This window comes from Dipteris shenzhenensis, chromosome 1 (assembly GCF_047967505.1).
Source record: "Dipteris shenzhenensis isolate YYH24624 ecotype China chromosome 1, Dip_SZ_1.0, whole genome shotgun sequence".
Taxonomy (NCBI): domain Eukaryota; kingdom Viridiplantae; phylum Streptophyta; class Polypodiopsida; order Gleicheniales; family Dipteridaceae; genus Dipteris; species Dipteris shenzhenensis.
The window spans coordinates 8390621-8638542 of NC_141596.1; the positions used below are offsets into that span (position 1 = coordinate 8390621).

Below are 247922 nucleotides of genomic sequence, written 5' to 3' on the forward strand. Positions count from 1 at the left end.
GGATTTGGATTCCTGAGTAATTGTGGGACTTGTGTCTGCACGGGAAAAGGATTTAGCCTCAAAGCTAGGGGCGCTTGTGCAAGTACTAGTTGCCTATACACTAGCATGGGTGCTGGTTGGTATTGTTGAGGTCGAGGCAAAATGTTGCGCATGTTGAAAATGCAACTATTTTCATCATGGCCACCGACTACACAAATATGGCACCACAACCTTGGTGGTGGATTTTCTTGTGCAGTGATCCTTGCTCTTAGGACTGGGCATTCATTGGATGTATGATTGGCCATGCAGTGTGGGCACCATACATTTTCTCACCGTGGATAAGTCGGAGGTGGTGATTGAGACAATTGAAGCTTTTGTTCCATGGCCTACATCATTTCTTCTTTCAGCTTCATGGTCTCTAGGCGATGTTCATTAGATGTTTCGACAATGGACTTGGATTTTTCCTTTTTAGAGTGCTTATCTTGTGCACTGGATCTTCCATCATCACTGTTGGTATCAAAGTCGGGCATGCCATCCTCGAAGTCAATGGCTGTCGCAAATGCAGCACTGAATGTTTCATAACTGCTAATCTTTTTCATGTCTTTGCAGATTTTCTTCCTTAGGCTTGCAATGAACCAAGTCGTGAGGTACTTTGCATTGGGGCATGGGTCACATTTGGCAATTAAGCATTTCATCTTGCCCAGGTACATGCGTACATCTTCTTGGCGACCTTGTTCGATCTTCCTTAGTTGGAGAGCGGGATCATCTTATAGTCTCTTCATTTGAAAACGTCTCTTGAATTCAGTTTGAAGCAAGTCCCATGTGGCTCTTTCTTCCACTAGGAGGTCTAGGGACCATTCTAACGCTTCATCGGTTAAGGCCATGGGGAACCAGGCGACCATAGTTCCATTGGATTGATCTCCACCCACTCAGCATGTAGCATCAAAATGCTAGAGGAATCGGGCTGGATCGCCCTTACCATTATATTTGGGAAGTTCGAGTTTCCCAAGGGGCTCCTTCCTTGATTGTTATTATTGTTTCCAAAATTATTGCGATTAAAGAAATTGTTCCCCTTTGCATCGAGGTCAATATCCCCATCATCGCAATAGCATCCAGACATGTTGTGGCATGGAGTCGTCAAACTGATTTCTTAAATTTCAAGGGGGGAATTGGGGTAGAGGATTGTCAGAGACGATGTTCACATTGAAGTTATATGCAAATTTGGTGAGTGTTGGTGTCGGAGGTATTGGCTGGAGCACAGCTGCATGCAAGTGCAACAGGTGTCTCTGCCGCAAGTGCGGGTGTTGATGTAGTTGTGTTAGAAGGGTTAGAGATTTCTTAGTGTTGTAGGGACCATCGTGTTAATAATGTGCCTAGTATTGTCCCACATGTATAGGGAAATATGCCGGTGTAGATGGATCGTCAATCGGAGGTCACAGCATAACGATATGAGTGAATTAGTGTGAAACAAGGCCCACATGAGGGTGCAAATTAACGAGTGCTAAGGATGCCAAAATGGTGTGCAATGGGCTGGAAACATGCCCCATAGCATGGCATTTTTGTGTGTGAAAATGTGGTTCAAACGGGGTCTAGTTTGGGTCCCCAACGGATGACTTATGATGTGTTGAAGTAGGGGTAAAATGGGGTCTTTTTGGGAGGGGGGGCGGGGGGGCCTTGGTCTTAAGTATAGTGTGAATGGTCCTAGACTCAAACTGGAGTAACTGAACTAGGGTAAGTCTAGTTAGTCTAACTAGCCTAACTGTCAAGTTAGATGCCTAACAGTTAATGTAACCTAACATTCTTATTGTTAACTAACTAAGGTTAAGCTAGACTAACTGTCTAATTAGTCTAATTAACTAACAATTAGTGTAAATTGACTAATTGTAGCTAACTAACCTCGAGTAAGACTAACTAGCTTGAGTTAAATATAACCTAACCTAGGTTGGAGCTAACCTAACTATGGTTAGGTTAGGTTTTTTAATTTAAAAAATACTAAGGGGGGGGCATCGCGCGGCGGCTGAGAGGGGAGAGGGGGGCGTAGGAGATGTAAGAGGGGGGGGAGGGGGTTGCAAAAGAGGTTTTGGAAGAGGGGAGGAAGGAGATGGAGATGGAGGTTGGAGAGGAGCAGATGAAGCGGCGCGGTCGGGGGCACATAGGAGGTGGGGCAGATGTAGGAGGTGGGGCGGGCACTCCGCCACTGATGACCGGCAACACTACCGCATAAGCGGGCGCTGCGTGCACCGTCGGGCTACAAAGCAACCCCTTTGCAGGCAGCAAGGGTTTATAAGCCCTTAGTTTATTAGGTAAGGGCTAAAGCCCTTTAGTTGTAGATTTAGGGAGATGGCGAGCGGTCGGCCAGGGAGAGAAGAGGGAGGGGGGGAGAGAGAAGAGAGAGAGGGGGGGGTAAGAAGAGAGAGAGAGAGAGAGAGAGAGAGAGAGAGGGGGGGGGGGCGGGGGGGATGGTGGGGGTGGTGGTGGAGGGGGGGGGCTAGAGAGAGAGAGAGAGAGAGAGAGGGGGGGTGGAGGGTGGGGTTGGTGGAGGGGATGGAGGGGGATGGTGGAGAGAGAGAGAGGGGGGGGGAAGGGGGGGGTGGAGGGGATGGAGGGGGTGTGGAGGGGATGGAGGGGGTGGAGGGTGGGGGTGGTGGATGGGGAGGGGGAGGGGGGTGGGGTTGGAGGGAGAGGGGGGGTGGAGGGGGAGGGGGAGGTCAACCATGTTGGTTCAGGACAATCATGGTTGCATGATGTTCCAACCATCAGGCTAGTTTAGTAAAATAACAATATATTGAGAAATATATTGCTGTTATTTTTTGCTCAACCACACCACCGGGCTAGTCAACAACTAATGTATGTTCAACCATGCTAGTTCAGGACAAGAACATAACTAATATTTGAGCTGAACTAGCCTACGGTTGCATGATGTTCCAACCAAGGGGGCTAGTTTACGACAATCACATTTAGTCCAAGCCTGCTTTAAGAAATGAAACAATTAAACTATCCTAAATCTCAATCACAAACCACCATCGGGCTAGTTTAGGCACCACTGACCTACGTTGTATCAAGCATGTGTATGATGTTCTCGTGAAACACCTTGTGTACCATCCTCTTTTTACAAATGTCCTTTCTATTTCAAGAAACTCTCGTATTTTCATGTCAAAACTTTGTCACTCTAGTAATGTCTTCCGCACTTAGACTACCTCTCCTTTTCTTGCATTCTATTGAAGCCCACAAACTTCTCGGATCGGGATGATCATGCATTGCTTCTACTCTACATTTAACTGTTGGAGCCACGTTGGTCCTTCAAATTAGCAACATCTTTGACATTGTGCACCCAATCCATTTCTCCTTTGTTTTAGGGGCCACCAACATAGCTAATGTTGTCCTCTTTGCAACTAGTTGATCTAAGATGTGCACCCCTTTCACTTTCTGTAGGCCATTTCTCAGGTTAGAGAGCATCCCCTCTTAGGCATGCATCTCCCGAGGTGTTGGTAGGATTGTTACTCTACAAACTTTAGGGTGCATGCTGAAGCTTGTGAAGATTCAAGACTGGTATTCACCTGAATGGCCTAAAAGCTAAAATGATCAAAATTGCAAGCTCTACGTATTCATGTCCATTACTTAGCTGATTTGTTTTTCAAGTGGCTTCTTTTTAAGAAATAAGGAAATTTTCTTAAGGTAGTAAGCCAAGGTTGATGCTTTTGGCTAGAGTTGGGAAAAAAAATTTACTTTCCTTACCCTTGAGTGCTATATTCATGAAAGTTCGCAGTAGTTTGTTTTTTACACATACTTGCATATGTTTACTCATTACTTGAGATGTTAGTCTACGTGGTAGTGGTGCCAAATGTTGGCTCTCTCCCACGGCTTCCACAGAAAGAGTAGGGTCTTCTCAGTATGCAAGGTTACGAGGCCTTTATTCACCTACAGATATATCAGTGTTGTCATTTGTAGTATAAGTGTAGCTTAGGACCTCAAGTCATATTCCGTGAGAGACATAGCCTTAAGTGTGGTAAGCAAACATAGTGCAGGCAGGGTTCATGGGGAGCATAGGAGTGGGAGAGGAAGAAGGTGTAAGAGCAAGGGGGGAAAGGAGAGAGAGAGAAGAAGCGAGGGAGAAGGGAGGAGGAGGGAGGGGGAGGAGAGGGAGAGGATGGGTTGTAAGGTTGGAGGAGAGGGGAGGAGGAGTTGCAAGGTTAGGAGATGCTTTTGGACATGGAGTACAAGGAAGCATGGACACTTGATACAATCCAACTCTAGTATATAACCACCTTTATTGAGATTATCAATGTCAACTTGGCTCAAAGTAGTGCCATATGCAACCCACCAATGTCAAGAGGCAAAGATGGTGGGTTCACAATAGTTGAAAATGTAGAATATATGCAAACCCTTTTACGGTTAGAGTTACAACGTCTAACCCTTTCATTTATAGCACTCTATTGGGTTAGTGCTATGCACATATCAAATACATGACGTTGAGCATGGTTTCTCACTACCTTCCCTCAAGATCAACATCATGAAGTAGGCCTTCCCTCAAGATGATGATTCTGGGAATTGAAGAAGGACTAAGCAATACATTCCATCACAATAGAATGTCCTTCCTCTATGTCAAACTAAGAGCTTGTCGATGCTTCTCAAAAAGCTCTTTACCGAGTGGTTTGGTAAAGATGTCTACAACATTTTCTTTGCTATCACAATGCTACAATGTGATGTCACAAAGTAACACTCTTTCTCTGAAAAAGTGCTCTCTAACATCAATGTGCTTGGTCCTGGAGGGTATATTGGATTCTTGGCCAGTGCTTGAGCCGATTCATTATATTGTTGTTGGCTTTGATTCATCAAAGAAATCTATTTCTGACAAGTCTTCTGAGCCGCATAGCCTCACATGCACTTGTAGTGAGTGCTCTATATTTTGCTTTTGTTGAAGCCAAAGAAACAATTGGTTGCTTTTTTGAAAACCATGATACAGCACCTTGACCAAGAAAAAATGCATATCCCTGTGTGGATCTCCTGGTCTCATGATCTCCGGCATAGTCACTATCATAGTATCCATGCAACCTTGGATGACTTCCTTTGTATTCTATTCCAAACTGTCTTGTTCCTTTGATGTATCTCAAGAGTCTTTTGGCTATATTCCGGTGAGACTATTTTGGATTTGCAATAAACTATACGAGTGAGCTTACAAGCTACTACATAACAAATATCTGGCCATGTGATAGTCAAATATATAAGAGATCCGATGAGCTGCATAGTACCTGTCATTAACTATAGGCTTTTTTGAATCTTTATTAAGTTTGTTCCATGGGAGTGGCAGCAATCTTGCAATCTACCATATGAAACTTCTTCAAGAGACTGTTAACATATTTCAGCTAACTCATAAAGGTAATCTCTCCAAAACTCAATCCAAGACAATAGTGCATAAGTCCAAGATCTTTCATGTCGAACTCTATAAATAAGTCTTGTTTCAACTTCTTGATGAAGCAATCATTACTTCCGGTTGTGAAGAGAGTGGGATAGAAGGAAGGAGTCTCACTTGTAGCTTTCTCACTTACATAATTGGGGAATATACACAAAGGTGGAGGCAAAAAATAGTTTTTCTCTTCTTAGTTGTGAAAGCCAAAAGAACTTGAAGTACAAAAGAATAGGTGAACCCTCTATGTGGGACTCCAACAAAACTCAGCTAACTAAGGTAGCATACTAACTGAGCCACTAACTAGAGTACATAAAGATAGCTGTCATCCAAGTATTATTCATGGGCGGTGTACCAACCGCATCTGTAGCTAAATGCACAATGGTCCCCTTGGCATATCATGAGTGAAGCTCGATTTCTCAACACTCCCCCTCGAGCTCAATCCCAATTCCTGCACACCAAGCAGGTCTTTGAACTTGCGCAGCTTCTTTGCACCCAATGCCTTCATGAATATGTCAGCTACCTGATCCTATGTGCTTACATAAACTAGATCAATAAAACCTACTATAACCTTCTCTTGCACATAGTGATAATGCACCTCAATGCGCTTTGTTCTAGCATGATAGACTGGGTATTTGCCAAGTGTATATTGCTCATGTTGTCACAATAAATGACAACTAGCCCATCTGTAGACTGATGCATATCATAAAGTAGCTTATGCAACCAAGTTACCTCACATGCAGCCATTGCTGCACTCCTGTACTCAACCTTTGTGCTCAACAAGGCAACTGTAGGCTGTTTCTTGCTACTCCAAGTGACTGCAGCACTCCCAAAAGAGAACATATATCCACTTGTAGATCATCTATCAGAATTACTACCAGCCTAATCAACATCAGTGTATCCATGCAACTGTATCTAAATCCTAGTCTCATAAAAGAGTCCATACTGCAATGTGGACTTCACATACCTCAGTATGTGTCTAGCCGCATCCAAATGTGGTTTCCTTGGAGCCTCCATAAACTAACTTACCAACCCAATAGCATAGCTCAAATATGGCCTGGTAATAGTCATATAAATCAAACTTCCTACTATGCATCTGTACATAGTAGGGTCTTCCAAAAGCTCACCTGCATCTGTGCTCAACTTCACATTCTGCTCCAAAGGAACTGAAATAGGCTTACAGCCTGTCATCCCATATTTGGACAGCATGTCCAATCCATACTGCCTCTATAAGAGCCATATCCCACTTCTGGATCTAATCACCTCAATGCCCAACAAGTAATGGAGCTCTCCTAAATCCTTCATCTCAAACTTCTGCTTCAATAGCACTTTCACATAAAGGATATCTTCATCACTATCACCTGTGATGATCAAATCATCGACATAAATGACAAGCAGCATAATGCCTTTCTCTATTTTTCTCACATAAAGTGAGAAATATGCCTTGGAAATATGAAAGCCAATAGTGACAAGATACTGTCCTATCTTGTCAGACCATGCTCTAGGTGCTTGCTTCAAGCCATACAAGGCTTTCTTCAACCTGCAAACAAACTCAAGATGAACAGCATGAACATAACCTGGTGGCTGCTCCATAAACACCTCTTCTTGCAAATCCCCATGCAAGAAAGCATTCTTTACATCCATCTGATGTAAAGGCCATCCCTTTGATGCATCCATAGCAATGTCTACTCTTACGGTTGCCATCCTTGCAACCGAACTGAATGTTTCTTCATAATCAATGCCATATGTCTGTGCATACCCCTTAACAACTAATCTTGCCTTGTATCTGTTCACAGAACCATCTGCATTGTGCTTCACCTTATAAACCCACTTGCAGCCAACTGCATTCTTGTCTTTAGGCAAAGGCACCAAGTCCCATGTAGCATTTGCTTCCAAGGCATCCATTTCTTCATCCATGGCTTTCTCCCATTTTTGTTTTCCCATGGCTTGCTCAAAAGAAGTGGGTTCTGATTCATGTATCACTTTGACCATATAGGCATAGTGAATGGCTATAAATCCATCATATTTCAGCCTATCCATAGGATACCTAGCTCTAGTAGACCTACGCAAAAGAGGCTCACTACCAGGTGCTCTCAAAACATCCCTTGTCTTCCTTACTCTAGGTGTAACAATAGAAAGAATACCCAACTCATCATCAAGGCTCTGTTCTGAGCCACTGGATTCACCACCCACATAAGAGTGACCTGCATTCACATCAACCATGGGCTGATCTACTTTCTCTTTTCCTTTACGTGATACTTGCATACCACTATCTACATTGCTTTGAGGAGATCCTCCTGATCTCAATTTGCCTATCCATGGTGAAGTATGTGAACCACTACTAGAGGAGGACACTACAGGTCCACTAATATTTTGTGATTGCTACTGTGAATTCCGTGCAGCATTACCATTGTGTAGATCTACATCATCAATCACACTTACTGGTTTATACCAGCTGCTCATCTCATCAAAAACATCTCTGCTCACTGTAAACTTATAAGTAGAAGAGTTATAGCATCTATACCCTTTCTGCTGTAGAGAATAACCAATAAGGATACACTTCTCAGCTTTTGAATCCAACTTGGATCTCAACTCATCTGGCACATGAACATAGGCAATGCAACCAAAAACTTTCAAATGAGAAATATCTAGTTTCCTACCAGTATACCTCTCCTCTGGCATCATGCCATGTATTGCTGCAGTGGGAGTCTTGTTCATTATGTAGACTGCTGTAGCAACTGCTTCAGCCCAATAATAATCTGGCAGGTCTTTTTCATTGAGCATGGCACGAGATACCTCTCCAATATGCCTGTTTTTCCTTTCTTCAAGTCCATTTTGCTGTGGGGTATGACTACATGAATATTGCTACTTTACGCCATGCTCCTGCAGGAAACTTGCAAACTCATTTGAGAGGTACTCTCCCCCTCCATCTAACCTTGGGCATTTTATTTGCAGGCCTATTTCTTTTTCAACCATAGCTTTAAAAGCTTTGAAATGCCCAAACACTTCACTTTTCTTTTTCATAAAATACACCCAAACTTTTTTGCTGTAGTCATCAATAAAAGTGACAAATAATGATAGCCTCCAATAGATGCAACTTCAGTAGTGCACACATCAGAGTGGATTAATTCCAATGGCCTCTTACTCTCTTGAACATGTTTTAGGAAATGGTTTCCTTGCTTGTTTTCCAAATTGACAGGCTTCACATACCTTATGCATTTCTACAAATTGACAGGCTTCACATACCTCATTTCTGCAACCTTGAACTTAGGCAATCATGCCACAATATTTTGGACCTGCATTAATTTAAGTCGTTGTACATTAACATGACCAATGCGTTTATGCCAGATATCAATATCTGCAACTACACCAGTCCCATGTGCAAACATTGCTGCACTCAATTCAGGTCTGCATCCAACGTAAACATCTTGCCCTTCTTCCCTTTTGCTATCAAGCAACCTTTATTTTTCATATCCTCAATAAAGCATCCATGAGGATTTAATCTGACCTGCAAGCCTTGCTCAACCATTTGACCAACAGAAACTAGGTTCTTGGTGATATTCGGGACATGAAATACATCAGACAGGTATTTCTTTTTTCCATCCTCCATAGACAAAGGAATTTTACCAATCTACACAATAGGATGTGCAAAATCATCACCAGTCTCCACAAATCCTGGTCTTTCCATTTTCCTTGCATCTTGCATCCATTCTACATGACCTGTCATGTGGTTTGACACACATAAGTCAACATACCCCACATCATTGCTTTCTTCTGCACTTGTCACAGAATTGGTCATGTGTTGCACCATAAACAGATGCTCACTTCTATCATCACCCTATGTACTAGAAGATGCATAATTGCCTTGCTATACTTTTCCAGTCATGATGTCATTCTACTTTTTATAGCAGTCTTTTGTTAGATATCAATGCTCCACTCTCATGTAACTACGCGAGAACCAGCTAACTCTACTTGTAATCCCCCCATATGAGGAGAAGGCATTTGAGTAGCTCGGTTATCCGATAGGTCCTGGTTTGGACACCAGATGGGGGCCATGTGTGGCCTGATGGCTGGATGGCTTCAGATAGAGTTGGCACACCACCAACTAGGCTACATGCAAGTGTGGGAAAGCCTCCCATGACTGACCGCATTGAGGGTAGATGGAGCATTTCCCGAGGTAGCCCACTCTCAAGTTGCGAGGCTCGTTTGGAGCCTCAGATGATCCCGAATGGCTCTGGGCCGAATAACAACCATAGGTTAGTTGCTCTATTTTGTGCATTGGTTCTATCATGTGGTCGGTGGCCTATTTCGGGACCTCGACCCCCAGTCGACCGTTTTGGGCAAACTAGGTCGGGTCACCCAATTGAGTCTAACCTACTATGACTGGTGGCTATATAAGAGCAAGCCCGTGAAGCCCATTTCATCACTGGCTATAGCAACCCTGATTCCTTACCATCCAGCCTCCGTCTTCTACTATTTCTAGCTTGCCATTGAAGCTTCTTTCACAGGAGTGCACGGTTGGGATGTAGCGCCATCTATTGTATCAGTTCTACAGTAATCAAAATTTTCATTCTCCATACTATCTATTTTCTCTCTTGCATACGAGATCATGTTATCTGTTGAGCACAAATGTTGTATTGTTTTCTTACATCTTTAACCATATGACCCATTTTACCACAGTAGTAGCATTCAACATTGTTGTTTGCATTTTGGCCTCTCTGCCATCCACCATGACCTCTTTGGCTCCCCCTACCTCTAAAGTTACCACGTCCTCCTCCATAGGAGTGGTTTTCTTGAATTTGCTGCATATTTTTATTTCTGCCATAGCCTCCAAATCGGCCTGCTCTACCTCTGCCTCTACCTCTTCCAGCATTTGAGTAGAAGACAGCTTCTTTTGAAGTTCCTTTTGAAGAAGATGCACTACCATTTCTCTGCTCTTCAGAAATTAGAAGAGCAATCAACTCCTCAAAATCAAGGAAATTCTCATGGATGGCAATGGATGTCTAGAATTGTGCATAATCCTTTCCTAGACCATTCAAGGTCACAGAAACTAAATCATAATCTTCAACTGGCGACCCAATATAAGCAAGTGCATTTGCAATCTTCTTCACCTTCATGTGGTAGTCATTGATGCTCATATTTTCTCTGTACATATTATGCAACTCCTACTTGAGCTGCATTTTCCTGGCTTGCGTATTTGTGCCCATACATTTTTGTCAAAGTATCCCACGCCTCCTTCGGTGTGCTTGCATCCGGAATATGCACAATCATAGAATCTAAAATACTGATAGACAGCCAGTACATAACTTTTATGGCTCTCTCATGCCAGCCTTCAAATGCTTGCAACTCCTCTTGATTGGGAACATTAGGAATAACTAGTTCTTGTTTAACTCCAGTAATGAACTCCCAATAGCCTTTTATCTTAAGGAAATTCGTCATTCTAAACTTCCATGCTTGGAAGTTGTTCTTGTCAAGCTTTTTAGTGACAATCTGTGAAAGAGCATCAGACGCCATTACAGAACACTGCAAAATATTCTATCACTGCAAAAAAACACAACTTCTGCCTCATAAGGGCAAATCTGTAAAACTAACGAGAGTGGTATTTGACCACACAGTCATTTCCTAGTGACAATTATGCATCAACAAGTAATAAGAATGATTCTGTCACTCCTAATATCTCGACGCACAGGCATACGATGTAATTTTTACGATAACTTTTCATCGACCTGTAGAATAGTGGTCGCATAGCAAAAACAGGGCACTTTCTTGAGTGCCTATGGAAAACTTCCACCACCAAAACGGGCCCCAAGATGGCCTCGAATCAAAAAAATAAATTCACCAAGGGCTTGGCCCTTACCCGTAGCATATACTGCCCTCTCACCACACCATGAAGGGCGTCCCAATCTAAGACACTGCACTCTTGCACTTTTTGGCTGTGCTACTTGCAGAGATATGCTCCCAAATGTGAAAAAAAAGGAAAGCAACATTGATCCTCTTACTAGGACACTGCAAACTTGGTTTGCTCTCTTGAGCTCCTTACCACGAACCGAGCTTTGATCCCATGTGAAGAGAGTGGGAGAGAAGGAAGGAGTCTCACTTGCAGCTTTCTCACATACACAATGGGGGAATATACACAAAGGTGGAGGCTGAAAACAATTTTCTCTTCTTAGTTGTGAAAGCCAAAAGAACTCTAAGTACAAAAGAATAAGTGAACCCTATATGTGGGTCTCAAACCAAACTCAGCTAACTAAGGTGGCATACTAACTGAGCCACTAACTAGAGTACATAAAGATAGCTGTCATCCAGCTATTATTCATGGGCGATATACCAACTACATCTGTAGCTAACAAGTCAGTGACATAAATGCACAACAGTCACCCTGGCATATCACGAGTGGAGCTTGATATCTCAACACCGGCCACAATCAAATCATCTATGTACAAAAGTGCAATAGTTATGTCTTCCCCTTGAGCTTTGTAGTAGAAAGTATGATATGCATTAGATTTCATGTATCTGAGATTAGCAAAATACTTGTCAATGCTGTTGTACCATTTGGGTGCTTGTTTTAAACCATAGAGACTTTTCTTGAGATGGCAAACATGATTCTCTTTTCCTGGTTCAACATAACCCACTAGTTGTTGCATGTAGACTTCCTCATCTAGGTAACCATTGAGAAAAGCATTCTTGACATTGAGCTGGTACATATTTCATCTGTTGAGTGTCACTAGTGATATCAAGAATGCTATGGAATTCATCTTTACTACTCGAGCATGTTTGGAGCATGGCTTATCATAGTCTTGACCATATTGCTGTTCAAATCCTTTTGCAAGTAGTTTGGCTTTATATGTTTCAATGCTTCCATTTGGATTGTACTTCACTTTGTATACCCATTTGTTTGCTATGGCCTTCTTTTCTGGTGGAAGGTCACATAATTCTCAAGTATTGTTCTTGTACAAAGCTTCCATTTCTTCATTCATAGCAATTTGTCATTCTGGCTTGTCAACTGCATCTTTGGCTCTTCTATAGCCATGATGGTAGTCATAAGAGCATAATTGGTGGTTTCAACCTGAAATACTTTGCCTTTTTGAGCATCTATTAATCTAGCTAGTGGTCTAGTTCCCCTAGTAGACTATATGATTCACTGTTGCTCCTCTCGGGGTGTCTTTGGCAATTCTTGCTCTTCTTCATCAACCTTTTCTATAGATGACTGAATAAGGGGTGTCTTTATCTCCTATGTATTTGAGGTTTTCCATTCTAATTCCTCATCAAAGATTACATCTCTAGAGATAATTACCTTACAGTTGATGGGATCATACAACTTGTATGCTTTTCTTTCTTCACTATAGCCAACCTTGATGCATTTATGTGATTTTGCATCTATTTTTTTTTTATGATCATCATGTATGTAGGCATATGCTATGCAACCAAATATGTGGAGATGCCCAATGCATGGCTTGTGTCTACTGAATGCTTCATAAGGTGTCATACCTTGAATTGGTTCGGTTGGAAGCCAATTAAGCAAGTAGTTTGTAGTGGCTATTGCTTCTACCCAATATTGATTCGAAAGATGCTTCTCACTGAGCATTGTTGTAGCACTGTTTGCTAAAGTACCATTCTTCCTTTCGTTCTTGCATTCTACTGAGGAGTATCTACACATGTGAATTGTCTTCGAATGCCATTACTTTTGCAAAAGTTCATGAATGCTGAAGACATGTATTCACCACCTGTCTAGTTTTCTACCATGGCTTTGAATTCTTGAAACCTAGAAAAGACTTTAGATTTCTCTTTCAGAAAGTAGACCCAATAATATCTATTGTAGTCAGCTATGAAATTCAAGTAGTAAAGTGAACCATTGATGCTACAGGTCTAGGCATAACCCCATACATCTGTATGTATCAAATCAAGAATACCTCTTGCTCGAGAGGTGCTTTTGCCAAAATTGGTTTGGTTTTGTTTATCGAAGCACCATTCTTTGCAAACTTTTCCAAGAAACTGAAGCTTAGGGATACAATTGCCATATTCTGATTTCTGAGCTCTATCACGCTTTTGAAATTGACATGTCCATATTTCTTGTCCCATATTGTGGAAAGTGGCATCTGTTGCAGTTGAGCTGACATGGCATGCAAATATGGTATTGAAGCTAGCATTTTGAACAAGCATCCTTCCTCAACTACTTTTCCTACTAGCTAATATCCTCTAGATTTATCTCTAATCGTGAATTCATCTCCGTCAAAGATGACTCGATAGTTGTGTTCTGTCATTTGACCAACTGATAAGACGTTGTTGCTGAGTTTTAGAACATCTTTCACCAATCCTTTTGTACTAGTGAAATTGTTCATAGGGACAATGCCTTTCCCTTGAATTGGATTCGGTGTGTTATCTACAGTGTACATAACATTCTTATGTCCTTCTAATGGTTTCATCTCTATGAACCATTTCCTAATGCTTTGTCACATGACATGATGCACCGCTGTCAATATACCAAGGATCCTGATTTGCTTGATAACACAATTCTCCTTTTGAATTGCAATCAATATCAAGATCGACAGTTTCAGTCTTCTACATATACCTACTTGCAAGGAACATATTCTTAGGATCATTGGCATAATGACTGTTACTTGAATGTCCACTATGATGATTTCCTCTTCCTCGAAAATTCCCTCGATTGCTGGACTAACCACCTTGGATGTGCTGGTTCTTGTGGCAATCTCTTTCATAGTGTTCAAAATTATGATAGTAATCACACTGAATTTTTGACACATTGGTGGATGCATTCCCTCATCCTTGGAATCTTCCTTGGTTGGAATGATTTCCTCTTTTTTTATGCTAATGTTGTTGAGGATGATGCTGATGTTGATTCTAACTTTGATGTTGACTTTGTTGTTGATGATGACCACTTCATTGGAATGATCCACCTCTACCTCTGCTTCTATCTGAAGCAATGAATGCATGATCATTGGAATGACCTTTGCGTGTATGAATGGCTTGCTAATTGAGTTCTTCACCAAGTAAGACTAACTAGAGTTCTTCCAGTGTTGGAATTTTCCCCTGGATGGCAATACTTTGGACTAGATTCTTGTATCCTCTCCTATTCCATTCAGGATGACTTGAACATTTCTATCGGATTTATGGTCTCTCCTACTATTATAAGTTGATTGTTGTAATTCTTGATCTTGAGTACGTAAGCATGACCCATTTCACTACTGTTGTGAAAACTCTGGCTCATTTGGATTCTCAATGTGAGACTTGTGGAAGTGTTCTTGAACTCATAAAGAGTGTGAGAATCTTCGAAGTGTACTTGGATTCTCAAAGTGAGAATCCTGGAAGTGTTCTTCGACTCATAAAGAGTTGCGAACATATCCCATGCTTCTTTTGATGTCTTCACTATGTTGAGTTGTCCTAGCATGACATCTTGCTTGATCAAATGATATGCATATTTGTCTTTCTTGTCCCATTCTACATGTGCTCGAGCAATGGCAAGATCTGCTACTACAAGTGCGGTCACTATTGGTGTAGCTATAGATCCTATTGTTGGTGTTGTGGCAACAGGTAGAGTAGAGCTATTGCTAGCTAGATTGTCCAATGGTCTAAGTGTAGACCCATCGACATATCCCCATTTGTCTTGAAGTACAAGAATGGTCTCCATTCGATATTTCTATGTGCCATAGTTGGAGTTGTCTAGCTTAGCAGATGCCTCCAAATTGAGGTCACTAGTTGTAGACATGGTGCAAGAAATGTACTCAAAGTGTCTCTGAAATCACTGTCTGAATCAAATGCAAAACATTGATTGTAAGCAATGAAGATAGAACTACATACAAGGCTTGTGGAAAATGATTCCGAGAATAGCCCCAGGAGGCTTTACAAGGCTTGTGGCAAATGATTCCGAGAATAGCCAAGAGGCTTTACAAGGCTCGAAACAATGTGCACAATGCCGAAAAATAGCCAAATAGGCTTTACAATGATGGCATGTTTGTGTGAAATCAAATCATGTGCTATCTGCCCACTAAACAATCGGTCAATGCCTCTATACATTGTGAAATCTACTCACTAAACTATGGAATGTCACATTTCAAGAAATGTAAGGATGTGAAATTGCATCTGAGCGAAGGGATTGACTCCAAGTAGGAACTATTTGGGAATCTTTCAGCATGGGTTCAATTGGCTACTTGGAGTTCTCTCCGCTATGGATGATTTAATGTACTCTGATCTAGATCTAGACCAACAATCAAGCGAAGAAAAAGCAGCAAATAATTTATTTTCTTTGTTCATTTTAGGTTCTGCGTCAGATGCATCGATGTAGAGGTTGATGTAAGTGCAAGAAGTGGATTTACCGTCGAGGCTCAAAAGTGTGTGATACTTGTACCAAAATCTGTGCATGATGTGACAAGCGCATAGAACACAAAAAAGTGAGTGTTTTTTCTTTTTTGAGTGCCCTCAAATTCTTCCTAGATCAAGTGATACGGCTTGATCTAGGTGGAGGGGCAAAAAGGGTGCTAGTGATGATGTGGCACTCAAGGTCACATGCAAGGGTGTGCCTACCAAGGGATGTGGCAGTGGAGCAATGATGATGTGGCAAAGAGGGTGCACATGTAGTGCATAGTGTGCCTCTAGAGGGGCAACTATGCGTGCAAGGGGTCACTGCACGTGCAGATGCTGAGTTGGTAGCTGAGGTGGCAATGCTAATTGGACTTGATGATGTGACAATGTAGATAAGAGTTGCTTATGTGGCAAAGAAGATAAGGGTGCCACGTGTTTCAGTCTTGACCAAACTTCATTGTGATGACCCAACCAAGGGTTATCTTGACCTAGGGTTAACTTGACCAACCCTATCCACTTGCTTCAGGGTTAATCGTATCCAGGTTAGTCTGACCCTTATCTGCCACATGTCAACAATTAGACTAGCCCATGGTATATGGTGACCAAGGTGTGGCCAACCCTGAGGATAGGGTTGCCACCATTACTATCAAAATCTGTGGGATTTTGACAAAATCTTTTAGATTCCGTAATTGCCATCATCCTTCTCTGTGGAGCTTATAGTGGAGCCCATATGGATGAGTTGGGAGCCACATTTGCCTCCTCGGGTTGTGAGCAAGGCTGAGCACTGAGGTTGATGTAGTTCGTGTTATTGATGTCATCGTCATCGCTGGTGTGTCTCATGGAAGAATTCATCAAGAGCGGGCATGCACATGGTTGGCAAGTCTTATGGAGCTGCTGGTCTCTAGGCAATAGCCAATGGGTCATTTGGAGCTTGAGATCTACGTAGTCGATGGAGGAACTACAAGGATATTGGAGTTGTTGTAGATGGCAGAGGTGTTGGTGGCTAAGGTGCATAGGAGATTTAGCTTACATATAGAGCTGCTTTAGTCAAAGGAGCATCGTGTAGCAAGTAGTGTGGATGGCATCATTAATCGTGGATGAAATCGATTCATTCAGTATAGCCGTATCATTTGATGAAACAGAATGTGCAAGATGTCATGCTAGGAAAGCTTAACATAGTGAAGACATACAAAGAAGCATGGGATATGTTTGCAACTCTTTATGAGTCCAAGAACAAATCTAGGATTCTCACACTAAGAAACTAGATCAAATAGAGTTTCTGCAACATCGATGAAATGTGAAGATAGTGGGAGAGAGGGAAGAAGTCTCACTTGCGGCTTTCTCACATACACAATGGAGGAATACACACAAAGATGGAGGCTAAAAACAGTTTTCCTCTTCTTAGTTGTGAAAGCCAAAAGAACTCAAGTACAAAGAAATAGGAGAACCCTATATGTGGGTCTCAAACCAAACTCAGCTAACTAAGGTGGCATACTAACTGAGCCATGAACTAGAGTACATAAGGATAGCTATCATCCGGCTATTATTCGTGGGCGGTGTACCAACCGCATCTGTAGCTAACAAGTCGGTGACATAAATGCACAATGGTCACCCTAGCATATCACGAGGAGCTCGATATCTCAACACTTCCCCTCAAGCTCAATCCCAATTCCTGCACACCAAGCAGGTCTCTAAACTTGTGCAGCTTCTTTGCACCCAATGCCTTCATAAATATGTCAGCTACCTGATCCTCTGTGCTGACATAAACTAGATCAATAAGACCTAGTAAAACCTTCTCCCGCACATAGTGATAATGCACCTCAATGTGCTTTGTTCTAGCATGATAGACTGGGTTATTTGCCAAGTGTATACTGCTCATGTTGTCACAATAAATGACAACTGGCCCATCTGTAGACTGATGCATATCATAGAGTAGTTTATGCAACCAAGCTACCTCACATGCAGCCATTGCTGCACCCCTGTACTCAGCCTTTGTGCTTGACAAGGCAACTGTAGGATGTTTCTTGCTGCTCCAAGTGACTGCAGCACTCCCAAAAGAGAACACATATCCACTGGTAGATCGTCTATCAGAAATACTACCAGCCCCAGTGTATCCATGCAACTGTATTTGAACCCCATCCTTATAAAATAGTCCATACTGCAATGTGGACTTCACATACCTGAGTATGCATCTAGCCGCATCCAAATGCGGTTTCCTTAAAGCCTGCATAAACTAACTTACCAATCCAACAGCATAGCTCAAATCTGGCCTGGTAATAGTCATATAAATCAAACTTCCTACTATGCATCTGTACATAGTAGGGTCTTCCAGAAGCTCACCTGCATCTGCGCTCAGCTTCACACTCTGCTCTAAAGGAACTGAAAAAGGCTTACAGCTTGTCATCCCATATTTGGATAGCATGTCCAATCCATACTGCCTCTGCAAGAGCTGTATCCCACTTGGTGATCTAATCACCTCAATGCCCAAGAAATAATGCAGCTCTCCCAAATCCTTCATCTCAAACTTCTACTTCAATAGCATTTTCACATGAAGGATATCTTCATCACTATCACCTGTGATGATCAAATCATCAACATAAATGACAAGCAGCATAATACCTTTCTCTATTTTTCTCACATAAAGTGAGAAATCTGCCTTGGAAATCTGAAAGCGAAGAGTGACATGATACTGTCCTATCTTATCAGACCTTGCTCTAGGTGCTTGCTTCAAGCCATACAAGGCTTTCTTCAACCTGCAAACAAACTCAAGATGAACAGCATGAACATAACCTGGTGGTTGCTCCATAAACACCTCTTCTTGCAAATCACCATGCAAGAAGGCATTCTTTACATCCATCTGATGTAAAGACCATCCCTTTGATGCAGCCATAGCAATGACTGCTCTTATGGTTGCCATCCTTGCAACCGAACTGAATGTTTCTTCATAATCAATGCCATATGTCTGTGCATAGCCCTTGACAACTAATCTTGCCTTGTATCTGTTTATAGAACCATCTACATTGTGCTTGACCTTAGAAACCCACTTATAGCCAATTGCATTCTTGTCTTTAGGCAAAGGCGCCAATTCCCATGTAGCATTTGCTTCCAAGGCATCCATTTCTTCATCCATGGCTTTCTCCCATTTTTCTTTTCCCATGGCTTGCTCAAAGGAAGTGGGTTCTGGTTCCTATATCACTTTGACCATATAGGCATAATGAATGGCTGTAAATCCATCATATTTCAGCCTATCCACAGGATATCTAGCTCTAGTAGACCTGCACAAAATAGGCTCACTTCCATATGCTCTCAAAACATCCCTGGTCTTCCTTACTCCAGGTGTAACAATAGAAGGAATACCCAACTCATCATCAATGCTCTGTTTTGAGCCACTGGATTCACCATCCACATAAGAGTGACCTACATTCACATCAAACATGGGCTGATCTATCTTCTATTTTCCTTTTCGTGATACCTACATACCACTATTTGCATTGCTTTGAGGAGATTCTGCTGATCTCAATCTACCTGTCCATGGTGAAGTATGTGAACCACTACTAGAGGACACTGCAGGTCCACTAATATTTTGTGATTGCTGCTGTGAATTCTGTGCAGCATTACCATTTTGTGCATCTACATCATCAATCACATTTACTGGTTTATACTAGCTACTCATCTCATCAAAAACAACATCTTTGCTCACTGTAGACTTACGAGTAGAAGGGTTATAGCATCTATACCCTTTCTACTGCAGAGAATAGCCAATAAAGATGCACTTCTCAGCTTTTGGATCCAACTTGGATCTCAACTCATTTGGCACATGAACATAGGCAATGCAACCAAAAATTTTCAAATGAGAAATATCCGGTTTCCTACCAGTATACATCTCCTCTAGCATCATGCCATGTATTGCTGCAGTGGGAGTCCTGTTCATTATGTAAACTGCTATAGCAACTGCTTCAGCCCAATAATAATTTGGTGGGTCTTTTTCATTTAGCATGGCCCGAGATACCTCTCTAATATGCCTATTTTTCCTTTCTGCAAGTCCATTTTGCTGTGGGGTATGACTGCATGAATATTGTTGCTTAATGCCATGCTCCTGTAGGAACCTTGCAAACTCATTTGAGAGGTACTCTCCCCCTCCATCTGACCTTAGGCATTTTTTTTGCAAGCCTGTTTCTTTTTCAGCCATAGCTTTAAAAGCTTTGAAATGCCCAAACACTTCACTTTTCTTTTTCATAAAATGCACCCAAACTTTTATGCTGTAGTCATCAATAAAAGGGACAAAATAATGATAGCCTCCAATAGATGCAGCTTTAGTAGTCCACACATCAGAGTGGATTAATTCCAATGGCTTCTTACTCTCTTCAACATGCCTAGGAAATGGTTTCCTTGCGTGTTTTCCAAATTGACAGACTTCACATACCTTATGCATTTCTGCAACCTTGAATTTAGGCAATCCTGCAACAATATCCTGCATTGATTTAAGTCACTGTACATTAACATGACCAACGTTTATGCCAAATATCAATATCTGCAACTACACCGGTCCCATGTGCAAACAACATTGCTGCACTCAATTCAGGCATGTCCGCATCCAATGTAAACATCATGTTCTTCTTCTTTCCTTTTGCTATCAAGCGACTGTTATTTTTTATATCCTCAACAAAGCATCCATGAGGATTAAATCTAACCTGCAAGCCCTGCTCAACCATTTGACCAACAGAAACCAGGTTCTTGGTGATATTCGGGACATGAAATACATCAGACAGGTATTTCTTTTTCCCATCCTGCATAGACAAAGGAATTTTACCAATCTGCATAATAGGATGTGCAGTATCATCACCAATCTCCACAAATCCTGGTCTTTCCATTTTTCTTGCATCCTGCATCCATTTTGCATGACCTGTCATGTGGTTTGATGCACCTGAGTCAACATACCACACATCATTTCCTTCTTTTGCACTTGTCACAGAATTGGTCATGTGCTGCACCATAAACAGATGCTCATTTATGTCATCACCCTGTCTACTAGAAGATGCATAATTTCCTTATTGCAATTTTCCATTCATAATGTCATTCTGCTTTTTGAAGTAGTCTTTAGCCATATGACCCATTTTACCACAATAGTAGCATTCAACATTGATGTTTGCATTTTGGCCTCTCTGCCATCCACCATGACCTCTTTGCTCCCCCTGCCTCTAGAGTTACCACGTCCTCCTCCAAAGGACTGGTTTTCTTGAGTTTGCTGCATATTTTGATTTCTACCACAGCCTCCAGATCGGCCTCCTCTACCTGTGCCTCTACCTCTTCCAGCATTTGAGTAGAAGACAGTTTCTTTTGAAGTTTCTCGTGAAGAAGATGCACCACCATTTCTCTGCTCTTCAGAAATTAGAAGAGCAAACAACTCCTCAAAATCAGGAAATTTTTCACGGACGGCAATGGATGTCCGGAACTATGCATAATCCTTTCCTAGACCATTCAAGGTCACAGAAACTAGATCATCATCTTCTACTGGCGACCCAATGGAAGCAAGTGCATCTGCAATTTTCTTCACCTTCATGTGGTAGTCATTGATGCTCGTATTTTCTCTCTGCACATTGTGCAACTCCTGCTTGAGCTGCATTTTCTTGGCTTGCGTATTTGTGCTGTTCATTTTTGCCAAAGTATCCTATGCCTCCTTTGGCATACTTGCATCCTGAATATGCACAATCATGGAATCTGAAATACTGATAGACAGCCAGTACATAACTTTTTTGGCTCTCTCATGCCATCCTTTAAATGCCTGCATTTCCTGTTGATTGGGAACATTAGGAAGAACTGGTTCTTTTTCATTTCCTGTAATGAACTCCCAATAGCCTTTTCCCATAAGGAAATTCGTCATTCTAAACTTCCATGCTTTGAAGTTGTTCTTGTCAAGCTTTTCAGTGACAATCTATGAAAGAGAATCAGACACCATTATAGAACACTACAAAAAATTCTGTCACTGCAAAAAACACAACTTCTGCCTCACACTGGCAAATCTGCAAAACTAACGAAAGTGGTATTTGACCACACAGTCATTTCCTAGTGACCATTTTGCATCAACAGGCAATAAGGATGATTTTGTAACTCCCAGTATCTCTGCGCACAGGCATATCATGCAATTTCTACGGCAACTTTTCACCTCAAATCAGAAAAATAAAGTCACCAAGGGCCTTGCCTCTCCCAGAGCATATACTACCCTCTCGCCACACCACAAAGGGCATCTCAATCTGAGACAGTGCACTCTTGCACTTCCGGCTGTGCTACCTATAGAGATTTGCTCCTAAACTCGAAAAAGGAAAGCAACACTGGTCCTCTTACCAGGACACCGCGAACTTGGTTTGCTTTCTTGAGCTCCTTACCACGAACTAGGCTCTGATACCATGTGAAGTTAGTGGGAGAGAGGGAAGGAGTCTCACTTATGGCTTTCTCACATACACAATGGGGGAATACACACAAAGGTGGAGGCTGTAAATAGTTTTCCTCTTCTTAGTTGTGAAAGCCAAAAGAACTCAAGTACAAAGAAATAGGAGAACCCTATATGTGGGTCTCAAACCAAACTCAGCTAACTAAGGTGGCATACTAACTAAGCCACGAACTAGAGTACATAAGGATAGCTGTCATCTACCTATTATTCGTGGGCGGTGTACCAACCGCATCTGCAGCTAACAAGTCGGTGACATAAATGCACAACGGTCACCCTGGCATATCACGAGTGGAGCTCGATATCTCAACATGAAATTGGTCATGCTTACGTACTCAGAATCAAGGATTACAAAAATCAAATCACAACATCTGGAGAGAGTATGGATCTGCAAAAATGGTTCAAGTCATCCTAAATGGACTAGGAGATGGATATGAGAATCTAGTCCAAAGTATTGCCATTCAGAGGCAAATTCCAACACTAGAAGAGTTGCAGTCAATGTTACTTGATGAAGAACTCAAAACTCAGCCATTCAAGCATGCAAAAGTTATTCTAATGATCAGGCATTCACAGCTTCAGATAGAGGTAAAGGTAAAGGTAAAGCATCTCAGAGAAGTGGTCATTAGCATCAAAGTCATCATCATCCTGAGCGCATTAACATCAACATCCAAGAGGAAATCATTCCAACAGAGGAAGAGTTCAAGGACGAGGGATTGCATCCACCATGTTAAGCATTCAATCAACTACTGTCATAAGTTTGGACACTATGAAAGAGATTGAGGAAGAAGTAGTACGACCAAGGAGGTCAATCTAGCACGCAGCAATCAAGGGAATTTTCATGGAAGACTAAATCATTGTGGTGGACATTCAAGTCATAGTCATTATGCCAATGAACCTCAAAATATGTATCTTGCAAGTGAGGATATGCAGAAGCCTAAAATAGTGTATCTTGACATTGATTGTAATTCCAAATGGGAATGCTGCTATCAAGTTTATTACGCAAATCAAGATCCTTGGTACATTAACAATGGTGCATCATCTCATATGACAAAGCATTAGGAATGGTTCATAAAGATGAAACCATTAGAAGGACAGAAGAATGTTATCTACACAGTAGATAATACGCCAAATCTAGTTCAAGGGAAAGGTGTTATCCCTATGAACAATTTCACTATTATGAAAGGATTGGTGAAAGATGTACTCTATGTTTCAAAGCTCAGTAATAACCTCTTGTCAGTTGGGCAAATGACAGGACACGACTACAGAGTCATCTTTGATGGAGATGAATGCATGACCAAAGACAAATCCAGAGGATATCACCTAGTAGGAAAAGCAATCAAGGAAGGATACTTATTCAGAATGCTAGCTTCAGTACCAAATTTGCATGCCATCTCAGCATAACAAAAGCCGATGCCTCTTTCCGTAGTATGGCATAAGATATATGGACATGTCAATTTCAAAAGCTTGATGTAGCTAAGAAATTAGAATACAGCAATTGAAATTCCTAAGCTATTACCTATGTATGGGGTTATGCACAAACCCGCAACATTAACGGTGCACTTTACTACTTGACTTTCATTGATGACTACAACAGATATTGTCAGGTCTATTTTCTAAAAGAGAAATCTAAAGTCTTTTCTAGATTTCAAGAATTCAAAGACATGGTAGAGAACTAGACAGGCAAAAAAATAAAGGTCATGAGATTAGAGAGAGAAGGTGAATACCTATCTTCAACATTCATGAACTTTTGCAGAATTAATGGCATTCGAAGACAATTCACATGTGCAGATACTCCGCAGCAGCATGCAATAGCTGAAAGAAAGAATTTACATTAGTATATAATGCTAGAGCATTGCTCAATGAGAAGCATCTTCCGAATCAGTATAGGGTAGAAGCAGTTGCCATTGTAAACTACTTGCTTAATCGGTTTCCGACTAAACTAATTCAAAATATGACATGTTATGAAGCGTTCACTAGATACAAGCCACATAATGCGCATCTCCGCATATTTGGTTGCATTGCATATGCCCACATACATTAGTTTGAATTCATTTAGACATTCTCAATTCATTTGACGAATCCCACCTAGCCATATGCTACACCATATGATCCAACATGCAGCATGCACATAGATTGCATAGGACCTTATGTGTCACTTAACCCTCTTAGGTCATGGGTGAGCCTTGGTGCTTTGGGTGTGATACAAGATTAATGATGGAGATCATTGCGGAAAGTTGGGTGTTAAGTCATGTAAATGCATCATGGTTGGCTACAAGGAAGAAAGCAAAGCATACAACTTGTATGATCCCATCAACCGAAAGGTCGTCATCTCCAAAGATGTAATATTTGATTAAGAATCGGAATGAAAAACATCAGATACACAGCAGAGAGTTAAAAGATAGTCACACCGATTACACAGTCACCTATAGAAAAGGTTGATGAACAAGAGCAAGAATTGCCAGAGACACCCTGAGAAGAGAAACAACTATAAAGCAAGCCACCAACGAGATTGACATATGCTTAGAAAGGCAAACCAATCTAGATTGATGATAGCTTCATGAGCAAGCTAAAACAAGACTTATCTGCATAGTTCGACATGAAAGATCTTGGACTTATGCACTATTGTCTTGGAATTCAGTTATGGAGAGATTTAGACTATAGACAGCTCCTTCATGAGCCAACAAGACTATGTGGATAGTCTCGTGAAGAAGAAGTTCATATTTCAAATTGCAAGAATATATCCACTCCCATGGAACAAAGTTTGAAACTTACAAAATATCCAAAAAATCCGATAGTCAATGACAAGCACTATCAATAGCTCATTGGATATCTTATATATCTAACTATCACAAGGCCGGATATTTATTATGCAATTAGTTCACTTGCACAGTTTATGGCAACAAAACAGTCTCACTGAATGCAGCCCAAAGAGTCTTGAGATACATTAAAGATACAAGATAGTTTGGAATAGAATATAGAGGAAGTCATCCAAGGTTGCATGGATATTGTGATAGTGACTATGCATGAGATCATGAGACGAGAAGATCTACACAAGGATATGCATTTTTCCTTGGTAAAGGTGCTATATCATGGTTGCCAAACAAACAACCAACAGTTTCATTATCTTCAACAAAAGTAAAATATAGGGCACTCATAACAGGTGCATGTAAGGCTATATGGCTAAGAAGACTCTTATCAGAAATAGATTGCTTTAACTCATCAAAGCCAACAACAATATACTATGATAATCAATCGGCTCAAGCATTGGCCAAGAATCTAGTATATCACTCCAGGACAAAGCACATTGATGTCAGAGAGCACTTTGTAGGAGAAAGAGTGACATCACATTGCAACATTGTGATAACAAAGAGAATGTTGCCGATATCTTTACTAAACCAATTGGCAAAGAGCTCTCTGAGAAACACCGACAAGCTGTTGGTTTGACACAGAGGAAGAACATTCCCATTTAAGGGGGTGTGATGGAATATAGTGTTCAGTCCTTCTTCGATTCCCCATAATCATCATCTTGAGGGAAAGCCTACTTTATGATGTTGATCTTGAGGGAAGGTGTTAAGGAACCATCTCAACATCATGTGTTATCTTATGTGCATAGCACCAACACATAGAGTGCTAAAAAGGAAAGGGTTGGAAACCCTAACCCTAACCCTAAAGGGATTTGTATATATTCATCAATTTCAACTAATCCTCTCTAATACTAGTGTGTAGTTAGTCATTTGTGGTGTGCTCTCTAGCTGTGCCCTCTCTCCTCATCTTCACTCTTCTCCTCTCCTCTCTCCATATTTGTTTAGGTAGGACTAGTGTTGATGGGGGTTTTGGAATTCAAGAACTGTCTATATTGAAAAAGCTTGTTTTTTGCATGCACATAAGTTTTTCATTAATACTTTTTTTGTAAGCCATCTCCTGTATATCTCTCTCTCTACTATTGCAATGCTTGTTACCATTGTTTTCTTCTTTGATTGAAAAGTGAGGGATTAAATTTGAATTTATGAAAAGAAAAAGGGGAGAATACATTTAAAGCTCCCACTTAGGGCCTAGGCCCTCTATTGAGTAGCGTCATACTCAATTAAGAAAAGCATAAAATGGTGGGGAAAAGGATATTGATGCTACGATTCAATTCTTTAGTTCCCTTATGACATGTGTATAGATCTCATTTGAAGGAACTATCAAAGAATCCACTTAAAAGTTATATACATCACCCCAATGCATTTTTGAGTGCTACATTGTAGAACCTAATGGCTTTTACATGAGCTATTCTACTAGTGTACTTTTTTGGGAGTACTTATTTAACTATATATACATAATAAAATTTAAAATCCTAACGTCTTATATAATCTAAGATGCAAGCTTCAAATCACTTTTGCAACAATAGGTGCAATGTGCACACATAGGCTCACAATAATAGTCTACACCTTATCATGCTAGAGCTCAAAAGTAGAGAAATTCAATTTGGCCTTAAAGAGGGACCATGCCTTCATCTCTCTCCCTAAAGACAGTTCTAGTCAATGGTTATTCATATATAACATCATCATAGTATATAAACAAAAAATTTGAAATTTTTAGCTAGTCTCTTAATCTCTACTACCTTTGTTAGTTTCATTTCTTTAAAACTAATTCTTGTTACACAAAGGAAGTTAATTCTTTTTACATCAATGTTCTTTTTATGGGGGCTATTTAAGGACTCTCAGAGCCTCAATAACATGGTGGAAAAATGGTTTCTATGGGGAAAATGAATTCTCTTTGGATTTCATATCATAGAGCCTCAATAACATGGTGGAAAAATGGTTTCTATGGGGAAAATGCATTCTCTTTGCATTTCATATCATATTCGACCCTTACATGCTTCGAAAAGTCTTTTTTTGCGCAAAACGAGTGACCTCAAGAGCTTATTGGTTTTGTGGGGGGATATGGTGGGGGACCATGTACCACCATGGCATTTTATTTCTCATTTCCCACAAAACTAACATAATGTCATAAGGTCTTTAGGGCTCCAATGACACAAATGATCACCATGTAAGTTCTTATCATATATAAACAAAGAGCCATTAGATTGAGATGGGAACTTTGGGGAGATTTTTCACACGCTTATGTTGATTGTCCACCATATGAGTGGCCCATGACACTTTTGAAAAGGGGAGGCTCCACAAAGCTTTTGCTAAGAAAAGACGTAGAATAGAATAAAGTAAAGGTGAGAGTGGAATCGAAACGCTTTAAAAAATTGGATTGTGGGGGAGTGCGCGAGGAAGGGGGGTCATGGGAATAAAATTGGTAATATAAAATTTGATAAAAAGAGAGGTAGTCCAATGAACTGGGAAAGTTTAGCCTTAAAAAGGGTGGGGAAAAGTGAAAAATAATAATAAATGTACAATTCGAGGCGAATGGGAAGAGGACGCGTGGACAGGTTGGCTTGATTCTTGGAGCTCCATCTTCCCTGTCTCGAGGCCGCAGCCATGGCTGAAATTTCAGATTAGGAGGTCAATCATGAAGAAAGCTTCCCAGCCTTCCCAGCCTTCAACCATGCTTGGGAAACGCCCTCGTCAAATCCCCAGGTCTCCCAGTATGTCGCAGCTTGGGTCTCGATCCGTTTCTGTAACTCAACGGCAACCTCCTAGCTCATCGACCATTTTCCACCCTCACCCTGATCGGAATTCACGCTCTCTTGCAATTACACAGAAGCATTCCAGGCCTCCCGATGGTAGCCAAGGTCCACCAACCCCGTCGACAGTTATTGACGGCGTCCTCAACGACGCAACTGCTGCTGGAATAAATCCTGGTGAAAGCTCTGCTCATCTAGACTGCCCGTCTTTGATGTGTATCGAAGGTCCTCCTGCAGTAGATGGTATCGGTCCGGGTCTACCGTCACACAAACCTTCACATTTCTTACATGAATCTACGCTCTGGACTCATCATTTCGGCACGGTTCCCGTGTACCCCATGCATGGCAAACTCGCGGGTCCCGAGTACATCCTTCCGGTGGGTTTTCTGGACGTTTGTTTCTTCTGCAAGAGACGCCTGCGGCACGAGCGAGACATCTTCATGTACAGGTATTTTTCTCCAACGCAAGCCTTCGATGGGATACGGCCACGCCTTAGGACCACGTGTGGGTTGAGCACTTGTGGCCTAAGGATAAGCTTTCGGATGGCATCATTTGTGGGTGTGAGCGTAAGCGTTTCTGGCGAGAGAGAGAGCTTTTGGATGGTTGCGATCGTCGAGCTAACCGCTGCCATGTTCTTATTGTTAGTTTTGCCTTCCTATTTTGACAGAGGGAACATAGCATTCTGCAGTGAAGAATGTCGACATCGCCAAATTTTAAGCGATGAGCGGCGCGAGGTTTCAAGCAGCAGAAAAGGTAGTGCTAGTTCGGAGACTGCAGTTGCAGCCTAGACTTGCGATGCCAGACGGCTCATTAGAAGCGCTGGGGTCGTCTAAGTCCAAGAAGGCATCGATTTTGTCGAGTTATCAGAACTCAGCTTCCTTTACCTATCAAATTTGAAATTGCTTTACACTGTACAGCTAGTATGTGCTACTTCTTTTTGAATCTTTTTTCCAGTAGTTGGGACTTGGCAGTCGAAAACAGGTAAACATCTGCTTTGTGGGTTCAATTTGTACAGACAGAACCTGTTCATGATTATTGTTCAATGCACAGACAGAAATGATTTTTCATATACGGCTGAGTTTTGAGTCCTGACTACGCGCTGCATATATAAACACCTGATTGTGAAGCTCATACTTCTTGTTCCGTGACATTACTCAAGGGACGTCTGTCGGAAATTTGATGTATGATTGAACATCGCGCAGCTCCCCTTCGTAAACGTTGACATTAGAATCAATGCGTCCTTTTTGACACTGCTTAGCTTATTCCAGTGTCCACTTCCAAGTGAAGTTTTATTATGCTCACAAGCGTTTCATAGAACTTTGGCGCCAAATTTTATCTAAAATATGGAAAAAAGGATAAATCTCTCAAATAGATTTGAGTTTCATTGTACATAGTTTGTCAAATTTTTGTGAACAAGGGTGCATGTATGCACGAAAGCACTTGGCTCCAACTTGTGGGTTTTACGAGTCTTTAGACACTCTGGATTGTTTAGTAAGAAATAATAAAAAAGAAGCACGTTGAGGACTTGCAAGATCCATTAGGCTTTACCAAGGTTCTATAGTTATTTGCATGCTCTCACAGTGATTTTAAAGCCAATGCCTTTTTTTTTTAAACTATAATTTAAAACTGAAAGGTAAATCGGCCTTATTTTTCCTTTAAGGTTTTACAAATGATACGTGCAAAGTTTTGATGTCAACTTTCTTGGGTTTTTTTTTGCTTTATTTTTATAAATAGATCCAATAGACGACAATCTCTTCACCGACAGGCATAAAGCCTGTTCGGTTGGCATAAAGCCCTTTCAATAGGAAAACAGTTTTTTTTTAATAGGCGAACCTGCTTTTCTAGCAAACAAATTTTTAGATAGTAATTTTTTTTTTTAGGCAACGGCTTGAGCAGTTAATAGGCAAATCGGATTTAGCGCCTTGCTCATAAACGAACACGCGAGACCTAGATGAGCGACTGGAAAGCTTGAAGTGACTTGAAGACTTGTAGCTGGAGGAAGCAAAGAGGGAGAGCTCAAGCATGGAGGGAGAGTGGCCATGTTGGGGGAGGGTAGAAAGAACACACAAGCTAAAAGCTGAAAAGTCAACAACCACACGCAAGCTAAAAGCTGAAAAGCCAACAACCATCTGAAAGTAGAGGTGAATAATTTTAGAAATTCCTAATAAAAATTCCTGAAAAACTAAGAAAATCACAAAACTCCCATGCAACTCAATCCTAAAGCACTGTCTCTAGGAGAGCCAATGCTAATAAATAGATTTGAGTTTCATTGTACATAGTTTGTCTAATTTTTGTAAACAGTGGCTTATTTCTCTCTACTTTCTTTAGTGTAGGAGCCTCTAACTTAGAAAGGTTTTAAATAACCACTTGCTCATATCCATATTCCACGAGTGTAGGAAAGACGGCTGTCTTATCTTCCCCCTTGTTGTCCTAAGGGCAACTATATGCTCTCCCTAAATCAAAAAATACTTGAACCCATGGCCTTAGCATTCTAGTCCCATTGCCAAAGCCTCGAAGTAATTTTAAAATTAGAATACAGAAGGCAGTTAATGTGTTGGCCAAACCATATGCAAGGCAAAAAATTATTGTCGATTACACACTTTTGAGGCGACAAAGAATCTATGGCTTCAATAGCAAAGCAGGCATATCTGCCTATGTATATGCATGTGCAAACAAAGTAGCCCCCACCTTTATCTACTCATGGAAGTTTATTTAAACAATTCTCTCTTCTATTCTATGTTAAATTGTGCAGCTAGTCACTTTACCTCACTAAAGATTGTGCATGTAGCATAGCTTATTGAATACCAATCTTGGCTAATAATCATGGGTCAAAAGAAAATAGGCAACAAGTTTTGTACAAAGTCCATATAATCAAGAAAAAGTATATGTGTGTGTGTCCGAATAGTCCATACAATCCGTACAACAATTCAACGACATTGTGGCATGTGAAAATGATTACACTAGCATCAAAAATATGCTTTTCAAACTATGGGTTATAATTTCTTTAAGTTTTGAAGTTCTTTTTCACATTTAGCAAAATGAATTTTCAGATTTGAATCCACCTTATCACACAAATCAAGGGGTCTTTGCATTTTCTAGATATTTTGTGTATGTTACACATATTTTGAAACAATTTACGACATTTTCAAAAGGGATTGGCTAGTTAATGAAGGGGTGATTCAAGGTGAAGTTTTAGCATCCAACAAGTATTATGAATCTCTTCTTGCTCTTTTAGTAACCACATTAGGGTTTTTTACATCGGCAAAGATACTACTATATTTTCATGCATAGAAATACTACTACATTTGTAAATTTATAGGTTGCTCGTATGTTGGTGTCCTCTTAAAATAATTGCGATGTCCAAACCTCTTATACCATAAAGGTGCTTGAATTTATCTGAGATTTCTCTATAGCTGAGAGTGCTATCTAAACTAGAAACGCTAAAGTATGCTCTAATATTTTGCAAACTTTCTCATAAACTTTGGTGCCTTGCACCACAGTGTTGTTAGGAATTTTTAGATCTCAAACTATGCAACCAAAGTTCTAGATACTCAAATTGTCATGAGCTGCATCTTTGAGGTTCTTACATATTCTCCAATTAATGTTAACTCTCATCCAAAGAGATCAAGATGTGCTTGTTGCACTTTCCATAGTTTATCAGCATCCCTACTTTTACAAAGGACATTCTTATGCCTCCCTCACTATTGGCAAGAAGATGATCTACAATCCTCCATCATTTGAGAATTCCATCGAAGCATAGCGGTATTGTTGCATATATCATATTTTTCAATGGTTTCTTTTTAAAAAAATAACATTGGTCAAACTTGGTGAGGGATGCCTAAAACACCCTCATGCAAGGCATTACTCGCATTAATCCTTTGGCCTTTATATATTGTGGATCTCCTCTTTACATAGATTTGTGTTACATTTAGTATGTTTGGTCTAATATCATTAAGAAATGCATATTCAACGTGTGGGAAATATGCCAAATAGTTTATAGCATATGCAATTTTTCCACATAATTTGAGTTGTTGACACCATACGTTTCCAAGTTGCATTTGTATGCAACAAATGATGGCACATGCATTTTACATATAAGATGCATTTTATATCTAAGATGCATTTTAAATGCCCTCACGGTATCTACTTATCTAAATGTCTTTTGAATAATATTTGGAAAAAAAAAGAAGCTAACTACATTTTCATGCTCTTTGCCAACTCAAGATTGGTGTAATTCTTTCTTTTTCATACACCATACTATTGTTGTGTCTTGGCAAAGAGAGCTCTCTATGGATTCCCAATTGTCTTAGGCAAAGAGATCTCTTTCTTGATTTCCCATTTCTATTGAACTTAGAAAATGTTGTATTCCCCTCCCCCTCCCTCTCATTGTCGAATCAAAAGGATTTGATTTGACAACTTGGTTGATACTACTCTAGGCATTACATTTATTAGAGATGTAAATAAAGAGTTTAAATTTTTAAAAAGTGTTGATACATGAGTCTTATTGGACATGTCGCATAGCCTCATCATAACAACTCAAAATTATTTCTATACAATGTAGGCAATGGTATTTTTTGAGAAGATAAGACAACTTGCTAGGCTCTCTATAGGCTTGAGAAGATAAGATGAGTTGCTAGGCTCTCTATAGTCTTGATAGAGTGTAGCTTTGTTGTATGATGCCCAGTCTTCTACCTAGTATGATATCCACCCACCCTAATTATATCTATTTCCAACCCATCATTCCCCATCCCCCTAGCCCTGATTCCCATGTCCATTAGTTACCAAGATGACCAAGCACTATGATGGAAGTGGACATGACAGTGGTCACAAGATAAGAAGATGTAGCCCAGACCAACCTGGAGAAGCTAAGAGAGCAAGGGTTAAGGAAGAATTGAAGATGGTAATAAAGATAAGTCATGAGCTCAAGCAAAAATAACCACTCGTAAAGTGGGAGGCTCATCAGGTCAACAGCTAGAGAATCAATCGCCAATGGGATAGAACAAGCAAATAAAAGAGGGCAATGAACCCAATAGTGAAGACAAAGTAAAAAGACCGGTAGAACAAACATAGATCAACTCAGCTTGGGTGAAGTTTTGAGAACTTGATGTGACAATCTCAATTTGCCAATTGATGAAATGCGCTCCCACTCCATGAAATTCTTCCAAAGTTTGGTCATTGATAACCCATAGCCATACCCTCAAATCAAGGATCATGGTCAGTTGATGTAATTGAGATGATGATCTAGGATGAAGAGGTACCTATGATCGATGTTAAAGTTTGAAACCATATATTGAATGAAGCACTCATCAATCGACTTTCGGGAGTGAACATCATCTCCAACAAACTACAAAAGATATTGAAGTTAAAAACATGAAGCCCTCGCAATTAGAATGGCTGATCAAAGGTTAGTGATACCCACAGGCATGATCAAGGACATCTACATCAATATTAGTGCACTCTACTTCATGGTCATGTTCATCATGGTTGGAGGGTGGAGGAGGGTACTCGATGCTATTGGGATGACTATGGTTAAAGGTTGTTCCATGATTAGGGAGGAGAGATCCTCACAGTAACCCAAGATAGGAAGGATATGTGAATACTGATGGATAAAGGCACGATCCATAAAAGGATATATAAATAAATACTCATGGGAGCTAGTTCTTATTCTATAGATTATGTGCCTTTTGGAGGTGAGATATATCCTCTCTAAGATATTCCTACATTTCATACTTCTCTATCTCTTGATGCGTAAAAGCACAATCCCAAAAAGGATGTGTGAATATTGATCAGTAAAAGCATGACCCAAAAAAATTGCAAGCCCAAATGTCTAGAGATGGAAGAAGACTATGACTTGGAAACTGAGGAGAAGCTACTTGCTCAAGGATTGATTGACTTGAGCCCCTCTTGAGCCAATGTGTTTAGAAGTTCATATGAATAGCTACTCCTCAATCTACATACCAAAATATATGAGTCAAAGTCCTCGTTTGTAAACATATTACAAATCCTTTTTGAGTTGTAAAATAAAACCTCTCTTAAAGTTGTTCATTCTAATGGGAACAAAAATCAAATGGCGCTAATGAGGACCATTCTATATAAGGAACGTCCTTCATTAACCATTCTTGATTTTCATTTGCATTTATTGTCACTAGTTGAAATAGTTCCAATGCCATGAATGCATGCACTACTACACCTTCATCTTTTTTTGACATTTTCCTAGTGACGTTTAATGCGTGCGGGCACCAAAACCATCAGCATGGCTCTTGTGCAGGTTTTCCATCAGCATTAGCATCGATATATACCAACTCTAATTAACATGAGTATATGCCAATAGTACCATAAAGTTAATATATACCGACGATAAGTGAAGTCAGTGTATACCATTGTTGGTAATACCGACACTGGTAAAAAAATTATATCACAGAATGTGGTTTGCAATAAGGCCCCAAATAATTTGTTGCTACAAGTTTTGTCATTTGAAAGATAAAAATATAAGAGTATGCACACCAATTTTGAGATCAAAATGCTCATGTATCCATGGTGAATTCAATATACAAATGTACATAATGCCACTGTAAAAGTGAAAGGGCTAAAGAAAATAATCCTTATTGATGGCAAAAGAATGAATCAGTAGGATTTACATCAATGGCTTTGCCTTGAGTCAAGTATCGCATGCAAAATAAGTCTATCTCTAACTCTATAGTCAATTGATCACCTATATCATCATCGTCTATTGTAGGTCTACCTAAGACTTCATCCTCTAATTTACCTTCTTCAATAATATGGGTGATACATGATCCTCACCTTCCCCAATGTTGTGATCTCCACCTTCCTCCATTACGATGTCATTATATGCACTTTCTTCTTGGTCCATATCGTAATCTTCATCTTCTTCCCTAGATCCATCGGGATCAACTAGATCCATTGGTGGCATCTTCGTATCCACATACCTATCTTCAAAAGTATGTTTACTTTGAGGAGAAACTTGGTCACATACCACCGTCTTGGATCAAAACGATCTAGATGGAAGACCACCAAGTGTGCCCAAGTAGAAACCCCCACATTCTTGAAGATATGCATGGGATCCAAGAGATGATTGGTTCGTATTGATCCCAATATGGAAGCTCATGAAATATCGATAGCATCTTCATACCACGATGAGGCTCCTCTCCATTCTCCCTCCAAGAGGTAATCTAGTCATATGCCTTCAAAGAGGCTAGTGGTGGATCAAGTTGACCTTCATAAACCATTGTCCTCATATTTTTGGAGTGTCATGCAAGCACATTCAAACCACCACCACAAATAGAGCAAGCATGGTACCCACTTATAGCAAGTCCTACATGCATGCATAAAAGGTCATTATAAGGCATAGTAAAGCATGCATAGATCACATCACAAAGCATGAGTATCATTAGGCATGCCTAGATCTACAAGCATGTACCTAAGCATTCCCCATATTTTGGAAAGTCATGCATGGTCCACATCAAAATTCCCCTGATAAAATGTCATGGATATGCCTTAGAGTTCTAGAAATATCAAAGACACGTATGCCTCTCCATTGGGTTTGGAGCTCCTATATCAAAGGTGCCATATACACATCCATATTCTTAACCTTGTACTTCTCTAGCACAAGTAGGTGAGAATTAGGCCAAGCATGAGCTGTCCCTTCTTTATTGTTAGCCATGTTGGATATTGTAATCCCCTAAGACTATGGGTCGTGTTGACCAACATGTCGAGCGTGACCCAAAAGGGTTCACCCCATCCATTGTGATCCCAAGATGTAAGTTTTGTGGCTCCCTTGCGAAGTCTGGCCACATGTCTATATGCTTCCAAGCAGCACAATTTGGAGAAATCCTCAAACTGTCATCAATGGACCGGTGTGTAGCATGCCATGTCATCAACTCCACTCTAGACTTGCGTCTAAACATGTGTTGTATTTTGGCGATGATGCGAAAGTGTCTCAAGACCTTCATTGGGATCTCACCCTACAAGTCCTCTTTATAACACTGTGCCCACACTCCGGACAACTAACCAAGTCCCCATGCTCATGACAAAAGAGAATACAATCATTAGGACAAGCATGGACGGTGTCATAATACATCCCAACCATTGTCAATATCTTTTTTGCTTTGTCTCTTGATGCAAGCATGGTATTTGGGGCAAGCAACATCTTCTGGAGCAACCTATTGCAATTGAGATATGCAAGAAACTTTAAGAATGAGACTAATACATGTTTAAACAATGATGATCCAAATATCATTTCATATAAATTATGTGCTAACCTCATTAAGGCCAAGACACTTGTGTCTGACCAACCATATTTTGCTTACAAATTCAAGATCGAGAGGCAAGCCTATAGTTTGATATCCGAGCATGCGTGTTGATTGTAAATCCCACACCACTGTCTCAGACTCAGACATCACTTTTACATGTGATGTCGTACTGCTAAAAATAGAATCCATAATGTTCACTATAACTTCATCATCATTTGGCACATCAAGGAGACCATCCTTAGGCTCGTGTAGGTGCACATCCTCCCTCACTGCCCTCCTCATCCTATATAATGGTTTTGTGTAAATATAAGGTTAGTATGTGGAATGGGCATGCAATGTTAATCACTAACTCAAATACCATTGACTTACCGATGTCGAACTTCTCGCTTGCAAGCATGTGCAAGACAAGGCAACATCTCCTTAAGCCACTCCGTGCTCCTGGGCATTGGCCCCTCATTCGATGAGCTTCCACTCACCCTTTCCATCTGTACACCTCCAAAACCACAACACAAAGCCAATTCAAGACCGAAAAATTCAGAAATTACCCAAGCACCCATCAAATTTTTATAAATCCCCTATTCTGTCAGTATGTACCGATTGCATATCCTATTTCTATCTTTATATACAACTAAAAGACACTAAAACCATCGATATATATCGAGATTGTGCTTTTTAAAATGTCAGTATATACCAATGGTTTCTTGGCAAAAAAAGCTGCATGCTTTCTCTCGTGTGATGCCTTACTCTATTTTCATCGTTTCACCCTCCATTCAAACAACTTGCCCTTCATTTTTCATCCCCCTTACAAGCCCTACAAATGAAGCTCCCTCCCATCTCTCCATCCTCTCCACAAATCTTCCTCTCCACTTCCATGCTTTGCAGTAACTTCTTCCTCCCTTTCCTCCAAAGTATGTGTTTGTTTCCTCTTTCTTTCATTTCTAAGTTCATGCTTTCTACGCTATTCTTTTGCTATGTCTTCCCTCTACTTTCCCTCTAAGAAGAACCATACCTCTTGTTTATCCTATTTGCTCTCTCTTTTGCTCTAGTTTCTTGCTTGTAGTAGGGCTTTCCCTTGCTTTGTTGCTCCCACTGGTTTTTTTTTTTAAATGTTGTGTTTGGCTTGTTTTGTACAAGAGCCAGTCACAACCAAAATCTTGCACTCCGAGGTCATCTCTCATCTTGTTCTCTAGGTGAGGAACTTCTATTTTCCTTTCTTCTTAATTTATTTTCATGTTGCAATAGCTATTTGCTAGTGCCTTAAGTGCTACCGAATGTGATGGGCATCGGAGACCCTTATCTTTCTTCCCTCTCCCTTCCTGACTCTTTTTCCCTCTCCCTTCCTCCTCTTTTTTCTCTCTTCCTCTCTTTTCCCTTATTTTCCCCTCTCTTTCCCCTTCTCTTCCCTCTCTTTCTCTCTTCCCCTTCTTTCTCTATTTCTCTCATCTTCTCTTTTCTCTCTTCCTCTTTCTCGCTTTGTCTCTTTTGAACATTCATCTCTTTTCCTTTCTCTCTCTCTCTCTCTCGCTCTTCCTCTATTTCCCCTTCTCTTCCCTTCCCTTCCCTTCCTCTCTTTTTCCCTCTTTCTCTCTTTTTCCCTCTTCCTCTCTTTCTCTCTTCCCTTCCCTTCCTCTCTTTTCCCTTTCTCTTCCCCTCTCTTTCTCCCTTTCTCTCTTCCCCTTCTTTCTCTCTTTCTCTCTTTTCTCTCTTCCTCTTTCTCTCTTTTGAACATTCCTCTCTTTTCCCTTCTTTCTCTCTCTCACTCTTGCTCTCTTTCTCCCCTTTTCTTCCCTTCCCTTCCTCTCTTTTTGCCTCTTTCTCTCTTCTCCTTCCTTCTTTCTCTCTTCCTCTTTCTCTCATGCCCTCTTCTTCTCTTTTCCCTTCTCTTCCTCTCTCTTTCCCCCTTCTCTTCCCTCTCTTTCCCCCTCCTCTTTCTCTCTTTCTCTTTTTCTCCTTCTCTTCCCCTCTCCCTTTCCCTCTCTCTCCCTTTTTCCCCTCTCTTTCCCCCTCCTCTTTCTCTCTTTCTCTTTTTCTCCTTCTCTTCCCCTCTCCCTTTCCCTCTCTCTCCCTTCTCTTCCCTCTCTTTCCCCCTTCTCTTCCTCTCTTTCTTTATCTCCTTCTCCTCTCTTCCTCTCTCCCTTCCCCTTGCTTTCCCCTCGTTTCCTCTCTTCTCCTCTCTCTCTCTTTCCCCTCCCTTCCCTTCCTTCGTCTCTCCCTCCTCTTGCTCTTTCTCCCTTCCTATTTCTTTCTTTCTCTCTTTTCTTTCTCTCGCCTTTCTATCTTTTCTATCTCCTCTCCTTATCTTCCCTTCCTCTTTCTCCCTTTTCTTAATCTCCTCTCCCTGCCTTCCCTTCCTCTTCCTCTCTTCCTCTCTTTCCCTTCTCTTCCCCTTTCTTTCCCCTTCTCTCTCTCTCTCTCTCTCTCTCTCTCTCTCTCTCCCCTTTCCTTCCTTTCTTTTTCCCTCTTTCTCCCTTCCCTTTCCCCCTTTCTCTTTGGCACTTCCTCTCTTTCTCTCTTCCTCCCTTTCCCCTTCTCTTCCCTTCCCCTCTTGTATTTCCTCCCCTTCTTTCTCTCTTTCTCTCTTTTCTCTCTTCCTCTTTCTCTCATCCTCTCTTTTCCTCTCTTTATCTCTTTCTCTCTTCCTCTCTCTTCCTCTCTTTTCCTCTCTTGCACTTTTTTCCCTTCTCTTTCTCTCTTTTCTCTCTTCCTCTTTCTAGCTTTCTCGCTTGCCCTCTTTTCCCTTCTCCCTCCCTCCCTCCCTTCCTCTTTCCCCTTCTTCTTCCCTTCCCCTCCTCTCTTTTTCCCTCTCCCGTCCTCTTCCTCTCTTTTCCCTTCTGTTCCCCTCTCTTTCCCCTTCCATTCCCTCTCTTTCCCCCTCATTTCCCCTCTCCCTTCCCCTCTCTTTCCCATCGTTTCCTCTCTTAACCTCTCTCTTTTTCCCCTCCCTTTCCTCTCTCTCTCCCTTCCTCTTCCTCTTTCTCCCTTTCTCTTTCTCTCTTCCTCTCTTTATCTCGTCTTTCTTCCTTCCTCCTTCTCTCTTTTCTTTCTCTCCTTTCCTTCCCTTCCCTTCCCTTCCTCTTTCTCCCTTTTCTTTCTCTTCTTTCCTTCCCTTCCCTCCCTCTTCCTCTTTCTCTCTTTCTCTCTTCCTCTCTTTTCCCTTCTCTTCCCTTCCCTTCCTCTCTTTTTCCCTCTTCCCTTCCTCTCTTTTCCCTTCTCTTCCCTTCCCTTCCTCTCTTTTTCCCTCTTCCCTTCCTCTCTTTCCCATCTCTTTCCCCTCTCTTCCTCTCTGCTCCTCTCTTTTCCCCCTCTCTTCCCTTCCTTGCTCCCTACATTCCTCTCTTCTCCGCTCTCTTTTTCCTCTCCCTTCTTTCTCTCTTTCCCTCTCCCTTCTCCTCTCTTTCTCTGCATTTTTGCATTCTTTTTGCATTTCCACATTTCCACATTTTTGCATTCTTTTCCATTCTTTTCCGCATTTCTCCTCTCTCATTTTCTATCCCTTCCCCTCTCTTTTCCCCCTCCCTTCCCCTATCGTTCTCTTCCTGTCTTTTTCCCTTCCATCCTTTTTCTCTTTTCCATTTTTTTTTGCATTTCCACACTCTTTTCTGCATTTCCACATTCTTTTCTGCAATTTTGCATTCTTTTCCACATTTTTGCATACTTTTCCGATTTTTTGCATTTTTTCCCACATTCTTTTCTTCTCCTCCCATCTTTTCTCTTCCTCTCCTCTCTTCTTTTCCTCAATCAATTTTCTTTTCCTCCTCTCTTTTTCCCCTTCCTCTCTTCTTATTTTTGCATTAGTATTTTCACATTTTTGTAGTTTTAAGCTTTCTTTTTTTTCTTTTTCCTTTTTGGCTATCAAATGCTATAGAGCATGAATTCACGGCACTCTTCTACTTTAGAGTAGTCCACCCCCGAGGGGACGCCATGGACTGATTAATCTAGAAGACTTTGTCTCGCAGAGGATCCCAGTCAAGCTGGAGGAATATCAATCTGTTATCTAGTCTTGGATTGTCTCATCTCATGCCTCTCCTGCCGCATCGGCTCTCCCTAGTGTAGGACCATCAACTATGCCTACCCAATAGGACTCGCCTACCATAGTTAGGCATCGTTGCCTAGGGACTGACAGCTCTAAAAAGAGTAAGAAGGGTGGTTGTTGTGGTTCAAGTGCAAGTGTAGATGTATATGAGACGGTGCACCTTGCCACTAGCCCCTTGTCCACCCCTTCACATGAAGTGCTCTGCCACCCCTCGCTCCACCCCTCACCCTAGGAAGAGTAGGAGGATTGCTTGAGGTGGTGCACATGTAGACATTGTGAGATATAGCTTGCCACTAGCCCCTTGCCCACCCCAGCTCGATCTGCCACCCTTCACTCCACTGCCACTCCATCTAGTAGCTCAAGCTTTAGTCAAGGAGAGTTTCTCGCACCCAAGTACCTTCACTATGTGACTAATGGCATGCTTGAGATTATTGAGGATGCGAAGGGGCTTAAAGTCATCGCACACCTAATGACCTCATATTTTCCTAGGGGTATATTCATAGACTGGTGCACTCAAGATAATACAATGAAGGATGCTCTCATAGTGGCACTCAAGGAGAGATTTCCAAACCCCTTGGGATACGATTTTGATGATGAGTATATGAAAACTCGCATGGGCCTCATACTCTGACATCATAGATCAGAGATAAGAGATAGGATTTGGGACAGAAGGCCTAGGCCTCCATGGGCACATAAAGAGGATTGGAAGCTTGCCCAAAAAGAGATCAGAGAAACGCCAAACAAGTGGACGTCAAAAAAGGGCGAGAAGGAGACCTCGTGATACCATAGGTGCTTCTCACCTCGGGAGTCGTGAAAGGGCAAGCAACAAGGCATGAGTGGTAAGTCTATTTCTCTGATAATTCATTATCTTATTTGTCTAATCACCCATATATTATGGCACTTCATCTTGCTCTCTTAATTTGGGTCCGCAAGGATCTGTGATTTGACTATGTGGGTCCCATCCATCCACCCTAGTAGAGCAAATGGAACACAGGTACGCTACATCATTGTGGCCACTTATTACTTTACCAAATGGACTAAAGCTAAAGCAGTCAGAAAGGCAAATGCTGGAAGCACAACAAGATTCTTATACAAGAATGTGATCACCCGATTCAGATGCCCCATTGAAATTGTGTCAGATAGAGGCACACATTTTGTCAATGAGGTAATCCAAGAATGCTTGTCTGGCTTTATGGTAATCCATAGAAAAAGCACACTCTACTCCCCCAAGGGAATGGACAGGCCCAATCCACCAACAAAATATTATGCATTATCCTCGCCAAGGTAGTAGAACCACAGCATTTTGATTAGGCAGAGAAACTGAATGCAGCCTTATGGACATACCAAACCACACTCAAGGTTAGTACAGGGAATACACCTTTTCAATTGGTGTATGGCCTCGAAGCTACACCTTTTCAATTGGTGTATGGCCTCGAAGCTGTGGTCCCACTAGAATTTGTAATACCAAGTCTACGCATAACAGTATAGGAACGCATGGGAGATCATGAATCCTTGAAAGAAAGACTCTATCAATTAAAAAGAAGCATACAGAGACAAGACTAGTCACCAACCATGCCATGACAACAGAAAAATGCAAAAGAAAGGCATGGTTTGACAAAAATATTAAAGCTAAAGACATCAAGGAAGGTGACTTGGTCTTGTTATAAAATGCCAAAGTACACAAGGGCAAACTCAAGTATCTAGGTCAAGGACCCTATCGAGTCAGAAAGATGAATCCCATCGGAGCTGTGCTACTACAAACATTGGATGGAGTCCAATTCAATACAACAATAAACGGGAGCCGATTGAAGCGCTACTACTTCAACACGCAAGCCATCCTTGACAAAAATGAAGATTTGGGAAACCCAAGTCTTCCTTAGTTAGGATTAGATTGTATCATGAGCACTCACTAGCATATGCACGTTTTTGCACAAATAGTTTGCACTCGATTGTTACACACACACTCACTGGCATATGCACGTTTTTGCACATTTAGGAACACCTAATCAATTTCAACTTAGGGATGATTAAGTCTTAGCTTCCCTATAAATTCCCACAAATAAGCATATAGTTAGTCCCTACCTAATCAACTGATCACATGCACTCACACAATTTTGCATAGGCACATAATGATTGCATCAACAACAGTATCACACACTTTCGTTCCATACTCTCAAAGCATGCAATGAATTCACAAGCAAGACAAGAAGCTATGCCAAAACTCAAGATGAATTGGCAAAAAAGTCTGCAGCCTCAACAAACGAGACCCCCACCAAACATCACGGCCCTCTCCTAAATGCACAAATATTAGACTTGCATACAAACGGATCTATAAGCTCAATGATACGGGTGCAATCACATCCAACATGTATGCAATCTAGCAAGAAATGTCAGCCTGAGCAATGAGACCCCCCGCCAAACCTCTTCTCAAGAAGATTCGATGGCAGAGTTCACAGCCTCAACAACGAGATCCCCTACGAAATCAAAACAAGCCAAAACTCGAGGATGGGTAATAAAATGGATCCGGGAGTATGTTGTCTCTATGCCAACATGGACTTAGGCAGCACATGATGTGTGTGTAGAGTAACGGCAAAGCTCCACTTGTACTTGCATAAGGCTAGAAATAATCCCTCTTAGGAATCCAACTTGCATGTTCTTTCTACATGCAAGTTCTACATACGATTCCCACATGCAACATGTGCATTCAACATGCAACTCCTACATGCAAGTCCTACATGGATTCCTACATGGATGTTCTACTTGCAACTTCTACTTGCAACTCCTACATGCAATCCTACATGCGATTCCTACATGTATGTTCTACTTGCAACTCCATGCAACATGCGAGTTCTACATGCAACTCCTACATGCAACTTCCAACCCCTACATGCAGCTTCTATATGCAATTGTACATGTAGAGAGAGAATGTCTTACAATTCCTACATGCAGAGAGAGAAGCTTTCCAACTTGTATAAATACCCCATAATGGAATGAAGCCCACACTCTTTGGGGCATTGTGTTGAGTTCTACTTTGGTATTCCAAGCAATTGCCTCAAGTGTCCATGCTTCCTTGCACTCCATGTCCAAAAGCATGTCCTAACCTTGCAACTCCTCCTCCCCTCTCCTCCAACCTTGCAACCCATCCTCTCCCTCTCCTCCTCCTGCTCCCTCTTCTCTCTCTCCTTTTTGCCCATGCTCTTACATCTTCCTCTCCCACTCCTATGCTCCTCCTAAACCCTTAGTTCCTCAACCATTAACCTCCATGAACTACGAGGGAGACGAGTTCTCCACCATGTACTCTACCTTGAACCTTGGATCCTCCTTCTAACCCTGGAACCTCTTATAAACTCTGGAACCTCTCTCTAAACCTTGGAACCTCCTTCTAAACCCTGAACCTCCCTCTAACCCTTAAACTCCTCCTAAACCCTTCATTACCTCAACCATGATGATGCACGTTCCTTTCACACATGCATGCACTATGTTTGCTTACCACACTTAAGCCTACGTCTCTCACCGGAATACGACTCGAGGTCCTATGCTACACATATACTACAAACGACAACCCCGATATATCTGTAGGTGACAAAAAGCCTCGAAACCCTGCATACTGCAATTACCCTACTCTTCCTGTGGAAGTCGTGAGAAAGAGCGAACACATTTGTCATTAAGCATAGGCCTTCTTTTTCTAGAGAAAAGAAAAACTATTAATGTTTGAAAAAACAACCACGCAAATCAAACAATCCCTAAGGTGTTGATCGTAGGTAAAGTAATACAAAAATTGGTTGAAAGGAAACCAACCTACTTCTAGAGTACCTAGTTCACTGCTTAGGGAATCGCTAGAGTAGTGGCTAACAACTATGAAGGATACTATACAAGCATGGAATACCTTGTGGCAAGAAAGTGTTGAATATGCCTATAGGCAAGCCTTGCAAAAATTCTCCCACCTATCAGTGGTTGCTCTAAATCCAGACATCCCACCCTCTTATGTGGTACGCAAGGTGTAGATGATGCCGAATGGTGACTAGAGTGGTCACGGGTGGAACCAAGTGATCGCTCGCTAAGCTATGGCATGCCACCCAGATGTTCCATGCCATAATACTAGCCGTTGTCTCCCATGCACTATCCTCTAGAGAGGGGATGGATGATGCCAAGCTAGTGGGGTCTCCTCGTGTAGCTTGATCTAGATGATGCTCTGACTACGTATCCTGTAAGCTAAGGAGACCTTGTTGATGGGAAAGGCATGACCTCCCTCTATCAACCAGCTGCCACGCCCCACATGAGGTACATTTGAATCCTCTGCTCCCGATCCATAATTTGTAGGGAACCCAACTAGATCCTTGGTGTGCGCTAGGACAACCCAGTAATCAATGAGGAATCGACTCAAGAACTCCATCAATGCAATGGTGACACCGATCGTCCACATGCATCTACTCCAACCATGGGCCAATGGGAAGACCCCCATGAGAAACTAACCATGAGAAATAAGAGATCTTCCGTGGCTGCCTCTGGACCACAACCATGCCCAAAATCTAGTTTTGAACTCCTGGGGCACCTATTGCTCAACCCAATGTCTCTCTCATAAAGGAGTCAAGCTCGCATCTCCAACTGAAGACGTCATCCTATATGTGTCGTGTAAGAGAAAAAGGCCACCTCCTCTACGCGCTACATGGCCTACTGTGGATGACCAAAATCACTCTCCCCACTAAACCTCATGAGGGGGACGGTCCTCCCAAAGCCACATGTCCCACCAAGGTGCATCCTAATCCAAAATGCAAGAAGGGTTGATGAACCAATCTTGCCCAAATGGCCCACTACCCTAAGCATCTGCCAATGAAGAAATTTAGACTCTCATTCATCATTCATTCTCTCGCTTGAACTAACTAAAGGAGCCCTCCCAATTTTGCTCTGAAGAAATAGGCTCGGTCCTCAAAGGTACCCCTATCCTAGAGAACTACTTGGCCCACTGACTCATCACCTAGATTTGAAGTCCTACCTACCCCATGACTTAGAGATAGCTACGTCAATCTCCCTCATATAGGCTCTATCCCCTCGAAGACGAAAAATTGCACCCAACCAAGCCTCCACCTACATAGGGAGCTTACTCCAAGTACCAAAAGAGCTAGCTAGGCCATTGTCCCACTGTGCCCAACCTATGTTCTCTCCAGTGCCCAATCATGAGGCCATTTTGATATCGCATTTTTTAATGACACACACGTGATTGACACTCTAACTCCTGCCTACACCTCCTGCCTACACACTGGGGGGTGGAGCCCTAATGAGTCGTCCTACCCACCGCTACCAAACGTTGTAAAGACTATGCATTAAGAGGGAGCCCTTTCCCATAAGAGGGCCCCTAGAGAAGATTTACTGATGAGATGCTACCATTGACCACCAATGGTGTGTGGGGTATTTCTATGGGTTGAAGTAGGAGCTTCTAGGGCTCTACATCTGGGGTGAGACATCTCACAACTAACTTGCCTAGAAGGGCTTTGCTCTGGGGCTTTGCTCTACATCTTTAAGTCAATGATGCCAAGGCCTCCTAGTGCTTGAGGCATGATCACTATCTGCCAACCAACTCTAGCATCCGATCCTCCCCATAATAAGTTGTTTGAGCTCTCCCATGCATCCTTGATGAAAACACTAGCAAAAGGCTATCTACTAGGCCATGGCAAGGAGGATCTAGTTGGCCACCAAAGCCCTGCCTGCTAGTGAGAGTTTGTTTGAGCTCTAATAAAGAAGCTTGTGCTGCACGCTCTTGAGAAGGAGGGTAATCTGCTACTCTATTAAGATGTCCATCCCCACCTAGCAGCTAAAGTATCTCACTGTCTACCCCCGCAGGATCCATTGAAAGCCACAGGTAGCCCCCCCAGTCATGGATCTCTTGGACCTCCTCAGTCTCTTCAAGGAATTCAATAGACTTGGTCTAGTTGATCCTAGCCCCCGAGCCCTTGCAATATATATCCAAGGCATGCCTGACCACCTTCGCCTCATTCCAATGAGACCTACAATCTAGGAGCATAAAGAGTAACCCAACACCTCAGCTAAAAAAAGTAAAAGAAATGGGGAAAGGGGACAGCCCTGTCAGACTGAGTGAGAGAGAGAAAAGGCCTTATTCATGTGGCCACCAATAAGCATTTGACTGGAACTCCCTACATATAAGGCTAAGGCCCCTTTAATCCTTCTACTAAAAAGACTAAATGTTGTATTGTGAGCTCTTAAAACCACTCACCCTATCATAAGCCTTCTCAAAATCCAAGAGAGGCATAGAAAGAGGCTAGGACTCCTCCCCTACACTGCAAGAACCTAGGGAGACTCCTCCGTGGACTAGAAAAGCTCTGGTAGAAGTATTTGGTCAACTCTAGAATCTCTTGAGAGTTAGAGTGCATGTGTCCACTCACATCTATCAATCTCTAAAATTATGTCCTTGCTAACCAAGGCATAGTGGCTTGAAAAAATTATATAGTCATCCTGCCACCCTATTGTACCCACCAGGCATGATAAGAGAACTCTGCATGACAAATCTTTATGTCTGAAAGGTCAAGCTAAGTGCACTCATGCCAACCCATAAGCTTTTGAGAAAATGCATCTTGCTCCCTAAGAAACTCAATGGAAGCCATGCACAGTCTCAATGCTCTACATGCCTGAAAGAGGTGGCATCGGCGAAGGGTCTGACACTAGAGCTCCTCGCTACTCCTTTGAATTGCATCTAATACCCATAGGACCCAACCTTCCTCTAGTGAGGCGATAGACTACCGCCAAGTCACTATGACCACTTGTTGTACTAGCTCATCCTGGAATAAGGCATTTGGAATGTGGAACCTTTTATGGGGGAATCCTAATGCGACTGCTTGAGGTGTAGAGAAATTGGGGAGTGGTTTGACATCATCATACCTACCAAAATGCTATGTGGCTCCTAGGGTTGCTTGCTTAACCTCCTCCATTGTGCCATTGGTATGCTCTCTTGTCCACCCTTGGTTGTTAAGTGCTACCTTCGCTCTTAATTCTTTGTGTTGTTATCATGTATAGAGTGCCTTGATTGTTGCACAATCTATTGAATCTTTATGTGCCCCTCAAACGTCTGCTCTGAGATTGCTCCACCCAAGGTCTTAGGTAAAAAATTTAAGCTTATGCTAAGGTCTTTGAGCCTTTTATTCTTTCCACTCCCTTTCTCACCTTCACTACCCCTCTAGCTCAAGGATGAGATGAGTAGGACAATTCTTTATGTTGATACAAACTTAGAAATAGAGCGAGAGAGCAATACTATCCTTGAACAATTCATGAAAAGAAGAAACTTGAAAGCTTTCATGTTTGATAAATAAATTATTTAACAAAAAGAAAACCTTTATGTTCTAAGTCATCTCCATCTCATTCATTATCTCTACAAAGCTTATAACCAGTCTTCAAAAGGCTTGAACCCCAAGTTTTAAAATGTTGGCTATTTTTAGCAAGCATCATTATTAACTTCCAAGGTGACCATAGATGAACATTAGTACACATAAAAAGCTACAAGGCTAACAAAATTTCATGGACACGAGTATTCACTAGTGAGTCACTTATCTGGTGCGCAAGTTGCTAACTTAGCATATTGCCATTTGATCCTAAGTTTGACCTCCAATATAATTTGTCAATATATTTTATATAGGGCGAGAAAAATATGTGCAATGTGGACATCATTGTCTGTTATACAATTGTCAAAGTCTCCCAAGCCACTTTGACTCTAGTATATGTGCAAGACCATCAAGTCCACTCCACAAGAAATTCCTTATGGTTTTTTGATTTGAGTCGATGCATTCCCTAGAGTGGCATCAACAAGAACAAATAAACCAGGATGTGGCTAGCAATACCTGGTTAACAGATTATGACTTTGTTAAGTCTAGCTGAACTTAAAAAAAGTGACTTTTCTCCTGATATTCTCCAACACGGGAGAAAATTGTTGCAAAGGAGAGAGAACCACGTCGACTTGGCAGCCTAAATATGTGACAAAGATACCCCTTTGAATTCTAATAAATATGTGCACTTGCTGTAGAACAAAATAAATCCAAGGTTGTCTTGAAAGAAGCGAGTGCATTCAAAAGAACAATGAGATCACCAGCAAGCTCACTGCTCAATATTTCCTCATCCTACCTCAATGGAAGTCTCAGCCCAATAATGTCAGCTTGAGATCTCAAAAAGATACTCATGGCTTTGGCCATAAACAAGTATAAGAAAGGGGCAAGAGGACACCTCTGGGATTGATTTGAAAATTTGAAATGTCTCTCATCTGCTTAGCATCCAACTATGTGTTGATTGGTATGGTGAAGAGACCCTTCTAATTCAAAGCAAATTGAAAATAAAAAACATAAAAAGGTACCCTCCAAGAAACCTAATCTGCTATAGGCTTTCTCGAAATCCAAGAGTAGAATGGCTAACCAATGGCCACTTTGCATAGCCATACTGGAGCCTCCCAAAAGGTAAAAGTATTATAAAAAATGCTTCAACCAATCACAAAGCCCATTTGCGTATGTGAATTAGGCATTGCACCAAAGTCTCAAACATCCTGCAGGGCTGAAGTAACATGGTCTCCAATCATATTCAGAGGAGAGTGTCAATCCATATAAGCTTGGACACTTGTCCTTCTGAAGGGCAAAATGTGCAATCTTGAATTTTAGATTGGTAAAAGGTGCATCAACACTCTTGTACCTGGTTTCACCAATGTTGGAAGAGTTTGCCAAATTTCATGTTTGGCATCATGTTGTAGGCATGTCACAATCTACAAAAGGAAGGAAGGTGTAAAAGTCAAAAGCAATACATACGATGGCAATGTTGGAAGAATTTGCCAAATTTTATCTTTGGCATCATGTTGTAGGCATTTTACAATCTGCAAAAGGAAGGAAGGTGTAAAAATCAAAAGCAATACATACGATGGCATCAAGATCTAACTATAAAATCCCATCAGAGTTAAGTAAATGAGACTCCACTTTCTCTACCATGTCTTCGGCAAAGAGTAGAGAAGAAGTGCTTAATGACTCTTCCTCCCACAAAACGACTTATGTGCATAAAAGGCATACTTTGTTACTGATCCAAAGAATCTAGTGATGTGCCCTTGTTACAGTAAGGCGCGAATGAACCAAGGATTATGTAGGTTGCTTTTGGTCTTCTGTCTATAGGACTACTAACTGCCATCGAAGGCCAACCTCGCATATGATGGCACTCTGCCTTGCATATGAGAGACCCAAATCTATAACATTGCCTCTATAAGGCCCTCGTCTACATACAAAGTTTTCATAATCTCGATACTGGCAGTTTAGGCTCTCAAGTGAGGCTCACAAACTGTCAAAACCATTGGAAAAGTGATTTGAGGTGGAAACCCTCATGAAATACAAACAAAATCACCTCTATCTAATGTCCAATCATCAATATAAAAATTGTCGATCCATAGCATGGATGGTTATCTGGCGTCTCCTATTTAACCTTGAAAATAGGGGTGAGTGAGGCAGAGTGTGAAAAGCATCATCTATCCAAGAATTAAACTGGATGTCACTTTCCGTTTCCCCTTTCTTATCCCAAGGCAACTCCACCATGTCGAAGTCACATTCAATAGTCTATGAATGTGCTCTCTCAAGAGAGTGGATGCTACTCTCTAGAAAAAGTTGCTCTCTCAAGAGCGTGGATGTCACCTTCCCTTTCCCCTTTCTTATCTGAAGGCAACTCCACCATGTCGAGGTCACCTCCAATAATCTATGAATGTGCACTTGGGGAGCTATGTGTACCAATAAGAAGTAAAATGCATGCACTCTGCTCTAGAGACCAACCACAAGGGGGAGAGATGAATTTAAAAGTGCAATGCATATTTGCCCAAGGAAGGAGACTTAATATAAGATCCGAAAGTAGTTTACCTTACTTTGCACACTGTTTTTTTTTTGACACTTTTTAAGAAAAGTTTAAGGAGTGCTGCAGGCAGTGCTAACAAGGGGTAGAGACTTTGCACACTGTTTACCATCCAGCTTGAAAAGAATGTTAATAAGGATCCGAGATGAAGGTGATTAGAAGGTGACGAGGAATACCCACCAAGGCCCTGAATACCTCATGGGCGGGAGGACGTAGACTGTAATACCACCAAGGCCCTGAATATATGAGCTAACAATAGACTGTAAAAATCACCTTGTGGAAACACCTCCCTCCTGTGTTGTTCAGTTCCCCAATCCTGATTTTCCTGAGCCGCCATTTCTGAATATTCCAGTTTCCGTTTTCTCAGGTCTGAATTCACCGGAATCCTTCAACTTAAAGGTCACATGTTAGCTCCACTATCGACCATTCGGCTACAGACTTTTTGGATTTTTTGATTCGTGCCTGAGAGACAATGGAAGTTGAGCTGGACCCCAAACTTAAAATTTTACCATTCAAAGTACGTGCAAGTTCAAAGGAATCGCAGCCGCATAAAGCAGTTCACGTCCTTGATACAGACCTCAGAAATCACTGGTCCACTTCTACCAACACCAAAGAATGGTTGCTCCTCGAATTGGAGGTGCCATAATCGCAGCTCTCTCGTCATTGTTGATGTGTCGGCTTTAGACTTTAAGTACCGTTGCTAATATAGCCCTATGGCGTCAGGAACCTTGTTTGCTACATCAGATTCGCATACATAACAAGTCTGTCCTCGAGTGGGAGATTTCGGTGAGCTTGCGGTATAAGGTGCTGTTTTCTCTCCCTTCACATATGCTTGATTTGATATTTGCTTTAATGAAGAGCTTCAACCGCCATGTGCTAAGAGTCACAAAGCAAGCACGACTGTCAGTAGGTTTATTGCAATTAGGATGATGCATATACAATGTGTCTTTAATTTCGTAGATGCTTTACCCAAAATGCATACACAATATGTCTCTCCATTCACCCAAACGCTATATTGCAAAAGATTCAAATGGAATGGGATTGTCATTGTATTATAGGATAGCTTATATGCTAGAAATGTAACGATGGAAGGCTTAGCTGAAAATAGGGTTTGTTCTGAAGAGTTGAAAGTAAGCCCGGATCTGATTAGCCTTTGGAAACTCTGTTCCCATCACTCAGGAATTAGGAATTGCAAAATTATTGATGCTCAAAATTGTATTTTTGCCTTAGGTTAACCTGCAGACCTTGGATCCATCTAAGCTTACGATCATTCCAGTTTTGACTTCACACTAATTTTAGAACATCATGACCTGTTCGAGATGCAATGTTGATGCAAAATTCATTAATATTTAGGTTTAAGTTCTCAGATACATATACAGGTGCCGGGGTTGAAAATAAGTAAGTGCTGACACTGTTGATTCTGTTCTCAGCAGCCTGATACATTCCTCAAGGTTAGACCCCGGTGTGAAGCACCTCGGAGAGAGTTTCAGTATGGTACTAATTATGCACCTTGTCGATATGTGAGAATTTCCTGTTTACGCGGAAATCCTATAGCAATATTTTATATACAGGTATTTCCTGAGCCATACACTTCTTTTTGGTTTTCTGAGCCATACATTTGTTATTGGTTTTCTTCCAGAATGACATTGATGAAAAACCAAATTCAAAAGATTTGCTCTGTCTCTGCAACTCGATGATAGAATGAGGACCAAAATGGTTCTTTTGGTCTATAAATATATATGACCTAGGAGAGCTCCATGGAAATAGTTATCACAATTTCCTGCTTACAGGTTTGTTTTCTGATGCAGCTGATTGGCATTTCTATGCCAGGGCTTGAGCCTGAGTTCCAACCTCTTGTGGATCACCTACTGCCACAGATCACGTCTTACAAGCAAGATACTCAAGACCTATATCTTCAGGTTGGACTGCAGTATTTTTTTTTGTTAAGCGTGGATTATCATCAGGTCTCGTAGACCTTAATAGCATTTGAGTTAGAACAATGTTGCTGTTATATGTTTTTCAACTGAGGGGCTCAGGGGGTATCCTAGTTTGCAGTGGCTGTGGTGGAAACCCAACCTGCCTGCATGAACTTTTGAAGGGCCATGCAGTTGGGATCTGGACTTATTCATTATGCATGCAATTGGGCTTTCAACTTTGTCTTTATGCATATCTGTAGACGAGGTATTAAAGTCATAAGGTTAAAGATAAACGAGGGAAGACTTTAAGGAAGGATTTATAAAACGACCAAGAATGATACCCATGCTGAAGTATATTATGTGGAAATAATAAACAAAGCATGGCTGCCAGTTTCCTGAAAGGTGCTGTAATAAAGGTATATCATAAAGTAAGATAAAACATAAGGTCTGCTAATTTGCCAAGGTGGAAGTAAAAGAAAGTAAAAAGCTTATGGGATTTTACTCATACAAGAGTCATTTTATTCCAGCTTTGAGCAGAGGAAATGCATATCTAATAGCACTTGCGTGTCTGACTGCAGCTACTTCGGGATATTACAACACGATTGTCACCTTTTCTTCCGCATTTAGAGGCATGTCCTAACTTTCCTTACCACTTGTAAAGTCAAAGTAATGGCATTTGTTGAGTTCCTGATGGGTTGTGCTTTTGGATTTTTTTTTTTGACAGGGAGATCTGGCTGCCAATGTTGAGGGCATGGAATCCAATCTCAAATTTCTGGCCATGCTTTCTGGACCCTTCTATCCGATTCTGTTGGTTGTAGATGAAAGGTAAGCGCACATTGATATCTTTTGCTATCTTTTTTCTGAAATGTAGCCGCCATTTCTGCAGTATACTTGTTTGCAAAAGGGTGCTTATGTAATGAGAGAAAACATAAGGCAGCATTGTGTGTGTACTGCTGAAAAAGATTTTTTAAAATTCTTTTGCCAGTCAGGTGGTAGCCCAATTGGTAAGCTCATTAGAAGCCCTTGGGCAGGCAGGGCATTTAGTTCTGTTGAGGTGGATGCTTAGCCAGTAATAATTGGGGAAATGGGTATTGTGCGTGGGTTTTTGTCAGACACAAAGCCTGCCCTTTTCTTTAATTTCCTTGCATTTGTTAGTCTCTTTTGCCTGCTTTCTCCCCTGCAGTAAAATGTTCTGGCAAGCCAACAGGTTGAGAAAAAATGAAGATCTGGATTTTAGAGGGACTAAACCTGAGAGAAACAAAGATCTGGATTTTAGAGGGATAACACCCCCCCCCCCCCCCACCCCCTTCTCCCGCCTGCCCCCCGTCCCTCCGCGTGCCCCTCGAAAATAGAGAAAATAACTTTCTATTGATGCTTTTAAAAAACCAATCATACAAATCAAACAATCTGTGTGGCGCTGATCATGGAAGAAAACAGAGGGAACGCTGGCTGTCACGAGCTTGTTTTGAGAGAACCCAGCTGGCCTATGGAATCTTTGAAAAAAGAACCAACAACTAGGGTGGGGGACTATACATCCAGCGAATGCCTCTCTCTGTGAATGCATAGAAGACACTTGCAGGACAAGCCTTGTAGAAACGTGCCCCCCTCTCCGTGGTCGTCCGACGCGCTCCCATATGGCGCGCTGGGTAATATCTTGCCAGGTGGCAACAAGGATGGTTGCTGAGAGGTAATGGTGGCCCCCCATCACCAAGATGCAATGGGTGACCTAGACGTTCCAAGCAATGATGCCACACTGTCCTCTTGCGAAGAACCAGGATTGAGGAGTTGCGTCTTGAACCTCGATTCAGAAGACCCGCCGTCCATGGATCTTGTAACCTGGTGTGACCACATCAATGGAGACGGCATGACCTCCTCTGTCAGCCAAGCTGCCATCCCCAAGTGAAGTCATGCTGCATCCTTTGCGTCCTAGCCATGATCTTGAGGGACTCCTGCCAAATCCTTTGTGTTGTGGGGCAGCTCCATAGACATTGTGGAATCGTCTCAAGATCACTCTTTGTGAATTGGTGGCACTTTCCATCTATGTGCATTTGCCAAGGGATGATGGGCAAACCCCTGGTCCACAAATGCAACCAAAATCTGAAAATGACCTCTTGGGGCACCTGTTGCTCAATTAGGCAGCCGCCTCCTGCTGAAGGCAACAACCTCTGCGTGTCGTGTATGAGAAGAAGGGCACCTTAATACATCTCTTTGAGTGTCCTACTTTGGAAGGCCAAAACCACTCACCCAGAGCCCACTCCACCTCTCGAAGTGGCCAACCCTCCCACAGCTAGAGGTGCCACTGCGACCCGTCCTGACCCAAAGTGATCGGTGCTGGGTCATTGGTCTAGACCTTGCCCAACCAACCCATTACTAAGATCCTCTGCCACTCATGCAAGTCCAGGGATGCATCCATCCCTGGGTCCCCATCTTTGCTGGTTGAAAAAGATTTTCCTTCCCCACTCTGTACTCCGTGGGGCAGAAGGATCTTGGGGCTCGGTGCAAATACTGAATCCTCAAAGTCCCCCTGTCGTAGAGAACTCTCCATACTAGTGCGGGGGAGCTGAGGCTTTGGGTACCTTGTCCCTCCAAGGCTTAGGGATGGTGCAATCTATCTCTAGCATCCACGTCCTTGTCCCCCTTAGGCAAGACAGGACTCGTGCACGTGCCTCTGCCTTGGTGGTGAGACCAGTTGTAAACTTCTCGGTGTTTTCTATCAATTCAGACAACGGATTTTGCAGAGGTGTTTAAATGAAATGATTGCGAGTTGCCAAACACATATACTTGAACTTAAGAGTTTGCAATTAAGCTGGAATTAAGACTTATACAGCTTAAACACAAAGTGACATAATTGGAAATCGCAATATGATTGAGGGGCCAAGACGGCTCCCCCCTTTATCCAGGCTCACTTTATTCTTGAAAATGGAGATACAAGACCAAGGTGCAATGCACCTTCCAACTGATGAACTCAGTGAAAACCTAGGACCTAGATACAAGACTCAAGAGCATATGTACAAGGTAGACAACAAAAAGGAGGACTCCAAGCTTAGGTTTCAACTCTTGGCTTGCCCAATCCACAAGGAAGAAGCCTGCAACAATCACCACTTACATCCAACATTAGAGGCAAGCACTAGTTTCTAGAAAGATAGTAGAAACAACATGAAATAGTGTTGTAAATGAGATAAACTTGACAATACAGGCTCCCTTCGTGACTTGACCCTTTTGTAGATGAAGTCCTTGATGCCTCTGAAGCTACCTTGGGTGAGGAGAGTGTGGAAATGGGGCAGGAATGAAAACAGCTTAGAAAAACAGCCTGTAGGCTAGAGAGATAAAGCCTTTATGGAGTGATAGCTGTAGAGAGAGAGTGCCAATGCTGATCCCAAGGGAGGGGATGTAAGAGAGGAGCTGCTGCTGTTCCAAAGGTGCACAGAAAGGCAGATTTCTGCAAGGGGAATGGGCTGGAACAGTAGAGAGAGAAATTCTGCAGTAGAGAGAGAAAGACTGCAGCAGGAGAGAGAAAGGGGCTGTGGCTGCTCCAGGCTAGGAGAAGGAGAGAGGATGCTGCTGCTGTTGCAGAAGAGCTGAGAGGGGGCAGATTTCTGGAGAGGAAGGGTTGGAACTGTAGAGAGAGAATGTGCTGCTGTAGAGAGAGAAAGTGCTGCTGAGGTGAGAGAATGGCCTGGGGAGAAGCTGGCTGCACCCAAGGAGTTGGAGAGGTTGTGCTGCATCAACCAAAAGGAGAGAGAAGAAAAGTGACGAATTTTTCATGTAGAGAGGCCTTCTTTCATAGGCTCAGCCCCCCCCCCCAGGCTTAGAGTGGAAGGTGGACACTTCTCCCAGATTTTTGGTGGGCTGCAGTCCCAAAGAGGACAGCCCACAACCTGCCCCAAATCTACCAGATTTGGGGCCAGACTTCAGGACACTCCTGAAATGTAGCTCTGTCCACCTATTGGGCATCGGTGGATGGGAGCCCTCTGAACTTCATAAGGTACATCTTGCGAGTCGTGCCTCGACGTCCCGTAGTGAGGTTATGCAGAATAATTTGCTCTGGGATCAACAAGATCTCAGTGTCCTTACTTCAGGTGCATCGTCCAGTGTGGGCTCTTGAGGTGGTTCCCCAATGAAGGTTTCATCCCATGACATGTGTAGCCCAATGCCAAGATTAGTGGTGAGGTGTGGCTATATTGGATGAAAATTATGCTTTAAATTGATTATTCTAGCCGAGGTCATAGTTGGAATAGCATTGAATCGTGATAGTGCAACATCTATGACATCTATAGGTCAAATAAACGCAATGATGGTAGAATGCTAACTCTTTGTTGTGTGCGTGTGCGTGTGCGTGCACGAGTGCGTGCACATGTGTGTACGAGAGCATTCATGCTTGATGCATACATGTGCATGTATGCATGTGTGTGTGTGCGTGCATGAGTGCATGCGCATGTGTGCACGAGAGCATTCATGCTTGATGCATACATGTGCATGTATGCATGTGTGTGTATTTGTGTGCGTGCTTAGTGAGAGGATCCGACTTTTCTTCACTTGGTTGCTTATCGTGTACAAACACTAGAAAATAACATACTCCTTTCTTAAGCAAATTGGGAGATCGTGCATGACTTACCATAGGAATGGTGTTTCCTAAAACTCCCGCTGTAATGCTCACATCTCTACCCTTATATTGGAGGGTTAGAATATTCTTCACATAATTGATTTGGGGGTTGACTTGCTTATGCCAGGGCATGTCGAGAATTACATCTGAACCTTGAAGTGGTGCCACCATGAAGGGTAGATGATCCAAGTACCCCTAGATGTGTACCCGAAGCTTGCCGATGATGGGGTACACCTTCTCTTCTTGGGTTTTGAAGGCTGTAGTTGCCTCCAAGGCTTCTCCTTTATCCTCTGGGGCCATCCCCAAGTTCTGTGCCATCTCATGAGAAATAAAGTTGTGAGTAGCTCCACTATGGAACAAAAACAAAGCGGATTGATCCTTTACTTGACCCCATGTTTTCAACAAACTATGGGTGTCGTTTACAGCTCCCTTTTCTGGAGGTGCTTCCACCTTGTTAACTACCAAAACTGGCTTTTTGGGGGCTGCTTCTTTGTTGCTGTTGTTTTTGGCAGCTTGAGGGCATTCGTAGAAGTTGTGGCCTCGCTCGCCACACTTGAAACACCGCCCTTCGGATTAATACTTTTGCTTCTGTTGTGGAGACAATGAGCTGAAAGTGCGCGCTGCTTTCTTCGAAGGAGGCTGGCTGGCTGACTTTTGCTCTTTTGGTGCGTCCTTTGCTGTCTCCTTACCCTTTTGTTCCTTGGAAGAGGTTCCCTGGGACTTCTGCTTGTTGCTGCTGCCGTTCCGCTTGTTGGAGAAAGACTGTTTCTTCTCCACCTTCAAGGCGATGTTGATGGTGTCTTCGAGAGAAGTAGGAGTGGCAATGTCCACCTCATGCTGAACGACATACCGTAGGCTAGCAAAGAACTTCCTTTGTTGCTCTTTTTTATCCTTCCTACTGAATGCTTGAACTTTTAACAAATTATCCCAAAAACGATCAACATACTCATTGACTTTCTCTTCTTGGCGTTGGCGGAGGATGTCCCATTGTACCATTGTATCTCTCTTAAACTCCTTAGGCAGGAAGTGCCTCATCAAGTTCTTCTTGAAGCGCTTCCAAGTGTGGGCTTGCTGTCCAGTGTTGACCATAGCTGCCCACCAGAGTGAAGCACGGTCTTGCATGTGCAGGACGGCAATGTCCACCTCATGCTGAATGACATACCGTAGGCCAGCAAAGAACTTCGTTTGCTGCTTTTTTTTATCCTTCCTACTGAATGCTTGAACTTTTAACAAAGTATCCCAAAAACGATCAACATACTTACTGACTTTCTCTTCTTGGCGTTGGCGGAGGATGTCCCACTGTACCATTGTATCTCTCTTAAACTCCTTAGGCAGGAAGTGCCTCATCAAGTTCTTCTTGAAGCGCTTCCAAGTGTGGGCTTGTTGTCCAGTGTTGACCATAGCTGCCCACCAGAGTGAAGCACGGTCTTGCATGTGTAGGACGGCAAACTGGATCTTCGCCTTGTCTTCGTACTTGTCCCCCTCAAAGAAATACTCGAGGTCTCGGATCCAGGCTAGCAAGACCTCGGGCTTGTCCTCTCCCTTGTACTTGGTAAACTTGAAGAGCTTATCTCCAAGAGGTACCTTATGCTTTGCATACCTTCGTCTCCGTGGACGTCTCGAAGGAGATGCACTCCGATGACGCCATCTACCTCGAGGAGGGGAAGAAGAGGATGATCTTCCCTCTTTGTTGGAGTTGGTGTTGTCCGCACGGCCTCTTCCTTGGGATTTGGGGCCCTATGTCATGAGTTTCTGCTTGGTTGTTTTCCAGCACTTGAACCTGTTGAGCGATGTTTGACAAGAGAGCACTCAACTCATGCAGGTTAGGAGGAGGGTCAGGTCCATGGGCTGCCATGATGACAAGATGACTCAATGAAGGAGAGACTCAACAAGAGAAAGCACAGAGTACATGACCATTGCCTAAGCTTTGATACCAATGTAAACTACTCGGTGCTTTCTATCAATTCAGACAACGGATTTTGCAGAGGCGTTTAAATGAAATGATTGCGAGTTGCCAAACACATATACTTGAACTTAAGAGTTTGTAATTAAGCTGGAATTAAGACTTATACAGCTTAAACACAAAGTGACATCATTGGAAATTGCAATATGATTGAGGGGCCAAGACGGCCCCCCTCCCTTATCTAGGCTCACTTTATTCTTGAAAATGGAGATACAAGACCAAGGTGCAATGCACCTTCCAAACTGATGAACTCAGTGAAAACCTAGGACCTAGATACAAGACTCAAGAGCATATGTACAAGGTAGACAACAAAAAGGAGGACTCCAAGCTCAGGTTTCAACTCTTGGCTTGCCCAATCCACAAGGAAGAAGCGTGCAACAATCACCACTTACATCCAACATTAGAGGCAAGCACTACTTTCTAGAAAGATAGTAGAAACAACATGAAATAGTGTTGTAAATGAGATAAACTTGATAATACAGGCTCCCTCGTGACTTGACCCTTTTGTAGATGAAGTCCTTGATGCCTCTGAAGCTACCTTGGGTGAGGAGAGTGTGGAAATGGGGCTGGAATGAAAACAGCTTAGAAAAACAGCCTGTAGGCTAGAGAGAGAAAGCCTTTATGGAGTGATAGCTGTAGAGAGAGAGTGCCAATGCTGATCCCAAGGGAGGGGATGTAAGAGAGGAGCTGCTGCTGTTCCAAAGGTGCACAGAAAGGCAGATTTCTGCAACGGGAATGGGCTGGAACAGTAGAGAGAGAAATTCTGCAGTAGAGAGAGAAAGACTGCAGCAGGAGAGAGAAAGGGGCTGTGGCTGCTCCAGGCTAGGAGAAGGAGAGAGGATGCTGCTGCTGTTGCAGAAGAGCTGAGAGGGGGCAGATTTCTGGAGAGGAAGGGCTGGAACTGTAGAGAGAGAATGTGCTGCTGTAGAGAGAGAAAGTGCTGCTGAGGTGAGAGAATGGCTTGGGGAGAAGCTGGCTGCACCCTAGGAGCTGGAGAGGTTGTGCTGCATCAACCAAAAGGAGAGAGAAGAAAAGTGACGAATTTTTCATGTAGGGAATGAAGGGGAGAGGCCTTCTTTTATAGGCTCAGCCCCCCCCCCCCCCCAAGGCTTAGAGTGGAAGGTGGTCACTTGTCCCAGATTTTTGGTGGGCTGCAGTCCCAAAGAGGACAGCCCACAACCTGTCCCAAATCTACCAGATTTGGGGCCAGACACTTGGCGTGCATGCCCTGCCACTTGCCATGCATGCTGCCACATGTCTGGGACAGGTGGATTGACCTGCCAGCTCAGATTCCACGTGGCAGTCTGCCACGTGTCAGCTGCCACGTGTCACTCCCAAAAACCCTAAAATTTCAAAGTTGTCAGAATTCAAATTCTGATCGCACCCACGGGTTCCGAACAGCTTGGACTATCTATTGACGTACTCTAAGGTCATATTTGAGCCATACTGAGCTCATTTGTTTGTCGTTTTATCTTGTATCTCCATTACTCTTGGCATGCTGCCAGGCCCACACCCAAAGCTCAGGGAACATTCTCTTGAATGGTTCCTAGATCAGTATGCAATTTGTGCATTTGATTGGTCCCATGTTTGGGTACTCAGGTGGGGTGTGGTTTCCAGATGTCCCTCTCAAAGAGAGGCCATCACTCTTGTGGGTCACTAATGCCCATAACCCCAAGCAAGGGGGTCCACCCTCAAATGCTAGACCTAGTCCCCATTGTCCGTAACTGAACAGTAGGAAAACATTTCATTTCTTAATAAGCATACTTTTGAAAAACAAAAAGAAATAGTACCAAGCAAGTGGATACATGTTGAAGCAGGATGACACCAGTCCATGCTCCGAAAGATTTGGTTGAGTCAGTGTTCCATTGCACCCAACCAATTGATCCTTGACCTTCGGGTACTACTGAAGGGGCTGACGTTTAAACAATGCCTCATGAGGTAGCTAGGTTCCCCATCAATTATGAACCCTTTCTTGTCAATGTGAAGATTCGAACTTCTTAAGAATGAAAATGTGTGCAATGCATGCAGAATTTGAATGCCAATTGGCCCTCTAATGAATGGGCGAAGTAGTGGCTCCAGCTCAACTAGTTCAATCTACTGAGATGATACACTGCCATAACAATTTGGTCGGTGTCCATTACTGCAAATACATGTTACACCATTGGCGTATAATATATAATAATGTTTTAATGTCTACTAATCACGGGTTAGTGATTTCTCTTATCATGACACTCCCTCCTGCTTGAATGGGCAGAAATCATCTTCTAGATCCTCTCTTGTGTCTTTCTCTTGTGTACGCTTTTCTCTTTTACTTCTGCATTTTCATCTCCTCTGCAAATAGTATTCTCTTGGTAGCACCCTATCTCGTCTGAATCTAAACTTAGATCTCATCTTCAAGTTCTGGTTCCTCTTGATGCTGAATATTCATAATGTAGAAGTACCACTGCAGTGCCTCTTCAATATCTCTTCATGCTCAGAATCCTCTTTTGAATACCAAGCTGATGAAATCTCTTCATAATAACCTGCTCAATAAGCTGAAACATAATCTCAACAAACTGGTTAGTGGTTGTTTGGGATCTATCCTCGACGGCCGGATTTTGAGTTGTTCTTTACGTGAGTTCGCTACTGGGCACTCTGGACTCTGGACTCTCTCAAAAGATAGAAATCAGAGCCTTTGGTGATCCATTTCTTTCTACTTTTGTTTTCTTCCGTTGTTCTTTGCAGCAATTGCTTTTCGATTGTCTGCAAACTCACTACATGGATCATGATGTATATTTGTCCTACACGGAGATTTTCTCTTGATGTAATCTTTTGGTATTGTGAGATGGAGACTTCATGATCAAGGGCTCAACGTAGAAAGTTGACTTTTTTGTCTTTCTTATATCCAAGTGCAAGATTGGGATGTCATTTCTTATCAGGGAGGTATACCATTATGTGGTTGGCATTGTAGACATGATGCTTAAGAAAACAATTTAAGGCAGGGTTTAAAAAAAGAATGGGACAGTGAACAAATGATGCAGATGCTTAGGACATCTCACCAGCGTTATAGAAGATGCACCACATCTCGGTGAAAAAAGATGACTCTCACACACTATAATTCCATTTAGCATTTTCTTTATACCATGTTTCGTGGGTTCAATTGAATTCTTTGTCATTTATTGTATATTCATATTGAGATTTAGATCTTATTCGAGTGTAGTTTGACGGAGCTAATAACAATAAGCTTTGTCAAACATGCCCTATCTAAATTTTCACTCGAGAGAGGTCCAATAAATTCATCGCTTTTATTTTGTAGGGAAAGGGTCAAGAGTGCATCGTCAGGTGGCATTGATCTTGAACTCTCAAAAAGTAACCATGCTTCAGTATTCACAGTGTCTTCCAATTTCCAGGTAACATCTACCTCACAATATAAACGAAGATCTCTGAAAAGAGTGGCAATTGGTGATTGCCTGTTGCTCTTTTCATGTAGATTTCTGCCCACTTTTGTAGGGCGTTGATTCCTATCTTTGATTCCTTACATTGTATACCTATTAACGCGTTCTTGATGTGCTAGTGTTTCCTATGTTTAATGCTAGTTAATTCCTATCTTTGATTCCTTACATTGTACACCTATTAACATGTTCTTGATTCGCTAGTCTTTCCTATGTTTAATGGAGCCTTTATCAGCATTGTACTCTAGTGGTACTTAAGCATTTTCCTTAAGCTAGCTATAGATGGTAGAGGCATGCTTGACACTTATAGTCCCCCTATACGATGTCTTTCATAATTTGTTCTCACCCCCCCCATCCCCCCCCCCCCCCCCCCCAACCAACACACACACACACACGCGCGCGCGCGCACACACACACATGCACGCACGCACACACACACACACATGCACTTGCACAAGTGCACGTGTGCTCATGCGCATAGAGACGCATGTGCGCACCTAGACACACATAGAGACGCACGCGCACACCCACACACGCAGGCACAATTTTGCTTTTTCATCTTTTCATTGATGCACGGGAGAGGAAGTCTATTTTCACGGTAATTTTATTTAAGGCTCTTAGTCCACTTTCTCTTTGGTTTTTCTTTTTCTTCTTATTCTTAATTTGTAAGATTTGTTATGTTTCTTATAAGTCAACTATGTTGGTAAGAGGTTAAGAGGTTGGTAAGTCATCTATGTTGGACTTTGTTCCTACAAGCATTTAACCACAATAGACCAGCATGGAAGCTTTATCTTGAAAGTTTGCCTTTGTACACAACTTGCAAGCTCTCTTTTTTGGGTCAATGTTCCTCCTTTGGCGATCAACAAAGTTGACCATTTTTGTTTAAATTACAGTGCTTATATGTGTTGAAACTTTGGTTGCTAATGCTTTCCCTGCCTCCTCCCACCTTGTCATGTCCCCCCCCTTTCCCACCTCTCTTCGTCATGTGTCAAGTAGCTGAACTTGCATCGACATGTGGCGTGCGTGTTCCTCCTTCCGCATCACAGATATGAAAGGTCTCAGGTCTGATCTAAAAAGGACTGCCACTCCTCCCGAGCATCGTATTCCACTCTCTCTGTGCATCTCCCTCCTATGGGCCGACTCCCATGTGTACTATGTCACTGTGGGGAGTTCCCTCTCCGGGATCTCATGGGTCTCAATGTAAAATATCACATATCTGTCGGTGTATGTTTGTGAGAAACCCCAACCCCCTCGGTCAGACCAGGGTACCATGACAATTACATACAGCCATATGTAGTCTATTTTGTGGTCTCATCTCTAGGGCCCCGACACTATCATGTGCTGTCCACTTGCCCTTCTTCCCTTTCCTCTCTTTTTGCCCTTTCAATTCGCTCCCGGATGATCACCTTACCATCTCTATATGCAGCCCATTTCCCTTCGAGCCTTGCTGCCATCACTTTTACTATCCCCTCCCTATGGTGTTCTTGTTGTAGGAGTGTGAGCATTGAGATCATCATCCAAGAATGTCCTAGTTAGAGAGAGAAAAGACAGAAGTATGTATTAACGGGCACTGCTGGAGGTCTCGAGGGCCTATGGGACAAAGTGCATAAAAAGAAAAACTCATACATGCCTCAATGAGCTTGAGCAAAGGGCGCGATAGGGCCCTTGCTAACTATTAATCTATACTGATCTAATGAGCTCAAAAGCTCAAGCAAAATCAATAACAAATAATACAGATTGACGCAAGCTGAGAGCTGGGACTCAGAAGTCGAAGCCCGGCATTGTGGTGGCTCTCCAGTGAGCTATGGAGATATATTTGTCTGTCAGGTTGTCTCATGTTGTGGCTGGGGGTGCGGCCTCCTCGACATCTGAACCCGTTGAGCTATGTCCGGAGTGACCCCTCATCTCTGTCCGTCTCCCTTGAGGAAAGTTGTGATAGGTCAGATCTCAATAGAGTGTGCTCTGGTCTCCAAGGTAGATCTCCAAGGTAGATCCCCTCTTGGTAAATAGCCTTAGCCCCTTAAAAATACGGCAGTTTAGTACTCTCTTGTACCTGCGACAATTAATTGTAGCACACAACCATGGCACCCATTAATTGTTAACTCTTGCATGCAAATAGAATTCTCTAGAGTAATCCTAGTCTCTGTGGGCGTCCCCACCAAGCAAACCGGTGCATACAAAACGAAATACTCTGGTTGGTCAAGGTCAATCCTCTTTGACCGTGGTTAAAAACCTTGAATGAGGTCCAAATATTTAACCCTAAACAAATCTCTCATTGACCATAGTCAGAACAAATGCTCTGGTTGACCGAAGTCAACCCTCCTTGGCCAAAATCAAGACTCCTTGACCGAAGTCAATCCTCATTGACCGAAGTCATTGCTCCGTATGATATACAATCTACTCTATTTGGAGGATCTCCTCCAACTCATCCACTTTGGTGGATCTTCCAATATAGGTCTGTAGCCTCCTGCCCTTGATATTTCTTTAAAAGACTCACATGAAATGCATTGTGAACCTTCTAATGCTTTGGCAATTCCAATCTATAAGCTACCTCATTGATTTCATGTGTGACTCGGAAGGGGCCATAGTACCTGGTAGACAGCTTGGCATACACTTTCTCCTTGCCCTCAAGCTTGCGAAGCTTGGCTATATCAAACTTTAAAAACACCCAATCTCCTCGTTTGAGGTCTAGCTGTCGTCTGTGCTTATGTGCAACTTTCTTATGCTTCTCCTGGGATCTTTCTATTGCTGCCCTCACTTGGCCGAATGCTGTTTGGAGCTCTCTAACATATTGCTCAGCTACAAATATTTCATTTTTAGTCCTCAGGATTGGTGGCAGAACGACCTTTTCATATATGACATCAAATGGGGCTTGACCTGTGGAGCTATGAACTGTATTATTGTATGCAAAGTCCACTAGCGGAAGGTACTTTTCCCAATCTGATTTCTGATCAGCCACATAGCATTTCAAAAGATCTAACACGGTTGAATTTGCTACCTCACTTTGACCATAAGTCTAGGGGTGGAAAGAAGAAGAAAGATTCAGGTTCGTCTCCGACAATACTAGTGTCACAAGAAACGTTTCTAGATTTTGATAGGCGTTTCGCCTTGAAGCGTGGTAGAAATTATAGCTTTTCATAAACTATATATACTTAATAAATATTTACAAGTGTATTGCAAGCTAAACATGGAGCAGGAGCAGCAAATCAGCAGCCAAAACAATGCAAAATAGAGCGTCGAAAATCAGGGCGGTTTTCCTAAGACACCCACGTTGCTTGCGTTTCGCCGAAACATTTCTGGGTGAAACGTTTCGTTGCGTTTCGGTGCCCCGAAATGTGTTTTTTGGTTACACTGGATTTCGCCCTTGGCATTCCATGCAAAAGTGTGGTGGCAGAGGAATATATCCACATGGAGCGTGAGCTATTGTCTTTGAGGCTCTTTGAAGTTGATGACATCAAGGAGAGGAGCCAAGTTTCCGGATGGGAGACCCATGTTTTTAAGGCATGACATGCCCATGGGGTTAAATGCAACGGTTAATGATTTTGTAATCGCAGCAAGGCCTTCTTTGAACCTTTAGCGAGTTCATCTTTACTTATGCACCAAGAGAGATGAAAGAGTCGACAACCGATTGGGTCAGAGATAAAGAGTCGACAACTGAGTGGGTCCCTTACCCACTTAGGGCTCCCTCCCCCACTATAGGGGAGAATTCGCTCTAATCTTGAAGGTCAATCTTCTAGGGAGCACAGAATGCAACTTTGAAGAGAACACTATGAACACTAGAGCAGACCCAATGACCTGAGAGGCAGCTCCAATCAATAACCAGGACCTCAATGCTGTCCGCATTGTAGATGTAGAATACTGTGTGAGGCTAGTGATGAGGCTAGTATTGTCCACGGGCATGTAGGATTACTACGTGAGTGAGTGATGAACTGAGAGGAATGTGGACTGAGAGAACTGAGAGAAATGGCTTGAGAACTGAGGGAAAGCTGAGAGATGAAGTGCTGAACTGTAAACTGAAATGGACTGCTTGCAACAGACTGCTCAAACCTCAACTGGATGCTGTCCAAACCCCGCTTGCTTCCTGCATGTTAGTGCTGCCAGGGATCGCGATTTGCTGGAGAGGATCCGCTGCTGTTCTGACCTGGAATTGGTGCTGCAAGGGGAATGGAACAAGGCTGAAGGTTGGCTGACTGAATGCCAAACAAGGGGCAGAGCAGCCACTTTTATAGGCCCAAAACTGGCCGACTAGACCGTGCTACTGGCAATCTAGGTTGACTGACCTGCTGGTCGGGTCAACTGGCTGACTTGGTCGGGTCAAGGGCGACCCAGCTGCCGTTTAATTTGGGCTGCTGGAAGGCCCTCAAAAGGCGGCCTTCTGCCCTAAACTAACCCTAGCTGACATCTAACTAACTAGGATGACTTCTACCTACTTAGACTAGTTCTGCAGTGGGTACCGGAGGACTTTGATTGGCCCAAGGGCTCACGTAGATCGTGCCTGACACGTCTCCAGACTGGGGCTCACAATGGGGCCACGGCTTACGACAAAAATCCTGCTGAAGGGTTCTACTGTAACCGGCCTTTGATCGACAAAGGGCATTGTAACCATAGTTACTAGGGAACATGAACGGCAACGGAACGTCCACCCCCTGGGGAATGGGAACGCCCAAATCGTAGGGAACGTGAATGGGAAGGGAACACCACGTCACCATACCTATAAACAAACATACTATTCTATACATTAGAAAGCTTAAACTTAGAATCTTGCAATTGCTTTTGGAGTAAGGAATCAAGAGTCAGGACATAAAGTCAATACTGAATCTTATAGATGAATCATGATTCATGCATAATCATTGATAATAGAATCTAGATTAATCATTATAGCTTGCCAATGGCATACAAAATCAAAGTCTGTCAGAGACAAGGCACAAGCATATGAGACTATCTTGAGTCTTGGAATCTTGAATCTGGATATAAGAAAAGGAGAGTGAGACCTCCTACTACTGAGGCTCCTAGAATTAAAAAAACTAGCTGCTACATGCATGATCCACTCTACACTGTCAAGGCTAGAATGCCCCTACTCAAACGCATGAAAAGTGACACTTGTTGGCCCCAACACTTGGCGCTCCTTGCGGTATTTATTTAATTACTGGTTAGCTCAAATACAAGGGACTCCCTTCAAGAGTTCACCCGTAGGTGCAACCCAGTACAATGCCAACCCGTGGCTGTGCTAGTGATCAACTCCCAGTGCTATTCTCTTGGTTCCTTTCAATAGCCATGCATAACACAAGTAGAACAACCCGACGGTATGCCAAGCAATGCATCCACATAGATCAAAACCATTACTGAGCCCAAGGCTTGCCACTACACCGCCAGGAAGAGAGTATTACAACCAGTGCCCCAATCCTCTTCGGGGCCAATGGCAGGGCATCCAACCTTGCAGAATCTCAGCAAGAATGACAGGTAGCAGAGCAGAAGAAGAAGATAAGAATCCAGCCAATAGATAGAGCCTGTTGTTGAACAGCAGATAGCAGACTCTGGTAGGAGGGAGCTGCCTCTGAGTGACTTCCAACACTAGAAGAGATCAAGAAAGAGAGGGTTCAGCAAGCTGAAACAGATCCACCATGATTGTGACCACCAGAATGGAGATTCCAGCCCACCAGCACCTCCGTTTTCAGTGCGCCTTGCACCAGGCAGGAGCAGGAAGAGAGGCATCTAGGAATATGGCCTCAGAATCAAGAAAGGAATAATTTTGTCACAAAGAAAGTCGAGAAAAGCTCAAAAAATGGCCCAGAATGGAGGCGTCCAGGTCCAGGAAGCATGCCAGCAGCAGAGAGCACCAAGGGGAGGAGAACTGTCACGAAGAAAGCTCGAAAAACGACTTCAGCCAGCAAGACGGAGGCTGCAAAAATCTGCCATCTTCAGAATGAGGCTTCTCTGGTAGGGAGAAGACTCAAAACAGCAAGGAAGGGAAAGAAAGGGCTCCAGGGCCTTCCAGGGGCTTCTAGGGGTGACACCTAGGTGCCACAAGGCAAGCAGAGAGGCCACACACAGACACATGGAAAAATGAGGCATGGGATTTTAATGCCCCTAGGGGGAGTTAGATGGCACCAATGACCTTAGAAATTGAAACCACTCTATTAGCACTAGGAGTTGCACTTATTGCATATGAAATCGTAGGTACCTTTTGGGCATTAACTAAGGCCCCTAGCTTGGCACCCTAGGCTAAATTTAGTGACGGTTAGTTTGGACACTTCACCATCACCACCATGTCCCCGTGACATCTACTGATGTACAAGATGCAGTTAAAGTCGAGTCCAGTGTGTCACAATGCACCCAAATGCAAGGGTGCATGAGATACATGGTTATCTTTAAATGCAGCAGTTTATGGAGTTGGGAACCCGTCTATGTGTTTTTAAGATTCATTGTGTGTTCCCTCATACTAGGGATTCGGGTTATGTCGTACATCTTAGTCTTTGTGCTTGTTGTTCTTGAGTTTTGAATTAACCCTTTGTTTTTCGTTCAATGATATGTCCTGATTTTAATTTATATAAATACATTTTGGGGGTGGGTTTTTCATGTAGGCACCACCAAGGAGGTCTCGTAGTCCCGTTCCATCTCAACAATCTGTTGGACATCTGCTAGCATTTCGTCCTGAGGCGGTGTTGTTGCTTTTAAAAGTTGGGTTTAAGGACAGCACCCTTGGAATAGTTTGTCGGATGGTAAGTACCATGGTGACATTTTAATGTGATGTTCTGCCTTTTTTGAAGCTAGAATGCAATGCATAGTGCTCTTGACATATTTCCTTTATTCAGGTTTGCAGACTGCTTCGCCGGCTTACTGCACCTGTGCCTTCAGTAGAGCTGAATGCTGCTGCAACTGATGTTCCATCAGCCTCTGTGGGGCAGATTGTGTCTAGTAGTGATGATACTGCGACAAATTTTGAGACAGCTTATTCTTCCTTTCAACAGACAGACTATTCATCACTTTTTGGGGAGGACTTCCAAATTTTTGATGACGACGGAGGAGATCTCGGGGCCTCAGCTACTCTGGATATTGCGACTGTAGAGGAGGGCCTGCTTCATTTCCTTTATGCTTGTGCCTCACAGGTATGTAGCATTTGGTGCCATTTTTGAATTTGTCTTTGTGTGCTGGTAAGGTTGATCCCCTAAGAAAATTCAGCCTTTCTCCTTTACTTTTTATCCTTCTGACTTTCAGCGGAAACTCTCTCATCAAATTCCAAGTAGAGCTACAATTTTTCATTTTAAATTGTGCATGAGTCCGTTTTCTTAGAGCTGTCCTAATCTTGGATGCAATCTTGATCAAGAAATGACCCAGCACTACATGATTGTCCACCTCTCTTTTAGCACGTGAAAGCATACTGTTTGTTACTGTTCATGTTCTTTAATGTTTTAACTTTTGACAGGACAAACGGTCCATTACACACACACACACACACACACACACACACACACACAGAAAGAAAGAAAGAAAGATATATTAACATTTGCGGGAGGCCTCGTGGGCCTATGGGACAAAGTACGGAATCAAGCAGCTCATACAGACCACTGTGGGCCGGGGCAAAGGGCTCACTAAGGCCCTTGCTGAGTACTAAGATGCTATACTAGTACAAAATAGAATAGCAAAGTAAAAATGCAAAATGAGAGTGACATGAAGATATTAAGTGCTCAGAGCTAGAGTCCCAAGTGCGTGGACCGGCCCTACGTATCCAGGCTCCATGATGGCTCTATGATGAGATGCAAAGAGCTCACGTATTTGCATCTGTTGGGATGTCTCCCGTGGTGGTAGAGGACGTGGTTTCCTCGATCTCTGGATCTGATGGGCTATGTCAAGAGTGATGCCTCGCCTCGGTCGATCTCCCCTAAGGAGAGCTGAGATAGGTCAAACCTCGATCGTGGGTGCTCTGGTCGTCTGTCGCGCCGTGTACGGTCTCTGTGTCCCTCGTCTGGCAGTGCTGTGTTGGCTACCTCCGCTGATCCATATATCTCTCATGTCGACTAGCTCCTTTACCTTTGTCCCAGAGTGCCCTGGTTCCGAGTCAGATGCATAGAAATCTATGACCTGTCTCTGCGCTCGATCTACCTCGGTACCCTGTGGTGCGGTGGTCCCATCCTCCTGCTCTCTGATATGTCATAGTAGTATCTCCCTGTGTCGTCGCATCTCCATTAGGTAGAGCCCAATGCAGACCTGGTCCTAGAAGTGGATCAGTCGTGAGAGTGGGCCAAAACCGTATCCCTCCTGAAAAGGGCAGTGGTAGCGCCCTCGGATCTCATAGTAGGTTGGGCAGACACATAGAAAGTGCTCCTCTGTCTTGACCGTCCCCATCGTGCTCAACCTGCAAGTCCGCTGCTCTCTGCGTATGCGTGCAGCTCTCCCTATCTCAATCCTCAGCTGATGGGACGAGACCCGCATTTGTCCGATGGCAATCCTCAGTGCGTTTGAGACTCCTCAGTCCTCGAGATACTGAGGTCTGATGATGAGCCCGTCTTCTGATACTCTCAGAAAGTGGTCATAGTAGAGCTGGGTCTTGGTGGGGAACTCCTGTTCCCCCCCCCCCAAGTGCGAGATATGTGGAGCTAGAGGAGATCTAACCGTATGATGCGGTTAATCTCATCTCGTGGAATTGACTCGGTCGGTGCATCCATGCTATACTGAAACGGGGGAAGCCAATCCATTTGAAATCCATGATTTGCAAACCATGCTGTACTTGCCCCACTCTCAGGTAGTCGTATGGAGGACTCTAGTGCCAGACTCGGAAGTCTCTCACGAGGTAGGTTCCAAACTCTGTGGAGGAAAGTCACTGTCTGAAAGATGGCATCAACTTGGAGAGGGGTCATGGCAAACTCTGCTTGTACTATCTAATGGGGGACTGAGCGCTTACTTCGAATCATCTTGGAGCCCATAATCACCTGCAACCGCTCGAATCTCTTCCACTCTGCTGCTGAAATATCACCCCCCCAAAACGGTGCCGCATACATGGCGGTCGGCCTCACTAGAGTGTCGAAAAGCCAACACTTCGTCGGTGGATCTTGGAAGTGCGCCTGGAAGCATTGTCGCTCTAGTTGGGCCAAGGCACCATGCCCTCATGTGAGTTGTGCTTTGGCTGCGTGGGTCATCGTGAAAATTGGCCCTATGAAAACTGCACCCAAGTATGTGTAGGACTGCACAATCTCCACTGGCTGACTCTGATATGTAAAGCTATGTCAGTGAAGCACTGTGTAGGAGGTGCTGAAGATCATGACCTTGGTCTTCCCAAGGTTAACCATCACGTCTCTCTCTTTGCAGAACACCTCTAGGGCATCTAGATGTCTCTGTAGTCCCTCTGCCGAAGATGACAGGAGGACTATGTCATCCGCATATAGTAGAATCTGTATCATCAAGTCCGCTAGTGGTGCTCCCTTTCCTCCTAGGCGGTCTATGAAAGATGTAATCTCATCAATGTAGAATCCGAAGAGAGTCGGTGAGAGAGGGCACCCCTGCTTTACTCCGATCGTGTTCTCAATCCAGTCTGATAGGCCTCCTGGGGCACGAACTCTCCCTCTAACAGACTCGTATAGGCCCACCACTTCCCAGATCATAACCTTTGGAATCTGCATATCCTGTAGTCTCTTGATCATGCGGGATTGCGGGACAGTGTCGAAGTGTTGGAAAGGTCACCTCCCCATCTGTAAGTCCCCAAATGAGGAGTGCGTGGGGGAGGAAGAGCTAGGGCAGGATGTGCCCAAGAGAGAAGAAAGAGAGGGGGCTGCCACATGGGCAGCACCTCACAGGATTGCGACCTGCAGATGGCGTCAGCATGGCAAGCCATATGGCGAGGGTAGTGGGCAGGTGAAGGGCCTGCAACAGACCCTGATGATGGCGCGAAACAGGCGGGTCAGGACAGCAGGATGTACGGGGCAGTACGGCGCAGGACACGTGGCTGGGCAGAGCATGGCAGAGGGCAGAACCAGCAGGCCTGGTGGAGCAGCAAATTGGGGCTGTCAGTGGGCAGTAGGCATGCCTTATATAGGCTGGGCCCCTGCCTTGATTGGTGGGCCAAAGGCCCTAGAAGTGTGGGGCAAAAGGCCCCGGTTTTGGAGCCCTTAAAGGGCTGGTTGGGCTGAGCCAACTTGGTCGGTTGGGCCAGCCAACCTGGTCTGTCCAGTCGGCCAGATTGGGACAGACTGGTCGGTATTTTTGCCGTGCCTTGGGGCCTATAAATGCAGAGGCTCTTGCCTCATTACAGCATCCAGCAGTGCAGCTTCCAGCAGAGCAGAAAGGAGCAGCAGAGTACAACCCTTGGGGCCTACTGGACGGGACTAATTACCCGATTTGGAAAGTGAAGATCCGGAGTCATTTAGTGGCTCAGAAGTTGTGGAAGCTGACCACGGGAGTGGAGTTGAAGCCGGAGGACATGGTGGGCAGGAAAGGGGAGATAGTCATGGCAGTAGACAGAGAGGAGCTTGAAGCTTGGGAAGACAAAGATGCCCATGCCCTGGCAATAATCATAGGGACTATGGCGGACTGCGTTCTTCCCCATATCCAGCTGGCCGAGACGTCAGTACAGGCGTGGGCCACCTTGAAAGATCTGTACGAGACGGACAACACCTCCCGGATTTTACTTCTTTAGCATCAACTCTACAATCTTGATATGGAAGAAGGAGATACGGTACATAGCCATTTGACGAAGGTCAAGGTGGTGAGGGATCAGTTGGCAGCAGTTGGTCAGAAGACATACTCATGCCATTTGGCCTTGATGGTATTGAGGAGACTGCCTCGGGGTTTCAAGAGCTTTGTTACGGCTGTGACTGTAGGGACAGAGGACCAAACCTCTGACGTTTGAGGAGTTGGGTCCGTTACTGCTACAGGAGGAAGCTCAGGAGAAGCTATACAACGAGGACAAAGACGGCAAGGCGATGCTGGCGAAGGATTCCGCTGGCAAAGGAAAGGGCAAGTCTAACGGTGGCAAGTCCAAGAAAGATGACTCTGATGACGAGGGGACTTCAAAGAGGAAGCATAAGAAGAAGTGCTTCTATTGTGATACGCGAGGACATTTTGCAAAGGACTATAGAAAGAAAAAGGCGGATCAGAAAAACAAAAAGGAGTCTGACTCAGATTCAGAGGGAGAGGCCAAAGCAAATGTGGTAATCAAAGAGTTGTTCCTGGTGACATCACTGCCGAGGTCAGATATGTTGATCCAGAAATCACAGTGAGGATGTCTGACATAGAGATGTGGGTCGACGAGGAGTGAGATGCCTTTGTGAAGGTGAAGGACAGCATGGAGCGCTTGGTACCTTCCAGGTGCGTGGCTGTTGACACTAACACAAGGGTGGATTCCATGGAAGGCCCTGGGGTCTCATGGTCAGATGGATGCTGGAGTTCAGAAGGGGACAGTACATGATTACACAAGTGCTTGGTGGGTGCCTCAATGAGAGTTTGCTTTCAGAGTGAACATTCAGGCAGTACAACAGTCTGGTATGTATTTGATATTCCGCATTTGAGCCTTTATAGCATGCTGTGAAGAGACTCTGCTCTTCATTTGTCTCAGGAGATACGAGATTGGAAGGAATTGGCCTTCTTCGAAGGCAGAAGGGGAAGTATTGGTGCTTCTTCAAATCTCGGATGCAGATTGCTAGAAGGTGATGGACAAAGAGTACTGAAGCCGGAAGAGTACCTGCTTGAGAACTCAGCGAGAGTTCATGGTCCATGTTATCTGGAAATATTTATTGGTTGCAGACCTTGCCAAAGGAAGGACGGGTTGAAACAGACCCTCAAAACATGGTGCCTGGAAGACTCCAGGTTGTTCACTCATTATGAGGGGGACAATTGGAAGATCGTGATGGCTAGATTGCTCGAGTTCGAAGGCGGGAACGTGACTGAAGGAGGTGGTGCCAGGAGGTGCTACCAAAGATGGACCAAGTGGAGCAGGAGCCACTGGATGAAAAGCTAGGAAAAGATTTTGACACCGAAAGGTTCCAGAGAACTACGACCAGGGAGTTACTGGAGCATCATCATCGACGTGTTGGCATTGGGCCGAGATGTGTTGGTGAGAGGGGGTGTTGGAAAGGTCACCTCCCCATGTGTAAGCCCCCAAATGAGGAGTGCGTGGGGGAGGGAGACCTAGGGCAGGATGTGCCCAAGAGAGAAGAAAGAGAGGGGGCTGCCACATGGGCAGCACCTCACAGGATTGTGACCTGCAGATGGCGTTAGCATGGCAAGCCATATGGCGAGGGTAGTGGGCAGGTGAAGGGCCTGCAACAGACCCTGATGATGGCGCGGAACAGGCGGGTCAGGACAGCAGGATGTACGGGGCAGTACGGCGCAGGACACGTGGCTGGGCAGAGCCTGGCAGAGGGCAGAACCAGCAGGCCTGGTGGAGCAGCAAATTGGGGCTGTCAGTGGGCAGTATGCATGCCTTATATAGGCTGGGCCCCTGCCTTGATTGGTGGGCCAAAGGCCCTAGAAGTGTGGGGCAAAAGGCCCCGGTTTTGGAGCCCTTAAAGGGCTGGTTGGGCTGAGCCAACCAGGTCGGTTGGGCCAGCCAACCTGGTCTGTCCAGTCGGCCAGATTGGGACAGACTGGTCGGTATTTTTGCCGTGCCTTGGGGCCTATAAATGCAGAGGCTATTGCCTCATTTCAGCATCCAGCAGTGCAGCTTCCAGCAGAGCACAAAGGAGCAGCTCCTTCCTTCTCCCCCCGGTCCTGATCTCTTCTCTCTCGGATGATCACTCTACCATCTCTGTATGCAGCCCATTTCCGTGCTTCTCTTGCTGGCATGACGTGTACCATACCTTTGCTCCGGTGTTCCTGCTGTAGGAGGGTGAGGTCATCGTCCAAGTAGATCTAGGTTCCTTTCAAGGTCACCCTTGTGCTGATGAGGGTCTTCCTATCCATGGCTGTTCGTAGCTTCATCACAAGTGGCCTTGTGGGTGCATCGGGCTTACCAATTCTCCAAGCTGTCTCACATGTCAGGTTCACACCCATTTTGGTGAACAATGCATTTGCATCTGCCATAGGGGTATCTCCTACTGTGAGGCCTCGGACTAAGACATTTAGGGATTTACTGTTTCTCCTTTTATCCTCCTCTAGAGCATCTGAAATGAACTCTTTCTTGGGGACAGCAGTGCCTTTCTTGACCACGTCGCTCCATTCTAGAATTGCAGCCTCTCCTTTCTTGATTTTCTGGGTGAATTCAGGGTGTTTACCCTTCATAGTGTCTTGCACGGATGCCAAGTCTTTTCTGAGTTTTTCATTCTCAGATTTCAGTTCATTTATGATCCTGCATCCTTCTTCTGATGTCCCCTTTGCCCCTTTGATCTGCCTCATTTGTTCGTTGATGATATTCAGCTCCTCGTGTAGGGATGGTTGAAGCTCCCCTTCATCTCCGTGTGTGTTTGCTTTCAATTTTACATTCTCATCTTGAAGACTAATCACCTGAGCTTCCAAACTCTCTATCTTGGATGTAAGAAAACTGTTTTTCACGTCCATTTCCTGCATCATATCCATCTGCATTTTCCCAATTTCTTTTGCCCATTTTGCATGCATTTCTTCTTTCCACCCCTCCATGGCATCATTCATCTGAGCACGCTGGTTGGAGCAGAGGTATAGGGTTGGAGTCGAGACATGGGCCCTGTTTTGATGGCTGTAAGGGGGCCTGTGTACCCTGTTTTGGTGGCAGCCCCTTGATGTTGGCGGGCCTGGAGCGGCTTGAGCTCAAGCATCAGGTATGGGAGGGGCCTAGTAGCCCGTGTGGTCTGTGCAGGCCCTTGTGGCCTGCATTGCTGTACCTAACAGAGGTCAGGGGTGGCGCGATGAGGCGTAGTAGGTGGCAGGGGTGGCGAAACAGGTGGCGGGGGTGGCGCAGCAGCTCCAGGTGGCCCGGTGGCCTGGACTCAGTTGTGCAGCGACAGGGAGCCCATGCGGGGGCTAGGAGACAGCCCACGGGGCTGGGAGAGGGTACAAAGTACACATAAAAGGGAAAATCTCATACAAGTCTCAATGGGCTAGAAAGAAAGAAAGAAAGAAAGCTTTTTAAAGTATTCGGAAGACCGATGGGTCTATGAGACTGTGAAAATCCTGATACAACAAGCTGTGGTAGTGGAGCTACTAAACGAGCATCCATACCAATGCAAAATGCAAAAATGCAGAATGGCAGTACTAAGTCCTAAGTACAACATAGTCATGTCCATGGTCGACTATATATCAATCTCAGCATCATTTTCATCAGCGGCAGCAAGATATCAGGATGGATGAGGCAGTGGAGGCATGAAGTCAGCAATAGAGTGTTGTCGGCCACTCAGAGGTGCGGTCCTAGCACGTCTCCTGGTCGTAGCTTTGCGTTTGACCAGGGCTACTGTGACCGGGCTCCCACTCGGAACAAGGAGGGATGTCCCCAAGTGTGATCTCTGTGTCGACCCTCTGTCTGAGCTGTCGGGTCACAGGCTCCGGGTCACGGTCATGTCAAGGCCTCGTCTCGTGAGGGTCCATGTGATCTAGCTGAAAGAACTCCGTGATAGAGCTGTGAAAGAACTCGGGATCAACCGAGGAAGAAGTCTGCTCCTGTCTCCGTGCTCGGAGTATCCTCTCGCGGTGTCTAAGTGCCTCATGAATGAAACCTGCCAAACACCGCTGGTCTGGGTAGGAGAGGAAACGGGTCAAAATCCCATAGCTATCCCTAAAGAGGCAGTGGAAATGCACTCGGATCTCATAGTACACAGGACACTTGAAGATGAAATGCTCCTTTGTCTCAACGTCCTGCATGTCACACAGTGTGCATATGCGCCTCTCCCTGGGTAGTCGCTCTGCTCTGCCGCTCTCGATGCGAAGTCTGTGTGAAGAGACCCGGAACTGCTCAAGAGAGATCCTCAGCGAGTGGGGTAGGTGAATCTGCGTGTATCCTGGTGGGTCAATGAAACCCTCTGCTGTGATATGTAAGAAGTGATCTCTGCAGAAGCTAAGCTTCACTGGGAGTTCACTTGGTCCCAACCAGGTCCGAAATGTGTGTAGCTGTAGTAGATCCTCACGGATAACCTGGTTGACCTCCTGTGATAGGAGGGGAGAGAAGGTAGCATCCATGCTGTACTGGAAGGGAGGTAATCTATCCATGTGAAGCCCCAGTCGCTCAAACCATCTCTCTATACGTGCATACCAGTACCTCTCGTCCCCTCTTGCTGCAAGTGCCATAGAAGAGGATAGAGCTATCCATGGTAGCCTGCTACGTCCCGAGGTGTAATCCCCATATTCCCTAACTCGGTACAGGTACGTGATGACGTGAAATGCAGCATCTAGCTATAAAGGGGGTGACCCAAGCTCAGCCTGAATGATCTGATGAGGAACGGATGGCTTACCACGAATCATCCCTGATAACATGAGAACCTGTAGCCGCTCCACACGGGCCCACTCTGTATCCGACAAGTCTGGCCCCCAACAAGGGTTGTCGTACATACCCGCTGGGCTAACCAAGGAGTCAAAAAGCAATCCCTTGGTGCGTGGATTTTGAAAGTGCGAGCGGAAGCAATGTCTCTCTAGTCTGGCCAATGAAGCATACCCTCTGCTCAAGCGTGCTTGCATCGCGGGTCTCATAGTGAAGCTGGGTCCGGAAAAGATAACCCCAAGATAAGTGTATGATGAAACTATCTCAACAGGTGACCCCTCAAATGTGAAATGCTCCTGACGCATGATGGCTCGAGATGTATTGAAGATCATGACCTTGGTTTTCCCAGGTTGACCTTCAAATCATCAGATTCACAAAAGGACTGTAGTGCGTCTAGGTGTCTCTAGAGTCCCTCTGCCGAGGAAGACGAGAGAGCCACGTCATCTGCGTAGAGCAATATCTGGATCAGCGTGCTTGCAAGAGAGCAACCTACACCCCCATGTTTCTGCATCACTGTCTCAAGCTCGTCAATGTAGAGGCCAAACAAGGTAGGCGACAAAGGACACCCTTGTTTGACCCCGATGGTGCTCATGATCTCGTCTGTCCATCCGGATCCTGCACGAACTCTACCTGGAACTCTCTTGTAAAGTGCCATGACAACCCAAATGATCTCCTGGTCATAACCCAATTTCAGTAGGCACTGTATGAGGCGGGCTCTCGGAACCGTGTCAAATGCCTTGCGGAATTTCACAAAGCAACAATAAACCCTCTGCTTCCATGTCCTCGCCTCCTTGATGATACATCTGAGCGTGAGAATGTGGTCCATGGTTCCATGATCACGCCGGAATCCGGCATGTCCTGCTGCTTTAAGTCCTCGACACTTTGCAAATTTGCTAACCTCGGAGTCAAGTACTGATGCATAAATCTTGGACATGACGTGTCCAATCATAATGGTTCTGTAGTTCTCCGGGCTCATGGGATCCCCTGCTTTGTGGATGGGTGAGATAGTGTTAATTGTCCAAGTGCGTGGAAACCCCAAACAAGCAGCTTCATTAAAAAGCTTTGCTAGATCGGGGCTAGGAGGTTAATCCCATATGCAATGAACTCAGTGCATAACCCCTCATGATCCTTCGCTCGGCCATTATGAAGTTTCATTACGGCATCCTTTACCCCTCCTCTAGTGAAGAGGGTGCAGGATGTGGGGTGAGACATGCGTGAGAGATTACGGACTAACTGATTTGGGATGTCATAAAGTCTGCGTGCATAATCAAACCAGATTTGAGTGTCAGTGAGTGGTGGAGGGGACCGTCCTAGAAGAAATCTCCGCTAGAAGTCCTTAAGAGTTAATACTAAACAAAATGTTCAGTAGCTCCTCCTTGTTCCGACGAATGAAGTCTAGTTTCTTCCTCCGTACTAGTCTACGGTACTCGTGTAGTGTATTTGGTGCTCTCAGAAGATTGTTTTTTGTTTTGAATCTGAGCTGACGGAGTAAAGCCTTACTATCATCATTGTACCAACTATTATAGGGTACGGTCCTAGGGGGTGGTGGGCGGGTGTAGCGGATGGTGTGGGGGAAAGCATGAATGGCAGCCTCGTGTAGTAAGCGGGTGACAAGGGCTGACGGCATAAGGCCTTACACTCATCATCGTACCAACTATTACAGGGTATAGTCCCAAGGGGTGGTGGGCGGGTGTAGCGGGTGGTGTGGGGGAAAGCGTGAATGGCAGCCTCGTGTAGTGAGCGGGTGACAAGGGTAGCGCGATCCTCTAGAAGGGGTATGAAGTCAATATAAGCGAGAAGTATGTACAGGCGGCCAAAGTAAGAAGGTGAGTGATCCCGATCAAAGCGTATATCGTGGTAGGTGGAGTAAGAATTGAGTGGGGTGGAAGGTGCTGTGCGAAGGGGGGTGGAGATGCTAAAGAAAAGTATGTATGATCATCCCCTGGGGGGAGAGGTACTATAGTGAAGTCAGTGAAGTCTCATCTCTGTAGGCAGACTCCATGTATATCCGTTGACTATTGGAAGAGGGCGCTCTGGACTCTGATGTGTCTGTGTATAAAAGACTATGTCGTGTCCTGTATAGGATTTCGAGAAGTTCCCTGGTTCTAACCATAAGGTACCATTACAGTTCCAAATGGTGCATGATAGGGTCTCGGATATTTGAATCTCATAGACCCCACTTCCCCGCTTCCCTATGTAGGGGAGGGGGTAGGTGCCCTGCGGGGGCTTGTAAGAAGTCGTCCCTCTCGTACCACTGCCCACTTCCCCTCCTCTCAGGCCTGATCTCGTTGCTGTAGCAAGGAGCGCCTCTCCTCAACCTATAGAGGTGTGAGGTCCTCATCCATAGAGATCGTTGGCTGATCTCGAAGGACTGACCTACGTCGTAGAGCTGAAAGTCGTGCCTGAGTGTCATGGAACTGTATGATCAGGGATTGCTCTCGGTTGGGATCTCTCCCCACCCGCCATGCCCTCTCTATCTTGTACTCAGTCACACCCAGGGTAGCGGCCATGAACGTAGTCGCATCTACCATTGTTGTAGCCTCAGTGCGTGGGATCCCGCGTACTCAGATGTTGAGCACCTTACTGGCTCTCTGCTGCTCCTCCATGAGGGTAGCCGAAACGTTTACCCTCGCGGGTTCCCGTTTGGCCACGTCAACCCATCTAGATGTCTCCTCAATAGAAGATTGCATGCTCGCAATCTGTGCCTCGATCACCGGTGTACTCCCTGGGACACTGTGTATGGCTATGACCTCCTGTCGGAGCTGCATGATATCTTGTCTGAGCCCCTGAATGAGACCAGCCTGCTCCCGAATGCCCTAGCCTGCCCCTTTATGATGCGGCTCTGCTCCTGGTTGAAGCGGACCTGCTCCTGTGCGAAGCGAGTTAGCTCCATCTCACGCTCACGGAAATCATGTATCTCCATGAGCAAGGTCTCACAGTGACACGAACCAGCACTCCTGAAACCTCTGATCTGCAAAACAAACCACACACAACGTGAGAAACTGAGCAGGCTGCTCACCACCCAACCATGACATCTACGGGATGTGATCCCGAATCAGGAGATGTCCCCTCCGAGCCACGAGCTGAGCTACTGGCACGAACTCCCAATCAGATCCAAACCAACCTGGTGTCCCATACCACCAGGTGGCGCTGTGAAGCCTGGGATCTGCCACTGGGCCTTGGGCTACGCTAAGATGCAGGCGCGCGTCCGCGACTCAATCCAAGAATAGACCTGGCACCTGGGAACGAAACTTGCTCCCAACTGCACACTGAGAATTGAATCCCCTGGGCCCCTTTTATAGACTCGGGCCCCGAGCGCCAAAAATAGCGAAGACCTATAAATAGTCCGTACCCTTGCCACTCAACCCGAGAATCAAGCCTGCCTAGCTCTAAGCCTCCCCAGGTTACCTGAGCTAGTCTTGTGTACCCAGTACACGTCAGATACCAATCCGTGCACATGACATACTCCCCCTCCTCTAAGAACTCACTCCTGAGTTCGCTAAAAAACCCGGAAATGTTCTCTGGAGGTTTTGTAATGTCTCCCATGTTGCATCCTCCTCAACACGATCCTTCCACTTGATCTCGTATTTCGTGATAGATCGATTACGAATCTGTCTGTCATGAAATTCAAGAATACACTTAGGTTCGTGAGGAATAAAAGTCAAATCTGTAACTTCTATTATCTCGTGAGGAGAAACAAGTTGATCTTCTGCACCCAAAAATTCTTTCAGTCTACTGACATGAAAGACTGGATGTACTTTAACATCAGGAGGCAATTCTAGTCGATATGCAACTGGTCCAATTCTTTTAATGACCTTGAACGGACCACAGTATCTGGGGGATCATTTCGGAACCAAACCAGTACTGAGGCTCTTGGATTCCTTGGGAATTCGTAAATATACCATCGTTCCTTCAGAGAATTCTCTAGGTGAACGATGTCTATTAGCATAAAATTTGTCCCGATCTTGTGCACTTCTAATAGACTCCTTGGCAAACTGCAACATTTCCTGCATGTCTAGCAAGAAGTTCTTAGCAGCATCATTTTGAATCCCTTTTAACCCAACCATAACTGGTGACTTAGGTTGAAACCTGTACATAAGCATAAAAGGACTGTAACCAGTACTAGAATGCTTTGCATTGTTGTAAGCAAATTCAATCATAGGTAGATAATCCTCCCATGAAGACTGTCTCTTAGATACATATGCCTGAAGCATGTCTTCAACCAACTGGTTAACCTTCTCTGTACTGCCATCAGATTGTGCATGATCTGAGGAACTCATACTTAGAGTAGTTTCTAACTTCTCAAAAACAAGTGTCCAAAAGTTACTTGTAAACTTTGAGTCCCTGTCACTGACTATGTCAGATGGCAAACCATACAGCTTAAACAAGTGGTCCACAAACTCGTGAGCCAGCTGAACAGCTGAAATAGTTGTTCTAGTAGGTAAGAATCTAGCCATTTTTGTAAAACGGTCGACTATGACCCAAATGGAGTCATGACCCTTGCGCGTTCGAGGCAAACCAGTAATAAAATCCATGGAAATACTTTCCCATTTATTACCTGGAATCTGTAATGGCTGTAATAACCCGGCGCTTCTAAGGCGTTCTGCCTTAGTAACTTGACAAACCCGGCAACCTACTACATAGTTCTCAATAAATGCACGCATCTTAGGCCAATAAAAGGTATGCTTCACAAGAGACAGAGTCCGATGTATACCCGGATGTCCAGCACTAGGAGCATCATGACACTCTCAGAGAATCTTGGATTTAAGGTCCAGAACATCTGGCACACAAATTTTTTCATTCCGGAATAGCAAGCCGTTCCTAATCATCCACTGACCTCCCGCCGCCTGTACCATAGGTGGCACAATCCCTGAGTCTTGGTCAACCATGGAGCTCCCATCCTGGACTCTCTGCCAATAAGAACTGAAATGACTATCAGTTGCGTATAGCCCTCTCAAGGATTGAAATAGGTCTGAGGATATTTCCGCAAATGACATAGCATTTACAAACTTAACTCGACTTAAGGCATCCGCCACACTATTCAACGAACCCTTACGATAACGTATTTCAAAATCAAAATCTTGCATTAATGCCCATCTAGCTTTCTGTCCCCTCAATTCAGATCCATCACACACATACTTAATTGACTGATGATCAGTCAATACAAGAAACTTTGAACCATACAAGTAGTGTCTCCAAAATCTTAAGGGCATACACTACAGCATAAAGTTCCTTTTCTAGTGTGGGCCAACGATATTGGGTGTCGTCTAGCTTCTTACTCTCGAAAGCTACAGGTTTGCCCTCTTGGAATAGAGCTGCCCCAATCACATAATCACTCGCATCGGCCTCTAAAACATAAGGCCGGGTAGGATCGGGTAATGCAAGAACGGGTGCTTCCTTGATAGAAAACTTCAAGGTTTCAAAAGCCTTGTTCATTGCATCATTCCAAGAGATCGGCTAGGTAGACCTGCATCCACGACCTTTCAATATGTTTGTCAAGGGTGCCGTGATATGTGAATAATCACGCACAGACTTCCGTAGAAATACGGTAAATCCTAGGAAAGAACGAAGTTGTTTCATAGTCTGAGGAATAGGCCATTCTAAAACCTTCTGAATTCGATCCAGATCAATGCTAATACCTTCAGAAGAAATCTTGTGTCCTAAGTAAATGATCTCCTTCATAAAGAAGTCACATTTACTCATCTTGGCATAGAGCTTATGCTGTCTTAGAATAACTAAGACAATCCGGAGGTGTCCTATGTGATCCTTAAGCGTTCGACTATATACCAAGATGTCATCTAAGAACACTACAACAAATTTGCCGAGAAAATCCCTGAACAAATCGTTCATCATCTGCTGGAAAGTAGTAGGAGCATTGGTCAAACCAAAAGGTAATACAAGAAACTCGTAATGACCATACCTAGTTCGGAATGCGGTTCTATCTATGTGTTTAGCATAGATACGGATTTGGTGATAACCCGTACGCAAATCAATCTTAGTGAAATACTTCGCTCCGGCCAAACGGTCTATCAAATCATCGGACGAGGTAGAGGGTATCGATTCTTAATTGTCACTTTATTTAATCGTTTATAATCTATATACATTCTCCATGTAGAATCTTTCTTCTTTCTTAAGAGGACAGGTGCACCCCAAGGTGATTTACTTGGGCGTATATAGCCCATATTCAGGTAATCCTGTAGCTGGGTAGCTAACTCATCCTCCTCTAGCTGGCTCATCCTATAAGGTAATACACTAATAGGTTGAGCCCCTGGGACTAAGTCTATGCGATGATCTACTGCCCGTTCTGGAGGTAAACCTTCTGGCAGTTTAGCAGGGAATACGTCCTTAAAACTATCTAACAACATTCTCAATTCACGGTGTTCAGACACACTTAAATCATTCTTGTTAATTACAGAGACAACAAATGAAGAAAGCGGAATTAAAACACACTGATAGACATCATAATGAGAAGTGTTTAATATATTCCGAAGTTGCATCGCAGATACAATAGGTCCCCGAGAAGAGGGAATTTTATCACACTGAATACAAAATTGGGTGTCCTTATCTACAAAAGAAAGGGTATGCTCCGTCCATCCAATCTGAATATTGTGGGTTTTAAACCACTCTATTCCGATTAACAAGTCTACATGCTCCAGGTGCATAACATAACACGTAAGAGCCCCTGTGTAAGCCTGAATCCGGATAGGAAGCGCTTCAACCTTGCGATCCCAAAACTGCTTCCCAGCTGGAAGCTGCACCTCATAGGTGTGATCGCTAGGTACTGTGGACAGCCCCATCTTCTGCACAAATTTGTAATTAACAAAGTTGTGAGAGCTGCGCGGATCAAAGAGAATGTGAACATGTTGGTCCCTAACTTCTCCATAAACTCGGAAAAGATCATGGGAACCAAACAACGAAGTATTGAAAGTGCAATTACAAGAAAGTGGGCAGGTAATGACATTTACAGAAATACCTGTCATCGAAACTTGGTTCGCTCCCTTGGCTGTGGTACATGGACCCGCCTGGAGCTTCGGTCCGAGCACTAACTTTTGATTCTTGCGCTTTGGACACTCATTCTTGGTGTGGCCCCGCTCCTCGCAATAGAAGCAACGTCCTTCTTTCTTAAGCTTCAGTGTGCGAAGGAAACGGGCTCGACCATTCTTTGCCTGAGTCAAGTTTTTCTTGGAGGCATTGTTCGTAGACTTCGTCTCCCCGGTACCAGTCGTAGGCTGAAAGAACTTTCGTTTGTTCTTTCCACTCGTGTCGGAAACTGTAGTTGCTTTTGCACCGGCCATGGTATCATCATAAATACGCACGTAGGTCATGGCCTCTTGCAACGTTGTGCATTTGTTGTTCTTTATTTGCAACTTGTACGAATCTGGCAAACCATCCACAAAGAAACCTAACAAGGTCACTGGATCCATCTTTGTGGCCCTGGTCTGCAGATCTCGAAACCTTTGAAGATAAACTTCAAATGACAAGTTCAGCTTTGACATATCGAGGGCTTTAAGCTTGCCAACGATATCATAATCGTCCTCCTTCTTCAGGAACTCCTTCCTGAAGACCCCTTCGAAATCTATCCATGTATCCGGCTTAGGTTGGAGTTCCTTCCACCATAGCAACGCCTTTCGTGACATGAAATTGGCTGCAAGCTGTATTTTCTTTTCATTTGGGTACGGGTGGAACTGGAAGTGTACCTGCCACTTGTGTAACCAAGTGTCAACCACCTCCTTAGTTCGAGACTTTTGATCTCCCGAAAAAGGGTTTGGAGTTATGTTCGGGCCTAGCACTGAAGCCATGGCATCCACATGCGTGAGTGCCTGCACAGTGCTAGCCGGAAGAGTGAGAGTCACCTGAATCCCTTGGAGTTGCTATGTCAACCCCGTTTGATTCGCATTAACTTGCTCGAATTTTCCATCCAGAGCAGTGGTGAATTCACTGAAGGCCTTCTTCGTAATCAGATCATCATAAAGACCCTGGTCTTCCTCTTCCACAGGAGTGTAATCCAAATCCTGCTCTCCCATGGTGAACTCGGGATTTGCAGAATCAGACATATCTGAAATCTGATTTGAAATGAATATAAACTGAGAGAAATAACTGAGTGAATCGAAGCGGAAAGGAGAGTGGAGCAGAGAAAAACCGTCCCAAGAGATGCTGATGGAAGGAGATGCTGGAGACCGGCGAACTGCGGACGCAATAAACCCGGAGTCTGACTGAACTCGATGCAGGCTGCAGTGTACGGAATCCTGCAGCAAACTGTACCGTGTACGGTACCCTCCTGCTGACCGTACAGGTGACGCAGCTGTACGGATGGCTGACGTTTCTGTACGGCTGCTGACGCGATCCGTACGGTTGCTGACGCAATCTGTACGGACGCAGGCTGTACGGTGATGATGCAAGCTGTACGGCTGATGGTGCAGGCTGTACGGCAGCCTGTCGCAGGCTGTCCCGAATCCCGATGGTGCAGTCACGTCGTAGGGCAAAGAGGGCTCCTCGCAAGGCTATGGCTGAGGTTGGAACCTTGTCCAACTATATAGGGAACAGGGCAGCCTAATTAGGAAGCCCTGCTTCCAAAAAAGGCTCACCCTCCCAGCTTTGGAGGGTGGTGCTTTTTCGAAAAATGCAACACCTCTCTCAGGGTGGCCGCACCCTGTTCCTACTCCTTGTGCCTCTCCCTGCCCTGGCCGAAAATCCTTCCAGCCATGGCGCACCAACACAGCCTCCACCGCAGCCCCGATCAGCCTCGAACTGCTCGCCTGCCACTCAGCTACACTTTCGCCTCTCCTTCCTGCACCTCTGCTCTCTCCTAGCTACGTTTCCCTTTCTCACAGTAATCCTTCAGGAATTTCGAAATCTAGACTCTCTCTTTCTCCTACCTTTTCCCTACATCCTAACCACCCCTGATAACCCATGAACCAACCAGAATTTGCAGCAGCAAATTTCGAAATTTAAGGCATACCTGGAGGAAGAAATCGTCCAAAGTACTTGCATCAGAAATTCCTACCTCAGGAGCTGGCTCTGATACCAACTGACACGTCCCAGCACTCCTGAAACCTCTGATCTGCAAAACAAACCACACACAACGTGAGAAACTGAGCAGGCTGCTCACCACCCAACCATGACATCTACGGGATGTGATCCCGAATCAGGAGATGTCCCCTCCGAGCCATGAGCTGAGCTACTGGCACGAACTCCCAATCAGATCCAAACCAGCCTGGTGTCCCATATTACCAGGTGGCGCTGTGAAGCCTGGGATCTGCCACTGGGCCTTGGGCTACGCTAAGATGCAGGCGCGCGTCCGCGACTCAGACCTGGCACCTGGGAACGAAACTTGCTCCCAACTGCATCCTGAGAACTGAACCCCCTGGGCCCCTTTTATAGACTCGGGCCTCGAGCGCCAAAAATAGCGAAGACCTATAAATAGTCCGTACCCTTGCCACTCAACCCGAGAATCAAGCCTGCCTAGCTCTAATCTTCCCCAGGTTACCTGAGCTAGTCTTGTGTACCCAGTACACGTCAGATGCCAATCCGTGCACATGACACACATGCCTCTGATGTATCAGCCCACCCATGTCCAAGCTGAAACTGTGATGACTAGGCATGAAAGTGTGGGACTGAGTCCAGAAATTAGACGGTGACTGGGTGAACTTGGTGAGGAACGGTGATGACAGTGGAATGGATGAGGCAGTCCCAATGGGGTGTGGGAGCGTGGGCTGACTGAGAGGGAGAGGGGAGAGTGAAGTGTAATGCGGAACAGTGTATGACACCTCCGAAGTAGGGTCATAAGTGGTGCGAGGGCTGTTACAGGAGAGGAGGGGAAGGGAACAATTGGCGCCATGGGCATGAGTATGTCACTGATCGTAGATGTAGAGGAAGCTGAGACTGGAACTGGAGCTGAGCCTGAAGCGGGGGCTCAAGTCAAAGTAGAGATAGAGATAGAGGGAGCTGAGGTTGGAACTGAAACTGAAACTGAAACTGAAACTGTAGCGGGAGCTGAGGTCGAGGTAGAGATAGAGGCTGAGGCTGGTCCTGCCTTTGCTTTGCTGTCTACCTCGAGTCCACTTCGGTTGTAATGTGTGTTCACATCCTCCAGTTTCAGTTGTGTTGTTTGCTTTTTTTTTGTTGTTGTTGTTGTCGTCGTCGTATTTATTGGCTTTGTCTGAGGGCGCGTTTGCAAAGGGTGCGCTATGAGTGCTAAACTGATCTGACTAAAATCAGATGTAAATATAAATCAGAGACTAGCTGAGGTAGGCTGAGAGTTGGGACTCAGAAACCGAAGCCCGGCACCATGGTGGCTCGTCTGTTAGCGGCGCACACTTTTTTTCTTTTGTAAAAGAAACACACACACACACACACACACACATTTTTTTGTGTGTGAAAATTTTGTTGCTTTATATTACAGAATCACTATCCCAAAATGGGATGTGGAAAAATACATCACGAGAAGATCTCAGTATAAGGTAGATACACATCAAGATCTATGTGCTTAGTTTGCAAGCAATCATAGAAAGATTGCTGCAGAGAGTGCCTGAAGAAAAAAAAAAGTGAAAGACTCTACGATTTCTATCCTTCCATAGAGTCCAGAGTGCCCAGTAGCGAACCCAAACAAAAAATAGATCAAAATCCTATCTACGTGGGTGCACCCCAAAGATCCAGAAGAATTTTCCAAAGGTAGCATTTGGAAAGCAAGCTAGCAAACGCTGCCCAAGGAAGCATAAAAAATCACGAGTATGGGAGCAATGCCAAAGGAGATGAGGCATAGGATCCCGTGGAGCCAAACATCTACGACAAATAGGTGGAGCAATATTTACTGCGTGCCAAAAGTTGCCCAGTGAAAGAACTGCCAACAAAACGCGCCACAAGAAGGCCTGTTGTCAGAGTGGAATCTTTGAATTCCAAATCTGTCTCAATCTCTTCCACCACCACTTGGCAGTGTGATTCATTCGCCAAAGCTGATTCGCCTTGTGAGAAACCCATGGCGGAGGCAAGAAGAGATAGTAATATGTGACAGCCTCAAAGGGTGACAAGATGACCGTGAGAAGAAAGTGTCCAGTTCCGAAGACGGTCCTCAAGCTCTAAAGGCGGAATGGGCTGAAAAGGCTGAACCATTCCAGTAATAGTTTGCCATAAGAATCTATAATGCATACCAAGACCAAATTTTGCAGCAGCCAAAGGAAAAGAAAGGGGAATCCCATCATCATGAATGACATCTGCAACTGAGTGGATCCCCCTCAAGCTAAGGAAATATGAGTGTCCAGGCTCCTGACTGCCAATGGAGGGGTAAAAGCCTTTGACCAATGTATGCTTTCTACTCTGAGAGAGTTTCCCTGCAAACACGCGCGCGCACACACACACAGAGTTAGAGAAAGAAAGAAAGAAAGGTGTATAAAGAAAGGTGTATTAACGTCTTCAGGAGACCTCGCGGGTCTATGAGACAAGGTACGAAATATATGTAACCCATACAAGCCACTGTGGGCTGAAGCAAAGGGCTCACTGAGGCCCTTGCTGAGTGCTAAGTGCTAAAAATGCAAAAAGCTAGTACAAAATAGTAGGAAAAGAAAGAAAGAAAGAAAGAAAATTTATTAAAGCCTACGGAAGACTGATGGGTCTATGAGATTGTGAAAATCTTGATACAACAAGCTATGGTAGTGGAGCTACTAAATGAGCATCCATACCAATGCAAAATGCAAAAATGCAGAATGGCAGTACTAAGCCCTAAGTACAACATAGTCATGTCGATGGTTGACTATATATCAATCTCAGCATCATCATTAATATAGTCATCATTAGCGGTAGCAGCAAGATATCAGGATGGATGGGCCACTCAAAGGTGCGGTCTTGGCACGTCTCTTGGTCATAGCTCTACGTCTGACCAGGGCTACTGTGACCCCCGTCGGTCGGGCTCCAACTCTAAACAAGGAGGGAATGTCTCCAAGTGTGATCTCTGTGTCGACCCTCTGTCCGAGCTGTCGGGTCACAGGCTCTGGGTCACGGTCATGTCGAGGCCTCGTCTCGTGGGGGTCCATGTGATCTAGCTGAAAGAACTCCGTGATAGAGCTCTGAGAGGGATCAACCGAGGAAGAAGTCTGCTCCTGTCTTCGTGCTCGGAATATCCTCTCGCGGTGTCTAAGTGCCTCATGAATGAAACCTGCCAAACACCGTTGGTCTGGATAGGCGAGGAAACGGGCCAAAATCCCATAGCTATCCCTGAAGAGGCAGTGGCAACGCCCTCGGATCTCATAGTACACAGGACACGTGAAGATGAAATGCTCCTCTGTCTCAACCTCCTGCATGTCACACAATGTGCATATGTGCCTCTCCCTGGGTAGTTGCTTTGCTCTGCCGCTCTCGATGCGAAGTCTATGTGAAGAGACCCGGAACTGCCCAAGAGAGATTCTCAGCGAGTGGGGTAGGTGAATCTGCGTGTATCCTAGTGGGTCAATGAAACCCTCTGTTGTGATATGTAAGAAGTGATCTCTGTAGAAGCTAAGCTTCACTGGGAGTTCACTCGGTCCCAACCAGGTCTGAAATGTGTGTAGCTGTAGTAGATCCTCACGGATAACCTGGTTGACCTCGTGTGATAGGAGGGGAGAAAACGGAGCATCCATGCTGTACTGAAAGGGAGGTAATCTATTTATGTGGAGCCCCAGTCGCTCAAACCATCTCTCTGTACGTGCATACCAGCACCTCTGGTCTCCTCCTGTTGCAAGTGCCATAGAAGAGGATAGAGCTATCCATGGTGGCCTGTTACACCCCGAGGTGTAATCCCCATATTCCCTAACTCGGTACCGATACGTGATGACCTGAAATGCAGCATCTAGCTGTAAAGGGGGAGACCCAAACTCAGCCTGAATGATCTAGTGAGGAACGGATGGCTTACCACGAAGCATCTGTGATAACATGAGAACTTGTAGCCGCTCCACATGGGCCCACTCTATATCAGACAAGTCTGGCCCCCAACAAGGGCTGCCATACATCCCCGCTGGGCGAACCAAGGAGTCAAAAAGCAATCCCTTGGTGCGTGGATGCTGAAAGTGTGATGGATCCTGAAAGTGTGAGCGGAAGCACTGCCTCTCTAGTCTGGCTAGTAAAGCATACCCTCTGCTCAAGCGTGCTTGCATCGTTGGTCTCATAGTGAAGCTGGGTTCAGAGAAGATAATTCCAAGATAAGTGTATGATGAAACTATCTTAACAGGTGACCCCTCAATGTGAACTGCTCTTGACGCATGATGGCTCGAGATGTATTGAAGATCATGACCTTTGTTTTACCCAGGTTGACCTTCAAATCATGAGACTCACAAAAGGACTGTAGTGCGTCTAGGTGTCTCTGGAGCCCCCCTGTTGAGGAAGACAAGAGAGCCACGTCATCTACGTAGAGCAATATTTGGATCAGCGTGCCCGCAAGAGAGCAACCTACACCCCCCTGTGTTTGCATCAGTGTCTCAGCCAATCCCGACTCCCAATGCGCGCTGCAAATGTGCCTCTGTATATGAATTGATCTCTCGCTCTAGCACCGATCCATATATCGTGTGTGTGGTCTATCATGAGTGCGTGGTAGTTCCATGTCTCCATAGGGTCACCTACTTTGTGTATCGGTACAATAGTAGTGCTGCTCCAAGCAAGAAGGAATCCATGGCACACTGCATCATTAAACATCTGTAGCCAATATCTCTTGCCCATGTGCAAAGTATTCCGTCCTCAACTCCTCATGATCCAACCCCTCATGTGCAAAGTATTCTGTCCTCAACCCCTCATGATCTAAGGCTTTCCAATTGTGGAGCCGGCATAGTGCAGCCCGCACATTCTCTACGGTGAACAAGGATCTCGGACTACACACTTGTCATCTTCAAAGACAACCTGAAATCCTCTTTTATTGAGAGAGGCACTGAAAGCAAATTCTTCTTGATTCCACGTACATAAAGTACATAAATTTTTACCATTTGTGGCTGTAAGTACAATCTCACCAATGCCATGAACAGAATCAGAAGAATCATTTGCACAAGACAACCTTTTTCCAACGGGTGATGGATGCAAAGAATCAAACTAACACTTACGGGAAGTGATATGTTTGGTGGCACCACTATCAAAGTACCAATTATTCAATGTCGGCAGAGTTCTGGCAGGATCCGGGTGGACAGACGAGATCATGAGCACCATCGGGGTCAAACAAGGGTGTCCTTTGTCGCCTACCTTGTTTCGCCTCTACATTGACGAGCTTAGTCTTTCTTGCTTCGTAGACTTTCATAAGGCTTTTGACGCAATCCCACGAGCCCGTCTGATCCTGAGGCTTTAGGAGATGCAGATACCAAGAGTCATGATCTAGGATGTGATGAGTCTACATGAGTCAGTTAGAGGGAGGGTAAGTGCATTTGGAGGTCTATTAGGTTGGATTGAGAGAACGATCGAAGTGAAGCAAGGATACACACTCTCCCCGATACTCTTTGGGCTCTACATTGATGAGATCATGACTTTCATCGACCGCCTAGGAGGAGAGGGGCCCTTTCTCGCAAATTTGATGATACAGATCTTGCCATATATGCGGATGACATAGTTCTCATCTCCTCTTCTGTAGTAGACTACAATGATTGGAGGTTTTTTGCAGGGAGAGAGACTTGATGCTGAACCTGGGCAAGATGAAGGTTATGATCTTCAACACCTCACGAGCGGTACTTCAGCGACACATCTTCACCTATTGAGGAGAGCCAATGGAGATAGTACAGCCATATACCTACCTTGGGACAGTTTTCGTAGGACCTATCTTCACGACGACAAATGCAGCTCGAGCACGACTCACACGAGGGCAGGGATCTCTAGCTCGGCTAGGGAGACATTCCTTCCAGGCACACTTCCAGGGACCTGCGACGAAGCGATGGCTTTTTGACACATTGGTGAGGCCGACAGCCATGTATGTAGCACCGTTCTGGGGATGTGATTTATCGACAGCCGAGTGGCGTAGATTTGAGGTGTTACATGTGACTATGGTTTCTAGGATTAGGAGTAAGCTTTCGGTTACTCACTAGATCATACAAGTGGAGTTTACTATGACACCATTGCAGATTGATGCCATCTTCCAAACAGTGACATATCTGCATAGGGTGTGGGCCTTGCCTAGATGGAGGCTACTGAGGTTGGCATTGGAGTCATCTAGGCGATTACCTGAGAGTGGGATCGAAATAGCCTGGTATGCATGCATCTCCAAATGGTTTTGTACTCAGGGGATTTCGATGGACCACGTGCTCCCCTTTCAACACAGTCTCGATGCCCCATCCATCCAGATCCCATGGGAGGAGATCAATCTTACATATGGTTGGACCTACTTCAACTATACACATTAGGGACTTGGGAGGAGAACCAGGATTTCCCTACCAAGCTCTGGTTCTATCGTGACCACTTCCTGAGAGTATCAGAGGAGGGATTGATCATTACTGGAGGACAGACAGTACCCATTCATTGAGAATCGCTATAGGACAAATCTAGGTCTTGTCTCACCAACTGAGGATTGAGGTAGGTAGGGCCGCATGCACACCTAGAGAGTAGCATGTATGCGGGCTATGCACACTGGTAGCGGGCAATGGAGACGGAGGAGCACTTCCTATGCATTTGCTCTGCTTACTAAGAGATACGAGGACCCTACCATTGCTTTTTCTAGGAGGGACATGGGTCCGGACCTCTCTCCCGTTTGATCCATGTCCACGACGAGTGTGCGTTGGTCTCTTTCTGATGGAGATGCGGTGACACAGACAGACCTTGCTACACCGGTTCATACATCAGGAGGTGACAGTACCATAGGACACCAAGGAGGTGACAGTACCATAGGACACCAACCGGACGTTACTGACTTCTATGCCTTCTAGTCAACCCAAGGGCGTACTGGGGTAGAGGAGGAGGAGATAGCCGACATGAGGGGAGCATGGATCAGCGGGAGACAATGCAGAGCAACAGAACGTGTGACACAGAGGGTGATCATAGCACGCATGGTAGAGGTCCAGCCCATCGCCGTTCTACTAAGAGGAGACCGACCTACCGGAGTTGTCACCCTTGATATGGCTCATCGGACACAAAGATCTTGGAGACCACACCCTCCGCATAGCGAGAGATAGCCCGACAACTACAGATATGCAACATCTTTGCATCTCACCGGAGGGCCAACGACCCCCGGATATGTCATGGGAGCTTTCGCAATGTTGGGGTAAAGGCTCTATGGCCACCCAAGTACAGTTAAGTACACTTAGTACTTTATTTGTTTAGTACACTAAGTACACCGTACTTAGTGTTGTAACCTTATCCTTTTCATATAAAAGCTTTACTGTGTACTAGGGGAGGTACACACATATGTTTTATCCCCACACCTCTTGTTGCCTATTCTGTGTGTGTGTGTGTGTGCTCTCACACTCTCCCTATCAAAACTGGTATCAGAGCCAATTCGTGAGTGTACCCAAACGTGGGTCTTACCTGCAGCTGTGTGCACCTGCAGTCAAGGAGCACCGCCAGCCATCGCTTGAATCTGCTCCGTCGATAGCTTCTGGTAGCGCTTCGCAGCCTGCTCAGCCTTGACGTCTTCTGCTGCTAGCGCTACGCTAGCAGCTTCTTGAGCTCTTGCGCCAACCAGGGCCAACGGGCCTCTTGCGCCAACCAGGGCCAACGGGCCACCAGCAGCCCTTCAAAGCCTTCAGCTGCTAGCGCTGTGCTAGCAGCCCTTTGAGGCCTTGCGTCGCCACGGCCAAAGGCCACGCGGCGCCAGCCAGGGCCAAAGGCCACCGACGCCAGCGGCCAAAGGCCACGCGACGCTAGCTAGGGCCAAAGGCCACCGACGCCAGCGGCCAGAAGGCCACCGACGCCAGCAACCAACAGGCCACCAGCGACCAGCTCCGCCAGCCAGCGACCCCAACGGGCCACCAGCTGACACCGGCGCCAGCGACCAACGGGTCACTTTCCAACGGCGCCAGCTAGCGAAACTTCACCAGCCAGCTACCTCATCGCGCCACCAGCAGCCACCGACGGCCAGAGGCTAACTATCAGCCAGCGAAACCATCGGTGTCATCCCGGGTCTTGTGTTAGAGCCATACGTGGCCACAGGTTCAGGTCGTGCAATCAAAGGGCTTTTGCAGCCACAGCCAAGCATTGGCTTCTTACACACTTATTTGCATATATTCTCCTCATTGGAGTTGATTTGTGCAAGGATTTGTGCATTTTTTATTACTTCTGGGACAGTGGCAGATGCATATGAATTGGGGCTTTTGACATTGTTATGCATATCAGTGCTGTTGGAAGCAACAAAATGCCTAATAGTTGTCAGTGAAACAGTTATGCACACAAAATTCTGTATTTTTTGCCTCCAGTCAAGGGGCTTTTGCCCAATTTCTGTTCCTAACTGTTGTATACAGTTTTAGAAGTGTCTGGAAGCTTCAAATTGCCATTTTTGAACAGTCAAACAGTCAAATACTGATTCTGTACTTTCTGGTACAGTCGAGGACTGTCCTGTGTCAACAGTTTTGAATGAATTCAGTCACGGTACAGAGGTACAGAGTACAAAGTACACTGCTGTTTTTCACTGTGTATGCAGGGCAGATGCTTCTGTAAATTCAGAATCTTGCTGGTTGTACAATGGTGCATTAAATGATGCAAACAGAGTTGCTGTTCAGAAACTGCAGCAAGCAGTAAACAGTGATAAATCTCTGTTTAAGTGGGAGATACAGTGCAAGTGCAGTTCCTGTTTGTTCCGCTGCAGGAATTGGATCTTTGAGTACAGTTCAAGTGCATGTGTGCACTTGGTTTGCAGGAAGTCAGGCACCTAAGTGTGGGTTATATATTCCTTGCTGATTATAATGGCTTCATCCTCGGAATCCTCTCTTCTCAATATTAAAAAGTTACAGGGTGCTGCTAACTACCCAATGTGGAAAAAGATGGTCCTGAATGTTCTAATTCTCAGGCAGTTTCATGCTCCTATTATACACAAAGGTGTGAAGCCCACTGGCACATCTGATGATGCTTGGGCACTAGCTGATCTGTCAGCAAAGTCCATAATTGAATTGTCACTCCATGAGAGTGTTGTTTGGAATGTGGATGGTGAAAAGACAGCCTGGGGTGTGTGGAAAAAGCTACAGGACACATATGAGCAGCAAAGTGCAGCCACAAAGATATATTGGTTGCGCAAGTTCTTCAATCTGAAGATGAAGGAAGGGACCTCCATGGATGCACATCTCAATGAGTTTAACTCTATTGTTACTCAGCTTGCGAATCAGAAGTACGTGGTGGATGAGGAAACAAAGGGTATGGCACTCTTAATCTCTCTTCCTGAGAGTTGGGATACGTTCATCACAGCTGTGACAAATGCAAACGTCTTCATAAGTTTTGCAGATATCACAGGGCTGATTTTGCAAGAAGAGCAAAAGCTGAAAGCTCAAGATGCAATAAAGCCTAATAATGCCTTAAATACAAGAGGGAGAAGTCAGCAAAGAGGCAAATCCCAGGAAAAGGGAAAAGGCAGGAGCAAGTCCCGCTCCAACAAAGATGTTGAGTGCTACTACTGTGGCAAAAAGGGACATACCAAAAAGCAGTGCTTTAAACTGAAAAATGATAAGAGAGACAAGGCCAAGGACACTGATGCGTCAGATGCAAAGGCAATTGTACCAGTAAGCAAGGGCAAGAGCAGTGTGAAGATTGAAGAGCTTCATTCTACACACGGTTATGACAGTGAGGGAGAGGTTCTATTTCTCTCTATTTTGGATGCTCATGCTCTCCATGCAGGCGAATTTGCAGACATGCACTCTTGGATCATTGACTCAGGTGCCTCATTCCATGTTACACCTTACAGAGAATTGTTTGTCAGGTATGCAGCAGGCAACAATGGAGTCGTTTTTCTAGGGGATAATCATGCATGCAGTATTATTGGTATTGGAGATGTCAGGCTTGTATTTGCTGATGGTACTCAGCTTATGCTTCACAATGTTAGGCATGTACCCGAAGTCAAGAAAAATCTGATTTCTACTGGCATGTTGGATGACGAAGGTTTTGTGACCAGCTTTGGTCATGGTTTCTGGAAGGTCACCAAAGGTGCCCTGGTTGTTGCCAGAGGCTCTAAGGTTGACACAATGTATACTCTTCATGCTAAAGAATGTAATCATGCTGATATTCATGCCACCGAGCTGCCGAATATTTCTATGTGGCATAGCCGGATGGGACATATGAGCATAAGTGGAATGGAGCAATTGGCTCGCCTTGGCTACTTACCGTCTCTTAAATTTTCTGATTTAAAGTTTTGTGAGCACTGCATATATGGTAGACAGTTACAGTGTCCTCATAAAAGGAGATTAGGACATAAAGAGGCTCAACTTGAGCTTGTGCATACAGATGTGTGTGAGATGCCTAATCCTTCACTTGGAGGTGCACGGTACTTTGTCACATTTATAGATGATTCCACAAGGAAGGTGTGGTTGTATCCTCTTCGATTGAAGAGTGATGTCTTTCCAGTGTTCCAGAAATGGCTTGCTATGGTTGAGAACCAAACAGGCAGAACACTGAAGGCTTTGCGGTCAGATAACGGTGGGGAGTATATGTCTAATGCATTCAATGCATTTTGTGATGCTAAAGGTATTAAAAGAGAACTCACTGCCCCCTACAATCCAGCGCAAAATGGCACTGCAGAGCGTATGAATAGAACCATACAGGAAAAGTCTCGCTCTATGATGTCACATGCTGCTTTACCTCATGGATTTTGGGCTGAAGCTGTAAAAACAGCAGTACATCTCATCAATAGGTCACCAAATAAAAGACTAGATGGCAGAGTGCCAGAAGAGCTTTGGACAGGAAAACCTCCTTCCTACAAGCACTTGAGGGTCTTTGGCTGCACTGCGTACGTGCACATACGCAGAGAAAATCGCAGCAAGCTTGATCCTAAGTCTCTTAAATGCATTTTTCTTGGATATGGTGACAGTGGTGAGATGGGTTACCGCCTATGGGATCCTGTGAATAAGAAGCTAATACGCAGTAATGATGTCTTATTTAATGAGTCATGTATGTTTAAGGCAGCAGATAAGCCTTCTGATGCTTCAGAAGTTGACATTTATGACTCGGGACATCCTGTACAGTTCAGGCAGGCTGCAAATCAGCCACAACAGCAGCGTAATCAGCCGATGCCTGATGCTGCAGCAGTTCCAAATGGACAGCCCGCAGTGGCGGAAGATGTACTACGGGACATGCCACCTTTGGAAGACCTCCCAGGCATAATTCTGCAGCCTGATCTACTAGAACAGCAACCTGTTTTAGGTGAGCAGCAAGTTGGACAGCAAGACCAATGGGTCCGAAGGTCCACCAGACAAATGAAACCGCCAGACAGATTTGTTCCAGGAGCAGATTTTATTATGCTTACAGATTGTGGAGAACCTTCCTGTTACAAGGAAGCCGTGCAAATGCATGACAAAAGGCTATGGGAACTAGCCATGAAGTCTGAAATGGACAGTCTCCATAAAAATGGTACTTGGGAATTGGTGCAGTTGCCTAAGGGCATGAAAGTACTGCCATGCAAGTGGGTGTATAGATTGAAAGTTACACCTGGAGCTAAGCCAAGGTATAAAGCCAGGTTGGTTGCCAAGGGCTTTAAGCAGGAGTATGGTGTTGATTTTGATGAAATCTTTTCTCCAGTGGTTAAGATGACCACACTCAGGATTGTACTTGCTCTGGTTGCATGTGAGAATTTGGAATTATGCCAAATGGATGTGAAGACAGCCTTTCTTCATGGTGATCTTCATGAGGAGATCTACATGCAGCAACCAGAAGGATTTGCAGTCAAGAACAAGGAGTCACTTGTATGCAAGCTTAAAAAGAGCCTTTACGGGCTGAAACAGGCACCAAGGGAATGGTATAAGAAATTTGATACCTTCATGAAGTCTCAAGGTTTCAGGAGAAGTGATGACGATCACTGCTTATATACCAAAAGGGCTGCCAATGGCAGCTTAATCATTCTCATTTTATATGTGGATGACATGCTTATTGCTGGTACAGCTCGTAAGGAGCTTGATGAACTTAAGAAAAGACTGCATGAGGCCTTTGATATGAAGGACCTTGGTGATGCAAATCACATACTGGGAATGCGGATACGGAGAGACAGGGGACAGCGTTTGTTGTATTTGTCTCAGACCGAATATATTGGCAAAGTATTACACAGGTTTCATATGGAGGATGGGAAAACTCTTAGTTCTCCATTGCCTCCGTATGTGAAACTCAGTGCAATGGACAGCCCACACTCAGATGCTGAGAGGGCTGAAATGTCCAAGATTCCGTATGCTTCAGCTTGTGGCAGTCTCATGTATGCCATGGTTGCTACCAGACCTGATATTGCTTTTGCAGTGGGAGTGGTTAGCAGGTATATGGCAAATCCAGGCAAGAAGCATTGGAATGCAGTGAAAGGTATCATGAGATACCTGAAGGGCACACAGAAGTTGTGCATATGCTTTGGCAAGCGAGATGCAAAGGTGCATGGTTATGTGGATTCAGATTTTGCTGGTCATCCCGATAACCGGAAGTCTACTACCGGTTATGTTTATACATTTACTGGAGGTGCAGTGTCATGGATGTCAAGGATGCAGCAGTGCATAGCCTTGTCTACTACGGAAGCTGAATATATTGCAGCCAGAGAGGCATGCAAAGAGGCCTTATGGTTATCTCGGCTAGTGGAAGATTTGGGCATTACAGGTGATATCCCATTGTTGCATTGTGACAGTCAGAGTGCTATTCAGTTGGCACACAATCCTGTCTTTCATGCAAAGACAAAGCACATTGATGTAAAGTATCACTTCATCAGGGAGGTGATAGATGATAAGCTGATTCAGCTTGTCAAGATTCACACAGATGATAATCCAGCAGATCTGTTGACAAAAGGCTTGCCTGCAGAGCGCTTTGCACACTGCAGACAGTTGATGGGTATAGGTTGAGCCTCATTTATATTTACTTGAGGGCATATTGCCTTTAAGTGGGAGGTTGTTGGGGTAAAGGCTCTATGGCCACCCAAGTACAGTTAAGTACACTTAGTACTTTATTTGTTTAGTACACTAAGTACACCGTACTTAGTGTTGTAACCTTATCCTTTTCATATAAAAGCTTTACTGTGTACTAGGGGAGGTACACACATATGTTTTATCCCCACACCTTTTGTTGCCTATTCTGTGTGTGTGTGTGTGTGCTCTCACACTCTCCCTATCAAACGCAACACCTACTTGAGTCTCTTGAGAGAGTTTCTGATTATTAGCTTAGCTTAGCACCTAGCAAGGGCCTTAGCGAGCCCCAAGCTTTCAGCCCATAGTGGCTTGTACGAGTTAGTCTGTTGATTGCACCTTGTCTCATAGGCCCGCGAGGCCTCCCGAAGACCTTTCTTTCTTTTCTTTCTCCCTGCACAAGGCATTGCCAACACAGTAATTAAAAACCATAACTGGCTGAAGGACATCTTTTACAAGAAGCACTACTCCAGAGAAGGAAATTTTACCAACATAAAAAGAGGCATCTTATGAAAGCTAGGGGACATTGCAAGGCCATATGGCCAAATTTCGTACTTCTGCAAAACCCCATTTGAGCTTCTAATAAGTACTTCCCATCATAACATTATTGATAGTGATAGAATAGGATTCAGGTGTGGACATCCATGTCTCACAAAATGCAAAATCAATTAGAATTTCCGGATGGCATACCACCTTTCCCAGATGCTGAGATTTCACCTGTAGGCATTGAGAAAAGTCCACAACTTCTACCCAAACTGGGCAGCGATGCCTAATGAGTGATGGATACTCCCACCCCAGCAAAACATGGACCATCTTCTGCTGGCCATAAGAAGAATGGTCCAAAAGCATCTGTTTGTGCTGTTCATATGTCATGATGACCTCAAAGAAACCTCTGGTAGCATAATGCACTTTTTGAACAAAGCGTCTTCTCAGAATCTCGTTCAACCAATTTCCCACATGTGCAACCACAAGCATTCTACCTAGGAAAAAGATAATGACAGCATTTATAGCATATTCCCGAATAGGATCAACTATGTCATTCACTTCAACAGTGATGCCCACATGAGGAGCAGACTCTTTCCAATCTTTGCGGGTGTCTTCAAACCCCTTATGCATAACTTCATAAACAAGTTGTGCCTCATACGAGACATGAGCCGGATCATTCTGACCCAAGGCTTGCTTCGGCTTTTTCTTTGAATCTGTCTTTTTTTGTTATAAGTTCTATTGAACTGTGGTTCTCTCTCTCTCTCACACACACACACACACACACTTTTTTTTTAGTAATATCCGGTGCAGTATATTTATATGCTCATGAATTTACATGATGGGAGGTCTCCGAAATGGAGAGTATCCCAAAGATCAGAAAACCAAAGAGAAAAGCTCTATGCAAGAAGCATCCATATCACCCTCATGGCAGGCATCATATAAGGATTGCCGCAATGAGGCTCGGAAAGATTCATATGACTAGTGAATCTGCCGACCTAAGTATGCCAAATTATGCTCACTCGAGATTGTCCAAAGAGCCCAATATCTCACCCAAGAGAGAAATAGTGAGTATGGAGACAAAGACCTCAGAAATCTGCCAAAGAGCCAGAAATGTTTCCCAAATCCGTGACTCGGGAAACGGAGCCGAAGATGATATGAAATTCTCCTGAGGAGGATCCTAGAACATGGGCAGTGCCAAAGCAAATGAAGAACAGTCTCTGAAGGAGCCTGACATCTCAAACATGTGGATGGTGCAATGCGACGTTTAGCAAGTGTGACCCCCATTGACAATGTGCCTGTCATACATCTCCAAAGAAAAAGTCTTTGTTTCAATGGCATTTTACACTTCCATAACATCCCGAGATTCTTCCGCCACCATGAGAGGGGCTTCCTTATATGCCACAGAGAATTAGCATATTGCTGAATCCATGGAGCAGGCTGAAGAAGCCTGTAGGCTTTGATGGAGGTTAAGGCAGGAAGAGGAACAGGATGAGTGCATGTAGCAGAGGGTTGCAATTGCCAATCCGTGAGCCTGTCTGTGTCAGCCAGAGGAGGAACAGGTAGAAAAGGATGTAACAAATCAGCAATTTTCTTCCATATAGACCTATGATGCATTCCCAATGCATAGGAAGCAGTGGCCTGAGGAAAAGATAAAACATAGCCCTGATCATCTACCACATCATGTATGTATCTAATTCCCAATTTCTTGAGATTGTATGCCCGAACAGGTTCCTGTAAAGCGAGTGGAATGTCAAAGATGGCACTCCAAAGAATACTTTCTTTCCTCATTGAGTTTATCCCCGAGCAATTATCAGGAGCCCATTTGACCTTAGAAAGTACTTGTTTCTAGTCAAGTATCAGAGCAGTAGAGAAAGGACAGCCAGATATCTTCCCTACAAATCTCCCAATGACAACCTCCCAATGATCAGTAGTCCAATGACCATAAGCACAAGTCCTCATGTTGACACACATGGATGCTAGCATACAAGTCCATGGCTGTTGTTGGCGGAAAAAAGTATGCAGCATAGTCGCCTTCCTTGCAAGTACATGATATCTTATATTGAGGACATTAAGTCCACCATGCATCCCAGGAGAGCACACCGTTTCCATCTTCATCAGTCTCAATGCTTTCACAACAGTTTTTGTCCTCCATAACATCTCCATAGCTTGAGACTTTAAGGCTGAAATATCCCTGGAGGACCAATGCAGCAAAGGCAAATAGAACTGGACATAGGACATTACAATGGACTGTACTATTCTGAGCCTCACATGAAGAGGCCAAGTAGAAATCTTCCAGTATTCCAGTTTATGTTGAAGTCTTTGGAAGATCCATTTTAACTGCTGCTTCCTGGTGATATGCCATCCTATAGGATATCCCAAATGCCTGACTACATCTTTGGAATGCACCACCTGACCTGGCCAGAGAATAGAATGCTAGTCACATTGTTTCAGGGGAAGCAATTTAGATTTGTCAAAATTGACATGCACCCCTGCTAATCCATACAATGATAGTGTGGTCATAAGCATGTGAACTTCTCGGGGAGAATTTTGTGGCATAAAGAAGGAATCATCAGCATATGCTTGTGCCAAAAAAGATGCAGCCCTAGGGATTTTTAGACCAGTCATCTGTCCTGTGTTTGTAAGATGATCAAGATACATCAAGAGGGGATGGGTCGCAATAGCATAGAAGAGAGAACTAAGAGGGCAGCCCTGTCTAACTGATCTACCCAATGTCCATGATCGAGATAGATGACCCCCAAGAATGCACTGAGAAGTAGAGCCAGAATAAAGCCAATAAACTGCATTTGCTATCTTGGGACCAAAGCCCAACTTTGTCATGATTTGAGAGATAAAATCCCATTGAACAGTGTCAAATGCCTTAGCAATATCTACCTGCAATATGAGCACATCTTGATGCGAGTACTTAGCATATTCAATTGCAGTCAATGCATTGGAGATATCGTCATGGATTTGTCTTCGCGGCACAAACCCATACTGATGAGGATGAAGGCCCGCATTCAATATCCCGTGAAGCCTATACACAATCATTTTGGCAATGAGTTTGTAAACTACAGGCATCAAAGTAATAGGCCTCCAATCTGACATATGGTCACACGGATGTTTTTTGGGCACAAGTTTGATTATGCCATGCTTCCAAAGGGGCGGCAAGTGATTTTCTTGCCAGGCAACATTGATCATTTGCAAAAGGACATCTTTCAAATCATCCCAAAAAGAAATATAAAATTCCACCGTAAGGCCATCCCAACCAGGGGACTTGTATTTGCTGAGGTGGGACAATGCATTATCAAGTTCCGTGTAAGTAAAAGGTCTCTCCAATATGTAAGTGCATCATCCATTTCCACTATCTCAGAAACATATTGAAGAAATTCAATCCTCGCATCAGTCACTTGATTTGATGGGGAACCAGGAGCAGAGAACAATTTCTGGAAATAATTTTGGCATTCATCTTGGAGATCAGAGAAAGAGTGCGTCCAAGAGCCATCTAGCTTCCTTACCCTTAGACATGAGTTTTTCTTTCGAGTAGCATGCAGGCCCTGGAAGAAGGCTTTTGATGAGCAGCCCTTATCCATGAGAGGCTTCATTCTTGCTCTAATCTGCCATTTGTGCAATTTCCTCTGATCATTATCATTCAGTTTGATCCGAGCATGTGAAAGGGAATCATTTTCTGATTTAGAGAGAGGCCTGAAATGTGAAAATTCAGTCAATTGTTGTGCTGTCCTTTTTGCCCATTTAACCTCATTCCTCCATTTAGTCATATGCCAGTTTCCATACCCCCTAATGACATTTTGTATATGAGAGACGAAACTGTCCCAAGCATAATCCATGTCCTCCTGGGCATGCAAAGGCAAGGGATGAATTGCAAGTCTGATCATTTGCTGGAAATATTGATGTCGGAGATAAGCACTAGAAAGAGGTGGCAAATCATCCAGTGGCATACCAAGTTGCAGATTCATCCAAAATGGGGCATGATCTGACAAGCCCAATGAGAAATCTATGAGGAGATGAGGGCTAAAATCTGCATATTGTTGTGGGTAAAACAAATACCATCTGTCAAGCCTTGCCCAGTACGTAGTAAATGCATTATGATGAAAAGTATATCCAGGCACTGACCCTTGGAGAAGCAGCCATAAATCTTCAGCCTGCACAGAAAGAAGCATGCTATCCCATTTTTGCCTTTCCGATGATAGCATATGAGATCTTGAAGTGGTGTTATCTCTCGGCAGAGGGGAATTATTAAAATCTCCACAGATAAATGCATTAGATCTCCATGGATATTTGCTTAAAGAATCCCATAAAGAAGCCCTCATGGCAGAGGTCTGGGAGGCATAGACTGATGCAAACTCAAGAAAATCACCATTGACATTACATTGTATGACCATCCATCTGCCACTGCTGTCATTGGAGGCTAACTGAGGCTCCAGCTCATGTCTGACCATTATGCATACACCTGAGTAGGTAGTGGTACCAGCATAATATATATCATAACCGCCAAAGTCATCATGATGACCAGCCTTAGAGTGTTGATTATGCTCTTGCAAACAAACAATATCTGGCTGCATTTTATGTACATAATTCCAGAAAAGCCTCCACTTTGAGACATTGCAGAGGCTCTGTACATTGTATGTAAAGCACTTAAGTGTTTGATGCATGAAAGAGATATATACAGAAAAGTATAAGTATGAGACAAGATATCAGAGAGGCAAAGCCTCTGCCTGCATGGGCTGCATGCCTTCATGGTCCATGAAAGATATAGCATTCTCCCCTTCTTCAGAATCACATATGGGGATGCCCTTCTTCAAAACCCCCACCCAATTTTGAAGGACAGGAGCTGAAGTGGAAGCTTGTCCTGGTGAGGGAGAAGAGGCATCCCATTGACGAGATTGAAAGGGGCGTTGCTTCAATACAACCACCTTCTTAGGCTGTTGAAAACCATCCCTATCTGTTCCCATAGATTCCTTCATCTTCTCTTTTTCTTTTTCTTTTCCTTTTCCAGCAAGTGATTGCACCTGATTGATTGGTTTGGCATTCTTCGCTCCATTTCTATTTGCTGTCTTAGCTTGCAAATTCTCATTCTTTTCCCGTGTCTGGGGCGGTAATGCATTAAGAGGGGGCTGATGTAGAACCATTGGGCATTCAGAGGCTAGGTGCCCAAACTTGTGGCAGGCAAAACAAGCTCCTGCAAACACACCCCATTTCAGTTCAAAATACTTTTTTCCCAATTGCACTCCCTCAACTTTCACTGCGATAGAAGGAGGGGTGGGTGAATCAGTGTCCCAGAGAATGCAGAACGTGTTGCGGTTTCCCATAGGGCGTGGAGGACAAATGACCTGTCCCAAAGTAGCAGCCAGGCCAGGCAATTCTTCATGCATATAGTCTGGGAAGTTAACCACCTCAACCCATACAGGACAATGATGTCGTATGAGACTTTGATAATCCTTGTTGGGGGACCAAGGCTTAGCATGAACCATCTGCTTCCCGTAAAAGAGGGGAGAAAGCTCAAGTAACCTCTGCTTGCATAAAGCATCCGATAAATGCACCTCATAAAAGCCTCTAGATGCAAAATATACTCCCTCTACAAAGCATCCTCCAAGGATGGACTTAATCCACTGTGCGACATCACTGGCTGCTGGGATTCTTCCTGGAAAGAAAATTATAACCGCGGTTTGAGATAATTTCCTAAGAGGATTTATGAGGGAGGGCAATTTCAATTTGTACGTGACCTCTGGAACTGGTTTGCCCCATTCCTGTCGTGACTCCTGAAAGTCATCCTTGAGGGTATCAAACACATATTGAGCTTCCATAGTAAGTTCATCATCTTGTGCTGCAGGCTGTGAAGAGCGGTGCTTAGCTTCTGCAGTTCTTTCTTTGCGAGCATATGTACTAACATCCGAACCTGAAGCCATGATTCAAAGACGACAAGGCAAGAGGGACTGTACGGAGAAGTAGAGAACCAGAAACAAGCGAGTCACAGGAGGGTACAGAGAAGCACGAGAGTGAGAACTCGGGACTGTACGGAAAAGAACTGGTTTGTATGGACAAAACCAGGCTGTACGAAGGTACAGTCAGGGCTGTACGGGAAAGAGCAGATTGCACGAAAAGGGCAGACTGTACGGGAAAATGAGCGGAGCTGTACGGACGGGGCTGTACGGGAAAGGGCAGACTGTACGGACGTGGCTGTACGGGAAAGAGCAAAACTGTACGGAGACACAAGCGGAGCTGTACGGACGTACGGAGGTAAGCTGCAAGGAAAAGTACGGCGATGCAGAGAGGCGGGAGCTACGTTCAAAGCTGCGCAGAGGTAAGCCAACCTTAGCGTAGGTGGTCGTACTGCCGTACGAAAACCGTACGGCGGCCGTACAATTGTACGGTCATAAAGGGCGACTGCACGGGAGCTTTGGCAAGGGTGAACAGCAGAGGCCCGCTCTCTCTTCTCTCACACACCACACGAGTCACACACACACACTCACACACACACACACGCACACACACACTACACACACACACACACACACTACACAGCCACTCTCTCTCTCTCTCACACACACACACACACACACACACACACATGCATATATGTGCATATGCACATATATGTACTTTACATAGATCTATTAAGCTATTTTCTTTTTCATGGCCCTTGACATATCCAATTAGCAGTGACATCCCTTCATTTGAGATATTTTATTCAGGTTGTAGGTGGTAATTATCAATATAAAGTGAGCCAACTACAAGTCTTTGAGTACCTGTCTTCTAGCATGCAAATGCCTTATTTGCTTGTAATTTCTTTCATCTTCGTTCTTTTTTCAAACAGGCCATTATCCAATTAGAGAGACTACTGAGCTCTATACTCCATAATGAGCTCAATTAAATGATTTGCTTAAAAAGATGTTTTACATTGGGGGACCTTGTTCTTCTTTGAGAGGGTCTTACTTTATCAATTTTTAAATACTGTGCTGTGTAAGATGGTGTATTACAGACCACCTCATATATATATATAGCTGATTGTATACCTACTTAGCGTCTTCTGCATGCATGGACAGCAAATCTGCTAGTGAATGTGATGAATTTTATAAATAGAGTATAGACAAGATGGAGTGGGATCACATAATTTTTCGTAAGCAAAGTACAAATGTTTTTTCAATGTACAAGTCCACATCCACTGCTATAAGTCGATTTAGTATAGTGACAAGCTCAAGTTTTAGGATTCATCGCCTTCCATTGAGGTAAATCAGTTGAGGTATTATATTCTGTGTAACTTTAGTTTCGTCTTGGAGTTTTATTATTCTATCTTATATGGAAGCACCTCTGACATATGTGCCTTCAACCAATTGAACCAGCCTGTTCTTTGTCGAAGACTAGTGGAAATGAAGCCAGATTTAATTCCCTTATTACCATTGATTCAAGCCCTTGTCCCAGGTATCTTGTAATGTATCTTTCGTGCTCTTTTGTTTGAACTGGGATTATTGCTTAAGCTCATAGTCTATATATGGTTACGTTTTCTTTTTTGCTACAAAGTATCACCTAGCTCATTTCTTCAGCAAATAAAATGCCATTGTCAGCAGCACTACGGCCCAAATCAAGTGTCAATGCTGATCAGCTGGATGAGAGTTTTGTACCTTGGCAAGCCTCGATGGTTCAACGTGCTTTTTCTCAGGTCATATTGTCCTTGCTGTGCCATATTCAAAATATTCTGGTATTACCTGTTTCTGACTGATAGAATTATTGAGTATCTTCGCCGGAACAAAAGGTTTGCCAAAGTTGAGACTAGCAGGATGGGTCAAAAGCTGTTTAGGTGTGATAATTTGTTTGTTCTTCCTGCAGGTAGTATCCTTGTCAACGTCACCAACTTATCACCCTCTACTCGATGCGTGTTCTGGTTATTTGTCATCTTTCTCACTAGCTCATGTACGTCCAGTTCGTACTTATTGCTTTGATCAAATTTGTTTAAATATGCATTTCTGTCTGGCTGGGATTAAATGTTTTGAATTTAAGTCAATATGTGTGTTGACAAGCTCTTTCTCGGAGGCTTGCTTGTGACTACGTCATTTGTGATTCAGGAAAAGGCTGCATGTATCATCATTGACTTGTGCTCTGGGCCCCTTGCTCCATGGCTACCTGTGGTGATTGCTAAGGTTGGAATCTAGTCGTCACTCCAAGGTCGTGGCTTAAAGTATTCTTGAAGAATTCTCTCTTTACTGATCTGACATGTTGAGGTGGTGTGTTGGAAGCAGGTGGATCTAGCTTTCGAACTTGTTGAAGATCTTTTGGGCATTATCCAGGTTGAATTTCCTGATCCACTTGACTCATTGATTTTACTTACCCCACACTTGAAATGACTGCGAGTCAGTCTTTTTAACCTTTATCATTTCCTTTCCTTTCCTATCCTCTCCTTGCATTTTGGCTCCCTTTATGACTGCTGAAATGTGGAAAACACTACTAGAGTCATATCAGGATCTTATTTGCTCGACAGGTTCGGGCAACTTTTAATCCCTCTGTCCCTGTAGCTGGCTTATACATACATACGATTAGTAGTAATGGTTTACAGATTATTACCATATAATGCATGACAGTGGTTCATAATATGGCATAATCTGCTTTGATATTTATGTATTTTGATGTTTTCTCCTGGCTCTCAAGGAATAATTGTAATCCATGCTGACTGTTTCGTGAGCTTTTACAGTTTCCATATCAGGTGCATTAGTGATTGAGGCAGTTCTAGTATGTGTACTGTATGGAAATTAGTGTGCGGAATGGTAAGGCACGCTGTGTACTATACCATATGTGTAAGTTTACATTACAGATATAACTAAATAACACACAAAGAGACTCAATTTGAAACTGATAAAATTTGAAACCAATTACTAGATTAAGATTGTAGCGTTAGGTGTGTGTTATAATTACACATATATATCTAAAGGAAGGGGACACATTTGGACCTCACCCTTTTTTATTTTGATTTTTAAATTTAAAATGCAGCCTTACAAAATGCACACACAAAAACAAAACAAAAGAATGTACATCACTAGTAGTCAACTATGATAGAGTCTACTTGATTGATGATGGTGATTATCATTACATTCTATGGACTATAGTCAATAGTATATTACTTCTCCGCCTCTCCCTCTCTATGCTAACCTATCTCTCCCCCCTGTCCGTATTTTGGGAAAAAATATAATTATTTACAAAGACGGTGCACTTTACACATCATATATATTTGTGTCCTCCTCCTCCTCCTCATCAACACCAACATCAGGACATCATGGTGGGTGGGGGCAATGGAGGCATGAAATCGGCAATAGAGTGCTGTAAGCTGCTCACGGGTGTGGCCCTGTGACTTCTTCTGGTCATAGCTCTGCAACTAACAAGGGCAATAGTAACCCCTGTTAGCCGGGCTCCGACTCTGAATAGAGAGGGGGTATCCCCAAGGGTAACTGTGGGTCAACCCTACTGTTGAGTCACTGGCTCTGGGTTACGATCATGTTGAGGCCTTGTATCGTGGGGGTCCATGTGATGTGGCAGGAAGAACTCCGTGATAGAGCTCTGAGATGGATCTGTCAAGGGAGAAGTCTGCTCCTATCTTGGTGTTCGAAGTAGCCTCTTGCGGTGCTTGGTTGCCTCATGGATGAAGGCTGCCAAGCATCTTTGGTCTGGATAGGAGAGGAATCTAGACAAAACCCCAGGCAGTAGAAATGCCCTCGGATCTCGTAGTAAATAGGACACCTGAAGATGAAGTGCTTCTCCATCTCAACCTTTTGTGTGTCACATAATGTGCATATGCGCCTCTCCTTGGGTAGGCCCTCTGCTCTCTCGCTCTCGATACGACGTCTATGTGAAGAGACCCGAAACTGCCTAATAGAGATCCTCAATGAGTGGAGTAAGTGGATCTGTGTGTATCCTGGTGGGTCAATAAAACCCTCCTCCGTGATATGCAAGCAGTGATCTCTGTAGACGCCGAGCTTCATTGGAAGCTCGCTTGGTCCCAACCAGGTCCGGAATGTGTGTAGTTGTAAAAGATCCTCATGGATTACGTGGTTAACCTCGTGTGACAAGAGGGGAGAAAACAGAGTGTCTAGACTACACTGGAAGGGAGGGAGTCTATCCATGTGGATCCCTGGTCACTCAAACCATCTCTTTGTGCGTGCATACCAGCATCTTTGGTCACCTCCTGTTGAGAGTGCCATAGAAGAGGACAATGCTAGCCATGGTAGTCTGTTGCGCAGAGAAGTGTAATCCCCATACTCCCTAACTTGATACAGATACGTGATGACCTGAAATGCAGCATCTAGCTGTAATGGGGATGACCCAAACTCAGACTGAATGATTTGGTGATGAACGGATGGTTTACCGCGAATCATCCGCAATAGCATGAGAACCTGTAGCCGCTCCACATGAGCCCACTCTATATCCGACAAGTCTGGCCCCCAATAAGGGCTGCCATACATCCCTGCTGGGCGGACCAAGGAGTCAAAAAGCAGCCCCTCGTTCCGTGGATCCTAAAAGTGCGAGCAGAAGCACTGCCTCTCTAGTCTTGCCAATGAAGCGTATCCTCTGTCCAGGATAGCTTGTATCGCGGTCTCATAGTGAATATGCGTCCAGAAAAGACAACCCCAAGGTACGTGTATGACGAAACTATCTCAACACGTGACCCATCAAACGTGAACTGGTCTTGGTGCATGGCGGCTCAAGATGTATTGAAGACCATAACCTTGGTTTTACCAAGGTTGACCTTCAAATCATGAGACTCACAGAAAAACTGTAGGGCGTCAAGGTGTCTCTGGAGCCCCTCTGCTGAGGAAGACAAAAGTGCCACATCATTTGCATATAGCAATATCTGGATCAACGTGCTGGCAAGAGAGCATGCATCCCCCCTTGGTGTTTGCATCACTGTCTCGAGCTCATCAATGTAGAGGCCAAACAGGGTAGGTGATAAAGGACACCCTTGTTTGACCCCAATAGTGTTAATGATCTCATGTGTCCACCTAGGCCCTGCATGGACTCTGCCTGAGACTCTCGTATAATGCCATGACAGCCCAAATGATCTCTTGGTCATAACCTAAGAATTGACTACGGTCCAAGATACTTGACTCTAGTCAAGTAAGCCTGATTTTGGTCGGAGAGACTTGGTTTGATAACCAAGAGGGTTAATTGCGGTTAACCAGAGAACCATAGAGTTGACTACGGTCAGAGAGTGTTGACTTCGATCAATGAGACTTGGCATACGCCAAGAGGTTTAACTACGGTTAACCAAGATGTGCCAACTTCGGTTGGAGAGACTTGATTATAATTAAGGCGCCTCGGCCCTTGGTCAAATCCCCTTCATCATGATCAAGAGGATTGACCTCGGTCAACCAGAGAAATGTTTTATGTTGTGCGCACATGTGTTCAGTGGGGACGCCCACTGTGACTAGGATTAGTCGACAGTTTATTATTTGCATGCAAGCGCTAACAATTAATGGGTGCCACGGTGGTACTAAGAAGGGTTGATTTCCCAAGCGCTAAGGAGCTTGGCAAGCGACCAGAAGATGTCGTGTGACCAAGGAACATCGAAGACCCTACTACATTTTAGTTAGATATTTTGACACTTGGCATGTTGCCAAAATATTGAGCCATGAGCTCTTTGTAAAAATTGATTCACGTTTTGGATTTTAGAACACAGCTTCCATGCTGAACTATTGTACTGAGGTTCCCTCTTCATGAATAAAGCCTTGGGGGGGTCCAGCCCGACGATTGTCCTGGGCCCTAGTGTGTTTGTAAAGAGAGAAAGAAAGAAAGAAATTTTATTAGAGTCTTCGGAAGACCGATGGGTCTATGAGACTGAAAGAAAACCTGATACAAATCACAGTAAGGGTGGAGCTACTAAAACGAGCATCATCACCCATGTTGAATCCTAAGTCTGATCATACATAATCAAATACATTTGGATGTAACAATGAAAAGAAAAGGACTGGAGCGGAGCGGAATCCTCCGTATGTCATGTCGCCCTGGCCAGTGCATAGCCGGTGATGGGATGCTGGCGCCCGTCAAGGGGTGCTATGTGTCTCGGTCTGCTGGACGAGGCTCGACGCAAGACCAGAGCCACCGTGACTCCCGTGGGACGTATCTTGGGTCTAAACAATGACGGGAGGTCCCCCAGAGTGATCTGTGTGTCCCCTCGATGTCTCGTGTGTCGTGTTGCGATCGTCGGGTCGGGGTCTCTGTCATGTCTGCAGCTAGAGACTGGACGATCAATGTCACTTGATGGGAAGAACTCTGTGATCCTGCTCCGAGAGGTGTCTGATGATGTGGCCAAGCCCCGTCGCCTGAGTAAGTGCTCTCTGTGTCGGACCCCCTCGTGAATGAAGGCCGCGAGGCGTCTCTGATGTGGGTAGGCGAGGAATCTGGAAAGGAGCCCGGAGCTGTCTCTGAAGAGGCAGTGGTAGTGACCGCGGATCTCGTAGTACACTGGGCACCTGAAAATAAAATGCTCCTCCGACTCGACCTCCTGACAATCGCACAATATGCATAAGCGATGCTCCCTAGGAATCCCCTTTGCTCTTCCGCTCTCTATGTGGAGACGGTGTGATGATACCGAAAACTGTCCGATGAAGACCCGTAGTGAGTGAGGCATATGAAGCTCAGTGTACCCTGGTGGTGTGATGAATCCCTTCTCTGAAATACGAAGACAATAATCTCTGTAGAAACTCAGCTTCACTGGAAGCTCCCTCGGCTCCAACCAGGTCCTAAAGGTGTGTAGCTGCAGGAGATCCTCTCGAATGACCTGGTTGGTGTGTGGCCCGATCGGATGGTGGATGGGAGAACTGGAGGGGCATCTAAACTGTACTGAAAAGGAGGTATCCTATCGATGTGGAACCCTAGTCTCACAAACCATCTGTGAGTCCATGCATACCAGCATCGCTCGTCTCCCTCTGCTGCCAACCTCATGGAGGAATCGAGAGCCAACCATGGCAACCTCTGTCTCTCTGATGTGCAGTTCCCATATGATCTAACCCAGTGTAGATATATAATGGTCTGAAAGGCTGCATCTAGCTTGAGTGGAGAAGTACCAAACTCGGCCTGAATGATGTGATGTGGTACAGATGGTTTCCCCCGGATCATTCGTGAGAGCATGAGGATCTGCAGGCGCTCCACCCGTGTCCACTCTATCTCTGACATGTCAGGCCCCCAACAAGGGCTGCCATACATACCGGCTGGTCAGACCAAGGAGTCGAAGAGAAGAGCCTTGGTCCGAGGGTCCTGGAAGTGGGAGTGGAAGCATTGTCTCTCTAGCCGAGCCAGTGAGGCGTATCCCCTGCTCAGTCTGGCCTGCATCGCTAGTCTCATCGTGAAGATCGGGTTGGAGAAGATGACCCCCAAGTAAGTGTATGAGGATACAACCTCAACTGCTGACCCATCGAAAGTAAAAGTAAACTGCTTCCGTTGCATGCTTGCTCGAGAGGTGTTAAAGATCATGACCTTGGTCTTGCCAAGGTTGACCTCCAAGTCACGAAATAGACAAAAAACCTGTAGTGCATCCGGGTGTCGCTGCAAAGGAGAGAGTGTTTGCAGTAGTTTTGTCCTGGAGATTGCATTGGTATCATAGCTGAATTTTTTTCATCACTCTTCTTAGAGCGTGACGATCCAAGAGCAGGAGGTTTAGCGATGCCACGTGTAAATAATTCGTGGTAACGTTGAGATCCTCACAAGATTTTCTATTGGCGCAGAGTAGCTGTTTATGAACTTGCAAGACAAGCGTTGAGGAGCATTTCCAACGATTTGGTAACCGTGCAAGGCTACATAAGCTTGTAGCTGTTGACATTTAGCGGTACATCATTCCAGCATTTGACGGAAGCGTGCATTAGTATAGAGGCTTGGATTGGCAACGCGAAAAGGCAACGCAAAGCTAGATTGCTGGTGTAAAGCTTCAAATGGGTCTGAGCGTAGTGCGTGTTCTCGACGCCAGTACTCATAGGCTAAGCAGCCCGCTGAACTGCGTAAGGCGATGAAGGCAATGTGTGCGGGCCGTGAGCTTCACGTGTGGAGAATTTCTGACGGGATTCGTCACGGTGCTGCAGAAGTGACTAGGCGCACATAGAAGGTCCCGCGACGCGCGACGCCGACCAAGCCACCCAAGGTCTGAAACCTTAGGCTGACGTGGCAGCCAGCATGGTAGCCAAGCTGACGTGGCAGACACTTGCCAGCTGACGTGGCACTGATGAGGCACACATGTGTGATGGACATGTGGCAGGTGGCATGGCGGCCACACGTGTGAGATGACGTGGCAGATAGGCATGTGTGTGATGACATGGCATGCTTGCAGAGCTGACGTGGCAGGGTGATTGACACGTGGCAGCCAGTTGGCAGACCTGTGGTTAGTGTGACCTTGGTCAAGTTAACTGCAGTCAGTTGACCCTGGTTAGAGATCTGGTCAGAGGACAGCCTAACCAGACTGTCTAATTAACTGGACTAGACTGGTCCAGTTAACCAGTTTGGTTTAGTTAGTGGCCAAGTTACAGACTAACTAGTCTGTCAATCTAACCAGACCCAGGACTAATCTAGTTAGTGTAACCAGCAGTTACTCATCCAGTTACTGTCCAAAAAAAAAAAGAGTTTTCCTGTCAGTTTTCACCTGTCAAAGGTACACTGTCAGTACTTTATCTGTCAGAAAAGCACAGAAAAAGCAGAAAAATCAGAGATTTGCACAAGTATGCCTTTGTGCTCAGAAAAGGGTATCAGATGCATTCTCAGTGTTTTTTTTGCAGTAGCCAGGAAAGGGGCAATACAGTTGTTGATGCTTTGGCAACCTTGTGGGTTTATGCTTTGAGTTGAAAGCCCATTACTGGTACAAGTTGTGAATGCAATACACCTCTTGCTGAGGTATTTCTTCTGGGAAAGCAAAGGCTGAGTGCATCAGTTGCTTACATTGTGTGTGTGAGAGAGTTGCAATTCTCAGATTTTGGTTGCAGAAATGGCTTCACAGCAGCATGCCCAATCATCCCATGAGGGAATGGGAGAGTCTGACTAGGTACAGCAGGCAGAGGCTATACAGATAAATAAAGAGAATGCCTACAGAGAGTTGATTACGCAGTTGGGAGAGGCAACAAGCGATGCCTTGTTTCGCAGGATGGTACAACCTCTTTTTGAGGAAAAACCAGAGAAGTGGAGCAGATCAGGAAGAAGTGGTGGGCAAAAAGAGGAAAAGAGCAGGTCCTCTTCCCAAGAAGAAAAAGGCGAACCATCATCACAGTTCATCCAGTTCGTTTTCTTCTTCTAGCTCTACCTCTTCATCCTCAACATCACCTCCTTCTTCTAGATCTTCAAAGCCAAAGAAGAAGAAGAAGAAGAAGAAGAAGAAGAAGAAGTCTAGCAGGAAGGCAGAGACTAAAGAATTCAAGGACGGTGGGAAGTCAGTACGATTTGCCACTTACAATAGCCAGTGTGGCCAAGCTGAAAAGACAATGCAGTTCATAAGGCAGTTTGATGCTGCCTTCAGCTTGGAAAATTTCAGTGAGTCCTCAAAGCTTCGTATGGTTGGTTTACACTTGACTGGTATAGCCAGTGCATGGTGGATAGCTAAAACAGCCAACTATGTAGCCCCCAGGAAATGGAAGGACTTCAAGAAAGCTTTCTATAAGCAGTTTATTCCCAAACATTTTCCGGATCATGTCCTTATTGGTTGGGAGAGCATTCATATGGAAGCACAAGATATAGTTGAGTCTTACAAACAGAAATTTTGGGACGCATACTTGCAGGTTTCGCCTTTCAAGAAAATTTCTGACAAGACTCAACTTAGGAAGTACCGGGCTGGACTCACTCCAAAGATACAGGCCCGAGTGAACACTAAAGATACTAAAGAAATATCAGATCTTATGCATTCAGCCAATGTGGCTAGTCTCGTGTACACGCAGGATCCTTCTAGTATGCCTTCTCTACAGGTAGGGATACCGGGGGATAAAAAGCCAACGACCCTCAAGTTTGAAACAAGAGAGTTTCCCAAGGCTCAGAAGAGGGGATTTCAGCCTCGGAAGCCGAGGGGAAACTAGGTACAAAAGAAAAGAGGGTAAATGCTTCAGCTGCGGCAAAGAGGGGCATGTGGCTGCCCAGTGTCCAGAATAGCCTTCAACTCCGAAGGGGAAAGAGACAGAGAAGCCACGGGGACCGCATAAGCCAATGACAAGAGGAATTCGTGACATACTGGGTTATGTTTCAAACCCAAAGGAACGAGAATTGCTGCTATCATGGGGCAAAGTCAGAGACCAGCAAGTGCTGATTTTATTTGATCCAGAGGCTACTGATAACTTTATATTAGAGGATCTAGCCCTGAGGCTGGGAACAAAGACGGAGGAGTTGGGCAGGGCTCTGGATGCTGACTAGATGTTCTGTGGGACCTGTGCCAGTCACTCCCTTGATAGGGAAGCTCTGTCTTCATGTACATAGTTATGTGGATCGGGAAGACTTTTTCATTTCTCCACTGAAGCATCATGATGTAGTCTTGGGTATGCCTTGGTTCCATCACAAGGCAGTAAAGTTGACTCTTCATGAAAGAGTGCTGGAGTTTGTACATAGGGGCAAAGTACATCGTGTGGCTGCTAGGAATAGAGGGGAAACTATTCCCATTGTATCAAATAGTTCTGTTGGAAAAGAAATAAAGTCTGTAGTTTCAGCTTACATGGTTTTTGTAAAAGAGAGATATATGGAAATGCATGCTGAAATAAGTGAGGCAGATTATAATAAATTTCAGTTTCTTGAAAATTTTAAAGATTGTTTCTCTGACGCTTTACCAGGGGAGCTACCCCTTGAGAGACTTGAGGATCATGGCATATAACTCATTCCTGGCAGTGAGCCACCCAATAGACCCCCATACAGAGTAAGTGTAACTCAGCGAGAGGAGATTATGACTCAGGTGCAGGACTTGTTGTCCAGGGAGATGGTCTGACTCAGTATGTTTTTCTCCTATCCTGAAAGTTTCTCTGTCATGTAGAGCATTGACATGTGCCAAGGCATAGTCTAGGACACTGTGTCCCCCGTTGGTGGAGAAAGATGTCATCTTGTCAGTCCTTGGAAAGAGGTGTTAAAGATCATGACCTTGGTCTTGCCAAGGTTGACCTCGAAATCATGGGATAAACAAAAAGCCTGCAGTGCATCTAGGTGTCGTTGGAGTTTCTGGGTGTGGACGACAAGAGTGCCACGTCATCTGCATAAAGAAGAATCCTGATGATGATCCCGGCAAGTGAGCAACCGGTCACTCCGGAAGCCCCCATGAAAGTCTCAAGCTCATCGATGTAGAGGCCAAATAGGGTTGGTGATAAGGGACAACCCTGTTTGACCCCTATGGTACTCATGATCTCATCTGTCCAACCTGCGCCTGTCCGAACTCGGCCTGAGACTCTCTCATAAAGTGCCATGATTGCCCAGATGATCTCCTGATCAAATCCCAGTGTCTGTAGGCGTGTGATGAGACGAGCTCGAGGTACTGTGTCAAAGGCTTTGCGGAAATCCACAAAGCAGCAATATACCCTCTCCTTATGTGATCTGGCCTCCTCAATGACACTCCTGAGTGTGAGTATGTGATCCATAGTCCCATGGTCTCGCCTGAAACCGGCCTGACCCTCTGCTCTGAGCCCTCTCATCTTTGCGAACAGGCTCACTGACACATCCAATACTGTTGCATAGATCTTGGACATCAGATGTCCAATCATGATAGTCCTGTAGTTACTCGGGTCCATGGGATCCCCTGCCTTGTGGATGTGGGTGATGGAGTTGAGTGTCCAAGTGCGGGGGAAGCCAAGGCAAACAGCGTCATTGAATAGCTTTGCTAGGATCGGGGCTAACGTGTCGATCCCATATGCGATAAACTGAGTGCATAGCCCCTCGTGATCCTTAGCTCAGCCATTGTGCAGTTTCAATGTCGCGTCCTTGACTTCCCCTCTGGTGAACAACGTGCAAGTGGTGGGGCGAGGTGTGTGTATGAGATCTGGAGTAGGGTGGTGTGGGACATCATAAAGATGGCGTGCATACATGTGCCAAACTCTCGTGTCGGTGAGGGGTGATGGAGACCTACGCTCCAGGAATCTCCGCCAAAAATCCTTAGAGTTGTTGCTGTACAAGATGTTCAGCAACTCCTTCTCATTTCGACGAAGAAATGCCTGCTTCTTTCGATGTACGAGACGTCGGTACTTGCGTACCGTGTCTGGTGTGTTCGGGAGGTGACATATGGTTTCAAGTCAGAGTTGTGGGCGATAAGCCTTGCACTCCGCATCGTACCAGTTGTTGCAGGGTACAGAACCAAGAGGTGGTGGTCTAGTGGACCGTGTGGTGTGGGGAAAGATTTGGAGGGCAGCTTCGTGGAGTGTGCGACTAATCAAGGCAACACAGTCCTCTATGAGTGGTATGTGATTGATGTAGGTTAGGAGTCTATTTAGGCGTCTAGAGTAGGCAGGGGAGAGGCTGTGATCAAAGTGTATGTCGTGGTAGGTGTCATGCTTCCTATGTGGTGTGGCTAAGCGTGGGGTGGCGATAGTGAAGAATAGGTATGTGTGATCAGCTTTTGGAGGGAGTGGTGCTACGGTGAAGTCGGTGATACATGAGGTGAAGGTAGGGGATCCCATGATGTAGTCTACTACACTAGTGCCCCCCTCATGTCAACCCTAGGAGGGGGGTGTCGATGTGTGAGGGTGCTGCGAGCGAGGGCATAAGTCCTGTGATAGGCATTGGTAGCTGTCGACATGTACATCCGCGGAAGTCTCCTGGTTGTGGCCTTGCGGCAAATAAGTGCCATAGTCATGCGGATGTGTCGTGCATTTGGTCAAGTAAACCTGGAGGTTTGCATGATTTGTCTCTTAGTGCACTGATGACGAGTTTGGTGTGTCTCTGGCTCTAGCTCTGGTCCTCATGGTCACCGCCTTTGTGAGCCTTCCCGATCATTGTTTGCTCGGAAAATTTGTGATCATACTTCGAGCAGCGTTTAGATATGTGCCATGATCTCCCCTACGCACTCTGAGCAACCCCTCCTTGTGCCGTATGGCCTCATGTATGAAAGCTGCCAAACACCGCTGGTCTGGGTAGGGAGCCGAAGCCATCCTTGAAGAGGTAATGGTACCAACCACTGATCTCATAGTACACCGGGCACTTGAAAGCGAAATGCTCCTCTGACTCGATCTCCTGGGAATCACACATGGTATAGATGCGGCCCTCTATGGGTATGCCCTCCGTTACCACTCTCTATATGGAGGGGTTGTGATGAGACCCGAAACTACCCAATCGGGATCCTCATGGAGTGGGGGAGGTGGCTCCGCATGCATCTTGGTGGGTCGATGAAGCCCTCCTCCGAAATCTGAAAGGGCGCGCTAGGGCCCTTGCTAAGTGCGATGCTAAGCTAATTCAAAAATCAAGTTTGAAAAAATTGAAAGCTCAAAATTCGAATCCAGGTGCCATGGTGGCATTTTGGTAGGGTGCAAAGATGCTAGGGATCTGCATCTATCGAGTTTCCTCTTGTTGGCGAAAGACGTGGGCAATGTCAAGAGTGACGCCTCGCCTCTGGCGGTCTCTATGAGGAGAGCGGAGATGGGCGGGACCTCGATTGTGTGTGCTCTGGTCACGCTTCGTGGCATGCGTGGTCTCCATGTCCCTCACTTAGCAGCGTTGGGTCATCTCTCCCCGCTGATTCACATTGCCCTTATGTCATCTAGCTCTTCCTCCTCCACCCGCTATGTCTTGGAGCTAACTCAAATGCATAGTATGTTGTTGTACTCGGTCTACCTCAGCCTCCTGCATCATGGTCCCCTGCTGCTCCTCTTTGATCTGTTGCAATAGTGTCTCTTTGTGTCATCGCATCTCAATCAGATAGAGCCCAAATGCAAACTTGGTCTTGGAAGTGGATCAATCGTGGCATTGGACAAAGCCGTGCCCCTCCTGATAAAGGTAATGGTATCATCCATGGATCTCATAGTAGGTTGGGAAAACACCTAAGGAATGCTCCTTTGCTCTCCCTACCTCAATCCTCAGTTGATGGAACTCTATCCAGTGGCAATCCTTAGTGCATGTGAGACTCCTCTATCCTCAAGGTACTGAGGTTTGATGATGAGTCCATTCCGTGATACTCTCAAGAAGCGGTCGTGATAGAACTGATGAGGAGCCCCCTCCCCCCCCGAAAAAAAAAAAAGTTCGAGACGTATGGAGCTATAGGAGATCCAATTGTATGATATGGTTATCTTGTCTCGATATGCTCATGCGGTGCATCCATATTATACGAATGGGAGGAAGCTGGTCCATTTGAATACCGTGACTGGCAAACCATGTGGATACACGTGCATACCATATTGTACCGCCCCTGCTCTCTGCTAACCGTCTAGATGACTCTAGTAGCCTCAGTAGTCTGCAGTGGGGTAAGGCCCAAACTCTGTGGAGGAAAGTCGCTGTTCGAAAATTGGCATCAATCTGGAGAGGTGTCATGGCGAAGTCTGCCTACACTATTTGATGGGGGACTGAGGGCTTACTCCGAATCATCCAAGACCCCATAATCACCTGTAGCTGCTCAAATCTCCTCAACTCTGGACATCGTGGTCGGCCTCACTAGGGTGTCGAAAAGCTAGTGCTTCGTTGGCGGATCTTGAAACGCATGAAAGCATTGCCTCTCTAGCCGGGCTAAGGCTCCTTGTCCTCATGTGAGTCGTGCCCTGGTTGAATGGGTCATTGTGAAAATTGGCCCTATGAAGACTGCTCCCTGATATGTGTAAGACTGCATTATGTCCATTGTCTCACCTTGGTAAGTGAAGCTATGATGGTGGAGTATTGCGAGTGAGGTGTTGAAGATCATAACTTTGGTCTTCCAAGGTTAATTACCAAGTCTCTCTCTCTTCAAAACACGTCTAGGGCCTCCACATGTCTCTACAGTCCCTCTATTGAAGATGGTACGAGGACTAGCAATATCTGTATCATCAAATCAGCCAACAGTGATCCCTCAATAATGGATGTGATCTCATCAATGTAGAGCCCAAAGAGAGTTGGTGAAAGGGGGCATCTCTGTTTCACCCCGATCGTGTTCTCAACCCAATCTGATAAGCCTCTTGGGGCACGAACTCTCCCTCTGACGAACTCATATAGGTTCATCCTCTTGATGTTGTGACTTCGTGGACTCCCTAGTCCAAATTCTTGACTTAGTGATCTCAGGGTGTGATCATGTCCTTCTTAAGCATGTCAACATGACCTAGTGATCTCCAACTAGTGACCATGGCACTTGAAGTCTGTCACCCTAGTGAACTTAAGTTTCACTACTAGCTTTGATGGCGCCCTTTGTGGTCACCTTCAAGCCATCCTAGAACTTCTCCGTTGCCACTACCATTCACTGTGCTAGTGAATATGAACTCAGAGGGGGTTATCCTGCCGTGTCTGTCTTTTGCTTTGTCTATGGCCCAAAACTGTCATCCAGCAGCCTGTGCACCATAGGAAGGTTTAGGACTACCTCTACTAGGAGGAGGAGGTTCAGGAGGTCATTACCCAAACCATAGTTTTTGGTCATGTATAAACCAATGATGGAGTATCTAGAAGAAGTTTATGACATTGTGTTTGATGGTATGGTTGGAACAATAATAAGCTCTCTGAAGAAGCTCATGATAAGAACTTGCTGATCAATCTTTTATAAAACTCATTTAGCATTTGATTTTTCAATACTTGTATTTTATTGCAGGCAGTGCACCAAGGAACTGACCATGCGCGTGCAGCTTTGATCTATGTAATGCTAGGTCTTTCAGGGCATATGGATGATGTTCTCACAATGTACAAGGTAGAGTACAATATAAGTTTTAGATCTACATGAAGAATTAGATTACATGGTTTTGCAATCCTAGAGTCTGACTTTTGTTTATCCTTCTGTTTATTTAAAAACCCCAATAAGCAGGAGGCAAAGCACAAATTGATATTCCTTATAGAGATGCTGGAACCTTTTCTCATTCCTGCCATAACTCCGGTAAAGAATACAATTGCATTTGGTGATGTGTCAGCAGTACTTACAGAGAAGCAGGAGCATACCTGTGCTTTGGCACTTGATCTTCTCCGAACTGCTGTTAACAAACCAGGGGTTCTTCCTGCCCTCGAATCAGAATGGAGGCAGGGCCGTGTTATGCCAAGGTTGTGTATTCAAGGGATTAGAAAGTTCATGCTATAATGAATGTGTCTTACTAAATTCATGTAAACGTGTTTGTCATTTAAGTGTGTCTTTTTCAACCAAATAAATCAAAAATTCATGTAAATTTGTTTGTCATTTAAGTGTGTCTTTTTCAACCAAATAAATCAAAATTTCTCTAAGAAATCAAGAAGAGCAACTGCTTTAGCCATGTTACCTGACAATTGTGATACACGTATGCTGATGGCTGCAGTGGCACTCCTTCTTAGGTCTGAATAAGAAACAAAGAGGCATGAGCTGCTGCTATTCAGTCCATTGTCTTCTAAAAAGTAGTCGCATTGGCTAATTATTGTAGATGTAAATTAAAACCTAAAACCAGCTTTCAGGCTAAAGATTCGTCTCATTTGGTAGTCTAACATAGATGCTGCTCTGGATTTCATTTAAGTACTGTAGTTTTCTTAGTCTTACAAAGTTTGAATAATATTTTTAGATATTTCTCACCCACTTGCCCCCTAAATTTTAATCGGGTAGACAAGCTTATTTTCAAAATTACAGTTGTCCAAAGGAGTCTCAAAGTGAGTTCATACAACTCTCATAGTGTATAAAAGAATGCATTAGTGCTTTGTACGCATGTGCCAGACATAATTGCAATAACTTGTTGATATGATAGAAGCCTTGGATATTTCACAAGTACTAATAGACTCTCTCTCTCTCTCTCTCTCTCTCTCTCTCTACCACTATGCCATCATCTGGTGGTCTCACTTGTTTCCCGCATGGTGGAGGGACAAGCACAGTGGACTACCTATTGGGTCCCTCGGCCTTTACCTCGTGGATATACGACTTTATTGTGCCCCCTCCCCCACTTGGTGCTGATCACTTGTACTTAGCCTTTTGTATCTCTACCACTATGCCAGTCACAAGGAGGGTCCCCCCCACGCCCACTCGTGTACAGGCTCACTTTGATCGTTCCCTGGACCCCATCTATGTGAGCAACCTGGCGCAAGGGCTTCCAGCCCTACTACTTGGAGATGATGTAGACCTCGCCCACGCCTCAAACACCCTTGCCACGTTGGTCATGGACGCAGCCATCAGGTCTTTCCCCACGACTCGATCTACACGTGCCTTACTAGGGAAGATGCCACAGAATCCTTGGTATGATGATGAGTGCAGAGAGATGAAAGCTCACCTCACACGTGAGCAAGCCCTTGGCCACTTGACATCACTTGAGGTACAACGGATCTCACGGTGACTGACATGCCGTAAGCGACGGGCCTTCCTCACCCACAGAATGGACGAGGTGATCAGCTCATTTCGAGGGGGGGATCCCACCATTGGCTGGGGTCTTCTATCGGAGGGGAAGCTACCTATCCCCATCACAGACCCAGATGTTTGGCACACTTATGCATGCTCTCTTTATGATGTTCCGATGCAGGCACCACCTGATATGTCCACTATGCCCAGGCCCACCACTTGCCACTTGTTCACTGCACAGAATGTGCGGGCTGCAGTTAGCCGGCTTCATAACCAGAGAGAACAAGACCATGAGGGGCTACAAACTGAGCATTTCGATCATGGATAGGAGGTTTTGGATCCGGTCCTAGCGTAGATGCTCAACCATGCCATGTCACGGCTTCCCACCCTCATGGAGTACCACCACCATTTTATCGATACGCAAGGCGGGTGACCCCATGGATACTGGGAACTATTGCACTTTCATGATTGGCCATACGCTGGCCAAGATCTATGGATCGATACTAGAGAGAGAGATCAACAACCATACAGAGGCACATGGGCAGCATGCTCTAGGGCAGGCAGGTTTTCAGAGATAGCACTCCACACTAGACCACATCTTCACCCTGAGGACTAACATCTCGTTTTTTGTCATACCATGCATGATATGGTGTCATCACATAAAGTGCTTTGATGGGACACCTATTCAAAATGTGTGTGGAGCGATAGTGATCCTTCGACAACAAAGTCCATGGTAGTGATGCTCTAAAGTGGCCTGACTGCCGTGTTGCCTCCTAGTTGCTCCGTTGCCCGTTGCTCCTCCGCCCCTCCCCCTTTCCGCATTGCCACCTCTCCTCCTCGCCACCCTTCCGCCTCGCAGCTCCTCCGCCCTTACTTCTCCTCCATCCCTCGCCGCTCCTCCGCCCCTCGCCGCTCCTTCCGCCCTCGCTCCGCCCCTCCTCTTCGCCATTTCGCGCCCCGCCTCTATCCCTTCTGCCTCCCCCGCCAGCGCGGGCCCCCCCTCGCCATTTCGCCTCCCCCTCTATCCTTCCACTTCGCCTCTCCCGGCCTCTTCTCTGCCCATCTTCCTCCTCCCCCTGCACCTCCACCCCTTCACTCCCTCCTAAACCACCTCCTCCTAGGGAGGACAGTGTTTGGGAGGTGGTAGCCAGCATCATGGCTTGGAACATTTGGGTGGCTCGCTGCAGTCTTGTGATGGGTGAGTACCTGGTTCCACCCTCGGCTACCCTAGTTGCTATTTGGTAGGATATCATTTACACTCTACGGTCCACCTGGGAGTGTGGGACTCCAGGCTCTAGGGCAACTATCGAGATCTTGGCCTGCAAGATTTTTCTACATCTTCACCCCGCGAGGGATTCGCAAGCTGTATAGTCCCCCCATTTGGATGTTAGCTCCAGTTCCAGAGATCCCCTAGGCAGTGAGCTGGGTTTCTCTGGAATAGGCCGGTTCTTTCTTTCAGCGTTTTCCAGGTTTTTTGCCATACTCAGCACCTTCGAGGCTGCTGTCTTGTATGAAATCTTTCAAGCATTAATAGAAGGTTCCTTTCTTTGAAAAAAAAAAAGAAAAAAAAAGTGTGGAGCACATAAGTGCTTCTATTCAAAACCTATGCGGCAGCCCTTTGCATCTCCGTTCTCCATGATTGACCTATTCTTCTGCTTAGCCACTTCATGATGGTGAGGAGTATATCCAACCATGCATTGATAAATGATGGCTTTCTCAGCCAAGAAGTTTGTTAATGCCTTGGACATATACTCCTCCCCTCGATCTGAATGTAGAGTCAGTATCCTACATTCAGATTGATTCTCCACCAAGGCAACAAAGTGCTTAAACACAATGCATACTTCTGTTTTTTGCTTGAGAGCAAACATCCAAGGAAATCTCTTGAAGACATCTATGAAAGTAGCAAAATGGAAATGACCCCCAAGAGATTTGTGTCCGCATCGGACCACAAACATCACTGTGAATGAGCTGTTATTGCTTGACAGCTTGGACTGCACCATCCTTAGAAAAGAGAATCCATGCGTATTACCCAAAATACAGCCCTCACGAATGTGCTTAGGAGCCTTTTGCAAATGAGATAAGGCATCCATGATCTTAATTTTTTGCAATAACATAAGACTGCCATAGCTCACATGCCCAAGTTGAGCATGCCATAACTCTACATCCTGCATGGCACTCCAGAGAGAATAGTTAGTGCCTTACAATTAACTCCTGGGAAGCACTCCGAAATCATCATTGAGGTTGTCCTGAGCCATTCCAAGCAAATGAAAAAAGGCAACAAACTCAAAGTTCGCGTGCTGATGAACACCCTGCATAGCCAAAGATGTGCCCACTTTCAAAGCCAATACTTGTCTTGAGGATCTACCTCAAAATAGTCCACAAAACTCCCTTGCGGAGATGTGTATTGCATACTTAGAATCTCTGCCCAAACGATCCAGTGCTTTGCTCAATGAGGCATATAGCCACTGACAACTCTATGTACTCGTAAATAGGCAGCAAAATGCCTTTAAAAACAATCCAAACAGTGACTGAAAATTGCTCCGATCAATGCACAACCTTCCCCTCAGTCAAACCTAGACTGGTTAAGCATCAAATCACTGAAAATCAACTCTGTTTTGAACCAAACAGCAAATTGCTGGACTGTATGGGCAGTTTTATGCACTGGGTGTGCAAAAAGCAAGCTGTCCCTTCACAAAAACTGCTCGAAACAGTTTCAAAATGGCAAGTAGACAGCTTGGAAAGCTCAAACACAGTCCTCAAACGAGTCTACCAGCTGGTAAGGAGCAAAACAGTCCCAAAATTGACCTAAAAACACGTGCTACGTGTGAAAAACAGGTTCAACCAGCCTTGGAACTGATGCTGCAGTAGGAAAACCTTCACAAAAGTTGTCAACAGCTTGAGAATGCCTTAAGATGTAGGAGACTTGCCCAGATAATGCTGTTGCAGTTCCAAAACTGTCAAAATAACACGCAAATCTCCTCCAAGAAGAGTCACCCCCTGTAGAAGTTTTGCAGGAGGTGAGAAGCTGTGAAAAAGCAGTTCTACATGTTCTGGGATTGATAAAAAGAGCTCCAAAAGTACCAAAACTGTAGTCGCTTGCTTAGAAATCTGCTCCAAAGGCTGCAATAGGCCTGGACAGCAAGTTGCCTAGGAGGCGCCTTATTTCGCCAGAAAAACAGCTCCAAACAAGCAGACAAAACTGCTCCAGAGAAAGAGAAACTGCTTCAGAATCAGTCGCCTGCCTTGGGAGCAGCTTGTGGAGCTCTCCTAAGGTGAAAAATGGCGGCTAACAACCTTTGGGGAAAATTTGCAGACTTTGTTCGCAATGAAATGCAAGGTTTTCACGACAAAAATGCTCCATGGGTGTGGCAGAGGTGCCGGGGAGCAAGGCAAGCCTGCTTTGATGCCAAACTTTGACAATGGCAGCAAGTGTGCAAGGGAACATGAATCTGAAGGAAGCTGAAATAAGACTGCAGCAATAACAATGAAAGAGTACACTAGGGTAGTCATAGAGACAAAACCCTGGTGACTAACCCACAAACTTAACTTCGAACTGAGGTTAGGGTGAAAAAACCTTGTAAAACGGAAAAAGTTCCCCTATCCCCTTATTACATTGGCCATTGCCTTAGGAAACAATATTTCTAACATTGTTGACTCTAGCATTTGTGATGGTCACATCAGGCTTCAGCATCCAAATGGCTCTCTTTTTCAGTAGAGTTGAAATTGCTAGCCATCAAGATCAGTCTTGGGTTTGTAGGATCTTTGGCCATTTTGCTAGAGATTGCCCGAAGAAGAATAGAAGCAGGCTTCTTTGGCTCCTAGATCCCTAACACAAGTTGCTGCAGAGCTTCTGCGGCCCCTGGATCCTAGAGATAGGGGTTCCAATAGTTCTTGCTGCGCCTCAATAGAATTGGGATGGTTGTCACTCAGATCCGGTTCCTACGGATCAAGAGGTTCCTGCTGTGGCTCCTAACTCCCTTTAGTGCATGGAGCAGTGCCTCTCTCTATTAGATTAGCAGGTTCCCCCTATGGATCCTGGCCTCCTTCGTGTATTGAGCAACCCCTTTCTCCTTCGACGCACAGGTTCTCCTTTTTGGCTAGCAAGCTCTCGCTCTTGGTAGAGGATCTTGGTTCACCCCTCACTTTTGTGTCATGCTAGGATTTTGCGTTCTCCTTTTCCACCTTAGCTAGCTCAGAGTAATGACTTTTCACCATTAGCTGATTGTCGAGATTTGGTAGAGTTCGGGCCTTATTCCATTGTCGTCCTTGCCCCGCTAGGTCATATTGATAGAGTGTTGACTTCCACTGGTTTGGGATCCCTATCCCTGGAGTTTTTATTTCTATTAGGCAAAGGAAAGAAACTCCAAGAGCAAAAAGTTAAGGGTGGAGTACATCATGCAAGGCATGAGAAAATAAACACCCTAATAGGGCCAAATCAAGCTCCTATTAGAGAGCTAGGAAAATTGCAAGGTTGAGGCTGAAAGTGCCACCTCAACCTTGTGGAGGACTTCGAGAAGAACGGGGAGCCACTCTACTCCCTAGGGAAGACAATCCTCTTGGTAGAGGTTGGAGCTAGCCTGATATACCAGCGAAAGTGGTCCTAAGACCTGCCATGAATAACAATTGTTCCGAACACGCACATGAGAGAAACAATAAAAAATCCAGTCATAGACATGTCAAGTTAGGTAGAAGTTAATCAAATGTTGTAATAGGATTCTTGGTTGAACTCATCTTCTAAAGCACCAGATGTTGTAAGTATGTAAGTCAGATTTGATCATTGTGAGGCCACCAAGGTGTGTACAATATCGTGAGACAAAAGATGTAAACTTAAGGCTGGCATGAACTTCGTCGTTATTAAAATTGGTGTTAGGGACCATTGCGGTGGACATGGTCTAACTTGTTGGAGGACTAGTGACCACGATGAAGGATGTGAATCACTGTGCTGGTCACTATGATGTGCTGAATCAAATTGTGAGCCTCTTGGAATATGTGAGCATTCTCAAAATTTGACAATAACAATGATTCCCTCAATTTACTACAAGGATTTCAAGGATTTAGCAAAGATTGCATGCACGATGCATGAAGTTGAGGCCACAATGGTGCTTGTCTTGGGCCAAGCAAGCCATTGCGGTGCTTGACCTGGGCCACATGGCGAAAAGAAGAGCTAAAGCAGGTCAATGATTTGCCGAGATGGTGAGCAAACTACAAGTTTGGGCACTTCTAACCGTGCAGACAATCCAGAAATACAATTCACCCACTCTTTGCCTAAAGAAATTGTTGGAAGCCCATCCAAAAAATCCTAAGAAAATTAGGGCTGTTTATGTCTGTGATGGTCTTGAAGTGTAGAAAATATTTATCACCTAGACATCTATCAAGGGGCAGTTGCAAATGAGCCTTTTCAACTTGAGTGTTAGTGGGCAGTAAGAATTGTAAACATTTGAGGAGTAACAATTCTGTTATGAAGCCAGATCAACTTTTAGGTGTGCAAAGTCTACTCAATAACCCATTAAGTGCCAGTCTATCACTGTCTTAGGTGCAAACCGGAACATGCCCTCATAATTTGTAAAGTCTTTGCGACTAGAGAATAGTGACAAGGGCTTTTTTGAATCTCAGCAACAAGAGGGATCCAAATTGTCTACAGAGGATGAAGTCTGAATTGTGCTCCATTCTCTTGATTTCTAGTAGCTCATCTTTGATTTCGGCTAACAATCCGGAAAGAAAGCCATCTCTGAACCTTTGGTTCCAGCTCTCATAGATAAGTCTTTGGATCCAAGTAGAACTTTGGCACTCAACCAAGTATTCGTAAACCTAAGAAAAGAAGAACTATTACGTTTGTCTGGGATTCAAGCATTTTGAAGTTACATTTAATGATCCAAGATTCTGCTGATGGTAGGTCTTTGTCTCAAAAGAATCCCAATCTTGGTGAGCCCATAGCATCTTGGTCGTTTGGGTACATTTCATCTGGAAATGTTGGACCATTCCTTAATTTTCTTAAAAGGTATAATCATGAATCTTGCTTAGGCTTGTTACTATCTTTTTAGTCTTGCATGTCTTAATCATGAGTCCACGAAGGAACTCCGCGTCTAAGTGTTGGAAAGGTCACCTCCCCATCTGTAAGCTCCAATATGAGGAGAGCATGGGGGAGGGAGACCTAGGGCAGGATGTGCCCATGAGAAAAGAAAGAGACACATCAAAGAGACCAGCATGGCTGCAATGGACGGAACCTGTGGAAGGAGCAGATGGCAGGGACAGCAAGTCCTGGATCTAACCTGGCAAGAGGTCAGTCAGGAGCAGCAGACATGGCGGGGGATTGCACAGATAAAGGCGCCTATGTGGAGGGCATCTGTGTGCAGATGGACAGCCTGCAACGGAGCCTACAGGTGGCGCAACCATGGAAGGGAGCAGCAGCACCTGGGTCGGCCATTGGCTGAGGCTGGTGGGTCTGGTTGGAGCCAGCAAATCAGGCCTGGAGATGGGCTGGCCAGGGGGGCTGAATCCTGCAATAAATGGACGGCTTTATGCCCTGGAACAAAGGCTGAAAAAGGGGCTAGAAAAGTGCGTTATATAGGGCCCTGGTTGGGCTGGTAGGGGCAGCCAACCAGGTCGGTTTTTAGGGCAGACAAAAGTCAGCCAGCAGGCCCTCGACCAGTCGGTCATTTTGAGCAGGCCTTGGGCCTATAAAAGGAGAGTCCTCAGGCCTCATTTCATGATCCAGCAAGTCAGCAAACATAGGAGCAGTAGGAGCAAGAGAAGCCTGATCTTTGGGCCTACATCCACCAGAGGCAAAGCAGGGCCAGAGTTGCTGCAGACTGAGCTCACTTGGGGCTGAAGCCTAGGCTGTGTACTAGGGCAGCAAGGTGCTGAGATCTTTGGACGGAAAGTCTACTTACGCTCGAGGTGGAGCACGCGGGCTCGAGTCTAGAGATAGCGGGTAGATAGGAGGAGGACCTTGTGGTAAGATCATAGGACCACACCATTGGTGGGACTCTGGATCTATCTCTTTTGTATTGTGTCCATAGCTTTGGACAGAAATATGTTATTTCGGTGTTTTCTATATCTGGCTGGTTCATTGTCTATGCTATGCACATAAGTTTAAGAAGTTTGTGATTGCACACCCCACACCACACTGTGTGAGCTCCTGGGCTATTCTGTCAGTCTTCCGCTGTGTGTACCCTTTGTTGGTTGATTTGTAACATGGCATCATAGCCCAAGTAGGAGGCTCATAGGTGTGGGAGGCTGAAGGTAGGGACCTTGCTAAAGGACAACCCTGATTCAGAAGCTCTTGGGAATCGACTTCCACGGCTGGAGGACAGTGTGCTTGCGAGATGGAGGGTGACTCAGGTTTAGTCAGGTGCGTTCATAGTTCTGATCTATTGAAGGTGAGTTTGTTCGACTTTGCTGTGTGGTTTATCAGCATAGATGTTGATCTCTTCATCCTCTTCAGCCATTGCTCTCCCTTCCTCCTCCCCCAGATTTCTTTCTTTCACCATCCCTAACTTTGGAGAGTGAGGGAAACTGGATGGGTCACATTACCGGATCTGGAAGGTGAAGATCCGGAGTCATTTAGTGGCTCAAAAGCTGTGGAAATTGACAATGGGAGTGGAGGCGAAGTGGAGGATATGGTGGACAAGGAGGGGAAGAAACTCTTCCAGTAGATGGAGAGGAGCTCGAAGCTTGGGAAGATAGAGATGCCCATACCCTGGTTGATCATAGGGACTACGGCGGACTCTGTGCTTCCTCACATCTAGATGGCCGAGACGTCAGTAGAGGCATGGGTCATTCTTAAGGATCTGTACAAGACAGACAACACATCTCGGATCTTGCTTCTTTAGCATTAGCTCTACAACCTTGATATGGACGAGGGAGATTCCGTGCATGACCACTTGACGAAGGTCAAGGTGGAAGGGATCAACTCGCCTCAGTTGGTCAGAAGATGGACTCGTGCCATTTGGCCTTGATGGTACTGGGGAGGCTACCTTGGAGCTTCAAAGATTTGTTATGACTGTGACAGCAGGACAGAGGACCAAACCTCTGGCTTTTGAGGAATCGGGTCTAGTAAAGGACCAAACCTCTGACTTTTGAGGAATTACTGCTACAGGAAGAAGCTAGGGAGAAGCTCTACAACAACGACAAAGATAACAAGGCGCTGCTGGCGAAGGATTACGCTGGCAAAGGGAAGGGCAAGCCTAACGGTGGCAAGTCCAAGAAGGATGACTCTGATGACGAGGATGGAGTCCGACTCAGATTCAGAGGGTGATACAAAAGCCAAAGCAAATGTTGTAATCGAAGAGTTGTTCTTGGTGACATCTCCATGTGTTACTGAGGTCAAATATGCTGACATAGAAACCACAGTGATAATGTCTGACATTGAGATGTGGGTTGACGAGGAGTCAGATGCCTTTGTAAAGGTGAAGGACAGCATGGAGTGCTTGGTATCTTCCAGGTGTGTGGCTGTTGATACGGACACGAGGGTGGATTCCATGGAATACCTTGGGCTTTCATGTTCAGATGGATGATGTACTTCAGAAGGAGACATCATAGGATTACATAGGCTATTGGTATGTGCCTTGATGAGGTGCATGGTTTGCTTTAAGAGCAAGCACACAGGCAGTACAACGATCTGGTATGTACTTGATGATCTTCATTTGAGCCTTTATAGCATGCTGTGGAGAGACTCTGCTCTTCATTTGTCTCAGGTAATGTGAGATTGGAAGGAATTGGCCTTCTTTGAAGGCAGAAGGGGAAGTATGGGTGCTTCTTCAAATCTCAGACACAGAGTGCTGGAAGGTGACGCACAAGGTGTACTGAAGCCAGAAGAGTACCTGCTTCAGAGCTTAGCAAGATATTCATTTGTTGTGGACCTTGCCAAAGGAAGGACGGGTTGAAAAAGACCCTTAGAGGATGGTGCATGGAAGACTCTAGGTTGTTCACTCATTATGAGGGGGACAACTGCAAGATTGTGGTGGTTGGATTGCTCGACTTCAAAGGCAGGAACATGACTAAAGGTGGTGGTGCGAGGAGGTGCTACCAGAGATGGACTTGTGTACCAGGATGGTGTGCGCAAGTGGAACCAAACCTGGTGGAGCAGGAGCCATTGGATGAAAAGCGAGGAAAAGATTGGACATCGAAGTGTTCGAGAGGACTACGACCAGGGAGTTACTGGAGCATCGTCATCGACGTGTTGGCATTGGGCCGAGATGTATCGGTGAGAGGGGGTGTTGGAAAGGTCACCTCCCCATCTGCAAGCCCCCATATGAGGAGAGCGTGGGGGAGGGAGACCTCGGTCAAGATGTGCCCAGGAGAAAAGAAAGAGAGGGGGCTGCCACATGGGCAGCACCTCACATCAAAGAGACCAGCATGGCTGCAACGGACGGAACGTGTGGAAGGAGCAGATGGCAGGGACAGCAAGTCCTGGATCTAACCTGGCAAGAGGTCAGTCAGGAGCAGCAGACATGGTGGGGGATTGCAGAGATAAAGGCGCCTATGTGGAGGGCATCTGTGTGCAGATGGACAGCCTGCAACGGACCCTACAGGTGGCGCAACCATGGAAGGGAGCAGCAGCACCTGGGTCGGCCATTGGCTGAGGCTGGTGGGTCTGGTTGGAGCCAGCAAATCAGGCCTGGAGATGGGCTGGCCAGGGGGGCTGAATCCTGCAATAAATGGAGGGCTTTATGCCCTGAAACAAAGGCTGAAAAAGGGGCTAGAAAAGTGCGTTATATAGGGCCCTGGTTGGGCTGGTAGGGGCAGCCAACCAGGTCGGTTTTTAGGGCAGACAAAAGTCAGCCAGCAGGCCCTCGACCAGTCGGTCATTTTGAGCAGGCCTTGGGCCTATAAAAGGAGAGCCCTCAGGCCTCATTTCATGATCCAGCAAGTCAGCAAACATAGGAGCAGCAGGAGCAAGAGAAGCCTGATCTTTGGGCCTACATCCACCAGAGGCAAAGCAGGGCCAAAGTTGCTGCAGACTGAGCTCACTTGGGGCTGAAGCCTAGGCTGTGTACTAGGGCAGCAAGGTGCTGAGATCTTTGGACGGAAAGTCTACTTACGCTCGAGGTGGAGCACGCGGGCTCAAGTTTAGAGATAGCTGGCAGATAGGAGGAGGACCTTGTGGTAAGATCAGAGGAGCACACCATTGGTGGGACTTTGGATTTCTCTCTTTTGTATTGTGTCCATAACTTTGGATGGAAATATATTAATTTGGTGTCTTCTATATCTGGCTGGTTCATTGTCTATTGATGAGTCTGCACATCTATGCTTTGCACATAAGTTTAAGAAGTTTGTGATTGCACACCCCACACCACACTGTGTGAGCTCTTGGGCTATTCTGTCAGTCTTCCGCTGTGCGTACCCTCTATTGGTCGATTTCTAACACTGAGGCTTCTGCCTGACATGGATGTCCTAGTTATTCCTTGAGCATGCGCTATACTTGAATGACTTTGTCCTACCTCATCACATGCATGCCTTAACCTCAATAGGTACGATTTGTTGAGATGGTTGACTTGGGTCTGATGCCCAACGCTCGAAAGATGCACAAATGACAGAGATTACATCAGCCATGATAGTTCTCTTCAAAAGTAGTATAATGAAAAGCTTAGTTGTAGGAAATGTCCAAAAAATTTAGGAAACTCTGTTTCCCAACATTTTCGAAATTGGTGCATTTTTGAAACATGGAAATGTTTTGAAAACACCTAATCTACAAGTGTGCTAGAAGGAATGGCAACAAGGGCGGGTATTAACAGGTGGCGATGGCAGGCTCTTGCAGCAAGGCACTCTGCTCTATGATAGTGACGCATGTAACCCGAGTGCTGCGGCGGGTACATACCAAAGGCTTGAGAAGGGACATAAGACTTGGAGTAGATGGTTTGCATGTTTGACGATTGATTTGTCACTGCAGTATACAAACCACATCTTCAAGGATCACGCCCTCCAAGAATCCAATTGCTTGACCATTGGTTGGTTGGTGCTCTCCAATAGCTGCATTTCTAACAGAGTGCCCTCTCTATCCATCAACAATTGGATGGTGGGTGCATTCTACGATTGCTTGTGACCCTGCATGGACACATCTAGATTATATTGGTGCACGTTTTGTTTAATTGCTAGCTTATGTATGTGATCGGAAATGTACTTTGCTCAACCTACCCCCACCATTCCCATTAATTCAAATGGTGTTTCAAAATTGTTTCAAAACCGCCATGTTTCTAGTGTCCTGAAAACATTGTGCGCAACCTTGATTTTAAGAAGGTTGATCTGCTCTTATGTGTGTGTGGATGTGTGTGCGCGCGCGCAGGTGGACTGAGGAGTCAGCTCGAGAATTTCGTGTCTCTGCGGTTCTGGGCCATGTTCTCTATGCTCTTGATATGAGCTTGGCTCAAAAGGCAGTAGTTTTGTTTTTCCCTGCATGGTTGAAGTATCTCTTGAAAGGATGTTATGTTGCGGGCTGCTATAAGACTCTAGAGGATTTTATGAGGTTATTTTTATAGATGCTCAGTACAAGCAAGAACTATTGGAAAAATCCCCTTTGTTTTTTGGGAACCAGCTACTGCACATGTATCCATGGATGCCCACACAGGATTACCAGAGTCTTATTCGTCATAAATGCCCCGTGTGGGTGGAGCTTGTAGATGTGCCTTTATACTACAGCCCATCAGTCTTGCCTTATGTAGCTGAAGCATTAGGGAAAGTTGTATGTCCTCTTCACTCTCTAGGAAATGCCAATGGATTATGTGTTCTTTGGGTTACTGACAGACCCACTCCACGTCATGTTGCTTTACAGGTGGAGATGTAGGGTATATCTTCTCAGCAAGTATTTTTTAAGTTGAAATGAGGTAACTTTGCTAGTGCTTATTTTGAATGTAGCAAGTTTGGCCATATGCAATCTGAGTGCCCTCAATTATTATTGAAGCCTCCCCCTGCAACTGCAGCCCCTGATGAATCCTCCTTGCCCAGGCCAATTGTCATGCAATGAACTTGTAGTTCAGGTGCCGTTACCCCACCTAATATCAATGATAAGGGTAAAGCTAAAATTGCTTTTGTTCCTTCTAAATCATTGGATCAAAAAGTTGTGGGAGAGAAAGATGCCTCTTCTAAGTGGCGACAGCCCAAGAAGACATTTAAGCCAAGACCCATGGCTAGTAAAAGTTGGACAGAGACAGCTTTTGCATCTAAGGATGTTCCTTTGCCTAATGGTTTTGGGGTTGGCAGCCTTTGGTCTACAATTGTTTGTTTTGATCCTTTGTTTTGATCTCATATGGTTGTTTCTTCGCTAGATAATCCGGTTTCTCCTTCACTTGGTTCGAATGAAGAGCAGGGAAATGTTTACGAGGGCTGAGAAATGGAGAGGGTTCCAGGCCAGTCTAGCTGGAAGGAGAATGGTTCTCACCACTGCACATACCCAATTGTCATTTTCTACCTCACTTCATGGTCCCCTTCTAGAACTGGAATCATTAGAATTTGCAGATCCTTTCTTTGGGGGGGCAAGATGGCCAAGGTGAGGTGGGAGTTTTGTATCAAACCCAAGCAGGAAGGAGGCTTAGGTGTGATAGATATAGAGCAGGCCTCTCTGAAACTATCCTCAACTTAGATAATTAAAGCAATCCTCCATCCTCTTGAGGATTGGGCCCAAATCCTTCTAAGGAATGTCAACTCCCTAAGACCTCTGAGAGCTCCCAAGTGGAAAAAGTATCCTATGCTATCAGCTATTTGTAACCTTGAACCCTACAAAGCTAAAGGCAGTCAATTTTGTCTCTCACTATGGACATCCTTTGAAGGAATTAAAAGCCAAATTGTCTTCTCTGACAAAGGAGCTTTTATGACATTAGATTCAATCTGGGTCTCTGTTATCTTCAAGGAGGCTGTTCTCTCTGATCAAGACTTTGATAAGGCTATTGTACTCTTCAAAAAGGGACTGCAATGCTGGGGTCAGCTTTGGAACAGAGCCGAATGGAACAGAGCCGAGCTAAGATGGAAAACCTGGATTGAGATTAGGAGAGAGTTCAGTTTAAACAACCAAAGCTAGCCACTAGTGTTGAACAGAATTTACCTCTGGCAGGGCAATCAGTAATGGAAAGGTGGATCATTCTTGGTTTACAGCAAAGAGTTCAGCTGGGTTAGAGTACTTCTTTCTTCCCTATCCCCACTCCAACTAGGGACATAGGTGATCTCTTCATTATCCTTAATACTAGGTGGAAACTGCAGGACTCTAGGGACAAATGGAAATTCAGATTCTGCTTCATTTGGTTAAGCTCAATCTCTGATAAATTGTCTGCCTTGCTTTGGCTAATAATGCATAAAGCTGTGTGGACTAATATTAGAGGACCGAGAATTGGAAAGGGAAATGGCAAATGCATGAGGTGCCCCTCTATAAATGAAGATATTTTCCACCTCTTTGTTGCCTGTCCTGTTGCTAGAAAGGTGTGAAAATAGTACAATTGGAAACAGGGGAGCCAATAAATTGGAAGGCCATACTACTAGGAGACTCTTCAAGGACAAAACATGAGATATGGACACCGATCAGAGCACATGCACTGTGGTTTATTTGGATAACCAGAAACAACTTTCAGTTTAATCAAATTGAGTTGCATGCTGACTTACTTATTCTCAATTGGTTGCACAGGACCAAAGGAAAATTACAGAAATGATAAACTAGTTCAGAGTTGATGCTGTCCTCTTTAATGCTGACCTGCAAGACCATGTTCAAAGCTGCTTTGGGATGGACAGCACTACTCCTTTTGAAATCCCCCCTAAGTTTACTGGTTTTCTTAAACAGGTCCCTCCTCCAATTGTAAAGACGAAACCAGTGTCACCTAGTGAAGCCTAGACTGCTGCCATAGATGACTCTGACAATTCTGGTGATTCAGAGGACTTCAACTACTCTGACTACTTTAATGATGATGGCACAGATGATATAGATGATTCATATGTACCTCTCTTCTAATTCTGCTGCTATGACAAACTCAAAAGCCCTCAAGCTCATGAGTGTCTGTTAGAAATGCTTTGTTAAAGAGACTTCTCCCCATAGGGACTGTCACGATCTGTGACGTATTCCTTTCTCTTTCTAGACTTATGGATGGTTTAATGAATGGACACTTGTGGAAGGGTATGACCTTTCGACGGGACACTTGCCCTTTCGACGGGACACTTCTTAATGAGGCACAACCTTTCACAAGAGACATTCTAATGAAGAGACATTCCTATTGTAATGTACCCTCTCATCAAGGGTCACACCCTTCACAAGGGGTACACACCTCTTCATGCACATACCCTTTGGAGTTCACACCTTTTCATGTGTGACTCTTCACTCTCTATATAAGAGAGGCCAAATTGTATGGATGACAATCACATCCACCCTACAGACATTCAAGCAATATCATTATTCCTTTGCTCTCTGCTATCTCAGTCTCTTTTCTGTTCCTTAGCACAGTTCTAAATATAGTAAATCTAGGATTTCTTACAGTGGTATCAGAGCAAAATTCGCTCCTGCCTGTAGGAAATGCCCCCCACCTTCTAGCACTGATCTGATACATTTTTGCCGCTAGAAGAACATCCGTGCACTTAGTGCATGGAAGAGATGGAGAGGATGAGCATAAAATTTTTAAACGCCTAAAGTCATCCTGGCCTCTCCATCTCCCTCACATCACAAGTTGATGTGAATGGACACGACCAAAATCGTGTCCTTTAAGGTGCTTGGGTTGTCCCAAAACCAAGGGACGCGCCTTTTCCACCATGGGACACACCTTTTGGTGACGAGTCTCGACTTCTCACTCATGGGACATACCCCATCGTGGGCAAAGGGACATACCTATTCATGCAGGGTCGCATCCCTTTTAACAATAGGGACATATCCCCTCATGAACAGGTGCACCTATTCCAAGGGTCACACCCCTTCGAATAGGCACACCTCCTAGGCCCAAGTACCTACAAAAGGGAACCTAGAGGGGTAAAAAGGGACAAAAATTAAACCCATCCCCTAACCCTAGGTTTACCCTAACTACCCTAGGGTTAACTTAACCCCCAACTTAATATTGGGGCAAATAACCCTTAGGCAGCCCAACGAATCGTCGTACCTTCCAGCCAATACAAAGAACAAAAAACGGCCGTACGGATTTCCCGCAGCCTGCGCCAGCCATCGCAACCTTCCGTACCAGCCCTGCGCAGCAATCCGTACAAACCTGCGCCATCCGTACCAGCCCTGCACAACAGTCCGTACACGCCTGCGCCATCCGTACAGCCCTGCGCAGAAGTTCGTACAGACTGCGCCATCCGTACAGCCCTGCGCTGGTACAGTCCTGCGCTGTCCGTACAGCCCCTGCATGCGCAGCATCACGCCGCCGGTTTTCTGCCTTTTTCCGCTGCCAGCCCTTGGCCTCTGTCGCTGCCAGGTTCTGCCCCTTTATAGCCCTGTTGGTGTTGCCTCGCCTGCTCCTTTCCAGCCTGCAACGGGAGCACAGCTTCAGCCAGCCTTTCGGTCGACAAACAAGGGAACTGCAACAGTTTTCGCCATTATTTTCCTGCTAAATCAGCAACACTTGCAGCCTCCTCTCGCAATGAAGACAGCCCGTTGACAGCCCGGACCAGACCAGCCTCGAGCACTCCTCGCAAAACACTGCAACATGGACCTCCGGACAACGATTTGCAGCCTTCTTCTACGCAATCATTTGGCAGATTAAAGAATTGCCAGGTGGAGTCTTTCCAATCTGCTTTTTCAGGATTCTTTTTAACAAATTACAGCAAATGAAAGAATCCACATTAAAGCATGGAAACCCCTGGTAATTCACCCGGCCATTCAAGGACACCTCAGGCACCTGCTACTACACAATATCGTGTTCAAATTGCACAGCCAGCCCATTTTGGAGCCTTTGCATCTTGGGTCTTCTGTGTCACGTGCCCTCCGAGTGACTTGGATCACATCCTCTACCTTCTGCGTGAGGCACCTCAATTACATTTTTTCCTCAGCACAGTACAGGTTGTGTTCCACGAGACACGAAGATATCCGGAACACGATATTCCTCAGGAGTTTGCTGTTCATTTTTGGAGAGAGTTCTACCCTTCACCTTCGGCATCCCTAGGGTACTCTCCACCTCCTTCAGCTCCCCGATATCCTCCTCTACAGGGTGTACCTTCTCCAAGTCAGTATTTACATCCTGAAGGCACTCCCTCCCCTGGATATCCTCCTCTTCCGACAGCAGCTCCTTATCCTTTTTCAGATCCGTGGACTCTGCTACCTACCCCTGTCTTATCACGAGCAGTAACACCTTTTTCAGAATCTCCAGTGTTACCTCCGACAGGACCTCCCTTACCAGATTTCCACGGGTGGTTCCATCCTGCCTCGCCTACCCCCTCCAATATGAGCAACCTCAGGGAGCAGCCCGAATCCTCTTTCAGGGATGGTACAAACTAGAGCGCAAGTTCGCGCCTCTCTCACAGGGATTTCCGACATGTCGCACCGCTCGCGTGAAGCCTCTCCCGAGATTAAAGAATCAAGTCCCAAAAAGACCCCTGAAGGCAACACCCAAAGTGAATCTCTATTGCAACTTCAAATATCTCAGCTTCAGGACAGCATCTCCGCCGACCTGGTTCAAAAAGTTCAACAACTCCAAGATTCTCGAAGTCCAGCACATACAGAGGACGACGTGACGCAACCCGACGACGATGCGGACTCTTTCCCCCCCGAGGTAGAAAATACTGAACTGCGTACTCTCTACCGATTACTTCAAGCTTCCAAAACAAAACGACTTGACGTCAAACTTTCGGAAGCCTACACTGGTCAACGTAATCGCCGAACTGTTGACCAATGGCTCGCTAAAATGCGCATGTATTTTGACACTGTTGACCTCACGGAAGGGAAAAAGATCGCCTTGGCAGCCTCCCTCCTGAAGGATACAGCATTTCTATGGTGGCAAAGACGCTTAAAGGACGGAAAAAGTGTGTTAACTTGGGAACGTTTTGAACACGTGCTCCGTAAGCAGTTTGTACCTGCCAATGCGGACTTCCAAGCACGATCAAAACTTCGACAATTGGAGCAAACGGGTTCCCTGTCTTCTTATATCTCTCAGTTCACCACATTGGTGCTAGAGATTGATGGTTTAACTGAGGATGATCGCCTTCATGCTTTCATCTCAGGCCTACAATCCTCGTTACGCATTGATGTTCTTAAAGCCAATATCACCACCACAGATGGCGCTATTGCTTACGCAGAGCGCATTACAGATTTCCTCAACACAGGGAAGCAGAGTGCTACTCGCACACAGAACTCTCCTATGGCCAAAGGTGCTCGCCCTCAAGAAAACACCAGGTTTCGCAAAAACTTCGGTAATCAAGGTCAGCGACAGTCTCAAGATCCCCAGAAGCCTCAGAAATCATTTGCTGGATTCCAACAGAAGCACTCCCCCAAGGATCGTGTTTCTTCTTCTTCACAAAGTCATTACCGACAGCCCCAACATAAAGGTGCGGCCACTGACAAGAAGAACAACTCCAGCTCAAAAGGACTTTGTACCATCTGTACAGGCGACCATAGATGGTTCGATTGTCCCAAGCGACCAAAGCAAAATTCTAATATGGAACCTAGCACTTCCCCAAAAGAAGATGCTACCTCAGCACAAGACAAGAAAGGCAAAGCTGTTCGAATGGCGAATACCATCCACCTGAGCCTTGCCAGCAACCCCGAACCTTCCCTGGCTACTCAAGTACTTTGTGTTCAAGGATCGATTCGTGGAACAACGGTCACCATTCTCATCGACAGTGGCTGTTCTCATAATTTCCTAGCCAGTTCTGTGGTCGATAAACTTCGGTTGACCACCAGTCCTAGCCTCATGGACTATCAGATTGAACTCGCAAATGGAACAACTTTCTTGTGCAACACCAGGATCAAAAACTTGTCTTTTCGCATCCAACATTATACGGACAAGTTGAACTTCGACATTATGCCCCTCTTTCTCGGTACGATGTCATACTCGGACAACAATGGCTCTACGACTATGATCCATCAATCAGTTTTCGCAGCCATACTATCCAGTTTGTCCACCAGGGAAAACTTATTGAGCTTTGACAGCCATAAACATTATGATATCCAAACCCGATATCCGGTCTATGATAAGGAGTTTCTTGCTGTTGTACATGCTTATCGCTCTTGGAAACATTATCTCATGGGTGCCGACTCTGTGGTCAAGACAGACCATCACTCTCTCAAGTACATCTTTACTCAGCCAGTCATGAACGCTCGACAAGCACGCTGGGTTGAGTTTCTGGCCAACTTTCACATGACCATTGAGTACATACCAGGACTACGCAATGTAGTTGCAGATGCTCTCAGCAAGTTACCTCTAGCATCAGCCATGGTAATCTCTACATTATCTGTGGATGTTCCGAATTCATTCAAAGGAAAGTATTTCAATGATAAAGACTTCGGCACCGCAGTACAGGTTCTTTCCAAAGATCAACCTTCGACTTCCGAACAAAAGATTTTCTCATCCTATTCTTATACGGACGACCTTCTGTATTATCAAGATCGCGTCTGTGTACCACATGACAAGGATGTTCGACGTCTTTTGTTAAAAGAGCATCATGTAGTTCCTTATGCTGCCCATCCAGGCATCAATAAGACTTATCGGTTACTCAGTGCCACATACTACTGGCCTCAGATGAAAAGAGATGTCATCAACATGGTTACATCTTGCTTATCATGTCAACAAATGAAAGCAAGTCGACGACTTCCTACAGGACTTCTTCAACCTCTTCCAGTTCCAACTGAAAGGTGGGAAAGTATTTCCATGGATTTCATTACAACACTACCACGATCCTCCAGAGGTAATACTCAGATTATGGTAATTGTTGATCGCTTGTCCAAATTGGCACACTTTGTTGCTTGCAAAAGCAGTGCACAGGCCCCGGACATAGCCAAACTCTTTATACAACACATCTTCCGACACCATGGATTACCCAAGAATATCATATCCGACAGAGATCCTAAGTTTAGCAGTCACTTTTGGATTTCACTGTTCGAATCTTTGGGTACTACTCTCTGTTCAGTTCAGCTTACCACCGAGAATTAGATGGACAGACTGAAAGAGTCAACCAAGTTCTTGAAGAAATGCTTCGAAATTATGTTCAGTCACGCCTCGCAGCCTGGGAAGAGTATCTACCACTCCTCGAGTTTGCTTATAATAACTCTTTCCATAGTGCCATCAGCATGACTCCATTCCAAGCAGCTTATGGACACACTCCGATTGTACCAACAAATTTTGTACTTCAACATCGAGTGGCCCTAGCTGATCAACTGGTTCAAGAAATGCAAGACATTTTACTGCAAGTCAGGGATCATATGCGAAAAGCGCAAGAGCGGTATCAACGGTCTGCCAACAAACATAGACGTCACCTGGAATTTAACACTGGTGACATGGTGCTATTATTTGTAGCCCCACATCGCTATAAGACGGTTAAGTCTGTGTTTCCTAAGTTGCGACCCAGATACTATGGACCTTTCCGGATCGTCAAGAAAAATTCACCTTTAAGTTATAAATTGGAATTACCACCATCATGGGGTAAAATCCATCCAACATTTCATATTTCTTGGCTAAAGACGTACATTCTAGGCGATGAAGTAGTTCCTCCTGTAGGTGATTATGTCCCAGAAATCGAAGACGATTATGTTCTCCTTATTCCTGAGCGTATTCTGGACCATCGATAGCGAGAGACTCGACATCGACTTATCACGGAATTCCTTGTTCTTTGGCGAGATCTGGACGACTCCGACGCTACTTGGCAGTCCGATGAAGACTTACAGCAGTACCCTGATCTTTTACAGCAGTATTTTCAGAATCTACCATGATATTTTCTACATCGGTTCATTATCTCCACCAGGGTCTTCTTTTGAGTGGGAGGGGATGTCACGATCTGTGACGTATTCCTTTCTCTTTCTAGACTTATGGATGGTTTAATGAATGGACACTTGTGGAAGGGTATGACCTTTCGACGGGACGCTTGCCCTTTCGACGGGACACTCCTTAATGAGGCACAACCCTTCACAAGAGACATTCTAATGAAGAGACATTCCTATTGTAATGTACCCTCTCATCAAGGGTCACACCCTTCACAAGGGGTACACACCTTTTCATGCACATACCCTTTGGAGTTCACACCTTTTCATGTGTGACTCTTCACTCTCTATATAAGAGAGGCCAAATTGTATGTACCTCTCACGTGAATGTGGATTATGCCTTGAGGGCATCTGATCATTTTCCTGTCTTCATGACCTTGGGTTTTGGCTTGGCAGTGAATGATGTGCCGTTGCCTTCCAAAAGGTATATTGGTGAACAATTTATATCTGCAGCACTACCCCTTCTCAGTCATGGTCAAGGGCCTCATTACTAGACTCACTCTGCACTCTTTGGTAGATCTGGATTGCGCATGGAAGCAATTTTCTTTGGGAATGCAGTTTTTGATTAAAGAGTACGGCAGGTGTTACCTCGGTGATTTATGGGCTAAAGTGGCTGATGCAAAGCTTTAGATTCAACATCTTTCTACTGTGATGCAGCAACACAGATTGTCTTCCAATGAACAAGCTGATTTTCATGCTGCTCTTAATTGCTTGGCTCAAAATGATCAAAGCAAATTAAGGAAATGACAGCTCTGGTCCTGCCAAAAAGCCATGCAGGATATGGGCTATTCATCCAAAATCTTTTTTTAAAAGTCTTCATACTTCTCGTAGAATGCATTCTCTGCATCGTGTCTTGCGTCCAGATGGTTCTTGGACAATAAATAATCATCAGCTTGATGAGGTGGTTCATCATTATTTTGCGGACTTATTTGCTGCTCCTTCGCCCTCTTCATCTGCCGAATGTGCCTCTCGAACTGTTTTTCTTCAACATGTCCATCCAATCCTGTCTTTGGAGGAGGCTGATTCACTAGAATTGCCATTTACAGATGCTGAACTTAAAGGGGCATTGGCTAAATTGGGACGGTTCTAAATCACTAGGTTGGGATGGCCTCACGGTGGAATTCTCTACTAAATTTTGGGACCAAATGAGTCCTCTTCTTTTACGCATGATTAATGATGCTTTGCTATCTGGTATTTTGCCCTCTTCTTGAAAGAAAGGTCTACTGCGTTTGGTTCCGAAGAGGCCTCTATGTTAGCATCTTCTGATTGGAGGCGAATCACCTTGATGCCTGTGATTTATAAGATCATCTCTAAAATGTTGGGCTTATGTACCTCACAGATCTTATATAGAGGCTTGCGGCGTAATATGGATTTGTGCCTCGCAGGCAAATCATGGCTAATATCGTAAATACTTATGTTGGTATCGAATATGCCAATCTTCGCATTGTCCATCTTGTTTGCATCCGAGGGAGACAGTCCATCATCTACTCTAGACCTGCCCAGTTTCCTGTGACTTTCTTCCCAGACTGGGGACTTTTCTTCGTGCCCATTTTCCTTGTTTTGCTATTGGCAAGCAGTTTTGGTTGTTTGGGAGATATACTACCACCCCTGACTACATCCAGTTTTTCAGTTGGTGTCGTTATTGGGCCCTATGGTCACACACTCACGCCCATACTTCTTGGCTTTATGGACACTTTGCTGTGGATGTGTACCATTTCTTCCGTTCGCTCCTGCTTTGTTCTCTGCAGGATGCACATTGCATGGGAGATCTTTCGGCGGTCCAGCTAGAAGTGTTTTTTGAGTGCTTTCAGTTCTTTTGTACTAGCTCTTCTTCACTAGAGCAGCTTTTCCTGCTTTTTCTTTCAGTATTTTATTCTGAGCAGCTATGAATGTAAATGTTTCCTTAATGCAAGATTTCTTCTACCAATTTTGTGTGTGTGTGTGTGTGTGTGTGTGTGAGCTGTCCCACTTTGGGACAGCTAGGAATGTAAATGCTTTCTTAATGCAAAGTTCTTTTTACCCCCAAAAGAAATGTGTATGTGTGGTTTATCCAAATTTTCACTTTAAAAAAAAACGTGTGTGGTTTATCCAAAACTGATTTTTCCTTTCTTCAAAACATGATTGAATGTCAACAGCAAATTGGAATTTTTGGATTGTGACCTCAAGTTCCTCTATGATCGAGCATTAGAGGTCATGCTATGTTGTGTCCAACACATCTTTTACATGGCTGGGGATTTCAAGCTTCTATCACGTTTTGTTATTTTGAATGATTGAGCAGTGTTAGTGTAAATATTGTGAGTTTCCCTATGTTGAGCAGTGTTAGTGTAAATATTGTTAGTGTAAATATTGAGCAGTGTTAGTGTAAATATTGTGAGTTTCCCTATGCTACGGCATCAACCTTTCTGTTGTTTTCTTAATTTATGGGGATTGTTCTTGTATGCAGTGTCTTGCTCTCCATTATGGCTCCACATCTACCTCTTCCTCTTGGCATCGATCTTCGTAGAGGTGTGGCAGAAAAAGCTATTGAAAATGTATCTATGGCAGATAAACAGGGAGCAGTAGATAACTGTATTCCAAAGGTAAATCACAACATGTCAAAAAATACGGAGGAAGAAGCAGCGATGAGGACTGATGCCCAGCCTTGTTGTGATGCCCTTGAAGATCCAATTCCTTTCCTTCCTACAGAGCTGAAAGTAATAAAATGGCAGAGTTTTGCAAATCCTCCTTCAAATAGTCAAGGCTTTGGCCAGTTTGGTTTGAAAGGGGAGTCAAAGACTGAAGGGGAAATAAAGGACAGTCTGGCAGTTGGAACCTTGCTACTGGATACTGGTAATTCAAATCTGTTTTTCAATCTTCAAGCAGAGTACCTGCAACTTGTCAACTACCAGGATCGGGAACTTAGAGCCTCTGAATTCATCCAGTTTGCAATGGATTTACACTCTCAAGAGGATATCAATGTGGAAGGTCACCATGCTGCGATTGATGCTCTGCTGCTAGCAGCTGAATGCCATTTGAATCCCTTTTTTATGCTTCATCCAACCGACTATCAACAACTGTTTGATAGGGTTCAAATTGCCAAGAAAAATGCTTGTACACTTGAAGCTAGTAACCGGTCTAGGAGAGTTGATAGGAGGGTAACTGGGATGGACTTAATTGCCGCCCTTGAAGAAGAAAGAGATAAGGCCGTTCTTGAAATTCTTTTGAAGGCTGCAGAATGGGAGAGTCAAGTGATAGGAAAGGCTTATGGGCATAGCCTTATTTCTGAGCAGTCACTATCAAGGGAAGACAATGATAGATTTGGAGGAAATTTAGATTTTGGTGAAGGTCCCACACCAGAAGATGCAACCACTATTGTACGAAAAAATCAGAAACTTCTGTCCAAATTTTTGGTCATCCAGATACAGAAAGAACGAAATAACATGTATGAGGTTCTTTTGCAGGGGCTTCTTTTCTTGCTATACTCTGCCACACAGTTGTCTTGCCCTCCAGAGTTGATTGTGGATATCATTTTAAAAAGTGCAGAGCGGCTTAATGTCTCTCTTATTTCTAACCATAAGCGACTTAAAGAAGGGCATGCTGATTTAGCATCAGCTGCAGTTCATCGCATACGTAGGCAATGGGCATTGTTGGAAAGATTGGTGATTGCTGCAAGTGGCGGTGGGTCACAGGAGGATGAGGAAGAGATTGCCTTTTCCAGATTAGTACACTACAAGGATTTGGTGCCAGCTTCTGCTTGGATGGCTAGAATAGCAGAGTTTTCATCATCATCATTTCCTTTTGTTCGATATGTAGGATGGAAAGGGTTAGCTCGCTTTGCCAAATGTCAACGGCAAACTGGTCTCCTTCTTGCCTCTGATATGCTACAATTGTCCTCCTTGTTGTCAATTTTTGCAGATGAGCTGACCTCCTCAACCATTTTAACAGCAGAGAAAACTTGTGAATCATTGCACTTGCAAGCAGGATTGAGACCTTCTGAAAGTAGCCAAGGAATGTTAAAGCAATCAGGCTCTGATCAGAGTAACCAATGTGATCCTGGAGATGTTTCTACTGTTCTCTATCCAGAGCTGGATCTCGTTTCTCCCAGCTTGAGAAAACAGTTTACTCTTTTTGCACAGGCCATGCTCGAGACAGTGTGCTTGCAGCTAAGAGGCATCCCCGCTTCTTCTGTTCCTGATATCTTGAGCTGGTTTTCAGAGCTCTGCTGCTGTCCATTCTCCAAGCTTGGTTTGGAAAGAATCCCCAGCACACCAGGAGAGTGTTCAGAGGTCAAGGGATATGCTGCAGCAAATGTCAAGTTTGTTATACTTAATCTATTGGAGGTTATAGTGGGAGAGCATATGGAATCTCTTGTACCAGAGCTTCCAAGGGTTCTTGGTGTGATTTTATCATTATGCCAGAGCTGTTATTGTGATGTTACTCTACTCGATTGTGTGCTTACGGCTCTCAAGCCAATCATATCTTGTGCAGTAGCTTCTGCAGCTGCCTCTGAATTTGAAGTAGACGATAACCCTACTGCCATGACTTTTGAGTCATTGTGCTTTGATTCACTGATGGAACAACTTAGGAACGGTCCAGATACAAAGAATGAAGTTAAAGGGCAAGGATCACAGGGAGCATTACTGCTCTTTCTTTCTGGTTCTGTTCTGTCTGATCTTTCTTCTGCAAGGAGAAATGAGCTCATGCATTTGCTTATGCGGTGGGTGGAATTTACGAGGTACAGCCCTACCACCTCGTATCACAACTATCTGTGTGCATTTCAAAAGATTCTTGAAGCATGTGAATCACTCGTCCAAAAGGCCTTGGATGAGAGAGGAATTTTTTTCGAGAAAGAAGAAGCATCAAAGCACCATCCTGAGAAGGAATTAAAAGAGCCTGCAGAAACCTCATATTTTCCCCATTCAAACAGTGATACAAGAACAACCTTATGTTCACAAACAGTTGACAAGATGCAATATGAAGAGAACGCTCTAGAAAGTATTCAGCATGGTTTTACTGAGGCAAAGACTGTAATGATGCCTATGAATGAAGCTATCTTAAGTGCTGAAGGCCGTGGTATATTACCCAAGGGGGATAATCTACTCTTGTTCTCAAGCATTTCTGAACTAGAGGACTTTGAAAAGTGCTTGCAGGCTTTGGTATTTGCGCTTGGAACTCACCTTGAAACTGTATGGAAACTGCATTCTCATCTGGCAAAGAAACTCACAATCATGGCAGCTGGGTGTTTAATGAGTACCAGTCTCCTGTCGAAGACATATGCTGGAAATTTTGTTTCTATGCAAAAAAATGTGGGCATGGTTGAGATGAACTCATCTGCAGCTAAGGCAAGGCAGCAGGTCCCTGTTTTCCATGAATCTGTCCTCGAAACTGTTGCACAGGCTGTGATGACGTTCCAACATTCTGATTGTTGGCAAGTTGGAGCTTGTACAATGGAGTTTGTTCTGTCCCTTCCAACATCTATAAAGTTCTCAGAAATTCTTCTTTCACTGTTTCAAGCTTTGCAGTTTCAGTGCACCCATGCACCAAGGGTTTCCTGGAGACAGTCGGCAATGAAATGGCTGTCAAGAATACTTACCCGAATAGTCCCTGATAAGCCAAACTTTTTATCTGCTCCCTTGACAGACCTTTTAGGGATTCTCTTGGACCACCCAGAACCAGAACAAAGAGCTGGGGCACTTGAACAGCTAGAAAAGATGGTAGAGCCTGAACACCAAGAGAGCGGTCCCAAAGACCGAGAGAGTGGCATGACAGCAGGTATCTCACCAACTGAACATAATAACTGGCTACATTGTAGAGAAAAGAGGACCAGCATTGAATTCATTTCAAGCATAGTGGCTGCAACATGGGACAAGGTGACTTCACTCGCAGCCTGTGATCCGTCCTTGCGACTCAGAAGGAAAGCTATGGATATACTGCTAAGTTTCATACCCTTAGCACAACCACAACATTTGCACAAGTTTCTAAGCTCAGTTGATGCCATTCTCCCAGGTTTAGCCAAGTCTTCCTACACCATGAGTGATGCTCCTGTTACCAGGCTGTCACTGGCACTACTTTCTCGTGCTTGCCTTTATTCTTCAACAGCTGATATTAGCACAATTCCTTCGTGTGTTTGGAGCAGCTTAGAAATTTTATCAAGAACTAAACCCGGTATGCTCTACCTTTTGCTGTGGAATCGGTATTAAAATCCCCCACCTTCCCCCCACCCCCTAGAAAAACAAAAGTGGCTTTTTTCCTTGTCTATCCTTTTTCTTACACACTAGCCATTCTGTTATGCTTTGTGCTCATGTGTGCCAGCACATGGTCATGAAACTACTTGTTTCATTTTTTCAGTTTTTGGTTTCAAAGTGTTACACAATTTTAGACATCATTAAGTAATGAAAGTTGCAGGAAGTATTCTTGCTGAGGCAGAATCTGCAGTATGTTCCGCTTTGTTGCAGTTGAGAGACCACGGGGAAGATGCAAAGCAGGTGATTATTTTTCTGCTATCATTAGTATCAGATCCTGCTGTGTCAGAGAGTCAGTGTTTGTTGTAACCGCTTTCAGTAACTAGCAAGAGAAGTTTCATGAGTAATCTAGATGGATGCTCATAATAGAAAGTGAGTTATGATGCTTGGAATATGGTATAAATGTTTATGTGAACGACATGCTATTCTTCCATCTAATAAATTGGCCTGCTTGATTTTTTTCCCGCTTGGACATTTAAATCTATACAAATTTAAAGAGGAGTTAAAAGACTCCATTCATACAACTTGGCTCTCAGAGGCCAATTTTCTCCGATTAGGTGGGACATACCCCCCATCAGTTCTTGCAAACACCCTAACTTGCCAAGATAGCAGAACTCAAAGTTTGAATGTTTGCAAAAGAAAGCCTGATATTGCAAAAAACTGCTAAACATACAGGCCGCAGACAAAGCAGGCCTGGCAAACCTGACACTGCCTACTCTCTCTCGAACATTTGAGCATCCAGCTGCCAAGCTCTCTAATTTCATTGTGAATGCCATATGTGCACTGTCTGCATCAGCAAAATGTAGGCTTATGTCATTTGAAGTATATGATATACAATTATGTTTGTCACAAGGTACTTCTTGAATTTCAAACAAAGGTGCAAGAAGTTGGATTTTCAAGAAAGCTAACATGAAGATGATGCTTGTTAAATTTTTTTGTTGTAGTCAATTCAAGAAGCCTTATCACGACAGACGGAAATACGTCAACCCAGCCCCCAGTTTGCTGGTGTTCATGAAACGATATTGGAGGTATCATCTGTTTCTTTATATGGTCGAAATTGAAAGTATTGCAATGTGGTTTGCATTTTTATTTGGTGATAGGAGGCACTATATTAGGTGATCATCAATGTCTTTGTCCTTTCCTCTTAAAGAGGGGGCTCCTTTAGCAGCTTTGTCTTCCTCAAGACTTCACTGCTCGGTTAAAAAAATGCATGAGAGTAGTTGGGCCTAACTGAGTTACTAATTTGTCCTTACAAGTTTTTTGGATTTAAATGTTATTTTTTCCTGGAAATGTAGCAGTGCTTGAAATTGCCTCTTTCAAAAAAATCTCTTTAAAGCAAGAGCAACGGGTCATGTCGTTCATTGTGCAATGATGTCTTGAGCTACCTGTTGCGTTATGATCTTTGACGTGGAAGATGGCACTGTTATAACTCTCATTATGTTCTGGTATTTGCAATGCAATCTCAAAAAAAGCTTGTACGAATGTTTCAAAGTTTGTGGAAATTGAGTTTTACTAATAGGCCTATATTGTCTGGCCAGGTTCTGGCAAGATTAAATGCTGTTCGGATAATGGAAGATAGTTCTATGCTTGCAGCTGAACAGGAAGCCAGGGTCATATTCTAAATTATAACCTTTGTTGTGGCACTAAGTATTTTTAAAGCATGCAAGGCAGTAATTCTGGTCTTTTGACAGTGGCATTGTGTGTTTGTATGTGTATGTATGTACTGTCAAGGAATTGGAGGAAGCAGAAATTGAACTGGAGCTATTGAAGCAGAAGCAAGCTGCACAGGCAAAAGCTAGATTTGAAGCATGCAAGACTAAACCATCAAGTAATTCGGTCTCAGCCACAGGTTTGCTTTGTCATTTTTATAAGAACCTAATCCCCTGATTATTAACCGTCTTGAGATCATAAGTAACCCAGCTGTCGATTTGTCAGCTCTATTTTTTCCACTTGCCATCCTGTATAGTAGAAGATTGATGTCCAACTTTTGATAGAGCTATCAGAAATGCATGAATATACTTGTTCTCAGTTGATGTTATTCATTGTGTTTGGAAATGCAGGTTTTCTTCTGACAAATACAGAAAAAAGGCTTGAAGAATTGAGAGCACAAATTCATGCAGAGTATGTATTTCCCTGCACTGGTTTCCCATCAATGCTTTAAACGAAAAGGGGGAAATAACCAAGAAAGGATTCCATTAAGTAAAAGAATTCCAATGGACCCATATTAATGGTCTGCAAAAAAAAAAGTATGAACGACAGTTATCTTTCTAACTCCATAACAGAACTGGTCAATTGACTTTTATGACCTGATTTGGATCTCGGGGCACTAATACCACAACTCCCTTTATCCAACCTTGTTAACTATGGAGTATATAATTGCACTTGCAAAGAGAAACTCTGTTTACATTGCTGATTTTGTCATTAGCCACCAAATGCATTGGTTTTTGTGTCCATACTCAATGATTCGATTGGGTATTGCAAGATGTGTCATTCTCAGGTCCCATGCATGGCCTTGTGCATTTGGATATCCATATTTGGCATGCAGTAAGACTGGCAGTAAGCTCCCAGAACGAATCTACAAAAGGAGTATAACATCTAGGCAAAGAGGTACTGCATCTGGAGTTATAAGCTGAGGGACTCCTCCCATGCATGGCCTTGTGCATTTGGATATCCATATTTGGCATGCAGTAAGACTGGCAGTAAGCTCCCAGAACGAATCTACAAAAGGAGTATAACATCTAGGCAAAGAGGTACTGCATCTGGAGTTATAAGCTGAGGGACTCCTCTCTGGATAAAAAATGGCTCCGTCTGAATTTGCTCCCTCATAGAAAACGTGAGGACCTGACTGTGTCAGCCACACCACAGAACGAAGTGATGTAGCAAGTACATCTCCTCGTTCTGCCAAACATGTGTGCAATACCCTGCCAGATCCTCTAGGCCTCTCTACAACCCCAAATGTAGTGCTGAGTGGACTGTATTGCTGTGAAGCACCGCAGGCATTTAGATCCGCAACAAAGGTCTGCCTTTAGGTGTTTACCGGGACTTCACCGTCCTAGAATTGCAACAAGATTATTGAAATTTGTTGCTTTAGGTAGGATCTTCAAAGTCGTCTTTAGAACTGAGTCTGCTTTGGTATTGTATGCAAAAGTTCCCCCAATGTGCTCCACTGCAAGCTCCAGATCTAAGCTCATCTAGCATTCCTGAGTGTAAAAGTCGAAGAAGGAAAGTGTCTTGTGGGGAGACACTCCATATATCCATCAACACTCTCCTGGGTCCCATGGTAGGTGCTGAAGAGGGAATCCATCATAGAGCCAGAGGTGCCATGGATTACCCATGATGAGATGGGTGAGGATTTTTGTAACATTGCCGCCCATCACTGCTCTAATAGTATGGAAAATGACATTCTCAATCAGGCCGTACTTCGCCAATCTTACTAGTCTCCACCACCCTCAATTGCATGAAGGACTATCTCGCCTCCTTGGTACCAAAGGATACGATTACCAAGTAAAGGAATCCAAGATGCCTAGCCAACCTATCTACCCTCTATTCGGTCGGTTCCGTATAGCCAATCAAGAGGGATAGCTGTGACAATCTGTATCGTACATCTGCGACTGCCTCCTAAGTCTTGTGTGACGATGTGCCAATCCCAACAAAGGTACTCTTTGGAGACCCTCGAGGTGCCCATAGTCAAGGCCGGTCTACTCTCCCATTTGGACATTGCATGAATCCCGGGAAGCCCATTGGACTTTCTAAGCCAGCAAGGAAGTATTCCTTCCAGATAATGGGCCGTCCGGAGTTTTAGAGGGAACCCTCGAGAGGAAAACTCTAATTTGATGCCACTAGGAGAAGATGGAAGTCTAATGTTGGGGGAACCAATCACCACCTCTATGAGGAGTGCGGCCCTAGATTTGCTAAGTGAAGAAGTCCTTCCAAGGCTCATTGCTAGGAAGGCTTTCTGTAATGGCCAGCTTACCTAGCAAGGCCCTGCATTGGGTTGCCAAGATCAATAATAATGAGGCCTTTCTAATGTCTAGGTGAGCCCTCACATGTCTCCAAGGCATCAAAATTTAGCTGGGAAAAAGCCCTTGCAAGGAATTTGGTGTCACTAGGAAGAGGCTTTGAAGGGAGTGTTGCTTGATATTAATCCCAATTGGCTCCTTGAAGGGTTAGAGCCAAATACTCTACATATTAGAGTATGTCTACGTTCCACAATGATGTCGCCTTGGAGAACTCTGAGCTTGTCTTGTGTAAAAGAGATGATTTTTCCGATTGGTGGAGGTAAGGGAGGATCAATCATTGCCATTATATTGTTCAAGGGTGGAAAGGCCGTCTTGAATCTCAAGTAGAACGTTCCAACCCTACAAGGGAAGGAAGTTGGCTGAAGGGATAGGGAGAAGCTGGCTGAATGGATAAGGAGAGATTGGCTGAACAGGTTAGAGGGATTGAGTGTATGATTGATGAGGAGAGAGGGAAATGTGTGTGTGTGAGTGAGAGAGAGAGAGAGATTGTTTCTTTGGAGATGTTTAGTGGGCATTTTTTCAGTAGGGGTCACTTTGGCTAAGCGCAGGATTGCAGCTCATTGTTTGAGATGTTCCAGTTCTTCTGAGACTGCTCCACATCTTCTGTGGTTTTGTCCTCACTCCAGAGCTCTCTTGGATTGTATTTCACATAGTCTTCATCTGCGTTTCCCTACTCATCGATTTGGGAAATATTTCTGGATCTTTGGGAGGTTGACTTCAGTGCAGGCTCAATACTCTCTCTTTTGTCATTGGGTTAGATCTTGGGCACTTTGGACTGTTTGGAAACAAAGGAATCAGGTTTTCTTGGGGCAATCATTGCTCCAACCTTATGAGTTTTTCAAAGCCTCATTACGACAATCTCTGTATGATGCTTGTCGTGAGGATGACTTGGATGTATCTTCTTTAGAGGTGTTTTCCCACTGCTTCTGATTTTTTTGAATTAAATACAGTGGTTTCACCAAAAAAAGTGAGAGAGAGAGAGAGAGAGAGAGAGAGAGAGAGAGAGAGGAAAGAAAAAAAGGTCATTAAAGTCTTTGGAAGACCGATGGGTCTATGAGACTGTGAAAAACCTGATACAATGAGCTGTGGTAGTGGAGCTACTAAACGAGCATCCACAACAATCCATAATGCAAAAAATGCAAAATGGCAGTACTAAGTCCTAAGTACAACATAGTCATATCTCGACTATATATATCAATCTCATCATCATCGTTGGCATCATCATAGCCATCATCATCATCATCATCGTCATCAACAGGACATCAGGATGGATGAGGCTGTGGAAGTGGAGGCATGAGGTCGGCAATAGAACGCTGTCGCCCCCTCAAGGGTGCAGTCCTGGTACGTCTCCTGGTTGTAGCTCTACGTCTAACCAAGGCCACTGTGACCCCCGTCGGTTGGGCTCCGACCCTAAACAAGGAGGGGATGTCCCCAAGTGTGATCTGTGAATCAATCCTCTGTTTGAGCTGTCGGGTCACAGGCTCCGGGTCACGGTCATGTCGAGGTCTCGACTCGTGGGGGTCTATGTGATTTGGCTGAAAGAACTCCGTGATAGAGCTCTGAGAGGTATTAGTCGAAGGAGAAGTTTGCTCATGTCTCCGTGCTCGGAGTATCCTATTGCGGTGTCTGAGCATCTCATGAATGAAACCATTCAAGCATCGCTGGTCTAGGTAGGAGAGGACACGGGCCAACATCCCATAACTATCTCTGAAGAGGCAGTAGAAACGCCCTCGGATCTCATAGTAAACAGGACATCTGAAGATGAAATGCTCCTCTGTCTGAACCTCCTGCATGTCACACAGTGTGCATATGCGCCTCCCCCTGGGTAACCGCTCTGCTCAACCGCTCTCGATACGAAGTCTGTGTGAAGAGACCCGGAACTGCCCAAGGGAGATCCTCAGTGAGTGGGGTAGGTGAATCTGCTTCTATCTTGGTGGATCAATGAAACCCTCCGCTGTGATATGTAGGAATTGATCTCTGTAGAAGCCCAGCTTCACTGGAAGATCACTTGAGCCCAACCAAGTGCGGAATGTGTGTAGCTGTAGTAGATCCTCATGGATAACCTGGTTGACCTTGTGTGATAGGAGGGGAGAGAAAGGAGCATCCATGCTGTATTGGAAAGGAGGTAGTCTGTCCATGTGGAGCCTTAGTCCTGCAAACCATCTCTCTGTGTGTGCATACCAACACCTCTGATCTCCCCCTGCTACAAGTGCCATAGAAGAGGACAGTGCTAGCCATGGTATCTTGCTACGCCCGGATGTGTAATCCCCATACTCCCTGACTCGGTACAGATATGTAATGACCTGAAATGCAGCATCTGGCTGTAATGGGGGTGACCCAAACTCTGCTCGAATGATCTGGTGAGGGACAGATGGCTTGCCACGGATCATCCGTGATAACATGAGGACCTGTAGCCCCTCCACCCTGGCCCACTCTGTATCGGACAAATCTGGAACAGCATGGGCTGCCATACATCCCTGCAAGGCGGACCAAGGAGTCAAAAAGCAACCCTTTGGTCCGTGGATCCTGAAAATGAGAGCGGAAGCACTGTCTCTCTAGTCTAGCAAATGAAGCATATCCTCTTCTCAGGCGTGCCTGCATTGCGGGTCTCATGGTGAAGGTGGGTCCGGAAAAGACGACCTCCAGATAAGTGTATGATGAAACTACCTCAAGAGGGGACCCATCAAATGTGAAATGCTCATCGCGCATGACGACTCAAGATGTATTGAAGATCATAACATTGGTTTTACCCAAGTTGACCTTCAAATCATGAGACTCACAAAAGGACTGTAGTGCATCCAGGTGTCTCTGGAGCCCCTCTGCTGAGGAAGACAAGAGAGCCATGTCATCTGCATAAAGTAATATCTGGATCAGTGTGCCCGTGAGAGAGCAGCCTACCCCACCCTGTGCTTGCATTACTGTCTCGAGCTTGTCGATGTAGAGGCCAAACAAGGTAGGTGATAATGGGCACCCTTGTTTGACCCCGATAGTGCTCATGATCTTTTCTAGCCATCTAGATCCTGTCTGGACTTTGCCTGAAACTCGTTCATAAAGTGTCATGACAGCCCAAATGATCTCCTGGTCGTAACCCAGATCCTGTAGGCGTCGTATGAGGCAGGCTCTTGGAACGGTGTCAAATGCCTTGCGGAAATCCACAAAACAACAGTAAACCCTCTACTTCCGTGCCCTCGCCTCCTTGATGATACATTTGAGTGTGAGAATGTGGTCCATGGTCCCATGATCCCACCTGAAACCGGCCTGTCCCGCTGCTCTGAGTCCTCGACACTCCGCAAATCTGCTGACCTTAGAATCAAGTACTGATGCATAAATCTTGGACATGACATGTCCAATCATAATGGTCCTGTAGTTCTCCGGGTTCATGGGATGCCCTGCCTTGTGGATGGGTGAGATAGTGTTGATGGTCCAGGTGCATGGAAACCCCAAGCAAATGGCTTCATTAAATAGCTTGGGTAAGATCGGGGCTAGGAGGTTAATCTCATATGCAATGAACTCAGTGCATAGTCCCTCATGATCCTTCGCTCAGCCATTATGAAGTTTCATTATGGCATCCTTTCACACCCCCCCCCCCCCCCCTAGTGAAGAGGGTGCAGGATGTGGGGCGTGGCATATGTGATAGGTTAGGGGCTGCCTGATTTGGGATATCATAGAGCGTGCAAGCATAATTAGACCACACCTGAGTGTCAGTGAGTGGTGGGGGGGACCGTCCCTCTAGAAATCTCCGCCAGAAGTTCTTAGATTTGTTATTGAACAAAATATTTAGTAGCTCCTCCTCGTTCTGACTCACCAAGTCTAGTTTCTTCTTGTGTACCAAACGGTGGTACTCGTGTAGCGTCTCTGGTTCGCTCGGAAGGCAGATTTTTGTTTCGAATCTGAGCTGACGGCGTAAAGTCTTATACTCATCATCGTACCAGCTATGATAGGGTACGGTCCCAGGAGGTGGTGGGCGGGTGGAGCGGGCGGTGTGGGGAAAGGCGTGAAGAGCGGCCTCATGTAGTGAGCGAGTGACTAGGACAGCACGGTCTTCTAGTAAGGGTATAATGTCAATGTATGCGAGAAGTATGTACAGACGGCCAGAGTAAGTAGGTGAGTGATCGCGATCAAAGCGTATATCATGGTAAGTGGAGTAAGAGTTCAACGGGGTAGAAGGTTGCTCTCGGTTGGGGTCCCTCCCAACCCGGCATGCTCTCTCAATCCTGTGCTCAGTCGCCCCTAGGGTAGTGGTCATGAAGGTGTGACCCATCTGGTGTCTGCCGTGCTCGAAGCTGCCTCAGTAAGGTCTCCCTGTGTCGGCGCATCTCCATCAAGTAGAGCCCTATGCACACCTGATCCTATAAATGTATCAATCGCGAGAGTGGGCCAAATCCAGTCCCCTCCTCATATAGGCAGTGGTAGCGTCCTCATATCTCATAGTAGGCCGGACAGATGCACAGAAAGTGCTCCTCAGTCTCAACTGTCTCCATATCACATATCATACATATCCTTTGCTCTCTGGGTATGCGTGCGGCACGTCCGGCCTCAATCCTGAGTTGGTGGAAGGAGACTCGCATCTGCCCAATGGCGATCCTGAGTGCGTGGGAGACCCCTCTGTCCTCAAGGTAAAGTGGCCTGATGATAAACCCATCTTTTGATACTCTCAGGAAGTGGTCATGGTAGAACTGAATCTTAGTGGGGAGCTCTTGGTACCCCCCCCATATCCGTGATGTGTGAAGCTGTAGGAGATCTAGCCATATGATACGGTTGATCTCGTCGTGCGGGAGTCACTTGGGGGGTGCATCCATACTATACTGAAAGGGGGGGAGCCTATCTAGCTGAATACCATGCCTCGCCAACCATGTGCCTATGCGTGCATACTAGTGTCTGCGTCGCTCTCTGCTAAGCGTATGGAAGCCTGTAAGGCCACTCTCGGTAGTCTCAAGTGAGGTAGGGCCCAAACTCTGTGGATGTATGTCACTGTCTGGAAGATGGTATCAATCTGAAGGGGTGTCATCATGAACTCTGCCTGTATGATCTCATGTGGGACTGAGGGCTTACTCCGAATCATCCTGGAGCCCATGAGAACCTGCAGCCTCTCAAATGTCCTCCATTCCGCTATTGGGAGGTCACACCCCCAAAAGGGTGCAGCATACATGGCCGTCGGTCGGACAAGGGTGTCAAAAAGCCAGCCCTTCGTCGGAGGGTCTTGGAAGTGGGCTTGGAAACACGGTCTCTCTAGACGGGCCAATGCGCCCCGTCCCTGTGTGAGCCGTGCTCTAGCGGCGTGGGTCATCATGAAGAGGGGTCTTGAGAAAACCACACCCAAATGTGTGTAGGACTGCACCATCTCCACTGGGGCATCTCTGTATGTGAAACTGTGTCGGTGAAGCACCGCCCGTGAGGTATTCAAGATCAAAACCTTGGTTTTCCCAAGGTTGACTATCAAGTCCCTCTCTCTACAGAACACCTCCAAGGCTGAGAGGTGAGAGAGAGAGAGAGAGAGAGAGAGAGAGAGAGAGAGAGAGAGAGAGAAAGAAGAAGAAGAAGAAGAAGAATGTATTACCGTCCTCTGGGGGCCGAAATACCGACCCATGGGACCCATAAAAGTCACGATACAAGTGTCTCCTTCCTTTTATGAAAGGGGGGGAGAACAATTATTTTGAAATACATTGAGTAATACAACATTCACGATATTTAAGAACCTTGGCAATATAGTTACCCAGAGTGGCTATATGGCTATGTGAGAGCAAGCTTGCTAGGGTGTCGTGTTCCTCTGTAATATTGTTAAAGTCCCTCCTTATGCAAGCATACCGTGTGCATGTAAGGAGGACATGTGCTTCTGTCTCTACTTGTTCTTGGTCACACAGCTTGCAGACTCTTTGTTCCCTTGAGACATCTCCCCAAGCCATCCCCCTCTGCTCTTTCTCCCTCCATTCCTAGCTACAGCACCTCTTGGAGCTTCTCTTAACCTTCAGTTGCACCCTCTATACCTTCTCCCTCTCTCTGCCTCTATCGGAGCTACTCTCTCCCTCTAAGCTGCACTTTCTAGTCCACTATTGCTGTTGTGACCTCTATACAAGCATGGTGAGGAGACCATACATGTACTCTGTGTCCCATAGGAGCAAAAATGCACTGGGAGAATGGGTGCCTTGCACTTACAGCTTGAATGATTGGATAGTCATGAGAGGATCTGCCAAGGGTCCACATAAGCTTCTCAAGAGAAAAAGAGGTGATCTTTTGCATGAATGGAAGGGCCGCATCATGAAGTTCAAGCTTGGGAAGAAAGGATGGCTTGCAAAGGTGCAACACATATGGCCATAGTTATGTATTTTTGTGCATTTTCTTCCTCCTTGGAGTAGGTGTCCCAATAAATGGGATTGACATGCGTACAATAGTTCTCATACTTAGCCCTTTTTCCAGCTGATTGCCATTTTTGCTGCAATATTCCCAACAAAGCTTTATGAAATGCCTTCTCATCCATTTCCCGAATGACATCTCTAGGTAGGATGTTACTCTCCATCTTTGGAACCATCTTTGAATGTCTTGCCACCAACCAGAGAAAGAGAGGCTGAGAGAGGTTGAGCAGGTGAGGGGGGGCTGAGGCGGAGAGCTTGAGCGGAGGGGAGGCGGAGTGGGTGAGGGGTGGCTGAGGCAGAGAGGCTGAGCAGAGGGGCTAGCTGGGGGGGCTGAGTGGAGGGGCTAGCGGGAGAGGCTGAGGCGGAGAGGCTGAGCGGAGGGGCTAGTGGAGAGGCTGAGCAGAGGGGCTAGCGGGAGGGGCTGAGCGGAGGGGCTGAGAGGAAGAAGGGGAACTTTTGGAGAGAAGGGAAGGAGGAGTGGTGCTTAGAAGAGAGAGAGAGAGAGATTATTTAAGCCTTCGGAAGACCAAAGGGTCTATGAGACTAAAGAAACCGGATACAATGAGCTAAGGGGTGGAGCCACTAAGTAGGCATCAGCACCCATGATGACTACAAAAAGTCAGAAACCATAAACATGATCATAACGGCATCAATACAAAGGGATGAAACTCTCTGGTCTCAGAAGATGGGAGCTGGCGAGTTGTCAACCTTGAGAAGTGGGCATCCTAGTATGAGGTTGGTGTGGTGGCCTCAAACCTTTGATGGAATGATGGTGGCTATCAAAATGTGTGGCCTGCTGTGGTCCTGTGGCTATGGCCTTGCGACGAACGAGCGCTATTGTTACTCATGTGGGTTGTGTCTTCGGTTTGGGGAGCATGGAGGGAAGGTCCCTAATATGATATGCGCCTCGGTCTGCTCGCAAGCCTGTCGGACCTCTAGCTCGGGTCCTTGTGTTTGCCATCTCCATGAATCCTACTGGTTGGTGCTGCTTGGTTGGAAGAACTCCGTGATCATGCTCTAGGAGGGTCTAGATGTATACCTTGATCTCTCCTACGTGTCCTAAGCAACTTCTCCCTATGTCAAGACACCCTCGTCGATTAAAGCTGCCCAAGCAACTTTGATCTAGGAGGATAGGAGAATGGATAGGGGCCTAAAAACATCCTTCAAGAGGCAATGATAGGCGACCCTTGATCTCGTAGTACATGGGGCATCTGAAAGCGGAGACACACAAACACACACACACACTTTTTTTATATAGTGAAAACTTTTGATTGATTATATTAAAAGAGTAACGACCTCAAAAATGAGGCAGCCAAAAGTACATCAACTGAAAATCTCAGTGTATGCTAGATATACATCATGATCTATGCAGTGCGTTTGCAAGCAATCAAAGAAAGATTGCTGCAGAGAATGCTTAAAAAAACAAAATAGGGATCACCAAAGACACTCACACACACACACTTTTTTGAAGTAAAATCTTTGAGTGCTTTATATTACAATATAGCTAGCTAGAACAAAATGGTAAGTGGAAACATATATACATCCTGATCTATGTAGTGAGTTTGCAAAGAATCGAAGAGCGATTGCTGCAAGGAACAACGGAAAAAGACAAAAGTAGAAAAGATCGGATCACCAAAGACTCTGTGATTCCTAGCTTTCTAGAGAGTCCAGAGTGCCTAGTAGCGAACCCAGGTAAAGAACAAATCAAAATCTGGCCATTTAGGATGTATCTCAAACAACCAGAAATGCTTGCCAAAAACAGCCTGAGAGAATCTCAATCTCAATCTGTCGCGAAGGATACCCAAGAAATTCTGTCTTAGAGTAATTCCAAAAGATATGAGATACAGATTCGCGGGGAGCTAAACACTGATGACAAATAGCAAGAGCAATATGTCTGCAAGGTAAAAGCTGTCCTGACGGTACAACCCCTAGCAGAACACGCCATAAAAAAACATGTTGGCGTAATGAAAGCTTAGAGTGCCAAATCTGCTTCAATCTCTTTCTCCACCATTTGAGTGGACGGTGCAATGCCCAAATCTGATTAGCTCTGTCTGACACCCAAGGTGGCGATAACAAAACTTTATATAAAGAAGAGACTGTTATATGAGACAGCTTCAATCAAAGCACGAATAGATGAGTATAAAGGAAGCTCTAAGGCTGAAATGGCTGAACCATTCGAGTAATGACTTGCCATACTGGACGATAGTGCATGCCCAACCCATATTTTGCAGTAGCCAAAGGGAAGGATAAATTAATGCCATCATCATTGATAACATCTGCAACAACTGAAATCCCTTTTATATTAAGAAAATAAGAGCGTCGAGGCTCCTGCAAAGCCAAGGGAGTAGAGAAATCCACAAAGTATATCTCCGACATCAAGGTAATGGTCCTCCAATCAACCACCATTTTGGTGATGATCTTGTATATCACCGGCATCAAAGTAATGGGCCTCCAATCAGCTAATGACTCACAAATGGGCTTCTTGGGAAGAAGTTTAACCAACCCTCTCTTCCAAGCAGCCAGCATACATTGATTTTGCCAAGTAGTATTGATCATTTGCAGCAAAGGCATTTTCAGCAGATCCCAAAATGCCAAGAAAAATTCCACCGTGAGACCATCCCAGCCAAGAGATTTCCATCTACCATAGGATTTAACAGCATCACTTAGCTCTTGTTCAGTGTGAAAGGAGCTTCCAAATCCAAGGCCTATGTCAGAGAGACAATTGGAATGACATGCTGTAATTATTTTTCCCTTACTAGAATAACCTCTTGTGAGGGTGAATCAGCTTTTCCAAACTGAGAAGAAAAATGTCAAACACAAGCTGCAGCAAGCTCTGCCCTGGAAGAAGTCCAAACACCATCTGATAACAAAGCCTTTCAAATATTTTGAGAAGACCTTCTGTAATGCAGCCCTTTAAAAAAGGCTTTAGAGGAGCAGCCTTTATCCAAAAAGGCTCTTTGTCTTGCACGTGTTTCCCATTTAGCTATTTTCCTGCTGTCATTGTATTGCAGATAATATTTTGCCTGACATAAAGTCTGGTTTTCCTGATAAAAAAGATTCCTGAGGTGACTCAACTCTGTCAAAGACTGACACTGAGATTTTGCCTAAGCAACATTATCCCTCAAGGTCTTCACATAGCTTTTGCCATAACTACGAATGACAGCTTGCATTTGTGTAACAAAGGCTTCCCAGGCAAAATCAATACCAATGGTAGATTGTTGAGATAGTGGCTGAACCGCATCTTTAACTAGATTCTTGTATGCTTCATGCTGCAAATAACTGTTGTTGACAATGAGCAATCTTCTGTGAACAAGCCTGTCATCAGGTATCTCATGGAGAGCAATCCTCAACCACAAAGGGGCATGATCAAAATGTGTGAACGTGTATCCACCCATAAATTGACAGTGAGAGAATCATAATGCTGAGGATCATAATCATTTGCCCCAACCAACTCCTCTCTCGCTCAGCCCCCGCTCACTCAGCCCCCCCCTCGCTCAGCCCCCGCTCAGCTCAGCCCCCCTCACTCAGCTCAGCTCTCCCGCTCACTCTCCCGCTCAGCTTCCCCTCGCTCAACTCTCCCGCTGCTTGCAGCTCCAACCTCACTCAGCTCTCCCGTCGCTTGCAGCTCCGACTTTTTTTTTTTTTTTTTTGGCCCCCCGCTTGCAGCTCCGACCTCCTGCAATCTCTTCTTTTCCCGCTGCTGCCTCCCCCATAATGAAGGGAACAGGGGGATGAGGACAAGAGACTAGGTGGGAGACCCTTCGGTCCAAATTTACATACGCGTGGAGATGGGGAAGCGGAACGGTGACAAGGGGAAAACACAAAAGCAACTTAGTCTGGAGGACTTCAACAAACGCAGCAACCGGAGTGGTTTGATAGTGGACAGCACCACGGCCCAGAAGAAAGGGGCCCACCCAAAGCCCATGCCGCTCACCACATCCTCGACCTCTATGGTTACCCCCACTATTTCACCACCATCATCTGCCTCATCATCTACGCCACCTCTCTCCTTGTAAGAAAACAATACAACGTCTGTGCTCAACAGATAACAGGATCTCGTATGCAAGAGAGAAAAGCAGATAGTATGGAGAATCAAAAATTTGATTACTGTAGAACTGATACAATAGATGGCGCTGCCTCCCAACTGTGCACTCCTGTGAAAGAAGCTTCGATGGCGTGCTGGAAACAGTAGAGGACGGAGACTGGATGCTAAGGAATCAGGGTTGCTGTAGCCAGTGATGAAATAGGCTTCACGGGCTTGCTCTATAACCAAGCTACTCAAATGCCTTCTCCTCATATGGGGGGCTTACAAGTAGAGTTAGCTGGTTCCCGCGTAGTTACACGAGAGTGGAGCATTGATATCTAACACCCCCCCTCAATGTCCACCCGCAAGTGAACTTACTTTTTCGGCCCAATGCCAAGTCGATGAAGATGCCTCTCCAGCAAGTCTCTTCCAAGAGCCTTCGTGAAGATGTTCGCAGCATTCTCTGTAGTCGGACAGTACACCAAGTCGACCTCTCCATCCATGATGAGCTCGCGTACAAAGTGATATTGAATCTCAATGTGTTTTGTGTGAGTGTGGAACACAGGGTTCTTTCCAATTGCCATGCAACTCTGATTGTCACATGATAACTGCGTTGGCTTGTTCTGCACTGCACCCATGTCCCCTAAAATCCTCCTCAACCATACTGCCTCGCAAGAAGCAAAGCATGCTGATTTGTACTCAGCCTCGGTAGAAGAAAGAGCAACTGTGGGTTGCTTCTTGCTGACTCATGACACAGTGGGAGGGGGGGGGGGGCATGGGGGGCCTCCAGATCCAAGTGAGAAACAGTAATCTGTCACTGATCTCCTACTGTCCACGTCTCCTGCCTAATCCGAGTCACAGAATCCGGTCAAGATGTTGCCCTTGGTATAGGTGATGCCATAATCAAGTGTGCCTTTGATGTATTTCAGCACCCGCATCCCTGCCCTCCAATGGTTCTCCCGGGGCTTATTGGAAAACTTGCTTAGTACACCAGTCGCAAAGCTGATGTCCGGCCGCGTGTTGCACAAGTAAATCAAGCTGCCCACAAGCCTTCTGTACTTCGCTTTGTCCACCAGTGGTGATGAATCCTCGTTTGAGAGCTTCACGTCAACCTCCATAGGGGTGCCAACTGTCTTGCACTCAGCCATTCCAAATGCCTTCAGTATCTCTCCAGCATACTTCAGCTGTGAAATGAAGATTTGTTTTGGATTTTGCATCATTGCCGACTGCTACTAGGATGTTATTCCCTACCGGTTGTAGAGAGGTATACCAATCCTTCCGATTGGTCATGTGGTGCGATGCACCACGGTCAATAATCCAAGGTTCATCCGCAGGTACATGAATTGCCTCCGTGCAAATCTCCTCAATTGCTACGAACAGCTCTACTGGTACTGCCTGCGCGCTGTTGCTAGACTCTTTCTTTACTCCGTTCTTTTGATCTGCAATCTTCTTTCGGCACTCATTTTGCTTGTGCCCTGCCTTGTTACAATAGAAGCACTTGATCTTCTTCTTTCTCTTTTTATCATCAGAAGAAGATGGGTTACCAGAGTCCTTACCCTTACCTTTCTTTGATCCAGCGTAGAAAGCCGAATCTTCTCCAGTCCTCGTCTTTCGACGCATCTCCTCCTCCAGAAGCATTGCGCTGAAATCCTCAAAGTTGAGGGGCGGATTTCTGTTCTGCGTATTCAGCCCTGTAACAAGACCGTCGTACTTTGGTGGGAGAATTCGTATGCACCTTCGTGCTAGATTCTCGCTGGTGATGGTGATGCCAATCGCAGTCATCTGATCGCGCAGATTCTTCACCCTGGTGATGAACTTCTCTGCCGCTTCAGACTCGGATAGTTTCTCGTTCGTGAGTCGAGTCTCCAGATTTTGAATCCGCGTCTGATTCGTGGTCTCGTATTGATTTTTCAAGACCGTCCATGCCTCCTCCGCTGTGGTGACATGTTGAATAAACGCCATGACAAAATCACTTACACTGCAGACAATAGAACACAGCGCATTTGCATTTCTTCTTGTCCACGTGAGAATCTCATCCGCAATTGGTACTATCTGTTGTTCTGCATTGGCTGGATCCGGTCTCGGAACCGGCTTCATGTCCACCCTAGTAGCAGTATCCCAAAGCTCGTATGCGCTTAGGATGGTCTTCATCTTGAACTTCCAGAGTAGATAGTTAGTGCCGTCCAACTTTCCGCTTTCGCCGAACGGTGGGATTCGCAGTCTTGCGGGCTGGGCATCTCTTACAATCTGCTCGCAAACAGAAACACACTACCAAATCTTCTTGCTAGAGTCCAAGCTCTGATACCATGTAAGAAAACAATACAACGTCTGTGCTCAACAGATAACAGGATCTCGTATGCAAGAGAGAAAAGCAGATAGTATGGAGAATAAAAAATTTGATTACTGTAGAACTGATACAATAAATGGCGCTGCCTCCCAACCGTGCGCTCCTGTGAAAAGAAGCTTCGATGGCGTGCTGGAAATAGTAGAGGACGGAGGATGGATGCTAAGGAATCAGGGTTGTTGTAGCCAGTGATGAAATAGGCTTTATGGGCTTGCTCTTACATAGCCACCAGTCGTAGTCGATTAGACCCAATTGGGTGACCGACCCAGTCCGCCCAAAACGGCCGACTGGGGCTCGGTCCTGAAATAGGCCACCGAACACACAATAGAATCGTGGCACAAAATAGAGCAATTGACCTACGGCCATCTGGGATCATCTGGGGCCACCCCACGCTTAGCCAACACCACATAGGAAGCACGACACCTATCATGACATACACTTTGATCACAGCCTCTCACTGGCCTACTTTGGACGCCTAAACAGACTCCTAACCTACATTGATCAAATACCACTCGTGCTGCCGTGATTAGTCGCACACTCCACGAGGCTGCCCTTCAAATCTTTCCCCACACCACACGGTCTACTAGACCACCATCTCTTGGTGTTGTACCCTGCAACAACTGGTACGATGCGGAGTGCAAGGCTTATCGCCGCTAGCTCTGACTTGAAACCAGATGTCACCTCCCAAATACACTAAACACGGTACGCAAGTATCGACGTCTCGTACGTCGGAAGAAGCAGACATTTCTTCGTCGAAATGAGGAGGAGCTACTGAACATCTTGTATAGCAACAACTCTAAGGATTTTTGGCGGAGATTCCTTGAGCGTAGGTCTCCATCACCCCTCACCGACACGAGAGTTTGGCACACGTATGCACACCATCTTTATGATGTCCCACACCAGCCCACTCCAAATCTCATACACACACCTCGCCCCACCACTTGCACGTTGTTCACCAAAGGGCCGAGTCAAGGACGTGACATTGAAAGTGCACAATGGCCGAGCTAAGGATCGTGAGGGGCTATGCATTGAGTTTATTGCATATGTGATCGACACGTTAGCCCTGATCCTAGCAAAGCTATTCAATGACGCTGTTTGCCTTGGCTTCCCCCGCACTTCGCCATATGCACCTACATCAGGATATCCCAGACCTTTCATCCCGCGGGAAAGTTCTCCTTGTTTGAGACTTCAACGCCAGGATGAGTACGCGACAGGCACCACTCCTGGACTTCCGAGACGACTCTATGATGCTACCAGACATGGACCTAGATGGAGCAGGTATGACTAGGACCTCATCGGACCGACACGGGCCTGTTACACCATATGGACACGCGCTCCTTGATTTGGGTAGGATGCATGATCTCATCATCTACAACGGGCTCGACCTATGGCCCTCCTCAGGTGGTTTTACTTGCTTCCCACATGGGGGGGGGCACTAGTGTAGTAGATTACATCATGGGATCCCCTACCTTCACTTCATGTATCACCGACTTCACCGTAGCACCACTCCCTCCAGGAGCTGATTACACATACCTATTCTTCACTATCGCCACCCCACGCTTAGCCACACCACACACACCACATAGGAAGCACGACACCTACCACGACATACACTTTAATCACAGTCTCTCACCGGCCTACTCTGGATGCCTAAACAGACTCCTAACCTACATCGATCACATACCACTCATAGAGGACTGTGCTGCCCTGATTAGCCGCACACTCCACGAACACGCCTACAGACACTGGGATTTGATCAAGAGATCATCTGGGCAGTCATGGCACTATATGAGAGAGTCTCAGGCACAGGTTGGACAGATGAGATCCTGAGTACCATAGGGGTCAAACAGGGTTGTCCCTTATCACCGACCCTGTTTGGCCTCTACATCGATGAGCTTGAGACTTTCATGGGGACGTTCGGAGGGACCGGTTGCTCACTTGCCGGGATCATCATCAGGATTCTTCTTTATGCAGATGATGTGGCACTCTTGTCGTCCACACCCGAGGGGCTCCAGCGACACCTGGATGCACTACAGGCTTTTTGTTTATCCCATGATTTGGAGGTCAACCTTGGCAAGACCAAGGTCATGATCTTCAACACCTCTGGAGCAAACATGCAACGGAAGCAGTTTACTTTTACTTTGGGTGGGTCACGAGTTGAGATCGTATCCTCATACACTTACTTGGGGGTCATCTTCTCCGGCCCGATCTTCACGATGAGACCAACGATGCAGGCCAGACTGAGCAGGCGATATGCCTCACTGGCTCGGCTAGAGAGACAATGCTTTCACTCCCACTTCCAGGACCCTCGGCGGACCAAGGCTCTTCTCTTCGAATCCTTGGTCCGACCAGCGGGTATGTATGGCAGCCTTTGGTGGGGGCCTGACATGTCAGAGATAGAGTGGACACGGGTGGAGCGCTTGTAGATCCTCATGCTCTCACAAATGATCCGAGGGAAACCGTCTATACCACATCACATCATTCAGGCCGAGTTTGGTGCTTCTCCACTCCAGCTAGATGCATCCTTTCAGACCATCACATATCTACACCGGGTTAGATCATATGGGGACTGCACATCAGGGAGACAGAGGTTGCCATGGTTGGCTCTCGATTCCTCCATGAGGTTGGTAGCAGAGGGAGACGAGCGATGCTGGTATGCACGGACTCACAGATGGTTTGTGAGACTAGGGTTTCACATCGATAGGATACCTCCTTTTCAGTACAGTTTAGATGCCCCTCTGGTACTCCCACCCACCATCCCAATTGGGCCACATACCAACTTGGTCATGCGAGAGAATCTCCTGCAGCTACACACCTTTAGGACCTGGTTGGAGCCGAGGAAGCTTCCAGTGAAGTTGAGTTTCTACAGAGATTACTGTCTTTGCATTTCGGAGGAGGGATTCATCACACCACCGGGGTGCACTGAGGTTCATATGCCTCACTCACTACGGATCTCCATCGGACAGTTTTGGGTATCATCACACCGCCTCTGCATAGAGAGCGGCAGAGCAGAGGGGATTCCTAGGAAGCATCGCTTATTCATATTGTGCGACTGTTAGGAGGATGAGTCGGAGGAGCATTTTATTTTCAGATGTCCAGTGTTCTACGAGATCTAAGGTCGCTACCACTGCCTCTTCAGAGACGGCTCCGGGCTCCTTTCCAGATTCCTCGCCTACCCAGATCAGAGATGCCTCGCGGCCTTCATTCACGAGGGAGTCCGACATAGAGAGTACTTACTTAGGCGACCGGGCTTGGCCACATCATCAGACACCTCTCAGAGCAGGATCACAGAGTTCTTCGACCCGACGATCGCAGCACGACACACGAGACATCGAGGGGACACACAGATCACTCTGGGGGACCTCTCGTCATTGTTTAGACCCGAGATATGTTCCACGGGGGTAACGGTGGATCTGGTCTTGCATCGAGCCTCGTCTAAGAGACCGAGACGCACGGCAGCCCTTGACGGGCACCAGCATCCCATCACCGGCTATGCACTAGCCAGGGCGACATGACATACAGAGGATTTCGCTCAGCTCCAGTCCTTTTCTTTTCATTGTTACATCCAGAGGTATTTGATTATGTATGATCAGACTTAGGATTCAGCACGGGTGATGATGCTCGTTTCAGTAGCTCCACCCTTACTGTGATTTGTATCAGGTTTTCTTTCAGTCTCATAGACCCATGGCTGTTTACAGAGATGGAAAAGCAATCATCAGAGACTTTAAATCCAAGCCTAAAGACTCTCAGTCTTAAACTGATGTAAGCAGATCTAGCTATACTTTGTAGTTGTGTGTTAAACAATCCCGAACTGAGTAGCCATGGGCACTCTCTTTGATGTGTTTGTGTTCCTTTTGGATTTTGTATTTTGTCCCATAGCCATGTGAGGGCTCCTGTTGGGCGTTAATAATTAATGATGATGATGTTGATGACGATGATGATGAAGTCAGTACTACTGATGATATGACTATGTACTACTTAGCATTCAGCATGGGTGTTGATGCTTGTTTAGTAGCTCCTGCTTGATTTGTATCAGTTTTCTATCAATCTCATAGACCATTGGTCTTCCGAAGATTTTAATAAAATTTTTTTCTTACTCTCTCTCTCTCTCTCTCTCTCTCACACACACACACACACACACACACACACACGCACACTCTGTGTGCATGTGTGTGTGGGGTTTTTTTGCAGGAGCTTGCTTTGAATGCAAAAAGTTTGGGCACAGGGCTTCACAATGCCCACTAGTCCTGCATAAAATGCTATGCCTCCTGATATGCATCCCAAGGATACTTCTGTCTCTTCTCAAGCCAAGAATAAGTCCAATAAACCAGCAAATGCAGCTCAGGATGAGGGGAAAGCTCCTGCTGCGTCCAGTGTAACCAAAAAACGCGTTTCGGGCAGTAGAAACGTGAAGAAACATTTCTGCCTGAAACGTTTCTAAAAAACATGCGAAACGCGGAAGTTTTTTTGAAATTGTTTTTATAAAAAATACACTATTTTTATTAATTATAAAAAATAATTTATATAAAATACACTAATTTTACACGTTTCTAGAAGAAACACTTGTCAAAATCTCGAAACGTTTCTAGAAATGCGGAAACATTTCTAGAAACATTTCTTGTGACACTGGCTGCGTCAAATGCTACTGTTTCTGCATTGATGATTCAACTTCTCAATCTTAAGTAAGGGAAAAACTTTGTAGGAAGCTTGGCAGAGTCCAAGAAAGATTATGACAGCAAGGAGACCTCTTCCATCACGTACCTGGAATGGTTCGTCATCAAGTGGGAACGCTCCTCAAGAAAATTCAGGGATTGGAAATACATGGGCTGCAGTAACAGCCAGTCGTACCCTCTTTCCTGAAGAGGAAGTGGCTGCTCTTTTATCTTCTCCACAGATTTAAGTTTCATCTCAGGGTCGGGGGCCGGATCCTAAGGTTGAAATGCAAACTTGAGCTTTTGGGTTCTCAAATGTAAATACTTTCTAAATGTGATGTCATACATAAAGTGTCTTACTCTCAATGTACAGGGTCTCTGTGATCCCAGGAAATGGAAGTTGGTTTGGGGTTATCTGCATCAAATGCAGCCTGACATAGTTGTATTGCAAGAGCATAATCAGCATATGTATGCTGGTCATTATGGGCATTTTTCTGGTTATGATATCTTCTATGTAGGAGAACATACTTTTGCAGGAGTGGTTTTCCTAGTGAAACATGAATTACAGCTCGTGGTTGCTCTAACTTACCCCATTGGAGACTTCCGAGGTTGGCCCTAGAGTCATCCAGACGACTCGCAGAGAGCGGGGACAGACACATGGTATGCACGCATATCTACATGGCTTGCCAGGCACGGTATCCAGATGGACATGCTTCCCCCCTTTCAGTACAACATGGATGCACCTCCTGAGTCGATCCCGCGAGATGAGATTAACCATATCATACAGTTAGACCTCGTCCAGCTTCACACATCCCGGACCAGAGGGAGGACCAGGAGCTCCCACCAAGACCCAGTTTTATCGCGACCACTTCCTGAGAGTATCAGAGAAGGGATTCATTATCAGACCCCAGTATCTCGAGGATAGAGGAGTCTCCCATGCACTGAGGATTGCCATTGGTCAGATGCGGGTTTCGTCCCACCAGCTGAGGATCGAGGCAGGGAGAGTAGCGGGTATACCCAGAGAGCAGCGGGTCTGCACGCTATGTACGCTGGGGGCGGTTGAGACAGAGGAGCATTTTCTTTGTGTTTGCCCAGCCTACTACGAGATTCGGAGACGCTACCATTGTCTCTACCTAGAGGGGAGTGGCTTCGGTCCTTTGTCACGACTGATCCATTTCCATGACCAGGTCTGTATCAGGCTTTATCTGATGGAGATGTGGTGACACATGGAGACGCTTCTACTACAGATCAGAGAGCAGCAGGGGATGGTCAGACCACTATAGGACATAGAGGGTAACTGGGCACAGCGACATGTCACAGACTTCTAGACATTTGAGTCAGCCCCCAGACACAGTGGTGTGGAGGAGGAGGAGCTAGCCGACATGAGAGCAGTCTGGATGAGCAGCCGGCACAGTACCACCGAGAGAGGGACGCAGAGGCCACATGTGCGACAAAGAGCCCCTAGGATACACTCTATTGAGGTCTGACCTATCACAGCTTTTGTCACCACAATGTAAATATCCTAAGTCAAAGTACAGTTGACCATTTATTTGATCTTAATTAAAGAATGTTATATGTGTTAATTACGGTCAAAGAGTTATTTTAATGGTCAAAGGATTGACTACGGTCAAAGATACTTGACTCCAGTCAAGTAAACCTGACTACGGTCAGAGAATGTTGACTTTGGTCAACAAGACTTGGCATGCGCCAAGAGGGTTAACCCCGGTTAACCAAGATGTGCCAACTCCGGTTGGAGAGACTTGGCTATAATTAAAGCGCCTCGACCTTTGGTCGAAGCTCTTTAATTATAATCAAGAGTGTTGACCTCGGTCAACCAGAGAAAATATATATATATATTTATTTATATATATATTTGTTTAGATGTGCACATGTGTTCAGTGGGGACGCCCACCGTGACTAGGATTAGTCCACAGTGTGTTATTTGCATGCAAAGCGCTAACAATTAATGGGTACCATGGTGGTGCGCTTTAATTAATTGTTGCAGGTACTAGGAAGGATTATTTTCCTAAGCGAGATGGGAGCCTGACAAGCACCTAGGAAGCGGTTCGTGTGACCGAGAGCCTGGAAGACTCCAGAATGGCCCTATGTGGCTTGTAATAAGAGTTAGTCTAGATTTTAGACAAGTGGCATGTTGCCAATTTGAATGGGGCTAGAAGCTCTTGTAAAAAAGAGAGTTCTTTTGACGTTTTATGAGAGAGAGTTACGAGACAGCTTGAAGCTGAACTTTTGTAACAGTTTTTCAAAAAGTAATAAAGACCTTCGGGGGGGTCCAGCCCGACAGTTTGTCCTGGGCCCTAGTGTATGTCCAGAGAGAGAGAGTGAGGGAGAGCTTTTGGAGAGTAAATTTCCGTCGTGGAAATAAAGACAAAGCTGTTTCGTCAGTTTGCGTTGTATAAGCCATAGCAGTTTATCTACTCCCGGTGCTGTATCGTAAAGAGGGAGAGCTGTGGACAGTTTTTAATTTACTCCAGGTTGTATTGGTATCAGAGCTTCGGTTCTCTGTATTCCCAGGCAGAGACGATCTAAGCAAGAGAGATTTTTTTTTTGTAGAAGAGTAACGCATTATATACGATCGTCAATCTCTAGATGGGAAAAAAGATGGACTGCTCATATTGTAGCGTAGCGTGAGTCTGTCTTTCATTCCAGGACTTGTAAGATTGGTTGGGTATAAGAAGGCTTCCTCGAGCAACGGGCGTGATGACGGAGAGTTGGTGATAGAGAGGATAATCCGACTGAATTATGAGTCAGACGGGGGGATTCCCAAGCAGCGTAAGAGCAAACGAGGCACTTTTTTTTTGATTGCGTTGCCAGTCCCGTCATCCATTTGCGCAACGACAGAAAGCATTTGGCGACACCTTCACGGGGATACATGGCGCAGACCTGTTGTTTGGCGGGGATACCGATGGGTAGACCTGAAAGGCGCCTGACAAATGAGTTGAGGCGCCAAACGACGAGAGGTGTCGGGGTAATGAAGCTCTGATTGCGTGAATGCAGACAGGCGCAACGTGCAACACCGTGACAAATTTTATCGCCCGTCTTCAGCCCAACTTTAGGCTGATGTGGCAGGCCTAACCGACAGGTGACGTGGCAGCCAGGTGGCGTCCGCACGTGCAGGTGCTGACGTGGCGGATGGAGCGATGGGTTGATGACGTGGCACTGACACGTGGCAGACAGCTCAGCAGCTGACGTGGCAGTACACGTGGTGCAGGACACGTGGCAGAGGTCTTGCAAGATGCTGACGTGGCAGCCAGCCTGGCAGACCAGTGGTTAAGTTAACCCTGGTACAGTTAAACCCTGGTTGGTTGACCTGTGGTTAGTGAAACCCTGGTTAAGTCAACTGCAGTCAGTTAACTCTGGTTAGTTGAACCAGTGTCCAGTCAGTTCAACTCTGGTCCAGTTAATCTGGCCTAACCAGATCAGTTTGGTTGGTGTAACCAGAACCAGTTAGTCTGGTTAGACTAACTAGCAGTCACTTCATCTGGTTACTGTTTTCACAAAAAAAAAAAAAAAAAAAAAAGAGACAGTTGCAGAGACAGTTTTGGCTATCAATTTTCTCCTGCCTGTCAGGTTTTTACTGTCAGAAAAGTAGCAGAAAACCAGAGAAAAGCAGAGAAAACAGAGATTTGCAGAAAAAGGAGAATGCATGCCTTTGAGCAGTAAAAAGAGGGAAAAACAGATGCCTTTTGAAGCCATCTGCAGCAGCCAGAACAGGGCAACATAGTTGATGATGCTTTGGCAACTGTGTGGGTACATGCCTTGAACTGACAGCCAGTACTGGCATAGATTGTGAATGCAAAACACCTCTTGTTGAGGTACCTTTTCTGTTGGAAAAGCAAAGGTAGTGTGCATCAGTTACCCGCACTGTGTGAGAAATCTGCAGATCTCAGAATATGGATCAATCACCTATCCAGTGGGATTCTCAAGATAGGGATGAGCATCCAAGACAGAGGAATGTGCTGCAAACTCAACAAGAATTTGAACAAATGGTACGCACTCGTATACAAGAGCTGGAAAATCTTAAAAGGGATCCCAGGGCTCAGCATTTGTTTCCAGCAGAGGCTATGCCTGATCCAGTATATGACGTGCCAATGCCAGAGGCACACTCCCGTGTACAGTCTGAGAGAGAGAGATCTCATAGATCTCATAGGAGACGGTCCCATAGTAAAAAGAGATCCAGGCATCGTCACCGATCTCCTAGTCCATCACCGTCTACCTCGAGTTCGACTTCTGTGTCTTCTTCTTCCTTATCAGATAAACCATCCAGGAAAAGAAGGAAACGCGAGAAGTCTGGGAAGAGAAAGTCTTCCAAAGCGACCAAGGAATTTAAAGAGGGAGGAAAATCTGTCAAGTTTATGACCTACAATGGACAGTATGGTCATACAGACAAAGCATTGCAGTTTATCAGACAGTTTGATGCTGCATTTGGTACAGAGAAATTTTCAGAATCCTCCAAATTAAGAATGGTCAGCTTACACTTAACAGCAACGGCTAGTGCATGGTGGAGTGCACTGACTACAGATGGGTCAGCCCCAAGAAAGTGGAAGGGCTTCAAGAAAGCCTTCTACCAGCAGTTCATGCCTAAACAGTTCAGAGACCATGTTCTTCAAGACTGGGACAGCTTGCACATGGATGCAGGAGATACAGTGGATGGGTACAACCAAAAGTTTTGGGATGCTTATTTGCAGGTTGCACCGTTCAAAAAGATCTCCAAAGGTACCCAGATGAGGAAGTACAGAGCAGGTCTCACTCCAAGAATTCAGGCAGTAGTGAATGCTTTGGGGGCAAAGAATATTCAAGATCTTATGCATTCAGCCTCAGTAGCGAGTCTTGTACCGCTACAAGATCCATCTACAGTGCCATCCTTGCATGCAGGACGTGCTGATAAAAAGAAATCTGATTTTCAAAAATCAGAAAAGAAAGAGTCCCCTAAGGCTGAAAAGAAAGGGTTTCAGTCTCAGAAGCCGAGGGGTACTCAGTTCTCAAAGACCTATAAAGGCAAATCTACTTTTACCCCTGAACAGATAGCGGAATTCCGTAGAGATGGGAAATGCTTCAGGTGCGGTAAAGAGGGGCATGTGGCTGCCCAGTGCCCAGAAAAGCCTTCATCATCGAAGGGAAAAGAGGCAGAGAAGCCACGAGGACCGCAAAAGCCAATGGCGGGGGGTATTCCTGATATACTGGGTCATGCTTTGAACCCAGAAGAACGAGAATTGCTGCTATCATGGGGCAAAGTTAGAGACCAGCAAGCGCTGATTTTATTTGATCCAGGGGCTACTGATAATTTCATATCAGAGGATCTAGCCCTGAGGCTGGGAATAAAGACGGAAGAGCTAGGCAGGGCTTTGGATGCCGATCAAATGTTTTGTGGGAATCCTGTGCCAGTTACTCCCTTGATAGGGAAGCTCCGTCTTCATATTCAGAGTTATGTGGATCAGGAAGACTTCTTCATTTCTCCACTGAAACATTATGATGTAGTTTTGGGGATGCCTTGGTTTCACCGCAAGGCAGTGAAGTTGACTCTTCCTGAAAGAGTGCTGGAATTTGTACATAGGGGGAAAAATCAGCGTGTAATTGCCAGGAATAAAGGGGACACTATCCCCATTGTATCTGATGTTTCATGCAGTAAAGCAATAAAGTCTGCAATTTCTGCGTACATGGTTTTTGTAAAAGAAAAAGAGACTGATATGCATGCTGAAATGGATGATGCAGACAAAGATAGGTTTCAGTTTTTGGTAAACTTTAAAGATTGCTTTTCTGATGTTTTACCAGGGGAGTTACCCCCAGAGAGACCAGAAGATCATCAGATAGAGTTAATGCCTGGTAGTGAGCCACCAAACAGACCCCCTTATAGAGTCAGTGCGACTCAGAGAGAGGAGATTATGGCTCAAGTACAGGACTTGCTGTCCAAAGGCTTGATTCAGCCCAGCTCGTCTCCTTTTTGTTCCCCTGTACTGTTAGTACAGAAGAAAGATGGTTCATTCCGTATGTGCGTTGATTATCGCGCACTGAACAAAATGACCATCAAGAATAGATTCCCTATTCCGCGTATTGATGATGTCTTGGATCAGTTAAATGGAGCTTCAGTTTTCAGCAGGATAGACTTAAAGAGTGGCTACCACCAAGTGAGGATACAGCCTCAGGATGTGCATAAGACAGCATTCCGCACAACATTCGGGTTGTATGAATACTTAGTGATGCCTTTTGGATTGACAAATGCTCCAGCCACGTTCAATAGAATGATGGATCGCATCTTCCGGAAGTACAGGCATTTTACGGGTACTTTCTTTGATGATATCTTAGTTTTTTCTAAGACAGAGGAAGAGCACAGAGAACATCTTGCTATAGTGTTTCAAGAGCTGAGAAATCATCAGCTCTATGCAAACAGCAAGAAAAGTGAATTCTTCCTGGAAGAAATCCATTATCTGGGGCATATAATATCCAAGAATGGGATACAAATGGATCCAGCAAAGATCCGTGCCATTCAGGAATGGCCAGAGCTGAAAACTGTGCATGAAGTTCGAAGCTTTTTAGGCTTGTGTTCTTACTACAGAAGGTTTATCAGACATTTTGCTGATATCGCAGCTCCATTACATGACCTCACTAAGAAAAATGCAGCCTTCACCTGGGGATTATCACAGAAGAAAGCATTCAATACACTCAAAGAAAAGTTGACTACAGAGCCTATTCTGGTAGTTCCAGATTTGTATCAGTCTTTTGATGTGGATTGTGATGCTTGTGGAGAATGTGTTGGGGCTGCATTGCATCAGAATGGTCATGTAGTAGCCTATGAAAGCAGACGACTTCGGGATGCGGAAAGATATTTAGGAATCTATGAGAAAGAGTTATTGGCTGTAATTCATGCCATCCATACTTGGAAACACTATCTTTTGGGTGCAGATTTTACTGTCAAAACAGATCACCAAAGTCTGAAATACTTTTTGACTCAGACCAAGCTTTCAGAGAAGCATATGAAATGGGCAAACATGCTGTCAATGTATCATTTTCAGATTGTCCATACTCCAGGGATTCGGAACAGAGTGGCAGATGCCTTGTCCCGAAGACCCCAGGTCAATAATGTAACTATTGCTTATCATCAGGACCTGGAAAGCATGAGGGAACAATATGTTCATGATTCTGATTTTGGTGAAATTTTACAGCAGATGCAAGAAGGGCAATCCACCAGTCACTATTCCCTGAAAGATGGGTATTTAATGAAAGATGATTGCCTATGCATCACCCAGGAGATGAGGCAAAAGATTTTGGAGGAATGCCATGCACCTCCCTATGCTGGACACAGAGGAATTACAGCAACAACTCTAGCTCTAGAGAGGTATTTCTTTTGGCCAGGAATGCGGAAAGATATACATCAGTTTGTTACTGAATGCCTTACGTGTCAGAAAATGAAGTATGATAGACAGAAGGCACCTGGCCTACTTATGCCTCTTCCCGTGCCTCAGGCACCATGGGAAAATATTACAATGGACTTTATTTTTGATTTGCCGAGATCAAAGTCAGGGAATGATGGGATTTGGACTATCATTGATAGATTCAGCAAGCAAGCTCATTTCCTTCCGGTTCGCAAAACCATAAAGGCAGATCATATGGCTAAGTTGTTTATGGCACAGATCTTTAAACATCATGGTATGCCTAAGTCCATTGTTAGTGATCGAGATCCCAGAATGACCAGTCTATTCTGGAGAGCTTTATTTGATAACATGGGGACGAATCTGAATTTTTCTTCTTCTTTCCATCCCCAGACAGATGGTCAAAGTGAAGTAGCAAATTCTACCATTTTGGATATGCTGAAATGCTACGTGGGTGACCAGAGTTCAGACTGGGAAAAGTACCTACCGTTAGTAGAGTTTGCTTACAATAATACAGTACATAGCTCTACAGGAAAAGCCCCTTTTGAAGTCATATATGGGAAGGTGATTTTGCCACCTATATTGAGGACTAAAGATGAAATATTTGCAGCTGATCAGTTTGTAAGAGACCTCCAGACAGCTTACAGCCAAGTCCGGACAGCAATTGAAAGGTCTCAAGAGAAACATAAAAGGGCTGCAGATAAACATAGGAGACAGTTGGATCTCAAGGAAGGGGACTGGGTACTTTTAAAGTTTGAAAAAGCTAGGCTCCGCAAGTTTAAAGGCAAACAGAAAGTGTATGCAAAGTTATCTCCCAGATACTATGGCCCTTTCAGGGTTACAGAAAGAATAAATGAGGTTGCATACAGATTAGCATTGCCAGAGCATTGGAGGATTCACAATGCATTCCATGTGAGTCTTCTAAAGAAATTTCAAGGACCAGAGCCTACAGAACCAGTATCAGAGGATCCACCAGAAGTGGATGAGCTGGAGGAAGTCCTTCAGCCAGAGCAAATTGTGTACCATACTGTACGTAAAGGCCCTCAGGGTAAGGAATTTTACAGGTATCTTGTAAAATTCAAGAATTATACGGCATTAGATGCCAAGTGGATGGACGAAGACATGTTATCCGATCATCCACAGCTTTTGGATGTTTACAAGGAAGCTTTTCAGTTGAGGTCAACTGAATAGAAGCCGAGGGGATGTCACCACAATGTAAATATCCTAAGTCAAAGTACAGTTGACCATTTATTTGATCTTAATTAAAGAATGTTATATGTGTTAATTACGGTCAAAGAGTTATTTTAATGGTCAAAGGATTGACTACGGTCAAAGATACTTGACTCCAGTCAAGTAAACCTGACTACGGTCAGAGAATGTTGACTTTGGTCAACAAGACTTGGCATGCGCCAAGAGGGTTAACCCCGGTTAACCAAGATGTGCCAACTCCGGTTGGAGAGACTTGGCTATAATTAAAGCGCCTCGACCTTTGGTCGAAGCTCTTTAATTATAATCAAGAGTGTTGACCTCGGTCAACCAGAGAAAATATATATATATATTTGTTTAGATGTGCACATGTGTTCAGTGGGGACGCCCACCGTGACTAGGATTAGTCCACAGTGTGTTATTTGCATGCAAAGCGCTAACAATTAATGGGTACCATGGTGGTGCGCTTTAATTAATTGTTGCAGGTACTAGGAAGGATTATTTTCCTAAGCGAGATGGGAGCCTGACAAGCACCTAGGAAGCGGTTCGTGTGACCGAGAGCCTGGAAGACTCCAGAATGGCCCTATGTGGCTTGTAATAAGAGTTAGTCTAGATTTTAGACAAGTGGCATGTTGCCAATTTGAATGGGGCTAGAAGCTCTTGTAAAAAAGAGAGTTCTTTTGACGTTTTATGAGAGAGAGTTACGAGACAGCTTGAAGCTGAACTTTTGTAACAGTTTTTCAAAAAGTAATAAAGACCTTCGGGGGGGTCCAGCCCGACAGTTTGTCCTGGGCCCTAGTGTATGTCCAGAGAGAGAGAGTGAGGGAGAGCTTTTGGAGAGTAAATTTCCGTCGTGGAAATAAAGACAAAGCTGTTTCGTCAGTTTGCGTTGTATAAGCCATAGCAGTTTATCTACTCCCGGTGCTGTATCGTAAAGAGGGAGAGCTGTGGACAGTTTTTAATTTACTCCAGGTTGTAGCTTTCCTCAGGGGAGACCAACAGAGACAAGGGGCCACCCTAGACATAGCCTAGAGAGTCCAGAGAGCGAGGAGACGACGTCCCCCACCGCAGCATGAGACAGCTCGACAGACGCAGATACAAGACATCTTCGCAGCCCACCAGAGAGCCATCACTATACCAGGCTTCGGTTTCATCCTAGCACCTGGATAGATTTGATATGGCCCACTCTACGGTTGTAGTTGACTTTTTTTCTATGATTATGATTCTATTAGCATAGATTAATACTCAGCAAGGGTCCTAGCATACACTTTGCTTCAGCCCACTGAGGCTTGTATGAGTTCGCTTTTCTGTGTACTTTGTCCCATAGGCCCATGAGGCCTCCCATGGACGTTAATATATCTTTCTTTCTTTCTTTCTAAATGATTGTCAAGGTAGATGGTTGATCATCCAATGTCTTATACAGGGGGAAGTTTTTGAGTTTGCTTCAGTTTATGCGCCACAATCCTCTCGTAGCAGAGGTTTGTTATCCCTGGAAACAACATGCATTTATTTGTGGAGATTTTCATAATGCTCCTCAACTAGGTGATAACACATCTGGTCATACTCATATGTTAGCATCTGAGCGTCAGCATTGGCCATGCACTGATCAGAGTGATGTAGTACCTAGCAGAAGTACAACAAATGCCAAAAGAAAGATTGCCACATAGAGCATGGATTGCTAGTATGAAACTTCAGAAGAATCATAAAAGCAAGATCATTTGCACAGGATGGGGGACAGATATAAGGAAATGGTTCAGCAGATGGAAAGTGGAATCATACCTGACTATGCCCCTTGAAAAGGTCAAGATTCAAGAATTCCAGTTGTCCCTACTTTGCACTCTACAAACCCAATGGTTGACAGCAGAAAAGAGGACCAAGCTAGAATACTATCAAGATCAGATAAATCCTTTATGCTGGTCATCTTTCATGACACCAGATGCCCCTGCTCAGCCATACATCAGTACTCCCATACCTCTCTCTTCTCTATCGCAAGAATATTGCCAAATTCCGCACATGGTCACATACCTTGGCAATAGAGACAGGAGCTTGGCTAAATCTGCCGCGACATGTCAGAGTTTGCAGATTCTATGATTCGCAGACAGTAGAGATAGAGGCACATAAAGCCCTACTGTAGGATCGATAAGCAAAAGAGTCGATAGATACAGCCGTCACGTCAACTGAGTTGTAATAGAAAAGGAAAGGTACAAAGTACTATGTACGTAGACCCTAGGACTAAGTGTCCTAGGTGTCACATAGGACTAAGTGTCCTAAGTGGCCTAAAAGGCACTAAAACTATAAGAGCCTATATCTATGCCTACAAGGCACATACCATGGCCTATAGGGCATCACTAGGACCACCAGAAGATGGCCTACAACCCCCCCTCCATGGGATGGGCTGAAGTATCCTGGAAACTGTAGGCCATCTCCTGGTAGTTCTAGTGATGCCCTATAGGCCATGGTATGTGCCTTGTAGGCATAAATATAGGCACTTGTAGTGTAGTGCCTTTTAGGCCACATAGGACACTTAGTCCTATGTGACACCTAGGACACTTAGTCCTAGGTCTAGGTACAAGTACTTTGTACTCTTTCTTTTCTATTATCCTAGTTTTGACGTGACGGCGTTTCTCATCGACCCTTGTACCTTGTACGTGCTCTCTTTTGTCTACGTGACCCTTCAGTGGTATCAGAGCCCAGATCTGCTTCCTGCGCCTCTTTTCTATATTGTCCATACAACTGTACAGACGTCCGTACAGATACGTACGGATCCCGTGCGTTTCCTCCAGCTGCTGTCCAAGGCTTCCAGTGTTTTTTCGTCACCACAAAGCGCCTCATTGCTGTTCCCATACTGAGGCGACTGCTTGTAGGCTTCAGCTGTAGCATTTTCGAGGTCCTCCATAGTACCCGTGACCATTTGTCGTCACCTTTGTACTGTTGTTCTAGACGCCTATCTCCCGCGACTTTAACCAGACCCAGATCTAGGCGCCTAGCTCCCGTGACCTCTCCACAGTCATCTACTGAAGACGTTCTGCTATCGCAACCTGTTCAGAGCCCTCCAAAGGAGATACTACCAGCCACGCACTAAGTTCGAGGTGTCTAAGGGCTGTTCCAGCTACGCTCCAGCTGTCTTTTGCACTTCAACCTGCTGCAGCAGCTTCGTGGTTTGTTATACTCTACCTACAGAGGCCTTTTGAGTCTCAGTCCTAATCTCAAAGGACCAGAAGCTGATTCACAAGTAACATTTGCAGTATTTTACTGTTTTTTGACAGTTTTTACTGTCAAACCCTAATTTCCAACAGAAAAATTTAGGGGTTTTGACATTTGGACCTTCAACCTGTCAATACAATACTTTGGACAAGGTTGACAACTGAAATCCTTCCAAAAATTGAAGTTTCAGTTAATTTCAGGTTCAGGACTGTCACATTGTGCCACGTCATCACTCAGGTCAACAAAATTTGGGTTTTTTGTGTTGGGAGCTCAATTTCAACTGGTGTTTGGGACAGTAACTCATATTTTTGCAGTTTCAAGCCTTGAGGCTATACATTGGGTCAGATTATCATACATTGGGTCACATTTGCAAAAATTTCAGCAAAATTTGCGGCTTTTCTGCATTTGCCCTCTTTTTGGCCTATTTGCCCTCATTAAATTTGGGGCTTTTGCCAGATTTGCTGTTTTTGCAGTGAACATTGCTTGCCACAGTCACATTTGGGTCAGATCTGCATTTGCCCTTTGATTTGGGTCGGAAATTTGCAGATATTTGCTGTCATTTTTGGACAGCCAGCTTTTGCATTGATAGCCTTGAGGCTTTTGGGTTTTCAGGTCTCTTTCAGGGTATCACATTTGCTATGGTTGGAAACAATCAAGATCTATTTGGCGTTCTTCGTGAAGATGATAAGTTGGATGGCACCAACTATCCGATGTGGTCTTATCTCATGAAACATATTCTTGTTGCAAAGCATTTGTGGAATATTGTTTCTGGGGTTGATCTGAGGCCAGCCAATGCTATAGTGGTTGCCTCTATTGCTGGTCCCTCTGCAGGGGGTACTCCTCCTGATGCCTCATCTTCTAGCACTCCTGCTACTACTCTTCCAACTCAGGAACAGACAAGATGGGATGCAAGAGATGCAAATGCACATTCATGTATTGCTTTATCATGCAAGAGAATCATTATTCCACACATCCGGTCTTGCAGGACAGCAAAGGATGCTTGGGACAAATTGGCTTCTCTCTATCAGATTCGAAATGAAGCACGTGTTGCATATTTGAGAAGGCAATTACAGGAAGTCAGTATGAATGAAGGTGACTCCATGGATGCATACCTGACAAAGGTCAAGGACCTCATGGAACAACTTGCCAACATTGATGAGGTGGTGCCAAATTCACAGCTTGTCAGTACCACATTGAATGGACTGCCAGATACATATCAAGGGTTTGCTACAATCCTTCGATTAGTGGCCATGGGTAATCCAAACCACTATTCTTTTGATCAGCTAGTTACTTTGCTTTTGCAGGAAGAGCAAAGTAGAGCTAATAGACAAGCCATTATTCCTGATCATGCATTTGCTTCACAGCATACAGGAAGAGGCAAGGCTTCCAAGCCCATGGGTAAGCCAAAATCTGCGCATAGCAGCTGCAATTCCTCCCATGCATCTAAAAATACAGCAGATAAGTCAAAGAAGAAAAGATGCAACTATTGTTGCAAGCCTGGACATGACATTTCAGAATGCAGGAAGCGCATTGCTTCGGAAAAAAAGAAAGCAGGATTGACAGTTAATGCCTCACATGCTATTGAATCTCATGAGCCAGCAGATGCTTCACATGCACATGCTCTTCAGGATGATTAGGCATGGGCTGTCCATTGCTCATTTGATCCCTCCAAAGCTGATGCATTCTTTACTGCTAATGATGCTCAGTCCTGGTACTTTGATAGTGGTGCTTCCAAGCATGTCACATCTTGCAGACAGTTGTTCATTCTTTAGCTGATGCACCTCGAGGGGGGACTGTCACATGTGCTAATAATGCTTCATATGCTGTAAAAGGAATTGGAGATGTGCAGCTCACATCCATTTCAAGCCATCCTGTCACTCTGACAAATGCTATTTTTGTGCCTGGAATTGAAGTCAACTTGATTTAAATTTCAGCAATTGCCACTTCAGGTTTCAGAGTTATTTTTGATGGCTACAGATGCCTAGTTTATGATCTTCGTGAGGACAATGCCATAATTCTCACTGGCACCTTGCAAAAAGGGCTTTATCACCTTGATCATCACTCAGCTGCACTTTCTATTGAAGAATTGTCTATTTCAGATTCACAGCTTGCTGAAACTCATCTTTGGCATGAGAGAATGGGCCATCTCAATTATAGAGCTCTTGCAAAGCTACATTCACAGTAGATGGCAAATGATGTACCTCAAACTCACACAGTTTCCAAACATGTGCGTGAGGGTTGTCTTTTAGGTAAGATGCATCGATTTCCTTTTTAAAAGAATTGTCCAAAACTCTCACAAAGGAAATTGCAGCTAGTGCACAGTGATGTATGTGGCCCAATGAGGACAAATGCCATTGGGGGGTACAAGTATTTCATGACTCTCATCGATGATTTCACAAGATATTGCTGGATATATCCTTTAAAAGCCAAATCTGAAGTTTTCTTGTGTTTCTGCTGCTCATCTTCGTCGTTGGGTTAAAACTGCAGTGGGTCCGGATTGTATTTCCTCCTTTGTCTTCATGTGCAAAGGGTTTTATTATGCCCACTGTTCTTCGACTAATGTGGTGGAGCGGCTTGTCAGTCATGCTGGTGTTCCTGGGGCTGGTTTCTTTGCTTATGTGATGCCCTGGGATCCACTTTTCGATCCTTCTACTACCCTTTTGACACACTGTCCAGTCTGGATTACTCTCAAAGCGCTACCTTTGCCTCTTCTTCAGCATCTTCCTACTCTTGTAGCGCTTTTGGGGAGGCCTCTTCATGTTCCGCGGCAGGAGTTCTTGCAAGCTTCCTGTGATGTTCGCCTTTGCGTTTTGTGGGATATGATGCAGCCCGTGCCATCTACTCTGGATCTTGATTTGGGATTTGCCCATCCGATGCGCATCAGGCTGCATTTTGCATCTTTTCCCACTGTATGTTATCGGTGCCGTCAGGTTGGTCATTTTGCACGTGATTGCCCTTCTGCATCCAGGCCCTCTCCTCCTGCTCCTTCTTCAGCTGTCAAGGTTACTCTCCCTTCTCCTCCGATTTCTGCTATGGCTTCATTGGAGAAGCCTTCTTCTACTGCTCCGAAGCACTACTGGAGGAAGGTAGATAAATCACAGGTCAATCTTTCTCTTGCTGAAGAAGCTCCGGATCGTACCCCTGTTTAGCACCCTCAGTCTCCTTCTCCTCAGGATATGGATGTGCCCCTTGCAGAGGGGATTTTACAGGATGATCCGCATGCTCTCTCTCAAGTTGCTATCCTGACTGAAGCTGACATGATGAGTCGTGATTTATCTGATGGAGCTCTTTCGTCAGATGCTCCTTCTTCAGAGAGTACAGATATTGATCTAATTCCTATGTCTGTGAAGACTCTATCAGAGTCTCTTTCTGTTCACGATGCAGATGTTTCTTTTTCTCTGGAGTCTTTTCATCGTATGTTGCAGCAGGTTTTTGACCCTATGATTCGAAAATTCCGGCTTCCAGCTTATATTAAGAAGAATCACAAGGGCCAAAAACAGCTAGTTTTTATTGATGGTGTAGTTTCTTCACTGCATCAATTTTTACAAAGTAACAATCTGAAATTGGAGGATTTTGTGTTTGATCCTCCTCCAGTTTGATCTTGTAACTTTTTACTTGGCTGCCTCATGACTTTTGCTCTAAGGCTTTACTTGTAAATTTTTTCTTTGTACTTATTGGTGGGTTTTTATCTCTTTTTGGGGTTTCCCACACAGAAACAAAAGATTTCACAAAAAAAAAAGTGTGTGTGTGTGTGTCCATGCGTGGGTGCATGTGTGTGCGTGCATCTCTGTGTGTGTGAGAGAGAGAGAGAGAGAGATCTCGAGCACTGCCCTGTTGTAAAATGGATGTTTCATAATATAATGTTCTTAGTTTCACAAAAAAAAAAAAAAAGTGTGTGTGAGAGAGGGAGGGAGAGAGAGAGAGAGAGAGAGAGAGAGAGAGAGTTTATTAAAGTCTTCGAAAGACCAATGGGTCTATGAGACTGTAAGAAACCAATATAAAACAAGCTGAAAGGGTGGAGCTACTAACAGAGCATCAACACCCATACTACAAACTACATGCCACATAGTCATGAGAACATCAATACAAAGCCAAAACATAATGTCCATATCAGTATGACCCTCATCATCACCATGATCATCATCTATCATCAAGGTACAAGCAGAATCCAGCTCCACATCTTAAAGGACCCAACACCTGATGGGATAGCAGTAGCATAAAGCCACAGAGAGAGAGAGAGAGAGAGAGAGAGAGAGAGAGATTAACGTCTTCAGGAGGCCTCACGGGCCTATGAGACAAAGTGCAAAACCAAAAGCTAACTCATACAAGCCACTATGGGCTGAAGCAAAGGGCTTACTAAGGCCCTTGCTGAAATCTAAAGTGCTAAACTAGTAAGCAAAATAGTAGAGTAGCAATATAGCATAAGAGTATTAGGTGCTCAGAGCTAACGCTCCTAGTACATGCCTAGGCTCCATATATCCAGGTACCCTGGTGGCACTCTGATGGGATGTGAGTAGCTCTCGTATCTGCGTCTGTCGAGTTGTCTCTGGATGTGGTGGAGGGCGTGGTCTCCTCGATCTCTGTATCTGATGGGCTACGTCAAGGGTGACGCCTTGTCTCTGGCGGTCTCCTTTGAGGAGGGCTGAAATAGACCGGACCTCAATCGTGCGTGCTCTGGTCACTCTAGTGTGGAGTGTGTGCCTCTCGTCTAGCAGCATCGTGGCGGAGACTCTCACTGCTAATCCATGATGCTCTCATTCCATCAACCTCCTCTCCCTTAGCCTCCCCGTAGTTGACTCAGATACATAGAAATCTGTAACACGTGTCTGTGCTCTGTCGATCTCGGGGATCTGTGGCATCGCCCCCTGTTGCTCTCTGGTCTGTCGCATCAGTATATCTCTTTGTCGTCGCATCTCAATCAAATAGAGCCCAACACAAACCCGGTCGGGAAAATAGATCAACCGTGTAAGTGGACCAAAGCCACGCCTCTCCTGAAAGAGGCAGTGATATCGCCCTCTGATCTCATAGTAGACTGGGCAGACACATAGAAAGTGCTCCTCTGTCTCGACCTCCCCATTTGGTAGTGTCTGCAGATCCTTTGCTCTCTTGGCGGTCTCCTCTGAGAGAGAGAGAGAGAGAGAGAGAGAGAGAGTCTATTAACGTCCACAGGAGACCAAGAGATCTATGGGACAACATGAACTAGTACATCAGCTTTGGGAGAGCACAGGACGGCTCCTAGGGAGTGCAGAGGCAGCTCCATTTTATTAATGTCCGCGGAAGGCCTCGCGGGGTGCAAAATACACCAAAAGGGAAAAGAACTCATACAAGCCACAAAGGGTTGGAGCAAAGGGCGTGCTAAGACCCTTGTTGAGTACTATGCTGAAATAAAAATCTCAATAGCTCAAGCCAAATCAAGTACAAAACATATCATGTGCTATTTGAAGTAGGCTGGGAATTGGAGCTGGAACTCAAAATCCGAAACCCAGTATTGTGGTGGCTCATCTATGAGCAGTGAAAATGTCTCGGATCTACGTCTTTCGGGCTGTCTCATGCTATGATGGCGGAGGGGGATGTGGTCTCCTCGATCTCTGAACCCGCTGAGCTATGTTCAGAGTGACCCCTCGTCGTCTCAGGCGGTCTCCTCTGAGGAAAGCTATAATAGGTCTAACCTCAATATAGGGTGCTTTGGTCGCTCTCCGTGTCGTGGGTGGCTTGTGCAACCCTCACCCTCTCTCAGTAATCCATATTGCCTGGCTAGCTCCTGCTTCATCCCACTGTCTTGGACCTGACTCAAAAACATAGAAATCTGTGGCTCACCGCTGTGTCTGGTCAGCCTCTGTATCATGTGGTTTGATCACCTCCTGCTGCTATCTAATCTGTCATAGCAGGATCTCCCTGTGTTGGCGCATCTCAAGCAGATAGAGCCCAATGCAGACCTGGTCATGGAAGTGGATCAATCGTGATGGTGGGCAAAAGCCACTCCCATCTTGATAGAGACAGTGGAATCGCCCTCGGATCTCGTAGTAGGCTGGGCATGCGCGGAGAAAGTGCTCCTCGGTCTCAATCACTCCCAGTGTGCATAGCATGCAGATCCGCTGCTCTATGGGTATACGTGCTGCTCTCCCTCTCTCAATCCTCCGCTGATGGGATGAAACCCGCATCTACCCAATAGCGATCCTCATTGCATGTGAGACTCCTCTGTCCTTGAGATATTGGGGTCTGATGATGAATCCCTCCTTCAAGACGCTCAGGAAGTGGTGGCAGTAGAATTGGGTCTTCGTGGGGAGCTCTCGATCTCTCCCCCAAGTCCGAGATGTGTGGAGGAGATAGAGATCTAACCGTATGATGCGGTTAATCTCATCTCGCGGAATCGACTCAGGGGGTGCATCCATATTGTATCGAAAGGAAGGGAGCCTATCTGTCTGAATCCCATGTTTGGCAAAGTATGTGGATATCCGTGCATACCAACTAATCTTTAGGATGACTCCAGGGCCAGCCTCGGTAGTCTCCAGTGGGATAGTACACAGACTCTATGAATGAATGTCACTGTCTGGAAGATGGCATCAATTTGTAGTGGTGTCATGGCGAACTCTGCTTGTACTGTCTCATGAGGGATTGAGGGCTTGCTCCAAATCATCCTAGATCCTATAGTCACCTGTAGCCACTCAAATCTTCTCCACTATGCTATCGGTAGATCACAACACCAAAAGGATGCTGCATACATGGCAGTCGGTCGCACTAGCGCATCCAAGAGCCAACACTTCGTCGGTGGATCCTAAAAGTGTGCCTGGAAGCACTGTCTCTGCAATCCCGTGTGAGTCATGCATGGGCTGCATGTGTCGTAGTGAAAAGGGGTCCTGCGAAGACTACTCCCAAATATGTGTAGGATTGTACTATCTCCACTGGCTCATCTCGATAGGTGAAATTGAGTTGACGAAGCATTGCATGTGAGGTGTTGAAGAAAATAACCTTGGTCTTCCCAAGGTTGATTGTGAGGTCTCTCCTCTGCAAAACACCTCTAGGGCCTCCAAATGTCTGTGCAGCCCCTCTGCTGAGGATGAGATAAGGACAATGTCATCAGCGTATAGCAATATCTGTATCATGAGATCGGTCAATGGTGATACTTCACCTCCTAGTTGGTCTATGAAGGAAGTGATCTCATCAATGTAAAGCCCAAAAAGGGTCGGTGAGAGGGGGCAGCCCTGATTTACTATGATTGTACTTCCAACCCAAGAGGTGGGCTCTCGCCTCGCTGCACTCGTCGTTGAACCAAGGGTTTTGAGGCATCTTCCCATCTCGGATCCGCATGGATTGGGTCGTGGGAAAGCATCTGGTAGCAGCGTCCTATACCACTCAGACAAGGGTGTCAGAGGCGTTGGTGAGGTCTATATCATCTCCAAGTAGGGCCAAGAGCTCCTTGGCTAGCTGACTCACGTACACTGGTTCAAGGGCATAGTCAAAGTGGATCCGAATGCGTGTGGGCGTGGGGGGGCGCTCTCCCTGTGGCTGGCATGGTGGCAGAGATATGAAAGGCCGAGTACGAGTGCTCAGCTCGGAGTGGGGGGGGATATGGCGAAGTCGTGTATCTGTGAGACAAATTCTAGTGGGCCTAGTAGATAGTCCACTGTACTAGACCCACTGCCATGCGGGAAGCAAGTGAGTCTTACAGAGGATGGCCATCTATGAAGACCATTATGGATGATCAGGTCGTGGATAGCTCCCAGCTCAAGTAGATGTCGTCCATATCCTGTCACCTGTGGGACATCTGCAGAGTGCATTGAAATCCCCCAGTAGGAGGATGTCTCCCTGTCTGAAGAACTCCAGGATGTCATCGTGGATCGTCTCATATGGACTGTGTCCGTCTATAGTGACCTCTCGTGCATAGGATGACATGTCTCGAGGGAAATAGCTGAATTCGTATCCACATGTGTCGTGCATGCTCCTCTCTCCGAACCACAGGTATGAGTGGTCTCAAGTCCCCCCCCTCCTTGGAGCCTCATACTATGCTATCTTTCCTCAATTTGCTCCTGTGGGCTGACTCCCAAGCATATCTTTTCACTGTAGGCAGCCCTCTCTCAGGGCTCTCATGTGTCTCAGTGTAGAAGATCAGGTCTCTTTCAGTGTATATCTCTGAGAAGCCCCCAGTGTTGGACGAGAGGGTGCCATTGCAATTCCACACCGCTATCTTAAGCTTATTGTGTGCTCTCATTTCATGGGTCTGACACCGTCATGTGTTGTTCAATACACCTTCTTCTGACACTATTGTGTCACTGACGGGGGGGGAGAGAGAAAAAAGCAAAGGCTATTGAGGATGTTGCAAAGGTTGTTGTGGATGTTCCTAGGCCATCAGATTGTGGCTATGATTCATCTAGAAGTGATTATTTGGATAGTGAGTTGGGTGTACCTTCAGTGTGTACACCTTGAGCAAAGGGAAGTAGGTACATACCTCCTCATGAAAGAGGAGAATCAAGCAACACATCATAGCTACGAAGGTCATAGAGAGTTAGATATCTAGAGATAAGTTAACTTGTAGTTTTTTGCTCTCTCAGATAATCACCTTACCGTCTCTATAGGCTGCCCATTTCCCTTCTTGCCTTGCTGCCATATCTTGCACCATCCCCTCCCTCTTGTGCTGTTGCTGTAGGAGTGTGAGATCATCATTCAAAAAGATTTTGGTGCCCTTCCATGCAAGCATATCTGCCTTCCCCTTCGTGATTTGCTGTGCGAACTCAGCATGTTTCCCCTGCATAGTGGCTTGTAAGGCTGCCATTTCCTTCTTGAGCTGCTCATTCTCAGATTTCAGCGCATCAATGAGCTTACATCCCTGTTCTGAGGTCCCCTTTGTGTCCTTGAACTGCTTCATTTGCTCTTTGATACGATTCAGTTCTTCTTGGATAGGTGGCTGAAGCTGCCCTTCCTCCCAATGTGCAGCTGCCTTCAACTTCTCATTCTCATCCTAGAGAGAGAGAGAGAGAGAGAGAGAGAGTATATGTAAGTGTATGAGTGTTTGGGTGTAATGATGATGTGTGCGAGAGAGGAAATGAGTTAAAGAGGGTATTCTCTTGTGTGTGCGCGTGCATGTGTGTGAAGTAAGTGAATAATGTGTGGGGGAAAGAAGAGATGCCTGATTGTATGAGTGTGTATGTGAGTGTATGCATAGAGCCGTGTGAGTGTGAATGTGAGTGAGTAATAGAGTAAGAATGCTAGAGGGCTAGTCAGGTAGGCAGTGCAAGTGCTAAGGGCAAGAGGTAGTGCAGGTGTGAGTGGATTGGAGAGGCATTGCAAGTGTGCCAAACAAGAGAGACATCAATGTGCAGTGGTTGCCATACAGTTACTACAGCATCCATATTGGCTGTATAAGTTAGTAGTGATAGGAACGAGAAGCAAAATGGTAGGTTGTGGATGGAAGCAAAACAGCTAAGGGCAGAAATGGGGTTGAGGGGCCAACCTACGGCAAAAGGGCAGGAGGAGAGGCAGAGTGAGGAGGGAAAAATTGGAGGTAATGAGAGGTGTGGGCAATTCAAGGAGGAGGCGGGCTGAGGTGAGATGATAGGTCAGTCGAGGAGCTCAGAGTTTTGTTTTGCTTACCTCTGATATTTCTGCACTTGGATTTTTTCATTCCAAATGTTTGGTACATTTAACTAAAAGCAATATATTGGTGAGCATGAATGGAAAGTATTGACCAAGAGTATGCTCCTTAGAACGCATAGCACGAAGTAATTGATTCTAGACTTTTATTTTTTCAAGAAAGAGACTTAAATTAAGTATGAAAAAAGCCTATAAGAGCTAGCTTAGAGCAAAAATACATCATGCATGGCATGAACAAAAAAACCACCCAGAACGTCAACAGGAAACTTCAGTAGAAATGGGAATGAAAACAAGGAACACCTCAGTCCTGCTATAGACTATGTAAAGAAGGGAGAGCCCCTCCATTCCCTAAGAAAAATATCCCTCCTGGCAGAGGCTGCCCGGGAGGAACCTTGCATGGTTGCCCAACTGGCCATCAAAATATGTATGGTATCAGTCCATATGCTGGCCATTGTGTCAGAGGCATGAACCTGAGATTCATCCTATCATCTATGCCTCTGTGCATCTGGCTTTCCAGATATGCCATGGTGCAATATTCGCTAGTATCTCCCACAAGGTATCCACAGAAGCATGCACAGGTTTGAAGTGGGATAAGGGAGATTGTAGTCTGACCGTGCATGGGAAGGATCTTTGGTGACTAATGCTGTGAAAGAGTCATATCTAGGATGGAAGCAAGTACAAAATTCACTGCACGATTTTGGCAATTAGTGTTTCAAAACTTTGAGTTCACTCTTAGTATGAATTCTTTTGATCATCCTGAATCAGATGGTCAATCTGAGCGAACAAATCAAAGTATAGAAGACATGCTAAGGGCATATATTTCCAAATGATAGTCTGAGTGGGAAAGGTGTCTTCCAATTATCGTGTTACATATAATAGCAATAAGCATTCAGCACTCAGATCCCTTATGCTTATGTATGCGTATCAACCAAGATCCTGTATTGCCATTAGCTTACAGAATCCAAGATAAGGATCGCTGCATATTTTTTGCAAGATATGCAAAATATGCTTCATTAAGCTAAAGAGAGTATCAGGAGTGCTCAAGGAAGATCACGATTCTAATCATGGTAAATCACCTTGGACTGTGCAAGAACGCATGTGGGTATAAATTGAGAAACCAAACACTTGAAGACTACAAGTACCCGGTAGGCATTATAAGCTGTCATTGGCCATATTCGAAAATTATTGATGAAGCCTTATAAACTAGAACTCCTTGAGAGGATCAAGGTTCATCCTGTGATCGTCTCAAAGAGACTTTCTGAACACGACAGTTTAGTCTCAAATGAAGAGCTGGTCTGAATGGACCATATGAATTGGAGTTGGTTCTCAGTTAAAGGGCTAGGCAACTCAGAAATCATATTTGCTGTGAATACTTTGTTATATGGAAAGGTAGATCAGAAGATGATTATTCTTGGGAGGTGTAGATAGTATTCAAAATCGGTCCCCAACTTTTCATTTACGAGGACATAAATATCTGCAAACAAGGAAAGAATGTTTTGTCCCAATTATGGTGAGTTTGTACCTAACCTGACAATGGGTGTCGATAGGCATTGGGGGTGTCTTGTTGGTATGGGACGCAGGGCTTACTAACAAAAGATTAAGCTCAGGTGAAGATTTTGACCTTCAGCTCTGGGTTGGCCCAAGCTGTCGTTGGGAGGTGACTCCAATGCCAAGACTCGCAGTTGTTGAGTCATCTATCTAAGGATGATAACGACACGAGGTGGTTTATTGGGCTGTAACTTGAACAACTTTACTGGAATACCTCATCAATGGTGCATTATCAGAAGACAAGGCATCATTGAGGTCCAAAAGTATTCTACAAAGTGATTTCAGTTAAATCAGCTAACCTCCCTATTCAGAGCCTACAGCTCTCACCATGCAGATTGTAAAGAAATACTTAAAAGCAGGTAGGGATAGTCGTAAGGTGTTACTAGTTTGGTTAGTGGGAACTGTCAGTTGGCAGTGACCCAGGGTGTGAATCAGTGATTCTCCTCTTATGTTATGCTGTCTACACATATATATCCTTCATTTTTATCTCAATGAGGTAAGAGCTTATGCATTGTATTCTGTCAGCCCTTTTGAATTTAAAAATGGCTTCTTTTCTCTATTATTATCAGTGGAACTTTCAGATACATATTTTTTGTCCTTTTTAGGACTGAAACTACTCCACCTGTTACTTCCTGTCCAGCCCTTTATTGGAGTTGATGGCTTCTAGCTTACTAGAAAGTACCTTGCTTTCTTCTGCACTATCAAATGTTATGCATTAGATTCATGGCCCATGGGATAGGCAACTCCCATCTCATTATTCATAATGTGCTTGTTATGCTTAGATTTGCATCCTTAAATTCCATTAAAAGAACCAGATGCTCTCTTTGAAGAGTATAAATGTTGATATATAGTCTTATGCATTGTTATGGACATTACTCAGGGAACATTCAACCATACGAGCAGAGATAATTGCACGCAGGGAGAGGCAAAGGCTGGCCTGCCGTGATCGGCAATTAGCTTTGGAAGAGGTGGCTTTAAAAGAGATGGAACTTCTGGAAGAACTTGACAGGTTTTCACAATATGATCTCCCTTGTACTTCTAACAAGATAGAGCACTTGGAATCAGGGGTGAGTTGGAAAATGGACAAGGAAATGATCATGTGGAACTCGTATAATTTATTCGTGCTCTTGTACTTGACAGGGAAAAAGCAGCCGAAGCAGAACGAGAAATTGAAAGACGCAGGATTCTGGAGAAGGAGCGTGCTAAAACCAGAGAGTTGAGGCACGCTTTAGATATGGAGGCAGAGAAACGTACCCAGGTAAATTGTTGGAAAGACAGAAGAAGGTTTTTGAATTGATAAATCTCGCTTGCAAGCCATGTTGAGATGGTTCACAGTTTTTGAATCAGAACAGTTGTGTGGGACTTATTTTTAACCAGTTGTCAGGTTTTGGATACCCATTTTGCACATTTACTGTTGATGTAACATGAAAAAACTTAAGTGGTGTGAGTTGTGTCTCTGTTATCTTATGTCAGTTAGGAATACTCCAGAATCATTGAATCTCCAATCATTTTGAACTGTCGCCAGCTGTTGGCTTATCCTGGGAAGCTTGAGTGGAATCAGGCTTGCAGTATATAAACATTCTATAATATAATGTCTTGTGCTTGCACAGATCAGCTTTTCACATTTGACATGAAATACAGAAATCTAGCAGGCTATCTTGCTATGGCTTTGTGCTACCTTCAATAGGAGTGCAAAGTTACAGAATCTATGTGACGCTGAAATTCAAAATGCACCCAGGAAAGAGGCACTTTGAAAAGTAGGTGCCTGGTTGCCCCACAACTTCTATGAGGGTGGATAGGCTTAAAATACACTGCTTTGGTTGAAGCTATGAAATGGTGAGAGTAAGTAGCAGTTCAATCTAATCACGGGACACCTCTGGAGCTTTGTGGTAATCTGTTTATGGTTGCAAAAAGTCCCTGGCCTTGGCGCTTGATAGTGCGGTCTCCTGGTTTTGTCCTCTTCTTTTTGGCCTGTCCTACTTTGTTTGAGAATTCTAAATGATGAGTGCTGAATCCTGATACTTCTTTGCATTGTACCCAATAAAATAGTCTTTTTGATCTTTTTAGTTATCTAATTCTGGATTTGATAAGTTCCAAGCTCTTGTACCCCAACCCACCTTTTTTTTTCCCAAAAAAATTGATTGAGATTGTAAATTTGTTCATTCCAGAGAGATCTACAGAGAGAGCTAGAGCAAAGAGAATCAGGTGTGATCCGGTCATCACGCAGGGAATTTTCAAGCTCTACAAGTAGCAGGTAGACCAAGTGAACCATTCTTTCCAGTTCAGATAATCAATATTGTTGATTTAGCATGCATTCTGAGGGCAGGACAATGGACAGGCTACAATTTTCTTGAAAGGGTTTACTGACTATTTGAATGGGTGCAGAACTTAATATAAATGCTCACAAAGTTGTGCATGCAATTGACTTTTTATGGGCTGTTTCACTGCAGTCGACCCAGGGAGAGGTACCGCGAGAGGGAAAGTGGAAGATCTGGCCAGGAATCACGACCCAGCAGTAGTGGTGGAATTAATCGTGAAAACAGCACAACACCACCTGCAACACCAACTGCAGGTGCTCCCATATCTGTGTCTTCGAGTCTTCCATCAATTGTGATAGCATCTTCAAGCATTTCCAGCAAGGCATATCCTGGACAATCTTTAGCTTTGTCTCAGAGCCATGATCGAATGGACGACAGGGGGTATGATGAAAGTCTTGATGGAGTAGGGCTCAGTGGTGAAGGAAGCAGTTACGGAGATATGGAAGCGGGGATGATTGATCCTGGCAGTGGGAGTCAGAGACAAGGTCCTCGGACGTCTAGACCAAGGCAGATAATTGAACGGAGGGAGAGGGAGAGCAGGCGGGAAGGTAAATGGGAAAGAAAGCAGACTTAAGTTGTACAAGATGTATCAAAGTCTACTAATCATGAGGTCATCCCTTTCCTGCTAGTGGGGAAAAAACGAGAGCCTCCTTGCTATATAGCAAGTTCGGTTTATCCCCATTTTTTAAGGCATAAAAAAGGAAGAAGGGTTTGGCGTGTATCTGAACATGCTAACATTTGGTTTGGCACCTGTCTATCCCAAAGGGATCCATAGGGCCATTTGTCTTGTAATATAAATAAGGAACATTACTGCACCTTTTGTATGAATACCTTTGTTCATACCAATGATTCCTTATGAGTACAAGCAACCTGATTCACATTCAAAGCCTTGTTTTCAAACATCCCAACATGTACTAGCAGCCATGGAATCTTGGAAATGCCTCGGTCACAAGTTCATACAAGTACAATGTAAATTTTAAGTCAGCAGGCATTATGGAAGCACTCTGCTCAAATCCAGTAGTCACGGGGGAAGCTCTTATCAAGATCATATTTTAACACATGAATTCCACTTTCCTTTTATACAATGCCTGAACTATTCCCAGAGGCCAACAGTAGCACTGCTCGATATTGTATATTTTTGTGTAATATGCTTTTGCACAGCCGAAGGGGACAGTTTAAAAAAGGTTTTGTAAATGCAACAGTGTGCCTCACAACATTGTTTAGGTTCTCATTTCATTTAGCTGTAGAATTGTAAATAATTATGGCGGATCCAACGAGTAGAGCAAGAGACACAGCAGACTTGCCAGCGGGTTGAGGCACAAATTAGACTGGGGGACCTTCCCTCCATGCTTACCAGATCGGGAACACGATCGATGGGAGTGACAGTGGTATTGGTTTGCCACAGTGCCAGAGGTAGGAGACTGCAGCGGACCAACTTACTAACAGCTGTCAGTGCTCTATCACAGGCTTTTTGCCATCCCAACCCCCTCTTAGGCTTGACATACCGGCCAGCTTCTAGATGACCACGACAGTGTCACCAGCCTCCATCCTCTCTATGCGCGCTGAGACTTTTCAGATTTCTCTCTTTCTGTATTGGTCTCGTTATGATTATGGCTCTTTCTTGGTATGTGTCATGGGTGTTGATGCCTGTTTAGGGGCTCACCCCTTCAGCTCTTATATCAATCTCTCATTCTCAATGCTCATAGACCCTTTGGTCTTTCAAAGACTTGATACTCTCTCTCTCTCTCTCTCTCTCTCTCTCTGTCATGATTGGCAACACTTACAGCCAAGATTTATGGATCGGTATTAGAGCAATCATTGAGTAGTAGTAAAGATCCAATAGGGCTCGCAAATTAGTGACTGAAGGATCTCACACCTCCACCATTGCCATTAAAACCTGGTTAGCTTCATTGAGAAACCGCAACAGACCACACACGCTGATCCTTGCTAGCACTCTATCACCGGTTTTATGCCATCCTAGCCTCGTATATCACCAAGGCTTCTCATGGGCTTGACCCCTCCACCAACATTCAGAGGACCACTGCAATGATACCACTCCCTGGACTCACATTTTCTGGACTATTGTTTTTGGGTTTATGTTGCACTTGTCTTGGGTGTAGATGCCCGCATAGAGGCTCCACCCATTCAGCTTATTGTATCCAGTCTTTTTGTGTAACTGAAATTTAGAATTTAGAAAATATTTTGCAATGACTTGGGAATTGACCTTAGGTAGAACTAATGTAACCTAGGTTGAGAGTTGATTGTGGTTACTTAGAATTCGCCATGGTAATGGTGACTAACCCAAGATTAAACCTAGTAACAAAGGAGAGAACTCTTCTCCTTGTAAGATCTACCTCAAGATCTGCAAAAGTTCTCCTCTTTGTGAGAGCCTTCTTTCTTCTTTCTTTGATCAAAACACCATTTAAGTTTTTTTGTAAAGCTTAACATGTGCATAAATTATTGTAAGTTCTTTACAAACGAGTATAAGTCCTTTACAAAACTTAACATGTACATAAATCCCTGGGACACCAACTCAATATGTAATATGTTACTACCCTTGTCCAAAATCTAGGGTATGGGAGGACAAGGTTCATATAAAATATGCAAAAAACATTTCAAATATGCAAGGGAAAAAAATTGAAAATCTCATGTTCTCCCTCTCATAAAATGTAAGGTATATATCTCTAAAAATATGCAATATTTTTAGATTTATACATATTTTCATAATATGTGAGGCCAAGGGGGGGGGTTAATGTAGCTTTTTCATGTCTTACCTAAATTTTAAGGTATTAAGATATATTTAAAGCTCTTTTAGTGTAGAACACAACCATGCTAATTTGAATAATTTATACTCATGGCATATTGTTAAATTCATCTCATACGCAAGATTTTGATAGGTATTCTTACTAAAGGGAGTTGGCGTTCCAAGCATAAATCATACAAATGAGCATAGCTTGAGCTATAGGAATAAAAGTCTTAACTTTTAAAGCCAAAATGTTAATTATTATTGATGGGAGGATCATCAAAACTTTATTTTGTCAAAATTGCAAAACGATAAGTTCTTGTGGTGGTTCACACTTGGTACTACTATATCATGCATATATCTTCAAATTCCTCTTGTAGTGTTATTATGAACTTGTACAAGGCAATAGGTCAATCTTTGTAGGGGAGTAAAGGCCTAAAGCTTTGTGGAACGCTTCAACCCTCGAGGCAATGTACTTATAAATAAGATCAACTCTGCATGCAAGCTTTCTCTGTCATAATGATAATAACTCTATTTGCTTGCTACATGCATAAAAGAGTAGATATCGTGTCATAGCCACAACGCTTTGGCTATTAGTGAGAATGATAGTGGGTGTCTATTGACACTTATGAAGATCAGCACAATTTTCTTGAGCTAACATGCTCAAAAAGACGCCCTTATTAGGATTGATTTCTTGTTGTATGGCTTCTTGTCAATGTTCATGTTCTTGGGCCTCGTCATAAGAGTCTTGCTCATCGGCATCATAAAAACTACTCATGCAAGCCATACTTGCATATTCTTTAGCATTTTGGGAACCAAAAACTCGTGTGCTGTTGGGAAGACAACTTGAGAGTTTACTCTCCTACAAAGTAGAGGCCAACTCACAAGGCATTGCTCTAGTCTTCTTGAGCTACTTCCTCGACATCATGTGGCACAATGGGCTGATTTTTAGCACTAACGTGCTGTATATTAAGCATTCTTGGTGGCTAATTAATTTTGATATCTAAATCCAATGGAAGTAGTCCCTCAACATATCTTATGAGTCATCTTGGAAGTGCTTATTGACTTCATTGTAAAGATGCTATCTCTTGCTAGTACTTTCAATCCTAGTCTTTATATCATACAAGGCCTCAAATGGAGTAATGGTCTTTAGGGGATTCAGTAGGGCATCTATTCAAGATGTGCTATACCCAATAGCTTCTGTTTAAAATTTATGAGCCAAAACCTTACCTTCAATCATACATCTATCCATCCCACTAGTGACATGTTCCTTTTTTTTCTTCAATACCATTCTAATGTGGTGTGTATGGCATGGTGCATTGGTGTGTAATGCCTTTCTCATCCAACTATTCCTTAAAAAGCATCAAACATATATTGCCCCCCTTAATCTCCACAGAGGGTTTACATGTTGCAACCTATTTCATTTTCAATCCTTGCAACAAAATGCTAAAAACACAAACTTTTTATTTTAAAGGGTATGCCCAAGAAAAACTTGAGTAATCATCAATGAAGGTCACAAAATAAGGATGCTTTCCAAGTGATGGTGTCCTCATGGGACCACACACCCACCACACATTACTATTAAATAAGTCATGATTCTTAAAGATGCTTTCCAAGCAATCATCAATGAAGCTCGCAAAATAAAGATGCTTTCCAAGTGATGGTGTCCTCATGGGACCACACATCACTACAAATGAGTCAGTAGTAAGGATCCATATTTTGGTAAGGCATTCTCGTGCACTTTGCCCAAAATGCATCTTTACATACATGTCTAGGTGGCATCTCCATGTGAGGCATAGGAATGAAGATACATCATTGTACTTAAAACTACAATGGTTCCACACTAGGAAAATATTTTAGGGGCCACTTAGGTCAATAATGAACAATCCCTTGGATGAAGATACACCCATGTGCCAAAAAATTGAACAAGCTACGAAAAGATTTTTGGGGACCATAAAGATCAACAATGAAGAACACAAATAAGGAAATGATTTCAAAAAATTTGACATACCGAGAACATTTGAGAGCCTACTTAGTCCCAATGAAATACTCTAAATTCAAAGAAATGTTGTGGTTTTATAGATTGAGAATCCTAGTAAAAATATCTCCATGCTAGCTAAACATTAAAATTTGTTCTTATTGGTACATTGCGATGTATGTCCAAATCCAACACACATGATGGGTCCTCAATTGGCGACCAATCAAGGAAACCCATATAGAGCCCTTTGCATGGGTTCAACTCACATCACTACAAATTTAAGCGCCTTCTATTTTGATTAAATAGTGAAAGAAAAACCACCAAAGTAGCCAAATATATCCACACTATCATAATATATCTTGATGATGGGATAAACTTATGAGTTGGTGGCAACAAACTTGGCTTGAATCAGATTCTAGATGGTTAGAGTATAAAGACTCATGCATTTAGTATCTATGTCAAAATTTTAATATTTGTCATAGTATTGTATTATGCCCTTAGATATAATTGGAGTTTGAGTATGGAATATTTGTCTATATATTAAAACCAATAACTTCCATTGGATATAAAATTTCAAATCCCCTCATAATTGTGTGGCATGTAATTACCTAGTTAAAAAACTCCCTTCTATAACTATCATGCCATGTTAGATGTTCATAAGATGAACACCATAGGGATGAAAAAAGGAGGAAAATATAAATCTAGCTAGATAAAAATAAATATATGTGGAGCTAGTCTAGGGACTAAGGGTTACTACTTATATTTGATGATATTGACATAGATCCTCTTCAAAAAACTTGGGGAGTGAATATATTCTCTCCTAATCAATATCTATAGGAAGAAAGGTAATAATGACACCAAAACCAGGGTGTCATTGGAAAGGAGATGAAAAGAAGGCCCATAACAAGGGGAATAAAAAGGTGATTAGACCTAATAAACTCAAGGTTGATATCCTTGAAGAGGTGGCTACAAACTTGGGAACAAATAAAACGAAGACTTCCCTAACGAGCAGCATACACTCTTCTATGATCAATCTACTTTTGTTCATAAAGAGCCAAGCATTTGATTATAAAAAAGAAGACTCAATGTCCAATACTTCATTAACAAATACTGAGGGAACAAAAGAAAAGATATTAATAATAACAATTGGTTCCAATTTCCCCATGCTAGTCATCATAACCAAGGAAAATCATTGGGGTAAAGGCAATCAAAGAAGATTCTAAAACCATGGGTTTTCCACATTAGAAGAATATCGTGAATTATCCATAAGCTATTTTTTGTCACTATTTCTCCCAAGTGCAGGTTCCAAGGGTGTTGATCACCTACAGTCGTGTCATTGCGCATTGTAGCATAGGTGTTCACAAGGGTAGCATAGGTCCTCGGGTCATATTGCAGTGAGAGGTGTAGGCTAAAGGGTGGAAAGTAGATCTCATGCGTGCGTGGATGAGAGAGAGTGATGGATCACAACGATTAATGGGGGCTCTCACCTCCAGAATAGTTCAAGGGTTTAGAAGGGGATTCCAGAATTCGAAAAGGGGATAGGGTTGAGAGAGCTATCTAGGAGTTCTAGGGTTTAGAGAGGGTTGCGGGTTTAGAAGGAGTCCAGGGTTGAGGAGTGGAGAGCTAGTCTCCTTCATGAATTTGAGGGGTAAGGGTTGAGGAGGAGGGACAAGGGAGAAGGGAGGAGGAGAAGGAGGGAGGAAGAGGAGGAGGAGGGAGGAAGGAGGGAGGAGGAGGAGGACGGGGGAGGAAGGAGGGAGGAAATAAAGAAAATAAAGATCTATTAATGACCTCACGGGTCTATGAGACAAAGTACCAGCACCAAAAAGTGACTTACTACATCTGCATAGCCAAAGAATCGAGGGGGTGGACAAGGCCAACTCCTCCCAATTTATTATAGAGCGTAGCTATATTCTAACACTATCATAAAGTGGTCTTTATGACATCAATTTAAGACCGAGAGTCTTTGGGTTTGGATTTGAAGTCCCTAATCAATGCTTGCCCATCTCGATAAACTACCCATTTGCCTACCTTGTGTGCTTCCTTTATCTTGGTGATTTCATTGTTTCTTTATTTGAGCTAGAGTGGAGTGAGCTCCTCAGATATCCAAATCTTTGTACCCTTTAACTTATGTGTTTGTCTGAGAATTTTGATTCTTGCTATCTTCCCTCTGCAGTAAATCTGTGCTTGCGTGCTAATTTGGCTGACATTGCGGATATCATTATCATCCCATTTGATTTTGCAATACTTCCTTCTTAAGGAATATGGTTATGTTTTCAATGCTTTTCTCCTCATCATCATGAAGGCAACCTTCTTTCAATCCCTGAATGCGTAAGATCATCTTATTCCATGCTATAGCTTCTTGCTCTTTTACTTCCACATAAAGGTCAGCTCTATTAACTTTGTTAATGGCATCAGCAGGAGCAACAATTATTTCTTGTTTAATTGAGCTCACATGAGTGGTGATCATATCCTGAACCGTAGAGACAAGTATCAGTGCTGGTGGAGATGCATTACATTTATGTACTGCCTTTGCAATAATTTCCTCCTTTCCACCTACTCTCCATATCTAGCCCTTTTCTCCCAAGGGCTGCAAGCTGAAGCTTGAGCTCTCCAATCTCTTACTGTAGGTAATAGATTTGCTCCTACGGGTCAATATTAACCATCCGACTTTGATGTGTTTTTGCATAGGAGGAAGGTGTCTTCACAATGGTCAAATACAAAGGCTTGAAAGAGGGGGATAGGGTTGCAAAAAACTTTGATCGTAGGGAATTCCATGGTGACCTACACTTGTGTGTGTACCCCCTCCTTAAGCTAACCCCCAAGGTTGGGCTTAGGATTTAGCCGAACCTGGAGTCGATGAACTGGAGCGGGGAATTGACTAGTCAAATTGAATTGATTTGACTAGACCAAACTGAATAGAGCTGAGCTGAGTTGAACTGAAACTCAACTCAAAATGGCGGTCGTGAACTTTGTACTTTGGAGGAGACTTTGTGGCGATGAACTTTGTGGCAAGACAAAAACCTTTGGCGGCGACTCGATGGCAGTGAAGCAACCTACTCAGGTGGCTCAGGCTATGGGGGGGACAGTCTGTTTGGAGAGACAGGTTGGGAGAGGTGGCTTGGGATAGACGGGGCTGAGACGAGCTGAGACGGCAGGCTGGGAGAGACGGACTGGGAGGGGGGAGGAGGAGGAGGGAGGAAGGAGGGAGGAGGAAGGAGGGAGGAGGAGGGAGGAAGGAGGGAGGATGAAGGAGAGGAGGGAGGAGGAGGGAGGAAGGAGAAGGAGGAAGGAGGAGGAGGAGGGAGTACAAGGGTAGGGAGTGCAAGGGTAAGGGCATGCTAGAACACGATAGTGTAAGAGAGCATGGATGCAATGGAGATCAATCACATGAACACAATAGTGAGCTTGAACATTGAACCCCAAATAGTGGGAGCTTCATTCCATTCAAAAATATTTATATATGTTGGTCTCTACACAATCCGTACCTCCGTGTTGGGACCTCTTTTGTAGGAGAACTTTTGGACAAGAGTCCCTCCACTTTTGGAGGGGACCTTTTGGGTCTTTGCACAAAGTGGGGGGACCTTTGAGTCTCTACACAAAGTGGGGGGACCTTTTGGGTCTCTACACAAAGTAGGGGGACCTCAAAAAGTGTAGGCTTTTATTCTCTCTCTCTAGATTTAGCATTTCTCTCTCTAGATCCTGATTTTGTAAGTATGATTGGATCTTTTCTAGAGAGGGTTTTGGTTATCCTCATCTTTTAAGATTCATCATACCATCTTTCAGGATCAAGATATTACAAGTGGAGCTTTGCTGCTACACTACACACACAATGCTTTCATCGTTATTGTTGCCCTAGACTGCACTTCTGGCCCTTGTTGTCACAAGGTTAACAACTACCTTGGACTGATTTGATTACCCATCCTTGAGTTATGGTTGAGTTTGTAGATGATGTTGTGTTGCGGTTGTCTTTACCCAATGATTATGGTAAAGATGGCAACGGTGATAGATGGAGCGAGTTTGTTGTTGATCTTTTCCTTGTAATCCACAAACATCGTAGATTGCTTGCTTATTTTGTGAGAAGCCAGTGTCAGCATTTCTTCAAACAAACAGACATGACGCCCTTGAAGAGACATGGCTCTTTAAAAGAGGTGACTTGTTGTTTGAGCATCTATTTGTTGATTTGGATTGAAGCTGAGGTTGGGTAAATTGTCATCAATGGTGAGGGACATCTCCAAGATTACTACTAAAGTTTCACTATATTTTGCACTTTCCTTGAGTGTTTTGTCATAACTTCCTTGCATAATTGATGCATGTTTGTCCAAGGCTCTAATGAGTGTTTCTTGGCTTTTCCATTTGATCTTGGAGTTTCTATTGATTAACGGCCAATCGCGAGGAGCATCTATACTTTTTGGATCACATGATGATTGGCATCCCACCGGTAGCGACGGGGTACCACATCAAATGTGGGATGCATCAAAAGGAAGATGGAGCTTGTAAGTACTCAAGGAGGCAATTTTCATTGAGTAGATTTGGTCTACGCCATGTAGGTTGTGGCTCCAATTTGTTGCTGATGTCTGGAGTGATTTGCCGGGTGGATACTCATTGACATTTCAGAGAGGTCCCATCCTCCTCTTGTCTACATGTCTGGGTATTGCCTCCAAAAATCACCAATGGTGTCTTCCATTGAAAACTCAAGGGAGATCTAAGGAATATGTGGTCTTGGGGGAAGAGGTTATAGGGGAAAAGCTTGAGGTTGAAGCAAGTATTGAATTTGAGAAGGTAGAAGTAGGGATGCTGGTGGAAAGTGGAGTAAGAGCATGGCAAATGGATTTAGCAACTTGATAGTCCTTAAGGGATGGATTGTCAAGTGTTGGAAAAAAGTTAGGTGTAATTGGATGATAGGAGTTAGATTCTTGGATTAGGCAGTAGTGTTGAGAGGCATGGTCGAAGAATATGGGTTAGCATGGATTTTTGGAAAGGTACAGAGGATAGTACTAGAGTTAGGGAGGGATGTGAGAAGATTAGAATAGAGAGTGGCAAGATAGGGTATATTAGATTGAAGATAGACCACATAATGTTGCTTTTGGTAGGCAATGTCAGCTTTAATGTAGGATTTTTTAGGGAGTTATATCCCATGGAAGTTGCTGGTGATTGTTGTAGTAAGGGTAGGAGGCCGGCTATTACCCAAATAGGGGGCTTCCCATCAAGCATTCATATAGTAGTACATAGATCCCAGAGAATCTTTGTGCTTACTGGCCTGGTCCAATCAAGACAGATACTGCATGTAACATCTTGACTTGCAAGTGTTTCCACGGTATGCGTATTCTTCCTTGAAGGTGATCCTCTTGCTAGAGGAGTACAACAAGCTCTTTGTATAATGTAGTGATGCCCTATAGCAAAAGATCTTGTGATGAACCTTTTGCACTGACATCGGCTTGTCTTAGTAGTTGAAGTTCCAGGTTGGAAGTTATTGCCTTTTGATTTTTCAACTCTATGCACTTTTCTTTATACTTATCCAGTGTTGGAGGTGCATGCAAGCTTGAGAATATTGAATTGTTAAGCTACTTTTGGCTGCCGTGGCAATTGATCATTAAGCACACAGATTTGGAGTATCTTTTGTTCTTAAGCATCCAATTCTGCGTTGGTATTCACAAGTGTCTCTCTTGATGCCATGCATTCCTTTTCTAGTGCTTGAATTTGATGTTTACCTTCTTTGAGGCTATTTTGCAACTCATTGTTTGTGTCTATTGGGGCATGGAGTTGATCTTCTTTAAGTAGCAGTCTTGCATTGAAGTGCACCATTTCCTTTTTAAGATCATCACAAGTGACTTACATTTGGGAGAGGGATAACTTGACCTGTTCATTTTTGTTCAAGGCATCAGATAGTTGTAGGTGTTTTTCTTTGATAGAAATCGTGGCTTGTAGGGCATCCTTTCTACTTTCCACTAGAGCATTTTGTGCAAGGAGTTGTTGATGCATTTGCTCTGCCATGCTTTACTTGAGCTTATGAATTTCAGTCTCGGCACTGTGCATCTTGGTTTCGAGTGATGGGAGCATCTGCCTTTCCATTTCTCTTTCCTGCTCATTTGACGCCATGGTAGGCAAATAAATGCCACCATTGTTGCAACTGTAGACTATGATATTTCCTTGCTTGTATTGGACATACATTTGAATCCCATGTGCTCATGTGGAATTTTAATATATTTCTTGAACAACAGTCTATTGTATGATGCCACTAGACATAGTTGAGGGTTGTGACTCAAGAGCCCTGGAGTCATCAACGTTGTTGGCTTGTGATTCTTGAAGGGGCATGCTATTTGGCTCACTTGTGAAGTCATTGTGTGGCATGGCCTCCTCTTGTATATCCAGTCTCAAGTCCTTCTATTACGGTAACAATACTAAACTAAGTTATAGGATTCTTTGGTAGAGTTCCACATTGTGATTCTCTAGAACTTGTTCAAATTGCCGTTCATCCATGTTATCCACAGTGAGAGTAGGTGGAGGCTCTAATTCCCATTCCGGCGATAATATCAAATTTTCAAAGTCTTCTATATCTTATGTTGAGAGGGCTGTAGAGTCTTCCTCTTGTTGTATTGCAAACCCAATTATAATGGCCAATACATGGGCAATGTAGCTTTTGCCATTATATGTTGTGGATACATAATTGGTTAGCAACAAAGATATGTGTTAAGCCCAATCTTGTAGTTTTTCCCTACCAAGGAGTGTAAGAGTTTTTACTGACATGGAATTTCTTCTCACTCCTATATGATTAAAAATGTCAGCCAGAAACTTGGCTGCCTCTTTGCATATGGGATCCAAAATCATATCATGGCATACCCCCCCGCTTTGTGACTTTGTGTTAGGTTGGAATAAGTCCTAAATCTAAGAGAATATTACATCCAAATGTTTCTTTGGATAATATTCTTGTGCCTCTAGCCGGTGTGATACTTCTTGGATGATAATCAGAGTTATACTTCTTGGGCGACGATCGACATTATCTGGAGATGGCAGCAGTTGGTGGGATGCTAGGATCATGACGGTCGGTGAGATACCTCTATGGTGACAACCGGCGTGATATTGACTGTGTAAAGGAGTAAACGAAAGAAAGAAAGAGAGAGAGTGGTGGGGGCAGGGGAACGAGTGAGTGAGTAAACTGCACTTATGCGATGTGGGCATGATTGTGAGGTCAGCATGCAAGATGATGAACAAATGCAAAAATGGACGGTTGGTTCTAATCACCTAGTGCTGATCGTGGGTGTGCGTGTGCGTGTGTTCGATCGGGACTAGTGGGTTGTGGGTGCATCGAGTGAGATGCCTACCATACTGACTCACCTAGACCTGAACTCGATGATTATGAGTAATACATTGTGGGCGAGCGCACTGTGTTGCTGCATAGCATGTTAAAAGCCACGTAGAGTAAGTGTCCAGCTTGTTTTTTACCTTGGACACCAGAGGCACATTGGCATCGGGCTCAGTTGTTGGGGCGTGCTTCATCTTCTTGGGGGGAGCGAGTTCTTGTGGGACCACCCTGAGACCTTTGCTTTCTTGAGTGGTCGGTACCTTCAGAGGTGGTACTTTGGATTGTTTGCCTTCAGAATCAGAGGAAGGTTCTTGTGTAACACCTCGTAGGGGGGGGGGGTTGGTTCTTGAGGGGCTCCCTGGTGGTTGTCCTTGGTGACATTTATGTTGACTACTTGCAGTAGTAGTGTGTGCTCAATACCTTGGGGCTACCCTATTTCATTCGGTTTGTCATGGTAGGTTCTTGTGGAGATGTATCTCGGGGAGACATGGGTTCTTGTGTTGCTATCTTCGGTACCTTTAAGGCTTGCACCATCGACTTCACAACCCAGACGACCTTCTTGCCTTGGCTGCCCAAGTGGTTGGTGCTAACCAAGATGTTGGAGGGGTGTGGCGGTGGATGAGATGGATGAGGTGGGAGCATGGGCTGGCGGTGTGGTCTTCTTCTTGTAACATAGGGTTTCGAAAGAGACGTCCATGAGGTGACCAGGGCCTTCTGTGCTACCTTCATGTCATTTGGGAGTCAGATCCGATCAAAGTGACATTGGGCATAGAGGATAGCATCTTGTACTTGCTATTCTCGAGTTTCTTGAGCGGAGGGCAGTGGCATTGGTGGAATGGGCAATGGCACCGGTGTACCATTGCAGCAATCGTTCTTTGCCCTTCGAGCTGGGACTTTTGGTGGCATGTTAGAGGTGGCTGGAACTTTTGGTCCACCCATCTGCGTAGCTTCATCATCATGGATCGGCGAGGGCAGAACTGAAGAAGCCCGGGCTTGGTCCACACAGCAAAAATACCACCATTTGGCCCCCATTGGTGAGTGAAGCAGTCCGGGTGCACCAGTCGATTTGGCAGTTCACGGCGTAGCACCAGGTTCTTCCCAGTGTAATATGTTCTTCGATTGCTTTTGTGGGGAGAACATAAAATCGTATATCCACTGCCTCGTGAACAACAGTTAGACTTCAATTCACAAAACCCAAAGTTTGTAGGAGTTGGCCATTAATAGCTCTTATTGAAGTGATGGTGAGGGTTAGGGGTACTACCTATAGCTTTTCCCATACCTCACGGGAGAGGAAGTTGTGGCTCGCTCTTGGAACCACGAGTGCTTTGATGTGCATGGATGGGACCTGTAGCAGTTGAACAAGCAACCTGCATAGCTCCATAGTTAGCTCATCCGTTAGTTGCATCTATTCAATCGTTGCCTTAAGCAGTGTCATTTGCCTACATTGTCGGAGCTTAGCATTGCAGATTCTGGCCTCCTCGATGGCCTAGTCTTTCATCTTGGCCACCTTGACCTTGAGTTCTTTTTCTCTATGCACAACTTAAAGGGTGGAGAGAGTAAGTGGTCTGTAGTATCTTTTTAATTTGCTCCCGTTAAGGTAGCCATCCATTTTTGTCCCATCAAGGGTGGCTATTCGACACGACCCTTGGGGAGTGATCTCAACTACATGGTAGGGACCCATACCTCGGTACTTAATCTTGCATTTCATACTACGAACACTGTATAGGAGTGCCAAATCTCATTCTACCAAGTCCTTTTTCTTGAGGTTGCGATTGAACCACTTTTTCCATTGGGCCTTTTCTACCTAGAGAGAGTAGGCTACATGCAACCTTGTCTCTTCTAACCTTTTGAGATCAAGTAGCCGTTCTGCTAGCGCGTTGTCTACGAGTCTTTCCTTAATGATAAGACGAAGTCTAGGCACTACATATTCCATTAACATTATTGCCTCCACCCCGAAGGCTAGGCTGAAGGGGGTACAATGCATGGCCACTTTGTAGGAGGTCCTATAGGCCCATAATGTTGCTATGAGATTATGCTCCCAGTCGGTACAATTGGCTTCTATCATACAGGTGATGATCTTACTGCACGTTTTGTTGGAGCTCTCGGCCAAGCCATTTTCCCTAGGGTAGTATGGCGTTGACTTCCTATGTATGATCATAAACTCACTAGTCAGGATTGCTATCATTTTGTTGAGGAAGTGAGCTCCTCAGTCACTGACTAACTCCAATGGATATCCGAACTACGTAATGACTTGTTCATCTAAGAATTTAGTAGTGGATCTCGCAAATCGACATTGGGAGGTATCATGATTTCCCCACCTATGGTAGTGTGTGCTAGGCGTAGGCACTCATTGGAGGGGTGGTTGCCATTGCATACCCCACACTAGACATTGTCTCTCCATGGAAACAAGTGGGGGTTGCTCCGCACCTCTTTGGAGGTTCCTGCTATTGGCCTAGCTGATCTAATAGATTGGAGGCCAGCTCGCTCATATCCAAGCCCTTGTGCTCGTTAGTCTCCTTCTTGATCAATTCTACACTCAAAGACCTAACTGATGGAGCTATTTCTGAGCACGGTTTGGGGCTTTATCCAAATTCGTCTTGTCCATCATGTTGTCACATATGCGGATGGCCACTTTGCTGCATAAATCAAAGGAGATAGGGTTCATCACCATGAGGTGGTCGTGTAGCTTCGAGTCTACCAATTCGATAAGAAAGCAGGGCAACAATCGTTCATCGCTCATCCGCTCGTACAGTTCACAACGGGCATTGAGGTGCTTGATCCTGGCAATGTAATCCCTTAGGGATTCCTTATCATTCTACTTTACATCATATAATTGGTTGATCAGGCTCCATTTATGGCCATGGGGGGCAAACCCCACAATAAAGGTCTTTCTCAATGTCTCCCAGTTGATCTTCTCTTCTAGGGTGAGAGCCCTATACCACCATTGGCCTGCTTTGCCATCCAGGCTAATACCAAACACATTGGCCATCTCTAGGTCTCTGGGAGGGCCAAAAGCTTCGCAAATATATTCAAACTTCTCCACATGGGAGACCGGGTCTCCTTCTCCAAGGAACTTGGTCATTAGTTTGGAGATGGCTATGGGTCAACTCCTCGAGGGATTCGCAAGATCTGCAGGAAACACTGGGGCAGGTGGAGGTGGTGTGGCCCCCCTTCCTAGGGTGTTCACCAAGATACGCATTTCCTCATCAGTCAACACTATTTGAGTGGCTAGCGGAGGTGGTGTTGCTGTGGGCCTTACGGGGCGTAGGGCTGGCCTTAAGCCTGGCCCAGGTGGTGGTATCCACGTGGTTGCTGGTACTGGCATTGGAACGGATGTTCCAAGGCCTGCATTCATTGGTGCAATTGGTATGGATGTGAAGGGACGTACTCTCAAAGGGGGTGGGTCCTAGGGCATAGGAACATTAGCTCCATGCAATGGGCAGTAGGGTGGAAACTGCGGTGCCCCATAGTTGGCGAAGGTTGGCGGCACCTGGACTATTGGAGATTCATAAGGCGCTCCACCTTGGAAGTTCCTAGTATCCCCTCAGCTGGGGTCTTGCCTTCGAAATTCCCTCATCCATGGATCTTCATCATCCATGTTTTCCCACACTTTTGGAATAGGCGGAGGGTCCTGGATCGGCGAAGGTGGTTTCCATCTCGGTCTTTGGTTTAGGAGTTGGATGTTGCTGACCTTCCCTCCCTGCAGATATGCCGGCAGCGAAGGAGTTCTCCATGTTTGCCGACTCTATTTGGCCCAAGCGACCAACCATGTTGGAGAATGTACCTGTAAGCTTGGATGCAATGGAAGGTGTAGGCGAGTTAGGAGAGGCTACACTTGTGAATGGGGCCTCAGATGCCCTTGGATCTGAGGGGTCTTGCATTACCTCATCCAAGCTTTCTGTTTTGTCGGAGCTAGGTAGAGTTTTTCGTCTGAGGCCTACTATCGAGTGAAGGCTAGGGATCGAGCATCTGGATTTCCAACTAGGACGGAGGGTGGGCTGAGTGTAGCTCGAAGCACTGTCTTCTGACATGGGATCCTTTGGCAAAATTCTTCCGGACCTCAAGTGCATGTGGCAGGCCTCTAGCTAAGCACCCTCAGGCTAAACTGAGATTCAGGATTTTTTTTAAAAAGAAAATATTTGGCTACCCCAGAGGTATCGCGATGGTCGCGATGGGATAGCTCTATAGTGATGGTTGAAGGGATAGGATATCGCACCGAGTGGTGGGATATGGGTATAGCAATGGGCAGAGGCATAGTAATGGGCGGCAGGATCGATGTGACGTGATGATCAGAGGGATAGATCTTGCCACGGTGTGATGGGATCACAAGTTGGTAGGATACGAATGGAGCACTGAGCGATGGTATAGTTATCACAACGGGCATGGGGATCAACAATCGCACTGGGCAGTGCGATAGGAGTGAAGCGATGATCAGCGAAATAAGCGTAATGCGATGATCGACGAAAATAATCAGTGGAATGAAATAGCAATGGGTGATGTGATTGATGTAACGCGATAGGCAGAGGGATATGAATATGACCATGGGCATGGTAGTGGGCTCACCGTGCTGGTGGCGGGTAGCAGAATAGCAATGGTTGACGGGATAGCCCTATGGCATTGGGTCAATGTCTGTCAGGTCGACGGGATAGCAACTCTAACAAGCATTTAATCGGGGCAGCGGGTTAGGTCATGGTTAGAAGTTAGGTCGGTGGGGTAGCCCTATGGCACCCGGTCAATGGGGTTTAACCGACGGGATATGGCTAATGCACCGACCGACGGGATATTTGTTCGGCGGGGTAGCTCTATGGCATCGACTCGATGGGATAGGAAAACACAGTGTTGCCAACTGATTTTTGTGGATTTTTTGCAGGATTTGAGATTTTGTCCTAGATTTGTTCTGCATAGGCTCTCCAAGGGTATTTCGTCTGCAGAATAGGGTTGGGACAAGCTCTTTAAACCATATTCCTCTGGCAAAATACACTTAGAGGGTCCATTAAAAAGGTACTATTTATTTTTCCTAGGTCATCCTCAGGAACTGTAAAGAGGATATTTGCTCAAAATTTTATGATGCAAGCAATGGTGAAAGCGAAAGAAAGGATTTTTTAAAGTCATAAAATAAGATATAAATATATGTATGTTTTATAAAGGTATATTTATATCTATATCTATTTATCAATGTTTCATATTTACTTACATATTCCTTGAAATAATTTGGAATTTTTTGCTCCCCAAAAATGACTTGAGCCTATATATTTTGACCCCTCCCACCTTTTGTCTGCTCATTGCTCGAGGGTTTTTGCTCGAAAAATGGAAACCCCCCGGATATCGCTATATGCTGATAACATAATCCTCATCTCATCCTAAGCGGAGGGGCTGCAGAGACACTTATAGCCCCTAGAGGTGTTCTGTAGATAGACCTGACAATCAACCTTGGGAAGACCAAGGTTATGGTCTTGCAGTAATCCTAAGACTCAATTTCACTTATCAAACTGAGCCAGTGGAGATAGTACAGTCATACACATATTTGGGAGCCGCCTTCACAGGTTTCCTTTTCGAAAATTGTTTGTTGCATCATCTTTGATAGGGAGAAATGCAACATTAGAAAAGGATCTCTCTCCAATAACCATATGCAAGAATTCTAAAACCCCAAGTATCCATGGGGTTAATACTCTTGTAGTGGAGGTTCCAAAATAGGGTAGAAGGAATAGAAAAGATCTTATAGATCATGAGTAGGTAGGTGTGGTATAGCAAGCTAACAAAGGTCATATTTGTTGCAAAGTATATTGATGTGCATCCCATTGTTTCTTTAATACATATGTAGTGGAGAAAACATGAGGGAAGGAAATATCCTATATATTCCAAGAAAAGCTTAATTTCATTAGCAAGGGAAAATGATATCAATGGATTAAAAGACATAAAACTCAAAATTTGGAGCTTGAAACCTATGAACTTGGAACCTAGCAAGAGCCTTTTAATGTAAAGAAAGGGAGAGTGCTAAATGAAAAGGGTTGTGCTTTTATAGGATGTGGGGGGACTAAGGGTTAATTTTGGGTGTTTAGTGTATTAATATGATTATGTAAAGCAACATTATCCTTTTGCACCATTTGGAAGATTTTTTTCACTCCTTTGCCTTGAGGGATGTGTCTTGAATGATTTTTAGAAGGGGGGGTTTTTTCACAGATGCTCCACTTTTGATTTAAGCACTAACCTCCTTGGTAGTGGTGCCAAAATGTTGTCACTATTTCTCCCAAGTGTAGGTTCTGAGGGTTGGTCACCTATAGTCATGTTGTTGCTCATTGTAGCATAGGTGTTCACAAGTGTAGCATAGGTCCTCGGGTCATATTCTGGTGAGAGATGTAAGCTAAAGTGTGGAAAGTAGATCTCATGTGTGTGAGGATGAGAAAGAGTGTTGGATTACAATGATTAATGGAGGCTCTCGCCTCCAAGGGAATTCAAGGGTTTAGAAGGGGGGACTGCAGGGTTCAAAAAGGAGACAAGGTTGAGAGAGCTATCTAGGAGTTCAAGGGTCCAAAGAGGGTTGCAGGTTTTAGGAGGAGTCCAGGGTTGAGGAGTGGAGAGCTAGTCTCCTTCACAAATTCAAGGGGTAAGGGTTGAGAAGGAGGGACAAGGGAGGAGGGAGGAGGAGGGAGGAAGGAGGAGGAGGAGGAGGAAGAGGAGGGAGGGAGGAGGGATGAGGAAGGAGGAGGAGGAGGGAGCAAGGACGAGGAGGAGGGGGAGGAGGAGGAGGAGGAGGAGGAGGAGGGAGGAAGGAGGAAGGCGGGAGGAGGAAGGAGAGGAGGGAGGAGGAAGGAGGAGGAGGGAGGAGGAGGGAGGAAGGAGGAGGAGGAGGGACTACAAGGGTAGGGAGTGCAAGGGTAACGGCATGCTAGAACATGATAGTGTAAGAGAGCATGGACACAATGAAGATCAATCACATGAACATAATAGTGAGCTTGAACATTGAACCCCAAAGAGTGTGAGATTCCTTCCATTAAGAGATATTTATACATGTTGGTCTCTACAAAATCCCTAGGTACCTCTGTGGTGGGATCTCTTTTGTAGGAGACCTTTTGGACAAGAGTCCCTCCACTTTTGGGGGGGGACTTTTGGGTCTCTACACAAAGTGGGGGGATCTTTTATGTCTCTGCACAAAGTGGGGGGACTTGAAAAAGTGTAGGCTTTTAGTATTTCTCTCTCTAGATTTAGTATTTTTCTCTCTAGATCCTGATTTTGCAAGTGTGATTGGATATTTTCTAGAGATTATTTTGGTTATCCTCATCCTTTAAGATTCATCATAGCATCTTTTAGGCTCAAGATATTACCAGCGGAGCTTTGCCGCTACTCTACACACACAATGCTTTGATCGTTGTTGCCCTAGATTGCAATTATGGCCCTTGTTGTCATAGGCTTAACACTATTTTGAATTGGAGGATGAGAAAGACTATTCCACAATCACAATGATTTCATTGTACACTATATTGCAAATGATAATATATACATGAATAATTAGGGTTAGGACTATCATTTAGTATTAGGGGTTCACATAGCTCCTTTTCTGTCTTATTGGGTTGAGAATCTGTGTATGGAAGGTATCAATTACTTGATCAACCCCTTTGAAATTGAGAGGTTGTTTTATTAAAAATATTTTTAGCATTTTTGTAATAAAAGTCTTAAAACTTGAAAAATGCAAAACACAAAATTTTATGTGACCATGGCCTTGTGGAGATGCTAAAAATGTCCTTGCTTGAATGAAACAACTTAGTGATCTAATTATTGTTGATGGTAGGCCACAAGAGATGTGGTTGTCCACTTCAATAAATATCTATATCTAACTTGAAATCAAATAGTGAATTCGTCTAGAGTGAAGCTCTATGGTTGCTAGTAGTTGAAGATTGATATGTAGATGAATAAATATGCTACTATTGGACTAATGCTATATGATCAAATACCACCATAAAAGTGTCACTTGCAATCTGGAAGATTTTCCATAAACTCTCCACAAACAAAGCATGAGAAAGAAAAGAAGCTACAAAATCTTCTACAGGTATTTGGAAAAATTCTAATGCATCCAAGGGATAGTTACTCATTTTGTTTGAATGATATTCTCTAATGTTGAAAATGCTTGTCAATTGCACGTTCGAAGCTGATTGCTTGTGGGTATATTTGGTTGTTGATGCTAACAATTTACATTGATTTTTTGCATGGTTCTTTCCATGAAACATGAACAAGTTGTGTCTTTGAAGCTAACTTGCTAAGATATTGTTAACATCCACAGAGTACAATCGCACTGAATGCACGGTAACCAGTGATTAGAGGTGATTAGGCTTCATGATTTACTTCCTTTGTATTCTATTCCAAACTATCTTGTACCACTGATGTACCTTAAGAGTCTCTTGGTTGCATTCCAGTGTGACTACTTTGGATTTTCCATAAACTATGCTAGTGAGCTTATTGAATAAACAAATATCTGCCTTTGTAATATTCAAATATATAAGAGATATGATGAGCTACCAATAGTACTTGTCATTAAGTGTAGGCTTTTGTAGATCTTTTGTAAGTTTTAGACCCTACTCCATAAAATTACTTGTGACCTTGCAATCTGCCATATAAAATTTCTTTAGGAGACTATCTGCATATTTTTGTTGGCTCATGCAGGTACTGGTTGAGTCTCTTGAGAACTCAATACCAAGCCAATAGTGCATAAGTATAAGATCTTTCATGTTGAGCTCTACAAATAATTCTTGTTTCAACTTGTTGATGAAGCTTTCATTGCTTCCTGTCATAATCAAATCATCTACATACAAAAGTGCCATAGTAATGTTTTCCCCTTGAACTTTGTAGTAGAGAGTATGATCTACATTGGACTTCATCTATCCCAGATTAGAAAAATGTGTGTCAATTTTGCTATACCAACTTCTAGGTGCTTGCTTTGTAGAGACTTTTGTTGAATTGGCAAAATGATTCTCTTTTCCCTGTTCAGCATACCCTGCTGGTCGTTGCATGTAGACTTCCTCATCTAGGTAGCCTTTGAGAAAAGCATTCTTAACATCTAGCTGGTACGCATTTCATCTACTGAGTGTGGCTAGTTATATAAAAAATCTTATGAAATCCATCTTTTCTACTAGAGCGTAAGTCTCATTATAATCTTTTCTATAATTTTGTGCAAAATCTTTTGCAAGTAGTTTGGCTTTGTATCTTTTAATGCTACCATCTGGATTGTACTTTACTTTGTAAATCATTTTTTTGAAATGGTCTTCTTTCATGGTGGAAGGTCAAATAAATACCAAGTGTTGTTTTTCTACATTGCATCGATCTCTTTCATTCATAGAAGTTTGTCATTTAGGCTTATCAACTGCATCCTCAAAGTACATTCGCTTTTCTATAGCCATGATGGTATCGTCATAAGAGCATAATTGGTGGTTTCAATTTAAATCGCCTTGCCTTTCTGAGCATATGAAAACCTTGCTGGTGGTTTGATTTCTCTTGTAGACCATCTAAGTTGTTGCTCTCCTAGAGGTTTTTTTGGAAATTCTTGCTCTCTTCATCAACCTTCTCTGTAGGTGATGTGAATTAGTGTGTCTATCTCATGTGTATTTGATGTTTTCCATTCTAATTCTTCATAAAAAATCACATCTCTAGAAATTATGACCTTTCGATCGATGGGATCATACAACAACTTATATGCTTTGCTCTCTTCACTGTCTCCAACCATGATGCATTAACATGCCTTGACATCCAAATTTCCTTGATGATCATCATGTATGTGGACATATGCTATGCAACCAAATATGTAGGGATGCCCAATGCGTGGCTTGTATCCATTGAATGCCTCATAGGGTGTAATACCTGCCTGAGAAAATGCTCGTCTTACATGGCTAATACTTCATAACCCTAATCATTTGTATATCAATTTGTGATGTTCATATATATCACCGTTGATCATCGAATATAAACTCCCTCGATGGGATGTGTGGTTTAGTTCTCTTGTGCTATGTGTGCATTAGTTTAAATCATCAAAGCGTCAAATTTGACCAACATAATAGTGTGTGGCTTGCACATATCTAATCTTAGGATGTGTATATGGGACAATCATGATCGTCCTATTTTTAAAAGATGTGCAACAGTGTAAAGGGTTTTCTTTAGCATGTTGGCTTTAGGCTGTTCTTTCATATTCAGTTTATAAGCAAGGCGTATTCTATCTCAATCTCCACATACAAGCCAATGGTTCCCTAATAAGAATATTCTCATGTTGTCTTTGTAACAAATGGTTTTTGAAATGTTGATTTTTCGAGCTTGCAAATCTTCTCATCGTAAACTCAATGTTAGGTAATTAGAAACTGCAACAGAATAAATGATTTTAGTTTATTTTTTTTAAGGCTATAATATTCATTTTCAATTTTAGTTATTCTATGCTTGCACTCATCTATTGCATTTGCCCCATCTATCCCATCCATTAGATAAATGGAATGCCTCATGTCATGTCATGTTTAGTCACAATTTTAGATAGGTTGAAATTTTCCCATCATGCCGACCATCCATTATGGAAGATGAAGCCTTTGATGGTCGTTCATATATATACTTCACAATATATATCACACTTCAATGAGGAAGAAATGAGAATGGTATGCACCTTGGAGTTGCTAGAAAAAATGAAAGAGACTCTTTTAAGTACTTCATATTTTTGCAAGTATCAATTTAAAGCTGAAAGTGGTCTATTCTTGTTATCCCCAATTACTTATGAATCTGATCCAAGTGGTCACTTAGTTGTAGTAGAGGGATTCCATTCGTCTACCAATTGGTTCAACAAATGGATAGGAAAGTGAAAGGAGATGAGAGAAAACATTTCTAGAAAATTGAGTAAGGAAAAGGAACTACAAGGAAGCTTGATAGCCAGTCAAGAATCATGTTGCACCTCCTTGTAAGCAGATATACATAATCTTGTAAGCATATATATAATCTTGAGGCTTAGAAAAGTCCAACTCTAGCCTTGCACCAAGAACTCATCTTGCATGTGCATACTAAATCCACTTTCCTCTTAAAACCTTGCACATACAAACACAACTTGGGAAGGCAATGGAAGGTCATTGGTCTACTCATGGAATCTAAGATAACAAAACCAATCTTGTGCATTATGCACACGGTAGTAGTCATTTTTGTCTATTTCGATGAGTATGCATGATTGAGGAATATATTGCATATTTTAGGAACTTTCCTTTCCCAATTGCCACACATCTTTTTGTCGCAAAAATTAGATAGGTGCGTGTTATATGATTGAGCATGTATGTTATGTTTCAAAACTTTTAAGTGGAGGTTATAAATTTCACATGCGATGCTTTACTTTGTCTTCCATGTTTACTTTATGTTGCATTTAAAATCATGGAGTTGTCTACAAAGCTGCATATCAGGTGCAAGACTAGGGTACGAGTGCCAAAAGCTACATGAAAAACTTGACAATGTGATCGATGCTAACACTAGTCCATCCAAGAACGTAGAAGTAGCTTTTATCGCATGTACAAGCCTTTATCGCGATGGAAGTAGGTTAGGACTAAGACTTTTGTCACTAATGCCAACTCATCATCATTTCGCCAAAACTGGCTGTGGTAGGAGTAGCATCACTTGGAGTGGATGTAGTGGCAATAGGTGCCTATGTGTCGGAGAGACAAGCTAGTCTCTAATCCAAAGACAATACCTTGGAGTTCCTGGATACAAAGAAGTGGCACACCAAGTACAACCACATGGGATAGTTAGTACTATCAAGCTTGTCTTCATTCCAAACAAGTCATTGTTGGCCATTGCAAACAAAAATCCTCGAAGAAGAAAGGGCCCTCCCTGCAAATGTCAAAGCCTCAAGGCTATCACTGCAATGAGCTGGCTGCCCAAAAGCTAGCATAGAATCTACAAATGTCAACCAAAAAATGATAGTAAAAGCTCCGCAAATGGGAAGAGCAACTGGGCCTGCTCAAACACTGAGCCAAAGCGCACAAATCTATCCTGCAAAATCTACCTATAATTCTACAAGAGTCTGCAAAAGCCCATCCCAAATGTATGCACAAATCTACTCCAAAGTACTTGAAATTGAAGTCCCCAATGCACAAGAGCTAATGCAAGTCAACACGTGCAAAAGCCCCACACGATGGCACGGGTGTAAGGACGCATTGAGCTTTGAGCAGGTGCAGCTGACGGCCGTGCGGGTACCATTGTATGACAAAATCAACAGTAGAAGACAGCAAACTGAGTCACGATTATGTGACGGGAGTTTACCAGCTGGGGGCTTCTGCAAATGTTGACACGTTATGCGTGAAGTAGAAGTTCCTCCCAAAATGGTGGCACCAATCTGTTGGAAAGCTAAAGCAAAATTATCAACGCTGAGGTTGCAAATGTGCCGAGCTGTAGGTTGAGGTGGGATTGAGCTCTCTATCTCTATATTTCTTCATCCAAACACCGAACTACCCAAACTAATGTTTGATGAATATAAACAGAAGCCACTCCCACCCTTCATTACACATCGGGTCAGCTCCCGTTTTTACCCGATGCATTCGATTCCTTGAGAGGAAGGTGGGCTGAGCAGGGAGACAGGTAGGAGCAAGAGAACCTGCTCTGATACCAATGTCAGGTGAAGCAATGGGAATGCAAGGGAGCATACACCAAGCTGAGGGAATGAAGTGTACTTGCAAATGGCTAATGAAGAAGGTACGAGAGGCCAGGACTAAAAGTCCTAAGTAAACTAGGTGTACTAGAACTAAATGTCCTAACTAGCCTACAAGGCCATACCAGGGCTAAGTGCTGCCAAAGTAGAGCTGGTGCAGCACAAGGAAGAGATACTTCTGTTGATTCAATCAAGAAAGAGCAGCATGTTCAAGAAGAGAAGATGCCTATGCCAAAAATAGATGGGGGAAAAGTGAAGTTCAACACACTACTAAGTCTCAAGAATTAGCAAAATTTTCTTTTTCAGAAGCAACCACGGCCATTTGTTGAAAAGGTTCATGGATCAACGGAAACATAAGCATTTTGGCATGAAACAGATATATATGGAATGTGAGAAGGATCTACTATGTTTTGGATGATAGAGATGAATAACTTTTAAGTGGGTTGAGATTAGGAATTTTTTCCAAATTCCTGGTCCACGGGGTGTGCCAGTGATAACTGGTGATAAATCTAACCCATATTTAATTGATACGTACATAAGTCGTAGTCTATCTTTTGGTAGACTGCATGGGGCAGGACATGTGGTTGCATGGAAGGGCTGCTGCCTAGGAACAGAAAAAGTCCCTGGATGAGGGCTCAGGTGCTGGCAGCAGCAGGCCCTGCAAGAGCAGCACATAGGGCAGCCAACAAGGGCTGCCAGGGCTCATTTGAAGGCCTGCAGCATGTCGACAGAGACCACGAGCAGGCAGCTGGAGCAGCAGGAGCAGCAGGAGCAGCAGGAGTTGATGGTGCTGCAGGGCCTGTAAGCCTTACAGATCAGTGCCGCATCATTGACTGCATAGACGAGCAACAAGGAGGCCTAAGAGTCCAGCATTTAGTGTGGTTGTGGCATGCATGTCTGCAATCCCCAGCAGGGAGAAGAGCAAGGAGTGCGCACTAAGGAGCACCACAGTTCTGCCCTGAAGATCCTTTTGAGGACAGTGAAGGCCATTGTTGGGCCATGCATCTGGAGGAAGGTGACCAGCAGTAGGACAGCAGGTGAAGCCCTCTGTTTGGTGCAAGGTTGGGGCTGTCCACACGGCACGCTTTGAGCAGCGTATTTTGTATATGGATTTGTCTCCCTGACAACATAATAAATATACTGTCGGTTGTCTGCATGGCTGTCTAGACATCTAGATGCATTTGTCTACGTCAGTAACAGTTGTGTGAGATTTCTTTCACGCATTGTGTGATTATTGGGCATATTCTTCCACTGCGAGAGTGTTGGTTCAGCAAGCAACCTCCAGCTGCTATTCTAACATGCTGTCAAAGCCCCCAGAGAGACTCACAACCCGGAAGAGCAGACGATGCATAAAAGAAAGGTGACCTCAATTCAGGAAAGTGCAGAATTCGAGATTGACAGATACCTTTGGTGACCAAGATTCAAATAAGTGAGCCTTTGTCAAATAGGATTGCAGAGTTTGTATCATTTGTGGTGTTTGGCCTATTCCAGGATCTTCATTCCAATGGCATTGGCTTCACAGATGCCGTTCCCAAACTTCATAGTGGGGGCCAAACTAAACTGGGATAATTACACGATCTGGAAGGTGAAGATGTGGAGCCACATAGCAAGGAAGGTGTGGCAGGTTACAAGAACGGAGCTGAGACCCTAGGACACATTGGATGCAACAAGAAAGGTAGCAAAACTTGCAGGTCCATTTGAGATGGACGACTGGGAGGAAAAGGATGCGGAGGCGCTCCCTATGATAATTGGAATGATGGCAGATGCAGTGATTTCTCACATTTAGTTGGCAAATACCTCAAAAGCCGCATGAGACATCTTGAAGGACCTGTACCAAACAAATAACTCAATGAGGATTCTGGACCTCCAGAATCGACTGTTGACCTGGGGCATGACAAGTTCACAAGAGTGAAGGTGGTGAGGGATTAACTGGCAGCAATTCGTCACAAGGTGGACCCAGTCCAGTTGCATATGCTCATGTTGAATATGCAACTTTAGAATCTTTGTGACCAGCATTACGACTTCCAAAATATCAATGCTGCTAACTTTTGAAGAGTTGGGGAGACCTGAGGAAAAATCTATGATAGAGATAGTGGCAAGAGATTGTAAAAAGAAAAGGCTGATTAAAAGAAAAAGAACACCAAAGGCTAACAGGGTTACCAAAACAGCAGAGCTTTTCTTGGTGACGACTTGCTGAGACCAAGTATGCTGACTCAGGTGACCTTGTTTTGAGACGGACATTGAGAGATGGGCTGAGAGCCAGAGGTATCAGTAGCCTCTGTGAAGGGGAGGAAACCATTGGTTGCTCAGACAATTGTACTGAGAACAAACACTACTTGCATGGAAGAAGTGTCTTTTGGATGGACTTCCAAGACCAGGGTTAGATGAGTGCAAGGACACTGAAGGTTGCACGTCGATGCTGTGGGTGCCTCTGGGAGGTACTTGGCTTGCTTTCAAGGCAAGCAGTCAGATGAGTGGATCCAATAGCATGTATATTCTCTTTGCATTCATTCAGACTTCAGTAGCGTGTTTTGGGTACATTGTCCGCATTGTTTTTCTTGGGCATTGAGAGGATGGAGGGTGAATTCCTGGCAGACAAAGGGGGAAATGTATCCTTGCAGAGGCCATTAATGCTTGACTTCTTCAAGGTCAATAATGTATGACTTCTGTCAAGGATGACTGCTTCAAGGAAGCTTGAATTGCTGACATGGATAGGTGTTTCAGAGGCTTCTTTAATGCTCAGTTACAGGATGGTGGAAGCAGAAGCGCTTGAACCTGTTGAAGACTTTATGGTGGAGACAGGAACAACATCAAAACCTTAGTTACAGGTTACTCAGGATGGAGCTCATTTGGAGCTTGTGTCTAAAGATTGCTCAGAGATGATCCAAGATCAGTGGCAATCGTAACCAAGTTAATATTCCAAGATAACTTGCCTGCTAACAGGCTGATTAAACTTTATAGGCTTGTGTCCTAACCGTCTACTTGTAACATCGCATTTGCTCCACTACTTTGTTAGCTACATTACTGTCACTAGATGTTGTATCCCCAACAAATCCCACAAACTTCACAAAAGCATATGGGTGCAGCCCTTGGCAAAAATTCATGCCAATGCAAGCACCTAGCCTCGTCAATCCTCCATGCAAACAAAAGGGAGCATGAATAACAATGATATAAAACCGCTTCCTTTTTGTGTTCTTAGTACTTACCCCTCCCAATAACCATATGTATGGAACCTTGGGCCCAGCCCAAATAACATGCGAATCTCCAACTTCCATCGCTCGTTTGCAGCTGCCTTGACCTTTACTTTTTGTGTCTAGCTTTCACCATTTCAAAAGACATGTCCATTGCTAATTAAAAATGTTTAAAGATTGGGAAGGCAATGCCGTGAAAATGATGAAAATGAGATTCCCCATACATCTTTAAGGCTTCATGACAATATCTACTCGACAGCCGTAAACAAATGTACTTCGTGTTAACATTTTTCCAACTAGGACTTCTCTTTCCTAAAAAATCAAAGTCACTACTATAGTTTCCTTATAGATTGAATCGTAAATAAAAATGCCTTCAATTCCCAAGCAATGATTTTATCTATTTATATGTGAAACGTCGTAGTTATGGATAAGGTTACATGGAGATATCAAGGAAGAACTTGTTATCAAATTAAGGACAAGGTTACAAGGTTCTCTGAGAAATTGGAGGAATTCCTTACAGATCGAATGAGAACTTACATCTAGATGAATCCAGGAACATGCCCAAATTCAGCCTCTAAAAACATACCACATAGTGCGGTTCCAATCATAGTCACTCATAAGGTTGAAAACCATAAACTCCTTCACGCATAGAAGGGACTAGCTTCTATGACTCCCCACTGACATCATCAAGGACGAGCTACTATGACATCCGCACTGACATCTTTATCCAAAAAGTGGAGAAAGTCCTTACATTCCAATGAGAGCTTAGCTGAACTGAAAGAAAATCAGCTAAATAACCCATTGCTGAGAACATCCCCTCTCCTTTCTCTCTCCTTACTTCTCTCAATAACCAAAATGTCTAGATGTTTGGACACGCTCTGGATAACGTGAATCATCTGCATAGCCATGGTAACTAGTGAAACGAAAATCGATACAATAAGGACTATTAGAAGCCAAAGGAGATATGCTATGATTGTGGAAAAGAAGGATATAGTGCCAAAGATTGTAGGTCAAAGTATGAAGGAAACTGACAAGGTTTTAAATAGAAAAAAGGAGTATCCACATGTTGGAACTTAGCAAGAGCAAGACAGTATCCAACTTAGCAAGAGCAAGATGTCACAAGTGTTGTATTGCAGCGCAACTATTTTTAGCAATGACCATGAATAGTAGTACAACTCAAAATGAGTTGATTGAGAGGATAACTCAATCAAAAGAGTTGTCCTCAAGTATATCAAATCACATTGTGGCATTTGAAGATGTTGATATTGATTAGAGAGGATGCATTTCACATCTCAAAAGCACTATCAGCGTGCTTAGCTGCTATACTATCTACTTTAAGCATTTGGTGTATTGGTTCACGAGCATATGAGCACATGAGCTTCAAAAAATATTGATTCAAAGCATTCAAGCCATCAGATAATTGCCATCTATTCTACCTATTGCCCACGAACCAAAATTTTAAAAAAAGCATGTACGGGTTTTTGACATAGTGGCACATAGTGGCAGCTTGGAGGAGAGAGCTTGAGATATGTTGCTACATGCCACCCTTGGACTCTTGGACTATCACTAAGGATTACCACCCTTGGACTCTTGGACTTTTACAGACATGAACTACCACAAGCTCTTGGACTACCACCCTTGTCTTAGATTACTTACGGCTCTTGGAGTAATACCCTTGGACTCTTGAACTACCATCAGCTCTTGGACTACCGCCCTTAGACTCTTGGACTACCAACGGCCCGCATATACATACACACACACACACCACCGATATACACATGCATACGCCTACACAATACACATATACACACATGTATACTATATATCTAGATGAATCCAAGTACATGCCCAAACTCATCCTCTAAAAATACAACGCAGTGTGCAATTTCAAGCTCATGATACTCACTCATAAGGTTGAAAACCATAAATGCCATCATGCATATAGGGATTGGCTACTATGACATCCCCATTGACGTACAGGGGGTGTAGACCTACACACCCACACATACAAATCCACACACACATACTTGAGCATCCATCTACACAAAGGACTTTGTATTGAGTTTCTATCAGCACTCCGAAGGTGATACACACACAATGTGTTCATACATACACATACTTACACATATACACACATACACGTACATGCACATGCGCGCGCACACCGCAGATACACGTACATGCACATGCGCGCGCACACCGCAGATACACGTACACTTCCATGCACGGGATGTGTACACATATGTGTACATAGCACACGCATAGGTAGGGGTTCCACATACATACACATGCACACACGCAGGAGCACAATCACTAATACACATACACACAGATGCAAGAGTGTGCGCAAACGCGCACACTATCACACATGCACATAGATGCACACACATTAACACATAGGCATGCACACACACACACATGCAAATGCACATAAGCATGCATACATACACACACCACACACATACATAAATAGTTTTGTTTATATTATTTGATCAAAGAAACATGCAATCGATATAATGCCACAGCATCGCACGGGTTGCCTACTAGTAACATTTATCGTGACAACAAGTTTCGATTGAAGATATCATAGTGAAACTCATTTAGTGGATCATAGAGACATCTAATATATGTATAGACACTAGCCAAGAATGTAATATATGTGTCAAGAAGCATTAATCAAAAAATCAAGTTCTCTTTGCCAATAAGAAATGCATAATATTCAGTCAAGATGGAGTTCTTGCAAATGGTGTCACCCATCTCTCTAAAACTGCTACCTTGAGCCCTCCCTTTCTATCTAACAGCGTTTTCCTTTGATTCACAAGCAAACTCTATCACAACGTGTTTTGTCAACGACTTCTCAAGTAAGGACAAGTTGAGGGTGCATAATTATCCTCCTATTTCTAGGTTACCTTTCAGAGCACGCCACTATCACTTAAAATTACGGTTATACATAAGAGAATATTGAGATATCAATGCAGAACTTGTTATCATATTAAGGACAATGTTACAAGGTTTTCTAAGAGATTCGAGGAGGAATTCCTTACAGCTTGTTTCCAACGAGAGGAGCTTTTCCATCAGCTGACCTGTGAAAACATACAATCGTAATAAGGTCCAACTTTTCTAAATATACTGGTGGTAAGATATACACAAGTAAGACGTCTAAAAACAAATCTTCTTACTCGAGGACGGTGCTTCTGTGTATTTTCAAATGCGTGTCATAAACCGCGGGCATTTCACCTCGAGCCTTCTGGTTGATCAGAGTTCTTACTTTCCGCTTGAAGAAAGCCTCGAATAATGCTTCATAATCCGCTTTAAGGACATGGCATTCCTCTTTTCTGCAGTTCGGGTTATCACAATGCTTGCTCGAACCTGCCTGTATTATTGCCAGCGCTATAGCCAAAGGCGTGGTATCTATACCGACGCTAGACACGGACAGCTTCTGTCCCGCAGCTATTATCACGCAAAGACGAGGAGCGAAGGACACTGTTCCTCTATCAGGCAACTCATACGTGATTCCCTCGGGGCTTTCCCAAAGAAGTCTCTCAAATTCACTAGGTTTGAGATGCTCCATTGCATTCCTTGTCGTATGATACAAATAGCTAAGGAAAAACTTCCTCAGGGCTACATATTCTGTCTGCGCACCTTTGTGGAAATACACTGTAAGCTTCTCCATTTCAGTCTGTATAGCGACCCTCTCAGTTACGACCTCCTCTTCTCTCTGCTTTATATGTTCGATAAGTTTCTGTTTGTTCACTTCAGGGTCATCGGAGTCGAGCTTTCCTCGTGAAATTCGTAGATCATTGCTAAGGATCCGAAAATCAGCGATTCGGTACTCCATACGCCGAATTTTGTTGTCAATCTGTCTCCAATCGGGGTGGAGCCCCATACGAAAGTAAAGAAGAGTCGTAAGATGAGGAGGAGGGTGGACGAAAGAGAGGGAAGCGAGGAGGGGATCGAACTGGAAAGGGCGTTTGAGGAGGTGCAAATGGCGACGGAGGGAGGGGAAGCGGTGAAAGCTGGAGGCAAAGGGGGTAGCAGAAAACAGGGAACCGGAGGCTTTGGAAACAGTTTCCATGGCAATGCTAGGCTAGGCTAGCAGGGAGTTCCCCGCTGCCTCACTACCATGCGCAGGCTAAGATTGCCTATAGATGGCTCTACACACCTGACCTAGCAAGATTGCTTGCCCGCCCACATCCAGCCCACCGGTGGCCCAGATGCATCCGATGTACCCCACCGCCTCTCGTCCACTTTTTTTGGCCTGCCCATCCCATGGGAAGGTTCAAGGCTGGGTTGAGACCATGGAGACACAAAATGGTTCGTCCATGGACTTGTCCATTAAAGGAAAAGTTGTCCAGCCCACCCCCCACCCAAGCCCCGCCCTTGAGAAAAATGTGTTGTTTTGCCCCTCTGTCCGCCTGTTGTGAATACCACACGATCGTGGTCCATCCGCGCTCCTTTACCGTCACTTGGTCTAAACCCAACCTAAGTGAACACTCGGGGATTTCTATTATGTATGAGGATTGTGCCGATCGTGCAAGGAGTAGTGGCTTCATTAAAGGTGAATTATTTTGTCTTGAGGTGGAGTTAATGAGGGTGTAAAGTTTCGCCTCTCCTCGTTCTTTGGGGAAGCTTTCTCCGCCTCTCTTCGTTGCGTGGGTTCTGCTCAAGTTCCTTCACTACGTTGTACTCCATGGGTTGTGCTGAGATTTTTGGGAAGCCTCACGGTAATTGCGTGTGGCCTTTTCAATGGCGTGAGTTTCTACACAATTGTGTTGATGAGCTTGTGGTGCGTTTTGAGTGCATTTGTTATAGAGGTGATGAGTCTACTGTGTTGGTTGCATGTCAGGTCTATGGTGGAGCTGGATTATTAGAAGAGAATAGCTTGATCAGTGGAGTTTTGTTTAGGTCTGTTAATCTAGCTCGGTTAAGAGAATAGCTTGGATCAGTGGAGCTTTGTTTGCATCATCATTGGAATAGCTTGGAATAGTTTGCATCACTAGAGCTGTGTGGTTGCATTGACAGGTATTAGTTGAATAGCTTGGATGAGCCTACTTTCGAGTCTCTTGTGTTGCTTACATGTTGGTTTGATGTTCAACATTGATTAGCAAACTTAAAATTGATTAGTACATGAATAGCGTGCATTGGAATAGCTTGGAGGAGTTTGGTCTTTCATCTGAGTTTGCTGTGTTGATATTGTGGTGAAGATCAATTAGCAAAGCTTTATTCTTCTATGGTTGGCTTGGATTGAAGGAAAATTTGTCATTTGATCATGTGCATGCTTCATTGAGGGTTTGGGCAATTCACTTTGTGCTACTTTTTGCGCTGGTGTGTAGTCTTCAATGGTTGCCTTCAATTCAAGGAGGGCAGGAGATATCACTAGGATAGGTTGCACTGAGGCAAACAATATTCTTCAAGTCTACTATTTCATTCTACTCTGCTGCATTGGTTGCATGTTGGCTTTGTGGTCGAGATGGATTAGGAGAGCTCTCTTGTTCCATCATTGGCTTAGACTGATGGAAGGATTCTTCATGGAGTGGGCTTCATGGAGTTGATTCAACGATTTGCTTCTTGATGCTTCTACATTGTTGGGTTCACTTCGATGGTTGACGAAAAAGCTCATTCTTTGAATACGGCCAGGTACTCTTGCTTCTTTTCACAATTTCGACGATTAATAGGTATTGCTTCTATGTTGGTGGGTTCTTGTGGATGGATGGCTTCGATTGAAGAAAAGATGGATGCTTCACATGCTTGCTTAATGGTTTGATGGATTCAGTCAAATTTGCAGTTCGTCTTTTGCATCCACCTAGGTGCTATTGCCTCTTTTATGGTTATGTTGGGCTAAGCGAAACTTTAAGAAGTCCAATCATCTAGCTTTTCAAGGAGAAGACATTACTTGATTTTCTTAGGAGTTGAAGCTTTTCGCTTCTCACCTTTACCACCGATGCAATTCTTCTAGCTACATCAATCGAATCCCTCTGCCTATTCATCTAGCTTGGTCAGTCGAAATGATTGTGCTCTACATGTTGTTTCTAGTCAATTTCGTGTGTCCTAGGAATCTCCTTGCTATGTGGATTCATCGCACCAAGTTTGTCTAGTAAAGCATGTATCGTTGTCTTCTATTGTGTTGTCCAGCTAAGACTTTTCCATGTGCTTAGCTCTCCTATGGTGCTATATGTGAAGGCTTGTCAATCATTTTATTCTATACTTGGTTTTTCTGCTAGAGGAAAGTCTTAGATTGCACAAACCAATTCTTTTCACAGCTTCTCGATTGCTATGGATCTCATTCGATGTTATGGTCTTTGTTGTGTGAAAAGAACACCCGCTTCTCCCGCCAATGTCAGTCGTTTGTTTGGTTGCTTTGTGTATTCTTTGTCAGAACAATTGTATCGGGTTGGTGCTAGGCTTTGCATTTTCTCTTGATGAAAGTTTCATTGCCAACCCTATGTCTTGAATATCTAAATATTGGTTGCAAGTGCATTCCACGGCTTTGAGTGGGGTTGTTGTGTTCTTGAACTATCAGTCTCAGCATGTGCAAGTAGCTTATATTAGTTTGTTGAAGACTTTCTTTGCCTTCACATAATATGTGTATCTTTATTGTGATAAAGCTTTTTGAAAGCTTGCTCCTATTCATGCACTATGAAATGTTGAGATATCGAGCTCCACTCGCGATATGCCAGGGTGACTGTTGTGCATTTATGTCACCGACTTGTTAGCTGGAGATGCGGTTGGTACACCGCCCACGAATAATAGCTGGATGACAGCTATCCTTATCTATACTAGTTCGTGGCTCAGTTAGTATGCCACCTTAGTTAGTTGAGTTTGGTTTGAGACCCACATATAGGGTTCTTCTATTTCTTTGTACTAGAGTTCTTTTGGCTTACACAACTAAGAAGAGGAAAACTGTTTTCAGCCTCCACCTTTGTGTGTACTCCCCCATTGTGCATGTGAGAAAGCCGCAAGTGAGACTCCTTCCCTCTCTCCCACTATCTTCACATGGTATCAGAGCCTTGTTCGTGGTAAGGAGCTCAAGAAAGCAAGCCAAGTTCGTGGTGTCCTGGTAAGAGGACCAGTGTTGCTTTCCTATTTCGAGTTTGGGAGCAAATCTCTGCAGGTAGCACAGCCAAAAGTGCAAGAGTGCACTGTCTCAGATTGAGATGCCCTTCGCGGTGTGGCGAGAGCGCAGTATATGCTGCGGGAAAGGGCAAAGCCCTTGGTGACGTTATTTTTCTGATTCGAGGTCATTTTGGGGCCCGTTTTGGAGACAGAAGTTCTCTGCAGGCACTCAGAAAAAGGCCATGTTTTTGCTGTGCGACCACTCTTCTGCGGGTCGGTGAAAAGTTGCCGCAGAAATTGCATCGTATGCCTGTGTGCAGAGATATTGGGAGTTGCAGATTCATGCCTGTTGCCTGTTGATGCAAAATCGTCACTAGGAAGTGACTGTGTGGTGAAATACCACTTTCGTCAGTTTTGCAGATCTGCCCGTGTGAGGCAAAAAGCTGTGTTTTTTGCAGTGACATAATATTTTGCAGTGTTCTGTAATGGCATCTGATTCTCTTTCACAGATTGTCACTGAAAAGCTTGACAAGAACAACTTCCAGGCATGGAAGTTTAGAATGACGAATTTCTTGATGGGAAAAGGCTATTGGGAATTCATTACAGGAAATGAAGAAGAACCTGTTCTTCCTAATGTTCCCAGTCAACAGGAAATGCAGGCATTTAAAGGATGGCATGAGATAGCCAGGAAAGTTATGTACTGGCTGTCTATCAGTATTTCGGACTCCATGATTGTGCATATTCAGGATGCAAATACGCCAAAGGAGGCATGGGATACTTTGGCAAAAATGTACAGCACAAATACGCAAGCCAGGAAAACGCAACTCAAACAGGAGTTGCACAATGTGCAAAGAGAAAATTTGAGCATAAATGATTACCACATGAAAGTGAAGAAAATTGCAGATGCACTTGCTTCCATTGGGTCGCCAGTGGATGATGACGATTTGGTCTCTGTGACCTTGAATGGTCTAGGAAAGGATTATGCACAGTTCCGGACATCCATTGCCGTCCGTGAAAAATTTCCTGATTTTGAGGAGTTGATTGCTCTTCTAATTTCTGAAGAGCAAAGAAATGGGGGTGCATCTTCTTCAGCAGGAACTTCAAAAGAAACTGTCTTCTACTCAAATGCTGGCAGAGGTAGAGGCAGAGGTAGAGGAGGCCGATAGGCCGTGGTAGAAATCAGAATATGCAGCAAACGCAAGAAAACCAGTCCTATGCAGGAGGACGTGGTAACTCTAGAGGCAGGGGGAGTCAAAGAGGCCGTGGTGGATGGCAGAGAGGCCAAAATGCAAACAGCAATATTGAATGCTACTATTGTGGCAAAATGGGTCATATGGCTAAGGACTGCTATAAAAAGCAGAATGACATTATGAATGGAAAATTGCAGCAAGGCAATTATGCATCCTCTAGTAGACAGGGTGATGACAGAAATGAGCATTTGTTTATGGTGCAGCATATGACAAATTCTGTAACAAGTGCAGAAGAAAGCAATGATGTGTGGTATGTTGACTCGGGTGCGTTAAACCACATGACAGGTCACGCTGAATGGATGCAGGATGCAAGCAAAATGGAAAAACCAGGATTTGTGGAGACTGGTGATGATATTGCACATCCTATTGTGCAGATTGGCAAAATTCCTTTGTCTATGCAAGATGGGAAAAAGAAATACTTGTCTGATGTATTTCATGTCCCGAACATCACCAAGGTTTCTGTTGGTCAAATGGTTGAGCAGGGCTTGCAGGTTAGATTTAATCCTCATGGATGCTTTGTTGAGGATATGAAAAATAACGGTCACTTGATAGCAAAAGGAAAGAAGAAGGGCAGGATGTTTACGTTGGATGCAGACATGCCTGAATTGAGTGCAGCAATGTTTGCACATGGGACCGGTGTAGTTGCAGATATTGATATCTGGCACAAACGCATTGGTCATGTTAATATACAGCGACTTAAATCAATGCAAGCCCAAAATATTGTTGCAGGATTGCCAAAATTCAAGGTTGCAGAAATGCACAAGGTTTGTGAAGCCTGTCAATTTGGGAAACAGGCAAGGAAACCTTTTCCTAGGCATGTTCAAGAGAGTAAAAAGCCATTGGAATTAATCCACTCTGATGTGTGGACTACAAAAGCTGCATCTATTGGAGGCTGTCACTATTTTGTCACATTTATTGATGACTTCAGCAGAAAACTGTGGGTGTATTTTATGAAAAAGAAAAGTGAAGTGTTTGGGCACTTCAAAGCTTTCAAAGCTATGGTTGAAAAAGAAACAGGCCTGCAAATAAAATGCCTAAGGTCAGATGGAGGGGGAGAGTACCTCTCAAATGAGTTTGCAAGGTTCTTGCAGGAGCATGGTATAAAGCAGCGATATTCATGCAGTCATACCCCACAGCAAAATGGAATTGCAGAAAGAAAAAACAGGCATATTGGAGAGGTATCTTGGGCTATGCTAAATGAAAAAGATCTACCAGATTATTATTGGGCTGAAGCAGTTGCTACAGCAGTCTATATAATGAACAGGACTCCCACTGCAACAATACATGACATGACGCCAGAGGAGATGTATACTGGTAGGAAACCAGATATTTCTCATTTGAAGATTTTTGGTTGCATTGCCTATGTCCATGTGCCAGATGAGTTGAGGTCCAAGTTGGATCCAAAAGCTGAGAACTGCGTCTTTATTGGTTATTCTGTGTAATAGAAAGGGTATAGATGCTATAACCCTTCTACACGTAAGTTCACAGTGAGCAGAGATGTTGTTTTTGATGAGATGAGCAGCTGGTATAAACCAGTAAATGTGATGATTGATGTAGATGCACAGAATGGTAATGCTGCACAGAATGCACAGCAGCAATCACAAAATATCAGTGGACTTGGAGTGTCCTCTACCAGTGGTTCACATACTTCGCCATGGACAGGCAGATTGAGATCAGGAGAATCCCCTAAAAGCAATGCAGAGAGTGGTACGCAGGTATCATGAAAAGGAAAAGAGAAGGTAGATCAGCCCATGTATGATGTGAATGCAGGTCACTCTTGTGTGGATGGTGAATCCAGTGGCTCAGAACAGAGCATTGATGATGAGTTGGGTATTCCTTCTATTGTTACACCTGGAGTAAGGAAGACCAGGGATGTTTTGAGAGCACCTGGAAGTGAGCCTATTTTGCGCAGGTCTACCAGGGTTAGGTATCCTGTGGATAGGCTGAAATATGATGGATTTACAGCCATTCACTATGCCTATATGGTCAAAGTGATACAAGAACCAGAACCCACTTCTTTTGAGCAAGCCATGGGAAATGAAAAATGGGAGAAAGCCATGGATGAAGAAATGGATGCCTTGGATGCTAATGCTACATGGGAATTGGTGCCTTTGCCTAAAGGCAAGAATGCAATTGGTTGTAAGTGGGTTTATAAGATCAAGCACAATGCAGATGGTTCTGTGAATAGATACAAGGCAAGATTAGTTGTCAAGGGGTATGCACAGACATATGGCATTGATTATGAAGAAACTTTCAGCCCGGTTGCAAGGATGGCAACCGTAAGAGCAGCCATTGCTATGGCTGCATCAAAGGGATGGTCTTTACATCAGATGCATGTAAAGAATCCCTTCTTGCATGGTGATTTGCAAGAAGAGGTCTTTATGGAGCAGCCAGCAGGTTATGTTCATGCTATTCATCCCGAGTTTGTTTGCAGGTTGAAGAAAGCCTTGTATGGCTTGAAGCAAGCACCTAGAGCATGGTCTGATAAGATAGGACAGTATCTTGTCACTATTGGCTTTCAGATTTCCAAGGCAGATTTCTCACTCTATGTGAGAAAAACAGAGAAAGGGATTATGCTGCTGGTCATTTATGTTGATGATTTGATCATCACTTGATCATCACAGGTAATAGTGATGAAGATATCCTTCATGTGAAAATGCTATTGAGGCAGAAGTTTGAGATGAAGGATTTGGGAGAGCTGCGTTATTTCTTGGGCATTGAGGTGATTAGATCACCAAGTGGGATACAGCTCTTGCAGAGGCAGTATGGATTGGACATGCTGTCCAAATATGGGATGACAGGCTGTAAGCCTATTTCAGTTCCTTTGGAGCAGAATGTGAAGCTGAGTGCAGATGCAGGTGAGCTTCTAGAGGACCCTACTATGTACAAACGCATAGTAGGAAGTTTGATTTACATGACTATTACCAAGCCAGATTTGAGCTATGCTGTTGGGTTGGTAAGTCAGTTTATGCAGGCTCCAAGGAAACCACATTTGGATGCGGCTAGACGCATACTCAGGTATGTGAAGTCCACATTGCAGTATGGACTATTTTATGAGGCTGGGGTTCAGATACAGTTGCATGGATACACTAATGCTGATTGGGCTGGTAGCATTTCAGATAGACGATCTACCAGTGGATATGTGTTCTCTTTTGGGAGTGCTGCAGTCACTTGGAGCAGCAAGAAACAGCCTACAGTTGCCTTGTCGAGCACAGAGGCTGAGTACATTGCTGCATGTGAGGTAGCTTGGTTCCATAAGCTACTTTATGATATGCATCAGTCTACAGATGGGCCGATTGTCATTTATTGTGACAACATGAGCAGTATACATTTGGCAAAGAACCCAGTCTTTCATGCTAGAACAAAGCACATTGAGGTGCATTATCACTATGTGCGGGAGAAGGTTTTACTAGGTCTTATTGATCTAGTTTATGTCAGCATAGAGGATCAGGTAGCTGACATATTCACGAAAGCATTGGGCGCAGAGAAGCTGCGCAAGCTCAGAGACCTGCTTGGTGTGCAGGATTTGGGATTGAGCTCGAGGGGGAGTGTTGAGATATCAAGCTCCACTCGCGATATGCCAGGGTGACTGTTGTGCATTTATGTCACCGACTTGTTAGCTGGAGATGCGGTTGGTACACCGCCCACGAATAATAGCTGGATGACAGCTATCCTTATCTACACTAGTTCGTGGCTCAGTTAGTATGCCACCTTAGTTAGTTGAGTTTGGTTTGAGACCCACATATAGGGTTCTTCTATTTCTTTGTACTAGAGTTCTTTTGGCTTACACAACCAAGAAGAGGAAAACTGTTTTCAGCCTCCACCTTTGTGTGTACTCCCCCATTGTGCATGTGAGAAAGGCGCAAGTGAGACTCCTTCCCTCTCTCCCACTATCTTCACATGAAATACATTACAAGATCTGAGTCTCTTTTCTACCAAATTTTTTCTAGCTTCTGGATTCGTAGATTATGAATTACCCTTTGTGTGGACTACATCTTGGACACCCTTTGTACAAATCTTTTTTTGAGTGTGTCATAGCAGTTAAACTTCTTCGTACATTTCTTATCTTCATCCATGATTATGCTCTCACTTTTCAGGGAAGCATGACATCCAACGTTGCAATTGAATTTTGTCCATGAAACATCTATCTCATGAAAATTTTGTCTTCAAGAGACTTGAATCCATTGCAAAATAATTTCAATTTCTTTCAATACTTTCCTTGTGATACAAACATATTCTTAGCTCTTGCATCCTTCCTTAATCATGAAATTTCCATAGAGAACTTGAAGTACATGGCCTTTTCAAGCATGGTTGAAGCAGTAAAGTTTAGCCAATAAGATCTCATGCTTCTTTACTGTTGCTTCTTCAAATAGAATGAAGCAACTTCTGAAGAAGTAGTCATAAGATGAAAAACTTCTACATTGCTACAAACCACTTTAAACTTCCAAAGAAGTAGTCATAAGACAAAAAACTTCTACATTACTACAAACACTTCAAACTTGAGAATGTTAATTCATCACATCTCCTATGTTGTCACAAAATATGATGAGTTGGATGTTGTCGGTCCTAACCTACAAAAACCTTTAGAGAGTGCACTCTATAACCTATAATGCAAACACTAGTGCATACAAAGATGATTATAGTGCTTGAGATGCTCAATGCCACCTTCTTTATATCCCCAGGCACAAATAATGATCATAGTCATTAAAAGCATGCATGATGGCTTCTAGAGGAAGGAATGAATGCATTGCAAAATGATTTCCATTTCTTTCAACCATTCTCTTCCAATACAAACATATTATTAGCTCTTGCATCCTTCCTCAATCATGAAATTTCTATGGACAAAGACTTGAACTGCATGGCCATTTCAAGCATAGTTGACGTAGTAAAGTTGAGACAACATGATTTCATGCTCCTTTGTCATTGCTTCTTCAAAGAGAACCAGGTTACTTTTGAAGAGGTAGCCATAAGATATAAAACTACATTGCTACAATCAACTTTGAGCTAAGAAAGTTACTTCATCACATCTCCCATGTTGTAGAAAATTTGATAAATTGGACCTTGTCATTAGTGACCTACAAGAACCTTCAAAGAGGACACATTATATTATAATGCAAACACCAGTGTGACTCATGAAAATATGATTATAGTGCTCATTCCCAAGCATAGATAGAGTGACGGCTTCTAGAGGAGAAAGAACTAATAAGCGACTTGATAGAAATTTATACCAACCTTCCTTAATAGATAATTATTAAAGAGTTCAAAAGACTCCCCCCCAGAACAAACAAATGAAGAGTCCAAAAGACTCTACCCCAGAACAAACAAACAAATTCAAGAAAAAGTATATAGACTACACAAGCAACAAAAGAAGTTGGGGGCTGCGTCAAGTATATGTGGCCAACATGGAATGACTGCTTGAAATATCTCACCCAAGAAATTGAAATACTCGGCACACATTCAAATCCATGCTCTTCATGCAACAATTTAATTTTCAACAAACAACTACAAAAACTAAATCAAACCTGCCTTTGTGCTCTTGATGCTGCACTTAATTCTGCACATTGGAACCTTGTTCTACAAACAAGTTACTTATTTGCAGGGCCACAAAAAAGGGAATTGGCCATGTAGAGCTGGCTTCCCAAAGCCACGCTTGTGGAAAACTTGCATTTAATTAATACTTGACAAAGACCCAAAATTTTGTCAGCCAGACTATGAAGCATTAGCAAGAGAAATCATTAACTATCTACATGATCTCCAATATGATGCAACTATTTCCTTTGATGAATGGTTATATTGCTACAGACAATGGAAGAAAATTATGTTGAAGCACTCAAGTATTCAACCACAAAAATGTTGGTCCTAATGAAAAGATATACAAAAGACATCTACGCCAACAACTTCAACCCTAACCTCTCTTGACTATGGGATGCCAACATAGACATACAATTCATCTTAAATGCACATGGCACAATAGCCTACTACACTTTCTACATGACAAAGGTCGATAGAACTGCAAGCAAAGCCATGAAAGAAGTGTTTGATTATTGCCAAAAAAAAAACCTTAGCATATTTGAATGTTTGCAAAAGCTTGAGAACACAATGATAAATACATAGAATTGAGCTCGCAACAACAAACTGCTTACATAAGATTGCGTGCTATATCTAAATTCAAACACTGTAATGACACTATCTTGCTTGGCCGATGCTAAACAATTTCAAGGGTTGAATTCTAAAAGGCCTCATTGCATATTTAAATCAAACGTAGGTCTCATTATTGAGAAGCCTATTTGTGAAAACTATGGAGCTTATGGTCATAAAATTGTCTTGTCCCATTTCCCACAGATAAGGCCAACCTATGATACAATGGATTGGGATTATTGTGACAAACATAGATAGGCCAAATTTCAATAGCAAAAGTACACTTAATTTGGATGATTAAGATGAGACTACCATATAATATTACTATATTACTCGGTATGATTTGCATATGAGTGGGGGGATTGTATAAAGTAATGGCGGGTTATATAAATAGAGTAAGGGGGGAAATCCTAGCCTTATGCAAGTACAAGCGGAGCTTTGCCACTACTCTACACACACATTCTGTGCTACCTAAGTCCATGTTAGCATAGAGGAAACAGACTCCCGAATCCATTTTATAAACCATCATCGAGTTATGGCTTATTGTGATGATCACAGAGTTGGGATGCCATGCGTGTAATCCAGTGGCTGTGGAACTTGTGTCGTGCCAGTCGATCTTGCTGGTAAAGCCTTGGCACCATACAATTTTTGCTCTATTCCAAGGAGCCTGTATCTACCATTTGTTCAAACAGAGATATGTGGCATGCTTCTAAGAAGATGACTCTTTGATAGAGTCATCTTGTAATCTGAGGATCGATCCGTTCATTGGGATTGAAACTGAGTGGAGGAAAATCGCAGTCGATGTGGATGGGGACCTCCAGAATGTATTCCAATGTTTTGCAGAAGATAGCACTTTGGCAAAGGATGCGGTTGGTGTTGCTGCGCATTATTTGCTCATGCTATTGAAGTGCTTGGATCAGTGTGCCTTGGATATTCCATTGAGAAAAGAAGGGGGTAGGGGGGGGGATATGTATAGTTCAAAAGTGTTGGTATGTCACACACACACACACACACACTCAGAGGCCCACCCCACCATCCCAAAGGGTAAGACCACATGGTGAGGAGTAAGCCCACTATGTGGAACTTACTCCCCACCTAAAAATGTAGTAATTTATTTAAACCAAGAAAATAATAATTGAAAAGGATGTGCTTAGATAAGTGCTACGACAAGTGTCAATAATGGTTTAAAGGGAGGGGAAGCAATTGTAGAGTGACTACTCTCACCGAATTTTACTACAAAAGGAATCCATTGGTTCTACAAGTCAAATTTAATAGTTAGTATAAAAAATTAAGGGGAATCACAAATGACTAAGAGTTATCCATACCAAATAATTTTCCAATGAGTACAAATTAATTGTATGGTACTAGCCTGACAAGGGCTAGTTGGAAAATTGAGGTATGTGTTTAGATTTAATAGTTCCATTAATAAGTGAACCATACGATTAATTTCGTCATTTGGATAATAAAGTTATATATGAGATAATTAAAAATTATTTGTGATAACTAACTTGAAAAAGTTAAACAAATTGAGAGTTTTCCTCCTTAATATAAAGTTTGCAAAAATTTTTGATAAAATTATTATTATTTAAATAAATTGAGTTTTTTAAAAAAAGATTTCAGGTCCACTTTCCTGCTACCATCCAAATAAACTATATTTTAGAATCGTATAGCTTAAATTAGGCAGACAAGTAATGCATGTGCTCCCTAGCTTATTATTGCTTTATATAGGAATAAGAAGAACCCTGTAGATTCTAGAGTATAAAAGTGTAACGATTTCACAATTATAAAAGTGCTGTGTGCAAAATGTCCATACAAGAGTAGGTTCTTCCAAACCATTTGTCAAAAAATCATCAAACTTGAATAGCAAAGATTGCTTATGTCTTAAATGTTATAAAGCATTTTATTCATTACTGAAGCACATGAAGGGGAAAGGTTGGTAGAGGTAGTCAAGGAGGACACACAACCTGTAGTAAGGTAACATGGGAAATGCAACGTGCAACAAGGTGGCAATGAAAATGCGATAGAGAGATAGGCGAGGAGTAAATGCAAAATACGACCACGTGCAAAGGAGGTGAAGAAGGGTTGGCCATGGAAGGAAGCATTGAGTATATAGATTCTAAAGGGAGTAGCTACGACAAAAAGGGCAAGCACGATGGAAACTAGCGGCTTGCAAAAGGAAGAGTCACGCTTGCAACATAGGCTAGTCATGGAGCACAACGATGGTTTGAATGAAGCAAAAGAGAGTCACGTTAGCCACACCACGAAGCACAGTTGAATCACCCACAGCAAGATTGCCCACCATGACTACTATGTTAAGCATACATACAAGGTCCTCACGTTGAGGAGCTGGCTAGAAAAAATGATTTCAACAACGATAAGTCACAGTAACCCAGAAGGGTAGAATAAGAGACAGCCATGAAGAGAATGAGACACATCGAACCAGGTCCAACTAGACATTGATAAAGAAAACTAGATTGAGAAGAGTGGAAGAAAATACAAGGTGACTAAGTAGAATTCAAGGCTTTTACAAGGAAGAGCATATTGAGGAATCTTGCAAAGAATGTGCGATGGTGCATTGATCAACATAGTACCTATGAAGGGAAGGTGAGAGGGGTGGCCGTAAGATCTCCAGAGAGATTTATACATGTTGGTCTCTACACAATTTGTAGGTACCTCCAAGGGGAGACCTCATTTGTAGGGGACCTCTTGGATGAGAGTCCCTCCACATTTTGGGGAGACCTCTTGGGTCTCTACAAAAATTGGGGGAACCTCTTGAATCCCTACACTTTTTGGGGTGACCTCAAAAAGTGTAGGTTTTTAGTATTTCTCTTTCTAGTTTTAGTATTTCTCTCTCTAGATCGTGATTTTGCAAGCATGAATGGATCATTTCTAGAGAGGATTTTGGCTATGCCCATCCTTTTAGATTCATCATACCATCTTTCAGACTGAAGATATTACAAGGGGAGCTTCGTTGCTACTCTACACACACAATGATCTCATCTTTGTTGCTCTAGAGTGCACTTTTGGCCCTTCTTGCCACAGGTTTAACAACTCCCTCAGGCCAATTTGATTACCCATCCTCGGGTTACGGTTGAGTCTATAGATGATGTTGTGATGCGATAGTTTTTCCCCAATGAGTATAGTAAAGGTGGCATCGGTGAGATAGATGGATTGAGCTTATTGTTGATCTTTTCGTTGTAATCCATGAACACCATAGATCAATTGCTCAGTTTTTAAGAAGCCTGTGTCAACCATTTCTTCAAACAAATACACCTATCGCCCTTAAAGAGATATGGATCTTTGAAAGAGGAAATTGCTTGTTTGCACATCTATCTATCCATTCAAGTTGAAACTGAGTGTGGGTAGATGGTCATCAATGGTGAGGGAAACCTCCAAGATTATTGCTAGAGATTCAGTGTATTTGGTGCTTTCCTTGAGTGTTTTATCATAGCTACCTCACATCTGTGACGCATGCTTGTCCAAGGCTCTAATAAGTGTTTCTTGGCTTGTCCATTTGACCTTGGAGTATCTATTTATTAGGGGGCAATTTTTAGGAGCATCTTCCTTGTTTGGATCATGCCAATTGGCATCCCACCGGTGGTGACAGGGTACCACATCAAATGTGGGAAAGGAAGATGGACCTTGTAAATGGACAAAGAGGTACTTTCCTTTGAGCTGTTTTGGTCTACGTCATGTAGTTGTGGCTCCAATTCGTCATTTATGTCTGGAGAGATTTGTGCTTGGAGAAGGTGTATGGAAATTCTAGAGAGATCCCATCCTCCTCTTAATTGCATATCTAGGAATTGCCTCCAAAATTAACCTATGGGATTACTAGGCATGGGAATCCTGTCTATATCCTCATCCAACTCCCATGTGAGTGTTTGATTAGGATTAGCTAAATTGTGAAGGTCATTGTTGGAATCATTGATGGCACTTTCCATTGGAGATTCAAATGAGATCTGAGGAATATGTGGTTGTGGGGGAGAGGAAGAGGTAGGGGCAAACATGAGGTGGCATAAGTAGTGAATTAGAGAAGGGGGAAGCACGGATGTGGGTGGGAAGTGGAGAGTAGGGCAAATGGATGTAGCGACTTGATAATACTCGAGGTATAGAAGTGTTGCATTAGGTTTTAGTCATATGAGTTTGCATGCATGGAGAGACAAAAGACATTTTTCTCATCCTCATGCACATTGGAGTAATGCCCTAGGCACGAGTTGCAGACGCGAAGAGGTAGGGGACCAACAGCCCAATGCAGTGCGTCCATGGTGACAAAATATGAAGAGGGGAGAGGAGAAGAGTGGAGATGAGGAGAGAGCGCACAGCTAGAGAGCACACCACAAATGACTAAATGTACACTAGATTTAGTTGAAAAAATAGAATATATACAAACCCTTTTAGGGTTAGGGTTAGGGGATCTAACCCTTTCCTTTATAGCACTCTATAAGGTTAGTGGTATGCACATATGATCACGTGATGGTGCTATGCACACATGATCACATGATGTTGAGCATGAACTCTCAACACCTTCCCTCAAGATCAATATCATGAAGTAGGCCTTCCCTCAAGATGATGATTCTGGGGAATCGAAGAAGGACTGAGCATTACATTCCATCACACCCCTTTAATGGGAATGTCCTTCCTCTGTGTCAAACCAAGAGCTAGTCGGTGTTTCTCGAATAGCTCTTTACCGAGTGGTTTGGTAAAGATGTATGCAACATTTTCTTTGCTATCACAATGCTGCAATGTGATGTCACCAAATAACACCCTTTCTCTGATGAAGTGCTCTTTGACATCAATGTGCTTTGTCCTGGAGTGATATACTAGATTTTTGGCCAATGCTTGAGCTGATTGATTATCACAGTATATTGTTGTTGGCTTTGACTCATCAAAGTAATCTATTTTTGACAATAGTCTTCTGAGCCATATAGCCTCACATGCACTTGTAGTGAGTGCTCTATATTCTGCTTCAGTCGAAGACAAAGAAACAATTGGCTGTTTGTTTGAAAACCATGATATAGCACCTTGACCAAGGAAAAATGCATATCCCTGTGTCGATCTCCTAGTCTCATGATCTCCGGCATAGTCACTGTCAGTATATCCATGCAACCATGGATGACTTCCTCTATATTCTATCCCAAAGTGTCTTGTACCTTCATGTATCTTAAGACTCTTTTGGCTGCATTCCAATGAGACTGTTTTGGATTTGCCATAAACTGTGCTAGTGAGCTTACTGCATAACAAATATCTGGCCATGTGATTGTTAGATATATAAGAGATCCGATGAGCTGCCTGTAGTATCTGTCATTGACTGTAGGCTTTTCTGAATCTTTAGTAAGTTTCAAACTCTGTTCCTTGGGAGTGGCTACAATCTTGCAATCTACCATATGAAACTTCTTCAGGAGACTGTCAACATACTTGAGCTGACTCATGAATGTGCTATCTAAATCTCTCCAGAACTCAATTCCAAGACAATAGTGCATAAGTCCAAGATCTTTCATGTCGAACTCTGCAGATAAGTCTTGTTTCAATTTTCTAATGAAGCTATCCTTGCTTCCTGTCACAATCAGATCATCTACATACAAAAGTGCAATAATAATGTCTTCCCCTTGAACTTTGTAGTAGAGAGTATGAGCTGCATTGGATTTCATGTATCCTAGATCATCAAAATACTTGTTAATTCTGCTGTACCAACTTCTGGGTGCTTGTTTTAAGCTATAGAGACTTTTCTTGAGATGGCAAACCTTTTTCTCCTTTCTTGGTTCAACATAACCTGCTGGTTGTTGCATGTAGACTTCCTCGTCTAGATAACCATTGAGAAATGCATTCTTAACATCAAGCTGATACAAATTCCATATGTGAGTGTCACTAGTGATATCAAGAACCGTATGGAATCCATCTTTGCTACTAGAGCATAAGTCTCATCATAGTCTTGATATTGTTGTGCAAATCCTTTCGCAACTAATCTGGCTTTATATCTCTAAATACTGCCATCTGGATTGTACTTTACTTTGTATACCCATTTGTTGGCTATGGCCTTCTTTCCTAGTGGAAGGTCGCATAATTCCCAAGTGTTATTTTTATAGAAAGTATCCATTTCTTCATTCATAGCAGTTTGCCATTCTGGCTTGTCTACTCAATCTTCGAAGTACACTGGCTCTTCTGTAGCCATGATGGTAGTCATAAGAGCATAGTTGGTGGTTTCCACCTAAATTGCTTTGCCTTTTTGAGCATATGTCAATCTAGCTGGAGGTCTGCTTTCCCTGGTAGACCGTCTGAGCTGCTGTGCCTCTGCTTGGGGTGTTGCTGGAAATTCTTGCTCTTCTTCATCAACCTGTTCTATAGATGACTGTGAAGTCGATGCTTCTATATCCTGTGTAGGTGAGGTTTTCCATTCTGATTCCTCATCAAAGATTGCATCTCTGGAGATAATGACTTTGTGGTTGATGGGATCATACAATTTGTATGCTTTGCTTTCTTCACTGTAGCCAACCATGATGCATTTGCGTCACTTCGCATCCAATTTCCTGCGATGATCATCATGTATGTGAGCATATGCTATGCAACCAAATATGCAGAGATGCCCAATGCGTGGCTTGTGTCCAGTGAATGCTTCATAAGGAGTCATACCTTGTATCGGTTCGGTAGGAAGCCGATTAAGCAAGTAGTTTGCTGTAGCTATTGCTTCTACCCAATACTGATTTGGAAGATGTTTTTAATTAAGCATTGCTCTAGCACTGTCTGCTAAAGTCCCATTCTTCCTTTCAGCTCTTGCATTCTACTGAGGAGTATCTGCACATGTGAATTGCCTTTGAATGCCGTGATTTTTGCAAAAGTTCATGAATGCTGAAGACATGTATTCACCTCCTCTGTCTGATCTCATGACCTTGATCTTTCTGCCTATTTGGTTTTCTACCATGGCTTTGAATTTTTGAAATCTGGAAAACACTTCAGATTTCTCTTTCAAAAAATAGACCCAACAATATCTACTGTAGTCGTAGATGAAGGTCAAGTAATAAAGTGAACCATTGATGCTTCGGGTCTGGGCATAACCCCATACATCTGTATGAATCAAATCAAGAATACCTCGTGCACGAGAGGTACTTCTGACAAAGTTGGTTCGCTTTTGTTTGTGGAAGTAGCATGCTTCGCAAACCTTTCCAAGAAACTGTAGCTTCAGAATCCCAATTGCCATATTCTGATTCCTGAGATCTAACAAGCACTTGAAGTTGACATGACCATATCTCTTGTGCCATTTGGCAGATAGTGGCATCTGTTGCATTGGAGCTGACATGGCATGCTTATCTGGTACTGTAGCTAGCATTCTATATAAGCATCCTTCCTTGACACCACTAGCTGACATCTTTTAGATTTGTCTCTGATAGTGCATTCATCACCATCGAAAATGACTTTGTAGTTGTGTTCCATCATTTGACCTACTGACAAAAGGTCTTGCTGAGCTTCGGAACATAGAGCACATCTTTGACTAATCCTTTTGTACCAGTGAAATTGTTCATAGGGATAACACCTGTCCCTTGAACCGCATTCGGTGTATTGTCTGCTGTGTAGATGACATTTTTCTGTCCTTCTAATGGTTTCATCTCTGTGAACCATTCTTGATGATTTGTCATATGAGATGATGCACCGCTGTCGATGTACCAAGGATCCTATTCCACTTGGTTGACTTGATAGCTGAAATCCTCTTTGGGATTGAAATCAGTGTCTAGGTGCATTGTATCAGTCTGATGCGATTCCTCGCTTGCAAAAAACATATTTCCATGTTCATTTACAAAATGACTGACTAGAATGTCCACCACAATGATTTCCTGTACCTCGAGAATTCCCGCGATTACTGCTAGATTGACCGCCTTGGTTGTATTGCTTCTTGCAACAATCTGTTTCATAGTGTCCAAACTTGTGGCAGTAGTTGCACTGGATGTTTGACACATTGGTGGATGCATTCCCTCGTCCTTGAAATCTTCCTCAATTGGAATGATTTCCTCTTTGCTGATTATGATGTTGTTGAGGATGATGTTGATGCTGATGCTGATTGTGACTTTGATTTTGTTGATGATGACCACTTTTTTGGTGTGATCTACCTCTATTTCTGCCTTTGCCTCTGCTTCTATCTGAAGCTGTGAATGCCTGATCATTAGAATGACCTTTATGTGCTTGAATGGCTTGAGCCCTAAGTTCTTCACCAAGTAGAACTGACTGAAGTTCTTCCAGTGTCGGAATTTGCCATTGGATGGCAATACTCTGGACTAGATTCTCATATCCCTCTCCTAGTCCATTCAGGATTACTTGAACCATTTTTGTGGGGTTCATAGTTTCTCCTGCTGCTGCAAGTTGATTGTTGTAGTCTTTGATGCGGAGTACATAAGCATGACCGGTTTCACTGTTGTTGCAAAAACTCTGGTTGATCTGGTTTCTCACGGTGAGAATCCTGGATGTGTTCTTGGACTCGTAGAGAGCTGCGAACATATCCCATGCTTCTTTCAACGTCTTGACTGTGTTGAGCTGTCCTAGCATGACATCTTGCACATTTCGCTTGATCAGGTGATAGGCATACTTGTCTTTCTTATCCCATTTTTTGCTTGAGCTCGGGCAATGGCAAGATCTGCTACTGGTGTGGAAACTATTTGTGTAGATGCAGATCCCGTTGTAGATTCCGTTGCTGGTGTTGAGACAACAGATGGAGTAGAGCTACTGGTGGCTAGATTGTCCAATGGTCTAGGTGTAGACCCATCGACGTACTCCCATTTGTCCTGAAGCACAAGAATGGTCTCCATTCGGTATTTCCATGTACCGTAATTGGAGTTGTCTAACTTAGCAGATGCCTCCAGATTGAGGTTACTAGTCGACATGGTGCAAGAAATGTACTCAAAAGTGTCGTGAAGATCTCTGTATGAATCAACTGCAAATACACTGAATATGCTAAGTGAAATCTCTGTACCGTCACTGAAGATAGAACTGCAATATATAAAATCTGATCTGTATTACAAGGCTTGTGGCAATGATGCTAGGAATAGCCAAGAGGCTTTACAAGGCTGAAATGATGTGCACGATGCCGTGAGATAGCCAAATAGGCTTTACAATGGTGGCATGTGTGTGTGAAATTAAATGCTATCTGCCCACTGAATCAATCTGCAATGCCTCTGTACTCTGAAGTCTGCTCACTAAACTAATGAACGTAAGGTTTCAGGTAATGTAATGATGTGAAACCGTATGTGAGCATATGGATTCGAGTAGGTACTAGTCGAGAATTTCGGGCATAGCTTAGATTGGCAACTTGGGGAAATTCAAAGCGTCCCCTCTATGGCGATCTAGTCTACTCTCATCTAGATCTAAACCAACTGTCGATCGATGAAAGAACATCAAATAAATCCTTTTCTTTTGTTTTTTTAAAGTGCTGGGTCAGATGCGTCGATGTAGAGGCAAACGTGCGTGAAGGAATTGGTTTTGTCGGCAAGGCTCAAATGTGAGTGTAACTTGCACCAAAATGTGTGCATGATGTGACGAGCGCGTAGAGCACGAAAAAACGAGTGACTTTCCTTTTTGGAACGCCTTCAAATTCTTCCTGGATCAAGCGATATGACTTGATCTAGGTGGAGGGGCAAAAGGAGTGCAAATGGTGCTCAATGATGATGTGTCACTGAGTCACATGCAGTGATGATGTGGCACTGTGCTTAGCAAGAGGTGTGCTAGTGAAGCCTTGTGCTGAGGTGGCAGGAGTGGTCACATGAAGTGCCTGTGGAGCACTGTGTGTGCCTGCAGAGGTCAGTGCTGATTGGACAGCTGAGGTGGCACTGCTGAGGTGGCAGAGGTGACGTGGTAGTGAT

At 44.2% G+C, this 247922-nt stretch overlaps 3 protein-coding genes across 10 annotated transcripts; 2 read left to right on the top strand and 1 right to left on the bottom strand.

Moving 5' to 3' along the window:
• Positions 1–27607: 27607 nt before the first annotated feature.
• Positions 27608–28825, top strand: LOC147905328 (uncharacterized). Its single transcript, XM_087379605.1, has 2 exons — positions 27608–28207; positions 28427–28825. The coding sequence occupies exons 1-2, from the start codon at positions 27645–27647 to the stop codon at positions 28545–28547; spliced, it is 684 nt and encodes a 227-aa protein (XP_087235731.1). The 5' UTR covers positions 27608–27644; the 3' UTR covers positions 28548–28825.
• A 21202-nt stretch (positions 28826–50027) lies between these two features.
• LOC147905329 (uncharacterized) lies at positions 50028–196926 on the top strand. Of its 8 annotated transcripts, none has more exons than XM_087401428.1 (28): positions 50028–50148; positions 50297–50566; positions 50653–50733; positions 51360–51500; positions 51738–51848; positions 52424–52478; positions 52574–52670; positions 61707–61800; positions 68424–68561; positions 68655–68948; positions 107046–107124; positions 107268–107362; positions 107530–107613; positions 107766–107840; positions 107940–107987; positions 121370–121465; positions 121580–121809; positions 145366–149066; positions 149307–149386; positions 150088–150171; positions 150682–150753; positions 150875–150992; positions 151204–151264; positions 194344–194472; positions 194604–194721; positions 195632–195717; positions 195914–196035; positions 196160–196335. In XM_087401428.1, the coding sequence occupies exons 2-28, from the start codon at positions 50402–50404 to the stop codon at positions 196186–196188; spliced, it is 6483 nt and encodes a 2160-aa protein (XP_087257554.1). In that variant the 5' UTR covers positions 50028–50148; positions 50297–50401; the 3' UTR covers positions 196189–196335. The 8 variants fall into 8 exon arrangements, with proteins under 8 accessions (XP_087257554.1, XP_087257611.1, XP_087257136.1 ...); XM_087401485.1 differs by having other exon boundaries at positions 196137–196259; XM_087401010.1 differs by having other exon boundaries at positions 195914–196926.
• Positions 196927–219645: 22719 nt separating this feature from the next.
• On the bottom strand, positions 219646–227862 carry LOC147905330 (uncharacterized). The gene is made up of 3 exons (XM_087379517.1): positions 226822–227862; positions 226687–226725; positions 219646–219700 (listed from the first exon to the last, which is right to left on the bottom strand). Exons 1-3 carry the CDS (start codon positions 227715–227717, stop codon positions 219661–219663), a joined length of 975 nt encoding a protein of 324 aa, XP_087235643.1. The 5' UTR covers positions 227718–227862; the 3' UTR covers positions 219646–219660.
• Positions 227863–247922: the final 20060 nt, after the last annotated feature.

Coding starts and splice junctions, on each gene's coding strand:
- LOC147905328 (XM_087379605.1), top strand. CDS start 27,645: ATGAAGAAAGCTTCCCAGCCTTCCCAGCCTTCAACCATGCTTGGGAAA. Junction 28,208..28,426: donor CGAGACATCTTCATGTACAG/GTATTTTTCTCC, acceptor CTATTTTGACAG/AGGGAACATAGCATTCTGCA.
- LOC147905329 (XM_087401010.1), top strand. CDS start 50,402: ATGGAAGTTGAGCTGGACCCCAAACTTAAAATTTTACCATTCAAAGTA. Junction 107,614..107,765: donor CATCTTTCTCACTAGCTCAT/GTACGTCCAGTT, acceptor TTTGTGATTCAG/GAAAAGGCTGCATGTATCAT. Junction 150,754..150,874: donor CAGCTGAACAGGAAGCCAGG/GTCATATTCTAA, acceptor TGTACTGTCAAG/GAATTGGAGGAAGCAGAAAT.
- LOC147905330 (XM_087379517.1), bottom strand. CDS start 227,717: ATGGAAACTGTTTCCAAAGCCTCCGGTTCCCTGTTTTCTGCTACCCCC. Junction 226,726..226,821: donor CACAGAAGCACCGTCCTCGA/GTAAGAAGATTT, acceptor ATGTTTTCACAG/GTCAGCTGATGGAAAAGCTC. Junction 219,701..226,686: donor CCTCTCGTTGGAAACAAGCT/GTAAGGAATTCC, acceptor TGACATTTGTAG/ATTCTATGCTAGCTTTTGGG.